General features: G+C 55.7%; 12 protein-coding genes, 2 long non-coding RNA genes and 1 pseudogene across 57 annotated transcripts; 8 read left to right on the top strand and 7 right to left on the bottom strand.

Moving 5' to 3' along the window:
- Positions 1–9,162: 9,162 nt before the first annotated feature.
- On the bottom strand, positions 9,163–37,986 carry PGPEP1 (pyroglutamyl-peptidase I). Of its 2 annotated transcripts, XM_086698577.1 has the most exons (5): positions 37,861–37,986; positions 35,825–35,877; positions 20,759–20,875; positions 17,547–17,779; positions 9,163–13,608 (listed from the first exon to the last, which is right to left on the bottom strand). In XM_086698577.1, the coding sequence occupies exons 1-5, from the start codon at positions 37,892–37,894 to the stop codon at positions 13,416–13,418; spliced, it is 630 nt and encodes a 209-aa protein (XP_086554703.1). In that variant the 5' UTR covers positions 37,895–37,986; the 3' UTR covers positions 9,163–13,415. The 2 variants fall into 2 exon arrangements, with proteins under 2 accessions (XP_086554703.1, XP_086554704.1); XM_086698578.1 differs by lacking the exons at positions 35,825–35,877; positions 37,861–37,986 and having other exon boundaries at positions 20,716–20,856.
- An 8,277-nt stretch (positions 37,987–46,263) lies between these two features.
- LSM4 (LSM4 homolog, U6 small nuclear RNA and mRNA degradation associated) lies at positions 46,264–61,727 on the top strand. Its single transcript, XM_086682596.1, is given in 7 exon segments — positions 46,264–46,287; positions 47,611–47,686; positions 47,689–47,786; positions 52,659–52,700; positions 55,927–56,025; positions 59,027–59,210; positions 61,032–61,727. Coding segments are annotated over 7 exon segments (615 nt in total). The 3' UTR covers positions 61,124–61,727.
- An 8,960-nt stretch (positions 61,728–70,687) lies between these two features.
- On the bottom strand, positions 70,688–77,933 carry LOC147583654 (uncharacterized). 4 transcript variants are annotated; one of them, XR_015248453.1, is made up of 3 exons: positions 74,407–75,912; positions 73,699–74,069; positions 70,688–73,573 (listed from the first exon to the last, which is right to left on the bottom strand). It is a non-coding gene; the product is annotated as an uncharacterized LOC147583654 (long non-coding RNA). The 4 variants fall into 4 exon arrangements; XR_015248452.1 differs by lacking the exon at positions 70,688–73,573 and adding an exon at positions 75,919–77,933 and having other exon boundaries at positions 73,604–74,069; positions 74,407–75,257; XR_015248454.1 differs by lacking the exon at positions 70,688–73,573 and having other exon boundaries at positions 73,604–73,982.
- Positions 77,934–78,365: 432 nt separating this feature from the next.
- JUND (JunD proto-oncogene, AP-1 transcription factor subunit) lies at positions 78,366–80,278 on the top strand. The gene has a single exon (XM_086698584.1). It carries the CDS (start codon positions 78,519–78,521, stop codon positions 79,560–79,562), a length of 1,044 nt encoding a protein of 347 aa, XP_086554710.1. The 5' UTR covers positions 78,366–78,518; the 3' UTR covers positions 79,563–80,278.
- A 1,853-nt stretch (positions 80,279–82,131) lies between these two features.
- On the top strand, positions 82,132–98,382 carry IQCN (IQ motif containing N). 4 transcript variants are annotated; one of them, XM_086698583.1, is made up of 4 exons: positions 82,134–84,072; positions 85,964–86,101; positions 87,361–90,867; positions 97,372–98,382. In XM_086698583.1, exons 2-4 carry the CDS (start codon positions 86,018–86,020, stop codon positions 98,296–98,298), a joined length of 4,518 nt encoding a protein of 1,505 aa, XP_086554709.1. In that variant the 5' UTR covers positions 82,134–84,072; positions 85,964–86,017; the 3' UTR covers positions 98,299–98,382. The 4 variants fall into 4 exon arrangements, with proteins under 4 accessions (XP_086554705.1, XP_086554706.1, XP_086554709.1 ...); XM_086698579.1 differs by having other exon boundaries at positions 82,132–84,072; positions 87,361–98,382; XM_086698580.1 differs by having other exon boundaries at positions 82,132–84,072; positions 85,969–86,101; positions 87,361–98,382.
- Positions 98,383–99,005: 623 nt separating this feature from the next.
- Positions 99,006–105,593, top strand: CIST1 (colon, intestine and stomach enriched 1). Its single transcript, XM_086698585.1, has 4 exons — positions 99,006–99,345; positions 102,831–103,127; positions 105,193–105,353; positions 105,451–105,593. Exons 1-3 carry the CDS (start codon positions 99,255–99,257, stop codon positions 105,330–105,332), a joined length of 528 nt encoding a protein of 175 aa, XP_086554711.1. The 5' UTR covers positions 99,006–99,254; the 3' UTR covers positions 105,333–105,353; positions 105,451–105,593.
- A 1,776-nt stretch (positions 105,594–107,369) lies between these two features.
- On the top strand, positions 107,370–132,966 carry PDE4C (phosphodiesterase 4C). Of its 4 annotated transcripts, XM_086698586.1 has the most exons (17): positions 107,370–107,462; positions 107,868–107,922; positions 112,710–112,915; positions 123,616–123,807; positions 124,691–124,727; positions 124,818–124,891; positions 125,158–125,210; positions 125,585–125,697; positions 125,778–125,871; positions 126,405–126,568; positions 126,768–126,866; positions 127,312–127,476; positions 127,563–127,662; positions 128,275–128,429; positions 129,930–130,052; positions 130,311–130,493; positions 131,057–132,966. In XM_086698586.1, the coding sequence occupies exons 2-17, from the start codon at positions 107,881–107,883 to the stop codon at positions 131,447–131,449; spliced, it is 2,193 nt and encodes a 730-aa protein (XP_086554712.1). In that variant the 5' UTR covers positions 107,370–107,462; positions 107,868–107,880; the 3' UTR covers positions 131,450–132,966. The 4 variants fall into 4 exon arrangements, with proteins under 4 accessions (XP_086554712.1, XP_086554716.1, XP_086554714.1 ...); XM_086698590.1 differs by lacking the exons at positions 107,370–107,462; positions 107,868–107,922; positions 112,710–112,915 and adding an exon at positions 115,306–115,565; XM_086698588.1 differs by lacking the exons at positions 107,370–107,462; positions 107,868–107,922; positions 112,710–112,915 and adding an exon at positions 120,360–120,561.
- LOC147583657 (uncharacterized) lies at positions 117,154–121,422 on the bottom strand. The gene is made up of 2 exons (XR_015248455.1): positions 121,314–121,422; positions 117,154–120,607 (listed from the first exon to the last, which is right to left on the bottom strand). It is a non-coding gene; the product is annotated as an uncharacterized LOC147583657 (long non-coding RNA).
- A 3,855-nt stretch (positions 132,967–136,821) lies between the features above and the next one.
- Positions 136,822–142,319, top strand: RAB3A (RAB3A, member RAS oncogene family). The gene is made up of 5 exons (XM_025916177.2): positions 136,822–136,996; positions 138,168–138,395; positions 139,778–139,896; positions 140,466–140,590; positions 141,462–142,319. The coding sequence occupies exons 2-5, from the start codon at positions 138,168–138,170 to the stop codon at positions 141,650–141,652; spliced, it is 663 nt and encodes a 220-aa protein (XP_025771962.1). The 5' UTR covers positions 136,822–136,996; the 3' UTR covers positions 141,653–142,319.
- Positions 142,320–142,370: 51 nt separating this feature from the next.
- Positions 142,371–145,125, bottom strand: MPV17L2 (MPV17 mitochondrial inner membrane protein like 2). 6 transcript variants are annotated; one of them, XM_086698595.1, is made up of 5 exons: positions 144,714–145,119; positions 143,886–144,056; positions 143,072–143,148; positions 142,852–142,979; positions 142,371–142,775 (listed from the first exon to the last, which is right to left on the bottom strand). In XM_086698595.1, the coding sequence occupies exons 1-5, from the start codon at positions 144,898–144,900 to the stop codon at positions 142,658–142,660; spliced, it is 681 nt and encodes a 226-aa protein (XP_086554721.1). In that variant the 5' UTR covers positions 144,901–145,119; the 3' UTR covers positions 142,371–142,657. The 6 variants fall into 6 exon arrangements, with proteins under 6 accessions (XP_086554721.1, XP_086554719.1, XP_086554718.1 ...); XM_086698593.1 differs by having other exon boundaries at positions 142,371–142,647; positions 142,851–142,979; positions 144,714–145,117; XM_086698592.1 differs by having other exon boundaries at positions 142,371–142,647; positions 142,763–142,979; positions 144,714–145,115.
- A 9,405-nt stretch (positions 145,126–154,530) lies between these two features.
- On the bottom strand, positions 154,531–157,968 carry IFI30 (IFI30 lysosomal thiol reductase). Its single transcript, XM_025916233.2, has 7 exons — positions 157,794–157,968; positions 156,610–156,792; positions 156,453–156,527; positions 156,112–156,204; positions 155,139–155,291; positions 154,901–154,954; positions 154,531–154,816 (listed from the first exon to the last, which is right to left on the bottom strand). Exons 1-7 carry the CDS (start codon positions 157,920–157,922, stop codon positions 154,754–154,756), a joined length of 750 nt encoding a protein of 249 aa, XP_025772018.1. The 5' UTR covers positions 157,923–157,968; the 3' UTR covers positions 154,531–154,753.
- Positions 157,969–160,544: 2,576 nt separating this feature from the next.
- On the bottom strand, positions 160,545–173,363 carry PIK3R2 (phosphoinositide-3-kinase regulatory subunit 2). Its single transcript, XM_086698626.1, has 16 exons — positions 173,212–173,363; positions 170,787–171,535; positions 167,916–168,008; positions 167,499–167,549; positions 167,282–167,413; positions 166,988–167,198; positions 166,411–166,496; positions 166,138–166,246; positions 165,951–166,049; positions 165,612–165,792; positions 165,402–165,527; positions 163,755–163,897; positions 163,345–163,521; positions 162,386–162,457; positions 162,042–162,212; positions 160,545–161,722 (listed from the first exon to the last, which is right to left on the bottom strand). The coding sequence occupies exons 2-16, from the start codon at positions 171,106–171,108 to the stop codon at positions 161,515–161,517; spliced, it is 2,181 nt and encodes a 726-aa protein (XP_086554752.1). The 5' UTR covers positions 171,109–171,535; positions 173,212–173,363; the 3' UTR covers positions 160,545–161,514.
- On the top strand, positions 172,016–173,395 carry LOC147583659 (uncharacterized; annotated as a pseudogene).
- Positions 173,396–174,401: 1,006 nt separating this feature from the next.
- Positions 174,402–211,701, bottom strand: MAST3 (microtubule associated serine/threonine kinase 3). Of its 28 annotated transcripts, none has more exons than XM_086698607.1 (29): positions 211,617–211,670; positions 205,723–205,754; positions 203,141–203,230; positions 195,547–195,635; positions 195,388–195,457; positions 195,189–195,209; positions 194,599–194,677; positions 193,992–194,152; positions 193,731–193,806; positions 193,222–193,431; positions 193,027–193,128; positions 192,604–192,736; positions 191,056–191,117; positions 190,570–190,655; positions 189,544–189,752; positions 188,725–188,863; positions 185,942–186,074; positions 185,540–185,705; positions 184,570–184,671; positions 183,815–183,937; positions 182,820–182,929; positions 181,357–181,493; positions 180,588–180,829; positions 179,651–179,857; positions 179,130–179,356; positions 178,551–178,673; positions 177,804–177,940; positions 177,518–177,699; positions 174,402–176,510 (listed from the first exon to the last, which is right to left on the bottom strand). In XM_086698607.1, exons 1-29 carry the CDS (start codon positions 211,653–211,655, stop codon positions 175,978–175,980), a joined length of 4,020 nt encoding a protein of 1,339 aa, XP_086554733.1. In that variant the 5' UTR covers positions 211,656–211,670; the 3' UTR covers positions 174,402–175,977. The 28 variants fall into 28 exon arrangements, 27 of the variants coding, with proteins under 27 accessions (XP_086554733.1, XP_086554730.1, XP_086554724.1 ...); XM_086698604.1 differs by having other exon boundaries at positions 180,588–180,832; XM_086698598.1 differs by having other exon boundaries at positions 180,588–180,832; positions 194,563–194,677.
- A 6,469-nt stretch (positions 211,702–218,170) lies between these two features.
- IL12RB1 (interleukin 12 receptor subunit beta 1) lies at positions 218,171–237,167 on the top strand. 2 transcript variants are annotated; one of them, XM_086698627.1, is made up of 16 exons: positions 218,172–218,359; positions 219,383–219,445; positions 220,306–220,420; positions 220,935–221,104; positions 222,521–222,663; positions 225,635–225,668; positions 226,594–226,719; positions 227,223–227,305; positions 228,284–228,527; positions 230,879–231,040; positions 231,741–231,878; positions 232,471–232,626; positions 234,171–234,305; positions 235,255–235,357; positions 235,649–235,730; positions 236,515–237,167. In XM_086698627.1, exons 1-16 carry the CDS (start codon positions 218,290–218,292, stop codon positions 236,866–236,868), a joined length of 2,178 nt encoding a protein of 725 aa, XP_086554753.1. In that variant the 5' UTR covers positions 218,172–218,289; the 3' UTR covers positions 236,869–237,167. The 2 variants fall into 2 exon arrangements, with proteins under 2 accessions (XP_086554754.1, XP_086554753.1); XM_086698628.1 differs by lacking the exon at positions 235,255–235,357 and having other exon boundaries at positions 218,171–218,359; positions 236,515–236,724.
- The last annotated feature ends 3,579 nt before the right edge of the window (positions 237,168–240,746 follow it).

Raw genomic sequence — 240,746 nt, forward strand, 5'->3', positions numbered from 1 at the left:
CAGTCCCACACTGTATTTATCAAAAAAAAAATCCATGTATACACCTGTGCAGTTCAAATCCATGTTGTTCAAGGTTCAACCATAACACCAATTCTTATCTAACTCTTCCAAAAAATGGAAGAGGAAGCAACACTTACAATGAAACCAGCATTACCCTGATAATAAAGACTGATAAATACGTTATAAGAAAAGAAAATTACAGACTGCGAGGGAATAGAAAAAATACGTATTGGTCTCTGCCCTGGTTCCTGGCATAGAGCCCCTGAAGTCTTTGTAATTTCCTAAGTGATAAAAACACAAGGAGCATCTTTTGTTATAATATTTGGTCTTTGACCCTAATTCCTGGCACAGGGCTCCTAAAACCCTCGGAATTTCCTGGGCGATAGGAGTGTCTTTTGTTGTAATGAGGCAACTCTGGGTGGGCTCTTGGATGGGGACTGGTCACCAGAAAGGCCAAGCCATGATTAGAAGTTTGGAATTTTCAGCCACACCCCCTATTCTTCAGAAAGGGGAGAGGGGCTGTAAATGGAGTTAATGATTTATCATGCCTACGTGATGAAGCCTCCATAAAAATCCCAAAAGTACGGGGTTCAGAGAGCTTCCGGGTTGGTGAACATGTGGAAATGCTGGGAAAGTGGTGTACCCAGAGAAGGCATGGAAACTCCTTGCCTCTTCCCACATACTTACCCTACAGATCTCGTCCATCTGAATGTTCACCTGTATCCTTATCATATCCTTTTATAATAAACAGGTAAACAGTAAGTAAACTGTTGTCCTGAGTTGTGTAGGTCATGGGAACCTCTGATTTGTAGCCCGTCTATGAACTTGGACTTGCTATGGGCATCTGAAGTATTGGGCAGTCTTATAGGGCCAAACCCTTAACCGGAAGGATCTGACACTATCTGCAGGTAGATAGTGTCAGAACTGAGTTAAACTGTCAGATACCCGGCTGAAAATTGCTTATTGTGGCGTTGCAGAAATTGTGTGAGTATGGTGGTAGTTGTGTGAGAGTGAAAGAGAAACAAAGAAGGAGGACTGAAGTATTTCCTTAAACACAGATCAATATCCCTTAAGAATATAGTTGTAAAATTCCTAAACCAAAAGCTAGCAAACTAAATCCAAAAGGATATTAAGGAATGCCTGGGTGGCTTAGTCGGTTAAGCATCTGCTTCTTGATTTCAGCTCTGGTCACGATTTCACGGTCATGAGATTGAGCCCTGCGTTGAGCTCCAGGCTGGGCACAGAGCCTCCTTGAGATTCTCTCCCTCTCCATCCGCTCTGCTCCTCCCCAACTTACATGTGGGTGCTCTCTCTCTCTTTCTCAAAAAACAACAACAACAACAACAAACAAACAAGCATATTAAAAGGATTACACACCATAACCAAGTAGGATTGATCTCAAGAATGCAAGGATGGTTCAACATAACAAAATCAATCAACATAATACATCATATTAATGGAACAACAGAAAAAATCACACAATCATCTTTTAAAAAAATTTTTAGTGTTTACTTTTGCTTTTTTTTAAGTATAATTTATTGTCAAATTGGCTCACATACAGTGTGTACAATGTGCTCTTGGTTTTGGGGGTAGATTCCCGTGGTTCATCGCTTACATATAACACCCAGTGCTCATCCCAACAAGTGCCCTCCTCAATGCTCATCACTCGTTTTACCCTCCCCCCACACCTCCCCCCATCTACCCTCAGTTTGTTCTCTGTATTTAAGAGTCTCTTATGGTTTGCCTCCTTCCCTCTTTGTTTGTAACTATTTTTCCCCATCCCCTTCCCCCATGGTCTTCTGTTAAGTTTCTCAAGTTCCACATATGAGTGAAAACATATGATCTCTATCTTTCTCTGACTGACTTATTTCACTTAGCGTAATACCTTCCAGTTCCATCCATGTTGCTGCAAAAGGAAAGATTTTATTCTTTCTCATTGCCAAGTAGTATTCCATTGTATATATAAACCACATCTTCTTTATCCATTCATCAGTTGGTGGACATAATGTTTGTTTATTTTTGAAGGAGAGAGACAGAGAGAGACAGAGATTGAGTGGCAGAGGGGCAGAGAGAGAGAGACAGGGAGACACAGAATCTGAAGCAGGTTCCAGGCTCTGAGCTGTCAGCACAGAGCCTGATGCGGGGCTTAGACTCACAATCTGTGAGATCATGACCTGAGCCAAAGTCAGATGCTTAAACGACAAAGCCACCCAGGCGCCCCCACACGATCATCTTAATTAATGCCAAAAGGCATTTGGCAAAATCTAGTACCTTTTTGTGATAAAAACTCTCAGAAAACTAGGGATAGAACTTCATGCACATCATAAAGGACATTTATGAAAAACCCATAGCTAACTTCCTTCTCAATGGTGAGAGGCGAAAACTTTCCCCCTAAGACAAGGAACAAGACAAGAAAGTCTATCTTCACCATTGCTACTCAATGTCATGCTGAAAGTTCTAACCAGAGCAATTAGACAAGAAAAATAAATAAAAGGCATCTAAATTTTAAAGGAAGAGATAAAACTACTTCTATTCACCAATGACGTGACCCTTATATATAGAAAATCCCAAGGAATCCATGAGAGAGGTAGAAAATTTTGCAAATTATATCTCATGAGGGTTTAATATCCAAAACATACCAAGAACTCCTACAACTCACTAACAAAAAGACAATCTAATTTAAAAGTGGGCAAAGGACATGAATAGATATTCCTCCAAGAAAGATATACAAATGGACAATAAATGCCTAAAAAGATGCTCAACATCAACGGTCATTAGGAAAATGCAAATGAAAACTACAGTGAGATACAATTTCCCACTCAGTAGCATGGCTAATATCAGAATAATGGGTGGGTGTGGAGAAGTTGGAACCCTCTTGTGCCACTGGTGGGAATGCGAAATGGTGCAACTTCTGTGGAAAACAATTTGGTGGTTCTTCGAAAAGCTAAACATAGGGGCACCTGGGTGGCTCAGTTGATTCAGTGTCTGACTCTTATTTTTTTTAATGTTATTTATTTTTTTTTTGAGAGGTGGGGGCGGGGGGCAGAGGGAGATAGACAATTCAAAATGGATTCCTCAGACAGCAGCGAGCCTGATGCAGGGCTCAAACTCACAAACTGTGAGATCATGACCTGAGCCAAAGTTGGCTGATCAACTGACTGAACCACCCAGGTGCCCCCAAGTGTCTGACTCTTGATCTCAGCTCAGGTCTTGAACTCAGGGTTGTGAGGTGCCCTCCATCTTGGGCATGGAGACTACTTAAACAATAAATAAATAAAAGGCTAAACAGAGAATTACCATATGATCCAGCAATTCCACTTCTGGGTGTAGATCCAAAAGAATTGAAAGCGGGGGGTGCACCTGGGTGGCTCAGTCCATTAAGCATCCGACTTTGGCTCAGGTCATAATCTCACGGTTCATGAGTTCGAGCCCCACACTGGGTGAGCTTGAGCCCTGCTCCGGGCTCTGCACTCTCCCTCTCTCCCTTTCTCTCTGCCCCTCGCTCACTCGTGCTCTCTCCATCTCTCAAAAATGAATTAATTTTTTAAGATGAATTGAAAGCAGGGATTGGAACCAATCCTACACACCGATTTTCACTGCAGCGCTATTCACAATAGCCAAAAGGTGGAAGCAACTCAAGCATCCTTCACTGGCTGAAAGGATCAATAAAATGTGGTATAGCTACTCAATGGAATATTACTCAGCCATAAAAAGGAATGAAGTTCTGATCCATGATACAACTTGGATGAACTTTGAAAACATGCTGAGTGAAATAAGTTAGACAGAGACAGACAAGCATTATATGATTACACGCACATGCACTATCTGTAATATGTGCGTTCGTAGAGACCGAAAGTAGATTAGAGGTTATTACCAGAGGCTAAAGGAAGAGGGACGGGCATGAGGAATTATTGTTACAGAGTTTTTGTCTGGGGCTGATGGAAAAGTTTTGGAATTAAGTAGAGGTCGTGTGTTGTGCGTATGCAACCTTGTAAATGGACCACTGACCGGTACACTTAGGAATGGTTAAAATAGCACATTTTACGCTCTCTATATTTGACCACAATACAAACATGCAAATAAAAAAAAAACCCTTTAGGGGCGCCTGGGTGGCGCAGTCGGTTAAGCGTCCGACTTCAGCCAGGTCACGATCTCGCGGTCCGTGAGTTCGAGCCCCGCATCGGGCTCTGGGCTGATGGCTCAGAGCCTGGAGCCTGTTTCACATTCTGTGTCTCCCTCTCTCTCTGCCCCTCCCCCGTTCATGCTCTGTCTCTCTCTGTCCCAAAAATAAAATAAACGTTGAAAAAAAAAAAAATTTAAAAAAAAAAAAAAAAAAAAAAAAAAACCTTTATTAACATTGGTGTCACACTGTTTATCCCCCTTTGCAACCTGCTCATCTTCACTCCGTGGTCAGGAGATTTGGAAGTCTGGCTCATCCTTTTTTGGTGCTTATAGTACTCCACGGTATTATGCCCGGTATTATGCCACGGTATTATGTTTTTCTGGGCTCCCACTCCTCGTTATGATAAGCCAGGCCGCTGGGAAGACATGCGCTTCAGGTTTTTCTGGGATGCACACCAGCAGCAAAATGGCCAGGTCGGAGGGTCCAGCCATCCCCAACTGCACTAGCCAAATTACTCTTTAACGTGGCCAGACGGATTCCCACGCCCATCACCAGTGCACTCCCAGCGACCTCTGCCCATTGTCTCTAGAGCCTGCCTGCGAGTCTCCCTAGGGGTGAGGAGAGGTCTCCAAGTGATTTTTGCTCCCAACTAAGGTTGGGCTTCTATCTTTGGTTGTCCTGGTTCACCTTCCCTGAACTGCCCGTTCATGTCTGTACTTCATTGAGTGTTGTGTCCCCAAATGCACATCCACCTGAACCTCAGATTGTGACTTTTAGGGTCTTTGCAGATGTAATTATTTACATTAAAATGAGGTCACGTTGGAGTAGGATGGTCCCTAAATCCAATGACTGATGGTCTTATAAGAAGGCCACATAAAGACAGAGGCAGAGATCCGAGTGATGTGGCCACCAGCCAAGGGCCATCAGGGAGTGCTGGAAGCTGGCAGAAGCCAGAAGAGGGGGTCTGGGACCAATTCTCCCTCACAGCCTCCTGCTGACATTTTGAGTTGGGTCTTCTGGCCTCCAGACAATAAAAGAATAAATTTCTGCTGCTTTAAACCACCCAATCGCTTCTCGGCCTTTTGGCTAAGATCAAGTGTAAACCACCCAGTTTGTGGTAACTCTTATGGCCGCCCCATGAAACAATGTCATCCGCCCATCTTAATATCTGGTGGTTTGGGGAGCACCTGGGTGGCTCAGTCGGTTAAGCATCTGACTCTTGGTTTTGGCTCGAGTCATGATCTCACAGTTTGTGAGTTCGAGCCCCACCTCAGGCTCTGTGCTGGAGCCCGCTTGGGATTCTCACTCCCTTTCTCTCTGCCCTTTCCCTGCTCGATCTCTCTCTCTCTCTCTTTCAAATTAAATAAACATTTAAAAAATATGTCTTTTTTTTTTCCCTTCCATCAGCGTGTCTTCATATGTTCTGGAAGGTATTCTTGGCCAGTGAAATGCATGGCAGGTATCTTCTCTCAGTCCCTGGCTTGTCTTTTCCATTTCTTTATGGATTTTTTTGATGTCCAAAAGCACGAAATTGTGATTGACTCTAATGTACCCAAAACCCTCCATTTATTCCTTTTTTTTTTTTCCCTTGTCAAGGTCAGGTTTTCATTTGTCAGGAAGTTGACTGGTGAATGATTCTCCTCTGTGATGCTTCCAGCCTGACCTCTCTTATTCTGGGTTTGGGCCTCTGCCAGCCCCTCCCCCTTGCCCCCCATTAACTCTCCCTCCGTGGGTTAGGAGTGGTGAGGACAGCTGAGCGTGAGTCAGCCCGGCCAAGCTGCCTGGGGCGGAAGTGGTTAGCTCAGCCCCTGGGACCGGCTGTGCGGGTTCCTGGCCGAGGGGGGGCTATGGACAGCCTGAGCTGGGCAGGAAGTGGGTCAGCTGAGGCAGCAGGCTTCGGGACCCCACGTGCTCACTGCCCGGAACGTTTGGCCCGGGGAACCCCGAGCCTGCCCTTCCTTCCCCGCGCTCCAGCGCCCAGGTTGGCACGTGCGCTGGCTCCTGTCATGGTTCTGGGAGCTACGATGGGCATTAATGGGGCACCCACTCGGTGCCAGGCCCTGGCTGAGCAGAGACACACAATCCTGCCACATGAAGGTGGGTGAATGTTAGCACGGGGGAAACCGAAGCCCAGAGCAGGGCACCCTGTGCCTGGCTGGGACACACAGCACCCAGCCAGGTCACCCAACACCTCAAATCCTTTTCCTTGGCTGGCTCGGGACCCCCTCTGCCCCTTGAGTGTCCTCACAGGAGTTTGGAAGAGAAAATGTCTAGGGACTTCCCGTATTTTCTCTGCCTGTTTCTGAATCTCTCCCTGGCTCTCTCTGCATTTCTGCTTTTCAGTCTCTCAGAGTCTCTGTCTATCTTGGCCTCCCCACCTTCCCCATCAGGACCACAGTGTGTGTGGGTGGGGGTGGGGGTGGGGGTGGTTGTGGTGGGGCAGCCTGAGCCTGCCCCTCCCCCTTTCCAGGGACCTGGACATGTCAGGGCAGGTCTGAGACACTCCTTGTAGAAACTGCTGAACGCGTGATGGCAAGCTGCCAGTGCAGAAAGGAAGGGGTAGGAAAGTTAAAGAGGGTGTGGGGGAAGGACTTTGGGATATCCGGCTCAGCACTTCACCCTCCCCCCTTACCCCTACCCAGGACTTTCACATACAACGTGTCCCAAGATGACCTTGGGTTTTGAGGGATGCATAGGAGTTCTCCAGGTATAAATGGGGGGCAGGAGGGCTTCCAGGCAGAGGGGATAGCTTGGGATTGGTAGTAACCAGAGAACAGAGGTTCAAATGCCCAGCAGAGGAGTCAGGCTTTCTCCTGGAAGCACAAGAGAGCCATGGAGGGCATGAGAGATGGGGAGGGGCCCCCAGCAGATCCCCAGAATCAGGTGGACGAGAAGGATGAGACTGGTGTCCAATGGTGAGGGAGCATAATGCAAGCCAAGGGCAAAGTACAGGCTAGCAACCCCCCTTGCTCTGGTGGGACATGTGTGATATTCCTTGGACACTCCCGGCTACCCAAGAACAAAGGAAAGGGGTTTATGTGCTTGCCGTGGTGATGTGGGAAACTAAGGCAAACTAAGGAAAAATGAAATTCCCTTACTGCCTACGGCCCATTGACGAGTCCTTGAAACAGGCAGAGCGACCTTCCTCTAGGAGCTCAGCTGCCTCGACGATGACACTTGGCTGGGGGCAAAAGACAATCTTGGCTTAACATTATCCTGACCCCCCAGGATCCTGTGAGTCTCCTTAAACACATAAAAATTCCTTTGGAGACTTCCTTTATCTCAACTCCCCCAAGATAGATGCTGGCCATCATACTCCAAGCATACGGCCCTCTGACATACATCTGAAGGGTCTCATGACTGAGGTTTTACTAATCGGTAACAAATGACGTTTTCCAAACAACACCGAGGCCCTCCAGGCCCTGGAAACCTTGCTTCCAAAATACCTTAGAGATTTGCTCTATCCCTAACCCCCTCCCAACCCGAAGGTCTATAATGAGTTACCCATCACGATCTCAGTACAGCTCTTTCTGCCCACGGGTCCTGTCCCCGTGGTTTAATAAAATCCCCTTTTTTGCACCAAAGATATCTTCAAGAATTCTTTCTTGGCTGTCAGCTCTGAACTCCCCGTCACCCCAAAACCCCATCGTCCAAGCCCCTGATCTCCAAGTAAGACTGAGAATGTCCAGGCGAGAGCTGACGGAAACTATTGAATGGGGCCAACAGAGACTTCTCCAAGCCTTACCCTCTAATGAGCCTCCCCTCATATGCCTTGACCGTTCAGCTCCCTGTATGTCCCCCATCACTGCCGGATCCCCCGCACCGTACTCCCAGCCTGGAAACTGCTGGATCCCTGGTGTGTCCCCAGCCCAGGCACCAATGCACAGTAGGCACTTCATAAGTGACCGATGTAGCCACAGGGAGACAGGGCTCCAGCGGTAAGGAGCAGGTGGTGTGAGGGCCTGGGCTAGAGAAGGAAGCTGGCCTTCCGGGGCTTGTCTTCCGCTCCCGGGAGACTCCGGCGCCTCCTTGCGCCCCCTGCTGGCCTCGAGATAGAACACTGAGCCCTCACCCCTTTCCCACCTCCCCCTGTAGTTTACTGCACATGTATTAAACGCCTGGAGCTGTGCTGGGTGCAGAGGACACTTCCTCTGAGGGTGCAAAGTCCTGTGTCCTCAGGGACTACAAGGAGGTGCCCCCTCCCCCGGGGCCAACATCCCCCAAGACATGTCCTTTTGGTTTCAAAAATCTATTCTTTGGGGGAGCCTGGGTGGCTCAGTTGGTCGGTTAAGCGTCCAACTTTGGCTCAGGTCATGATCTCACCATTTGTGAGTTCGAGCCCCGCGCGGGGCTCTGTGCTGACAGCTCAGAGCCTGGAGCCTGCCTCGGATTCCGTGTCTCCCTCGCTCTCTGCCCCTCCCCAGCTGGTGCTCTGTCTCTGTCTCTCAAAAATAAATAAAACACACATTAGGAAAAAAAATTTTTTAAATCTATTCTTTGAAAGCCCCTGACCCTGGAGTGGCTTCATTCCTTCCGAGGACAGACATAGGGGAATGACCAAGCCCTGTCTCTGGTTCAAACTACTCAGTGCCAGAGAAGCTGGCCTGGGTTCACTTTCCTGCATCTCCTCTCCCTGGCCATGACAAGCGGCTTCACCTGTCAGAGCCTCAGTTTCCCCATCTGTGAAAGGTCGTAATGGCACCCCACCACAGAGTTGTGAGTGGGAATATTGCACACGCCAGGAGTCTAAACGATCATGACTCAAACCCCAGCACCACCACACCCCCTTGCTGTGGGACAGTAGGCAAGTTACTTGATCTCTCTGTGCATCAGAACAGAGGCATTGGGTTGTGAGGAGGGAGACCATTCTGTACAGAAACCCCCTCATCATTATCCACTCAGCACACTCACAACAGCCGCCACAAAGTGGGCACCAAGGACAGAAATCCCAGTGAGTCAGAGCCCCCTGTGCCCACTGATACCCTCAGGCTGGGGATGACCCTGGTGGCTGCTAACGTCTCACAAAGACACACGAGAAATCACATATTTCAACTGTTTTATTTGCTTTCTGGGGTGTCAAGATTGGGGTGTCCCAGAGCCCAGCCCCCAGCAAAGTCCGACAGACCCCTCCCCAGCCAGGGGTCCCAGCCAGAAGGGTTTCGGACAAGGCACTCACAGGAACTCTGGGGGTCAGGGAGAAGCCACCCTGAGGGTGCAGGGGCCAGGCCCACCTTGGGGGACAGAAAATGCAGTTACCTTCGGTGGGAAAGGTTTTTCCTAAAGAGAGATACAGGATGAGATAGAAACCTGAGATGTTAACGGAGCCCCAGAAACATGCCAGGTACCCCTAGGGCAGGCAAAAGCCAAGTCTGCTTCCCAAGATCCCGATGTAGCTTCCTTGGCATCTGGGGATGCCACACGCCCGGGAAGCACAGAGCCCAATTCCAAACTGGCTTTCTCTGTGATTTCCTGGAGACAAAGTGTGTCAGTCACAAAAGTCACTCGCTCCAGACCCCACCTCTGCAAGTGGCTCCGGTGACCCTGGCCTGGGCCCTGGGGTCCAGAGCCTGGGGTTACTTCTCTCTTTCTCATCTCGTCCCCTTTCTCTGTGCCCCGTGTTTATTAGAGAGGCAGGCACTTCTGTGGGTCTCCAGGCAGCTGAAAGGAAGGCTTGGTGAGGAGAGAGAGGGGGAGAAATGGGTTTGGCAGGAGGAGCAGCTCAGGGCTGGAACAGGTCCCCCAGAGACCTGGGAGCCCGCGACACTCAGCTTGTGACAACTGCCCATGAACTGGAGGACAGAGTCTCTTAGCAGAAATGTTCAGCATCCACCCGAGATGTGGATGTCAGCAAATGGCCTCCCACCCCAAAGAGCCATGCTGCCATGGGTGTGAGGGGGTCCGCGGCCTTTAATGTGCTTCCTCACCACAAAAATAGAGATGTTCTCCCTCCCAGCCAGCAGGCCCAGGCCCTTTTGAGGCACTTGTGCCTGGGGAAGGGAAATGCACTCTGGGATATAAAAACAAAAGCCCTTTTCGGCTTCCCGGAGTCAATGGATATAGTGGGGGATTCGTGGCCACGAGGAGCCACCTGGCAACGCGGTGGCCTGCCTCCGCCTGTATGACCACCAACGTCCCCACACCCGCTGCAGGCTCACACGTGCGCTTTCGAGGGTCTCGGGGTGGAGGCTGGGGCCATGGAGAAGAATGGGGCTTTGTCCCACTCTCCCCAGAGGGGACTTTTGGGTTTAAACACTCCAAGGGGTGGAGAGGTCAAAGGTCAACAGTCTAGACAGTGGCAGCAGAACAGAGGCTGGTGGGGTGGGCGGATTTCCAGGAGCAGCTCCCCTCCCTGGCCCAGTCGCCCTCGGGGGACACAGGCATGCGGGTGCACACACACACACACACACACACACACACACACACCCCAGCGGGCCTGGCTTCCTGGCAGAAACTTCTAAGACAACAAAAAGGCATCCTGAATCTACTTTTCCTGCCATCCCCCTGAGCAGGCCCTTTCTGTTCCAGAAGTCACTGTGCCAGCAAAGAGCAAGGCAGCTGAAAACTCTTTGCCTTGCTGAAACTATTGCAATCTGACATTTCCCCCAAAGACCTGGCACCACCCGGGAAGCCATGACCTCCATCCCCCCCACCTGGCCCTGACCTCTGTCCCCCACCTGGCCCTGTCTCTCCCAGTGGCCAAGGGACCTTTGGCTGTTCCTTGACCAGACCAGGCGGGCCAGGTGGTACAAACCCAGGCCACCGACTCAAATTCCTGCTTCTTACCACCTTTCCTTCTCTCCAACCACGCCTTCTTGTTTCTTTTTCAAGCTACACCCTCAAGTACATACCACTGACCTTCTTTTTGGTGAGGAGGGGGGAGCCAAAGGGGCTGAGAGAAGAAGAAAGGTATGAGGTGCAGAGGCTCTGGCACCTTAAAGGACATGCCATCACCAGACACCCAGATGACTGTTGCTGTCCCCATCCCCCACCTCGGCACCCCGCCATGGGGGCCCAGGGAGAGGCGCCTCCCCACTGACCCTACAAGATTCCCCCAACAGCCTTCCCACCACATCCCTCTGCCCATCTTTCTGCCACTAACACCCGCTGCACCCACCTCTCAGCATCTCCCCTCCACATGCGGCTAAGCCACTTCACAGAGCCATCCCCCTGCCCCATTCTGCGTGCCCCCCTCCCCCTGAGACTCCGCAAATGATGAGGGAGGAAGAACGGGGCTTGGTCCTCCCTTCTCACACAAGGACATTTTAGTCCAAGGCCCGATAAATGCGGACAGACACGCCACGGAGGGAACAGGTGAGTCTGCCCCAAACTGGATGATCAAAGAGCTGGCAGGAAGTGGGTGAAATGTCCAATGGTTGTCTGATTAAATAAGAATGAGCGAAATGCTCTGCATCGTGGACAAGGAGAGGATTCCAGCTGGGCTGGATGAGAAAATCTAAAACCATTGCCAGAACACAAAAATGACATACGTACACTCAACAATGATCGGACAATAAGTTATACCTCTAACTTTCTGAATCACGCGGTGCTTCACACAGAGAGGCAAAATGAAGACAAAAGAAGGATGGAAATGCGGAGTTTGGGGATGGTGAGTCTGGGTTCCAGTGGGTATCCAGCTAAGCACAGACGTGGCTCATCTCCAGGAACGCCCCACCCCTTCCCTCCCCATCTTGCCTGGATTCGTTTCCTCCTCCGACACCTGCAGATCGGACCTTTGGGGAACCGAGCTAACCCATGAGCCTCGAGCTCCCCATATTCGGAAGAGCCGCAATTTCTGCTCACAGAATCCCACGCTGCAGATTTCTCGGGAGACTACAAACTCAGACTGGGGACGCGAAAGGGACATTTCTGGTAGAAGGCAGGCGGGCATGGAGAAAGAGTCCCAATCATTTCAACCTGCCAGCCATAGTCCACACCCATTGCCAAGTGCCGGCCCCAAGTCACCCACTTCTCTCCACTCCCCCATCCAGAGGAAACCCAGGACTCCGAACATGCATTTAACTCAGAAACCCATCAACCCGGTTTCCCAGCGACACAGCAGCTCAGCAGAGGCAGGACCTCCCCTGGCCATCGGAACAAGAGGGGAAGAAGGTGAAGGTTGAAGAAAACAAAACAACACAAAACAAAGCAAAACCCTCATCTGTTTTCAAAAGAACTGCATGCTGGGAAACACCGACACGCTCCAACACGGCATCAGATTCCAGCACACCTCACACTTAGGGCCATGATAAAACCACACAGTCCCCCAAAGTAGTAGATCCCTTCCCGAATGGGTGTTTTCCTCAGTTGGCTTCCTGACTGCTGTGGTCGTTCTCTCCCTCTGACCGGTAATCAAGGTCCAGCTGGGTGGCGTTACTCTCATCCCCGGCTGGCAAGTTCAAAGCTGCCAGGGAGTGAGATCAAAATTTACTCCTGAGTCCTGGGCGCGGCTCCAAAACCATCTACACAAAAGCCCCCTGGCTGCTTCGCCACCCTCGTGCTCAAACACGCCAGCACACAAGGATTTCGGCAAACTCCGGCCCCCAGGCCCCATTCTGCCCCCACCGCCACGAGGAGAGCAGTAAGCTGGTCCCCAGCACCAAGTCCGCAAAAATCCAGGCCAGGTGTGGGGTGGGTTTGCAGCTGCTATAAATTTTTACACATTAAAAAAAAAAAAAAAAAGTCATGTGCATGTCAAAATGACAAGGTCTGCTTTCCACCGGCAGCCCCGCTCCAGAGTAAGAGAGACAGAGAGAGAGAGAGAGAGAGAGAGAGAGAGAGAGGAGAAAGAAAAAAAAAAAAAAAGCCCCTGCCATATCCCAAGGCAGCCCTTTCCAGGGCTGTCCAGGCTGTTGGGACATGAATCAGGACAAAGACATTTCAAGGAGTTTTTAAGTTTGGGAAAAACCAGTCATGGACGGGGGGGGGGGGGGAACACACCGGAATCCCTTCACCGGAGACTTAGACAGGCAGGTGAACAGGGGGCCCCAGCTGCGGGATCAAAGAGCAGAGATCCACTCGGCCAGGATTCCCCGTGGAGATGGGGACCCACGGGCTTCCCGGCCACCGTGGCGGTGTCCCCTAAAGCAAAGGGCAATAGAGGAAAAATCCTCAGCCACCCCTTGCAAATCGACCAGCCCTTTTGCGGAGAAAAAGGAAGAGGTGTGTAAGTCGGAATATTGATCCAAATCAGATCCCCAGCTGTCAGGCGTATCCTCCTTGGCCAGGCCCCAGAAGGCAGCTGTCCCTCCCAGGGTCCCTAGTGGGACGAGGTCTTGGGAGGCCTAAGAGGCTCTCAGTGTTTGTGGCGACAGTTGATTTTGCCTTCTGACTGCTCCAGGACGTCCAGCATCTCCTCGATGATGGCCCGCAGCGCCCTGCCCAGCTGGTCTGCGTTGTACGGCTTGCCCAGCGGGGGCACGTGAACGAAGGCTGAGCGGCCATGACTCTGGTACAGAGAGGTGTAGTAGGTGAAATCGCAGAGGTACCTACGTTGCAGGGCATGGCGGTTGGGGGGGGGTGGCAGAAGGGAGACCAAAACAGGGTCAGAGAGTCAGTACACAGACTAACAGGACAGCCTCCATCCAGATCTACCGTAAGACCCCCAACCTCGCCAGAAAGCCACAGGATGGAACACCGACTGCTTCACCCTCCCCAGGCTGGCAAAAATGAAAAACCCCGATAACCTCGTGTGCTGGTGTGTATGTGAGGAAGGAGGCAGTATGAAATGCTACCAGTGGCGATGCAAATTGCCCCAGGGGGAAAATTGGGCAGGCTAGTATATCACAAATGCCCAGACTTCGTGACATATTATTTCTGGTTTTTGGAATCTATCTTCAGAAGCCATTGGCATGAGGGCACAGGAAAGACCAACAAGGCATTTGCTGCATTGTTAAGTAGAAAAGTCAAAAAATGGGAAGTAACCTGCCCCGGTCTGAATGTCCAGCCTCAAATTCACTATTGAAGCCCCTAACTCCCGATGTGATAGTCTTAAGAGGTGGGGCCTTTGGGACGTGAAAGCCCCTCGTGCATGGGGTTAGGGCCCTTATAAAAGAGACCCCAGAGAGCTATCTCCCTCCTCCTGCTGCAGCACTAAGGGGGCTGCAGCCCAGAGGGAGGTCTTCATTAGAACAGGACCGGACCGGTGCCTTGATCTTCAACTTCCCAGCCTCCAAAAGTGTAAGCAATTACTTTCTGTTGTTTATAAGCCGCCCAGTATGTGGTATTTGGTTGTAGCAGCCCAAACAAGCCAGGGCGCAATCTAAACGTCCGCTGACTGAAGAGTGGCTTAATAAATCGGCTCATCCACACAAAGGAATACTATGCAGCCATCTACAAGGTACATGGTGGATCCAGAGGGAAACGGAGAATCCACCAAGACCCGTGCTGCGTGCCCACGAGTGAAACCGACGAAGGGACATCTCAAGAACATACACATCACATAACCCCAGCCGCATAAAAGCAAAACAAAATAGGACAAAAGCCTAAACTGGAGGACCAAGTGTTCACGTACCCTCGATCCCTGAACAACATGGCTTTGAACTGCAAGGGTCCCCTTACACAAGGGTTTTTTTCCAGTAAGCCCAGTGCCGTAAATGCATTTTCTTTTCCTTATGGTTTTCTTTTGTGGTTGTTGTTTGTTTTCACTTTAATTCCGGTTAGTTAACATACAGTGTGATACTAGTTTTAGGTGTACGATATAGTGATTCAACAGTTGCAGACAACCCCTGGTGCTCGTCATGACAAGTGCCCTCACTGCTCCCCATCACCGACTTCACCCACCCCCACCCCTCCCCTCTGGGCACCACTGGGGTGTTCTCTGTAGTTAAGAGTCTGTTTCTCGGTTTGCCTCTCTCTCTCTCTCTCTTTTTTTCCCCTTTGCTCATTTGTTTCTTAAATTCCACATATGAGTGCAATCACATGGGATTTGTCTTTCTCTGACTGGTTTATCTTGCTGAGCATCATACTCTCTAGCTCCATCCGTGGAGTTGCAAAGGGCAACATTTCATTCTTTTTATGGCTGAATAATATCCCAGTGTGTGTGTGTGTGTGTGTGTGTGTGTGTGTGTGTGTGTGTGTATCTTCTTTCTCCACTCATCAATCAGTGGACACTTGGGCTAGCTCCCATTTCCTTATGATTTAAAAAAAAAAAAAATTTAACATTTACTTATTTTTGAGAGACAGAAAGAGGCATAACACGACCGGGGGAGGGGGAGAGAGAGAGAGATACAGAATCGGAAGCAGGCTCCAGGCTCTGAGCTGTTTGTTAGCACAGAGCCCGACGCGGGGCTCGAACTCACGAACTGCAAGAACGTGACCTGAGTTGAAGTTGGACGCTCAACCGACTGAGCCACCCAGGCGCCCCTGATTTTTTTTTTTTTTTTAATGTAAGCTCTATACCCAACGTGGGGGCCTAATCCCACTACCCCGAGATCAAGAGTCACACAGCCTACTGACTGAGCCAGCCTGGAGCCCCTCCTTATGAATTTCTTAATAACATTTTCTTTTCTCTAACTTACTTTATTGTAAGAATACAGCACACACACACACACACACACACACACACATAACATACAAAATGTGTGTTAATCAACTGTTTATGTTATCAGTAAGTATCAGTAAGGCTTCTGGTCAACAGTGGTCTAACAGTAGTAAAGTTTGGCAGGGGTGGGGGGAGTCAAATGTTATGCAAATTTTGTATGCAGGGGGGTGATCGGCAGCCCTACCCCCATGTCGTTCAAGGGTTACCCGTCTAACGGAAAGGTGTCGGTGCATAGGAAGTTTTACAATTTAAGTCTCAGCTTTAACAGAGGGATCGCTAGGGAGAAGGAAAGAGGGCAAGATAATTTTTCCCAGTGGGAACACATGAGAATATAGTCTGGAATTATCTGTGCCATTTGGAATTAGTTTTAAAAAACAGAGTGATGGGGGCGTCTGGGTGGCTCAGGCAGTTAAGCGTCTGACTCTTGGTTTTGGCTCGGATCGTGATCTCAAGCAAGGTTTGTGAGTTCGAGCCCCGCATCGTGCTCTGCGCTGACAGCGTGGAGCCTGCTCTGGATTCTCTGTGTCCCTCTCCTTCTGCCCCTCCCCCGCTCGCTCGCTATCTCTCTCTCAAAATAAATAAATCGATAAACATTAAAAAAAATAAAAACAGAACGATGGTGAATTCGGTTACTCCATTCAGTCTACTGAATCTGCCAGCCTTTGGGCTGGAGAAGTGTACAGAGTGTTGAGAAATGGAGACACCTGGTGCTGAGAGGGCATTGAACAGAGGGGACATAACTTGGTCCAGGAGATTGCAGAGCCCCCCCCCCCCCCCCCCCCGCCTCCAAGGAAGCAACGTGCTGGAGCTAAAACCTGAAAGACACCTTATCAGAGGGAGGTGAGATCTGCACATGAGGGCAGAGGCCATATCATGTGCAAAGGCCCTGAGGCTAGAGTGAGCGTGCTGTGTTTGAGGAACTGGAGGAGGCTGGCTTGTGTGGCTGGCATGTGCAGTGGTGGACAGAAGAGCGAAGGCAGATGAGAGTGGAGAGGTGGGCAGGGGCCAGACCACACAGAACCTATGGATGGTGGTGGAGACAGCTTGGATTTTATTCTAGGTGCCGTGAGAGCTGCAGGAGGGATTAAGCAAGGAAGGGGACACCATCAGACTTAAGTTTATAAAAGAGCTTGTAAGAGGCTGAAGAGTTTCTGCCTGGAACGTATGTTCACCCAGAACCTCATTTGGATATAGGGGTTTTGCAGATATAGTTAGCTAATATGAAATCATACTGGCCTCAGGTAGGTCCTATATCCCATGACTGATGTGCTCATGAAAAGGTCATGTAAATACACACACAGGGAAGAAGGCCGTGTGGAGACGGAGGCAAAGATCGGGGTGATGTGGCCACAAGCCAAGGAACCCCAAGGGTTACCTGCAGACCAAAAACCGGGAGAGAGGCAGGGAACAGATTCCCCTTCAGGGCCTCCAGAAGGAGCAAACGTTGCCAACACCTTGATTTTGGACTTCTAGCCTCCAGAACTGGGAGACAATACGTTTTTGTTGTCCTAAGCTACCAAGGTGATGGTTTTTGTTACAACAGCCAGAGAAAACACAAACAGAAACCAACCGCTTGGAGGAAGAGGACCCTCAGGGCCGGGGCAGAGGTGGAGGGAGGGACACCAGGGAGGCGGCCGGGGCAGCAGCGTCCAGGTGGCAGATGCTAACACCCAGAGCAGGGGAGAGGTGGGCAGATCCACACATAATGAGTCCCAGAAGCAGAATCCGTGGCACCTGTTACGTGCACGTACTTAGCTCCGAGCCTCGTGAACGGTGAGTGCTCAGCCCACAGAGGCCAAAGTCAACGCACTTGGCTTGTTCAACGCCAGCCTGGGCCGGTGGAGGAGGGAAACCACTGCTCGCAATCACCCCAAGGTGCCCTACCTGCCGGCATCTTGGGAGATGGTCACTGACACATCCAGGCCCAGCGTGGTGACCCTCTTACACACAGCATCCATGTCGATGATGGAGTCAATGCTTTCGGGCCCGTCCTCCACGCAGCACTGGGAGCCGGGGCAGAAGCGGCAGTTGTCCAGCCCCTTGTAGCCCTTGTTATGCCCGCACTTCTCCAGTGTGACCGCGGTCGCCATGCCCGACACCCCCACATGCACCACGAGCTGCAGACAGATGGGCAGGGCCATGAGACTGGGGGTCCCCCCCACCCCAGGTGCAGGAGAGGACAGCATCCTCTCGGGGCTCTGCCTGGAGTTACGTCCTTTCTGGCCTCTTGCTGCTGGAATAGACCACACAGTCGGCCCCACACAAAGGTATAGGCCGAGCGAAACACGCAAGGCTGTAAAACATGCAAGGGTGTTCATTGCAACTGTGTTAATACAATCAAATACCAGAAACAACCTCCTTAGCCGTTAGGAGGGGGTTGGCTGGATACGTTACGGAGTTAACATGCCAAGAGCAGTTCTATACAGGATGACCTTCAAGACATATTGCCAAATGCAAAAGACATGGTGTAACTTTCAGGGATCGAAGCGAAAGAGGTAATAACCTGTCAGTGATCATGTCAGGGTTTTGCATAAAAATGAGAAAAAGGTATCAAGGCACTAGAATAATAATAGGAGGGCAGTCATGTCAATTACTAAAATCTACCCAGCCGTTAACGTGATATAAGGGAGGATTTTTAATGACCTACCTAATAAAATGCTCACAACAAAATATTTATAACAAGCAGGACACCAGATTAAGTACAGTCGAATTTCAACTATTACTTATTATTTGTGTATATGCTTACACCCAGAGAGGGCACTGTAAGAAAATATATAAACATTTATTTATTTTTTTTATTTTTTAAACTTTTAAAATGTTTATTCCTGAAAGAGAGAGAGAAAGGGCATGAGCAGGGGAGGGGCAGAGAGAGAGGGAGACACAGAATCTGAAGCAGGCTCCAGGCTCTGAGCCGTCAGCACAGAGCCCGACGCGGGGCTCGAACTCATGGACCGTGAGATCACGACCTGAGCTGAAGTCGGACGCTCAACTGACTGAGCCACCCAGGCGCCCCTGTTCTTATATCTTTTAAGTGTGGCTAGTAGAAGATGTAAAGTGTCCAGCAGAAGGGAGTGATGATGTCTAATGGGCCATAATGCTGGAGAATCTAACTCTTTGGAGTCACAAGGTTAGTTGATTCACTACCGGACGCCCCACATCTGGCACTGTCCTATCTGGAGTTCCATAAATTGAATATTGGTGAATGGGAAAACAAAGCAGCAGCTGTTGTATAATGAGCTGCAAGGTGATACCCTCACATGTGAAAAAAAAAAAGAGCCCTGTCCTAATTGCCTGGAAATCGCGACTGTGACCTCATTTGGAAAAAGGGTCTTTATCGATGTGAGTAAAGGATCTCTTGACGAGATCTTCCTGGATTATCTGGGTGGGCCGCAAATCCAATGACAAATGTCCGTAAAAGAGACACGTGAAGAAAAGCCAGAGACAGAGAGGAGGAGAAGCCCACGTGACCACAGAGGGAGAAGCTGGAAGAGACCCCAAATGACCCTCCCCTGAGAGAGAGTATAGCTGCTGAGGCCTTGACTTTGGATTTCTGTGCCTCCAGAAACGTGAGACTACATTTCTGTGGTTCGAAGTTTACGGCCAGTTCTTATAGCAGCCGCAGGAGCCCAGTCCACGCAGGTTGTTGAAACAGCACATGCGTGTGCATACTAACATACATGCACACGCGTGTGTGCAGATACGTGTGTGAGTGATAAAATGGCAATAATCATGGTGCCACTTAACCAGGCAGGGGTGATTCTCTACGGTCGGAAAAATTTTTCAAAACATGTTCATGCTTTAGGGTATTTTTATTTGTTTAACTAGAAAAAGGCAGGACTGCACAGAAAAAGCAGAAGAGGGATGCCCGGGTGGCTCAGTCGGTTAAGCGTCCGACTTCGGCTCAGGTCACGATCTCGCAGTCCGTGAGTTCGAGCCCCGCGTCGGGCTCTGTGCTGACTGCTCAGAGCCTGGAGCTTGCTTCAGATTCTGTGTCTCCCTCTCTCTCTGCCCCTCCCCCCGCTCATGCTCTGTCTCTCACTCTCTCTCTCTCAGAAATAAATAAACATTTAAAAAAGTTTTTAAAGAAAAAGCAGAAGAAAATGTCCATTGACAGAACCTTTGGTCACGTCTCACTAAGCCTCCAGGTCCCCCTCTCACAAGGGACAAAGTCCACTTGAGACTCGACAGGAGGGCTCATTAGGAAGGAAGTTTCCACTGGACGGCCCTGGAAAATCTGCAAGGCAGGCTAGTGTGGGAAGCTGGGTGGGGCGCCCACGGGTGACCAGTTACCTCACTTATCAGAGACACCACCCAGGTAACTTCCCAGGCAGCTTCCACTCCTGACCCCTTGGAGTCACGTGTGTCTGTGGTGGGAGAGTGTGGCTCCTTCTTGTCTGGCCTCCATTACACCACATCACAGCTCCCTCCCGTATTCATTGTCCCCTCGTGGAACCCCCTTTCAAGAGGTTCGGAGAGAGGTGAGACCACCCACTAGCCACCAGAGGAGGCATGTGACCAGGCTTCACGAATCAGAGCATTCCTCCCTCCAACCCCCAGCCATAGTGATTGGCTCAGGGACTGGCAGGGGACCCCGGTGGCCAGTGAGAATCAGCCATGGACTCTGGGCAATTATCAAAAGGAAAGATGTTTTCTTTCCGCTGAGGGGCTGAGTCGGTAGGGTATCGGCCAGCAGCCACCTATCTTTGCCAGAGCAAAAGCGAGGCACAAAGCAAAGCCGAAGGGCCAAGAGGGATGGCTGATAACACTGGGCGAGTGCCTGGATCAAGCTATACCTGAAGCTTACAAGCGTTTGTGCTTAAGCTGAGTTAAGGTGTGCTTTGACTGTCACCTATAACTAAATGGGTCGTGAGTGACACAGAACTCCAGAGGGACGGAGCCAGGCTCTGTGGGGTCGCAGATGTTTGCACTCCTCCCTCGCATCCACGGGTAACCCGGGAAAGTGTGGCCCTTTGGGGGACAAGGCCATGGGCATCGGCCATGTGACTGAAGCAGGAACAAAGCCACACAAATCATCCACGTGCGGGGTGCCCACCTGCAGGTCCTGATGAGGAAGCACCTGCCTTCGCCCCACTCACCTGTGGGCTGTGCTTCTCCCACAGGGCAGGGATGAGCCTCTGGACCGTCTTGTACTCGACTGGAATCTCATACACATGTAGGTCCACGCTGTCGCCAAGCCCTAGCTTCTCCAGCTCCTGGAAGGGAGACGAGAGGGAGTGTTGTGGCATTGGGTGAGGGCTGCAGGGTTAATGCATTCCCAGGGGGTAAACTGACCCGTCCTCAGAAAGCAGGTGGGGCTCCAGACTCAGTGTGCAGAGTGGAAGGAAAGGTGCGCGCGCTGGCCCAGCCCCAAAGCTCCTCCCTCGCTCCCCTCCCCCCTCCCTCTTCTCAAACTCTCTCTGTATCTCCATGGGCAGCAGCATAACGCTGCGGCCTTTGAAGCTGGGCGCCCCGGTGTGAACCCTGTGTGATCTTGGGCAACTTACTTAACCTCTCTGAGCCTGTGTCCTCATCCATAAAATGGGGGTAAAAGAGTCGTTTTTTCACAAGGTAGCTGTAGGAATTAAACGAACGCATACACGCTAATAGTTCCAAGAAATGCTCGGCACATCGTATGTGCTCAGATAATGTCGGCTCCCATTACGACCATTGTCTTTGTTATTTGTTACTATACTTTCCCCTTCATTATACCTGATGAGAATTATTTATAGACTTGACGCATGCCACACATAGCAGGATCTCGGTTCACGTCCACAGGTGGACCCAACCCCTTAGGGACCCTCTAACAATCTTGAGCATGAGGTGGCTTAAAAACATCATGAGGGGCGCCCGGGGGGGGGGGGGGGGGGCCTAGTCGGTGAAGCGTCCAACTCTTGGTTTCGACTCAGGTCATGATCTCACGTTCGTGGGTTCGAGCCCCGCATCGGGCTCTGGGCTGACAGCGGCGAGCCTGGAGCCTGCTTCCGATTCTGTCTGCCCCTCTCCGCCCCTCCGCTGCTCGTGCTCTCTCTCTTTCTCTCTCAAAGAACAAAGAAACATTAAAAAAAAAATTTTTTTTTAACTGATACTCTGAATGATGAATAATGACCACTGCAGGATCGTTTCCTATCATTCTCAGATCGCGTGCAGTGGTTGGAAAGCGCTACCACTGGTGGATGTGGGGTCCCAGACAAAGCCTTTTTTGCATGCCCTTGGCTTCGCCGAATTCATTCATTGCGGGGCGAGTTCTTGCATCCCCTGACGTGGCTTCAGGGCTACTTTATCTGGTTGCCTTGACCTTGCTATCCACGCTCATTTGACAGCAGTTGCTGGAGAGCATCCAACACCTGGAAAGGCAGGTCCCTTGTCACCGACAGAGAATTCCCAACTGCCCCCCCCCCCAAGAGGGTGCGTCAAGGTCACCTGGAGACAAGACACCAAGGGGGTGGCGGGCATGGTGTACTTGTATGGGAAATCTCATTTAAGTTTATTTTATTCATTTTGAGAGACAGAGAGAGAGAGAGACAGAGAATCCAAAGCAGGCTCTGCACTAATAGCATGGAGCCCGACATGGGGCTCAAACTCACAAACCGTGAGATCACGACCTGAGCTGAAATCGAGTCGGACGCTTAACTGACTGAGCCACTTGGGTGCCCCAAATCATTGGGTCTTCTTTTTTTTATTTCTTTTTTTTTTTTTAAATTTTGAGAGAGAGAGCGAGATAGAGAGAGAGCGCATGCGCGCGTGCAAGTGGGGGAGGGGCAGAGAGGATCTGGGCAGCTGATCACTCACTGCCCAACGCGGGACTCAAACTCCCAAATGGTGAGATCATGACCTGAACCAAAGTTGGACACTCAACTGACTGAGCCACCCAGGCGTCCCCCCATGTGGGGGGAGTCTTAAACTCCAGCACAGGGGACTGAGACCCCATCCCTGTCACCAAGCCCAGTGATCAGAAAGAACCTCCCCACCCCCACCCCCGGAAGAAGTCCCAGGGCCAGACAGAGGGCAGATCTGCTCGCTCAACACTGGTGCACAGGTGGAGCGCAGGCCGCTGTTGGGGCAGGTGGTTGCGAGGTGAGGGGGTGACATTTTGGGTGAAATCCATTTCAAAACATTTCACATATCCTTAAGAGAAACTTGGCAGCATATTTCATTTCTCTTATTATAATTTTTTTCTCTCGGTCATTAGTATTTTTACTCTCACGTTCCCTTTTCATCTAAGCCTCAACTTCCGGGACTGTGAAATGGGATCAGGGAGACATTCTCTAAAGGGTGTGGGGATTTGGAGACGAAACAGGCATGGAGCTCACCAGCGAATTGTCACGCTGTCACCCCCCACCCCCCGCCCCCAGAAGGCTTTACGTCCTGAGCCCTGTTTCCATTCCCACAATTTCATAAACACTCACCCGCCTGCTACGTGCCACACACCCGGGGGGATTGTTTTGAATGGCCACACAAACACGGACAGACGATCCTTCGCTTGAGCATTTTTCATAGTAAAATGAACGCTCCCAACGATTACTATCGGTAGGGCTCTCTCATATTATTCCCAGATCTCACTCAGGGGTTGAAAAGGCTACCCCGGTGGATGTCAGAGAGTCCCATGGGTGGGATTTATGGGATACGCCAGGTTTTGTTTGGCAGTTTGGAGACTCAAACCCCATGGTCTCCCACCCTACGCCGCCCCAACGGCTTGCCTCCCAAGGCGGAATCTAAAATCACATCACACCCTTCCCCTGCTCACTCTGCTGTCTCCTGCCACACCCAGAATAAAAATCCTAACTCCCGCCATCATCCATGAGGCCCATAAGCCAGACGCTGCCAATTTCCTTGCCCTTCTCTCCCTTCTCCCTCCCAACCCTCCCCACCCCCCACCCACCACCCCCATTTGGCTAACTTCACTCCAGCCATGTGGCCTCCCACATACCAGACTCACTCCTGCCTCAGGGCCTTTGCACTGGCTGTTCTCACTACATGGAACATTCTTCCCCTTACTTTCCCGTCAGTCAACTCTCTCCTTAGCCTTCATGTCTCAGCCTCCTGACAAGCACTTGACACTTTTACAAGCACCCCTTTGCACACTCCCTCAGCCCCGCACAATGGTGTCCTTTCTATAGCACAGGGCACGCACAAGGTAGGTGCTTGCGAATACTGGCTGAGCAACTGAGCAGCTCAAGCATAGACGGAAATAAATATAGACCTAAGTGCCTCACTTTCCTCAACTACAAAATAGAGGTTTGGACTAGCTGCTAGCTGGGACCCTGTCTTTTCTTTCCATACTTTCCTACATTGAAAAGCAGCTCCTGGGGGGGCGCCTGGGGGGCTCAGTTGGTTAAGCATCCAACCCTCGATTTCGGCTCAGGTCATGACCTCACAGTTCGTGGGATCAGGCCCTGCGTCGGGCTCTGCGCTGACCATGCAGAGCCTGCTTGGGATTCTCTCTCCCTCTCTCTCTGCCCCTCCCCTGCTTGCGAGCTCTCTCTCTCAAAATAAATAAATAAATACACTTAAAAAAAAAAAAAAAAGTAGCTCCTGGGACACCTGACGGGCTCAGTTGGAAGAGCATGCAACCCTCGCTCTTGGGGTCATGAGTCCAAGTCCCATGTTGGGTGCAGAGATTACTTACATAAGTAAAACTTGGAAAATAAGTAACTAAAAGTACCTCCTCAACAGAAGAGGTAGAGACGGCCCGAGCATCCATCAGTGGATAAAAGGATGAAGAAACAAAATGTGGTCTAGCCACACAGTGGAATATTATTGAGCCACGAAAAGGAACAGAGCCCTGACCCGTGCTTCAGTGTGGATGACCATGAAAGCACAATGCGGACTGAAAGAAGCCAGACACAAAAGGTCACACGGCATATGATTTCTGTCTATGAAACGTCCAGAAGAGCCAAATCCACAGGCACAGAAAGTAAATTAGTGGTAGTCAGGGGCTGGAGAAGGGCGGATGGGGAGAGGCTGCTGATGGGGACAGGATTTCCTTTAGGGGGATGGGAATGTTCTGGAACCAGAGACAGGTGGGGGGTGTACAACATTGTGAACATAGTAAATGCCCCTCAACTGTTCATTTTAAAATGGTTAATTTTATGTTATGTAAGTTTCACCTACATAAACAAAAAGAGGAAAAAAGTGGCTCTTGAAGGCATGGATGCTGGAGGGTAGGGGTCAGGGGCACAGCCTCCAGAGCCGGAGGCTCTGGCCACGTTCGCTCCTTCTTCCTACCACTTACTGGCTGAGAGACCTTCGGTAAGTCATTCACCCTCTCTGTGCCTCAGTTTTCTCATCTGTAAATGGGATTAACAAGAGTACCCATGTCATAGGGAGGAAAAATACAACAACACACACATAAGGCAGAGTCTAAAAACTGCTCAAAAGATGTTAACTTAAATTGCATTTTAAAACATGTATGTGCTTCCTTTAAAAAAAAAAAAAAAAAAGGGGGGCGCCTGGGTGGCGCAGTCGGTTAAGCGTCCGACTTCAGCCAGGTCACGATCTCGCGGTCCAGGAGTTCGAGCCCCGTGTCAGGCTCTGGGCTGATGGCTCAGAGCCTGGAGCCTGTTTCCGATTCTGTGTCTCCCTCTCTCTCTGCCCCTCCCCTGTTCATGCTCTGTCTCTCTCTGTCCCAAAAATAAATAAATGTTGAAAAAAAAAATTAAAAAAAAAAAAAAAAAAAAGCGCCATTTCTTCCTGGCTAAAACGGAGCCTCCAGAATCAGATTCCCCGCCGCTCCCCCCAATCTGGAACAACTGGAAACAAATAGACAAAATGTGTAAAATAACACTTTTCAGACATTGAGGCATCAAAGCTGGGGTTCTAGAAAAGGTAAGAAGGCTACAGTTTGCAGAGCAGAGTCCTAGAAAGAAGATAGCTGGGGGGGGGGGGGGGGGGGGCAGGGGAAAGGGAGAGCCTGATCAATGCAGACATCTTTTGAGAGTTTGAGAACTTAATGGGCATATAGGTGTGCCAAGACCAGGGACTGAGCCTCGAAAGGAGCAGAGGGTGTGAATCAGCCAGAGTGGAAAAACTTCACAAGGAAGTAGAGAAAAATTAGCCCCAGCATAAAGACTATTCTGGTCCTGCCTAAAAAAAAAAAAAAAAAAAAAAAAAAAGGCAGTAAACTAGAACCCTTAATGAAGAGAAAAATCAATCAACAGAAACAGTCCAGGAACAACAGAGATAATAGAATTAATTAGTAGATAAGGCCATTAAAGAGCAGGGTTTTTTTAATTTTTTTTTAAGTTTTTTTTTTTTTTTTTATTGGGGCGCCTGGGTGGCTCAGTCGGTTAGGCGTCCGACTTCGGCTCAGGTCATGATCTCACGGTCTGTGAGTTCGAGCCCCGCGTTGGGCTCTGTGCTGACCGCTCAGAGCCTGGAGCCTGTTTCGGATTCTGGGTCTCCCTCTCTCTCTGCCCCTCCCCCTCTCAGGCTGTGTCTGTGCCTCAAAAATAAATAAACGTTAAAAAATAAAAATAAAAAATAAGGTTTTTTTTTAATTTATTTATTTTTGAGACACAGACAGAGCATGAGCAGGGAAGGGGCAGACACAGAATCCAAAGCGGACTCCAGGCTCCAAGCTGTCAGCACAGAGCCCGACGCGGGGCTCGAACTCACGGACCGAGAGATCATGACCTGAGCCGAAGTCGGAGGCTCAACCGGCTGAGCCACCCAGGCGCCCCTAAGAGCAATTTTTTAAAAATCCATACAGATCAAGTTTGAAGACCGAAATCAAAACCTGCTTTTCTGATCTCTGACCCAGCACATCCTAGAGGCAGGGGAAAAATTTGAGAATTTATAAATGAATCTTCCCCTAGTCCCTACGAAGAGACCCACTGAGCTCTTTTTTTCCTCTGAAAAACAAATTCAACAACACCAAAATCACAGACAATAAAACAAAAACAGAGAAATTCGAGTTGATAAAAATGGAAAACTTTTGTGCACCAAAGAACACAATCAACAGAGTGAAACGACAGCCCATGGAATGAGGGAAAACATTTGCAATCACGTATCTGACAAGGAATCAAAATCTTGAAGATATAAAGAATGCCTACAACTCAATAACAAGAACAACAAAATTAACAACCCAGTTTTAAAATAGGCAAAGGCCGGGGGCACCTGCCTCAGTCGGTTGAGCATCCAACTCTTGATTTGGGCTCAGGTCATATGATCCCAGGGGCATGGGCTCAAGCCCCATGTCGGGCTCTGCGCTGAGCGCGGAGACTGCTTAAGATTCTCTCTCTCCCTCTGCCCCTCTCCCCAGCTTGCGCACCCTCTCTAAAATGTTTTTTTTTTTTAATTTAAAATAGGCAAAGGATATGTATAGACATTTCTCCAAAGAAGCTATACGAATTGCCAATGAGTACATGAAAAGATGCGCAACATTATCAGTCGTCAGGGAAATGCAGATCAAAATCCCAACAAGGGATCCCCTCACACCTGTCAGAATGGCTAATATCAAAAAGACAAGAAATAACAAGGGTTGAGGAGGACGTGGAGAAGTTGGAGCCCTTGTGCACTGCCGGTAAGAATGTAAAATGGTGCAGGGTTGCCTGGCTGGCTCAGTCAGTGGAGCACGTGACTCTTGACCTCGAGGTTGTGAGTTCAAGCCCCACCTTGAGTGGAGAGATAACTTAAAAATAAAGTCTTTGAAAAAAAAACAACAAAAAACGAAAGTGAAATGGTGCAGCTGCTGTGGGAAACAGTGTGTGGTTCCTCAAAAAGTTAAACACAGAATTACCATAGGATCCGGCGACTCCTCTTCTAGGTCTCTATACAAAATATTGAAAGCGGGGTCCTGAATGCACATTTATACACCTATGTTCATAATAGCATTATACACCATAGCCAAAGGCGGAAATAACCGATATGTCCATCAACTAATGAATAGATTAACAAAATTTGGGCTAGCCATACAATATAAAATAATATTCAGCCTTAAAAAGGAAGGAGGGGTGCCTGGGTGGCTCAGTCGGTTAAGCATCTGCCTCTGTCTCAGGTCATGATCTCACAGTTCGGGAGTTCGTGCCCCGCATCGGGCTCTGTCTCTTCCTTTGATTTTCTCCCTTGATTTTCTCCTGGATTTCTTCCTTGATTTTCTCACCGTTTTAAAAGGACAAAGAAAGAGCAAGGCAGGAAGCCATGGTCTGTATTAACTGCCTTCCCTTTGGCTAGCTTCCCCCCCCCCCACCCCGCCCCCAGGGCGCAGGCACTAAAGGCATCTGCGATCACGTCCACATCAGGCTGGGGGGTGGGGGTGGGGGTGGCGCTGGTAACAGGAGGGAAGATAGCTGCTCTTCGGCTCCTGTCCCTGAGTCAGGAATCTGAGCACTCTGTTCCCCGTGCCCCGGACTCTCCCCCTTGGAGATTCAGCCTTTGGCTCCTTGCCAACCGTACTTCTTCACTTGTTGAAAGCTGGGAACTATCCCGATTCCAATTTTAAACCCTGCAGAACTTTCTGGAATTCCTCTCTCTGCCTTTTCTCCCCATCCCGATGGGGAATCTAAAATCTACAGGTGCCTGGGGCGCCTGGGTGGCTCAGTCGGTCGAGTGTCTGACCTCGGCTCAGGTCATGATCTCACCGCTCTGTGGGTTCGAGCCCCGCATTGGGCTCTGTGCTGACGGCTTGGAGCCTGCTTCAGATTCTGTGTCTCCCTCTCTCTCTGTCCGTAACCCACTTGCATTCTGTCTCTGTCTCTCTCAAAAATAAATAAACGTTAAAAAAAATTTTGTTTTGGGGCGCCTGGGTGGCGCAGTCGGTTAAGCGTCCGACTTCAGCCAGGTCACGATCTCGCGTTCTGTGAGTTCGAGCCCCGCGTCGGGCTCTGGGCTGATAGCTCAGAGCCTGGAGCCTGTTTCCGATTCTGTGTCTCCCTCTCTCTCTGCACCTCCCCCGTTCATGCTCTGTCTCTCTCTGTCCCAAAAATAAATAAACGTTGAAAAAAAAAAAAATTTAAAAAAAAAAAAATTTTGTTTTTAAATCTGCACGTGCCTGGGTGACTCGGTTGGTTAAGTGTCTGACTTCAGCTCAGCTCATGATCTCACGGTCCGTGAGTTTGAGCCCTGCCTCAGGCTCTGTGCTGACAGCTCAGAGCCTGGAGCCCGCTTCGGATTCTGGGTCTCCCTCTGTCTCTGCCCTTCCGCCACCCGTGCGTGCTCGCTCTCTTTCTCTCTCTTAAAAATATATAAACATTAAAAAAAAATTTTTTTTTAATAAAAAGAAATAGGTGCACGTAAGGGTGGGTGTGTGAGCCGATGCATTGTTGCTTCCACCCCTGCCCACTGACAGCTCACAAGTAACGACACCCCAGCAGTACTGAGCACACCCAGCCCCCAGCTCCTGGTTTTTAAATGTTATTATTGAGGACAGAAATGAAGGCTTTTTGTTGAACTTGCTGATTCCAAGGCCGGAGCAGGGAAAGTACATGGGCGAACCTGGAGTTCCCACATGACCCATCAGTCCCCCTCCTAGGTCTATGTATACCTAGGAGAAACGAAAACCTACGTCCTCACAAAAACTTGTATGTGAATGTCCATAGCAGCATGATTCACGACAACTAGAAGGTGGAAAAAACCCAAATAGCTATCAACGATTGAATGGCTAGTCAAACACAGTATGCCCACACAATGGAATATTATTCAGCCATAAAAAGGAACGAAGTGCAGACACACTACAATAGGGAAGGACTGTGAAGACGCGACACTGAGGGGCACCTGGGTGGCTCAGTCAGCTGGGCGTTTGGCTCTTGATTTCAGCTCAGGTCATGATCTCACGGTGTGTGGGTTCAAGCCCCGTGTCAGGCTCCTTGCTGACAGTGTGGAGCCTGCTTGGGATTCTCTCTCTCTCCCTCTCTCTCTGCTCCTCCCCCACTCTCTCTCTTTCAAAGTAAATAAATAAAAATTTTTAAAAATGCTTTAAAAAATACAAAATAAATTAAACGGGATGCTGAGTGAAAGAAGCCAGACATAAAAGGCCACATGATGTATGACTCCACATAAAATGTCCAGAACAGACACATCCATAGAGATGGAGAGTAAATTAGTAGTTATCAGGCACTAGGAAAAAGGAAGAATGGGAGAGTGACGGTTAATGGCATGGGGTTTCTTTCTGGGGTGATGAAAAAGTTCTGGAATTAGATGGTGGTGATGGTTGTACCAGGAGGAACTTTATGGCACGTGATTGTATTTCAGTAAGATTATATCTTGGTTTTTTTTATTATTTTTTAATTTTTTTTAAGTTTATTTATTTTTGACAGAGACAGAGTGTGAGCATGAGCTGGGGAGGTGCAGAGAGAGAGAGAGGGAGACACAGAATCTGAAGCAGGCTCCAAGCTGTCAGCACAGAGCCCGATGCGGGGCTCGAACTCACGAACCGTGAGATCATGACCTGGGCCGAAGTCAGACGCTTAACCGACTGAGCCACGCAGGCACCCAATCTTGATTTTTTTTTTTTTAAAAAAAGGACACGAAGCACTTGACATCCAACACTCAGGTAGAAATCAGAAAAGAAAATAGAGATGCCCAGTGAAATGCAATGAAGGATCCTGGATGGGATCCTGGTACAGAAAAGGACATGAGTGGGAAAACTCATGAAACCGGAATAAAGTCCAGAGTTTACTAATAGTGGTGGACCAGGGTTGGTTTCTTCATTTCGAGAAATGTAGTGGTCATTTAAGATGTTCACACTAGGGGAAATCAAGCGAGGCATGTGCAGGAACCCTTTGTATTATCTGTGCAATCTTTCTGAATTCGTAAGTTAGGTTCTAAAATTATTCTGAAATAACTCATTTGCAAAAATCGACTCTGGAACCAAAAAGCCAACCAAACAAACAAACAACAAAAAGCGACGTGCTCAGAGAATGATGGGGACACACAAAAAGGACACCGGAGCCAGCCTGAAGGGAATGCCACGAGCCAAATCTGAGACAATCTGAACACCAACAATTTGAACATCAAAATAAAGACTGAGAGTGAGCAATGGTCATGTCTTGAGGGCAGTAAGTCCACGTGGATACAAATAAACTCCTAAAAGCAGGAGGCCAAAAAAAGTGTCAAAGGAAGGGGCGCCTGGGTGGCTCAGTCAGTTAAGCGTCTGACTTCGGCTCAGGTCATGATCTCGTGGTCTGTGGGTTCGAGCCCCACGTCAGCTCGGAGCCTGGAGCCTGCTTCGGATTCTGTGTCTCCCTCTCTCTCCGCCCCTCCCCCCCCGCCTCTCTCTAAATAAATAAACATTAAAAAAAGTGTCAAAGGAAAGCTGGAACTAGAAAACTGCCATTTGGTAACCATCAACTAAAATAAAAAGTGATTCAGGCCACGCTCACCAGGGGATGCTAAAAGTAAGTCCAAACAAGTATTTATACACTACAAAGTATCTCACGACAGGGTACTTTTTAATGACAAAGGGCAAGACCATATCATAGGAGAGAAGTCCACCAGGTCTCATCTTTAGCAAACGATCAAGGTCAACAACACCAGTCACAAGACACTTCAAACTCTGGTGACTCCCAATACAATGCACCGAGAAGGACACAACATCGCTTCCGAGGACCTCCTGCCAGACAGAACCCGCAGCCTCCGTGTAATCAAGAGGAAATGTCAAACGAACCACACCGAAGGATGCTCTCCAAAGAACTGAGCAGTTCTCAGCAAGTGTCCTGACGTGAGACACAAAGAAAGACCGAGGAACCTTCCAGATTACAGGGGATTAAAGAGGTAGAACAACTGAACATGATGTGTGATGTGGAAGTTTCTTCTGCTGTGAAGGACATGAATGAGGAGGCTGGCAAACTGAATAAGGGCTGTAAGTTGTAGCATTGCATCTATGTTAAAGGAGTCTGACTTTAATCATTGTGCTGAGGTTGTGTTTTAGGAAATGCACGGTGAATTATTTAGGGGTCAAGGGGGTGTCATGTCTGCAATTGACCTCTAAATGACTCAGGGCAGGGGCGCGCCTGGGTGGCTCAATCCATTAAGCGTCCAACTTGGGCTCAGGTCGTGATCTCATGGTTTCTGAGTTCGAGCCCCATGTCGGGCTCTGCGCTGACGGTGTGAGTCTGTCTGTGATCCCCTCTCCCTCTCTCTGCCCCTCCCCTACTCATTCTCTCTCTCTCTCTCTCTCTCTCTCTCTCTCTGTCTGCCCCTCCTGGGATTCTCTCTCTGCCCTCGCTCACTTGCCCCCTCGCCCAAAAAAATCACCTTTACTTGTTTGGTTCCAGTTGGGGAGCTGTCCACAGGCCAGGGCACCCACAAGCCCAGACACGTGTACTTGGGGAAACCACCTCTGTGGGCAGGGGGACAAAGGATGCTAACCCTATTGGTGACCAACCCGAGAAACCTTCTCTGGGGCACCATAACCCTCCTGGTGGCCACCATGACATGTGATGACAGCAGGCCCTCCCTACGGATCCTCTCTGCCCGGCAGGACGGGCACTCTGTTCTGAGCAGCGTCACTTGCCTGGATCAACCCAAGGGCTGTCTCCACTGGGTGATGTTTCTTGAGCATTAGTGGGATGGCCACATGCCCACATCGGTTCTCGGTGTAGGAAATGAGTTGGCCTCACCAAGGAGCCGTGGAACGACTCACTGCCTTCTTTTTTCAACTTTTGCTTTTTTAAGGAGGCTCCATGCCCAACGTGGGGCTCGAACTCACAACCCTGAGATCAAGAGTCACATGCCCTACTGACCAAGCCAGCCAGGTGCCCTGGGAGTAGCCTTCTTGTCCTGATCTTTGCTCCTCCTGTGCTCTGGGTCATCACCTAGCCCCCGCCCCCTCATCTGGGGGGCAAAAAAAATCTAAACTAAGAAAGCTGCCACCGAAAATATACCACCACCTCCACCCACCCCTCCACAGTGCCCCTGCCGTTTCATTCTTTGGGAGCAAACCCTGAAGCCCCTCAATGCCAAGGTCAGTGGGAGGAGGGGGTGAGTCGGGAAAAGAGCCGGTCGCCCTCCTGCCACCAACTCAGGCTAAGCAAAAGCAGCCGGCCCGCGGGGGACACAGAGGCTGTGGCCGTCTTGTTCAGTCACAGTTTGAGGCTAGCCAAAAACTCATGCAAGGTGACTGAGGTCAGGACGGCAGCTGCCTCGGGGGCAGGGCGGAGGGTGCTGGGGAAGCGATGCGGGGCAGGAGGGAACATTCCAGGTTGCTGGAAATGGGTCGCTATGTGGACCGAAATACCCCTGACAAGGGGTATAAATACTCTTCACTGAAGTGTTAGGGGCGCTAAAGATCTGTAGTGTCGCTTTATGAAAGTTATTCCCCAATTTTAAACAAGGCAGTGGCGGGGGAAGGGGCGACTATGTAAGGCTCATCCGAAGTGATCAGAAGCGGGTGGCCTGTAATCTAGCTGAATTCTTTGCCTCGGGAGGCTTTCTGTCCCAGCAGGGCTGGACAGTCCTCCTGGGGGAGGAGGGGAGCGGCAAGCATACCCCAAGTCCCACGACACTGCGGTGAGCGTAGCTGCTGAGCACACACCCGTGAAAGGAACAGGGCTCCCGCGCCCCAGACGGCGCATTGTCTAGACCCCAGTCTACCTGACAAGACCCCGCCGCGAGGCCGCATCTGACCGATTCCCTTGACCCCACGACAAAGACCCCCTTTGTTCCCTGGTTAATATCCTTAGCAGGTCTGTCTAGACTCACTGTGGCAGTAATTGTCCTGTGATGTCACCAGGACCTGTGACCCAGCTCCTCCTCGTGGCGCTTGGGCAGGGAACACTCCAGACGGCCCCAAGCCAAGGGGGTCCCGGCCCTTGACACCCACCTGAGCCTCCTAGGAAGAGAGATCTGCAGCCAGTGTCCCACACCCGCCACCCTAGACCCAGGGGGAGACAGGACACTCCAAAGATTAAGCCCCTTCTGTGAGAGGTGCTGAGGGGCAGCGCCACCCTGGGGAAAGATGAAAAGAGGGTGCCCTCCGTCCCCAGCACTCCCACCTCCCCATTGTGGCTTGTGGGAAACAGTTCACTCTCCACTAGAGCACACGTTCACCCAAGGCATGAAGAAGGAAGGTCAGATGAGACAGACGGACAGAGGAGGTGGGGGGAACAGGGGCGAGAAGAGAGTGAAAGAGACAGAGACAGAGGTACAGAGAGACAGATGGAGCCATAAGGGGAAAGAGGGAGAGACCAGAGGGAGTCTGAGAGACATAGAGACAGATAAAGAGAAGGTGAGAGAGACAGAGAGAGAGAGAGAGAGAGACAAGAGAAGTTAGCTGGTCCCTGGGAGAGGAGGGGTTCTTTCTACAGATGACAGCTTGGGCTTCTGAAAAGTCAGTAGGGACCGGAAGTTAACTGCTGCTCAGCCCGGGGAACAAAATTCCCATCTTCAGCTTGAGGGGACTGACTCAGAACTCAGGTCTGGATCACGGCAAGAACATGCCGAGGCACATTTTCTTGAGGGATGGACTCCACCCACCCAACGGGACACCCTCTGCACGGGCAAATCCGTTTTACCCAGGTCAATTAAAACACACCAAGGGGAGCTCCCAGCCACCCCACAGAAGGAACCCGCAGACACTGTGCTGTGCAGAAGGTACCCGACCCGAGTGCAACTGCATTGGTGCCGAGTTCTAGAACAGGTGTCACCCACGGCGGCAGCGGGGGCGGGGGAGTTGGGGGGGGCGAGTCAGCAGCGAGGTTTACGCCCGGGGGGAAATAGCTAGGAAGGGGCACAAGGCTCTTCTGCGAAGAGAAGGGAGCTAGGAATGTTCTAGATCTTGATCCAGACGCGGGTGACGCGAAGGTGCACGTGCGGAAAATTTCGTGGAGCTACGCCGACGCGTTCACTCAAAGTATGTACGAGCAACTACAATTTTGTGTTTGTTTGGGTTTTGTTTTAAGGGAAACGCTCAGATCTGGGAAGGTTGGCATCTTTTTATCCAGGGAATGGTGGAGAAGCCTCTCTTCTTGTTTCCTAAGCTTGAGGAAGAAAACTCAAAGTCTTCCAGAGGCCAGGTCTGGCAAGTTGGACAACCAAAATATCAGGGGGTATTTCCCCTCGGGCAGCGGGATGAAAAGCGGCCGTCCCCCACCATCCACATCCCAAAGCCCGGAGGGATTTCCAAAGATTGTTTAATTGATTTTTCTCCTATTTAGATGCAGATCATAGTGTCTGGGGCCCAGGAATTCAGACACACGGCTTTGTGTCCACTCAGCCCCGTGAAGGCTCCTGTCTGAAACTCGCACAAAGCCAGACACACAACGTCCTCAGAAACACGCTGTTTCCTTTTTGTCTGGGGCTCCAGGGAGCGGGTGCAATGGACAGAGCCCCGGACACGCTTCCATCTGCAGGGTCCCGGGGACCCCGTCCCTCTGTCCCGCTCAGAAGGTGGGGTGCACATTTTTTTAAAAAGGAAAGTCGCCACGATTTTGAGGTCTATATGAGGGGTGGCATAAGAGGTGGGGAGCCCCCCAACTAGGGGTTGATGCGTTGAGGTTTTAACTTGGATTTTTCTCCAAAGTCAGGGCTCTGGAGTGAAAAGCAGGGGATGCTTTAAATCAAGCAGCTAATGGGCTAGGATTAACATGAGTTTGGCTCCGGTCTCTGCAGATCTGATTTATATAAGGAGAAAACGTTTCTCTCTTTCTCTCTCCCCATTGTTCCCGTCTGTCTCTCCAAATGCCCCATCTGACAAAGAAACTGGAAGGCTTGCAGGCTAACAACCTGTTCAGGATAGTGGGAAAGGCACCCCCCCCCCCAATATGCAGCCTTCTCCTCCCCCAGCTGCTGGGAGGCAACAGTGAAGGTCATTATATCCTCTCAACAAGGTTAATACATCCCCCCAACATCCCTGCCTGGTCACCCCCAAACCTGGTTGGGGCATGGGGCACCTTTGAGGCAATGCCATTCTAGTTTCCTCACTGTGTGACCTCAGATAACTCTCTCTGGGCCTCAGTTGCCTCATCAGTAAAGTGGGCACATGAATAAGTGCCCCCAACCGTGCAAGGGGTGGTGGGGGAAATTCAGAGGGCTCGGTGCAGAGCAAGCCGACAGGTGCAAGTGACAGTGGTTCCCATGTGGAAAGAAGAGTGTATCGGGAATAAATGTTTTGCAGGAAGCTTCAAGGGAGACGTTCTCTTCATAGATTCCTTCCCTTCTTTGGTGCCATATATCTCCAGGGGGACCCCAGCCCCAAGCCCGATTCCTACCCTCCGGATCTGAGTTACCTGGACTGCAATCCAGCTGGCATTCACAGTGTGTTCCCCAAAAGGGCCAAACCCTGCAAAAAACAAAACAAAAACAGGAAAGTCAGCGTATCACCACCCAGTGATCTTTCCTAGCCTGCCCAAGGTCAGGCTGCTGCCCCACCTGGGGGAACCGGGATCTTCGAGAGCACCTGCCACGTGGGACAATGTCAGGGGGCCTGGTCCTGTGTTCTTGGGTGCACCCAGGGGCCTTCGGAGCACCCCCTCCTTTCTCTGCTCTTAACCGCTTTTAACTGTCCTTTCTTGTCTTCACCGTCACCTGACTTTTGTGCCCAGCAAGGGGCCAGTGGCCTCCTTTTGCCCCAGAAAGGGCTGGCCTGTTCCCCTCGCGATTTCCTCCACTCTCCCCGACCCCCTTCTACAATTATTTTCTCGCCGTCTTTGTGCAGAGCCTCTGGGCTCCGTGAACCACCACAAAGTAAGGAACAGCCCTTAAGGGATGCATGTGGGTGTCTCCCAGGACAGGCTGACGGGACACCCCCCTGCCACCCTCCTGTCCACTTGCTCAAACTCCAGCCCCACTTACAAACCAAGAGAGTCCACCTGAGGATGTGCTAAGTGCTCTGCACGCACTGTGGCGCTCGGCCTCACCGCATCCCCCTTCCAGCCAAGGCTGCTTCCTGGGCCCCTTTTACAGGAGGGAGACTAAGGCACAGAGAGGTGAAAACAGCTGCCTAAGGTCGCACAGCCAGAAGGCAGAAGAGCTGGGATTTTAAACCAGATTCATGAGAGTCCACAGCTCTTCCACTCTGATCACCCTGTCACCCTGCCTAAAAATGAACACCCCCAAGAAGACTGAGGGTCCCAGGTGGTGTCAAGCCCCCCCCACCCCCGGAAGGGATGCTGTGTCCTGGAACAGCAGGCTCCCCGCCCCCCAGTGGGGGCAGGATTTCTCTACCCCCTCTCTCCTCCTCATAGACTAAGTATGAGTCTCAGCTCAGCCACCTACAAACAGGGTGACCTCTGTGAGCCTGTTTCCCCTTTGCCAAATGGAGATGGTGAACATATCGTGAACTCATGCAAGGAAAAAGTCCACTCCGGTGGCTCCCTGCATAGTGGACACTAGAGGAGCAAATAACCAGATACAGGAGGACTGCGCGGGTGGGGGGGGGGGGGCAGTGACCGTGGCCCCAATTACACACATCTGTTGAGTGAGTGCCTTCTTCTATCTTCCTGAGAATTCCAGGCCCAGCCTCACCCTCCCGGGTCCGCAAACCACTTGCGTGAACCTTAGCGGGATCTCCTAAGTCTGACCCCTCCAGACAGAGGGTCAAAATGACCCCCCAGCCAGAGGCCCGGCGGAAGTTGACGCCCACGTGGCCCTGAGGCGGAGTCTCCTCGAGGAGGAACAGTTAGTTTCAGGGAGTTGGTGACAGCGGGGAGGGACTCACCCATAAACAGCCCGGGGCGGAAAGATTTTTGACTGAGCCGGTCCTGGCGACGACAGGGAGAGCGGCTACCCGCTGGAGGTCCCCCGACCTCCACCTGCTCTTGCCTCAGGAGAGCAGCCCCCTCTTAGCGCAGGGCTGGGGGAGCACTGGCTGCCAGGAGGTTCATTTGTCACTGGGGCACTTCCTGCCCGCAAATTGGCCTTTGTCCCCTGGGGCCGTGGGTGGGGACAGGCCCGACCTCGGGAGGGGCAGGGATAAGTCCAGTCCTGCCCACCAGCCGGGCAGACAGAAGACAGGTGCCCAGAGAGCCACTGTCCTCACCTGGGGAAGGAAGGACGTCCGAGGGGCCTGCTCCGCGCTGGGCACTTGACCGGACCCCCACGCCCTTGCCTGCCCCGACCCCTGACAGTGGGAACACAGGGGCTCTCCTTCTTCACTTTCTACGTGTTGCGCGGACTGAGCTGGGCGATGACATCTTCCAAACCTAAGACGACTTCTAGCACCTGCCCCGCCCGGCCACCGCGCCCCTCCCGACCCCGCCGGCTCTGGAGCCGCCCGACCCGCCCCTGCCCGCGGCCGCTGTCACCGCGGCCGCCATCAGCGTACCCGTCACCACCACCGCCTTCCTGGGCTGCTCCATGACGGGCTCAGGCTGCGCCTCGGACCCGCTCCCGTCGGGACTGGCGAGTCCCGCAGCCGCCGCTGCCCCCGCGGCCCGGATCCCGCGCCGCCCCGCCCCCGGCCCCGCCCCCGGCCCCGGCCCCGCCCCCGGCCGGGCCGCTCGGCGTGCGCGCCCCCGGGTGCCAGACGCTGCGTGCGCGCCCAGAACCGAACACTCACCCCCCGAGCGCCCAACTCCCCGCCTTCCCCGGCCTCAGTGTCTCCACCTGAGTGATGGGGACAGTTCGTCCTGTGCGGCGTGGCCGCTTGAACTCACTGAGCGCCGCGGTCTGCTCACTGCTCTGAATTATCTGGCCCCCCTCCCCGCCACCTGCCCGTAAGGCTCCGTTAGTCGCTGCGTTTTACAGAGGAGGAAACTGAAGCATGGATCCTAAGGCCACTCGACTAGAGCCTCCTGGAGTCCCAGAAGCAGCCTGCGGGCCAGGAGGTTGAGGGGGGGGGACGAAATAAAGCGAAAGCCCAGCACCACAGTGCGGCGGCGCCCAGAGGTCCTCTGCAGGCTCCTATGTTGCAAAGAAAGAAGGTGATGTGGCTTCGCAGACCTAGGCTTCCCCTCTCTCCATCTCCCCAACACTTACCCCACTTCTAGCCCCAACAGCCCTCCAAGGGCCTAGCAGAGGCCCACCCCAGGGCCTTTGCACTTCCTGTTCCTGCTGCCTGGAACATGCCCTGCGGTATCTGCGAACCTAGTTGCTTCTCTTCCTTCAGGAGTCAGCTGCACCTCACCTCCTCCTGGGTGTTCTCTTTGCCCTCCCTGGCTGAGAATCCCCTACCCGGCCCCTCACCCTCTGTGAGTAGGTCCATCTCCTTTCCTTGCTTGCTCTTCGTCCACAGTCCATGATAGACTCTACTTTTCTGATTTATTTCCCATTTCTTCTGACACAGGGATTAGAACTTCCAGGTCAGGAGCTTGCCTCCATTACAGCCATGTCCCTGCACCCAGTATGTGCCTGGCATACTGTAGGTGGCCCACTAATGATCATCAGAGACCAGGATTTCTCCAAAAACTGCCAGAGAGAGAGAAAGCTGAGTTTCTGGCCCCATCATCAGAAAACAGGGCTAGACCTTGGACTCGGGTCGCTGACATCTCATTCCAAGCAGCCTTGGCACCGGATTAGCTTGGGTGCTGACTCAAAGGCCATCTGCCTCTGGCCCCAGCCTCAGAATACCCAGGGCAGAGCTCCTCGGACTGGCCTGGAGCCCTGATTTGCAAGCTCAGACCAGAGGTCACATACTCAGTGGCTATTTTGGTCTCTGGCAGCTTCAGGTAGAATTCAGAAAATCTGAGAGCCGGCTTGCACCAGCTGTGCGAACAAGAGCCAAGCCAAGTGGGAGAAGAGAACAGAACAAAAATCCCCCCACGATCACGTTTCATAACTCAAACATTGTCAGAAGTGTCTGCACATGTTGCTAGAAGCTAGGGTTGTGAAGGGAGGGAAGCCACATCACTTGCCCTCATCCCAATGTACAAAAGGAAGGACACCTGTATAACATCCAGAGTCAGCGCTGATGGGGAGAAACTGAGTCACACAGTACTGCTGAGAGCGAGTGGAAGAAAGGCCCAGCAACACCAGGGGATAGATGAAGAGGCAGGGAGAAATGGAGGGCTCCTTAAAAAAAAAAAAAAGCGGGCGGGGGGGCAAGATAATTACATTGGAAAGCCAAGCCCTAAAGCGCTGCTGTGGAAAAGCTTGGCAGTTCCTCAAAAAGTTAAGCCTAGTGATCATAGGACCAGCAATTCCACTCCTAGGTATAAACTCAAAATAATTGAAAATAGGTGTTCAAACAAATACTTGTGCGTGATTGTTCATGACAATGTTATTCAATTGCCCGAAGGTCTGTAGAAACAAATGTTCATCAATTCATCAATGGCTGAACAGGGAAACAAAATTGGCCCATCCATGCAATGGAATATTACTCAGCCATAAAAAAGGAATGAAGTTCTGATCCAGGCATGGATGAATCTTGAAAACATCATGCCTGGTGAAGGAAGCCAGTTACAAAAGGCCACGGAGGGTATGATTCCACTTATAAGGAATACCCAGAACAGCTCTGTGCTGATGGTGTGGAGCCTGCTGTCAGAATTCTCTCTCTCTCTCTCTCTCTCTCTCGCTCTCGCTCTCGCTCTCTGTCCCTCCCCTGCTCATGCTCTCTCTGAAAATAAGTGAAAACTTTAAAAGTAAATGAATGAGGGGCGCCTGGGTGGCTCAGTCAGTTAAGCGTCTGACTTCGGCTCAGGTCATGATCTTGCGGTTCGTGAGTTCGAGCCCCGTGTCGGGCTCTGTGCTGACAGCTCAGAGCCTGGAGCCTGTTTCAGATTCTGTGTCTCCCTCTCTCTCTCTGACCCTCCCCCGTTCATGCTCTGTCTCGCTCTGTCTCAAAAATAAATAAACGTTAAAAAAATTTTTTTAAATAAATAAAAATAAAAGTAAATGAATGAACGAATGTTCAAAAGTAAATGAACAAACGAACGAAGGAATGAATGAATGAATGAATGAATAAGAAATGTCCAGAACAGGCAAGTCCATAAACAACAGAAAGCAAATGAATGGTTGCCAGGGGCTGGGGGAGGGGGGAGAGGGAGTGATTGCTAACAGGGATGGTGTTTCATTTTGGGGTGATGAAATGTTCTGGAAGTAGATAGAGGTGTTGGTTGTACAACATGGTGAATGTATTTAGTGCCAATGAATTGTACACTTTAAAATGGTTTAAGGGGTTTTATGTTATGTGCATTTTATCACAAAGAGAAAGAAAAGATGAGGGGCACCTGGCTGGCTCAGTCAGTAAAGCATGAAACTCTTGATCTCTGGGTGGTAAGTTTGAGCCTCAAGTCCAGTGTAGCCTCTACTTTAAAAATAAACAGGGTCACCTGGGTGGCTCAGTCAGTTAGGCATCTGACTTTGGCTCAGATCATGATCTCTCGGTTCGTGAGTTCAAGCCCCGCATGGGGCTCTGTGCTGACAGCCCAGAGCCTGGAACCTGCTTCGGACTCTGTGTTTCCCTCTCCCTCTGCCCCTCCCCTGCTCTCACTCTGTCTCTCTCTCTCTCTCTCTCTCTCAAAAAAAAAAATAAAAAATAAAAATAAATAAATAAATAATAATAAGTAAACATTAAAGATTTTTGAAATAAAAACAAATTAATAAAATATTTAAAAAGAAGAGGGAAGAAATCCAGCGTAGAAGAATCTATGGAATAAAAAGCAAATGTTCAAGAAAGAAAGAGAAACACAAATGTGTTTGCAAATGCAGAAAATATCTCAGGAGGGAAAAACAAGAAATTGATGCGAGGGCCTCTTGGGGAGAGAACCGGGATGGGGGTGGTGTGTGAAAGTGGAGTAGAGGGGGAACATCGCCAACAGCTCTTGCACCCCCAACACACATCACCTACAGGTTTCTGCTGTTATCTGAAAGTAGAGTGTTTCTGTGAAACCTTTAGTGAGCAGAAATGGCAAAGAAGCATGTAAATTAATATGGAAAATTTTTTTAGCATTCCCAGACCCCCCCCAAATAACCTCTTAGGCTTTTCTGATACCTTAGGACACATCTTGTTTGTGTGTTTGTTTCAATGTGTATTTAAATTTTGAGAGAGAGAAATAGAGATCCTGTGCACAAGGAGGGGAGGGACACTGGAGAGAGAATCCCAAGCAGGCTCCACGCTGTCCACACGGAGCCCGACGCAGGGCTCGAACCCACAAACTGTGAGGTCATGACCTGAGCCGAAGTCGGAGGCTTAACTGTCTGAGCCTCACAGGTGCCCCAGGACGCATCTTGTTAAGGGAATGAATGACTCAGTCGATCGATCGGCCAACCAACCAATCAAAATAAGACACAGACGCTCACAGCCACAGGCGGGTGCTCTGGTGGCTTGACGTTGTGACGCTGAGTGTCGTTCTCGAAGAAGGAGCTTGGGGCTTCCACCGCTGCTGCCTGGGATGCACGCCGCCTCTACAAGGACTCGCTGCGGAACAGTCGCTAAACCTTCCCATTTCTTTCGGTTACGGCAAATGGGTACTAAGGAGTAGGTATTTCATAAAAGCAAGTGGCATAACGTGAACTTTTGAAAAGTTGGGGATACCTGTGCTCCAAAATAAATCCAACACGGACACTTTTCCTTTTAAAAAAAATGCCACTAGAGTTTTGGGGTTGTGTGTGTGTGTGTGTGTGTGTGTGTGTGTGTGTGTGTTTTAATTACACCTAACATAACTTTTACCATTTAAAAAAATTTTTAACATTTATTCACTTTTTGAGAGGCAGAGCGTGAGCAGGGGAGGGACAGAGAGAGAGGGAGACACAGAATCCCAGGAAGGTTCCAGGCCCTGAGCTGTTAGCACAGAGCCCGATGTGGGGCTCGAGCTCACGAACCGTGAGATCACGACCTGAGTTGAAGTTGGACGCTTAACCGACTGAGCCACCCTGGCGCCACTAAATGTTACCATTTTTTTTTTATTTTTTTTTTTTCAACGTTTATTTATTTTTGGGATAGAGAGAGACAGAGCATGAACGGGGGAGGGGCAGAGAGAGAGGGAGACACAGAATCGGAAACAGGCTCCAGGCTCTGAGCCATCAGCCCAGAGCCTGATGCGGGGCTCGAACTCACGGACCGCGAGATCGTGACCTGGCTGAAGTCGGACGCTTAACCGACTGCGCCACCCAGGCGCCCCTGTTACCATTTTTAAGCGTACAGTTCACTAGTGTTAAAAGTACGTTCAGGGGCGCCAGGGTGGCTCAGTCAGTTAAGCGTTTGACTCTTGAGTTCGGCTCAGGTCATGATCTCACGCGCAGTTTGTGGATTTGAGACCCTCCTTGGGCTCTGCGCTGACAGAGCAGAGCCTGCTTGGGATTCTCTCTCTCTCCCTCTCTCTCTGACTCTCCCCCCCCCCCAAAAAAAAATAAATAATCATTAAAAAAAATAAAAAATTAAAAAGTACATTCACACTTTCTTGCGAGTGGTCCTTAGAACACTTTTTATCTTGTAAAACTGAAATTCTGTCCCTATGAAACACTAACTCCCCATCCTCCTCCCCCAGCCCCTGGCGCTCACCATTCTACTTTCTGTCTCTATGAATATGACTGCTTTAGGGACCTCATATAAATACAATCATGCAGCCTTTGTCTTTTTGTGACTGGCTTATTTCAGTTAGCACAGTGTCCTCAAAGTTCCTCCGTGACCGTGGCGTGTGTCAGACTTCCTTCCTGTTTAAGGCTGATAATACCCCATTGTATGAATACGCCACATTGTTTCTCCATTCATCCCTCCGTGAACACTTGGGCTGCTCCCACCTTTTGGCCGTCACGAAGACAGCAGCTATGAACACGGGTATACACGTATCTCTTCGACAGGCTGCTTTCGAGTCTTTTGGTCACTCAGCTTCTATAACTTCTCTTTCTGAAGCAGCCGAAGGCTAATATAAAGTTGCAAAAACAGCATTTCCATGGACCCTTCACTCAGCTTGACCCAGTAAAATGGTCCATCTTACTAAACTATTGCCACACCAGAAATTGACATCGATACGATGTAATGGACTCGGTACCGCACCTAATTTCTCAGAGTTGTTGAAAAACCAACTTTCATCTGTAAAGAATTGTTTCCATGCATTAGTGTGGATGACAATGTGGTCACACAGAATAAGGGGGAATCCTTTTCTTTTTTTTTTTTTTTTTTTCCTTAATAGAACGGGATATGTGTCTTTCCTTGTTGTTCATGACCTGAGCAGTCTTAAGGAAGACTGGCCCGTGTCCTGTGGGGTACCCTCCATCTGGGTCTGTTTGATGTTCTTGTTGTGATTAGAACGGGGCTGTGGGTGTTTGGGGGAGACCGGAGAGGGGAGACGCCCCTTTCGTCTCATCGTAGCAGGGATCCCTAACATCCACACAATTTCTCATAGTGGTGTCATCTGGGTCTCCTGTGGCTGTCATAACAAATGACCACAAATTCGGTGGCTTAAAACAACGCAAATCCCTTCCCTCAAGGTTCAGGAGGCCAGAAGCACAAAATCAAGGCGTCCCTAGGGCCATCTTCCCTCTGGAGACTCTAAGGGAAGATCCTTCATTGGATCTTCCAGCTCCTGGGGATTCCTCGACTTATGGTTGCATCACCCCAAACTCTGCCTCTGTTTTCTCTGTGTCTCAAATCTCCCTCTGCCTTTCTCTTAGAAGGACATCAGTCATTGGGTGTTGGCTCCACCCTAAACCCCTGACAATCTCATCTCAATACCCTTAACTTGATTAAATGGGGGAAGCCTCTTTTTCCAAATAAGGTCACATTCCCAGGTTCTGGAGTCAGGACTTGGACGTGTCTTTAGGGGCCTGCCATTCACCCCACTGTGTGTGGCAACTGTCACATGTCTCCACCGTCAAGTCACTATTTTCCCCTTTCTCTGCTCTGTTCTTTGAAAGTGAGTCACGGAGCTCAGCCCACCCTTGGTGATGATGGTGAGGTTACATATAATTTTTAATGAATGGAAAATATTCCGTCTAGTGGGTGAACCGTAGTTTATGCAACCAGTCCACTGCTGTTAGACCTTGATGTTCTTTGTGTTATTTTACAATTGGCAACGTTGCTGCAAGGCCTTGGCATAGAGTGGTTCCCTTCCTTTGCAAGATCTCCTTGGTATAAAATTTCGGAAATGGCTTACTGAAGGACGCGACACGTCTGTGGATTTTGAGACCTAATTGGCCAACAATGCCAATGTTTTCCCCACTCGAAAGGAAATATATGTGTACAAGTTTCACCACCACTTTGACAGCATGGGGTCTTACAATTCTTCAGCCCCCCCCCCCCTTTTTTAGTGTAGGGTAGAGTGTTTTTGTTAATTTGACAAGTACCTTGACCTTTACTCTTTAGGTTTCTGCTGTCAGAAACACAACTTATATTTATTTTATTTTTATTTGCGGGGTGGGGTGCAGAGGGGGAGAGAGAGAGAGAGAGAGAGAGAGAGAGAGAGAGAGAGAGAGAGACGATCCCAAGCAGGCTCCACACTCAGCACAGAGCCCAACTTGGGGCTAGATCCCCACCCTGGGATCATGACCTGAGCTGAAATCAAGAGTCCACCACTCAACAAAGACACCCAGGCGCCCCCAGAAACACAATGTAAAGTAGACGGGAAAAAAAAAAATTGCATTATTGGTTCAAGGGATAAGGAAAGAGGAGGATTTATGAAGCATCAGGTACAGCTGGATCCAGGATTAAATACGGCCAAGATTCTGAAGTCGAGATGGGGAGGTCTGTACTTGACTCCCGCTCCAGTTCTGCCGGTTCAGAACCATCCCAGGGGTGCCTTCTGATTCGTTGAGCCTGGGTCACGTGTCCTTGATGAACAGCAGGGACTTGGCTGACAGCGGTAAACAGGGGCCTACAAGTCAGAGTTGAGAAGGCTTAAGTGGGCAAGCAAGCAATGACAATGTGACACAGACCAGGTAGTGATTCAGTGCCAGCTACTGAAGTTCAAAGTGTAAGAGAAGGGACGATTAGATTTGGGGGGCTATCACGGAAATGTTCGCAGAGCACCTATACATTAGTGTACCTTATGCCAACTGCAGGGGACCGAGTCCAAACTCCAAGAGAATTAAGCAATAAAGGACAACATTCTGGGCTCAGTGGAAAGTCACACTTCATGGCTTCAGGTACAGCTGGATCCAGGGGCTCACACCATGCCTCCTTCCCCACAGAGTAGCTCTTGTGGAGGTTGGATTCTCCATGCAGAGAAAGCATCGTCCAGAAAACCAATCCTAGTCTTAAACTGTGTCACTTTCAACAACCTCCATGGAGAGCTCTCTTGGCCAGCCTCAGCGTCCCTCCCACGGGAGATCCTAATGAACCTTGGCTGGTCACATGCTCCTCCTTTAACCAATCATGATGGGCCAGGGGGATGGAGCCTTCTATTCTGACTGGCCATCCCTATGTTAAAAGGGCCGACAGGGGCGCCTGGGTGGCGCAGTCGGTTAAGCGTCCGACTTCAGCCAGGTCACGATCTCGCAGTCCGTGAGTTTGAGCCCCGCATCAGGCTCTGGGCTGATGGCACAGAGCCTGGAGCCTGTTTCCGATTCTGTGTCTCCCTCTCTCTCTGCCCCTCCCCCGTTCATGCTCTGTCTCTCTCTGTCCCAAAAATAAATAAACGTTGGAAAAAAAAAAAAAAATTAAAAAAAAAAAAAAAAGGGCCGACAACAACTGCAGTGACTGCAGTCTGCCACACGGGGTCACCCAAGCAGAGTTTTCAAGGATGAACAGGCGTTTGCCAGTTGGGCCAAAGAAGAAGCTGCCAAGTACAGAAGTCGAGGAAAATCAGAAAGGAGTGGACCAGCCTGTGATTTTCTTCCTATTTCCACCACCATGCTGATGCCGAGACAGTTCATGGTACCGCAGTTTCTGTTGTTTACCTTAATCAGCCTTTTTAACATTGGCAAACAAGGCTTGGCTTGTCATTCTAATCCCTCTAACCCAGTGGCGTATCACTATTAGTCACCTACCAGTGTCCTGCACACAACCCAGACCCCACCAGCACCCAGGCCTAAGCCAATGCTAGATAAGGCTTGAGTATATACCCCAGCTGCTGCCCTGACCCTAGGTGGAATCACTATTAAGACACCAGCTTTTATGCTGTCTCCTTGAGGTCTCCAGCTGGACTGACCCCCAGTTGCTAGACTACTGCATTGACTACTCATTGGTGCCCCCTGCAAGGATCCTACCCTCCCTTTCTCAGCCTCCACCTCCAATAGGGGTTTCCTGGGGTCACCCTGTTGATAGGCTCTGTGCCCTGGAGTCTTCAAGGTTGGTTTCCCGGGGTGGAAGGACCCCAAGCTAAGGCTTGAAGGACAACTGTTGATTCAGCGCTCCCAGGTGCCTGGCACTTTATGTGGCTTCCATATTTTTTCAAGCCACACAGTAACCCTGGTTGGTAGAGAGGATTATTTCGGTTTTTAAGGAGGAGGGGAAAGGGAATAACATGCCTGACTCAGCTCATTTATAGCAGCGCTGGGCACCCAGATCTCCCTCCCTCACCAGGTCCTACAGAGGAGATTTTAGTGGGAGGTGGCTAGGCCTATGTGTTCCCATCTTTTTCTGCTCAGGTCTCTGAGGCCTGATGCAGGGGAATTTTTATTGAGAATGTGATCATCAAGGCCTCCCCAAGCAGGCTCCAGGAAATATAGGGCCTTCTTAGCTGGAAGAACTTGGCCCTGGTCTTGATAAGAAAGGCTCTCATGCCAATGCTGACACTCAGGACACCTGGAAAAGAGTAGTCACTGAAGGAAGGCACCTACTGCTCACTTAGAAGCTTGAAGGTCAAAGCAGAGGAAGGAACCCTTGATGGTCACCCAACTGAGGCTCAGAGAGGCACAGTCGGGATTCCAACCTACCAAAAGACGTGCCTGGGGCGAGGCTCAACTAAAATAACTAAAATCTGAAGTGTAGGAGCCCTAAGGGAGGCATTAGACACAACCCAATAACCACGAAGCCTCAATTTCTTCCTTTGCAAATTGTGGCAATATCCGGCTTTGCCCACAGCGCGGAGCCCAGGAGAGCAACGAGAGTTTCACCTGCGCATGCGCCTTTACCCACAAGGCCACTGGCGCTGGCGCGCGTGGCTCCGCCCCTTTTTCAGCACTCACGTCGACACTTTACGGCCCTTTCTCGTATTCCTCCAGCGAGAGCACAGCCAACCTTGTCCCTCTTGTCTAGCCGACCCCTCCCTACTCCACGTTGATTGGTTGCTCTTCCCTCGAGCCCCGCGCTGACTGGCTCACGTCGCTGCCACTTCATTTCAGCTTAGTGGCGCGCGGCAGGGCGGCTACCGGCAGGAGCGTGAGCGGCGGCGGCGGAAGTGGTCGGCTAGCCGGCTCCCCGCCGACACCATGGTGAGGGCTGCGCGGCTGCGAGGTCTCTCCGGGAGGCGGGGGACGCGGCCGCCGAGCGCCTTCGGGGCGGGCGCTGAGGCAGGGGCGACGCGGAGCTAGCGTGCAGCCAGGGCCTCGATTCTGCCCCCCGGCCGCAGACGAGGGCAGGGAGGTCTCCCAGGGCACCCAGCACGTCGCTCTCAGGGAATTTAGAATTGGACGAACGTGTACTCATAATACGTCTGCCTAGCTGCAGTCTTCCCACCTTGCAGATGGGGAAACCGAGGCCTGAGAGAGGGGACCCGGCAAAGGGTCCGGTGAACGCCTTAGAGTGAGTTCGGGCAGGGAGTGGCTCCAAGTGCATCCGACCTAATACAACTTCATATATTGGAAAGGTGGAGCGACAGGGGGCCGATCTGAGTTCTCAAATTAAGCCAGTTCTGAGACTTTCAAGACCTGCAAGGTTCTTAGAATGTTAGCACAAGTCTTCTGTGCCACTCGTTTTCAGGCTGAAAAAAACAGGCCCATAGAGGAGATTTGCCTTCTCCCTGGATCACGCAGGGTGTCGTTTCTGGAGAAAGGGCATTTTGAACCACGAGTGGAATCACTGCACCCTCCCAGTTCACTGAAGGAGAAACTGAGGCCCTGACCGGAAACCTCTCCAGAACCATGCTGCTCTCGCGTCTGGAAGTTCTGGACTTAGGCCAGAGAGTGCCTGTGCCTTCAGTGTATAGACAGGGAGGTGCGCCTGGCTGGCTCAGTTGGTAGAGCATGCGACTCTTGATACTGGGTGTGAGTTCAGGCCCCGCGTTGGGCGTAGAGCTTACTTTAAAAAAAAAAAAAAAAAAAATGTGTAGGGGTACTTGAGTGGCTCAGTCTGTTGAGCGTCCAACTTTTGATTTTGGCTCAGGTCATGACCCCAGGGTTATGGGATGGAGCCCCGTAGCTGAGGATGGAGCCTGCTTTGGATTCGCTCCCTCTGCCCCTCTTTTTGCGTGCTCTCTCTCTCCTTCTCAAAAAAATAAAAAATTAAAATGTGCGGACAGGGAAGCAGGACCACACAGAAATTAAGAGCCAGGCCTCCTAAGGAGAGTGCCTAGCCCATGAGCACCAGTCACCCTCAGGGTTAGGGAAGGCTTGCACTAAATACTGCTGGCTGTTACAGGAATTGAGAGAAGGGAGTGTGTTCCTCTCTGCCGGAGGGCAGAATTGACCTGAGGGCATGGGCGGAACCGGAAGTTTCCTTCCTCGTTAAGCTCCCTGGAGGCAGGATCTTTGACTTTTATCCCTGATAAGTTGTTGCCTGAGCCTAGAACAGTGCTTGTGGAAAGACTTATTTTTTCAGCCTGAAGAATGTTCACGAAGGGACAAGGCATGACACACTGCCAGTTCCCTGTGGTCATGGTGGGGCCGAAAGCAGGAGGTCTGGAGGGTGGATCCATGACAGCTTCCTGAATTGGGAGCCTCAGGAAGCTGTCAGGTCTAGCCTTAGATTGGTTTAGACCTGAGAACCAGACCCCAGACATTCTGAAAAAGCCTAGAAGAAGGGAGGCTCTTTTCTGAACTTTTGACTTTCCCAACTCCAGATGGCCTGGTCTCCCCCAATGGTGTCCTGCCCTGTGCCATCTCCCTGGTCACCTTCAAGAACTTCTTCCCCACCGAGTCTTTTAGGTTCTCAGGGATCTTCCCCTTCCTCTAGCCTCTGTCTCCGGCTCAGTTTAGGGATAAAGATCTGGAAGATGGCAAGATGTGGACACTGCTCCCGGCCATTGCAGCCTTGGGGGGACTGTTCCGATGCCACCCCTCCCCACCTGAGCCTCGCCTTTTCTTATCTGTGGGGTGGGGCAGTTATTCCACCCACACCGCTTGCCTCCCTGGATGATGTGTGCATTTTCTTGTGTATTTGTTCAGCAAATATTTACTGAGTCCCTCTCAAGTGCCTGGCTCCAAGCTCGGCACTGGACAAAGTCCACACCCTCTGAGTTTTCCAGTCTAGCCGGGGAGACATAATAAACAAGATAATTAGAGACTGGCTCTGTCCTATAATGGAAGCAGCAGTGGGTGGCCCAGGTGGAAATCTCAATCCCTAGACGAGGTTATTATGAGGGCTTGGCCAAGAGCCTTAAGAAGTGATATGGGAGCAGCTACCAGCCTGGGGAAGGACAGCTCAGGCAGAGGGAACCTGGGGAACAAAGGTCGTACAGCACAAATGGGTGTGGCTTGTGAGAAACCGAATGGTCCAGTTTGGCTGGAGCTGGCTTGGCCTTGTGACCTGCCTGGGGCCTGGATGTGCAGGGGAGTGTTGGGAGCAGGTTTTGGTGCCTTCTGTGTCTCAGACGCCTTCTCAGCTGCTTTGTGAATAGGGCACTGCCAATGACAGCCGAGGAAGCCGTGGCTTCTCCAGGGCTGTGGTGCCAGTGGCCGGGACAGGGGAAAGGCCAGCGCCGGCAGAGAAGCCTATGCCTGGGTGGCTCAGTTAAGTGTCAGGCTCTTGATTTCGGCTCAGGTCCTGATCTCACAGTTCCGGGAGTTCGAGCGCTGTGCTGATGGGGATTCTCTCTCCTTTCTGTCTGCCCCTCCCCCGCTCACGCTCTCCCTCCCACTCCCTCTCTCTCAAAAATAAATAAATAAACTTAAAAAAAAAAAAAAAGCGGGGCACCTGGGTGGCTCAGTCAGTTGAGGTCAGCTCAGGTCAGGATCTCACGGTTTCGTGAGTTCCAGCCCCACATCTGGCTCGCTGCTGTCAGCCTGTCAGTGCAGAGGCTGCTTCGGACCCTCTGTCCCCCTCTCTCTCACCCTCCCTGGCTTGTGCTTTCCCAAAAATAAAACAAATTAAAAAGAAGCTGCGTATGCCGTAGGAGGACCCCTGTGGGTCCCCTGCTGACGGACATCAGCTTGCTTTCATGGGCTTTACCAGGATCTTGCTGTGTGTCCCTGGAAGGTCCCTCCTGCTCTGGCCGCTGGTCCCTCATCTAGAGGGGCCTTGGCTGCACTTCTCTCTGCCTTTCAGTGCTGACGCCATCTTCTATGCCTTCCAGGGCCAGCCTGGCCCTGCCCCCTCAGGTAATCTGGGAGGAAGACCCGAGCGTGTCACCCTGGTCCACGTTCCCATTTTGGACACAAGATAACAGGCTTGCCCAGGAAAGCCTGGGGCTTCTCCACTGTAAAAGGCGACCGAGGCTCGCGGCCCCCACGTGGGAGTCGGAGCCTCCTGTTTTTCCATGGCTCTCTGCACCCGGGCACCATCGCACAGATGAGGGCACAGGAGCTGTATAGGTTGTCTCTTTGGGGCCCCAGCCTGCTTGCCCGCCCTCCTCTCAGCAGCCACCTCTTCTCCACGTGGCCCCTTCTTCTCTTGCCCTTCCAGGAAGCCAATACAGGAAGTGGGCTTGGGCCTGGCTTCCTGCCGGCGCTGGACCTCCTCTGGGCAGCCCTTCATAGAGAAGGTCTATGGGATGTGGGAATCCCCGCTCAAGTCTTTCCACTGGGGCCCGCCTGTGGGGGTTGAGGGCCATTTCTGGCCTCCGGTCGCCACCACCTGGAGAAGCAGCTGCCCTGCGTTGGGAGGGTGAGGGCAGGCTGAGACTCCCCTGCAGAGAGCTTCTGGGGGGCAGGGTGACTTCGGATTCCAAAACTGCCAGGGCAGGGTACAGTGAAGCTCCCATCCCCCGTGCTGAGGCAGTGTCTCATCCGTGGGACCCTCGGTCCGGAACCTTCATCTGGTCTTGCCAGCTGGCCTGTCATTGAATCCCGGACCCAAGCACTGCCACCCGAGGTCACCCTCCTGGAGACCAAGAGGCAGGCCCCTTAGTATGTGGGTCGTGATTTGTGCACCCAAAATGAGAAGAGCAGATTTTTTTTTTTTTAATATCTTGAAAACTTTGTGTGGGGGCGCCTGGGTGGCGCAGTCGGTTAAGCGTCCGACTTCAGTCAGGTCACGATCTTGCGGTCCGTGAGTTCGAGCCCTGCGTCAGGCTCTGAGCTGATGGCTCAGGGCCTGGAGCCTGTTTCCGATTCTGTGTCTCTCTCTCTCTCTCTGCCCCTCCCCCGTTCATGCTCTGTCTCTCTCCGTCCCAAATAAATGAATAAACGTTGAAAAAAAAAATTTAAAAAAAAAAAGAAAACTTTGTGTGGGTGATATTTCAAAGAGTGCATCTTTTATTTGCCGTCACTTGTAGTAATGACAGATTTTTTTCTGGAATGTTTCTTCCTCCTACCTGATGGAGTGCTCTCTGAAAACCTAGCTCAGACGTAGCCACCTTCAATCAAGGCTGCTTGGCTGCCCTTTGAGGTGTGCGCTCGGCATGAACTGCCTTCCAGCAAATGGGGTCAAGCCAGGCTCTATCTCTTACTAGCTCTATAGTGCCCAGCAAGGTCCTCAGTCTCTAAGCCTCAGTATCCCCATCTGTAGAGTGGGTGTGACAACAACCTCACTGAGGATGAAGTTGAAGGAGCTGCATTTATTCACATGGATGCATCTCAGAGACAGCAGTTGAGTAAAAAACGCAACCAGCGGTAGGACCTGTGTGCTGTGATGCTACTGATAAGCACGGAGGGCTGAGCCCTTTCCTGTCGAGGGTGTAAATATATGCAACATGAGTTGTAAAGAAATGCCCTTGGTCAGCCCCAAGACCAGGTGACTGCTGCCTCTGATCTTGGGCAGGAGGGAAGTGTTCGAGATTTTACCACACCAGGAGGCAGCGTGTGTCCTGGGGTTGGGCAGAGTTGGGAGCACGTGTCTTCTATCGGGGGGTGAGGGATGCATGCTCCCGCACCCCCAGCGCTGTGATGAGCTGGCAGATTTGTGGGACTGGAGTCCCAGCCGTGCCCAGAGGCCAGGGCTCCTTGGTGCTGATCAGACAGACAAGTCACGTGCCTTTGTTTGCCTTACAGCTTCCCTTGTCACTGCTGAAGACTGCTCAGAATCATCCCATGGTGAGTCCATGTGGGTCGGGGCAAGGAGTTTCAGTGGGGGCCAGCCTCAGAATGGGGGTGGGGATACTGGGCAAAGGGTGAGGCAGACCTGCCCTCCTAACCCTCTTCTGCCTGTGTCAGGACCTGGGTTAGTTCTGCTGCTTATAAAAGTAATACATGCTTATTAAAATGTCGAACACTGGGCCACTTGTGTGGCTCAGGCAGTTCAGCATCCGACTGTTGATTTCGACTCAGGTCATGATCTCACAGTTCATGGGATCGAGCCCTGTGTCGGGCTCTGTGCTGACGATGCAGAGCCTGCGTGGGATTCTCTCTCTCTCTTGCTCTCAAAGATAAATAAACGTTTAAAAACTTAGGGGGAAAAAATGTCAAACACCATGGGGCACCTGAGTGGTTCAGTGGGTTAAGTGTCCGACTCTTGATTTCAGCTCAAGTCACGATCTCAAGTTTTGTGGAATCAGGCCCCAGGTCAGGTTCTGCGCTGAGTACGGACCCTGCTTGGATTCTGTCCCTCTCCTTCTGCCCCTCTTCTGCCCCCTACACTTACACACACACATGCTCTCTCTCTCTCTCAAAATAAATAAACTTTTTTTAAAAATGTCAAACACTAGAGATACATAGAAACTAGAAGCTCCAGGGGCACCTGGGTAACTCAATCAGTTAAGCATTCGGCTTCAGCTCAGGTCATGATCTCATGGCCCTTGAGTTCGAGCCCACATTGGGCTCCATGCTGACAGCTCAGAGCCTGGAGCCTGCTTCAGATTCTTGTGTCTCTCTCTCTCTTTGCCCCTCCCCTGCTCATGCTCTGTCTCTCTCTCCTTCAAAACCAAGTGAACATTAAAAAAAACCTAGAAGCTTCTCTTCATTAACCTTCCCAGCAAATTAACTATATCTTTGATATATGCACATCTACACTTTTTTTTTTTTTAAGTAGACTCCTGGCCCAACTGGGGCTCAAACTCACAAACCCAAGGTCAAGAGTCACATGCTACACCTACTGAGCCAGCCAGGTGCCCTGCACATCCAGACTTTTAACATACGTGTATAAACATGAATGTACTTTTTAAAAATATACATGGGATCACATAACACGTGTTTTTTCCCTAAATGACTTTTGCCCATAATCATACAGTGTGTGATATACGTCAGTATATTCTGTTCTCTCTTTTTTACTGAAATATAATTCATAGACAGTTCAATCTTTTTTTTTTATGTTTATTTACTTTTGAGAGAGAGAGTGTGTATGTGCATGCACAAGCAAGCAAGGGTCAGAGAGAGGGAGACAGAAGATCCAAAACAGATTCTGCGCTGACAGCAGAGAGCCTGATGTGAGGCTGGAACCCATGAACTGTGAGATCATGACTCGAGCCGAAACCGGCAGCTTAACTGACTGAGCCACCCAGGCGCCCCTGAACCCTTTTTTTTTTTTTTGAAGTTTTTACTTAATTCATTTATTTATGCAATCTCTACACCCAACAAGGGGCTCAAACTCACAACCCCGAGATTAAGAGTCACATGCTCTTCTGACTGAGCCAGCCAGGCGCCCCTACCATTCAGCCTTTTAACACATACAACTCAGGGGTATTTAGTACATTCACAGTGTTATAAACAACCACCTCTGTGTAGTTTCAGAACAATTTCATCACCCCGGAAGGAAACCCCATCCCTGTTAACAGTGACTCCCCTTCCCCCAGCCCCTGGCAACCACTAACCTGCCTTCTGTCTCTATGGATCTGCCTCTTCTGGACGTTTCCTAGAAATGGGATCATACACTGTGTGGCCTTTTGTGTTTGTTTTCTTTTACTCTGCATGATATTTTTCGAGGTTCGTCCACATTTTAATGTGTATCAGGGCTTCGCTCCTTATGGCCATGTGATACTCCTTTGTGTGGACATACCACAGTTTGTTTATCCATTTGTCTGCTGATGATGGACATGTGGGTGGTTTCTATTTTTTGTCTTTTTGGGATTGTTTTGGCCGCAGTGACATTTGTACACTCGCTCTTGCGTGGATGTTTGTTTTTATTTCTCCTGGGCAGGTACCTGAGTTGATTCTTTTTTTTTTTTTTCCCCCGAGTTGATTCTTTTTTAAATGTCAGCATATTTTCAGAATGATGTGCTACTACTTGTGTTTTCCCAAAACACATTAAAATAGACGAGCAAGGGGGCGACCGGGTGGCTCAGTCAGTTAAGCGTCCTACTTCAGCTCAGGTTGTGATCTCACGGTTCGTGAGTTCGAGCCCCGAGTCAGCCCCTGTGCTGACAGCTCGGAGCCTGGAGCCTGCTTCGGATTCTGTGTCTTCCTCTCTCTCTCTCTCTCTGCCCCTCCCCTGCTCATGCTCTGTCTCTCTCTGTCTCTCAATAATAAATAAATGTTAAAAAAAATAATAAAAAAACACAAAATAAATAAAATTTTAAAAGAGAAGGCTATAAATAAATAAATAAATAAATAAATAAATAAATAAATAAAACAGACGAGTAAGTAAGCATTGGATGGAAAAAGACTTTCCAGACCCCCAAAGCTCACACATGTGCCATCAAAGAACACCTGCCCCTGGCACACCTGCCCGGACCAGCTGAGGTGTGCCTTCCCAGCTGTCATGAATCAGTGGCCACTGTTACCCAAACCTCGCTGGTTCCTTTAAAGAAAGATTTGTAGAGGATTTTTTGTGGGCTTGTTTGGTTTTTGTTTTCTGTTTTTTTGTTTGTTTGCTTTGCACAAAAAAAATTGGTTTCGGGGCACCTGGGTGGCTCAGCCGGTTAAGCGTCCGACTTCGGCCCAGGTCATGATCTCACGGTTCGCGGGTTCGAGCCCCGCATCGGGCTCTGTGCTGACGGCTCGGAGCCTGGAGCCTGCTTTGGATTCTGTGTCTCCCTCTCTCTCTCTCTGCACCTCCCCAGCTCATGCTTGCACTCTGTCTCTGTCAAAGATAAATAAACTTTAAAAAAAAATTTTTTTTGGTTTCATCATAGAAGTCTAAGATGCCCAGCAAAACATACAGAGTATGTAAAACATGTCGCCTGTAAGATGGGCCACTGAGACCGGGGGTCAGGGGGTGGGGATGTGTGTGTGTGGACCATGTTAGGCACCATGTGCTGTGGCTGCTGGGTCCCAAGAGGTGCTAGGATGTGTCAGAATGAGGCCCGGGCCATAGTCCCGTAGCTCTTAGAAGTAGGGCTGCGTTTCCCTTGGGGCCCATGGCTGACTTGGGGCCATTTCTTTTCAGCTGGTGGAGCTCAAAAATGGAGAGACATACAATGGGCACCTGGTGAGCTGTGATAACTGGATGAACATTAACCTTCGAGAGGTGATCTGCACATCTAGGGTGAGTGCCCTCGTGCCCTGAGTCTGCGCCCACTGCCTGGGGGCCTTCTGGCACAGCTGGTCAGGCAGGGCCAGGCTCTATAAGAACTGGGGCTTATAGAGCCTCGGCGCCCTCAGGGGAGTGAAGGCCCCTCCCTGCCCTTGTGGGACGACATCTGCCAGGTCATCCCGCCAGGGTAAGGCTATGGAAGAAGTCGGGCTTAGGCAGGGCGGGGCCCGAGTGACTGGTCCAGGTGTGGTGGGGGCAGATGTGCGGGCCTCCAACTCCACCTGGTGCCCCGGACTTTGCACCTATGGGGATGCTGCCCCATCCCCCCACCTCTGGTGCCCATCCTAAACAAGAAGGACTTAGGCCTAGGGGGCACTTCTGGTTACAGATCCCTAGTGTCCAGGTAGGGCGGTGGCCTCCAAGGCAAACCTGACCTTCCTTGTCAGCCTCTGCTGCCTTTGGTCCTGGTTGTGTATATCTCTCGCCAAGCAGGCCAGGGCGATGTGGCCATGGGATATCCAGGCCACCAGGGGGCGAGGGCAGCCCTGTGGCCCTGTGGACTAGGAAACTTGTTTACCTCCCAAGGCCTCAAACCAGGAAGTACAGGGCCAGGAGGACCCCTGGATGGGCCAGGACTGGAGGTCTAGGGTCACAGGCCTCCCCAGCCCTCAGGATGACCCACAGAGCAATGAGAATGATGATAGTGGTGAAGGCAGGGCTCTCTACTGCTAACCTGTGTTGGGGTTTGCCAGGGCTTTCCTTCTGCCTCGATTCCAGTCTCCATCCCCCTTTTGGCAACAGCCCCCTATGTTACAGGTGAGGAAGGTGCCGGGGGACCATCCAGAATGGGGCTGTCTTGAGCCCGTGGGCAGGTGCCCTGAGGCTTGCCATCCCAGAGTACAGCAGAGCACTAGGCAGCCCGTCTTGCCCCTGGGCCGTCCTCCTGGATGGTTCACACCCCAGCAGGCAGAGTGGCAAGTGTGACCGTCTCCCCTCACCGGTGTGGCTCTGTGCCCTGCTTCTTGTGATGGTACATTGTGGGAGGTGTCCCGCTAGGAACTTTCTCCGGGTTTCCATGCCGCTCTTCTGGCAGCAGGTGTCTGGGCAGTTCCAGTGTGGCTATAGCAGACGCTGTCACAGTGCATAGCCGAGCACGTGGCCAGTAGGTCTGTGTCCACGGCCGGGGCCTGGAAGCAACCGCCAGTTCTCAGGGCAAGGTCAGCCTTGACCTCCACCGCCAGCAGAGACTGGACCTGTGGGTCCTCCTGGGTCGTCCTCCCTTTGTATCTACTGGTTGGAAAGAGAGGCCGGTGTGAGGTTCAGCGTCCTTTGGGCTCTCCGGCATCCTCATCTGTAAACATGTGGTAGCAGCACCTCCCTTGGGCAGCAGGCAGCATGGGCAGGATACAGACACCCCAGGGGCCAAGAAAGCACTGGAAAGCTAAGGTTGCTTGGAGGGTGGTTTCAGCTCAGGCTGCTCAGCTCTTGCCAGGGAATGCAGAGTAAGCTCTGGTTCCTGCAGGGAGTGTGCTGGGCCCAGCCCGTCCTTGGCTAAGGGAAAGCTGAGCCCTGAGCAGCCAGTCCCAGCCCTGAGCTTCCATGGAATCATTCTGTTTCTGTCAGGCTGTACTTTGCATCCCTGCGGACTTGGCCCCTGGCCTACCTTTCCTGGGAGAGGAGTGCCCCGAGACCTCATGGGATTCCTGTGCGGGTTGGGGGCTTGTGCACACTCCTGGGAAGAGTTGGCCCCCAGACATTCCTTTTGGCCCTTAGTTTTCCATTTGTCATGTTGAGTACTTCCACTGGGCCAAACCGGCCTGACCCAGGCACTGCTGGGAAATGTTATGCATGAGGACTGGGGGTTTCAAGGAGGCTGGGAAGCAAGGCCTGTCGGGGGTCAGAGTTAGCCAGACATGGAAAAGTGGGAACAGCATTTGCAAAGTGCTAGAGGCAAGAAGCCCACTGTGTGTTCCAGAAGTTTCCATCTGGAAGGCACGTCATCGAGAGCTGAGAGAGGGCAGCCAGGGTGGGGCTAGATCTCAGGCCCTTGGGAGCCACACTGAGGAGTTTGGACCTTGTCCTTGGGCCAAGGGGGCCCTGATTGGGTTCTGAGAAGGGAAGTGTCTTGGTCTGATTTCTAGGGATGTGCAGGGAGGAGAGGGCTGCCAAGATTTCTGGCTCAGGGTACCAGGGGTGGGGCTGGAGAACTAATCTGAAGGAAGAGGCCCTGGGCTCCTGCCCAAGGGCAACAGGAGGGGGTGTGGAGCAAGGCCTTGTGCTGGTCACAGGGTACAGGGCGGGGGGGGGGGGGGGGGAGGGCAGGCAGTTGACATCCTAGGACCTGCAGCGTTGGCATTGCTCCGGAGTCTGTGACTTTGCAAGCCTCCTAATCTCTCCAGCCTTAATTAGCTCCTCTGAAAACTGGCATCATTGGTTGCCGCCTCTGGCCAGCCTTGCCACCCCCTCCCGCCCCCTTCACCGGTCACACAGAGTCTCTATCCCACTTACTTGTGTCCCACACCCAGCTCAGAGCCTGTCAGGAGACATGTGGATGAATGAATGAGTCAGGGCAGGAGGAGAGGGTTCCAGAAGGTGGGTTCTAGAAGGCTGGGGGCAGGAGAGTGGAGGGGCTGGGCCATGGCCAGGCCGTGGCAGTGCCTGGTACGTAGGGCCACAGCCTTCTCTGGGCTGTGGGCCGCAGGTAACAAACCCTGTCCCACACTGGAGGACAGGTCGAGAATGAGGAAGCTATCTCATGTGATCCCCTGACTCTTCCTGTATAAAGGGATACCAAGGGTCTGGAGAGATTCCACTGGAAGGCAGCTCCCCCACCCCCACGTCAAGTCCAGGACTGAGAACTACGCAGGGGTGATTGCAGGTGCAGGGAGGCTAGGACTGTGGCCCAGGTGGGAATGCGGACATGAGGGACAGATGTGCCCTGGCCATCTGTACCCCCTCTGCAGGGACTCCCCCCATGCTCCCCAGATCTGAGACTCCCCCTTCTCTCACACAGGATGGGGACAAGTTTTGGCGGATGCCCGAGTGCTACATCCGTGGCAGCACGATCAAGTACCTGCGCATACCTGATGAGATCATCGACATGGTCAAGGAGGAGGTGGTGGCCAAGGGCCGTGGCCGCGGTGGCCTGCAGCAGCAGAAGCAGCAGAAGGGTCGAGGCATGGGGGGTGCTGGGCGAGGTAGGCCTTTCTCTCCCCTTGTTCCCCCCGACCCCTCCAGCTGGCTAGGCCACGGGGTCTGCCCGGGCCTTGCCGCTGAAGGGTGGCTGCAGCAGCACGTGTCAGCCATCCCGTCCCAGTGTTGACATTCTTGGGTGGTGCCGTCACGGTGCCACAGGCCTGGCTCTGAGCCCCCTACGTAGAGCTGGGGGTCATGACTCACAGGGCTCTCCTGGTGCTGCTGTTTGCTGCCTGCCCCAGCCCCACAGGCCCAACCCAAGGAGCATCATGTAGTCCTGGTGGGTGGTGCTGACCCCCCTCCTCCCCGACCTGGGCCCTTCTGCCCGGCAGCAGTCCTCGGTGCTCCCTTAACGCTGGGTCCAGCTCAGCCGACTGATGCGGTGCCTGTGCTGACCTGGGACTTGAGGAGCCCTCGTCTGATGCCCACCTGCGGGTCCTGGCAGGTGCTCTGGGCATGGCGAGGCACCTCCCCAGCTTCAGGTTCCCCTCTGCAGAGAGTCTGGGGGCCCCTGCCTCACCAGGCTGCTGGTGAGAATCCCAGCTCAGGGCCTGGCGTGAGACCCTTCCCTGCTGTCTCTCCTTTATACAAGGAAAAGTTCATGCCTTTTTGATCGACTCCCCTCACCCTACCCCCAACCCCGGGATTATAAATCTGGCTTAAAATTCAATTTGTTGTGCAGTCAGCTGGGGCCTGAGCCCAGAGGCCATCTGCAGACCCCCCACCCCCCCACTCACTCCTCTTGTTGAAGGGCCCTGGCTTTGTCTCTTCCATCTGTAGGGGCCTTCTGTGTGCCAGGCCTAGGTCCCCCCACACACACCCCGGGGGCTCACAGGCAGGGCCAGGACGGACAGAGTCAGCCTGGAGCCTCGAGGTTCCCGTGATCATCAGGAGTGAGCCAGAGGGAGGAGGCGGAGAGGGCACTCCATATGGAGGGTTACCAAGGCCTGGGGGTGAACTGGGCCTTTTCCATACCTGGGGGCTGGCTCTTCGTGCTGGGGGCCACCACTGTTGAGTGAGCTGCCCAGGGGAGCAGAGACTGAGGGAGGAGTAATTCCTTGGGCCACTCTGAAGAGAGAGGCCATGGGACCCTCGGCGGCAGCTGGAAATCTCACGGTGTGTGACAGAGCTGGTCTTGCCCGTGAGAGGTGAGGAGAGGCAGCTTCTGCGGGCATTGGCATCAGTCCCTGTAGGGCCCGCTGCGGGTTTGTGGCGGAAGGGGGACTGTGGGCACCTTTCTGTGTCCCCATGCTGCCCTGGTCCTTCCGGGTCCTCCCTGGGTGGGGTTGTGTTCTATCCCTGACTGCTCAGCCTCCTACACAGCTCCTACCTCGGGCTCCACATAAAATGTCTTAGAAACACAGCCCCATCACTGGCCAGCGGGGGTTAGAGGGCAGAGAACTCCCTTATCCCCGCCCCCAGGCTGGACACACAGAATCTCCCAACGGTTTCTCTCCTGGGCCAGTGGGTGTGGGCGGTGCCGGGAAAGAGAAGCCTGGGTCCTCAGAGCTGGGGGCCTGTGCCCCTCCCCCTGGGCTGAGTGCTGTCCCTGTTCGGGCTCTCGCTCCCCTCCTCCTGGAAGCCATCTGGCTCTGTCCTTTTGATGACTCCCCCCTACCCTGGCCCCAGGCCCTCTCCCAGGAAGCCCGCCCCAAGCCCCCGTGTGACTGGGAGCTGACCTCTGTCCTCCCTGCCATCCCTCGTACCCCTGGGGAGCTGGTCTTGTCCCTTGTCAACACTGAGAACTTTCTGGAGCACCACCCCACATCTCAGCTGGACTTCCAGACCTGGGTCTGCTGCAGCCCCCTCCTCTGTTTTCACAGGTGTGTTTGGTGGCCGGGGCCGAGGTGGGATCCCAGGCACAGGCAGAGGTCAGCCGGAAAAGAAGCCGGGCAGACAGGCGGGCAAACAGTGAGCCGCCCCTCGTCCCCCCGAGACTGAGCTGCCCCTGAGCATCTCTTGCCGCTCCCTGACGCTGCGGTCCTGCTCTCCGATTCGGGAGTGTGTTCAGAGCAAAAAGAAGAGGCAGGTGTTGGGGAAGAGCCCCCGTCCCTCCCCGTCTGTCATTTTGTGATCCTTTTTACGTAAGTCCCCCCCCCCACCCCTTTATTTTTTAAAGCCAGCAGTTCTACAGTTGGATATGTTATTTGGTGTTTTTGGTTCTGTGATGCCGCAGCTGAGTCGATTCCTGGAAGATTCTGTGTCTAATATGTCTTTAAAGCCCTCGCTCTTGTTTTGAGGGCGGGCGCTTTCCAAACAGGCTTATTTTGCATTTTGAGTTGGATCCTCCTGTGGTGAACAGACCGGAGGTTTTTATTTTAAGCTGTTTGCACTGAGATTGACAGCCTTGGGAGTTTCCTGAAACACGGACCTCAGAACTGCCTTTTGAAAACAAATACGTAGGAACGTATGCCGCCACAGAAGCTGTTCCTGGGACGTTGCTGCGCCCTGCCCCTCTGCCTCCTCTCTCCCTGTTTGTGTTACAAAAATAAAAAACAAGTACAACTACCAACTGCAAATTCCTAATTCCTTTTGAGCCATCGGGCACATCTAGAGTGCGGTATCCTCAGGAAATCACAGCCCCACAAAAGAAGTTTCCTTTCGAGGGTTGCTGCCTGTCTCGCCAAGGGGAAGTATTTCAACAGGACACTGGTTCCGTGTCCCATGATGTCCTTTTAAGAAAGAGGTGGCTGTTGTCTGGGCGGTGGGAGTGGCCCTCCAGCACCAGGTCTGCCCGTCATCCCTCGGCCCCTTTGCAGAGAGAGGTGATGCGGGGAAGGGGGGGGAGGGAAGTCCCAGGGAGGAGCCAGCGTGATGCCCACGCAGCCCATCCTTGCCACCAGTGTCCTGCCCTCCGCCCCTGCTTTGTAAGCACCATTCACACCAAGTTCACCGAGAGAAGCTGTGACGAGCGGCTGCCTCCAGCAACGTGCGAGGAACCCTGTCATGAGGCTCTTATCTCCTCTCCCAAGTTGGGGCACAGACGTGATCTGCCTGGGATGTTGAGCCAGCACTTTTGTAAAATGCTTCTGTGCCATTGTCAGCGGACTGATTTTCCTTGTTGTTACAAGTGAGGGGAACCGCGGGACAGCCTGGTGCTGGGAGGCAAGACGGGGCACCAGCCGCTTCCCACCAGAGCGGGTTCTCATCGTCACGGTGTCGAGACCCGTTCTCAGGGGTGATCAGCATCCAAGGTGCTGCCTGAGACAGAACTCCACTGGTTGGAGCTGCCGAGGGCTAGCCAGGCAGTCTCGCAGGTAGCCACATCCGAGACTCCTCAGCCCCTCTCAAGATGTGCTCTTGCCCTGCCCCAGGCCACCACCGTTGCTTTTCCCTCGGGCGCCCCTCGTGGGACCTGCGGCAGCCCGAGTATGTGTCGAGTGTCAGAGCAGCACTCTGGCGCGGACGGGGGACAGGGCATGGAGGCAGAGTGGAACCCGGGGGCGCCTGGCAAAGCCCCAGGCCCAAAGAGATCACATCCCTCAGAGACGTGGGCTGCGGGCTGGGGGTGGGGGGTGGGGGCAGGAGCCAGAAGGACCGGTGGGAAGGGAGATGGCCGGGTTCTCAGCTCCCCTCCCCCATGGCCCCGGACTCACAGGCCCATAAAAGCCTGTGGGGCCCCGTCTGGAGAGGCTTTGATGAAAGCTGGGGTCAGGTGTCCAGCAAGGCTGCGAATGGGAAGCCCTTTGGAGTCCCCGCCCCTTCCTGCTTCTCGTAGTTTGGTTTTTCCTCCCCTAACCTAGCCCTGCCCCCGAGAACAACGAGAACGAGAACACGCCTTTCACAGTTCAGGGTCTTGGGCCCAGGCTCTCCCTCCCCCCCACCCCCACCACGGCTCTGCACTGGGGCTCAACGCCGGCACCGGCACCGGAGACAGCCTGCGTAATCGCGGCTTCCCGCGTGTGTCGCCAGACATGCCAGCCGGCCCTGACCTTTCCAGCCAGGCAGCCCGGGCTTGCAGCCCAGTCCCCTCCTCGCCCTCCCGTGACGTGAGCCGCCTCATCAGCCCAGTCCGCTTAGGTGCAGTGGGTTTCCGGAAGGTTCTGTCTTTTTGAGCTGGCTGTCGGGACGGCCCCGTTTTTCAAAGCTTCCCGGTTGGTTTCGAGAAACCAGCCTCGGCCCCCTCAACAAGAAGAGAAACCAAAAGAGCCCGTCTAGATCCTAAGCAGTGGGCCTCGATTTTTCCACCCCTCTGATGGTTGTCGGCTGGGACCTGAGCCCTCGTCAGCTGACCGGTGCGTGACTCGGGGCAAGTAGGACGCCTTCAACGTAGGTTGTTCCCGGTTCCCAAGAACCAAGGACCTCCTACCCCTGGCGTTTGCTCCAGTTCCCATCTGAGCGGAGGTGTGACTCAGCCTGGAGCCCAAGCCCTGCAGGGCCAGCCTTGACGGCCCTGGCCCCTGCTTGCCTGACTTGGGGCCAAGAGTCCATCTGGGGGACACGGATGCGGCCAGCAACCCGAAGCATCCGTCCCGCAAGGCGGCAGCGGGCGGGGGGAAGGGGGGGCATCTCTCTTGCTTCCTGCGCCACCCCTGTCTGCACACACACCGAATGCATCAGCGTGGAGAAAAAGAAAGCAAGAGTGGGAGAAAGGTGGTCAGGGCAGGCCAGAGGGTGACATTCAAGAAAAGGAGGAAGCCAAGGGAGCGAGCCATCGAGGGGAAGAGCATTTCAGACAAGGGGAAAGGCCTGTGCCAGTGCAAAGACCCTGCACAGAGTGGTGACAAGAACAAAGTGAGTGGGTAGGAAGTGGGGCAGGTGCAGGCCCTGAGCAAGATGGGAGGCACAGAGGGTTCTGGAACAGACTGAGACAAGAGTGGAAGCCAGGAGACTAGGAGGAGGTTGGTGCTGGGGGCTCGGCCCACAGTAGAGGTCACAGATGTGGAAAAAGAGGGGGCGGGGGGGGCGCCTGGGTGGCTCAGTCGGTTAAGTGTCCGACTTCAGCTCAGGTCATGATCTCGCGGTCCGTGAGTTCGAGCCCCGCGTCGGGCTCTGTGCTGACAGCTCAGAGCCTGGAGCCTGTTTTGGTCTGTGTCTCCCTCTCTCTCTGACCCTCCCCCGTTCATGCTCTGTGTCTCCCTGTCTCAAAAATAAATAAAATATTAAAAAAAAAAAAAAAAGAGGGGGCAGGCATGCCATGAGGGCCCAGGCAGAAGGGTTCGTCTTTCCTTAGGAACGCCAGGATGCTGGGATTGAAGATTTCCAGAGAGGAAGGGGTGGCCTCAGCGAGGGAGGCATGTTCAAATCCACTCCCGAAGGTCAAGAAGCCACTGTCCACGGGAAGAGAGGAGGGAACAGGTGGAGGGAACCGCAAGTGAAAAGCCCCCCAAGCTTATGTGGCTTGTCACGGCCGGGCAGAGATGAGGTCAGGAGTTATCAGACCCCGGGCGCCTGGGTGGCTCGGCTGGCTAAATGCCCAACTCTTGATTTCAGCTCAGGTCATGATGTCTCATGGTTTTTGAGTTCGAGCCCCTCGTCAGGCTCTGTGCTGACAGTGCAGAGCCTGCTTGGGATTCTCTGTCCCTCCCTACCTGCCCCCACCCCCACCCCCAGCGCATGTGCTTATGTGTGTGCTCTCTCTCTCTAAATTTTTTTTTTTTCAACGTTTATTTATTTTTGGGACAGAGAGAGACAGAGCATGAACAGGCGAGGGGCAGAAAGAGAGGGAGACACAGAATCGGAAACAGGCTCCAGGCTCTGAGCCATCAGCCCAGAGCCCGACGCGGGGCTCGAACTCCCGGACCGCGAGATCGTGACCTGGCTGAAGTCGGACGCTTAACCGACTGCGCCACCCAGGCGCCCCGTCTCTCTCTCTCTCTAAATAAAAAAATTTTTTTTTAAAAAGCATTAAAAAAAAAAAAAAAAAGGAGTCATCAGACCCAAGCCGTGATCCTAAAAACAATCCAGTGTGTGCCAGGTAGCTCCCACACTCAGGCACAGAGAGGGTGAGCCACCCGCCCCCAGGTCACACAGCTCCAGAGGCTCCTCCAAGCTCCTCCTTCTGTTGCCTCCTGGAACTTGGAGGATCCGTTTACCTTCTCCTAGTTTAGCTGTGTCAGGTATGGAATCAGGAGACAGGAGTCGTTTGGGGTGGGGGCGGGTGAGGTTGGCACCTGCTTTAAAACTTATTCCCCTGACTGTAGCCTCCACTGATGGACTGGGTTCGAGATACACCAAATGTTTGGCAAGGGTTACCCCACTGTGCCTCCACCTCCTTGCTGGTCACAGGGGATCACAGTGGCCTCTACCTCACAGGGGTTGTCGGGACGATTACAAGGGGAAGGAGGCTTGGTATACAGCAAGCGCTCCATACAGACTTGCATGCGGCTCAGAGGGGAGCTTCACTCTTCACCGATCACCTGTAGAGTGTCGGAAACTCCTCCTGGGACTCTCTCCGTCTCTATAAGCCTTGGGCTCAGTCCGAGCAGCTCACTGGGGGGACCCTGGCGATGGTGCCACATGCTTGGCTTGGCCAGGCCACCGTCCTCCTCGCCCCGGAGGCCAGCACTGATTGCCTGGCCCAGGCTGGTGAGTGGTCACCTGGAAGGCCCCCGGTCCTGCCCTAAGAGCCCCCTCCCAGTCTGGGTCCAGCCACCCAGCGGTGACTCACCCTCGTCCGTCCCGCCTCCACTGGAACCAGGCACCGAAATAGTCACCCTGCTCACCCTCGGGGAGTGGCCGTGGAAATATTTCAGGGCTGCATTCAGTGCCTAAAAATACTCAGTGCGTCCTCCTGCGTCTTCCCCTCCCTCATTCCCTTCTCTGTTCCTTTGAAAACCCTCCCTGTAGGCCCCCCCCCCACCCAGGGCCTGTCCCTCCACACTGTGCCCCTCTGGCATGTTGAGTATCCCTGGCAAGCAGGGCTCGGGGATGTCCCTAAATGCCCAAGTGCGTGTGGATGATGGTGAGGTGGCCTCCCTCCCTCCCTCCCACTCTCCCTGTCGCCATGGAGAGCCTCGACATGGTTTCCTCAGAAGCTTCTGGAAAGGCTGTCTTTTCCACAAACCCCAGAAGACTCAGTTCCTGGAGAGGGAGCCTGGGGGCACAGCAGTGCTGTCCAGGGAGATCTTCATTACTCAGCAACTTTCCTTAAAAATTCAAAAAATGGTTCTTGCTGTTTGTGTTCATGAGACAGCTGGAAACAGGAGAGGGCTCCCCAGCTGGATGGAATCCATTGCCTCTCCTGCCCACTTGCTGCGGGACCCCACTAGCTTGGAGGTCCTTCTCCCTCCCCCCCCCACCCCGGAGAGTGCAGACTGACCCTCCAAAGGCAGGGGAATGTCCTCAACATCATCCCTATCCACCACTCTGACCTTTCCAGTGATTGGAGGGGGGGGGGGGGAGGGGGCAGAGGGACGGCAAATGGTTAGACTGCAGCTCAGACCCCAGAGTCTGATCCAGCTCCTAGGTTCCCCGGAGCCTCCAGCTAGATGGAACAGCAGGTGTGAAGGCTCAAGGGCAAGTGCATGCTGGGCATCTTGAAGTTGCAGTAAGCTGATCATTATTAACTGAAGTACACACTTTATTCAGATTTCCTTAGTTATCGCCCAATGTTCTTTTAAAAATTATTACTGATGTAAGATTCACTCACACAAAATTAACCATTTTATTTTATATTGAATGCTTATTTGTTTTTGAGAGAGCGAGACAGAGACAGAGACCAAGCGGGGGAGGGGCAAAGAGAGGGAGACATGGAAACTGAACAAGGCTCCAGGCTCTGAGCTGTCAGCACAGAGCCCGACGCGGGGCTTGAATGCACGAACCGCGAGATCATGACCTGAGCCAAAGTCAGACGCTCAACCGACGGAGCCACCCAGGCACCCTGAAATTAACCATCTTAAAGTGGACGATTCGGGGCGCCTGGCTGGCTCAGTTGGAGGAGCACGCGACTCATGATCTCGGGGTTGTAAGTTCATGGCCCACATGAACTTCATGGCCCACACTGAGCGTAAAAATCCCTTAAAAATAAAAGTAAAGAAAAATAAAAAATAAAATAAAATAAAGCGAACGGTTCAGTGGCATTTAAAATGGTGTTGTGAAACCGTCACCTCTCTCCAGTTCCCGAACATTTTCATTACCCAGAAAAAGACACCCTGTCCGGTTACCAGTCACCTCCCACTCGCTCTCCCCTAGACCCTGAACAACCACTAATCTGCTGTCTGGGTCTATGGATTTGCCTGCTCTGGACATTTCATATAAATGAAATCATACAACAGGTGGCCTTTGTGTCTGACTTCTTTCACTGAGCACGACGTTTTCAAAGTTCATCCATGATGTAACTGTGTCAGGGCTTCATTCCTTTTTATGGCTGAGTCGTATTCCTTTGTATAGCCAGATCATATATTGTTTATCCTTCAGCAGCTCATGGACATTTGGACTATGTTTTAAAAAATTTTTAATGTTTATTTTTGAGAGAGAGAGAGAGACAGAGCGTGAGTGGGGGAGGGGCAGACAGAGAGGGAGACACAGAATCCGAAGCACGCTCCAGGCTCTGAGCTGTCAGCACAGAGCCCGATGCAGGGCTCGAACTCACGGAGTGTGAGATCATGACCTGAGCTGAAGTAGGGAACTTAACCAACTGAGCCACCCAGGGCGCCCCCCCCACCCCCCGCCGCCGCCCCGGACTATTTTTAAGGAAATGTTAGTTGAGCACTTACTCTGTGCCAGGCGCAGTTCTAAGGACTTAATTCCTACTCCCAACCCCCTCTATAAAGTCTTACTTGTGAACACCATTCCCATCTGTCCATTTCACAGCGGGCAAAATGAAGGCAGAGATAGGCAGACAGGACACCAAAGGAACCAGACTCTCTCTTAAGTCTTTATACTCTGGAGATGGGCGTAGAGACAGATAATAAGGAAGCCAAGAAATAAACAAGATAAATGCCAGGTAAAGACCTTAAGGGTTTTCCAGGCAGGGAGAAAAACATGTGCAAAGGCCCTGAGGTGGGAATAAGCTGGTGTGTTGGAGGAAAAACACAGAGGCTCATGTGGCTGGAGTGAATAAATGAGGGGAAGAGAGGAAAGGGGATACATGGTCTGGGGGTGGGGGCCTGGAGGCGGTGGGATTGGGGAAGGGTCTGGGCTGTACTCTGGGATGGGGAGATAGAGTCTGAAACAGATAGTGGTAGAGGAGACAGACTGGGAGCAGGAGGGAGAGAAGGGGCCTCAACTTCCCAAGGCCTTGGCCCAAGAAGCCACAGAGGCCTCATCATCGTCACCTGCATCGCCCCAGCCCAGATCCTTCTCTGATACCTTGAATGCTGGAGCAGAGGATGACTGCCCTGTGCTGAGAACAATGTGGGCGCATAGTAGGGGCTCCATAAATATTGGGTGGATGGGTAAATAGAGGGATGGACAGATGAGTGGGTGGGTGGGTGGATGGATGGATGGATGGCTGGATGGATGGATGGATGGACATATAAACAGATGGATGGGGAGATGAGTGTCTTGAAGGAGGAAGATGTGGTACCCAGGTTAGTGTGATAAAATAGCGTCTCCTACCTTCCAGCAGGTGATTGGGTAGGGGTGAGTGGAGAACTTCATCCAGCCATGCTGGGGTCTCACCCACCCTTCTTCAGCTTCAAAAGAGGTCCCCCAGAGTGGAGGCTGGAGGGTGGGGGTTGGGCAGGGCGCCATGAGCACAGGGGCGGGCTGGCGGGTACTAGATGCTGCTACCTGCCTCTGCCTCTGAGTCAGCGTCGCCATGGCAACGTGGGCCCTGCCGGATGCTCCTCCTGGCACATCCCCCATCACTGCAGCCACCGTCATGCCTCCTTGAAGGGGGCAGGCGCAGAGGGGGCAGCTATTTTCATGCAGGCTCAACGACCACACTGTTCACCTTCCCCTGTTTCCCTTAACCCAGTCTCCTGAGCCTCCTCCTTTCTTGCAGAGCTTGTAGCCAAAGGGTGAGAGGGCTGAGGGCGGTTGGAGAGCCAGCCCCAGCCGAGGAAGGGTCTCTTTGCTCTGCCTGGGAGGGGGCCAGGGAATGTCTCCTGAGGCGGGTACTGCAGGTGAAGGAACGTTATGGGCACGTGTTGGAAGGCTGGACCACAGGAGGGGCAGAGCTAGGTGGTAACAGGAAGACAAGCCAGAGCAGGGAGCCACAGAGGGTGAGAGGAGGCCAGGGTGGCACCTGCGGAGGACAGAAGACAGGTCCCTGTGGCTCTGGGCAGCGCCTATTCCCCCCGAGACTCCTCTGCATCCTCTGAAACATGGGCACTGGTGGGGAGACTGAGGCAGGGAGGGTTGTCACAGGCTCCCCCTGGGCTGGCAAAAACTCCAATGAACTGCTGGTGACCTGGGTGTCCCTGTGATCCTCCTACCCTGTCTCCCCTCTCCTCACCCTACTCTAGGCCTGCTTCTAGATTCTCCTCCAGCACATCATGCATTCCTACCTCAGGACCTTTGCCTGTGCTATTCCAGCTTTCAGGAGTCCGGCCTTCCCCGGTCCCCCCCTTCCCCTGTGCCCCTTTGGTCCACAGATGTCACTGATCCTCTGCACATCCCCCTGAGATCTCTTCATAGCTCCTGTCACTGCCTGACGTATTACCCATTTTTTCAGTTGCTCGCACCCCAAGAATGTTGGGCCCCTCTCAAATCTCTCGTTTACCCAGCTCCACAGTGGCAGTAGTCATCGTGCGGAGGGACAGGGGTCCCAGGCAGTGGAATGGCTGTGTCTGGGTCCTGTCTACCTGACCCAGAGCTCTAAGGACAGGGTGGGAACGTGAAGTGACCTACAGCTCCCTGGTCAGGGTTGACCCTCAGTTCAGGCAACAAGGCCCTGTCAGAGGTCAGCGAATAGTGGGCAAGCCAGCCCAGGGCCAGGAGCCAGTGAGGGCGGGGCTTGCCCTGTGGGCCTCCAGCTCCTGAGGTGGCCTAGGAGTCCCCTATCACCACACATACTGATGGTTCTCAGGGCCACTGCGTCCCCCCCAGTCCCAACCGTGCCAGCCTGGGATAGTTACTCTGTTTTCCTTGTAGCTATTTAGAGGGCCACCTTTCCTTCCTCACTAGTTAGTTCTAGTCCCCAGCCAAGGACGGAGAATCCCATAGAAAATACTTGAGTGTTTCTCTCTTCCTCTTCCTGCTGTCTCTAGCCTTCTCCAGCTGGTGTCTCTTCTTAACTCATTTGTCTCACTCTCTCTGGGTCTCTGGCTGTTTCTGTCTGGCTCCAACAGACTTTTCCTCCCTCCCTCCCGGCTCTCTCTCCTTCCATCTCCTTCTGCCTTTCTCCCCCTATCTCCCTTTTCTCTCGGCTATTTCTAGGCCCTGGCCCTCCTATCTGGAGGCCCTGATTAATAATCGGCTCTTGCCTAGAGCTTCGGGCCTGGCCCCTTAGCCTCGATTTACCCGTCCGTCAAATGGGCTTGTCCTGGGGCCTTAAGCCAGGAGCGGAGGGGGACTGAGCAGCGTTCCCGCTTCCCCTCCTCAGCTAAGGGAAGCCCTCCTGGGCCCGGCGGCGGGAAGGGGTTAACAGCGAGCCGCCCCCTCCCCCCAGTTCTGCATTTAATTAGCGGCCCGGCGGGGCTCGGAGCGGAGCGGGGCCTGTGGGGGGAGGGGAGGGAGATGGGAGGAGAGGGGAGAGGGTTAGAAACCGAGGGAGTGGGACGAGAGTGGGCGGAGGTGTAGAGGACAAAAGGGGGACCGGGAGCCAGCCGTGGATTCGAATTCGGCCTCGCTGGTGTCCCCCCACTTGTATCTCTCGCCTCTAGATTGTCTCCCCCGCCCTTCCCGAAGGCAGGAGCTGTGAGCCCGCGGTTAAATGTCAGCTTTCCTCCTTTGTCCGGTTGAGGAAACTGAGGCCCACGTGTCTGCGGTGACGCTTCATTGGGCGGTTTCGTAGGGACCTGTCTACCTGCCGGAAAGCAAACAACACACAAAACCCCAGTTCGTCGCCGCAGCCGAGTGGCCCTGGGGGCTGTCGCGGTGCGGGCCAGCGCGAGCGAACGACTGGGAGAGGGTGACGGTGTGGGACACAGGAAGGGCTGGGGCTGCGAGACGGGGCCCTGGAGCCCTGGGGCCCAGCTTCATTCTCAGCTAGGCCACGCGCCTCGCCGGGCCTCAGTTTCCCCCTCCGGTCCCCAACGTCGGGACAGCTGGAAGGCGAACCCTGCCTACCACCACACCCACGACTTCCAGCTCTGCGTGGGGCGCGGGCGCCGGGCCCGAGTCTACGCGGCTCCGCCTCGCCTTGACGTCGGCGCTGACGCCACCCGCCCCCCTCGCCCCTGGGTCCGGCCGCGGCGCGGGGTGAACTGTGCGGCGTCGGCTGGCCGCGCGGAGGCCCTCCAGATCCCTCCTCCACCCCCGCCAGAGGAGGAGGGGCCGGGCTGGGGGGACCGACGAGGGGCAGGTCCTGGGCAGGCCCAGCCGCCCGGCGAGGCGGGAGGTCCCCACCAGCCTCCAGGCCTTTGCGCCCTTCCCTCCGCCTGGAATGCGCCTCCCGCCCGGGTCCAAGTCCGTGTTTACGGCGACATCTCTCCCTCCGGCCCGGCCCTGACCCCTCCGGGCCTGGGAGTGTCCTTGTCCTGCTCGGTCTCCCCGGGCCTGGGGCGGGGCCTCTCACCCAGCAAGCCATTGTTCCAAGGTTGAGTTTCTTCCCCCCATTTTTCAGATGAGAACCATTCAAACCCAGAGAGCTCTGGTCACCCAGCGAGGGGCCGCCCCGCGCTGGCCGAGCCCCAGCTCTTGCGGCTCCCCGCCCCCACCCCTGTGGGCACCCCCCCCCCATCCATCCTCGCAGCGGGGGAGGGGACCCTGACCTGCAGTCCCCGCCCTGCCTCAGGGGAAGTGAGACTGGGGGGCCTTCCCCCGCACCCTCACCACTTCCTCCAGAGGAGAGGCGGTGGCGAAGGAAAGGGGGAGGCGGGCAGGCGAGGGAGTTTACGGTGGCGGCCTCAGGTTCCGATGGGGGGGGGGGGGTTGTGCCCCCCACCCTCGGGAGACGCAGGGCTGGCGTTTGTGTGTCTCGCGTGCCGGGGCGCCCCCCAATCCTGCTCCTTCCTTGGGGCCCCTGCCTAAGCGACTGAGACTGCCTGCTCCTCCCCACTCCGGCGGCCCCGCCCCCACCGCTTCCCCGCTCTCTCCCTTCGTCTGGCCTGGCCCCCATTCAATGTACTCCTCCGCTGGGGCCCAGCTCCTTTACTGCGCGACGCGACGATCAGGTGCCGGCCCTCTAGGCCCCGCAGGCTTGAGGTCCAGTTCCAGCTTTCGTCTGCCCCAGCCAGGCCCCCTGAGCTCCAGCCCCTCTGCCTGCAGCTCGCGGTGAACGAGGCCACCTGTATTCCAATCTGCCCTCCAACACGTGGAGCCATGGTTTGCTCCGAGCCTCAGTTTATCCATCTGAAAAATGTGGACAGGTGGCCCTCCTTGCAGTGCTGGTGGGAAGGTATCACGGAAAAACGTGGGGAGTGGGTATCCCATCTTGGCAGCATGGGTGCGTCCGGTCATTCGTTAATTCATTCATCCATTCATTACTTCACCAAACCATCCGTTACATCATCCACTCGCTCACTCATTTACTTATTCGCACTCATTCATTGATTCACACATTGCTTCCCTCCCCAGTCCTTGGGCAGCCTGGGAAGGGGCCCATAACTCAGCACAGAAGGACGTCAGGGGCCACAGGACTGTGGGTGGGGACAGCCCCAAAGTCTTTAGGCGGAAGCTTCCACTTAACTGAACCAACCTGAAGTCTCCCCAGAGAGGCCCCAGTGGGGTCCCACCCCCAAAGGGCTGCTACCTGCCATCACCTTCACTTGTACCTGGAAACGGGTCAGTAACTCACAGGCACTGGAAGGCTGCTGGTGGCTGCAGGCAGCCCCCACACGTAGTAGGTGCTCACTGCCAAGGCTTAGCACATCACTGCCTATCTACTGTGTGCTGGGCCCCTAGGGGACAAAACTACCCTTGTGGCCCCTCCTGTACTCTTCTTGGCTTGGCTTGGGGATTCTCTGCCTTTAGTGCTTTCTGGATATTTGGACATTCCCACTCTGGGCCTGGCCCAGAGTGTCCTTGAGGAGGGAATGCCTGGGTTTTGCTCTCATTTCATCGTTTTTCACTTTCCTTCTATTTATGGAAGAGAAACTGGTTTTCCATTCTTCGTGGTGACATGAAGTTTCCCTTTTGAAATATATTTACCCAAGTAAAAACAGAAAAAGGGGTCGACCTGAAGGAGAAAGAGTGACATCAGCCTAAAGCATACTTCTTCATTATGGTGGTTCTGTCCTGTCTTCTATTCGCGGATCAGCTTAGGAGGTGATGAGGGATGATGGAAAACCCTCCCCCAGCACACAGAGCCCGGACACACAGTAGGTGCTCAAGAGTGGGTGGCGGAAGGGGTGATTGAGGCTGATGGTGCTTGAGGCTGGCCAAAAGAAAAACCAAATCAAACAAATCAGCTTCTGAAGTTGCTTTAGTGAAGTCCGACTCACCACCCTCTGACCCCCAAACCTTCTGGTTTCTTAAAGTCTGCCTGTGAAAGGGCCTAACCTGGGCCTGGGTATACAGCAGAGTTCCCTGGATGAGCGCAGGAATCTGGTAGGGAAGGTGTTGTGAGGCGTGGTTCTCTCCTTGAGCCGGCGCCCTTCTGGGCTCACCCAGGACAATCAATGAACACTGGACTTAGACTGAGCCGCTCTTCCCGGCCTGCCTACGAGAGGCTGTCGACACTGCACCCTCGGTGGAGTCAACTGGGCCACGGGTCGTAAAGCAAGCTCTATCAGTCTGGTTCCACCAGTGCCGAAAAGGCGCTGAGGACGCGTCGGTTTCCTCGTCTGTAAAATGGTCTTGTGAGACTGGAGAGCGCCAGTGCCGGCCCAGAGGACAGGGTGTGGATCCCCTCCCTGCGGCTGGCCAAGCACCTGCACAGGACGGGGGAGGTGACTGTGGTTCCTGCCCCTGGCGAGGGCGGAAGCCAGGCTGGAAGGGAGGGGAGGGGCCGCCGCCTTGGCCGGTAACCTGATCCTCAGGAATGCGCCGGGGCCGACGCGCCCCCGGCCCAAGGCCGGCGCCCCTCCCCCGGCCCCCTAGCGGGGTCCCGTCACCCGGGGACTGCGATCGCAAGCCCCGCCCCCACCAGCCGGTGGGTCCTAAGTGTCGGAGGACGTTCCCCATAAACTCTACCCGGCCCCGCGGTGTCCCGAGCGCCGCGGGACATTCCCCGCGTACCTCCCCATGGAGAGGTCCCCTCCGCCTCACCCCTTTCTGCTTCCTGATTAACTCCTTCTTTCTCTTTCTTTGGGGCTTTCCGTTTCATCGAGTAGATTTTAGTTCTCTGGGTCTTCAAATAAAGACTAAACATTAAACCGAGTTGCAGGTCGCTTTAAACAAGAAGGGTAAACTCTTCGCTCTCGAGAAAGAGGCGCCAGAGCGGCAGAGATTAGAGCGTGGCTGGGAGAGGGGTGGGGGTTAGTTTCAGCTTCCGTTCCAAACGGGGATGGGTGGGTGGGGGTAGGGGTTGGGGATTCTTTCGACCGGGTGGGTCCCGCACCCTCCCTGGACGCTGATCTGGGAAGTGAGATAATGTCCTGAGACTCCTGGAGGGGCTGGGAGAGGAAGGGCGAAAATGCAGAATCCAGGCTGAGCCCTGTTACCGACTTCTCCCTCAATCCCACCTTCTACAGCCACTTCCACTACTCTTGGGACAAACACCACCGGGTTCTGTAGAAGTCCTGCACCCTTGCTTTCCTTCTCTCCCTCTGGCTTCCCCTGGCTCACCCAATCCAGCGCCACCTGCCTCTCTCCATCAATGTGGCCAGCTGGTTTCTGCCCCAGGGCGTTTGCTTTTGCTGTTCCCACAGTCTGGGATGTTGGGCCTTCAAATTAGCTCAAGATTTGCTCCAGCTTCTTCGTTCAGCATCACCTCCCAGGGTGCCCCTCCCAGATCACCCAACTCTAAAACATACCCCCGTCCATGGAGGGGGCACCCTTCGGCCTCCTTGAAGCCGCGTTTGCCAGGTTCCTCTTTCAGACCGGGTGCGGGGTGAGGGTGTTTGTGTCATTCGTGTGTGTCCCCATCACTTGGCTCACAGTAGGTGCTCAGTCAGTATCTGTCGAATGAATGAGAGAATAGGAGTTACCCCTAGTTCACTGCATACGGCTGGTTGATGGATTCAGGCCTCCTATTGAACTGCCTGATGAGGTGGGGATAGGATTGGTCCCAATGGAAGAGCAGTATTAGGGTGTCCCAGAGGGCTTTCTGGCTAGGAGAAAGGAGAGGGTAGGGAAAGGTGTTGGGTCAGAGGGAACAGCAGGTGCACAGCAGAGGAGACTGAAGGAGCCAGTTTTTCAACTCCTTGAAAAGTGGGGCTGGCAGAGTCTGCCCAGGGCAGCTCCCCATACTTAGAGGCCAAGACAGGTCCTGCCTACCCAGCTTACAGGACTCTCCCCTGCCCCATCTGGGGCAGACAGAGCCCAATACAGATGGTGGACGGGCTCAGCCAGACGGTGGGGGGGTGGGGGGTGGCTTAGGGGGACTCCTTGAGGGTGTGGATAGGGAAGACTTCTTGGAGGAGGAGACAGTGGGTTTTGAAGCAGGAGTAGCAATTTGCCTGTTGGATAGAAGGGCACTTCCGGCTGAAGGAGCTCCAGACCAAACAACCATACACAGCTAAGGCTAGCCTTATAATAATAACATAAAACAATTATAGAAAGCACTTATGAGCTCTATTCCTTTAAATCCAATAAAAAGCACAGTATTTTTTGAGGCACCTGGTTGGCTCAGTCAGTAGAGCATGTGGACTCTTGATCTCAGGGTCGTGAGTTCTAGCCCCATGAAGGGGGTAGAGTTTACTGAATGAAAACAAAAAAAAAAAAAAAAAGAAAGAAAGAGAAAAGAAACAAAAATCACCATACTCCACGAGGGAGGTGAGATTTTTCACTCCATTTTCATGAGGAGGAAACTGAGACTCAGAGAGGTGAATTGCCTTGGGTTCCCTGTGCCTCCATTTCCCAAGGCCTGTTTGCTGGTCAGTTTTTCAGCTCAGGTAGGTTCTGCCCATATTTCACCAGACCATTCACCCACTTATTAAGGTCAAGGCCCAAGGTCAGGGTGGAGGCTATCTAGGCCACCCACTCATGTCCTGCCTTGGAGAGAAGCATGGCCCCACATCCTCCAATCTAGCCCCATTGCACAGGCCCAGAGCAGGGTCCCAGGACAAGGCTAGCAACAGGCTGGGGACAGGATCCCCTCTCATCAAGGGTCCCTTTGCCCAGGCTGGGACCTGAGAGGACAGGTCTGGAGGGCACAGAGACCTACGTGCCTAGAAACACACAAATGGACACATATGTATACACAGGTATACATATATGTGTATACATACAGGCACACAGATCTACGTGCATGAACCCACACTGGCACATAGACACCTGCCCTTGTGTGTGAACACACCTGAGTACACTGACCCATACATGAACACAACACAGGCACAAACAGACATTTGTGTGGGTATAGACACACTCACACCCCTGGGCCACTGCCCACCAGGGCAGGCCTCCTGCTCCTGGTGACAGTTTCCTTCATGGCCTTCTTGCTCCAGAGCCCAATCAGGGGCAGGGCCAGATGAGGTAGGGAGGTAGGAGACGAGGGTTGGGGACTGGGAATGTTCATGCCCACAGGTGAGTCAGACAAACTGAAGCCAGAGACTGCCACAGCAACTAGGCCAGGCAGCATTCTCCTTCAACACTGAGCCAGGTGCTGTATTGGATGTTGGTGACCAACAGGTTCGGGATAGATAAAGGTCCTTGCCCTCCGGAAATTTATGGTCCATCCTGTCATTCTGAATGCTTCCAAGGATATAATGGAAACACAGTGAGTGGGAGTGGCCTCTCCGAGGACATTAGGATTTGCAGTGGGGAAGGGAGCACGGGCAAAGGGCATAGTACATGCAAAGGCCCTGAGGCAGCTACGAGCTGAGAGGCCAAGGCTCAGAGAAGGTGAAAGTGAAAGGTCAGAGGGAGTCGGAGGAAGAAGGGTCCTTGGAGCCTTCACAGTCTACCTGAGGGGTTGTGTGCAGGAGCTGTCAGCCAGACCTAGATGTCCCAACAATCCCTAGGGAGTGTTGGAGAGGTTGCCCTCTCCCCACACCCTCATATCCCATCCCCAGCCAGTCTTTTAGGAGGCCCGTTGAGCACTGACAATAACAAAATAACAATAAGCAGGTTAACAATGACCAGATGGGCTCCTGCCTTAACATTCCGGAAGGGAGAGCCGCTGAGGAAACGGGGCGAGGGGGGAGGGGCTATAGTCCATCACCCTCACCTCGGGACCCACAGCAGGCCCTGGCAGATGCAGGGTAAAATTGTAGGCGGCTGCCCAGGAGCAGGAGGCCCAGGAGGCCCGGGTTCTACCAGGTGAATAAGAGATCAGGCCTGGTCACAATTTAGTAAGCCCCAGTTTCTCAGTCTGTAAAGTCAGGAAGTTGGGACTCCGTACTTTTAGACTCCTCAGTGAAAAGTATCAAGATCAAAGAAGGCGCTTTCAGCAGCTTCCAACAGTTCTCCTCTCCCTTCCCTCGTCTTTCTGGGGCAAACACATCACTGGAGATTTGGGGTGGGGGTGAAACAGGCAGATCTGGCCAACACGCCCAGGAAGCCACCGGGTACAGCTCCCTAAGGCCTTCTGCCCCCAGCCCGTACAGAGCCAGAAGAGAGGAGCGGTAAGCAAGGCACTTGTAGGCGTAGTGGAGCGGAGGGCGCCAGGGAGTTATTTATCCATCCGGGCCCCATCCCCCTACCGGTCCCCGGAGGCCGGCACCGCCCCCGCTCCTGCCCCCGCCCCTCCCCCTCCCCCTCCCCGCCGGGGCCCCACGCGCGGATGCGGGGCGGGGCCTCGGGGCGGGCAGGCGGCTGGTGGCCGGGCTCATCACGCCACCCGGGACGTGCCTTGGCGGGAGGCAGCGCTGGGGGCATTGGTTGTACACTGCGCTCCCGGGGCGGGGTAACCGGGTCCGGGCTCGGGGTCCGCCCCCATGACGTCAACCCACAAGGCAGCGCGCTGTTGTGCGGTTTACCGCGCGTCACCGGGGCAACGGCAGCTAGGGGGGCGTCAATGACTTGGCCCCACCCCACCATGCAAATGAGCGACGTCACCCACGCCCAATGGCGAGCGGGGGCAGTGAGCTCATCGCGCTGGGCCGAGGCTATAAGAGGGCGCGCGAACTGCGCGGCGTAGGAGCCGCCGCCAGCGGAGGGCCGGGCGCAGCGGCCTCGGCCGGGGCGGGCGTAGGGCCGAGCGGACGGGGGGGCGCAGGCCCCCCGGGCGGCCGCGGCCACTCCCCCCCCCCGGGCCGGCGCGGCGGGGGAGGCGGAGGATGGAAACACCCTTCTACGGCGATGAGGCGCTGAGCGGCCTGGGCGGCGGCGTCAGTAGCAGTGGTGGCGGTGGTAGCTTCGCGTCCCCGGGTCGCCTGTTCCCCGGGGCGCCCCCGACGGCGGCGACTGGCAGCATGATGAAGAAAGACGCGCTGACGCTGAGCCTGAGCGAGCAGGTGGCGGCGGCGCTCAAGCCTGCCGCCGCGCCGCCCCCGGCCCCCCTGCGCACCGACGGCGCCCCAGGCGCGGCGCCCCCCGACGGCCTGCTTGCCTCGCCCGACCTGGGGCTGCTCAAGCTCGCCTCGCCGGAGCTCGAGCGCCTAATCATCCAGTCCAACGGGCTGGTCACCACCACACCGACGAGCACTCAGTTCCTCTACCCCAAGGTGGCGGCCAGCGAGGAGCAGGAGTTTGCTGAGGGCTTCGTCAAGGCCCTGGAGGACTTGCACAAGCAGAACCAGCTGGGCGCGGGCGCGGCCTCCGCTGCCGCGGCCGCGGGAGGACCCTCGGGCACGGCTGCGGGCGCCGCGCCTCCTGGCGAACTGGCCCCGGCGGCAGCCACGCCCGAGGCGCCCGTCTACGCGAACCTGAGCAGCTATGCGGGCGGCACCGGAGGTTCAGGGGGTGCTGCGACAGTCGCCTTCGCCGCCGAGCCTGTGCCCTTCCCTCCGCCGCCGCCCCCAGGCGCGCTGGGGCCGCCCCGCCTGACGGCGCTCAAGGATGAGCCGCAGACGGTGCCCGACGTGCCAAGCTTCGGCGAGAGCCCGCCGTTGTCGCCCATCGACATGGACACGCAGGAGCGCATTAAGGCGGAGCGCAAGCGGCTGCGCAACCGCATCGCTGCCTCTAAGTGCCGCAAGCGCAAGCTGGAGCGCATCTCGCGCCTCGAGGAGAAAGTCAAGACGCTCAAGAGCCAGAACACGGAGCTGGCGTCCACGGCGAGCCTGCTGCGCGAGCAGGTGGCGCAGCTCAAGCAGAAGGTCCTCAGCCACGTCAACAGCGGCTGCCAGCTGCTGCCCCAGCACCAGGTGTCCGCGTACTGAGCCCGCGCGCGGGGCGCATGCGCGGCCCCCCTCCCCGGGAGGCGGGCTTGCGTGGGGGGGGGGGGGCGTGGGCTCCCCGGACTCCGAGAGGGCGCGGCCCCGGGGACACCCCCCCACCCCGAGGGTGCCAGGATTCCGAGAGGGCGCGGTCCCCGAGGACCCCCCGAGGGTGCCCAGGACTCGGAGAGGGCGCCTCAGACTCGACAAGCTGGACCCCCTACTCCCGGGGGGCAAGCGCATGACCCCCCCCCCCCGCCCTCGCGCTGCCTCTGCTCCCCGAGCGCGGCCACCCAGTGTTGCACAAACCCGCGCGCCCCGGCCGCCCCGTTGTACACACCGCTGCCGAAGGGGGCTCCGAGGGGGCGCAGCCTCAAGCCCTGCCTTTCCTTTTACTTTTTTTTTTTTTTTTTTTTTTTTGCCTTTGGAAGAGAGAAGAACAGAGTGTTCGATTCTGCCCTATTTATGTTTCTACTCGGGAACAAACGTTGGTTGTGTGTGTGTGTTTTTTCTTGTGTTGGTTTTTTAAAGAAATGGGAAGAAGAAAAAAAAAAAACTCCCTTCCCTTTCCTCGCTCTTGCTCCCCCCCCTTCCGTCTTTCCGACACCCCTCCTCCCGCCCTTTTTGTTCTGTTGTTTTGTTTTGCTACGAGTCCACATTCCGGTTTGTAATCCTTGGTTCGCCCGGTTTTCTGTTTTCAGTAAAGTCTCGTTACGCCAGCTCGGCTCTCTGCCTCCTTCTTCCCCCGCCGGGGCCTGTCGGGCTGGGCTGGGCCTGGCCCGCACGCTCCCCTTCCCCCTCCTTGCCTCCTTCCCCTCCTCCCTCCGCCCCTACTTCGGAGGAGAGCCGGCGTCCGGGAGGGGCCTTGCACATCTGGCGCGCAGCGAGCGCCATCTAGGCGCGCCTAGGCTTGGGGCCGACTCATGTCCAGGTTAGGTGGGGGACACTGGGATCTCCAACAAGCTTTTGGAACTAATGGGCCCACGGTTGTCTCCTTGGGGGAAGAGACACCAAGATGGAAAGAGGACAGCCCAGTACCGGCAGGCAGGAAAAGGCAGAAACTTGGACCTCTGGGCCTCTGTTAACCGTGTCTGTAAAATGGGCAGAACAGTTGTAACATTGTCCCACAAAGTTGGAGGATGAACACTTTGTTCACAGAGTGGTGCTTGGCTACAGGTGGTGCTCAGTGTAACCTCATCGTTGTCCCGTGGATGGAGATGCTATCTCAGGACCAGAAGAAAAGTGGCCCAGGTGGGGTCTGACGGGCCGTCTGCCTCCAGGACTGGAGTTAGAGCTACATTCTGTGCCATCGTCCTTTAAGGGCATTGACTTGGAGTCAGGATTTTCCAAGTACTCCCTGAAGACCTCTCCCTTCCCAACATCCTACTCTCCCATTTTGAGGAAACTAATGTTAAGAGAGATTGAGTAACTTGAGGTTACACAGCCTGAAGTTTTCGGGAGACTGCAGGGACATGCGGACCTCACCTCCAGAGCCTTGACTGCCAGGCCGCCTTCTTCCCCCGCCTGCTCTGGCCCGTGCTGTTGTGTGGGCAAAAGACCCTGGGTTTGGGGCTTCTGCTTCACTTGGGGCCTGGAGGGACCTAGGCACAGGGCAAGTCAAGCTGGTGGTCGTGTGTTGAGCGCCAGCTGTATACCCAGCCCTGCTAAGGAAGGCAGATGAATTGTCCCTGGTTTATAAATGGGGAAACAGGTGCAAAGAAGGAACGGCACATGCCCACAGTCCCTCTGCCATTGAAAGGGTGGGACTCTTCCTTCTGATCACCCTGGCCGCCCACTTTTCAAGGCTTCGGGAGCTGCTTTGGGGGTTGGTTTTTAACCATGTGACCTCCTCTTGAGCACCACCTACCTTCAGGCAGACGTTTCAGGAGGGGGCCCGGGAGCGAGAAAGAGGCTGAAGCTGAGTTGGGGGTGTCTTGACACAGAGGGGGCCAAGAGCCATGTTTTAGGGGCAGAGCTTCACTCTTCAGGAGACGGAGCCCTCACTTGCCAATTTGCCACTGCGTGACCTCAACCAAGTCCTCTCCCCTTCTCCCCTCTACCTTCTGTGCTGTGAAATGGGTACGTTCATGCCCAGGTAACATCTCCCATATCGCTTTTGGGGAAGAATAATAATGATACTCAAGTGTTTCCTGTGCAGCCCCCAATCTACAGAGAAGGGGAGGCCCAGGAGGTTGGGAGATGTGCCCGACACCCTCCTGAACTGTTTTATTCCTAATCCTGACGTCAAATGTGTTGGGGGGTTTTCCCCACACCAACCAATTCGGTTTTCTAGACACCAGGTGCCCTGCAATTCGGTTCTGACATTACCTGGAGTTAGCACAGACTCCACAGGTGAAGGTCCTAGTCCCACAAGACCATCCCTGTTTAAGATGCCAGTTATGGGGCACCTGGGTGGGTTAGTCGCTCGGGCTCGGGTCTGGATCTCACGGTTTGTGGGTTCAAGCCCCGCATCGGGCTCTGTGCTGACAGCTCAGAGCCTGGAGCCTGCTTCGGATCCTGTGTCTCCCTCCCTCCTTGACCCTCCCCTGCTCATGCCCTGTCTCTCAAAAATGAATAAACATTAAAAAAAAAAAAAAAAAAGATGCCAGGTGCAAGCCCCAAGTTGTCACCTGGGACATCTGAGCAACCAGCTAGAAACCAAGGGTTTCCATGACCCCCACCCCAGTTTTTATAACTTGCCAGAACAGCTCAAAGAGCCTAGAAAAGTGCTTTATTTACTATTACTGGACTATTTTAAAGGATACAACTCGGGAAGAGCCAGGTGGAGATATATAAGGCAAGATACAAGGGGAAGGGGGGTGGAGTTTCCACGCCCTCTGTGTGTGCCGCCCTCCCGGTACCTCCGCGTGGTCACCAACTAAAAAGCTCTCTGAACCCCAGTGGTCTTTTTCCATAGGCATGATGGTTAGATCATTGACCTTTGATGATTAGTTCAATCTCCAGCCCCTCCTCCCTCCCAGGAGGTCTGGCAGGTGGGGCTGAAAGTTCCAACCCTCTAATGCCTTGGTCTTTCTGGGGACCAGCCCCCATCCTGAAGCTATCTGTTAGTCCCCAGCCATCACTCATCTTTTAGTTTACAAAAGACACTTATCACCCTCAGAGATTCCGAGAGTTTCAGAAGAGTGCCAGGGACCAGGGACGAAGGCCAAGTATATCTTACTGTATCCCACCCCTGCTAGATGGCAGAGCAGGGGCTAGAACCCTAGACTCTTGCCTGGCTCCCAGGAGCCTTGGGTCTAAGAGGAGGCCCTATGTTTTCACCAGCATGTGACATGGGGGCTTTGTTGAAAACCACAGATCTGACCCCATACTTGAAACCTTTCTGGAAAAAAAAAGTCCTTGAGTGCATCTGGCCCTGGAGAGGTCAGTGTCTCTCCAGGCAACCCCCCCCCCCACCCAAACTACTTCTTTCTTTTCTGGCCTCAGGGCCTTTGCACAGCTAGGAGCCTGATAACACTTCTTCCCTCAGCTACCCAGCTGGCCTTGGAAGCTGTTCCCCAGCAACCCCCAGGGAAGCGAGGCAGAGGCTGCTGGGCCAGGCTGTGTGGCTTTGGCAGGACCCTGCTGAGCCGAGGCCAAGGTGTGTGTCAGCCCCAGCCCCGGCCAGCAGTGTGATTCACACCGGGCATCAGCCCAGCCCCAGGAGGTGAATGGGGACGGTGGCCTCACTTTCCCCTTCAGGACTGTGGCTCAGAGTCAATACCTGGTTTTGCCAGGCCCGTATGGGGACCCCAAGGGACCTTGGGCCTAGCTTCACTCTAAGGAGCCCCTATCCTCAGAGCCAGACACAGACAATCCCTGGTCTTTTACAACAGCAGTGTCTTCTTTGCTCTGGACCCCTTATGGCTCCCCAGAACCTTCTTGATAAAACCCAAACTCCGTACTCCTCTCTGACTCCTCCCTATTCAGTTGTCCTCCACCTCCGGCCCTCTTCTCCCTCCACCACATCAGCCTCCATGTTCCCTAACCATGCCTAACTTCTTCCGCCTCAGGGCCTTTGCCCAAGCTGTGTTCTCCACCTGGGATGCCCTTCCCCCAGCTCTCCTGTGACTAACCCCTTCTCCTCTGGGACTCAGCCCATCCACCCCCTCTTTGATTCCTTCCTAGCAGTCTCACACCCCCAAGTTATTTGAGTTGTTTGTGTCCCCAGACCCAGATGAGGTCCCACTACAAACTTAGGTGCTCAACAAATGCCCAAGGTATGTGAGACTGAGTCTGCCTTGAGACACGTGTAGGGGAAGAATTCGGGCCCTCCTCTGTGCTCAGGGCCTTAATTTTCTGTTCAGGACAGGCAGGAAATATGTAGCAACCACCATAACCCTCAGCCCTGATCTAGGTACTGCCCCCACACTGGGTCTGCCTTCTAGAACCCCCTTTCCCCAGGAGGAGCTGGTGGGGATTGGCTGGAACTTGGCTGTGAGTCACAAAGCCATTGTGGCACCAGGGCCCCAAGGCTGGCCATTCGGGCCGGTCGGTTCAGCTTCAGGGGCAGGTGAGTGGGGCTGGTGGAGGGTTTGCGGGGGGGGGGGGGGTACACGGAGACTGGGCTGTTCTCCCCTGGCCTCCAGCATCCTCAGAGTCCCCTTGGACTCTCCAGGCCACTCCAAGAAGTGGGTCAGCTTTTCAGTCCCTCAGACCAGGGGCGCTCGGCGCCCCCAAAAACCTGATGGTGGATTTGTCTGCCTGGGGTCCCAGCCTGGAGAGCCTATCATGTTTCTTGGGAGGCCGGGAAAGTGGTATTAGCTTGCGTGACAGGGAAACTGAGGCTCAGAGGGGTTTACTCAAAATTTCCAAGCAATTGAAAGGGCTGACCCATATGGCTGATGAAACCCCAGACTCTGGGATAGGCCGTTTCAGATCCTGAAGCTGCTCTCTCCAAGTTCTGAAGCTTGGGCTGCATCCATCCGTCCATCCATCCATCCATGCATCTATCCATAAACATCTATTGAGCACCTATTGTATGTACTATTCTAGGCACTGGGGGTTCAACAGCAAAGAAAATAGGCAGACGTCCCTACCCATGGGCAGCTCATAGTTAATTGGCGGGGAGGCAAATCAGAAATAACAAAGAAATAAGAAATATGGTATATTGGCTTCTCCGGGCCTCAGGTTTCTCCTCTGTGAAATGGGGACAATGACTGTGCCCACCTCCAGGAGAACCAGCCTCGGGCCCATTTGCCGTTATGATTCAGTTCACACTGATGCTTGTCCTGAAATGGGCCCAGCCTGTCCTGGGGCTGGGGTGAACACCGGGCTGGGGCAGGACATTCAAGCCATTACATAGGTGACGCTACAACATTCATTGTGAAAGGAGGCAGCGCGTGGGTCTTTGAAAACAAATCTATTTCGATCATCTCTGTCTTAAGGTGTTTGGTCTATTATATCAATTACTGATATGGTTGAATTTAAGTCTTCTGTTAATGGGCATTTGGACGGTTTCTGGTTTGGGGTGAGTGTAATGAACACGTGGACCTCTTGAGTGTAAATGTCAGGGTGGAATTGATGAATCGCCTTCAAGATACCGACAGTTTCCCCAAGTGGTCATGCTGTGTCCATCTTTTAAATTTTAGCCCTTTTTTGTGGATCTGGACACCTTTCTGATGGCTGGATTGCATACTGCTGTATGAATGTTCTGAGTAAATTAAAACAATTTTTTTAATGTTTATTTTTGAGAGAAAGCGAGCGAGCAGGAGAGGGGCAGAGAGAGAGGGAGACACAGCATCCGAAGCGGGCTCCAGGCTCCGAGCTGTCAGCCCAGAGCCCGACACGGGGCCTGAACTAACAAACCGTGAGATCATGACCTGAGCTGAAGTCGGACGCTTAATCACCTGAGCCACCCAGGCCCCATTGTTCTGTGTAATTTAAGCCGCCTCCTGTTGATAAGCATTTGGGTGGTTTTCAGTTTTTACTCTTCTTCAACAATACAGTGATGAACATCCTTGAACATCCTTCTTTATGCACTTGTAACTGACCCCCTAGGAATCACCTTTTTGGCTATCTCTAACTGTTTTGCTTATATGTACAAAATAACATTAGGGGCTCCTGGGTGGCTCAGTCAGTTAAGTGTCCAACTCTTGATTTCAGCTCAGGTCACGATCTCACAGTCATTAGATTGAGCCCTGCGTCACTCTCTGTGCTGATAGCATGGAGCCTGCTTGGGATTCTCTCTGTCCCCCTCTGCCCCTCCCCTGCTCGCACGCACTCTTTCTCTCTCCGTCTCTCAAAATAAACAAACATTAAAAAACCCCGAATAACACTGGAATGAACTTCTCTGTACATTCATCTTTGTCGAATTAAAAGTCTTTGATTTTTGTTTTGAGATGCTAGGGTTTGGGGATTTTGTTTGTCTGCTTTTTAACATTTCTTCTCATGTTGGTCTTGAGGTCAGAGCCAGCCCAGGGCAGTGTTGCTGCACGTTGCATGAGATGAAGGGCTGAATGAAGGCTGCTTCCTCTTACAAGTTGGCTTCTGAGACTGCACCTTCTCCTCCTGCTCCTTCGCCAACTCTATGGCCCTTCAAGGTATGCAGATGGCTGGGAAAAGAAATCTGGCTGCTCCCACCAGATGGCAGGGATGTGGGGGGGCTTCTGCCAGACAAGTGTATTATTTTCCAGGTTATGCATCAGGGCTGCTTGGCAATATCCCAACTCCCTCTGAAACAAGGTACTTCTGAAAACCGCAGTCACCCCCTCGTCCTTCTACTCATCCTTCCATCTGTCGTTGATCTACCCATCATCTACGAGTCACCCACCATCTATTCTCTGATCCATCCAGCCATCGGTCTACCTCGTGTTCATTGATCTCTTCAATTCCTTCAGTTCTCTTCATTCATACGCCCATTTATCTACTCAGATTTCATCCATCCACTACTCATTCGTCTACCCATCCATCCATCCATCCATTTGTTTATCCATCCATCCATCCATCCATCCATTTGTTTATCCATCCATCCATCCATCCATCCATTTGTTTATCCATCCATCCATCCATCCATCCATCCATCCATCCATTTGTTTATCCATCCATCCATCCATCCATCCATCCGTTTGTTTATCCATCCATCCATCCATCCATCCATCCATCCATGTGTCCATTTCCTTATTTGTTGATCTGTTGATCAATTCATTCATCAATTTCATTTACCGATTTATTCTTCCACACAACCCTTTATCCATCTTTCCAACCCACTCACCATTCATTTATCCAGATTTATCCCTTCCGTATCTAGTCATTCGTCCACCTATCTGCCCAACTTCCAATCCACTCAACCACTCATTTATTAATGTAGCCACCCACCCAACACTCACCTGCTCGCAGCCTGAAACCAGGCCCCGTGACCGAGATGGGGACTCAGAAATGACTCAGACTTGGTTCTAGCCTTCTAGGAATTCATAGTAAATGGGGAGAGGCAAAAAATAACACACACACACACACACACACACACACCCCAGAAATTTTCCAAAATAGTGTGATCAGTGCTATATTCACACTATGTTCCAGATATAAAGGAAGTTCAAAAAGCAAGAAGGTGGTTGGACATTTAACCGAGCGGGTGCACTGTGCCAGCATTGAAGTGGCCACAGGATGATGAGGGAGACATAGGTACCAAAGGCCACCGCGGTAGGTGGCCAGGAGAAAGAGGGCTTGCAAAGGAGAGGAGGAAGATTGTGAGGTGCCAAGAACAGGAGGATGTAGGTCCTAGAGTGCTTGCTGCAGCAGGAGACCTCTTGCCTGCATGACCCCACTCCCTGACCACCTACCTCCTTGCCACCCTTCACAGGCAGAGCTGACCTGCTCAAGAAGAAAGACAATGCAGCAAGCAATGCAGCCCCAGTTATCACCCAATGGGCAGAGCTTGTACCAGCCCCAGTCCGACCCCAATCTCCAAGACAAAGCACGGACACTGCGTCCAAAACCTCAGCATGAGCCACTTGGTTCCAAGGAGAGCCTTCCGCAAGATCTGGACAAGGACAAGAAGGCAACTCGTCACGTCCCACGCCTCCGGGCTGTGGTTGAGAGCCAGGCTTTCAAGAACATCCTGGTAGATGAGATGGACATGATGCTGTCCCATGCAGCCACCCTCATCCAAGCCAACTGGAGAGGCTACCGGCTCCGGCAAAAGCTGATCTCCCAGATGACGGCAGCCAAGGCCATCCAGGAGGCCTGGCGACACTTCAACACCAGGCGTCTCCTCCGGTCTGGCAAGTCGGTGGAGAAAAAAGTGAGAGTGGAGGAGGGGGACATCCCTTACCACCCCCCCCAGCAGGTGCGGTTCCAGCATCCAGGAGAGAGCAAGTCCCCTCTGGCTCAGCCCATCATGGTGAGCAAAGAGACCCAGTTCCCTTCCTCTGACAGCCTGGCTGCCTGCACCCACCAGCTGGTCCTCCTGCAGACCCAGAGTACTCCACAGCCGGGCATACAGGTCCCTTGTACCATTGGAGGCCCCAACGTCACCTTCCTACCACACCAGACCGTTGCCATCAGGCTTCCATGTCCAGTGAGTCTAGATGCAAAGTGCTGCCCATGCCTGCTGACAAGAACCGTCAGAAATTCCTGCCTTGTCCATGTAGAAGGGGACACAGTGAAGACCAAGCAAGGAACTGCCAGAGCCAGCAACTCAGGAGCCTCCGGGCCACCACCACCTGTCAGGTCTGCCCCGGCAGTTCACCGATCACTCAAGACCCAGACCCAGGACCACATGGAAGCAGAGGTCTTCAAAGCCCCACCCCAGACAGGCCCAGCACCTGTGATAACCAAGACCCCGCCCCAGCCGTGTGTAGTGCCCACGGGAACAGTAGCCAAGGCCCCACCCCAGATGTACCCAGCGGCCCGGATGACCAAGACCCCAACCCCGATGTACCCAGCAGCCACGATGACCAGGACCCCACTCCAGTCTTGCCTGGCAGCCATGATGAACAAGACCCCACCCCAGCCATGCTCGACGCCCACGGCAACAATAACCAAGACCCCACCCCAGATGTACCAGGTAGGCCCGGTGGCCAAGGCCTCACCCCAGACATGCCCGGTGGCTGCAGTAGCTAAGACTTCACCCCAGACATCCCAGCCAGCCACAGTGACCAAGACCCCATTACAGTCTTGCTTGGCAGCCATGGTGAACAAGACCCCACCCCAGTCATCCCCAGCAGCCCCAGTATCCAAGACCCCAACCCAGATGCGAGCAACAGCCTCGATAACCAACCCTTCACCCCAGACACGACCAGCAGCCATGATGGCCAAGATCTCACCACAGATATGCCTGTTAGCCTCAATGATCAAGCCCCCAACCCAGACACGCCCTGTGGCCGCAATGACCAAGACTCCGCCCCAGACATGCCCAGTGCCGGCGATGGCCAAGACACCTCCCCAGAGCCGTCTGGCGGCCATGGTCACCAAAACCCCAGCCCAATTCCGCTCGGTGGCTGCCATCATCAGGACCCTGTGCCTGCCACCTCCAACAGCTGGAAATCTGAAGTCTTCACCTCCAGCAGCAGTGGCAGCCGGAGTTCCCAACACCTCATCCCACACGTATCTGAACGGACCAAAGGCCAAGGCTGTGGTGGATGCAAAGCAGACAACAGGGATGGTCAAGATCTCATCCCGCTCATCCTTAGCTGAGGGAAAGGTCAAATACTTTCCCCCACCACATCTGGGGGCTGGGACTCCCAAGGCTCCAGCCAGGCCTCCTTTAGAAGCTGAAAAAATCAAGACCTTCTCCCAGAAACAGGTGAAAACAGAAACAGTATCCAACACCAGTGTGGCCGTTGAAACGCCCAGGGCTTCACCATGGGCAAAAGTGACTGAGGACAGGAACAAGTCCTCATTACAGACACACCTGAGGACCGATGTCATGAAGGTTCAATCCCAGGTGTATGTGCCTGTAGAAACAGCTGTGGTCCTACCCCGGGGCGAGCCGGCCACATGTCCGGCCAAGGCCGCGGGAACATGTCTGGCCAAAGCTCTGCCCCAGGAACGGCTGGCCACGTGTTCAACCACAGCCTCGTCCCAGGGACAGCTGCTTGCTGAATTGACCGCAACTCTGCCCCAGGCACATCTGGGCACATGTCTGTCCAAGACCCTACCCCAGGCACATCCATCCACCAAGCTGACCAAGGCCCTGTCCCAGGGACATCCACCTGCTGAGCTGACCGCAGCTGAGGCTCAGTCACATCTGGGCCCATGTCCGTCCAAGGCCCTGTCCCAGGCACGTCCATCTGCCAAGCTGACCAAGACCCCATCCTTTGCACATCTGGGCACATGTCTGACCAAAGCACAGTCCCAGGCACATCTGGCCACAGGAGCAGTAAAGGTCCAATCTCAAGCACATCTGCCTACCGGGCTGACCAAGGTGCACTCCCAGGCCCAGCTGGTCACAGAAGCAGCCAAGTGCCTCTATGGAACCCACCAACCTGCTGAGCTCAGCAGCAAGACCCAGTCGCAGCCGCTCTTGGCTGGGTTCAGGGCCTCCTCCCAGCCTTGTCATCACGTCGGTGCCCTTGGCACTCTGCCCCGAGCCAAGCCAGAGGACAGACTGACCCAGATCCAGCCCCACAGCCATGCACAGGGCAAAGCCACCCAGGGCCCATGCCAGGGGTCCTCTGAGACCCAGAGCATGCTGATGCCCCTGTCGGCATCTGCCGGACACCCCACGTGCAACATTGAATCCTGGGGTGACAGTGGAGCCACCCGGGCCCAGCCGTCGATGGCCGGCCCAGCCACACCCTGCCAGGAAGAGCTGGCAGCCTCCCAGCTCGCCTCCCTGTGTGCCGAGCTGGCCGCCGAGCTGGGCTCCCAGGAGGACCTCCGTGCCCTGCTGGCGAAAGCCCTCTCCCAGGGGCAAGTGAGGGCAGCCCTGAACCAGGCCCTGACAAAGAAAGTCCTGGGTGCCACGATGACCAAGGCCCTGCCCCAGGGCATGCTGGGCACAGCGCTGATGAAAGTGCTGTCCTGGGGTGAGCTGGGCATTGCCTTGTCCCGCACCCTGACCCCCACCGAGCTCCGGGCAAAACTCGCTAAGGCCAAGCAGGGCAAACTGGCGGGCGTGCTCAGCAAGGCGCTGACGGAGGAGGAGTGGGCAGCCCTGAGCCAGGCCCTGTGTCAGGGGGAGCTAGGTGCGGTCCTGAGCCAGTCTTTGTCTCAGGCAGCCCTGAGGACCGGAGTCGTCCTTCCCAAGGCCACCTCGCAAACAGCAGGAAGCAGGATGACTGTGATGCCGACCCCAGTGGAGGTGGGGAGCCCATCAGCTGCGTGGGGGCCCACCCTAGGCCCCGTGAGACCACAGCCCAGCAAGGTCAGGGTTCCCCAGGATGGGGCCTGGGAGGGCTTCTTCACAGGCAGGCCTGCCGGGTTCTTAGCAGAGATGGGGGATGGGGCCATGCTCGGGGGGTCACCCTGCTCGTCGGTGGTCTTCATGGGTGCCTCCCTAACTAGTAGAGTGATCACCACTGTTCATCAATACCCCCTAATTGCTGCCCTGGACCCCACTCCATCACGGGAGATGGGGCCCAGCAGGGACTCCTCCTCAAACCTGTATCTGAATCCTGAGGTCAGTGAGGAAACTGTGTGCCTCCCCCCAGCGGCCGGTGAATTGGCATCGGATCTCAACCCCGTGGAGAGCGACACGGGCCCCGATTTGCCCAGGCCACCCCTCCTGCAGCTGCCCCCCAGTCTGTGGCAGCCGCTCATTGCCAACGGTGTGGGCCCAAGCACCAGCCAGCCGTCAGTGGCCGGTGGCACAGCCCAGAGCTCCCATAAGCCACATGTCAGCAGGGTGGCCCCACATCCGTGGGCCTCGTCGAGGGAGGGCAGGGTGGCCCCGGCTATGCCTCCCCGCACTGTGGGTGGCGGGAAGGCCTCCCACTCCCACCGGTGTGTCGCTGCCTATGGGGGATCCGTTTGTTGGTGTCGGCCCTCCGGGGTCAACAAGGTGCCCCCCGGCGTATACCGGTCATCAGCTACCAAAGTTCCACGACAGCCATCTGTGGTCCGTGAGGACGCCGTGCAGAAAACTCAGTCCTCAAATCACAAACGGGCCTCCCCGGACCCTAGGGAGAGAATCGGCAAGGCGACCTCAGGTCCACGGAGGGCTGCCGCTGTGAGCAAAGCACCCCTAGCCCAACCACAGACTCCCAAGGCCTGTGACATAAGCCTAGGTCTCTTGCCTGGCTCCGCGGCTCCCGGTCATCGCTGGGCACTCAAGACTCAGGTAGATCCCAGTGTGTTCCAAGCGTCCCCAGGCAGTAGGTTGGCACACCCCCTGCCCGGTACAGCCATCCCTCGGCAGGAGAGGAAGTGGACCAAGGGTACCATTTCCAATGGGCACTGCCCACGGGAGCAAGTGACTGGCCGTATACTCAATGAACTGGTGGCCAGTTTGCCACAGGGTCTGGACAATGACCTGTCCGGAAGCCTGTCCCCAGACTCCACAGACTGTGGCCCAAATGTGAGTAATTCCCAGAGCTCATTGCCCAGCTGTAGTTCACTCAGCCTTTCCACCATGTCTGTGACCAGTCTGACTGCTATCGACCTGGCGGAGGAGGAGTCCTTGGAGGCCAGCTTGGATAGGGACATCGGGGTAGATGCCCTCCTCTCTGGAGAGGCCGAGGGGGGCCCTCAGGGGCCTGGAGACAGGGAAGAAACTAGGGAGGTGAGCTGGCCACACACGACTCCAAACCTCCACCACCCTCCCTCTGCGAGTTCAGAGCCGATGCCCATTCTGCACCACAGCTCAGTGTCCGGTCATGTGACCTTGAGTGTCCACTGGGGCTCAGATGATCCGGATGAGAGGGATGTGTCTTCAGGCCAAAGCTCCATGGATCTGAAGAAGAGCTTGTCCCAGAAATCCTATAGAACAGGACTGATCAGAAGTGTGTCTTTGGGTAATGTGGCCCCTACCGTGTATCAGCAGCCCTCTGGGGCCAGTAGACTAACCTCAAGCCTCTCCCTGCCATCAGTAGCAGATAACATGGCTCCAAACCCGCAACAGCCATTTATAGTCAGTAGGGTCACCCCCAGCCTATCTGAATCGTCTATGACTACTAAGGTCACCCCCAGCCTAGCCCAGCCATCTGTGACAGGTGGGGTGGCCCCCAACATAGACCAGGCATCGGTGACCGGTAAGGTGGCCCCCAGCCTAGCCCAGCCATCTGGGACCAGTGGGGTGGCTCCCAATTTAGCCCAGGCGTCTGTGACCAGTAGCGTGGCCCCCAGCCTAGCTCAGCCGTCTGTGACCGGTGGGGTGGCCCCCAACTTAGCCCAGCCATCTATAACCGGTAGGGTGGCCCCCAGCCTAGCCCAGCCATCTATGACCGGTGGGGTGGCCCCCAGCCTAGCCCAGCCATCTATGACTGCTGGGGTGGCCCCCAGCCTAGCCCAGCCATCTGTGACTGGTGGGACAGCTCCCAACTTAGCCCAGGCATCTGTGACCGGTAACGTGGCCCCCAGCCTAGCCCAGCCATCTATTACTAGTGGGGTGGCCCTCAACCTAGCCCAACCATCTGTGACTGGTGCCGTGGCCCCCAAACTAGCCCAGCCATCTGTGACTGGTAGGGTGGCCCCCATACTAGCCCAGCTATCTGTGACTAGTGGGACAGTTCCCAACTTAGCCCAGGCATCAGTGATCAGTGTCGTGGCCCCCAGCCTGGCCCAGTCATCTGTGACTAGTGTGGTGGCCCCCAACCTAGCCTGGCCATCTTTGACTAGTGTGGTGGCCCCCAACCTAGCCCAGGCATCCATGACCGGTGGGGTGGCCCCCAGCCCAGCCCAGCCATCTGTGACCAGTGGGGTGGACCCCAACCTAGCCCGGCCATCTGTGACTAGTGTGGTGGCCCCCAGCCTAGCCCGGCCATCCGTGACTGGTGGGGTGGCCCCCAGCCTAGCCCAGCCACCTGTGACCAGTGGGGTGGCTCCCAATCTAGCCCAACCATCTGTGACTGGTGCCATGGCCCCCAACCTAGCCCAGCCATCTATGACTGGTAGGGTGGTGCCCAGAGTAGCCCAGCCATCTGTGACCAGTGGAGTGGCCCCAAATCTAGCCCAGGCATCAGTGATCAGTGGGGTGGCCGCCAGCCTAGCCAAGCCATCTGTGACCAGTGGGGTGTCCCCCAACCTAGCCCAGCCATCTATGATTAGTGCCATGGCCCCCAACCTAGCCTGGTCATCTGTGACTAGTATGGTGGCCCCCAACCTAGCCCAGGCATCTTTGACCAGTGGGGTGGCCCCCAGCCTAGCCCGGCCATCCATGACCAGTGGGGTGGCCCCCAGCCTAGCCCAGCCACCTGTGACCAGTGTGGTGACCTCCAGCCTAGCCCAGCCATCTGTGACTGGTAGGGTGGCCCCCAACCTAGCCCAGCCATCTATGACTAGTGTGATGGCCCCCAGCCTAGCCCAGCCACCTGTGACCAGTGTGGTGACCTCCAGCCTAGCCCAGCCATCTGTGACTGGTAGGGTGGCCCCCAACCTAGCCCAGCCATCTATGACTAGTGTGATGGCCCCCAGCCTAGCCCAGCCACCTGTGACCAGTGTGGTGACCTCCAGCCTAGCCCAGCCATCTGTGACTGGTAGGGTGGCCCCCAACCTAGCCCAGCCATCTATGACTAGTGTGATGGCCCCCAGCTTAACCCAGCCATCTGTGACCAGTGGAGTGGCCCCCAACCTAGCCCAGCCACCTGTGACCAGTGGGATGGCCCCCAACCTAATGCAGGCATCTGTGACCGGTAGAATGGCCCCCAGCCTAACACCGCTACCTATGACTGGTGGGGTGGCCCCCAGCCTAGCCCAGCCATCTGTGACCAGTGGGGTGGCCCCCAGCCTAGCCCAGGCACCTGTGGCCAGTAGGGAGCCCCTCAGCCGATTCCAACCATCTGTAATGAGTGGTACGAGCTGTGCAGTTGGTCAGTCAAGTCGGCCCCTTAAAGTGGGTTCAAATCTACCATCATCAAGGGTGAATGCCGTGGCCCCAAGTCGGCGTCATCCGTCGGTTGTGACTGAAGTCCCCCCGAGTGCATCATATCCATCTGGGACCAGCAGCATGGGTCAAGGTCTGAGCCAGCCATCTGTGACCCCTGGGGTGGGCCCATGTCAAGATCCTGTAATGGTTAGTGGGGTGGCCTCACACCCCCAGGCCCCTGAGTTCAGTGAGGTGTCCCGTGAATGTCATCAGCCGTTCAGTGTCAGGGGGAGGTGCCCAAGTAGGACTGCACATTCTGCTGTTGCTGTTTCAGCCCCAAACCTCTACCAGGTGCCTGTGGCTAGTGGAGAGGACTCTTGTCTAGACCAGGGAACCGGTATATCTCCGGGGGCTCTGTTCAGGGGCATGGCTACGAGCACGTCCCCAGGTGCCATGGCTGCCGGCATGTTCCCAAATATGTCTCGGGGGACCCTGGCTGCTGGTATGTTCCTAAGTGTGTGTCCGGGACCTGTGTGTCCAGGCATCGCAGGGAGTGTGTGCCAGAGAAGTGCGGTAACTGGTGTGGGCCCAGACCAGTTTCAGGTGGCCAGTGGGACGACCCCCACTGCATCCCCGGGCTCTGTGGCAGGTGTCCCTTTGGTTCGTGAACAAGCCTCAGAGGCGGGTCCTGGTTTCTCCCGGGCTTCAGTGCCCAACAGACGGGGTAGGAGTCCATTCAAGTTTTCCCAGGCCAGCGTGGCCCCCAATATGTCTCCAGTCAATGTCGATCTCCCAACACCTTTGAACCACCAGCATCCTTCTGTGTCCACAATTGTGGCACCAGGTTACCAACAAGCAAACGCTGTCAGCCAGGAGCCTGTGATGGGCACAGACAGTGGCCTGGTGCCAGGTTCTGTAGCCAATAGGATGGCCACAGCTATGGCCCCAGGTGCTGTGGCCAGTGGTGTGGCCCCCAGCCTTCCTCCTGGGTCTGTGATCAGAGGTGTGGGCCAAAGCCTGCCTCCAGGGCCCGTGATCAGTGACGTGCCTCCCCACCTTCCACCAGGTTATGTGGTCAGTGGTGTAGCTCAAACCCTTCCCCCAGGATCTGTGATCTATGGTATCAGCCATAGCCTTCCCCCAGGATCCGTGATCAGGGGCATGGGCCAGGGTCTTCCTCCAGATCCCATGGCCAGTGCTGTGGCCCAGAGCTTTCCTCTGGGTTCTGTGGCCAGTGGCATGACCAGGACCCTGTGTCCAGGTTCTGTGGCCCCCAGTCTGATTGCAGCGTCTGGGGCTGGTGGGATGAGGCAAAGCCTCCCTGTAAGATGCGCAGTTAGTTTCACTGCTCCGAGCCTTGTCCCAGGTTCAGTGGCGAGTGAGGTGGCCCCAAATGTCTCCCCTGAGTCTGTGGCCTCTATTATGGTTCCAGCATCTATGGCTGGGGGGCTGAATGGGGGCCTGGTTCTGGGGTCCAGGGCTAGCGCAGCTGGCCTGCCCCCCACAGTCGGAAATGTGGCCCAGAGCCTTCCCCAGGGGTCCATGCTGATCGGGATCACTCCCCGTCCTTACTACGGATCCCTGGCTGGGGAAGGGTCTATAGCCCCCTTCCAAGCATCCCGTGCCATTGGCCTGGCTCAACTTCATCCCCGGGCTGGGGAAGCTAGTGGCACAACCTGGAGGGTGCACCAAAGGCCCACGGTTCTACAAAGAGCCTCACAGTTGAGCCACGCTCCTGGGATGATGCCATTTGAGACCACAGATGACCAGGTCATGATGAAGCCAGAGGACCTGGAGAAGGCTCTGTCCCTGGCGTCCGAATCCAGTGGGGAGTCCATAGTCCTCGAGGAAACCCCGTGGATGCCCCATAGCCTCCCGTCAACTGACAGCAACCACAGCCTACGGTTCCTTCCCAACGGTCAAAAGCCATTGTTGGAGGAGGTGGTTCCCAGTGAAACCAAGTCGCTGACCAGTGGCATGGCCCCTGTCCCTCCCCAGGCCCTGAGTATTGCCAAGCACTGGAGGGCAGGTGGCGTCACTGCAGCTCTGCAGCAGGGGTCAGCAACCACTTGGGGGGCCCCCAATTCCCACTTTGTGACAACTAGTAGGGTCCCCAGTGTGCACATGGAGTCTGTCAGAGCTACCGGGGCCCCTTTGGCTCATCAATGGGAAACAGCGGCTCATGGGTCCCAGAGCCCCTCGGTGGCTCTCATTGTGCCTCAGAACCCCTTGGTGGATCACGTGCCCCAGAGCCACGCCCACGAGGCGGAGGCTTCTACCATAGTCGCAGGGTCACCCAAGCTGGCCCATGGCAGCACTATAACATTCAGTTTGCACCCAGGGTCGGTAGCTGGGATGGGGAGGACCCCCAGGACTTTCCAGAGGTCAGGGGCCGCCACGGTGGCCTCACATGTGCTGCTTTATCCGCCCAGGGTGAGTGGGGTGGCATCTGGTGGGTTCCAGACAGAAGCTGTCCCAAGAACACCCAAGAAGCCAGCGTCTGGGGATCTGGCTCAGACCAGCCACAAGTTTCTTGGCTCTAGAAAATCCTATAGGTCCATGCCTGGTAGTCTTGTGTCGGAAATGCTAGATGATAAGGTAGCCAGGATCGTGCCCTCACGTGACGTGCGAGAGCAGGCCCACAGGTCCTCACGGCAAAGTCCCGAACACCTCCCGGCTACGCCACCAGCCATAACACCAATCACGCGTACTGAGGCGACACACGACATGGGCATCCCTGGGCTGCACCCAGAGTTTTGGAGGGTGTCTCTGGGCTATGAGTCTTCACCTGGTGGTTCCCAGAGGCCCCTTTTAACCCAGGAGCCAACATGGGGGTCTCGGGATTTCCAGAGCGCTGTGGCTCCTACAGATAGTCCTAAGGCACTCCTGACTCCCGCTGTACTCCAGGGCCCCGCGGACGCCGTCAGAGCTGGTGGCCAAGCGCGGAACTCGGCCGTCCCCGGTGGAGCCGTCGGGCCCGTGGACGGCGCAGTGACCCCTGGTGGCCCGTGGGAGCCGGCCAGGGCTTCTGTGCCGGGGGACACTATGGGCAGAGAGGCAGCGGTGAATCCCAGGCAGCCGGGGAAGCTGATGGCATCGATGCAGGCCGTGGAGAAGATAATCATCCGCGCTGTGGTCGTTATCCAGGCGCGCACACGTGGCTACCTGGCACGCCGCGCCATCAAAGCGTGGCACCAGTGGGCCGTCATCATCCAGGCCGCCTGGCGTGGCTACCGTGTGCGGCGGGACCTGGCCCGGCTCTCCAGAGCTGCCACCGTCATCCAAGCCGTGTGGCGGGGCTTCTATATCCGCCGGGACCAAACCCTGCCAGCGTTGCTCCAGGGCGTGTGGGCCGAGATGGGCGGCAGGACCGGGTGGACCTCTGACCACCGCTGCTTCCAATCCTGCCAGCCGCACGTCTGCCCCCTCTGCCAGTCCCTGAGTCCCGGGGCGGGGAGCCCGCCCAGTGTGGTGATGCTCGTGGGTTCCAGCCCCCGCACGTGCCACATGTGTGGCCACACCCTGCCTACTCGGGTGGTGCATGGCATGGGCCGGGGCGCCAGAGTCCAGGCAGGCGTCCCATGGGGCTCTGGCACCCAGACAACCCCCGGGAGCCCCCGGCAGTCCCGTCGCCAGAATGAGGCAGCCGCGACCATCCAGTCGGCGTGGAGGGGCTTCAGCGCACGCCGCCAGCTGAGGCAGAAGCAGGTGGCAGCCAAGACGCTTCAAGCCACCTGGCGCGGCCATCACACTCGGGCCACCCTCACCACGGATGCGCTCTTGGGACCAGCAGCATGGGACAATCCGCAGTATATGCAGTGGCCGGGTGTCTAGGACATTGGCTGACTGGTGGGGGGACACCAGGAGAGGGGCAATGTGGCTCTTAGGGTCTAGTGAATAAAGCCCTCCACAGCCTGAGTCTTGGTCCACCTGTGCTCGTGGGGTGTCTTGGGTGTGGTTGGGGGTGTGGGAGGGAATTGAGAGGCTCTGGAACATCTTGGATGGGAGGGGCCCCAAAGCTTCCAACCGTGCAGTCGGCACCTGGGTTCTGCAGCCGGGAGAGGGACCCTCAATCTTTTCTAGAGGTCAGGGCCGACAGGGTGGCCTCACATACGTCACCGTGTCTATCCGTGGCTAATGGAGGGGAGTCCAGTCAGTTCCAGATGGAAGCGGTCCCCAGCACATTCCAGAAGCCAGTGTCCGGGGACCTGGTCCAGAATGGCCACCATGAGTTCCCTGACCCTAGAAAATCCTACGGGCATATGCATGGGTGCCCCCTTCAGGAAATGCTAGGAGTTTCCAGCCACTTCCCGATTGGGGAAGTGTAGCCTGCCTTTCTCTCTCACCCCCAGTCTTGGTGAGAGAGCGAGCCAGACAGACCCAACCAGCCTGTTGGGGCAGGAACCGGGCAGAGAGAGAGAGAGTGAGGGGGCTGCCCCAGAGGGGGGCGGCCTGGACAGAGGAGGGGCGGGGCGGGGACAGCATGGATTTAGGGCAGCTACGGAGGGGGCCACAGAGTTGAGGGGATAGGGAGAGTTGGACGGCTTCAGGGTCATGGTCCAGGTGGGGTTTGTAGGAGAGGCGGGGGGGGGGGGGGTCCAGGTGGAGAGGGTGGCAGGAATGGCACCCCCGGGGAACAGTAGCGGGCCCCCAGAGGCCCTGTGTCCTGAGGCCCCACCTCTGCCCCACCTGTGCCCAGCCCCACGCGCTGCAGGCAGGGGGCGCGTGCGCGTGCGCGTGCGCGTGCCACACACCTGTGCCGAGCCGCCTTTCGCCCTCCCTGCCCTGGAATGGCGGGCTCCCAGCTGCCCTGGCCACTTCTGCCGCTGTCTCTGGTGCTGCTGCTGGGGAATCCCTCCCTTGCCCCTGTCGCCTCTAGAGGTAAGAACAGGTGACAAGGAGGTCTGGCTTTCGGGAAGCTGGAGGGGGGGGCATATGGCTCAGCAACACACTTGGCTTCTGAATCCCTCCTTCAGGCCCCCCCCACCCCCAGCCTTCCCCCAACACGTGAAGGGCCGCTCCTCTCAGAAGCAAAGTGGGGCGCTGCCACTCTGCTGCTGATCTGAACCAGCAAGAGGCTGGTGGGGGCCTCCATACCCAGTTTGAGGTTCTGTTTCAAACCTCAGTTTCTTGTAGCCCCCAAGGGGAGAGGAGTGAGGGCCCCAGGGCCATAGTGGGGGGCACATAAGGGCTCACTTCCTGGTCACTAAGCATTGATGGCTCCCAGGAGAGGTTCTGGGCGCCTGACTTGATTTCCTTCTGCCGCCCTGTAAGACGGTCCCCGGGCTGCAGAAGAGTTGAACCCGCAGCCTTCCCCCCCAGCCCTCCTTGTCCCACCGAGTCATGGCTCTCTCTGACCCATGCCCCGGCCTCAGCCCTAGAACGTCAAGAACGGAGGCCACCACGCCCGGGATTCCCACTGCGGGCAAGGGCTTCACTCCAAAGGCACCACATGTATCCCCCCTGCAGAGCTCAGGAAACTGAGGCAGGCTCAGGCGAGGCGAGTCTCCCAGCTGTGCCAGGCCCAGAGTAGAACCAGATGCCTTGGCTCTTGCCAGCCTCCTGGTCTAGGGCACTCCGGGCAAAGCAAACTCCCGGCACAGTGCCTGGATCCAATTTCACTTCACCTTCTGGTCAGCTCTCCGGCAGCTCAGGAGCACCTGTCTACTCTGTCCCCGGCACTCAGCAGAGCTTGTGTGGTCCTCCACCTCCTCTTTCAAGCACTGGCTTTCCTCGGTTGACTTTAAAACGTTCAGCTCCCTTGGGGCGCCTGGGTGGCTTAGTCAGTTAAGGGTCCGACTCTTGAAGGGGTCATGAGTTCAAGCCCCTCTCTTCCCCCCGCGCCCCCACCCCTTGGGCTCTTTGCTGCATGTGAAGCCTACTTAAAAAAAAAAAAAAAAAGGGGCGCCTGGGTGGCGCAGTCGGTTAAGCGTCCGACTTCAGCCAGGTCACGATCTCGCGGTCCGTGAGTTCGAGCCCCGCGTCAGGCTCTGGGCTGATGGCTCGGAGCCTGGAGCCTGTTTCCGATTCTGTGTCTCCCTCTCTCTCTGACCCTCCCCCGTTCATGCTCTGTCTCTCTCTGTCCCAAAAATAAATAAAAACGTTGAAGAGTGGGCCTCATGGGTTCCATCAACCTTTAAAAAAAAAAAAAAAAAAAAAAGTTCAGCTCCCCAGAGTTCTGGCTTGGCTTGGGGTCCACTGTGGCCCTGAGTCATCTTCATTTCAGCAGAAATGCCTCAAAAATGATGATAGGAAGCAGTTTGGGGAGGCTGGCCTCTTCATCCTTGGTCCTTGGGCCAGGTTCCCAACCATTCTGAGCCTTAGTCCCCCATCTGTAAAATGGGAATGAAGTCAGGCCAGTGCACCATGCCTCTGCTAGACTTCTCTGGCATCCCACAGAGCCTGGGAGCCTGGACAGAGAATTAGGGGTCTGTGTGTAGACCCAGCCCCCTCCTGGCGCCGCCTGAGGTTATTTTTGCTGCCGGAGGTGAGGTGAGGGAGGAAGCACAAAGATTCCCCCCCGGGGCAGAGTAGGTAGGGTGGGGCAAGGAGCCGTTGACAAACGAGCTCACAAGCAGCTAAGGTGCCTAGCAGCCTGGAACTAGGAAGTCCTTGTGGGACGTGGCCCACAAAATATTCCCCCACCCTCATTCTAGCTCCTGGGCTCAGTGCCTGGGATGGGGTAGGAGCCAGGGAGTGGCTGGAACAGAGCAGGGTAATTTCCAGAGCCCCAAACCACGGATTGTTCCCAGAGCCAGAGACCTCAGAACCAACCTCTCATTTAAGACTCTGAGTTTAGCCTTGGGGACCTCCCAGGTACCTGATGAAGAAGATTAAGGCTGATCCTCCCCGGGGGGCTTGGAGGTGGATCTGTGCACCTGACCACCCACTATGTGCCAAACCTGTGTGAGCGCTCAGAGGCTCGACTTACACTTTACAGAGGAAGAAACTGAGTCCCAGAAGGTTTAGAAGGGTTCCCCAGGGTCGCCTGGCTGGCTCAGTTGGTGGAGCATGAGACTCCTGGTCTCAGGGTGGTGATTTCAAGCCCCACATTGAGGATAGACTTAAAGAAAGAAAAAGAGGACTAAGAAAGAAAGAAAGAAGAAAGGAAGAAAGAAAGAAAAGAAAGAAGGAAAAAGAAAGAGAGAAAGAAAGAAAGAAAAGAAAGAGAAAGAAAAGGAAGGAAGGAAAGAAAGGAAGGAAGAAAGAAAAGAAAGAAAGAAAGAAAGAAAGAAAGAAAGAAAGAAAGAAAGAAGAAAGAAAGAAAAGGAAGGAGGTAAGGAAAAAAGAAAGAGAAGGGAAAGAAGGAAGAAAGAAAGAAGGAAAGAGAAAGAAAAGAAAGAAAAAGAAGGAAAAGGAAGGAAGGAAAGAAAGGAAGAAAGAAAAGAAAGAAAAGAAAGGAAGAAAAGGAAAGAGGGAAGAAAGAAAGAGAAAAGAAAGGAAGGAAGAAAGAAGAAAGAAAGGAAAGGAAGGAGGGAAAGAAAGAAAAGAAGAGAAAAGAAAAAAAAGAGAGTTCCCCAGCTGGCTGGGTTGCAGCCATTCCCTATGTACCGAGGGCCTTTAGAGCCCCGAAGCAAGAGTGGGGGCGGGGCGGGCCCCACCCGGGCTGTAACTTTGGCTGTAGTAGAACTTCAGACAAGGGCGCCTCCCGCTTCCCACGGAGCACTCACGTGGTTCGCCAAGTCCTCCAGGTCTCCCGAGAGGCAGGTGTTTACCATCTGGGATAACGGGGAGACCTCCGGAGAGGGGCTGGGGCTGAGGCCACACCCCCTTGTCCCTAACCATCCCCTCTCTGCCCCCTCAGTGAGTTTTCCTTCCAGTGTTATTTTTTTTCCGTGCTCTTGGCGAGCAGGACGGAGAACCGAGCTTCCCAGCTACGGCTCCTCGAGCTCAGTGGAAACCACCGGCCGCTACTATCCACAGCAGCACCTCGAGTGTAGAGGCAGACTTGTTAAAAGGCAAAATTCGGCAGGAATAAATCCGAAGACCTAAACGCTTTATTAATGATTCGTGAATTGGGCAGCGTCCCATCTTAGCAGATAGAAAGGAGCTCCGGGGAGCTGTACAAAATGGAAGGCTTTTATAGGCAGAAGGGGGGGGCGGGGGGGGGGGGAGAGAAAGGCAGTTCCCAGCAAAGAGTGGATCGTTTCAGGCAAGTTTACCTTCCTTTGCGAGAAAGCAGAGGAGGGGCATCTAGGAGGCAGATTATCTCACAAGTGCTGACCAGCTAATTCCAGATTGACAGGGTAAAGGTCCCACTCCTGGGCGGGGCGGAAACTGCGATTAGATTAGGTATTAAGTCTTGGTTTGTTGATATGGAGTTTAGCACAAGTGACTCCATTTTGGGCGTGTTTCTCTTTTTACAGACTCCAACGTCCAGGTCCGCATCCCTACTTCAAAGCCCGACTCCTCAAATTCAGGGGCAACCCCCACCAGCTCCACAAATCTAGGGTTGGAGCCCATCTCCTTCCCACAACCAGAAACGGCCACCCACCCCAGTTCTGGCTCCCCGGGTTCAGAGCTTACCCCTACCTCCCACTCGAGCCCCCCAAGCTCCCCCACCTTGACCTTGCATTGGAGCTCCACTTCTCCCAGCTCAAGACCAGAGCCCTCTTCCATGCCCTCAGCCAGCACTGACGGGACCTCTGTGTCCTCTGGCTCCGGTGAGTACTGGAGGTTTGGGGGTTGGGGAAATGGTTGGGGGTAGCAGGCTGCAGTTCTGGGATTAGCCACCAGGGAGAGACATAGACCTGAGAATGTGTGAAGAAGGGCTTCTCCGCACTCTACCGGGTATCACCTAAAGCCGCTCGGACCTTCTTTCTTCTATGCACATTTATTAAGCACCTAGTGTGTATCAGGTCCTGTGAGACACAGCTTTGTTGGGAGACAGGTTATAAGTAAATTATTGATTTGTTTATAAAAGAACAAGATAAGCACGATAAGGGGTCAGAATGTGAATACAAGTGTATTGAAATTTGTTTTAAACTTTTAACTGTTAAGTAATCTCTACCCCCAGTGTGGGGCTCAAACTCACGACCCGGAGATCAAGAGTCCCGTACTAGGGTTGACGTTTTTAGTTTTTAAAAATGTATTTATTTTGAGAAAGAGAGGAGGAGCAGGGAGAGGGGCAGAGAGAGAGGGAGAGAGAGAGAATCCTAGCAGGCTCTGTGCTGTCAGCCCAGAGCCCGATGTGGGGCTTGAACTCACAAACCATGAGATCAAGAGTCAGATGCTTAACCGACTGAGCCATCCAGGGACCCCTAGGATTGATTTAAAAAAAAAAAAATTTTTTTCTTTTTTGACATTTATTTCTTTTTGAGAGACAGAGTGTGAGGCGGGGGAGGGGCAGAGAGAAAGAGAGAGAGAGGGAGACACAGAATCCAAAGCAGGCTCCAGGCTCCGAGCTGTCAGCACAGAGCCCGACGTGGGGCTTGAACTCATGACCTGTGAGATTATCACCTGAGCGGAAGTCGGACGCTCAACCGACTGAGCCACCCAGGCGCCCCTAGGATTGAAATTTTTAAAGAACAGTTAGCAAATGTCTCAGTTTAAAGGAGGTGAAGGAGGCAGTCACACAGGTATCTAGCTGGAGAGCTGCCCGGGTAGCTGGCACAGCCCATGCAAAGGTCCTGAGGTAGGACTGTGCCTGGCGCATCTGAGGGCCAGTGACAGGGTTGGGACGGACCGAGTGAGTGGGGTGGATGAGTGGGGATACTGGTGGCAGTAGGGAGGGTAGGGTAGTTGCAGAGCATGGCCAGACAGGGCCCTGGGGGTTCAGTAGAAGCCAAGCATTTCTAGGGGGTCTAGAAAAAAAAAACCCTGTCATTCAGAACAGTGTGTTATCTCAAATGTCCAAAGAACAGCGTGACACAAAGTGTAATGACCTGCCTGAAGTCCTAGGATGGAAACCAGCCTCACAAAGGCTCAAATTTTGCAGGCATCCTCAGAACGTCGCTGCATTTGGGAACAGAATCCTAGATTTGCTTTCTCTCACTTGGCAAGAACCCCTGAGAGTCCCCAACGAGGGCAGCAAAAACCACAGAGCACTGAATGAGTTCCTTATAGACAAATGATTTTCAAAAGGGAAAGGAGAAAATCGTCTTTAAAAAAAAAAGTTACAGGGGCGCCTGCGTGGCTCAGTTGGTTGAGCGTCCAACTTCCGCTCAGGTCACGATCTCATGGTTTGGGAGTTCAAGCCCCGCGTCGGGCTCTGTGCTGACAGTTCAGAGCCCGCGGCCTGTTTCCGATTCTGTGTCTCCCTCTTTCTCTGCCCCTCCCCTGCTCACGCTCTGTCTCTCTCTCTTAAAAATAAACGAGCATTAAAAACATTTTTAAAAAAAACTATATTAAAAAAAAAAAGTTACAGCAGCAGGGTGCCTGGGTGGCTCAGTCGGTTGAGCGTCCGACTCTTGATGTGTGCTCCGGTCATGGGTCTCTCAGTTTGAGAGTTCAAGCCCCGAGTCGGGCTCTGAGCTGACAGTGCAGAGCCTGCTTGGGGTTCTCTTTCTCTCTCTCTCTCTCTGTCTCTCTCTCTCTCTGCCCCTCCCACACGCGCTCTCTCTCTCTCTCTCTCTCTCAAAATAAATAAATAAACTTAAGAGAAATTCGCAGCAGCAACAGGAGAGGGAAGTGAGCACGGCTTCCTGGAAGGGATGTAGAAACACCCGGTGGGTGTTTCAGCCTTGGGAGGGGTGGGGTCCAGGGCTGACTCAGGCCTCCTCCCCTCAGCTCCAGGGGACACTGGGGCCCCCGAGTTGCACAGGAACCCAGGCGTGGTGGTGGCTGTGTGTCTGCTGGTGTCCGTCTTGCTCATCGGGTCTGTGCTAATGGCTGTGAGGCGTGGCCACCGTGGTGTGTCTGAGTTCTAGAAGCTGGATGAGATGTCCACGGTGAGGTGGGGGCTGGGCAGGAGGGATTGCCCTCCCAAGTCCCTGCTGCAGACCCTGCTCGTGCCTGAACGTTCTCTCGTGTGTGTTCCTCCCCCAGGAGACAGCGAGCCAAAGGTCCTCCTTTGCCCATCACCCACCAGAGTGATCTCCGTGGGGCCAAGGGAGAAGGGGGCTTGGATGGGGTAGAGCACCTGCGGAGGGGCTAGGCTTGCCAGAATAAAGCCTTTGTGTTCCTCTGTGGCCTCCCGGGTCATGGACTGCTGTGACAAACGCTTCTGAGTGTCTACTATGTGCTGGGGTCATAGTGGGGACCATTTCTCCACCCTCGTGGGGCCCACAGTCTCAAATATGGGGACAGACAATAGCCAGGGAATCAAATGACATCACTTCAGGTGGCGAAGAGGGTCACGGAGTCACAGACTGGGGTTGTGGCCGAATCACAAGGGCCCTTGTGTCCAGGTTTCCTGAGAGGGCGGTGAGGGGTGGTGGGAAGGAGCCACCCTGGAGAAAGCTGGGAGGGGATCCCAGGAAACAGGCACAGCAAATGCAAATGTCCTGCGGTAGGAAGAACTCGCGACGTTTGGGAAACAACACGGAAGTAAGTGAAGTCGGAGTAGGATAAGGGAGACGTGCGTGGGGGGCCGCGCTGGCTGTGCGAAGGAGTGTGTGTCTTAGAATGGAAAGATTTTACCAGCTCAGACCAGCTTTACATCACGGGGGAGTTTCCAGCCAGGAAGTTCCAGAATCTAGTAGGTCCTGCTTCCAGTCTTGAGGTGGACAAAGCAGCAGGGGGAGAAGGCTCTCCAGGAGGCAGGCACGGCCTGGGCAAAGGCTTGGGGGCAGGAAGGCACCAGAAGCACGCAGAGAACATGGAGGCACAATGGCTCCCCCACCTCGGCCCTGCTTCCTGAGCCTGGGCCCCACGCTCTCCTCCCATTGTGCAGGAGGGAAACCGGTCCAGGGAGCGGCAGGCCTGGGGCTGGGACCTTTGGTGGGTCAGTGGGTTCTTCCTGCTTCCACCGACCCCATCCCCGGGACCATCCGGACTTCTCTAGCCAGAGTGGGCTATGGAGGCTCCAGGCTATGCCTTGGCCAGGACTCCGGCCTGGAGCTGCCCCCTCAAGGCTCGGTTTACCCTTCTGTGAAATGGGTGGTGACAGAGGTGGGAGGTCAAGGTCACACAGCACGGGGGGGGGGGGTGGGGTGGGGGTGGGTGAAGCCTGCCCCGGGGACAGGGTCATGCTCTAATGATTTTTGGGGGCAGAGGGACGGCAGGGCCTCCCCGGCAGGCGGCTGTTCTGGTGACACATTAACCTGCAGTAGCTGGAGAGGTGACAGCACCGCACAAACCCCTTTCCTCTGGCCACAGCCCCTCCCACCCAACCCCGGGGTGGGGGGGGGTGCTGGTTCCACTGAAGCTCCAGTCCCCGCTGTTTGTGAAGAGGGCATTGACCAGAGAGGGTCATCGATCTGCCTAGAGTGGCACAGCGTGGCGACCAGCTTTCCTGGAGCCTCCAGGGACCCCCCAGAGGGTCACCCCCAAACTCCTGAGGCCACACCTCATGGGCTATGCTGTGCAACATGTGTCCCAGACCCTGAGCGGGTAAAATCTTTCCATTCTTACTCAAATCTGCACCTCTCTCTGTCTCTCCTCTCTGTCTCTTCCTATCTGTCTCTTTTTGTCTCTGTGTGTCTCTCCCTTTCTTTCTCTCTTTCTCTTTCTTTGGCTTTTCATGTTTCCATCTCTCTGTCCCTCTTACAAACACAGGAACAATTAAACCTAACACCCCACCCTCCCTGAGCCTACCTCCCCCTTCACACACACATACACTTGGTCACACTCCATGTTGGGAACAACCCCACGCTCTCCCCCGTCACTCTGCCTGCCACCCCCTGGCTCTGTCCTCAGGGTGGTATATGGGTGTGTCCTGTCTGAGCCTGGCACTCAGACAGTTAAGGGGTTCCGCCGGGATGGGGGGGGACCCTGAGCCGCCCACTTGGGCAGGTCCAGTCCTCCCTTCCTCCGCTCCCGGGGAGGTCACGGGACTCAGGCAGGACTCAGCGGTGGCAGTGAGTGCCAGGCCTGCCCGGGGCCTAGCAGGGCCTTGTGTGAGTTTGGGGAGTTCTCAGCCAGTGGACTTGGGTCCCTGAATCCATCAGAGCTGGGCTGGGAGCTGAATGGTCCCCCATGGGGCCCGGGGCCAGGGGACTTCTTCCCGAAGGTCCTTATGCTCCAAGGCTGCTGACCCTGGCACGGAGGGAGCAGGAGGCTTGGGGAGTGTGCGTAGGCATCGGGGCCTGCTGTCCCTGGATAGGGGCCCCCGCAGAGTTCTGGGGGGGGGGTGTCCCACACTGGTGCCTGTGGTGTGGCCCGGGCTACCTTGATTGAGTGTCTGCGGGCTCTGAGAGAGGATACAGGGTGTGGGATGAGCCCCGTGTCTGGGGGGAGTCTCACAGGGGTACGGCTGGGCTCTCAGGGCCTCAGGGATCTCACATCTGTCTCCCCGGGCTCAGAGATGCCTGCAGGATGAGGCGCAGCGGGACAGCACTGTCCTTCCTGCTCAGTGAGGTGAGTGGGGGCTGGGGGCCGGGGGGCGGGCTGTCCAGGCCGTCGGGGAGGGGGTCACAGTATGTCCCCTACTGGAAACACCCAGAGTTGCCTGGGGGCCCACTGACAGATAGGGAAACCGAGGCCCAGAGAGGTCACTAGGAGTCTGGGATGCAATCCAGGTGTCCAGCCCAGGGCCACAGCCAGTGCCTTTAGGAGCAGGAGACCAGTAGAGGAGGCGGGAGCAGCAGGGAGCCTTGGGGTCTGGATGCGAGGTTGTTTTTTTTTTTTTTTTTTAATTTTTTTTTTCAACTTTTTAAATTTATTTTTGGGACAGAGAGAGACAGAGCATGAACGGGGGAGGGGCAGAGAGAGAGGGAGACACAGAATCGGTAACAGGCTCCAGGCTCCGAGCCATCAGCCCAGAGCCTGACGTGGGGCTCGAACTCAGGGACCGCGAGATCGTGACCTGGCTGAAGTCGGACGCTTAACCGACTGTGCCACCCAGGCGCCCCTGGATGCGAGGTTTTGACTGCCCAAGGAAAGGAGGCCTGGGTGCCCTCAGTCCAGGGAGGGTAGGAGGTCACACCTTAGGGACGGGGCCAACGACCTCATTCTGGGAAACTGAGGTAGTACGCAGAGAACCCAGCACGGGCTGACTTTGAATCCCAGGCTGATCACCAAGGCCTGAGTGACTGATAAACTGGAACTCTGTTTGCTTATATTAAAAAAAAGGGCGGGGGCTAAAATTGTGTGGTTTGAGAGAGGTCCCCTGTGGTTTGAGCTGGTCCCCTGCAGCAGGCAAGGTCCCGCATGCCTTAACTCATTTATCCACAGCCCAGCTGTCTATGCAAGGAGAATAAGGATGAGGGTAGTCCCAGTTTGCAGATGAGGAAACTGAGGCACAGAGAGGCTATCCCTCCCTCAAAATGAGTGGCCAACTGAGATTTGAACCTGGGCCTTCGGGACCCTTGTCTGCACCCTGAACCCTACTGCTGAGCCCCCCAATGTTTCTACCACCCAAGATCCTCCCGTTCCTCCTTTTTTTTTTTTTTAATGTTTTTATTTATTTTTGAGACAGAGAGAGACAGAGAATGAGCAGGGGAGGGGCAGAGAGAGAGGGAGACACAGAATCTGAAGCAGGCTCCAGGCTCTGAGCTGTCAGCGCAGGACTGTGAGATCATGACCTGAGCTGAAGTCGGACGCTTAACCAACTGAGCCACACGGACACCCCCTCCCGTTCCTCCTTTTTAACGTGGTGTGTGGGAAGGCCCTGGTCAGGCCCCAGCGAGCCCTGGCAGGCAGCTCCTTCTCTGAGCCACACCTTCTTCCTCTGTGCAGAGGGGACCCCCCCTCCCGTGTTCCCCCAAAGCACACAATTTACAGCATCAGTCATTCTACCTGCACATGGAACATCTACTATGCTTTGGGCCCAGCTTTGGGCATGGGGGACGTGGAGGCTCACAGGCTGGGGAGTTGGATGTCCAACTAACAAAAAGAATAGGATTTGGGGATGGGTCAGTGGGAATGACACTGCAGGCTGGGCAGGAAGGGCATCTCCCAGGAGGTGACATTTAAGTTGAATAAATGAAAACAAGTAGCCAGCCTTGAGGGAGAGCTGGGGGAAGGGCGTTCCCTGCAGAGGGCAGAGCACGTGTAAAGGTCCTGAGGCAGGTTTAGGTGGGGTTGGGGCCAGCTGAGCTACGGGGAGATGGAGGAAGGTGAGAGGCAGCTGTGGGTAGGGCCTGGGGCAGGTGGGGTCCCAGGGGCTTCTGAGAATTTGTTCTGGGGGTGCTGGGAACCACGGGACAGTAGGGAGCAGGCGAGAGACAGATTTAGGGTTTGTCTTAGAGGCAGGACTCGGGGCTTGCAGCCAGGGCTGGCTCATATCGAGATCTTGAGCACAGGCAAGAAAGACAGCTTCTCGGCCTCCCTCCAAGCCCTTCCCCCTCCTCCCCCGAGGCTTTCTGTCCCCTTGCCAGCCTCTCAACAGGGAAAGCAATTAGTCTGGAGTGGCAGTTTGATTCATGCTGCGGGCTGAGAGGCCAGGAGGACCGTCCCCTCTCCAGCCTACAGCTCTGAGAGTGCCCCACTCTTGCCCCAGCCCTGGTCCAGACGGCGGAAGGTCAACCACTCCCCACAGGGCCTGTCTTTCCTGTTTTACCCTAAAACCAGCCTGGCCCCCCACAAGCCCAGACCCAAACATCCAGCCGCCTCCACTGGCTTCCCCTGGGAGGGTCACATGATATTTAAACCAAGCCCTAATTATCAGACTCCCCACCCCACCCCCACCCCCGCCAATCTTCCCCATCCAGGTGGCCCCACCCACCCAGGTAACTATGTGGCTATTAGTTATCCGGTAAAGGACTGGTCACCCATCGTAATCATGACGTGCCCTTGAATCCCCTTGAACATCCATGGCCATGGCCCATCCCTCAGCCTCCAAAACATATCCCAAATCCACCCGTGGGCCCCACCATGATCCTGACCTACCGAGATGCTGCCCCAGCCTTTACCCTGCCCCCGACCGTCCCTTTGCCGTGAGATCAACACAGGAGGCTTCTTAAAATGATAAAGCAACTCACATCCCTCAGAAGTTCTCAGTCCACTCCCATAATCAACTCCCAACTCCTCATCCCACCCCCGAGCCTCTGTATCAACTCCCCCCACGCATCTCCCACACTCCACTCCAGCCCCTCTGCTGTTCCTCAAACCCGCCAGCTCAGTCGTACCTCAAGGGGCTTTGCACATGCTGTTCCCTGTGCCTGGTATGCTTTTGCTCTAGCTTTCTCCTGGATAGCTCTCTTTCAGATCTCAGTTCAAAGTTGCCTCTTCAGAGAGGCCCCTAACTACGCCTGAGCAACGTTATCCGTCCCCCTCACCCCATCACTCTCCAGGCTATGACACAGTTTCATTTTCTTTCCAGCACAATGGGAACTTTTCTTTCTTTTTTTTTTTTTTTTTTTTGGAATGAATAAATGAGTATGAATGTGGGCAGGTGGTTTCTCCATCTGGAACTGAGCTTCCCCAAGAAGAAAACGGGCAGGTGACGTCCCAGTGGGCTTCCTGTTCTGGGAGGGGCCCAATGCGTCCACACACCCCACCCTCTGCTTTCCCTGCACATCCTCCCGGCTACCACAAAACCTCCCAGGGGAGGCCTAGTGCTGAACACTGAGATTTCTACATTAGAATTCAGGTGCTCCTGGGAGAGGGTTATGCTCATATGGGGTTGGAAGTGAGGGGACCGGTTAAGTATCCTGGGTCCTAGAAGGATCAGATCTGTGCAAAGAGCTTAGTGAGGCTGCGGGGGGGGGGGGGGGGGGGGAGCTGAGCAGCCCCTGGCTCTGTGACTCTCAGCCAGTCATTTCCTCTTCCTCCGTGAAGAAATGCCCTGCAGAAACATGGCTTATAGAGGCGCAACTGATGTGTGTTCCTCATACCTTCTTTCCTGCTTCCCCTTGCCCTAGCTCTGGCCCTGATGTGCCATATTGTCTTGGACCTGGATTTTCCTATGTGCATGTCTGATTGTCGAGATAGACCAATTGGTGAGGCTTAGTGGCAGAGCAGGAGAAGGCTGGGCTGCCCCTCTGAGCTCCACCTCTCCCACATCCCATTTACTCCTTTGATCCCCCAGTGCGTGAGTGCGTGCGCGCGCGCGCGCGCACACACACACACACACACACACACACCCTCAAGGCTGTGAATTCCAAGACCTGGAGTCAGCACCACTGACAGGTCTCAGACTGTGACTGGAACGTGTGGGCCTGTCCTTTTATTATCAACACAGCCAAATGATTGGTATCACTTTCATCCCATTTCACAGATGGGAACACTGAGGCATGCTTTCCCCTACACCACGTGGCATGGGGTGAAGCCAGTTCTGTTGGGCTGGAAGGCTCACCCTTGCTGATTCATCAGTTCGTTCTGATTCTGTTTGATTTTCAAATGTCTCAAGTGTTTCCTCAGGACATGCTTGCCAACACCCTCTCGTCTAATTTCCCCTGTTCAGTTCTTCCTTCAGGAAATGAGGCACCACAGCTCCAAATTCAGGATTTATTTGCCAACAGCAAACGTGGGCATTTTCTTCACCTCTGAGCCTCAGTTTCCTTGTTTGTAAAATGAGGATGATGGGGAGGGGGTGCCTGGCTGGCACATGCGATCAGCATGCGATCTCGATCTCGGGGTTGTGAATTTGGGTCTAGAGACCCACATTGGGTCTAGAGATTATTTTAAAAAATAAAATCTCTAAAAAATTTTTTTCAAATAAAATGAGGGTAATGGTCTATAAACCAGCCCTGTTGTGCCCTTGTGAACTAACCCGTGAGGGATCCTTAGAACAGCACCTACGTGCAGTGAGTGTGCAAGAAAGGTTAGCTATTGGCATTGTTGTTGTTATTCACTTGTCCATGTGCGGCATGTTTTATTTTTATGTTTTAATAAAAAATATAATATGATAGAAAATCACTAGAGTATTCTTATATTAAATAGCAGTATATATTATAGAATGTTATCAATAATAAATATACTATGTACTAACTGATTAATAAATAAATATTGCTGCAACGCCCGCTGCGGGCCAGGGCCACTCATATTCTGCGGGTCTGAGATCCACACGCCCATTTCATGGATGAGGAAACTGAGACTCAGAGATGTAAATTCACTCAGGGAGAAAGTAGGACTGAGATACAGCTCTCTGGTCTAGTCCAGGAATCTGGGTGAGGGCATCTCAGACTCTCCTCACGGTCCCCTGGGCCCCGGAGAGGCACCTTGCCTGGGAACTTGCTGACGTCTCACCACTGTCTCCCCAGCGGGTCCGAGAGTCGGTGGATTCTGGCTTGGCTCCCATAAGCCCGCTTGGCAGTGGTCTCGTCCGGAGACGATTCTCAGGGACCCCATTGCTGCCGCCGCTGTCAAGCCGCCTTGGAACCCCTGGAGAGGGTGAGCCCAGTGCCCGTGTGGTGTTCACCATCGAGGCTCGAGGAACAGAGCAAAGCCACAGTCCAGGCCCCAGCAGGTGAGGAGGCAGATGGGGATGAAGGGGGCCAGTCTCAGGAGAGACAGAATGCCTCGTCTAGCTGAACCTTTCTCTAACCTGTTCAGAAAACATTTGTCAAGTACCTACTATGTGTCAGGCCCTGTATCGGTAACACAGCCACGGGCAAACAGGGGCTCACAGGCTGCTGATGGAGAGAGACTCATACCAGTTGGAGAGATCAGAGCGCTATGGGAGTCCAGAGGAGGTTTCTGACCCTGCACTGGGGGGTACGGGGTGAGGAAAGGACCACTTGGAAGAAGTGGCATCTGAGTTTAGCATGAAGGATTCAGCGAAGTCAGCCACAGAAGGGCAGGGAAGCATACGCCAGCTAGAAGGAACAGAATGTGCAAAGCACATCTCAAGAAGACCAGGTGTGCGCAGAGCTGAACACAGATCAGTGTAATTGGAGGGTGGGAGGGGAGCCTGCGGCTGTTGGCAGGGGCTGGGCCACATAAGACCTCATGGTGTGCAACGGGGAGCCATGGGTGGGTTTTCAAGTGAGTGAGTTGATCAGATTGGCACTTAAAAAATTGTGACTACTGAGTAGAATTGTCAAGGGCAGAGGTAGAAGCAGCAAGAGCCCAGCGAAGAGGCCTGGGCAGTTCTGGGCAGGAGATGGTGGTACGTGGACCAAGGTGGAGCCATGGGCTGGAGAGAAGTAGGCAGATACAGAAGTTATTTACGAGGTAGACAAACCAGGCATTGGTGGACACCAGCAGGAGTAAAAGAGTAGGGGGACGGACTGGTGTGGACAGCTCCCAGTCTTTGACCCTTCGCAGGTGACATCCCTTTTCACCCTCCCAACAATGCCAGGATGTAGGACACGAACATTATCCCCACTTTCCAGAATAGAAAACAGGCCGGGGGCGGGGGGTGGAGTGACAGCCAGCCAGTGGGAGAATCCATGTTCCCTGCCAATGGACCAAGTTATCTCCTACTATCAGCTCTAGAGGGCAGGGGGCTGAGAGGAAGGGCAATGACTGAGCCATGAAAGTAAAGTACATAGAAGAGTTGTTTGTGCTGAACCCAGTCTGTTTGGCTCTCGGGCCCAAACGTTTCCCATTTCTCCAACCTGGGGACACAACTAGGGTAGAGGGTGGTCTCCATGAGAAATATCCTTGAAATGGCCTTCTGAGATCATGGCTCTTCCTGCCCCCAAATCTACTGCACCGAGTGGCCCCAAATGCATCCCTGCCCCAGCCCAGAGACTGCACCCACCAGCCCGGCCCTGCTCTTGTCCCTGTCTACTTCTGTTAACCATAATAGAAAATGTTCTCACCCTCCCTCTGCCACTTACCAGGAAATTACTCCTGGGATTAGGATGTCTGGTGGGTAGGGCCTTGAGTTTCTAGAACTGGGGAAGGGAGGGGCAGGCCTGGGATTTGAGGGCAGGAATCATGGCTGTGAGGTGGGGCCCAAGGCATAGTGGGACGAATGAGATCCCACCATTTCCGCCGAGGGTCTAGGCGTTGGTGTGGCTATAAAAGCGTGCCCCTCTCTACCCACCTCCGCTGTTGTCAGCCCCGACTAGACGCAGTTTCTGTGTGCCCACCCCAGGGATGGGAGGGCCCTGTTACAGCCCTCCCCATTTCTCTGCCCTTCCCGGATCCCTGCCCTGTGTGAGTAGGGGCTTCAGGGCTCCCAGGAGACCCCATCTAGGACTGAACTGCTAATCCTACCTTCCTGAGCTTGACAGAGAAACACCATCTGTGCCTACTTCTGAAGACCAGAGCCCTTGACTCTGCTTCCAGACTCCTCCTTGCTACAGTCATTGGGGAGGGTTGAGGACCCGCCGCTGCTCAGCTCTCAGCACCTCCTGGGCGGACGACGCCCTGGTGTGGAGGTGTTCCTGAACCCCTGTCTCTGCGCTTTCCTGCAGCTAGCTCCTCGCATCTCATCCACCCGGAGTCCCCGAATCTACCTTCCCTTTCAGCACCAGGAGAAGGGACAGGGCCTTAGCGCTGGGGATCTCCAGAGCCCCTGTCTCCCAGCTCTCCATTCGGCAGCAACAGGGAGGACAATCTCTGTCTTCACTCCAAGCTCATGTCTTGACCCTTTTTCACTCGGCACTAGAGGGGAGGACAGCAAACCATTTTCTGCTCTCGGGGTATCCCCAGCCCCTGTTTCCAACCCCCACCCCCAAGTTCTTCTTTCCGTGCTGTCCTTCAGCACCATCTGGGCAAGGACAGCTCCTTGGTGTCAGCCCCACCTTGAGTCCCTGTTTCTACCTTCTCCCGCCTCAGCACCTCCGGCGCGGACAGCTGCTCGCTGTCGCCTCCACCCCCGGTCCTGGCCCGACCCGGGCGGGCGCAGATACTCCTCGTTCTCGGGGCTCCCGTGCCCTGCTCTCTCTGCTCCCTGCTCTCCCTGCCTCCTTCTTCTGGCGCATGGAGACCCCAGGGGTCCAAGAAGGGGAGGAGGCATCCAGCGAGCTGAGTCGCGTTCGCAGCCGCCAAGGCATAGCCAGACCCCCGAAGCACTTGTGGCGTCAGCCCCGGCGCCCCATCCGCATCCAGCAGCGCTTCTACTCGGACCCGGACAAGTCCGCGGGCCGCAGTGAGCGGGACCGGAGCCCGCGGCCCGGGCTCGAGAAGTCGCTGCGCTCCTGGCCCACCTCCTTCTACAGGCGGTAGGTGGGCGGGGGCAGGGCACTCCCAAGGCGTGGGGGAGGGGCGCGCGGGGCCTGGCGGGAGTGGGGGAGGGTCCTTGCTTCTCCAGGGGCGGGGGTCTCTGCTGCTTGGCTTGAGGCCGGTTCTTTAGAGGAAAAAGCTGCTCTTTATGTGGGTTGGATCTGGAGGGTTTGCTTATGGGTTTATGACTGGTTGCGTTAAGGTGCAGTTGTATCTGAGTGTGTGTCTGAGTCTGAGCAGTTGCACCCGTGTGTACTCCGACCTGTTGTGCGTGTCCAGAGCCAGCTGTGTCTGTGGCTGACCGGATGCGTTTGGGTGTGCGTACATCGCTGCGTACGTGCCTATGTGTTTCCCCTTGTGGTGCCCATGGGTGTGTGACTGAGGGTGATCTCACTCTGACCCAGCTGGGTGTCCGAGGGTCCTCCAGATCTTGGAATGTCCTGGGACGTTTGTGGGGTTGGTGGTCACCGTGAGTATCTGAGGGCACCTTGGGGAGTGTGTATGAGAGGACCAGGGCTATCCACAGCGCTGGGGAAAGGAGCTTCTCTATGGTCTGTCTGGCCACCCCTCTCCACCCTGCCCCCTGTGACCTGGGGAGGAGAAGAGCCTCTTGGGGAGACTGAACACAGCATGCTTTTTCCACATCAAAAGGGATGGGGTGGAGATGGGGGGGGCGGTGGTAAAGAGGGAGGGCTGCTGCTCCTTTTTCATATAAACCAAGGGGGGTGGCAGGCAGGGGAATAAGACAGACAGAAAACAAACACAGAGAGGTAAAGCAGGGGCCTTAGAGGGACCAGAGATGGGAGTCTCAGGGCTAGAAGTCTGAGGAGGTGGAGGGTTGAGAGGCAGGATCTAGAAACCCCAGGCCTTCCTTGAATGGGAGGGGGAGCCACCTGACTCTAGGCCAGATCTAGAGTCCTGGGTTTGAGGCCAGGCAGGGTGACGTCAGATGAGTTGCTTTCCTCTCTGGATCTTGATTTTCATTTTTCCCACTTTGGCCCATGGACCTCCTGGGGCCACTAACTTCTTACTTGGCCGACAAGCCTGGACTAACACTCCCAGCCTGGTCCTCTAGCAGCCCTGGGAGACATCTGGGGCAGATGGGCCCCATGGCCCAGAGGATTTGGAGCTGTTCCCAGGTGACCCAGCAGGCCCCATGCCCCCACCAGCCCCCGCCCCCCCATCCCTCAGCTCCTCCTGTCCCCACTCCCAGTGACTCATGATTTTCCATCTTCAAGAAAGAACAAACAGACGGGTTTGGGCCCATCTAGGGGGAGACTCCAAGTGGCTCCGGAAGGCAGGGGACTGTGTTCCCGTGAGTGTGTGTGCATGTGCACGTGCATATATATGCCGGTGTGGGGGGGAGGGTCTCAGCCCTCAGGGAAGCTGGGTTCAAGGCTAACCTGCTGTGTGGTCCTGAAAAAGTGGCAGGGCTTCTTTGAACAACAGTGTTGACAGTGAGATGCAAACACGAATCTGTACTTTCTACATTTTGTCTTGAACTTTCTGTGTGGGAGCCTCGTCCCCAGCTCTGGCTGTCCTCCCCACTGCCCCAGGCAGATCATGTGGTCTGGGAGGGTGCTAGCATCTGGTTCAGCAAGCGTTTATTAAGCACCTACTATGTGCCAGGCGCCAGTACTATGTACTGGAGACTCAGCCGTGGGTAAACAGGTGCTGACAGGCTGATGGTGGAGATACTCACACCAGGGGGAAATAGCACAGAGTGACCTGTGTTGCCATGGGGAGAGGTCAGGGTGCCAGGGGAGCTCAGAGGAGGCTTCTGATCCAGCACGGGGCAGGCAGGGGGTGAGAAAAGATGGTTTGGAACAGGTGGCATCTAAGCTTAAACTGAAGGATGAAGAGAATTTAGCCAGCGAGAATGAAGGGAAGGATATGCCAAGCAGAATGAATAGAATGTGCCGAGCCTCAGAGTCAAAGAGGACCAGAACAGCTCTGTGAAGAGCTGAACACAGATCACTGTGGCCGGAGGGTGGGAGGGGAGCCTCTCTTATTCATTTACATACTGAGTGCCACACACCGAGGGCACACTGTGAGCAAAGGCATGTCCTTCCTGCCTTTGAGGGTCTAGTGGGCGAGGCAGATCCAGATCAAATAATCATGGCAGGAAATGTGAAACTGTACCTATGAGAGAAGGACGCTCAGAGAATATTTGCCCATCTAGTTAGGGAGGGCTTCCTGGAGGGGGTCGTGCTCCAGTTATGACCTGAAACACGAACAGTCAGCCGGAGAAAAGCATTTGGGCACAGGCATGGGGTGGGAATGAACCTGGTTGGTTCAAGGAAAAGTAAGGAGGGGGGAAGAGGCTGGAGCAGAGGGAGCCAAGAGGAAGGAGGGGGGTGAGGGAGGCTCAGACCTCAAAAGGTTCAGACCATACAAGGTATTCAGAGGGGTGGGGGTTGAGACAGAAGGGCAACGGGGAGCCATGGAGAGGGTCTGGAGCAGAGGAGGGTGAGATCTGCCCCATGTGAGCATCTATAACTGGACTCAGCCCCCACCCTCCTCCCTTTGTCTAGACTCTCCGTGGGGACTTTGGCAAGTCATGGCTCCTCTCCAGACCTCAGTTTACTTGTCTGTAAAATGGGCACAACAGCACCCATCTCACTGGGGCCACCTGGTGGCAGAGGAAAAAAGTGTCTGCCCAGGGAAGGAATGCTCAAAGGGGGGGTGGAGGGTGGGGGGTGGATTCCAGTGATACGTTAAGGGCACTAGAGTGCTGGGCACTTCCTCAGGTCATGCAGCACACAGGGACAAAGTCAAGGTGGGAGTCCTCACGTCCACCTCTCCTTCAGCCTCAGCTCTTTACCCGGCTGGGTTCGGGGCCTCCCGCAGTCAAGCCGGCCAGGCTTCAGTTTCTCCATCCAAAAAGCTATTAATAGAGCATTACTGTTAAAACTGTTAATAAAATATTTAAAGTTGAATCTATTAATGTTTCAAACCATTAAACTGTTAAAACTTCTGATCAAACATGAATGTCAGAGTAGCCTCTGGGACTCCAGAGGGGCTGGAGCCAGTTAAGCATTAAGTGGGAGAGGGCACAAGCTAGGGAGCCCTCCTGCCTCGGCTTGAATGACCCTGGCCCTACCACTCCCCCAGACAAGTGAACACCGCCTCTCTGTGCCTCGATTTCCCCATCGGCAAAATGAGCACGATAGTCCCCACTTTGTAGAGTTTGCTCTGAAAATCAAATGACTTTTACATGCACAGCCCTTGGCTCAGCTCCAGGCTAGTAGGAAGCAGTTTGTGTCGATGCGTTTCGTCTTAGCTCTCCATTTCATGTCTGTGACTTCTGGGGAGGGACCGAGTCTCCCCGTGCCTCAGTTTCTCCTTGGGGACACCAGGCAATTCCAAGCCCCTCCCACGGGGCCCGAGGTGATATCAAGGCTCCCCTGACCCTGTCCCCAGTGCCTCCACCAGGCTGATCCTGGCGGCCTCTATCCCCTGGGGACCGGCTATAATTAGGTCCAGCCACAGTAGCTACAGATGGTATTTTTGTCGTTGGGACAGCAAGTCTGGTTCCCACCAGGTGTCCGGTTGCAGGGCCATGGGAGCAGGAGGGGGTTCCCAGCCAGGTCCTTGAGACTCTCTGCACTCCTGAGCCCCAGCGGGACCCTACTTCTCTGAGCCTCCGTTTTCTCACCTGCACAATGGGGACAACACGATGGTTGGGAGTCAGGAGAGAGTCAGAGTTCTCCTGCCTGTAGCACCTCAGGTGTCCCCGCTGAAGCTCTAATCACCCCCATTGTATCTCACATTCCCCTAGGAGTGCCAGAAACGGGGGTGCTGTTTGTCTAAGGACCCCAAAACTCATGAAGTCCCCCGGGGCAAAGCCCAGGCGGGGGAGGGGGTGTCATCCCACAGCAGGGACACAGATGCCTTTAGAGCTGCCTCTGCCTAAAACATGGGCATTCGAGGTCCTGCCTCCGAGTGTGATACCCTGAGACTTGGTTTCCTTTCCTATGGAATGGGGCAGGGCCATCCCAATGCCAGCATTCAGAGGATAGAGCACCTGCTACAGACCCCTGGAAACCCCCAGACACACACCTCCCTTTCCAGGCCCCCTGGGGTCCCTCCTGGGGCAGAGGAAAGGCAGTTGATGCTTCACAGACGGAAGACCTGGCGAGAGTGGAGTGCGGATGTTTGTCTAGTAGGAACAGCAAAAGAGAGGAAAGGATCCAGAGACGGGGCCTGGGGAATGTCAGAGTGGGTGGGGGTCATGCGGGGCCTAGTGGAGGGGGACTCAGAGAGGGGGAGCTGGGTTTGAACCCCGCTGCCCTGCAGCAAAGCCTTGTGCCTGTTACTACCTCCCTCCAAGCCTCAGTTTCTCCACCTGGCAAAGGGTTAAGGGTCTGTGGTTTCTGGGCAGCGCCGAGTGGCTCCAGGCCTCATTGTCTCCATATGGGAAATGGGCAGAGGGGCACTGGAAGCCCTGTGTGAGACGCGGGCAGCCCCTCGGTAAACTCCGTGCCTCTGTGACCCTCTCACAAAGGGGGACGCTTCCCTTACTGACTTCCGCATTTCACTCTTTTCAGCCAAGTTATCAACCCCAGAAGCTGCTCTAGTTAGGGACATTTAGGCAGAGAGAAGTGGCGTAAGATCCGGGTTCTGGGACCCACGGGACCACCCCCAAAGGGAGGGAGCAGAGAGTCGCGTCCAGCTCAGTGCCTCAGTTTCCCCCATTGGTCCCGGTGGGGGCATCAAGGAGAGGTCCCGCGGCGAGGCGGGGCCAAGTGCGCCCTCTGCCCCCTCCCCGCCGGGCCCCGCCCCCGCGGCTGTCCAGAAAAGGTCCCGCGCAGCCCGCGCTGGGTGCAGCCTCCATGCGGTCTTGGCGATGCAGGGACCCCCCGCGCCCGCCCCGGCCCCCGGGCCCGGCTCTCCCCGGGGCTCCCCTCGCGGCTCCCCCGGGCTCTTCCGGAAGCTCCTGGTGAACCAGAGTATCCGCCTGCAGCGGCGCTTCACTGTGGCCCATCCGCTGTGGTGAGGCGAGAAGGAGGGCCTGGCGGGGGTCGCCAGAACCGCCAGGCTGGAGGTGGGAAGGGCAGAGTCAGGGACAGCTGGAGCCGGGTGGGGAATCCGGGTAGGGATGCTCTGCCCCTCCCTCTCTTTCTCGGGATCTCTCTCCCTCTGCCCGCTCTCGGTCTCTCGTACTTGGAGACTCTTTCTCCATTTCTGTCTCCCTCCACCCGCTGCCTGTCCACATGCCCTGGGGACCAGCGTCTGTCCCTTTCCAGATGTGCAGCCCCGAGCCGGACGGGCTGAGGCTCACGTCTCCTCCTGACCCTCGTCGGCCGGGGCAGGCGGGCTGAACGCCCTGGCGGGGAGGGGAGGAGGAAATGACTCCTCCCCTTGGTCTCGCTCCCCAGTCGGGTCCCGGAGCCAGCGACCAGATGGCCCCCGGGGAGGGCGGGGGCTGGCTCACACCGAGCCTTCGGTGTCTACAGATGAAGACCCGATTTGACGGGGCCTTCGAAACAGGGCGTTCGCAGCGTAAGCGGGCGAGTTGTGTGTCCCACGGTGAAAGCGGACCTGCCCTCGCAGAGCATTGGCTCCGCGCAGCCCCACACGCGTCCTACAAAGACCCGACCCACTGCTCCGGGTTCGAACCCCGACCCCTTCAGGAAGCTGTGACCTCGTGGGGCTCGGGGGCGAGGCTGGGGCGGGAGGTGGGGCTTGTGGGCGCGGACCGCGTTTGGCGCCTTGCGCTGGATTCGTGCCGCGTTAGTACTCACTTGATAATTTGGCACCTGGCGGCTCAGGGACTGGAGGTCCCTTCACCAAGGTCACACGGCCAGCGACAGCTGGCAGGGTGGAGGGAGTCGTGACCGTGGTCCTTGATGGCTCCATTTCAGCCCCGGAGGGGTTGGAGGGGTGTCCCAGATCCCGGAGAGCGTCCCCAGGGCACCAGACGCCCGCGAAGAGGGGTCCCTGCGGAGGGAGAGAGGTCCTCCCGGGAGAGAGCTCAAAGGCGTTGAGGGAGAGCCACCAGTCCCAGAAGGTGAGACTAGAGGAGGGTGGGTTCCTCCGAGGCCCTCTTGCCTCAGTTTACCTAAGACGCGCGATTCTCATAGTCCAGGCGACCTCGCTCCGCGCCGCCCGCGTCATGGAATCACGGTCTGACCCCGCCGCTCCGGGCTAAGTTTAGAGCAGAAAGAAAAACAGCTTTTCTCGCGGCGCGAAAATCCCGGCCCAGCCCTTAACCCTCTGCACCTATTACTTGGATGCGAATCCAGCACCCTGTTGCCTCTCCTGGCCTCAGTTGCCCTCTTGATCCATTGATTTGCTCTTCCAGAACATTTGAGGAGAGGCAAGGAAGGGGTAGAGGTGCACCACCCCCAGGACTCCCCCCTCCGAGGGCAGGACTCCCCCCTCCGAGGGCCGCTAGCCCTCCAGAGTGTTTCGCTGCCCGCCACCAAGCCCCGGCCTGGGCAGGGTAGGGTTAAGAAGCCCCGCCCCTAAGGGTGACGTCACGAAGCGGGAGCTCGGAGGTCCCAGCAGCCTGGGGATTCTCAGGGAGGCGGCGAACTCGAAAAGGCCGAGAGCTGCCGACATAGCCGAATATGCCCGAATTCACCCGAGTGAGGCCGGACGAAGCCGAATACGCCCGACTCGGGTCGAGGGCCACCCGGACTTGCTCGGAAACCTAGCGCTGCCGGATTTAGGCGAGCATGACCGAATGTAGCCGAACCTTCCCGAGCGCGGTCGGACGTATCCGAATCTTACCGAATTCACCCGACCGAACCTATCTGGACCAGGCCCAAACCTGTGTGATAAGACCTAACTCAGGTCAAACCTGGCTGTACTTGACCGACTCAGACCGAATCCGGCCGAACTGGACAGAATCCTGTCGAATCCCCCACCCCCACCACGGTCTGAGCCGAATCCCCTGCTCAGAATCTTCAGGCCGGTGCTGATCCTGGCCGGTGGTCTGGGATGGGGTCCCTTCGCAGGGGACGAAGCGGACACCGGCCCTTAGCCAGGTGCCCCATGTTTGGGGCGGTCTCCGGTGTCTTCCTGTCTTCGCTTCTCCTGCCTACCCGCTTCTCAAAAGCCCATGACCCACACACAGATGGCCCCGACTCTCCCTGGTTGCTAACTGCTCACTGTCCTAACTCCTCTCCCACACTTCTGTTTCCCCGGGGCCCCTCCCACTTTTTCTCTTATCTCTAATCCCAAGGGGTAGGGGTGTAGATTCCCCTTACCCAGTCAGAGTGTGGCATGATGGAGACACAAGGGCTGACAGCTGGGAGGGGGTATTGGGGATTATCCGAAACAAGGGGCACCCGAGGGAGGGACGTTGGTGCTCCGGGCAGAGGGCACAGCCTGTGCAAAGGCCTGGAGGTGGAAAAGAACAGGCAGAGCGTTTGGACCTAAAACGAAGCAGGCGAGTGGGGAAACTGAGGACAAGGCCAAGTGAGCTGGGGGCGTGGTCGTGGAGATCGGGGCCGGGCCATAAGGAATGGGCTGGGGCCTGGGAGCTGGGGGTGGGGACAGGTGATGGGAGCATCTCCTAAGCTGGCTGGGGGAGCCTTGGAGCGTGTCAGATCTAGGCAGGACCCTGGTCTCCAGAAGGGAAAACCCAGGAAGTCATTTCCAGTCCCCGTGAACTTACCATGGGACCTCGACCTTAATTTACACAGTTGCCCCTCGTCGGGTCCTCTGTTGTAACTCCCTAAAAGCCTCCTCGGGGAAGGAGATACCACGCCCACGTTAGAGGCCAAGTGGCTGATGTCCAGAGAAAGGCTGAAACCTACCCATGGTCACACAGTCACTTGGGGACAGATCCGAAACCCATGTCCCAGAGTCCAGGTTGCTCCCAGTGGGAAAGGCTCCGGAGTACAGATGTGGAGACAGAGGAATGAGAGGCACGCGGTCCCTGAGTAGGGGTGTGCCTGTGGGGAGGTAGACAAGCCGGAGGCTATTCTGCCCAACCCACCGAGGCCCCCCAGGGAGGATGTGACAGCGGGTGTGGGCCACAGCCGGGCCTCCACATGCCAGGACCCTCGGCACTGACCATGCCTAATCTGCCTTCAGCTTTGATCTGGAAAATGGACTGTCATGCGGGAGAAGCACCCTGGACCCTCAGGCCGGGCCTGGCCTTGGCCGGGTCATCCAGGCGCCTGCTCAGCACGGCCAGAGGCGAGAGTCCTTCCTGTACCGCTCCGACAGCGACTACGACCTCTCACCCAAGGCCATGTCTCGGAACTCCTCTGTGGCTAGTGATCTGTGAGTCCAAGACTGATGGGATGACACCTCCTTGTTCGTCCCTCCTTCCTTAATGTCTCCATTCAGCAAACCTCCTTCGAGTGGTCACTTGAGCTGGGCTTTGAAGTTTAAGCAGGTGTTTTCCAGACAGCTCCCTTATTCAGTCGAGCATGCTGAGAATGATACCCAGTAAGTCTCTGTGCTTGACTTTAGCCTGGAGTTCGGTGGCGATCCGGGGATGTTCAATGACAGCAACCGAACAAACACCTTGATTTGAGCTTCGTGGTAGCCACAATGAAAAGAAAAACACGGTGTATGGAAACCAATTTGACAATAAATTTCATATATTGAAAAAACATTTTTTTTAAAAATAAAATTAAAAAAAAGAAAAAAGAAAAACACGGTAATTTCCGCCTTGACTCTCTTAAGACCTCTGCTGCCCATGGTTCACTAGTTGTGAGATGGGGCTTGGTCAGAGGAACTCTGGTGGCTTTCAGACTAGTCAGGTGAGGGGAGCATAGGGACCAAAGGTGGAGTCATGTGGGGAGGTCACACTCAGTAGAGGGCATAGTCTGGGTAAAAGCTGGAAGAAGGCGGTGGGTGTGGGGGGCCCGGGTGGCTCAGTCGGTTAAGCATCGGGACTTCAGCACAGGTCATGATTTCCCAGCGGTGAGTTCAGACCCCACATCAGGCTCGCTGTCAGCGCAGGGCCTGCTTTGGATCCTCTGTCTCCCTCTCTCTCTCTCTCTACCCCTCCAATGTTCGCTCTCTCTCTCTCCAAAATAAATAAACATTAAAATATATATATATATACATATATATGTATAAAAAGCTGGAAGATGGGAACCAGCGTGAGGGCTTCTCTTGGCCGCCCTTCCTGATGCCCCGTCTCCCCCCCCCGCAGACACGGAGAAGACATGATCGTGACGCCTTTTGCCCAGGTGGGTGCCCACCATTTGCCCCTCCTCCCCTGGGCCAAGCGGGGAGAACCGACCCCCGCTTTCCAGCGCTGATCGCGCCCCTTCCGACAGGTCCTAGCAAGTCTGAGAACGGTTCGGAGCAACGTCGCAGCCCTAGCCCACCTGCAAGGCCGCGGGGCAGCCACGTACGCAGAGGGCGGGGCGGAGGCGGGGTCAAGCCGAGAAAGAGACGGGGCCAACTCGGGCAGGCATCGGGGCGGGGCCTGCGGGAGGGAAGGGCAGGAGGGGGCGGGACGAGGCCTAGAGGGGCGGGGCCTGAAGACAGGTGGGCAAAGCTGTGGTGGGGCCTGACCCGAAATAAGGTGGCCCGCGACCTGAGGGACGGGGCGAGGCGGGGCAAGGGGTGGGTGGGGGCGGGGCCCACGAGTGAGGGAGGCCATCTGTACCGCAGGCAGGCATCGGTCGAAAACCCCCTATTTGGCAGTCAGCCCCCTCCACTTACAGGTAATGTGCCTGCCCCTTCCCCTTCCTCCCGCAGCTGGACGGCTGTGAACTTCCTCTCCATGGCGACCTACTCAGCCCATGAGTCCTTAGGGACTTGCTAATTGTAATCTCCAGAACACCTTTGGGGGTGGGGTCTGCCATACCCATATTACAGATGGGGAGGCTGAGGCCCAGGGAGGGGCAGAGACCTGCCCATCCGTGGTCACACAGCTACTTGGGGACATGTCTACCACTCAGATCCTGAGGTCCTGAGTGGCCTTATTGGGAAGGGCTCTGGGGTCCAGATGCAAGAGAAGGTGGCATGAGGGATGCGGGGTCCCCAAGGCGGGGAGGGGGGAGGGTGAGGCAGGCCTCCTGACCAGCTCGGCCCCCAGAGGACACTGGGCAGAAGCTGGCTCTGGAGACACTGGACGAGCTGGACTGGTGTCTGGATCAGCTGGAGACACTGCAGACGCGGCACTCAGTGGGGGAGATGGCCTCCAACAAGGTGAGGAGGGCCAGATAGCCCAGATCGTTTGCCTCTGGCCACGGTGCCCCCATCATCACTGTCCTCACCTTCCCCTGCAGTTCAAGCGGATGCTGAACCGGGAATTAACTCACCTGTCTGAAACCAGCCGCTCTGGGAACCAGGTGTCCGAGTACATCTCCCGAACCTTCCTGGGTGAGCTGTGGTGGGTCACTGCTTGAGCAACACAATAGAGGTAGGAAGAACCAAGAAAAAGAAAAGACTTCTCTTACAGGCCTCCTGGGGAGACAGAGCTGGACATGGGCACTTCCAACCCCATGGGTCAGAGCTGTTCCAGAGAGAGGAACAGAAGGAACTGTTAGGTGGAGGGGCATATTAAAGCTAGGGTTTTGAAGCACGAGTAGAAGTTTTCCAAGGGAGACAGGGAGTGAACGAGACAGCTGGGTCTCCACCTTGGGAGATGGAAAGCACATTTGGCTTTTTGGGGGAAAATGCTGAGCCCTGGTTGCCGACGGGCACTATCAAACAGAAGAGGTCACTGAGATCAGCCATGAACGGAGAAGGGGAGCTACGGGCCCGATAGGGACTTTACTCCAAGCTCACTTTGATCCAGATGAAAAAGAAATAGGTTGATCCTGAGGTTTGGCAAGGTCCATGACCTGAGGCGAGGCAGGATGACCCCAGCAGGTGAATCAGTTTCCCTGAGCCCCGGCCTGCTCCATCTACAGACCAGCAGACTGAGATGGAGTTGCCCAGGGTGACCCCCACGGAGACCCCAAGGCCCATGTCCCAGATCAGCAGCCTGCGTGGGCTCCCCCACAGTGCCGGCCTCTCTGCAGCCACCATCCCACGCTTTGGGGTCCAGACTGACCAGGAGGGGCAGCTGGCCAAGGTGGGTCCCCAACTGGAATACTGAGACTTGCCGTTGAGTCCTGGCTCTGTGTGGATGCCCTACCTTGGGCCTCAGTTTGCCTACCTGTAGATTGGGCAGGTCGGGCTCAGCATAGGACCTGAGGCCCGGTGGGGGATGTCAAGGGTCCAGAGTCGGAGCAAGCTGGGCTGGAGTTAAGCTTCAGTTCTTCGCATTTTAGGAACTGGAAGATACCAACAAATGGGGGCTCGACGTGTTCAAGGTGGCAGAGCTAAGTGGGAACCGGCCCCTTACAACCATCATGTTCAACATCTTTCAGGTACCTCCCCGCCCTTGGCTTCCAACGCTACTGGGGCTTCTTTCCTTCACATCTTCCTACCCCAAGGCCTCGGGGGACACTCATTCTTCAAGTCCTCCCTGATCCCCCTGAATGGCATAATGCGAGCTGCGTATTGAAGGACGAATAGGAGTTCACTAGGTGGAAACATGCATTGGCAACAAGCCTCCGCCCGGAGCCTGGCCCTGAAGAGACTCAGGGTTGGAGGGAAGGACTGGACGAAGAGAGCCCCAGGCTTGTGAGGTCAGGGATAGACCAGAGGGGCAGGACAGAGACCAAGGGAGTTCGGAGGGAGAGCAGGGAGGGCGTCCTGGAAGAGGGGGCACTTGAGGGACGGATAGGAGCTCAGAAGGAGAGAAGGCATAGGAACGGTGTATGCTGCTGCCCCAGAGGCCAAGGCCTTGACTGGAGGCCTGTGATGGACCAGGAACGAGACCTGCTCAAGACATTTCAGATCCCAGCAGACACACTCGCCACCTACCTTCTGACGTTGGAGAGTCACTACCATGCCGATGTGGCCTACCACAACAGCCTACACGCCGCCGACGTGGCTCAGTCCACGCACGTGCTGCTGGCCACACCTGCCCTTGAGGTACTACCCTAAGTGTAGAGGCAGCCAGGGTGGGTGCAGGGTGCAGGGAGCCCACCCCCTACTTCTCACGCCTCCTGCCTGCCCAGGCCGTTTTCACAGACCTGGAAGTCCTGGCTGCTATCTTCGCAAGCGCCATCCACGACGTGGACCACCCTGGGGTCTCCAACCAGTTTCTCGTTAACACCAGTGAGTCGGGGGTGGGGCCCCACCTGTCAATCACCTGGCCCCAGACCCACCCATTCCCGCTCTGAGCCTAATTTCCCCGTTTGTGAAACGGCTGGGACAGTCCTTCCCTTTGGTGCTCAGAGCAGTTCCAGGTACGCAGTAGGTGCTCAATACGTGAGACAATAACAAACGTGGCAGAGCTGATCCGGGGCCACAAAGGTTTGAAAGTTCAGGGTCCTTTGAGATGTCGGAAAAACTCAGATAATTACTGGGTGCCTCTTGTATACATCCTTGGAGAGCCTGGGATGAGAGTGGAGCCTTCTTACTCAACCAGCCCAGAGTCCAGTAAGACGGTGACTCAGTTGTTCATTCAACTGGCACTCAGTGCGCACTGCCTCCTGCCACACCGACGCCTCAAGGGGTCCCCGGTCTCGAGGAGGGAGATCTGAACACCGATGTCCCCGGACCTGCAGTCAGGGCAGGGCTAGGGGGAAAGACAGAATTCTAGAAGGCTTCGCGGAACGGAGGGCATCAGAGTTGGGGCCTTCGTGCGCGAGTAGGAGTTTGCCTACCAACTCCTTTGGGTGGAGGTGGTGGGTGGACAGGTCTTGAGGCTCTCCGCCTCCCCCACAGACTCAGAGCTTGCGCTCATGTACAACGATGCCTCCGTGCTGGAGAACCACCACCTGGCCGTGGGCTTCAAGCTGCTGCAGGCAGAGAACTGTGACATCTTCCAGAATCTCAGTGCCAAGCAGCGGCTGAGTCTGCGCAGGATGGTCATCGACATGGTGAGGACACGGCTGTGAACGGGATGGGGGTGATCTTGGCCTGGCTGGGGGTTCGGTTGGACCTGGACATGTCTCCGCTCTGAACCTGAGCTTCCTCCTCTGTAAAATGGGGCAGCGACCATCCAAGCCCTGGGTGAGGGTCACCAGACCCCTGGTTGGGGGAATGAAATCCTGGCAGAGTTTCATAAACTGAGTTTCTGGGGTTCCAGGTGCAACTTTGTGCTGAGCCATAAGTCTGTCCATTTGGTATTTTTCAGATCAAAAGACAGCAGTAGGCTTTGGGGTCTTGTGTCTCATTCGTTAATTATTTTACTTATTATTATTATTTTAATTAAGTAGGCTCCACGCCCAACATGGGGTTTGAACTCACGATCCTGGGATCAAGAGTCGCATGCTCTGCAGACTGAACCAGCCAAGCGCCCCTCTTTCATTAATTTAACAAGCGTTTATTGGACACCTCTTGTGTGCTTGCCCTGTGCCAATGACCAGTAGGAGACTCAATGGCCTGTGGAGGAGACTTTAGGAGACTCAATGGCCTGTGAGGGAGAGGGACCCACAGGCAGAGCCACGATGAGAGAACCCAGAGATGGAGCCGTGATGGGGGGAGGCAGGGGAGTACTCAAGGTTGGGGAGGGCTTCCCCAGGAGGGAACACTGAAATTGGCAGGACTCGCAGGGTGTGGCGGCCATGAGGTAGGGAGGAGTGTTTCTAGCAGAGGGAACAGCTCAGAGGAAACCAAGAATTAAAAGTTTGGTGAGGTGGTCTTGACTTGGGGCCTTGGGCAATAGGTACCCCTGGTAGGAACATAATTTCGGGCAGGTGGGAGGTTTGGGGAGAACTTTTGAGATTTTTCTTTGATTCTCAGAGGAGCCCACGCACTGCGTGTGGATCACTCCTGGGCTGGCTGTGCTTGGGTCCAGTGAAACTGATTATTACTATTTTTTTCAGTTAAGTTGAAACAGCTGTGCTCAGAGCTGAACTTCCCTCCAAAAGTCTGAAAACAGCCCTTCTGGCCGCACGGTGGCCACAGGGGGGTTGGGGGGCACCAAAGGCAGGTCCTTGCTGGTTTCAGATCCACCTGTGGCTCCCGTGGCCCTCTGAATAAATCCCCCACTCCTCCCTGAGACTCATTGCTCCCCTCAGCTGCCATCGCAACTGCCTCCTCTGTGTTCCTCAGCTCACCCAGCACCAGGGCCTTTGCACAGGCTATGCCCTCTGCTGGGCTTCACCACTGCCCTCGGGCACCCCAGCCCCCAGTTTAATTTCTCTCCCTGTGCCCTGTCCCATGGGTGGGACGTACCCTCACGAACCCAGCAACCTTGGAGAAGGGACCGTTGACTCAGCTCCTCTGGTGAACTGAGTTTGCAGTGAATCTTGTGACATCCCCCCATTTCACAGATGAGGGTCCTGAGGCTCAGAGGGCTAAGGAGCGGAGTGGGCGTGGGGTCTGGAAGGTGGGGCGGGCGCAGTCCTCATCCTCGTCATCTTGTCTGCTCCCAGGTGCTGGCCACGGACATGTCCAAACACATGAACCTCCTGGCCGACCTCAAGACCATGGTGGAGACCAAGAAGGTGACAAGCCTTGGAGTCCTGCTGTTGGACAACTATTCTGACCGCATCCAGGTGTGTGTCCAGATGGGCCCTGGAGCCTCGGTTTCCACGGCTCTCACCTAGCTTTGCTTACGAAGCACCGGCTGTGCAGCCAGCTTGAAGAAACAGAGGCACCCAGAGCCACACGCCGATGCCTTGGCCATTCTTTCCCACCCGGGCCTCAGTTTCCCCACCCGTAAGATGGGGGTGTTCGTGGCGCCAGCCTCTTGCGGAGGCTACCAGGCCTGAGAGTGGCCCGGCCCGAGCCCTCCCGAGCCTTGGTCTCCCCAGGTCTTGCAGAATCTGGTACACTGTGCCGACCTCAGCAACCCCACCAAGCCGCTGGAGCTGTACCGCCGGTGGACCGACCGCATCATGGCCGAGTTCTTCCAGCAGGGCGACCGGGAGCGTGAATCAGGCCTGGATATCAGCCCCATGTGTGACAAGCACACCGCCTCGGTGGAGAAGTCCCAGGTGTGAGGGCCCCTGGGCTGAGCCACCAGCAGGCACCGGGGATAGGGGAGGGAAACGCTGGGTGAGCCGACCCCGGGAGTCCTGGCTTGACCACAGCTGGCCAGTGAGGGGAAGTGGCCTAAGGGTGAGGTCTGCCCTGGGCTGTGTGGAGTCAGTCCCGGGAGGCATTCCCTCTGGACTGCGGGGAGAGAGATCCGTTGCAGGGGGGGAGGGATCCGTGCGGGAGGAGTTTGGAAGTACCTGTTTGGGTGCCGTGGAGGCGGGGGGAACCTGGAGGGGCTCCCAGTCTGGGGGCCACATACATCCGGCCCTGAGGGGAGGTGACAGGGATGAGGTAGGGAGAAAGACTTAGGGGTTGAGGGAGACCAGAAGGGGCAGGAGCGGTTTCCCAGAGGAGGGGCTGTTTGAAGAGGGTTTTGAAGGATGCGTAGGAGTTGGGAGCTGGCATTCCAGACAGAGGGAACAAGCAGGGCAGAGGCCTGGAGGCCGGACCAGGTCTAGGTTCCACGGTGACTCACGCCACAGCTACCTTCCCCACCTCCCTGCCCTGTATCAACCCACAGGTGGGTTTCATTGATTACATTGCACACCCACTGTGGGAGACGTGGGCTGATCTCGTGCACCCAGACGCACAGGACCTGTTGGATACACTGGAGGACAACCGTGAGTGGTACCAGAGCAAGATCCCCCGCAGTCCTGTGGATCTCACCCGCCCCGAGCAGGGTGGCCCCGACAGGTTCCAGTTTGAGCTGACTCTGGAGGAGGCAGAAGAAGAGGAGGAGGAGGAGGAGGGACCAACATTGGACACGGAGGTCTCGGAGTCACCTGACACTGAGCTGCTGGTCCCTGAGGCCAGCCCAGACCCTGGGGCCCTACCCCTGGACAACCAGAGGCCTGTGGGCAAGCCCTGCGTGGACCATGAGGCCAGTGTGATGGCTGAGCCCTTCGGGACCTAATGGCTCCTGATTGGGTGGGTGGGCCTTCCAGGAAGAGGTCCGAGGTGGCCCCTGCCTTGCCTCTGTCCCCCGTCCCCACCACCCCTACCACTGAGGGAGAAAACCAAGCTTTTAGTTCTAGGCAGGCCTCACGGTCAAAGCGAAGGCAGCTGGCTGGGGGCCAGTCTGAACCTGGATTTGCTGAGAGAGCTCTCCAAGGGGCTGGGCTGGAGGCAGCCTCTCCCAGCACCCTTGGGATCTCTCCCTCCTGGGCTTCCACCCCCGGTGTGGAAAGAGGGTGTCTTGCCAGGCCCCTTGTCCACCTTCTCCAGCGGCCACTCTTGAGGGACATCCATCACTTGGTTCGTTCACCCTTTATCACACGTTTATTGGGCACCTGCTGTGTGCCGGGCCCGGGCCCGCTGCGTGCTTCTAGGGTAGCCGTGCACGAGGGGGTGGGGAGGCAGCCCCCAGGCGATGCACCCCCACCTCAGGCGCCTCGCCTTCATCTGCCAGGCAGCTCCACGCAAGAGATTGGAAACTCGAACGGGAGAATTTTCAGCACGAAAGCTTTGTCCCAGACCCGATTCTGGCTCAGGAGCTCCGGTCGGGACCAATACGGAGCAGGAAAGAGGGCTCTGTGCCGGGAAGTGTCTCTGAAGACTGACTTAGCTTATGACCGCCTGTGCACTCACTGGTTGTTGCTTTAAGTGGCTGTAGTTTCTGTCCTCGGGTCTGTGGGTTCTGTTCTCCCTAGCCCCAGGACCCCTGCCGCCGGCCTTTTCTCCCTCTTACAGAACAGCAACAAAGCACAGAATCCGCCCCCTCCCCCAACGGCAAATCTCTACACCTCCTGTTTCTGAGGATCCCCCAGACTCCCTGTAGGGGGAAGGGGGCCTCTGACGCTTTCTTTCCAGGCACAGCCCCTTCTGGGCCTCAGTTTCCCCTCCATGGCCTCATCCTAGTACTTGGGTAAACTTTGGTTGGAGGGTGGTGTCCGTGACCTCTCCGAAATATCTTAGAAACGTGGGGCACTGAACGTGTCTCTGGGGTTAAATAAACCTATCACCCACAATTAATGCCGCGCCCATCTCAGGGATGGGGAACCGGGGTTGCAAAGAGGGCCGTTTGGCCTGCTGGGCCGCGCAGTTGGGCGCTGGACAGTAGCCAGCGGCGCCCCCTGGTGGACGGAGGCACAGAAGGGAGGCGGGGCGAATTCGGGCATTCTCCTCGCCTTACCCGCCGGTTCTCGGCTCCCCGCGACGTCGAGCTCATGCTGAAGGGGCCTGCTCTGTGCTCCAGGATCGGGTTCGATTCCCGCCTCCAGAAGCCTCAGTATCTCCCCGCCCCGCCCCTCGTCGCCTGCCTGAAGAATCATACATGACACAAGTCATCAAGCAGCCCCTGGCTTCAAGGACAGCTGGCTTCATTCCTAAATAATTCCCTTGATGATTCCATCCCACTGATATGATTCATCCTCATCACAAGTAATGATCAAATTCCACAGAGGGAGAATTAAAATTCATCTGGGTCACGAACTTGGTGCGTTTCCTTCCAGACTTTTGAAAGGCAGAGATTTAGGGGCGCCTGGGTGGCTCAGTGGGTTAAGTGTCCAACTTAGGCTCAGGTCATGATCTCACGGTTGGTGAGTTCGAGCCCCGCATCGGGCTCTGTGCTGACAGCTCGCAGCCTGGAGCCTTCTTCGGATTCTGTGTCTCCCCCTCTCTCTCTCTCTCTCTCTGCCCCTCTCCTGCTCGTTCTCTGTCTTTCAAAAATGAATACACATTAGAAAAAATTAAAAAAATAAATAAAAGGCAGAGATTTAGGGGATTTGTATTTATAATTATTTCTCCCTCCCCCCCTTTACTTACAAGTAATATGTGTTTACTGTAGAGAATTTGGAAATAATGGAAACATAAAAAAAGAGAATAAAATTCTGCTATAACCTTCCTGTAGATCATCTGCCTTCAGCCTCTCAACCTTATTTCCCCATTTTTATTTTTACTTTGTTTTTTTTCTCTCCACCTATTTATAAGAACATATGTTCCCCTTCAATTTGGGTCACAGGCATCTCTCTCCCTCCTACTGACCGCACTCCACCCATGCTGGCTTTCCATACCCCAAGTTATGGCCCCACCTCAGGGCCTTTGCACATACCGTGCCAAACCACCTGGATTGCTTCACCCCCACCCTCATTCTCACTGGTTGGGTCTCAGCTCAGCGTCTCCTCCCCTGCACGGTCCTTCCTGGCCCTCCATCCCAGGCTGGCACTCGTGGAAGTTCTCGAGGATTCTTAGATTCATGTCCACCATCGTCTCCACACCCTGATCCCCCTAGGCCTGGGCCAGGCCCACCACACCATCCTCAGTATCCCCTGGAGATGAATATTGACAACTTCGAGTCTCTTAACCTCTCTGAGCTTGAGAAGAGTGTGTCCTGAGCCACGCACCGAGCTACCTGCTTGAGGTGCACATTAACTCTGTCTCTTCCTTCTCCCATTTCTCAGATGTAGAAACTGAGGCCTGCAGAGGGGTGAGCGAAGTTGCTCACATGTTCAAGGTCCCCCACTTTCTCCCGCTTAGGGTCCTTACCAAGGGACACAGTTTTTGCCTCTGTGGCCTACTCTGTACCTGAAGAGGAAGGTTGGAGAAGGGCTTCAGGGCTCCTTGGAACTTCTGGCCCTTGTGGACCTCCTAGGGTGACTCTCAGGGCCTCAGTTTGCCCTTTCTCTTAAGGAGACGTTGCCTGGGCCTCTCCTTGGAAAGGAGAGTTGGAAAGAGGCTGTCCCTTGAGCTTGTTTAGTGAACATTTGCTGTTCCCTCTTTCTGGAGGGAACAGCTTGTTCTTCACGTTCCTGCTCAAATGGCACTTCTTCAGAGAGGTTCCCTAGCCTCCGTGGCCAAAGGCAGCCTCTCTCCAATCATTCATTCATACATGTCCTACCATCACAGGGCACTTACTGTGTCCACAGGTCTAGGTGCCGGGGACACCAATCCCTGTCTCTCAGAACTCTCAGATGGCTGATGGATAAACAAGTCAAATAATTATTTCTGATGGGGATGTGTCAGGAGAAGGAGAAATATGGCAACGTGATAGGAAGGTGACCCGAAATGGGAGGTGGGTGTCCATCCGAGATCTGAAGGGGGTGAGGGAGCCAGGCTTGGAAGGAGGTGGGGGAAGTGTGCTCCAGGCAGCGGGAACAGCAGCTGCAAAGGCCCTGAGGTAGGGTTGCACCTGGAACGAGAGGGAATATCTGACTGGAGGAGAAAGATGAGACGGGAAGGTAGCTGGCGAGAGTCAGCTGGCTGGAGGGCCTGGGCTGTCGGGTGGAGTCTAGAGTTTACTCCGAGTAGGGTGGGACTTGGGAGGATTTAAGGCCTCTGTGTCACCAGGTCTGGTCTCCCCTGCTGTCCAGCATTTCCCCCATTCAACCATCCCTAATTCTGGAGTGGAATGCTCTTCGTCAACAATAAATGCCTTGCATTATTTTTACTTTAAAATACAAATTCCCAGGGCGCCTGGGTGGCTCAGTCGGTTAAGCATCCGACTTCGGCTCACGTCAGGATTTGGTGGTTCATGGTTTCCAGCCCCACCTGCGGCTCTGCACCGACAGCTCAGAGCCTGCTTCGGATTCTGTGTCTCCCTCTCTCTGTCCCTCCCCTGCTCACGCTCTGTCCCTTCCTCTCTCAAAAAGAAATAAACATGAAAAAATAAAAATAAATACAAATAAAATAAAAGAAAAGAAAACACAATTCTGTGCAGACGCTGGTACACAGTGTTGTGGGCTATTTCTGAGCGCCACCCACGTACAAAGCCCAGAGCAAGCGTTTGGGAGGTCAGGGAGCCAAGAAGCCTCACGCGCCCTTACCTCCGCCGGGGGTGTGGGCCGGTTCCTGTCCCAGCGCGCTTGGGGCCCCACTGACTGCCGGTCTGGGGGTGGGGGAGATTGGGGGTAAATTTATTTTTGTTTATTTTTTTTATGCTTTTCTGAATTTCCCAACTCTCCGCAGTAGGTTCGTAATACTTTTACAGTGCGATTGGAGGAGAGGGACAAAAATGTTACCCTTAATAAAAATAAATGCCAGCGGAACGCGAGGGACGCCCCGAACTTCCAGGGGGCGGGGGAGGGGGGGGCGGCTCTAGGCGCTAAGTTATTCTGGTCTTTAGGCGCCTCCGCAGCTGGCAAGCTTTTTATAAACAGGACGAAACCCACCCCCTGCCATCCCCTCCATCAGCGCCCGGGGAGGAATCAAAGAATCAGGATTCTCTTGGGGCCACGCTCCTCCTGCTGGGTCTGGGGACCGGAGTTGAGGGGCAGGGATCCAAAACGGGGGAAAGGGTCTTGTTCTCTTGCCCCCCCCTCCAATTCTGACATTTCCCCCTCAAGATTTGGGAGGATAAGTGAGCAGCTCAGCCCCCAAAGTCTCCAATCTCTTGAGTCTTCTTTCCCCAGATGGAGGGAGTGGGTCCCCTGTCTAAGTCAGTGACCAGGCACGGGTAAAGCATCTTCCAGCCCCATCTTTATGGCTGGGTATTTGAACCTCGCTCAGACCCTCCCTGTTTCCTGGTTTCTTTTTTTTTTTTTTTTTTTTTTTTAATGCAGGCTTTGGGCATTTAGGAGGTAGGCCGTTTCTCTGCCCCACTTCAGCACCGTCTTCGAATTTTTCTCCGGAAAGTGGGGCGCAGGGAGAGGAGGGGTTCCTGTAGTGTCAGCCCCTTCCTTCTTTTCTAGGAAGTGGTTCTCTTGATCCCTATTTCTTCTTTCTTCTTTTTCATCTCAGAAACGGGATCGGGCATCTACCAGCCCGGTCCTCTTTGGGGATCTTACACCTCGGAAATTGGTCTCTCTTGACCCCTATCTCCGCTTTTTCTTCATTTGTACTTATTTTGAACCCCATAAATAGGGGACATGGAACATCTCTCGGATGTCTGCTCCTCTTTTCTGAAATTGGGAATAGAGTGTTTTTAACAAGAGGTCGCGGTCCGCTGAAGTCTCAGGCCAAAGGCGGGTGGGGGCGGGGGCGGGGAACGGGAACGCCCCCTGAAGACCCAGGCTTAGCAAAGGAAGGCCTCAACCTCTCATCCCTGCAACCATATGGGAACCATTATTGGACAAGAGCAGAAAGGTGATTATCTCTGATCGGCTATTCAGTCCGTCGCTCCGGAGCTTGAGCCAGTGACAGGACGCCACTCGCCCCCGCCTCCATGACGCAAAGAGGGGGCGGGGCAGGTAGGCACCGCCCCCGCGCACTATTGGCTGAGCACACTGGTCCCCGCCCCGTTCGTGGGTTAATCTGCGTGGGAGCCCCGCCCCCTGGCTCTGTGTGCGTCAGTGGGCTACTTCTCCAAGCGCGGCTCCGCCCCAGGATGGCGTCACGGCTACATCTGCATATGAGGCCCCGCCTCACTCTTTGCAGGACGTCACCGCGGACTGCAGGGGCCTGAGCCGCTGCTGCCGCCGCCGCTGCCCCTGTCGCGCAGCCCCATATCAACTCACGGGGGCCCTGTCACCACAGCTGCCGAAAAGTCGCCACCGCTAGGGTCACCACCGCATCGGTGCAGGGCACGGTGAGTTCCCGGGCGGCCTGGTTCGCCGCCTCAGCGAACACCTACATAACCTTCATTTGACTGATGGGCTTGCAGGGTAGGGGACGAGGTTGGCTAGGGTCAAATGGGAAGAAGGGTGCGGCGATCACAGCCCTTGTAAGGGTAGGGCCCTGGTTCCCCCTACCTGCCGGAATCTCACCCCCACCCCCCACCCTCGGGCTCTGCGGCGGAGGGGGAGGGGAGGCGAGTGCCTTGCGGGAAGCTTTGCGCGCGGGAGGTTCTGTGCGTGCGCGTGCGCGTGGTGTGAACACACGTGTGCGCGCCCGCCTGTGCCGGCGGGTTTGTGTGCATACCCTTTTGCTTATGTACCAGGGTATGCTCGTGTGACCCTGTGGGTGTCCCGACTCCCGTGAGTGCGTGCTGCACGCGTGTGGAAGGAGACGCATGGACTGTGATGTACGTGCACGCCGTGTCCATACGTGCACTGGAATGCGTGCCCGCGTGGGTGACGTGTACACGCCTGCATGGGTGGAGGGCGTCCTGCTTACGGGTGGGCTTGTCACATTTGTATATGCGTGTTGGTGTGCAGACAAGTGTCTGCGTCTCTTTCCTGTGCGTCGAGTGTATTCGACTCTCATGTGCACACGCGTGTACGGCTGTGTTCCCTGCTGCGTGCACGTGAACGTGTGCACGCCCCGTGCCTGTCACATGACCAGCTGCTTTAGCCCGATCTCTCCTATCTTGGGAGTCTATGGGAAGGGGGTGCTGCGACTCGCATCCCCGCGGGATCGTACACGCGTGTGCACGTGCGCCCGAGCAGCTCCGTTCTGAGGAACATGAATGATTGATGGGGGGCGGGGCCGGCTGCAGTCACCCCTACCCGCCTAGCCTTAGGGTTTAGGATTACAGTCGGACCTGGGACCTGGGCCGAGGGCGTGCTGGAGGGGCTTGCTGGGGTGTCCCTACCCCCACCTCTCTGAGCTCCTCCTCTGACACTTCCGGCCTTTCAAGGTCACCGCCGTCCTTTGCCACGGCCCCACCATTAGCACTGGGGCTTCTAATGAGATAAGGGTAATCTCAAAACACTAGTCCCCCTCAAGAGCTCTGGAGTTCTCTGCACCCTGTGCCTGGGGCTTAGGCAGTTGGTGGTGGAAGGGGACTCCTCAACCTCACCTACACCCCACACACCCAGATGGCGTCCGCCACAGACTCACGCTATGGGCAGAAGGAGTCCTCGGACCAGAACTTCGACTACATGTTCAAGATCCTCATCATTGGCAACAGCAGCGTGGGCAAGACGTCTTTCCTATTCCGCTATGCAGACGATTCCTTCACGCCTGCTTTTGTCAGCACTGTGGGCATAGACTTCAAGGTCAAGACCATCTACCGCAACGACAAGAGGATCAAGCTGCAGATCTGGGTGGGTCCAGCTGGGGAGCTCCTGTCTCTCGCTTTCCCTTCCCAGAAAAGCAGCCCCAGCTTTGTCTGTTCCCTGTCTGGATTCATTCGTTCACACACTGGGCATTTATCAGGTGCCTCCTGTGTATCCGGGAGCCAGAGGCCCAGAATAGAGTGCTGTTGTTCTCCCATGGGTGCCTAATCACTGCTCTCTGGGTGTGGGGAAGGAGCAAATGCTGGGTCCTTTCCTGTGCCTTGCTATTGTCAAGAGCATCACTTGGCTTGGTGCCTCAGTTTCCCCATCTTTAAGCTCTTTCATATGAGTCTGTATTCGGTTTCAGCTGGATCTTGGCCCCCCAACCTCGTTCCCTGGGACAGGAGCAGGCACTTTCCCCCGGGGTCTACTGGTCACCTCCCTTAACCCCACAGAGGCCTGAGGGAACCTGTTAAATCCCAAGTCAGAGCCTTCCCTTCTCTGCTTCTTGCTCTCCCATGGCCCCTACCTCACTCAGGGTAAAACCCATACCTGTCCCCTGGCTTAGGAGTAACCCCCCTCCCCCGGTCTGGGAGCCCCTGCCTGGTCAGTCTCCTTCCACCTCCGCCTCCTTACTGTTCCTCAGATGTTCCAGGCACAGACCCACTTCGGGGCCATTGCCTGGGCTGTGCCTTTTGCCTGGATTGTCTCTCCCTTAATCCCCACATGGGTCCCTCCTCCTTTCCTTCAGCTTTTATTTTTATTTATTTTTTTTTTTAATTTTTTTTCAACGTTTTTATTTATTTATGGGACAGACAGAGACAGAGCACGAACGGGGGAGGGGCAGAGAGAGAGGGAGACACAGAATCGGAAACAGGCTCCAGGCTCCGAGCCATCAGCCCAGAGCCCGACGCGGGGCTCGAACTCACGGACCGTGAGATCGTGACCTGGCTGAAGTCGGATGCTTAACCGACTGCGCCACCCAGGCGCCCCTCCTTCAGCTTTTAAAACCATACCCTCGCCTGCACTGCCTGTCCTTCCTTATCCAACTTTCTCTTTCTCCTCGGTCTTTATCACCCTCCAACATAGGATACGTTTTCTTCTTTTTTATGTGTTTATCGTCTGTTTCCTATCCCGGGTTGTCAGTTTCACAAGGCAGTGATTTTTGTCCATTTTGTTAACGGCTGTGCCCCCAGTGCCCCGCACAGGGTGTGGCACAGGTCACTGCCCAGGTATGTTGAAGGAGTGATGGAATGATTCTGTAGGTGCCTGCTTCTGGAGGATGATGGAGCACGATGTACGTGGCCAGTCTGCTTTCCCTGAGCCACCTCTGGTCCCCAGGGGGGCTGGGCTGGACAACCTCAGGGCTTATTTCCATTCTGAGGAGCTTATGTGTGGGTCCTCTCTGACCCCTGTCTTTTCTTCCCCAGGACACAGCAGGGCAAGAGCGATACCGGACCATCACCACGGCCTACTACCGGGGTGCCATGGGCTTTATCCTCATGTATGACATTACCAACGAGGAGTCCTTCAACGCCGTGCAGGACTGGTGAGCACACCCCATCCCCTCGTAGACTGTCTTCAGAACTGGGTTTGATGCGAAGCCCCAGCTGCCCTGGCAGAAATGTGAATACTAGATTCTCAGACCTGCCATCAGTCTGTAATCATTAAAGCTTGGTAGCATTGGCTCGAACTAAGGGGAAAAAAAAGGGTTTCATTTCAGATGGAAGAATGAAATATGAAACATGTAGAGAAAAAGTCAGGGCGGGGGCAGAGAATAGGACAGTTCTCATAGGTGAAAGGATATAAACGTTTACATTCCTGCCCAAAGTAATGCTAAGTTTTAAGGAAATTTCTGAGTTTGCAGAGAAGGGAGAAATTCTCTCTGGGGGACAGGGATCTGGGAAGGAGGGCTGCTTGAAAGGGGTTTCGAAGGTCTGGGAGCCTCAGAAGCGTGTTCCTGGCAGGACACAGGCTGGAAGGAGGGACCAAGTCTGCCAAGTTCAAGGAATAATCAGGAGGTGGGGGACTAGAGTGGGGTGAGGGAGGGAGGAGACAAAAGGACGCTGGAGGCAGGATCCTCCCAGCCCTGACCCCACCTGTCACCGCCTCCTCCAGGTCGACCCAGATCAAGACCTACTCATGGGACAATGCCCAGGTGCTGCTGGTGGGGAACAAGTGTGACATGGAAGATGAACGGGTGGTGTCGTCGGAACGTGGCCGGCAGTTGGCTGACCACCTTGGTGAGTGCCTCGTGGGGCCGCACACCTCCAGGCTAGGAAAGCGACAGCGAGGCCCTGAAAGGGAGGGGACGCGTCCAAGATCTCACGGCAGAGCCAGGACAGGGCCTGGATTTGAATGCAGACAATTCACGCTTTCTGCAAATGGCCCTGATCCAGGAGCCGTGAGATGGACCTTGATGGATGCATAGGAGTTCACCAGGCAGGGAGTTACTGATTCATTCGGATCCCCTCGCTGCCCGGCCTCCTGTCGGGTTGCTGGGCCTGAAGGACCTCATTTTACGGGGGGCTGGGCTGGGGGAGTGCCTGGGGAGGGGGGCAAGCTCTGCCTGGAGTAGGGAAGACCTGGGGGAAGGCACTGGATCTGGTGCTTGAGCAGAGGGTGCTCTCTCGGGCAGAGGGAACAACTTAGGCAAAGGCCACAGGTGGGGGAGATCGGGGGTGTTTTGGCGAGTCATTTCACACGGCGGGGCCACGGGGGCCACTTGGAGGAAACGTGGCCGATCGTGCAGGGTCCGAACCACACGGATCCTCCGGAGAGGCCGCAGGGAGCCAGAGGGTACATAAGCGGGGGAGGGCACGGGCGGATGGGAATGTCAGATGCTGCCAGGGTCAGTGCACAGGCTGGGTCGGCTGGCGGGAGCAAGGAAGTAGGTCTTGCCAGGGGCCTGGAGACCAGAAGGGACCGTCTGAGGGTGCGGGAAGGAATACAAGCAACAGGGCCCACCCGGCCTAGTGTTGCTTCCCTAGAGGGCTTGTTGGTGCCTTTGACAGGTGGTCGGCACTGGGGATCTCCAGATGTTCCCTGCCCTCAGAGAAGGGGCTCTGGGAGGCAGAAGACCAGGGTCCTCACCCCTCCCTTCCCAAACCACAGGCTTTGAGTTCTTTGAGGCAAGCGCCAAGGACAACATTAATGTCAAGCAGACCTTTGAGCGCCTGGTGGACGTCATCTGTGAGAAGATGTCCGAGTCATTGGACACGGCCGACCCTGCAGTCACGGGTGCCAAGCAGGGCCCACAGCTCACGGACCAGCAGGCGCCTCCGCACCAGGACTGCGCCTGCTGAGAGCTGCCCTGCCCCCACCCTCGCCCTCCCCCCCCCCCCCCGGGCCTGATCCAGCCCCCACTGGCCGAGGGCGCGAGACCTCTGCCCCCACTTGGCCCCTCACCCTTATTTATTATTGTAGTTATTTATTTATTTATTGGAGATGTCCCCCAGGGGCACGGGCTCCCTGCCCATCCCACGTCCCACCCTGTACATACAGCCCTGTCCCCACTCTGCCGTGGCGTGTCGTGGCCCTGTGAACTCACCGCTTCCCCTCCTCTCAAGACCCCACCTTTTTTAAAATTCACCCCCCATCGAGAGTTACTGGTTTTGAAGAGGGGGCCCGATGACACCCCAGGGCAGGCTCATTGGGTGATGGGAGGTAGTCTGGTTGGCCAGCCTCTTGGCTGTGACTCGCTGGGCCAAGGCCACTCTGGGGGGGGGGGGTCTCAGCATGGACCACGGGGTGGATCAGAGCCAGGCAGTGACCCACCTGGCTCCTCACCCCCAAAGTTTTACCCTTTTTTAGAGGTGAGGGCTGCTGTGGGTACTCGCCACCCTGGGACCCCCCCCCCCCCCAAAACACCAGACCTGCTCGGACGTCATGAGTGTCAAACGTGCCCCTCGGATCCCCAGGAGATGTCATGACCACACTACACACACCCAATAAAGTGAATGGATGACGCCATGTCCCTATGAGTGCCGGCCTGCCAACGGTGGCCTTGGTCATCCACAGCAATTTCAATGACAAGATAATTTAATAGAATTTCCACAGCCCGTGACCCGAGCAGGATACTGGAGGCCACTCAGCCCCGCCTAAGGCCCCAGATTCTGGAGGTCAACTCCAGGCTCGGCCCTGCTCTAAGGGCATGGGCTGTGTCCCCACCTTGGGCCCAGGGTCCGTCCGTGCAAGAAGGTCTGGTCACACACCCCTCTGGACTCCTCGTCGCCAAGTGAGCCCTCATCCTCCAGTCTTGTGGCTGTGCTCAATCTTGCGGGAAACACTCAGCAGGGACCTGGCCAAGGTCACATCAAACAGCAGAGAGGGGCTCGGTCTTTACCCTGCTGGTGATCAGCTCCCCACCCACCTACTGTGGTTTGTGGACTGTCACAGGCACAGGAGGACCTCACCGTGGAGAGCAGATGCATTGCCATTGGGGGTTCACACGTGTGGCCCCTGAGGAGTCCCCTGGGTGCCTGGTGCACCCACCGTGCTCACCCGGTACTTCAGGTAGGAGAGGTACGTGTCCCAGCCCAGCGTCAGGCCATTGATGTAGGTGACTCGGAACTGGCTGGGCACGAAGAGAAAGTTCACCAGCTGCGCGGCTGGCCAAACGCACCAGTCGGCCTAAGGGGAGGGAGGGAGTGTGGTCAGGGGCAGGGCCTTGAGGGCGTGGCCGCGAGGGAAGGGCGGGGCCCGAGGGGGTGGGCGTTGCCCACCTTGTAGAATTCCCAGAACTTGTCCCGCAGCTCCTGGCAGCTCTCGTCCAGGGTTTGGCCCTCCAGGCAGCCAAGGCCTGGGAAGGAAACCAAAAAATGGGAGTGTCAGAGGCTGGGGAGTACCGGTGATAGAGTAGATGGGGCAGGAGCCCTGAAGGCCAGTGTCCCCGGCAGACAGACCATGTTTTAAAAGCCTTGTGGTGGGAAGGGCCACACACAGCAGAGTGACTGGGGCGGAGAACGAGTCGGTTCCAGTGAGGGAGAGGTTATAAATAAACACGCACCCCAAAGGATGAAAATGCACCCTTCCTGAGGCTGTTTTATTTCCTGCCTTCCACAGAGGAAACAGCCTGGGGGGAAGGGGTGGGGAGGATGGGGGAAACTCATCCTAGAGTCAAGGGCTGGATGACTGCACCCCATCAACATCAACCCCCTGCACCCCATCAACATCAACCCCAGCCCCAGCAACTCTTCCTTCAGCCCCAGGGCCTTTGCACGGGCAGTTCTTCATGCCTGCTGGCTCCTTCAGGTCTCAGCTGAGTGTCCTCTCCTTTGGGCAGCCCTCCCAACCATTGCCTTGGGCCCACCTGATCCTGTCCTCATCCCTCCTACACTAAGGATCATTGTCTGATTCTGCCGTTCATACCTGCCCCCGACGGGTCTGTCCTGTTACCACTGGGACACAGCACCCAGGCCCGAGCCACTCACAGAAGAGCACGTCAGAAAGGCACCTCAGCATTCTTCTTAACACAAAGCTGGCTATGCCCCTCCTGACGTATGGAGGGGCAAAGCCCAAGCTCACAAGGCTCCTTACCTAAGAAGTACCAGACGCCTAGCATGGGAGAGGCCACCAGCTGGTCGATGAGGACCTTCCTGAGGACGTTTGGGAGGCCACGGAGGCCGGATGCTGGGAGCAGGTGGTCCAGCCAGAGGTACCAGTAGTGCAGGAAGGGGCCCATACTGCAGCCCACTGCAAACATGCTAGCTGAGAGCAGTCCAAGAGTCGGGGGGGGGGGGGGGGAGGGCACGTCAGGCAAGCAAATCCCCCCATCCATTCCCTCCCTGGTTAACCTCCCTCCCTGATTAACCCGAAGTTCTCCCTGAGCCCAGCCGTACGATCTTCCATTACAAGCCCCACTGCCAGGCACCGTCCCAGTGGCTCCTCTCCCGTTTTCTCTCATCCCCTTCACCACCCTCTGAGCAGGTTCTACCGCTGCCCTGCTCTCCGGACGAGGAAACAGGCACAGCGGGTTGGGAAGCGTGGGGCCGGGGCACAATCCCAGGCTGACTGGGTCCGGAGGCTGAGATCTCGACTACCCCGGGTGCGGTTTGGTCTCTGTGCAGAAGGGAGGGAAGCTGACAAGGGGATGAGTGGGGACGAGGCCTGGCGGGTGGAAGCGGACAGAAACTGGATATGGGAGGAGGCAGGGACCAGGAAGTAGGAGGAGATGGGAGACCTGGAGTGGGGACGGGACAGAGACCCCGAGGTGGAGACCCGAGGGTGGGTTTTGAGGGTCTCGGGTGCACGCCAAGGTCAAGGGTCCTGCCGGGAATTAGGGCCACGGGTCGGGGATCTCCAAATCTGAGGTTGGGGCCAAAGATCCTAGGGGGCCAGGGGCCAGTATAGCGCCGGCCTCCTCACCTGAGCGCCGCGGGTCGAATTTCTGGCCAGGCCGGGCGCGGACCTCCCAGGATTGGCGCACGCCGTCCCCGGCCGCCATGAGAGCACCGCAGCCCAGCGTGTTGGTGACGAGCAGCGCACGACCTTGGAACAGGGGCTGCCCCACGGCCCACAGACCGCGCAGCCAGTGCCTGCCGCCGGAAGCCATAGCCCGCCGCTACTCTGGAACCCGCGCCGGGATCGCCGCCCTCCCGGTGCTGGCCAATCGCACTCTGTCTTCGCTTTCTGCACGCCCGCCCCAGTCCTCGCCAGTCAATCACTGACCGCAGGTCGCTCGATTTTGCGGGCCTCGAGAGGTATTAGCCAATAAAAGACCGGCATCCCATCCCCGGGCCGATCGCTGAATGAAGCCAGTCGTTGCCTTCCGCACCCAACGGACCAATCGCAAATAGGCGTCTCACTGCAACACGCATATCAAAGGCTGACTGTCCCTCGTTTCCCCGCCCCTTTCTGCGCCGGCCAATGGACAGCCGTCGCCACACTCTTACCGACCAACCCACTACTGCACTGACCAATCACAGACAAGCGTTATACCGGCGAATCACTGCCGGTTGTCCAGCCTCCTGTGTTGAGATGGTCAATTTTGTTCTCCTTTTTAGTTGCCCTCCAGGTTCTCAGATTCTCCCGGAATTCCTGAAAAGGAATGCGACCCGTGACCACGACCGCTCCCGCGGCAGAAGTCTAATCCCGCAGAGACTCACGGAACTGGGGGAGAGATACAGTTCTGATACGCGCGCGGCCCAGTTGGAGGCTGATCCGGACATTGACCTTGGTCCTGACTTTAGCTGGGTATCTGACCTCAGTTCCATAATAATAACAATTAAAACGTTAGGCACCGTTCTGGGCACATTACATGCATTAATTTATTTCCCAGCAGTTATACAAACAATTATATCCCTATTTTATCTCCCGTGTTCCTGTAGGGGAAAATAGGAGTTTCAGTGGAAAGCTGTGGCTTAGAAGGAGCCAGGGTGTCGCAAACTGTGGCCTGTGGGCCAAATCCTATTGCTGTTTTTAAGTGTGTGAAATAGTTGAAATAAAATTTCTGGACCCGAGAGAATCCGTTTTGAAGCTCCATTTTACTTTGCAACTAATGAACTCTTGAGCTGGGCTGGACAGCAATCGTTTTACAAGCAGTTGCTCATAAAATTTTTAAGTTTGCTTCCCCACATGAGAGGGACACTTTTCTGGTTACTCAGGAATCTGTGCTTCCTGAAGTGTGATTCTGGGACCCCGGATTAAAGCCTTTGTTCCTTTTCAGTTCCTTTTCACCTCCTTTTCTCAGTTTACAAATGGTTGGGGAAACAAATCAAAATAAGATTCCGTAGCATGAAAATTACACGAAAATCAAATTTCTGGATCCGTAAATAAAATTCTATTGGAACAGAGACATGCTCATTCTGTTTCTGTATTGTCTACCCTCACTACAATGAGGAGTCGCAACAAAGACTGTGGTCTGCAACAACTAAACTATTTTGCTATATGCCCCTATACAATAAAAAAATTATTGGGGCGCTGGCTGGCTCAGTTGGTGGAGCGTATGGCTCTCGAACTTCGGGTTGTGAGTTGGAGCCCCACTTTGTGGAGATTACTTAAAAATAAAATCTAAATTTAAAAAATGTTTTTTAAACCCTTCAGGGGTTTCTGATTTTGATTTCTATGGAAGATTTTTTATAAACTCTGTAGTTACATGATTACAGGGAAAAATAATTTTTGCTTCGAGACATGCAAATAAATTCAGCCAGGTGGAGAGACACTTCCCCTAATCTTTGTTCCATTAATTTGCACATTTATTTTACTATTCCTAATTTGCTTCTTGTTTGGATCCCCTCTGAAATGGTTTTAACATCTGATCGGTTCTCCTCATTAATAATGAGTTAAGATGGGGCGCCTGGGTGGCTCAGTCGGTTGAGTGTCTGACTTCAGCTCAGGTCATGATCGCACGGTCTGTGAGTTCCCGCCCAGAGTCAGGCCCAAGTCAGGCTCTGTGCCGGCAGCTCAGCTCAGAGCCTGGAGCCTGCTTCAGGTTCTGTGTCTTCCTCTCTCTCTCTCTGCCCCTTCCCCACTTGCACTCTGTCTCTCTCTCTCAAAAATAAGATAAAATAAAAACATTAAAAAATGTACAATTTCCCGTGCTTAAAAAAATAATGAGTTAATAATTTTTAACATGTGCTCAATTTTTTTTAATCTGTAGGAGAGTTGTGATTTTACCTTTTCTTTTCTTTTTTTTTTTTGGAAAATTGTCCTTTGGCACTCCCTATTGCTGTCAAGTGCCACAGCCTGGTATTCCAGGCACTAGATTTTACTGCATCTTGGTGGAAAAACCTCCAAAATGGCCCAAAGGTGGGGAAAACATCACACTGTTCACAGGACAGAGTCAGGTAGGCTTTGTCAATAGGCAAGTACATTTCATGGTGGCTACAGTTGTGATGATTCCCAAGGGGTAAGATAATTTCACTGTTTATTGTTCTCGCCTTTGTTCTCCTCTCTATAGATGTGTGCTTTGCCTTTGATGCCTTTATGATGGATATTGTCACCTGCATTGGGGGTGTGAGAGTCTGGGAATCTGGCTTTATGGTCTGACCATTTGATCATTTCTATCGGAAGATTCCTAGTTGCTGGCTGAGAGACAATGGGAGATCAATGAATAATTTCATAGAAAAGGGCGTCTGAGCGGCTCATCCCTATATACTTTAGTTGCTTTTCCATCATTGCCTCCCTGTGTTCAACCTAGTAAAGAAGCACTTGGGCCTAATTATTTCTCGAGTCTTCCTTTTTCTCATAAGGGCTCCCACGTGTGTGTAAATAAAATCCACGTGCTTTTAATCTGCTTGGTGTTAGTCTCAGCCGGAGGCTGTCCTGCTTGGTAACCAGGATGGTGTAACATTGGCTGGGACTCCGTTGGCTCTGGGTCTGCAGTTGGGAGGTCCCGGGGCCCGATGAAGCCAGCAGTAGGTAAGATTTCTTACCTCATTTGCCTTCTGGATCTCTGTGCCTGGTGGGGAGAGGATGCTAAAAATTTCTCTTTGTTCCCTTCTGGGTTCCGATTGGCGAGAGGAAAGCATTCGGAAGGACTAGCTCTTTGGATTCTGCGTGACTCTTGTAAATTTGGTTTTGAAGGGCGCCTGGCAGGGCCTCAGTCGGTTAAGTATCTCAGTTTTGGCTCTGGTCATGATCTCCCGGTTCGGGCCCCACGTTCAGTTCAGCTCTGCTCCGATTGCCTGGAGCCCTCTTGCGATCCTCTGTCTCCCTCTCTCTGTCTCTCCTCCGCTTGCTCTGTATCTGTCTGTTTCAAAAAAATAAATAATAAAAATAAACTTCAAAAATTTTCTGGTTTTGGGTACCCGCTTGTTAATCCCTCCCTCCCAGCTGTTGTTTTCCTGTTTGTCCCCTTTTGTGGGCTGAAAGCTTGGCTTGGCTTTCTGCCTGCCTGTTGTCAGGTCTGGGTGCTGCAGGGGACCAACCATCAGGTTAGGAGCCCTCAGAACATGTCAAGGGCCAGCCAGAAATGTGGGTCACACCTCATTTGTGGTTAGGGTCGTTGCCAGCTCTCTGGAGAATGTCTGTCCTGTTGGCTGTCTTTGAGAGTGGCTCTGGATCTTGGGAAGAATGAACTTCTGTGCCCTCCTTGGGGACACCTCTTATGTCCCTGGTTAGGTCATAAAAGGCTTTGGTTTGGGTTTTCTTTTCTTTTCTTTTTTTTTTTTTTTTTTTTTTTTTTGACGTTTATTCATTTATTTTTATTTTTTTTTTAATTTTTTTTAACGTTTATTTATTTTTGAGACAGAGAGAGACAGAGCATGAACGGGGGAGGGTCAGAGAGAGAGGGAGACACAGAATCTGAAACAGGCTCCAGGTTCTGAGCCGTCAGCACAGAGCCCGACGCGGGGCTTGAACTCACTGACCGCGAGATCATGACCTGAGCCGAAGTCGGCCGCTTAACCGACTGAGCCACCCAGGTGCCCCTACGTTTATTCATTTTTTGAGAGACAGCGAACGGAGGAGGGGCAGAGAGAGAGACATACACACACAGAATACGAGGCAGGCTCCAGGCTCTGAGCTGTCAGCACAGAGCCCGACACAGGGCTCGAACCCACGAGCTGAGAGATCATGATCTGAGCTGAAGTCGGACACTTAACCGACTGAACCACCCAGGCGCCTCCGGGTTTGGGTTTTGAATCACTTGGAACAGGTATGCTTCTGTTTAAAAAAATAATAATAAGGGGCGCCTGGGTGGCGCAGTCGGTTGAGCGTCCGACTTCAGCCAGGTCACGATCTCGCGGTCCGTGAGTTCGAGCCCCGCGTCGGGCTCTGGGCTGATGGCTCAGAGCCTGGAGCCTGTTTCCGATTCTGTGTCTCCCTCTCTCTCTGCCCCTCCCCCGTTCATGCTCTGTCTCTCTCTGTCCCAAAAATAAACGTTGAAAAAAAAAATAATAATAATAAGATTTCAATAGCGCCAGAAAAATTTACTGTTTGTCTGAGCTGAAGCCTGATAAGATATTTAAAAGGACTTTTTTTTTTTCATTATTATTATTCTTAAAGGAACTCAATGGACAGAAATTGGCCTAAGGAGGCTGATATTCTGAGGCTGTTAGGAACTATTTTCAAAGCCTTCTCTCCTAAGCTAAAATGGGAATATATACTCAGAGGGCCACTTGGGAACAAACCGGCATGTGAAATCTCTTAAAAATCTTCTTTGCAAATATTAGTAACTCGTTCCATCTGCCAGAAACATAGTTTGGAGTCAACTATTAAAATAATTTTATTTTTAAATCTATTTTTTAATTTAACTTTTTTTTTTTTTTTAAAGTAAGCTCGATGCCTGTGTGGGGTCTGAACTCATAGCCCCAAGATCAAGAGTCACATGCTCCACTGACTCAGCCAGCTGGGCATCCCCTGAACTATTTTTTTTTCAAACACGTGAGTTTTGTTATTCCTGTACCTGTGTCATGGCTAAAATTTAAAAATAGGAGCTATAAGATCTCTGATTGTATCTGTCTCTATGTTTATGTGGCATTTTTCAACGTTTATTTATTTTTGGGACAGAGAGAGACAGAGCATGAACGGGGGAGGGGCAGAGAGAGAGGAAGACACAGAATCCGAAACAGGCTCCAGGCTCTGAGCCATCAGCCCAGAGCCCGACACGGGGCTCGAACTCACGGACCGCGAGATCGTGACCTGGCTGAAGTCGGACGCTTAACCGACTGCGCCACCCAGGCGCCCCTTTATTTATCTTATTTATTTTAGAGAGAGAACGTGAGTGAGTGAGGGGCAGAGAGAGAGAGGGAGAGTGAGTGAGGAGTCTGGAGCGGGTCTCGAACTCACGAACCGTGAAATCACGACCTGAGCAGAAGTAGGATGCTTCACCAACTGAGCCACCCAGATGCCCTTTAACTGACCTTTTAAAAAAATGCTTACATAAGTTAAGATTAGTCAAACGAGGTCGTTATCTCTGCGTTTAAGATTATAAAATGATAAATTCAACCCTAAGAACAAAACATATGATAAAAGTGAATGGTTTGCTTATATCAAGCATGATACTAAATAAAAAAGGAAGAGAGTCAGATGTTTAACTTTGTAGGTTCTTTGAGTCTGTGATTTTTTTTTTTTCAGAGAGTACAAGTGGGGAGGGGTGGGGATGGGAGAGAGAGAGGGGGAGAGGGAGAGAGAATTTTAAGCAGGCTCCATGCTCATAGTGGATCAGAGTTGCACGCTCCATGGACTGAGCTACCCAGGTGTCCTGTGTCTGTGATTAAAAAAAAATTTTTTTTAACATTTATTTATTTTTGAGAGAGAGAGAGAGACAGAGCATGAGCAGGGGAGGGGCAGAGAGAAAGAGGGAGACACAGAATCAGAAGCAGGCTCCAGGCTCTGAGCTGTCAGCACAGAGCCCGATGCGCGGCTCGAACTCACAGACCGCGAGATCATGACCTGAGACGAAGTCGGTCGCTCAACTGACTGAGCCACCCAGGCACCCCTGTGACTTTTGATACTTACCTGATTTGTCAACAAGAAAGATAACTTAGGATGCTGGCTAGATGTTTCATGACTCATATGTTCACAAGTGATCTAAGCATAATTTTTAAAAACGAGTAACTTAAAAACATGTAAGTGGATAAAAGTTTATGAGTGAGCGTTTTGGACATAATTAAGTCTTATGAAAAGTTTGCTCAAAAATAGTTTGCCAAATCTTTTGGGAAACTTGGAACCTTGAAGTTTTGCTAAGTTGGATGGTGGATGTTCATTGAATATCTAGATCCTTTCCAGATAAGATAAAATACTGAAACGTTACTTACTAAACTTATTGAAGATAGTCCCCTTTGGCTCCTGAATTTCTACAGAGGGTCTAAAGATATTTGGGCTAGTTTGTGAACATGACTTTTGTCCCATTGAAATATTGTACTGTAAGAAAGCATACACCTCTAGAAATTATGAAATGGCGGATTTACAGATTTGCTGATTTAGGGCAGAATGTTGGCCTGTTCTACAGTTTACAATTGTATACAGTTCTACAGTTTACTAATTGTATACAATTAGTGGTATATTATAATTGGTATAAGAAAACAAAACTATTATTAATCAGAGTATAGAAAAAAAAACCTATATAAAGAATACAAGGAAAATAGGATGTGTTTTGGTAGGAAATGTATGAGGTGTGAAGGATAAAGGAGAGTAATTTTGTCCTAGCTTAAAGGTATTTAAAGATTGTTTCGGGGCGCCTGGGTGGCTCAGTCGGTTAAGCCTCTGACTTTGGCTCAGGTCACAATCTCACAGTTCGTGGGTTCCAGCCCCGCATCGGGCTCTGTGCTGACAGCTCAGAGCCTGGATCCTGCTTCGGATTCTGTGTCTCCCTCTCTCTCTGTGCCACACCCCCCGCCCCCATGCTCTGTCTCTCTCTGTCTCTCAAAAAATGAATAACTGTTAAAAAAAAAAAATTAAAAAAAGATTGTTTTAAAATAAGAAAGAGGGGGGCTCCTTGCTGGATCAGTTGGTAGAGCATGGGACTCTTGATCTCAGGGTTGTGAGTTCGAGCCCCACATTGGGTGTAGAGATTACTGAAAAATAAAATCTTTACAAAAAAAATATGAACGAGGAAAACAAAGAACGAAAACCTAAGTAGATATAGAAAGTTGGAGAGGGAGAAAGAGAGGGAGAGAATTTTATCTTGTGCAGTCAAGTTGTCAAAAATCAAATGGATTTATTAGAAGGGTTTTAACAATGAGCTTCAATATCAATAGTGTACCTATGCAAACTGGAATTTTTTTTGCTTTCTCTGTTAGTTTTTTTTTTAATTTTTTTTTTAATGTTTATTTATTTTTGAGACAGAGAGAGACAGAGCATGAAAGGGGGAGGGTCAGAGAGAGGGAGACACAGAATCCGAAGCAGGCTCCAGGCTCTGAGCCATCAGCACAGAGCCTGACGCGGGGCTCGAACTCACGGACCGCGAGATCATGACCTGAGCCGAAGCCGGCCGCTTAACCGACTGAGCCACCCAGGCGCCCCCCTTTTTTTTTTTTTTAAATGTGTATTTATTTTTGAAGGAGAGAGCGACAGATCCCTGCTTGGGATTCTCTCTCTCCCCCTCTCTCTGTCCCTTCCCTACTCTCTCACACACTCTCTCTCTCAAAATACATAAAAACTGGGGTGGCTGGGTGACTCAGTCAGTTAAGTGCCCGACTTTGGCTCAGGTCACCATCTCACAGTTGGTGAATTCCAGCCCCTGATGGGGTTTGCTGCTGTCAGCACAGAGCCTGCTTCGGATCTTCTGTCCCCCTCTCTCTCTGCCCCTCCCCTGCTCATGCACCCCTCTCTAAAAACTAAATAAACATTTATTTTCATTTTTTATTTAAAAAACTAAAAAAAATTTTTTTTTTAACGTTTATTTATTTTTGAGGCCGAGACAGAGCTTGAGCGAGGGAGGGGCAGAGAGAGAGGGAGACACAGAATCTGAAGCGGGCTCCAGGCTCTGAGCTGTCAGCACAGAGCCCCACGAGGGGCTCAAACCCACAAACCAGGAGATCGTGACCTGAGCGGAGGTCAGACGCTTAACCGAGCCACCCAGGCGCCCCACTAAATAAACATTTAAAAACAAAAGAAAATAAATAAACTTAAACAAAAAAAGGACTTAGTATGAAAAAAAAAAAAAAGAACAAAGAAGGTCTCATTAAGATTGCTCATATCCCTTACACGTTGAAATGATAATGTATCAGATCCATATCAGGTTAAACAAAACCTCAGGTTAAATAAAATCTATTATTAAAATTAAAAAAAAAAAAAAAAAACTTGGGGCGCCTGGGTGGCGCAGTCGGTTAAGTGTCCGACTTCAGCCAGGTCACGATCTCGCGGTCCCTGAGTTCGAGCCCCGCGTCAGGCTCTGGGCTGATGGCTCAGAGCCTGGAGCCTGTTTCCGATTCTGTGTCTCCCTCTGTCTCTGACCCTCCCCTGTTCATGCTCTGTCTCTCTCTGTCCCAAAAATAAATAAACATTGGAAAAAAAAAATTAAAAAAAAAACAACAAAAAAAAAACTTAAGTGATGAATTACTAGGTTTTACTCCTGAAACGAATACTACACTGTATGTTAATTAAATTGATTTTAAATAAATAATAAAGTAAAACAAACAAAAAAAAAAACCTGGGAGTAAAAAAAACGTGTTACCCCCCCCACCACTTTATGAGAAAGTGAAAGTCATTTTTACTTCTATTTGCACAATCATTTCAAGATTTCTCATTTATAAACCTCCCTGTTTTTTGAATGCTTCTTTGAACATCTAACCAGGTTTCTTCATTAATCATGAATGAAATAAAATTTTTAACATGTAATCATTTTATATCAGTCTAAGAATCCTTTTTTTTTTTTTTTTTTTTGAAAAGTATCTTGGGGCTCCTGGGTGGCTCAGTTGGTTAAGCATCCAGCTCTTGGTTTGGGCTCAGGTCATGATCTCACGGTTGTGAGATCGAGCCCTGCATCGGGCTCCACACTGAGTGGGGAGTCTGCTTAAGGTTCTCTCTCCCTCTTCTTCTGCTCCTCTCCACCCGGGTCTCTCTCTCTCTCAAAAACAAAAACATTTTTTTTTTTAAGGTATCCTATAATATGTCCTGGTGTTCTCAGCCTGGCCTCAACTTGGCATTATAGCTCCAGATTTTCTTTTTTTCTTTTTTTGAGAGAGGGCGCAAGTGAGCAAGGGACAGAGAGGGGCAGAGAGAGAGGGAGACAGAGAGAGGCGGGACTCATCCGAAGTGAGGCTCAAGCTAACCTGATGTGGGACTCGAACTCACCCACCGTGAGATCATGACCTGAGCCAAAGTCAGATGCTTAACCGACTGAGCCACCCAGACGCCCACAGCTCCAGGTTTTGCTGCTGGCGTGGTCTTTGCACTCTGTTCCTCTTGCCTGGAATGCGGGGATCCACCCCCCTGCCACTAGTGAACGCATTTTTTGAAACTCCCTAGACAAGATCCCTTCTCCACCTTCTGGCTCAACTCCTATTAGTGCGGGGTCAGCAAAAGGGAACAGTTAGTGTTGTGGGTTGAATTAATGAATACCTCCTCTGCCCAATGAACTCTTACCCTTCAGAACCCGAGCCCCACTGCCCCTATTCCTACGCAGAGCCTTCACTCTCTCTCTGGGGTCCTCCTGCCCTGGTGCCTCCCTCTGGCCCATCTATGCTCCCTGTGGGACCAGGAACGTCTGTCCGGCTCTGCATTCCCTAGAAAGGAGACTTCTCAGGGGTCTCGGCATGGTGTTGGCCGGAAGAGAGAGATTTGCGAACTTATCAAATGAATCACAACATCCAGAAGTGTTTATTAAACTAGTTTCAAGGTAGCACCGTCACCAGTGGGGCAAGAGTCTTGATGTCGGGGCAGGATTCTGAGTCTGGGCTTCGTGGGATGTGTAGAAATTATCCGGATGGTGAGTAGCAGCCGCTGAGAGTCAGGGATCGGAAAAAACGGGGCAGTGCTCTGGCTCTTCCTCCATCAGCTCCCTTCGAGGGCGCCAGCGGTCACTTGAAGCAGAGTTCCCTGTGGGAGCTGGCCACGGGTTGGCAGACATCTGGCTTCTCACCCTGGAGGGTACAGCCGTGAGCTGACGGTCCCGGAACGAGTCCCTACCCGCCCCCAGCGGCCCCTCTGTCCCCCTTCCAGCTTACTTGGTACAGGTGGCAGACGAGGCTTAGGAGCTGACTCAGATCTTTCAAGGGTTTCTGCACAAAACACGACAGGAAGTCGTACAGTCTCCCCGGCTCCACTTGCCCCAACTAACCTGAGTCTGGCCCGGAAAGGGCTGCAAATGGCTCCGAGTCTGGCCCCTGCCTCCCAGACCAGTGGGCACATCCATCATCCTGGTCCCTGCCCCGGGGCCACACGCAGGGTTCCGAGAGCTCTTACCCCATTGACGACGACCCAGGGCACATACTCGTGGCGCGGCTGCAGGGCATCTGTAAGCTGGGCGTTAATGTGCAAGAGTTGCATGCCGCGGTCCCCCATTGCACACTCCATGATGGTGTCCGGGGACACCTCCGGAGCATAGATCTGCAGGCACTGAGGGTGAAGAAGCGTTGCTGGTGAGCTGGAGCATTGCCTCAGCTTCCTCTGTGTTATCTCCCCAACGGTGCCTCCTCCAGTCCCCCCGAGCCAAGCTTCTGTTTCCTCACTGGCAACAGGAGACGTTTGGGTCCACAGCAGTGCAATAAGACCCATAAACAGCAGGTGCTTAATATTTGCCTGAGGGGAGGCCCCCAAGGTGGGAGTCCGACTGCTCCTGACTCTCATGAGACCAGACTTGCAGCCCCTAGACTGGCCTCTCTAGCGTCTCATTTTCCTCGGAGCTTTCCTATGTGCTGTTCCCTCCACCAGGAACACCCCTCCACTTCCTTCTCCAGAATCTTCTGAGTGCTCCCTCCTCCTCACTCTTCTGGCCCCGCTATGACTCTGCAGGGCTGCGGGGCATCCCGGGGTGAGGCCTCTTAGGCGGTCCAGATGTTTGATGAGTGAATAAACGATGGGCATTCATGAGTTACTCCGTTGGGAATTGTTTTTTCGTAACCCTCCCGAGAAGTAGGCGGGCCTGTCCTGTCATCCTCATACCCCAGATGAGGATCATCATCCATATGCCTGTATGTTTCTGTTCATCCAAGCCCAGTTCAGAGGCAGCTCCTCCAGGAAGCCCTCCTTGATCTACCCCTGCCTCCAAAAGATCTTTGTTCCCTTGATTCAGAGATGTGAGGCTTCCCGAGGGAAGGTCACTTTCCTGGGGCTACAGAGAGAGTGGTGGTCGGGCCAAGACTTGAGCCTGGGTCCGTCTGGGTACAGGGAAGCCCAGGGCCTCCCAACCCGGGCCAAGGGGAGGGGTGTGGCTCACCGGCTTCAGGTTTTTCTCCATGTCATCCATTTCCTCCAAGCAGACAATGGTCAGGAAGGCCATATTCCTCTCTAGCTGGTCCCACAGGCAGGCCTGTGGGATAGGGAGGAGACAAGCAAGGGCATGAAGTGGGCCCAGGGCACCCCTACCCACACCACTCTGGGAGTAATCGCGGGTGTTCACTAATAAAGGGGTGAACGAGGATATGACTCAGTGGAGGCACGCAGGCAGAGGATGGGGCCGGTTCCAGTCCCTTCTGAGCCTTGCTTCGGCCTTCCCGACAACGGGCAACGTCCCCAGCCTCTTGCCCCCACCGCTCGGGAATTCTGGGAGCTGCTCACCTCCACCTTGTTAAGCTTGCATTCCTGCTCACCGTGCTGGCACGTGAACTCCCACCTGCCGCTGACATTTTGCTCCTGCAAGGCAGCTAGGTGAGTGCTGGCTGGCCCGCCGGCTGCCCCCTCCCCTGGCGCCTCAGTTTCCCCAGTGCCAACGTACCTGGGCATTTCCATAGGGCACCAGCGTGACGTTGAGGATCTCCAGGACCATCAGCCAGGTCGGGAAGAGTTCTCGGATCAGGAAGGACCGACAGCCGGGGCACAGTGCCTCGTAGTAGAGGCTCACGTTGACAGGCGGGTATTGTGACTTCCCGAGGGGCCCCTGTGGGCACAGGTCCCCAGCCTGTGTGGGAGGAAGGGGTGTGAAGGGAGTACAGCCCCGCTTGGTTCTCTTGCAGAAAGGTAGCTGCAAACAGTAGGTGCTCCATTTTGCCCTGCTTTCAGACGTTGCCAGGTGGAATCCTGACCCTAGGCTTTATTGCATCCCTAAGTCTTCCTAGTTTTTCTGCAAAACAAAGACTTGCAAACAGTAGGCACTTAATTTATGCACAGCTCTTGCTTTCCTTCAGTTGAGGTGAAACCCCTGGCCCAGGGGAACTGTATGCAGTAAGGACCCGAGGCATGCGCATTTCTGGTCACTGCCCTCAATCCTGCCTTCTCAGAGGTGCATACCACAGGAGACTAATTCATGCTCATTTGTTGCCACCTCATCCCCCAGAGCCTTGGCCCCCCCGAGCTGAGCAGGGCCCTACCCTTGCGCTGACTCCTTATTTATTCTTCCTCTTAAGGGGCCCAGGTGAACCCCTCCCAAACCCCACTGCAGAGGCGGCGCCTAATATGTGCTGATTTCCGGTTTCGGCTGACGGATGGCAGCAGCCAGTGTCTGTGCAGCAGTGAGCAAGTCGCTCAGCCTCCGGCACAACTGTTTGCTCGGCCCCAGAAGCACGCGAGCTCTTTCTTCCCTGGCCGGAATGCACCCAGTAAGCAGCACCTGCAGGGTCGGTGCCACGGGCAGACTTATCTGGGCTTCCCCTGGCATACAGAAGGAGACTCCTTTCCCGCCCCAGACGTACACAGTAGGTGCTCAATGCACCCCCGGGCTGGGCGGGCGGGGGGTGGGTGAAGGACTGCCGGAGAGTCTCGGACGCGAGATGGGAAAGTGAAACGAATCCGAACGCGGCCACGGTGCCCGCGGGTGGGGTTCGGTACCCGCCGGAACAGCGTCCCCGGGACCCTAGGCTTTCCCGGCAAAGTCCGGGGAGAGGGGAGGAGCCGCCTGTCCCGCGTCGCCCCCTGCCTGGGCGTCGGTCCCCGCCGGCCCACCCGCCGCGTCGCCATCCCTACCCGGCAGGCGGCCGCCCCCTCGGGGAGTCTGTCCAGCGAGGACGCCCGCGCCACCGCGGGGACCCCCAGCAGCAACAGCAGCAGCAGCGGCGGCGGCGGCAGGAACGGCAGGGGTGGCGACGAGGCCATCACAGCCGGGCCAACGTGCGGAGGCGGGAGCAGCGGCCCGGGGAAGGAGCAGCCTTTAACCCCGCGGTGGCCCAGCCCCCAGCCGGACCCGCCTCCCGATGCCCACGCCCCTGGGGGCTGGGGCTGGCGTCTCTAGGTACCTATTGACCTCTCTGGGTCCCTGTCCAGCCTGTCCCCCACCCTCACTCCCGCCAGGTGCTGGGCCCGCCATCCCGAGGCCGTGGGGCCGCCTTTCCATCTCTCTCGACCCCTCCCAGCCCCCAGGGTCGCCCAGTCACGTGAGGCTGGGGCAAGAACTCGGGGGAGCAGAGATTAGGTGGAGGCTTCAGAGATAGACACAGAGAGAGGGAGAGAGAGAGAGAGAGAAAGAAGGGTCTCCATGGGCCCACAGACAGCTCTGGGGTTGGCCAGGGTGACCCAGGCCCCCGTTCCTAGCCTGGGAGCCCCCTCTCCCTACCCTGCTCTTATGGGGGAGCAGGGAGGGGCTGCACAGCCCGTCCCCGCACCCCAGACTTGCGCGGGGAGCCCCTCACTCTCGACCATGGGACCTGCCCCTCGCCCCCCCCCCCCTCCTCTCAGGCTCCCCAGCCCCGACGCCTCAGTGCCACCAAGCGTGGTCCCGCGGCGCTGACTCAGGCTTGGCCACAGCTGGGCCAGAAAGCAGAAGCCGGTGGGGGGAAGGCCCCTCACTTCTCTGGGTCCTCCCAGCCCTGGCTGGGGTGGGGGTGGCGGGCAAGAGGAAAGCTGGAGTTCCTTCTCTCCTCCATCCAAAGCTTGGGGGTGGGGGGGGGAGCATCCAGGCCCGCAGGGAGCTCCCATGGGAGGGAGGGGGGTTGACCGTGGGGGACCCCAAACCGGGTTTGTCTCCAGACTCCACTGGACACCTCAAGCGATGGACCCTCAGCTTCCCCTTCTGTAACATGGGGAGAAGAGTGAAGTCTGGGGAAGAAAGCCACGTGGCGGGCTCAGAGGCAGAGGGAGGGTTGCCCCAGGCTAGGGGTGGGGTGGCCCAGCTGGAAAGGTCTTGGGGGATGCAGGCAGAGACTAGCCTGAGGTGGAGGCTGGGGGTGATGAGGGAATAACCCAGACGTTCAGGCCTCGCAGGGCCTTAAATACCAGGCATGACACAGGACCTGATCCCACGGGAGGAAATGCCCAAACCTGGCCCAGATCACAGCCAAGTCCCCAGCTCCCCAGCTCTGCCTCCTTCCGGTCTGGGAGAAGCCCCAGCCTCCCAGCCTGGTGTCCATGGCAGCAGCTTTGGGCGGGGGCGAGGGGGTTCCCTAAAGTCCCCACGCTGGATGGTCCTGCCAGTTCTCTTTGAACGCTTTGCAAAACCCATTTTTGTGAGGTCTCTGGAAGAGGAAGCCCTACAACTTTGTAGAGTTTGTGTGCACTTGCTCCATGCAGGGCAGGGCAGAAGAAATAATCCTAAATTGCTACAAGTTTTCCAGTGGTTACTAGGCCCCAGCCCGATTGGATGAATTCCCAGAGGTAACCTCATTCCTTTGCTTATCCAAGCCTTAAGAGACTTGCTCTTGGGGGTGGAAGTAGCAACTATTGATCCTACTTGGTGAGAGGAATCTGACGGTCAGATCCTCTGGGGAGAGGATCAGAAAGGTGGGGGGGGGGGGACTGTCCCAAGGAGACAGCAGGCGGCTGAGTGCAGGCAACTGCTGGAGGCCATGTGGGGTGTTACCGCTTGTCTCCAGGCTCAGCCTGCTGGTGTCATGGGACCTAGAAGGTGACCTTTATCCTGTGTTCTCCCACGCAGTGGGTGAAGACCACAGGGGAGACAGCGTCTGGGCTGGAATCACTCACGGGGCACAGCAGGGACAGCCCTGGGGAGAGCCTGGGCGCTCAGGCCAAGGGAGGCAGGTCCTGCCCCTTGGAGCCCAGTGAGAAACAGCTCAGAGGGCAGCTTTGTTCATTTATCCTGGGCTGCTGCAGGCATGCTGGGCCCTGACAGGTGCCAGCCCCGAGGGGAGAGGGCAGAAAGCTTACTCTCTGTAGGGGGAGGGGGGAGGAGAGGGGAGGGCTGAGAGACCGGGACCTTGGGGAGGGGAGGATGGCGAATGGTCAAGGTCAAAGACACCATGAGGCCCCAGGTCAGTGTCCTCTGGGACCTGGAGGCCTGAAAGTCGGGTGGGTGTGGAGGGGGTCACAGGAGGGTCAGCAGGGAGGGGCTGGCACTGAGGGCATTAAGGACATGGGGGGGGACTTCTGTGTGTGATGAGAGGGTTGTGCTATCCACCCCACCTGGCAATGACGAAGCTGCCCATCAGAGGGGAGGCGGCTTTCCTGAGGGCCTGGCTGGTGGCCGTGGGCTGGGACTCAAACCTGGGGGACAGCCTGGATGCTGGTGAGAAGCCAGGCTGGAGTCTGGGGTGCCTTGAGGAGGCCGTGGCGCAGGGCAGAGCTCAGGGTTTGAGCCTCTCTGCCCTGTGACCTTGGGCAGGTCTCTCAACTTCTCTGGTCACAAGCAGCTAAACCGGGTGGCGGGGAGGGAGGGAGGACTGTCAGCCTTCACTGGCTGCCGGGTCTGTGTGACCCTGTGAATGCCAGGGTCCCCAGCACACGGGAGCCATAGAGAAGTCCCGTCACCAACAACAGAAGCATCCACACGTTCGATGTTTTATATCCGTATCAGTATCAACGTACTTTACAAAACCTGCCTGCCAGCCTAGCTGGGCAGGCAGGAGGTGGGTGGGGGGGGGGTCCGCGGGTAGTGTAGAAAACCAGGGCTCTCATCCCAAAAGAGGAGAGAAAAAGGGACTTTACAGTCAAGAGAAAATCAAATCAGAACCCAACATGATCGAGGAGAAGCCTTGAACCTACACTGAGTAGAGGTGCCGTGGGCAGTGATGCGTCTCAGCCGCCCAAGCGGTGCCGGGGGCCTCTATTTCTGGGAGGCCTGGTGCCGGGTGGGGCCGGCTTGTGAGTTTATTTTTAACTCTTTTCATTTTGGGGCGTTGCTTCTTGGCCGGTGGCCCCTATGGGGGGGATAACCAAGTGGTGGTTTCACTTCAGGGTTTGGAGGGGAAGTTGGGTCTGGGGGCGGGTCCCGCCCGGCCCAGAATGTCCCAGCCGAAGTTCTTGGAAGTGGCCAAGTAAAGTTCCTTCCTGCCGTGACCCCAGGTCTATGGCTTAAAAATCGGGGCACCCAGGCTGGGGCCGCACAGCCCAGGGGCCTCTGTAAACATGGCAGGTGCAGCCAGGTGGGGCTTCGGGGACCCCAGGGGTGGGGGGGCTCTGGTGGGCAGGGCGCACAGGATTAGGGGTGGCCAGAGCCGTGGGGAGGGCAGTGCCCATGGAGGAGGGGGGGTATGGGGTTGGGGAGGTAGGACCCCCAACCCGGAGACACAGAGGGACAGAGAGAAGGACCGACAGGTGGGGAGGGAAAGAGACAGGGTGACAGGGAGAGACGGAGGGAGGCTCAGAAAGAGAGATGGAAAGAGAGACAGGAAGAGGCTCCTAAAGGAGACAGACAGACAAGACAGAAAACCCGGAAGAAGGGACAGAGGCAGAAGGATGGGACTGCCCCCCCGGCCTCCGGGCCCGGGGGTGACCTCTCCGGGCCGGTGCTCGGTGGTCAGCGGGTGGCCGGCGGGGGCCCGGGCCCGGGGGCCCGCACGGGGTGGGCGAGTGTGACGGTGAGCGCGTCGTTGTGCTGCACCAGCGAGGCGTGCTGGTAATGCAGCACCAGCTCCTTCAGCGACCCGTACAGGTTGTAGGGCTCCGCGAAGCCGAAGCCGGTGGCCGTGCGGTAGATGACACAGTGCTTGGTGTCGCCGTCCACCCTGCAGGCGCAGGCGAAGGGGGCGCTCAGGTGGGCTCCCCCCGGGCTCTCCCCGTTCCCGCTACTCCCACCAGGTGACCTCGGCGCTGGACGCGCATTTCCCCACCCTGGTCCGGATGCCACCGCCTCCTGCCTTAGCTTCCTCCCTTTGCCCGTGGCAGCCATTGGGGGGGGGGGGGGGCGGGGCGGCGGGCTTCTTCCTGGCCGTCTTCCCAAGGTCTAGCACACAGTAGGTGCTCAGCGAGAGCTCTCAGGAGGAACGCGCACATCCCCCACCCCTGCGCTCACTCCCGGCTCCCCCCCCCCCACCAGGCACTCACACCACAGAGCAGGCATAGCAGCCCCGCTGGCTGCTCTCACGGATGAGGAAGGTGCCATCTCGCTTGCCACTCAGCATCTCCTCAGCTTGCGTGCGGTTGATCTTGCCCACGTACCACGTGCGTTCCTCGTGGTGGGGGAGGTCATCCTCGTCTTCCATCAGCGCATACTGGCTGCGGGGGAAGCAGGGAGGGACCCTGGTCACTCACCCACAAGCCTCTGAGGCTCTCCTGCCGCCTGGACGACTCACCTGCCCTGGTGAACTCCTACTCGTCCTGCAAAACCCACCGAAAACGGCCCCCTCCTCCGGGAAGCCTTCCCGGGCCCCCATCGGGTGTCCACTTACTCCTCAGTCTCATTTTTGATCCCCAACCACTCGTTGATTTTCTTCTGCCGGGCACCTTTCTGGGTAAGCCACCTGGAGGAAGAGGAAAGGTAGGCTCATTCCACCCTGCCGGGAGGGGAACAGAGCAGCACAGGCAGGCTAGCCCACAGTGGGTCAGGGCAGCCGGGCCGGAGGCAAGGACCGGCCTACAGGAGTGCAGGTTCTGGGTGCAATACCGCCGGCTGCCACAAGGGGTCAGCCTTGGCTTGGTCAAGGAAAGCTTGGCCCCGGGGGACCTTCCAGGGACGCCCCCCCCCCCCCCCCACTTACTATGTTTCCTTTAACACTTATCGGACCCCTAGAATGGGCCACCCCAGCAAGGTCTTATCGCTACCAGAAATTTAGGCCTGAGGGCTGCACGGCAGTGTGCCTTCACATGGGGGGGGGGGGGGTTCTGTTCCGTACCTCAGTTTCCCTCAGCTGTTAAGGGCCAACTTTACGAAGAACTTTGACAGAATAGAATGAGCTAACGCACACTCGGTACTCAGCACAGTGCCTGGCACACGGCAGGTACACGTACGCATCTCAGGCAGAGGTGGGGGAGAGAAGCCCTTGAGGAAGCCCTCGGCGGCTCGGGGAGGCAGGGGCACGATTTCAGCTCGGCCTGGGGCTGCTGCGACCCTCCCGTGCGCTAGGCCGCGCGGTTAGCATCCACAGACTGGCTTCTGCTGGAGGCTCCCAGTGACCAAGTGCCGTGGGAACAGCGTTCCCATTTTGCAGACCACTGTGAGGCTGAGGCCGACCCGTACCTAGGTAGCCCTTCCCGGGGGGGGGGGCTTGTGGACAGACGAGGGGTCTCAGGGGCAAGGGGGGGCCGCTTGGTGGAGGCAACGAGAGTGAGGCCCCAGCAGAGATCACCGCGCCAGATGTGCCTAAACTCACGAGGGACTCTGCATCTGAGGACAGAGCCAGGCACTCACACGAGGTACTGGTCTCGGATCTTGCGGAGCTGCATGAGGTCTGGCTTGAGGCTGTTCATGCGCTTGTCGATCTCCCGGTTGTCGGAGGCCTGTGCCCGCAGCTCCTGCTCCAGCTTCGTGCGGCTCTCGTGGATCTCGGCGATGCGAGACTTGAGCCGCTCTGAGTTCAGCAGGATCCTGTGGGAGGGGCGGCTCTGGGGCCTCAGACGGCGCCCCAGCCTCTACGCCTTTGCACTGCTGCGTCCCTGATGTCTTTCCCGCGAACTCCTATTCATCCTTCAGAACCCATTTCAAACGACCCTCCCTCCCCCTGGAACTCGGGGTGTCCCCTCTGGTTCCTTTCTTTCCCCAAGTGCACTGTGCCAGATCAGGGTAAGGTGGGGTAGGGCCGGGCAGAGGCGCCGACTCACCTCTGCATCTCTTTCTCGTTGCCCTCACGCCGGAATCGCTCCAGATACTCCCTGCTACACTTCTCTTGTGTCTGGCCCTGCTCTTCAAAGATCTTGATGGTCTCGTTGAAGGCCTCGATTGCTGTGCGCTTCATCTGCAGTTCCTGAAATGGCGGGCGGGGGGGGGGGGGGGACTCTTAGCACCTGCTGGGATTCCTTTCAAGTCCCTCATGAGGGGTGAAGGCAGATCCCCACTCTGATATGGAGACTTTGCTCACGCTGTTCCCTCCATCAGGTGCGTCATTCCTCTAGCTCCTCCTGTACTGAACGGACGCCTATTCAGCCTTCAGAACCCCACTCCCCAAACCCACTCTTCCTTTAGATCCTCTTTTGGGTACCCTACAAACACCTGGATCTGTTAGCACTGCTGAGAATTAAAGACAAACCTGGGGGCATCTGGGTGGCTCAGTTGGTTAGGCGTCCAACTCTGGGTACTGGCTCGGGTCATGATCTCACGCCCAAGCTGCCGGAAGCTTAGGTCTGAGGAGCTGCATGATAGTGTGCCTTCAGCGTGCCAGGCTGACAGCACAGAGCCTGCTTGGGATTCTCTCTCTGTCCCTCCCCTGCTCACGTGCACTCTCTCTCTCTCTCAAAATAAAAAAAAAATTAGAAAAAATGACAAATCTAGTTGCTACGTACAGGGCATGGGGCTCCCTCTCAGGACACCTGCTGCATGGAGTACTTTCAATATATCATCTTGTAGAACCTGCCGAGAGCTTCCTACAAAGCGAGAGCTATTAATGGGGAAACTGAGACTCAGGGGCCCTAAGTCACTCCCAAGATCACGATGTTCATCACCCATCAGGCAGGCGTCTTGTCTGCTCAGAGCTTCAGACGACCCATCAGTAAAAAGGGGACAAGGAAGAAATTCCTCGGGGATGGCAGGGAGAACCCAGATATTCTCTGCCTGAAATGGGATGTCCAGTCTGAATTAGCTGCGTCTCAACTTACAGAAGTAGATTATTAACAGTCTTTGAGTGATAAAACCTCCCTCCCCCTTCCCCGTTTAAAAAAAAAACTTAATGTTTATTTTTGAGAGCGACACAGACAGAGCACGAGCGGGGGAGGAGCAGAGAGAGAGGGAGACACAGACTCCAAAGCAGGCTCCAGGCTCCGAGCTGTCGGCACAGGGCCCGACGCGGGGCTCGAACTCACAGAAGATCCTGACCTGAGCCGCAGTCAGATGCTTAACCAACCGAGCCACCCAGGCGCCCCATCCCCCTTCCCTGTTTTAAAAGATGTTGCGCTTTCCCGTGATCGCCTGACCCTTTGTCTCCATCAACTCTTTGTCAGGTTATCATCACTCGGAATAACATCCAGGTTGAGGGGTTACGGAGAAATAAGGAAGACCCGCGGTTCCAGATGGGGAAAGTGAGGCCCCGAGAAACGCAGAGGCTCCACCAAGGCATTTTCTAGGTCCTGACTCAGCTGCTCCCGGGAGGCTGGCTGGTGCCTTCCTTTTTTGAAAACACATGCATTGATTTCTGCCTTTAGGGCAGTTCCGGGTGCTGATGACTGCTCTGTGACCTGGAAGCAGACGGCTGTCCCTATGGCCTCGCCGCCGCCCCTCCACGCCTGGGTCTCCCCACGTGTGCAGGCCTGTGGTACCTGGGAGGTGCGTGTGTACTCCTCGTAGAGCTGGTCGTACTCGCGGCTCTTGTCCTGGTACTGCTGGTGATAGACTTTGAGCTGGGCGCCCACCGCCTCCACGCTGTCCTCCTTGACGATCTGGTCCTAGGGACACCGGGGGTGATCAGAGAAGCGGCCTGGGACACTTGTGCCGGAGGCTGGCACTGTCCTCCCACCCTGGCCGCAGACCTGCTGGTACTTGGACACCGGGTAGAGGAGCCGTGTGTCCAGTTTGGCATTGTACTGGGCCAGCGACTCGTGACGGTAGTGGGTGATGAGGTCCACAACGGAGCAGAAGGTGAGCGGCTCTGAGAAGCCATAGTGCCCGTCACGATGGAAGACCTTAATCAGCTTGTTGTTCCCGCCTTTCCTAGGGGCGGGCGAGAGGGGTGTCAGGAGCCCGTGCGATCCCCAGCCGTCTGGACACCGCACGTGCCCCACTCTCCAGGCAACCCCCTGTCCTTCTGCCCTGGGTGTCCTCCCTCCCACCTCTCACACCCAGTCACCCCGGAAGGGGCAGGCCCCCACCTGAGGGTCAGTGTGTATTCCCCCTGGATCTTGCTGGATGCATCTCGGACCAGAAAGGTGCCGTCGGGTGTGTCCCGGAGTTTCTCATTCACTTCCTCCCTGCGGGGAGACCCAGGATTGGGGCGCCCACCGGGAGACCCTGCCCTTCGGGCTCTGCCCGCCACGTGGCCCCGTCCCACGGCCCTACCTGGAGATGTCACCCCAGTACCACTCGGCATCCTGCAGGGAGGGCGGGCTCCCCCCATTGGCTAGGCCTGCGGGTGCTGGCTTGGCCTTGGGGGGTTTGGGCGGCAGCGCTGGGGGACAGGAAAAGAAATGTACACTGAGCACCAACTGTATACCGTGGCTGGCTCCTGTTGCAACAGAGCTTGCTGATGCGGGCAGGACTCCAGGTCGGTATTCGTGATTCCCAACGGTAAGAGCTAATATGGGGGGGGGGGGGGGGGGAGGGGAGAGTCACCTGGGGGTGCGACCTCCTGCTCTTCCAGATGTTCCTGAAGCAACTTCTCCACCAGCAACGCCGGGAAGTCAGGGCTGGGCTCAGTCCTAGGGGGAAGGGGAGCGCAGGGGGTAGGTAGGGTCTGAGGTGCACAGGGTCCCGCATCGTGCGGCAGACGTACGTGAAATCACGTGTAGGGAAGAAGACGGGCAGGTGTGGGGGCCCCCCGCCTGTTTACATGTATGCAGTAAGCACTCGATAAATGTTCACACACCAAACACACGGGAGTCTAGCACCTAGGGTGGGAGGGGGAGCGGAAGCGAAGGTGCACAGCTCCACCCACGAGCCTCTTCTGCGGTCTAGGCCCCATCGCTTCAAGTCTCAAGGCTGCTGGGGTCTTCCTGGAACCACAGATCCCACCCGGGTTATCCTAACTAGTCCCGGTGTCACAACACCTCTGGCCTCTTAACCCAGGGGCCCCGTTCACACTCCTTTATCACGGCCTAGACCCCACCCTGGGCGGAGGCTCCCCGCCCCTCCTCCCTGAAAGCCCGCCCCTTTTAGCTCCGGCTCAGCCCCGCCCCCTCTGGCACCTCACCCGTCCGGCGCGCCCCCTGGCGGCGGCGAGGGGGGCGGCGCGCGCAGCAGCAGCGGCCCGAAGGTGGCGCCCAGGGCTCGCACGGCGGGGCCCGGAGCCGGGGCACGTCGGGCCACCCGGCCCAGGTGCTGGAGCAGGAAGCGCAGCGTGAGCGCGCGGTGCAGTGGCAGCGTCGGGGGCTCCAGCGCCGGCCCCACGGGCCCCGTGGCCTCTGCGGACACACGGCCGGGGCAGGGTGAGCCGGCGCCGGCCCGCCCCGGCCCCCTTCCCACCCGGGCTTCCCGCCAGGCTCACCCCGCAGGGCCCGGCGCGCTTCGGCCGCAGCCTCGGGCGTCACGAGGGGGGCGGGCAGCGCCAGCAGGAAGCCCTTGACGCCATCTGCCAGGGCTGTGGCGTCCCACTGCTCCACGTCGCTCAGGGACCAGTCTGCGGGGGCAGGGGGGGCAGGGTTGGCCAAGGAGGCCCAGGGCCAGCGCTCCCCCAACCCCTCCCCGTCCAAGCTTCCCCTCACCTGTGCGCGGGGCGGGCAGCTCAGGCCTGTAGAGGGATTCGCTGTCTAGCCCTGGAGGGGTAGGGGAAGGGGTGGGTCAGCTCCACCCCAGATGGCAAGACCAGCTCTCACATGCATCCCCGTACCCCTTGTACGGGCCTGGGATGGCTACTCAACCTCCCAGAGATCAGAAGAGCAGGGGGAGGGGAGACAGGTGGTGCCAGAGGGCACAGCACACACAACGGCAGGTCCGGTGACCACATTCCCATCCAACCCGGTAGGAGTCACTACTGCCCCACCTCCACGCGGAGGCCCAGAGCATCCAAGCTCAGCTTCTTTCCATGCAGAGTGGGTCTGGCGGCCCCGTGAGAGGATGAGTGGCCCGTCACCAGAGATAAGCAAGCAGCATACATGGGTTGCAGCCGGGCGGAGGCTCACCTGTCCGCTCAATGGCCTCCACGAGCTTCACCAGGAGCGGGGGAGCCACATCAGGTGGGGAGAACTGCTCTGGCAGGTCAGGGAGCGTGAGGCCTGGCAGAAGGGGACAGCGTGTTGGTGGGGTCCCTGGAAGGACTCCAGCCCTTCTTTGCCTGAACCTCCGCTTGGGCGGCTCCCGGTAGGGTCGGGTCTAGGCAGGCGCCTGGCATCTGAACCGCCATCGTTTGGAAGCCAAAAGGCCTGGCTGAAGTGGCTGGGAGGGTTGAGTTGGTGGCAAACGATTTTCTGGGTTAAAGTACCAGTTTACACACTTTCAGAGACCAGGTAGAAATCCTGACACCTGTGACTACGACCTTATTACGCGGATACAATTAAGGTAAGAATTTTGAGACGAGATGTTAGATTTGGGGCTCTCAATCCAATGACTGGTGTCTTTGTAAGAAGAGAAGGCCAGGTGAAGACAAAGGCAGAGATTGGGGTGATGTGCCCACAAGCCAAGGAACACCTGGAGGTCCTGGAGGCTGGAAAAAACAAAGAACCACCCGTTCCTAGACATTCCAGAGGGTGCACGGCCCTGCCGACACCTTGATTTTGGACTTGTGGCCTCCGGAACAGTGAGAAAATACACTGTTGCTTGAGGCCACCGAGTCCGTGGGAATTCACTACGGCGGTGCTGCCGTCGCTCACTGTGCGACCTTGGGTACAGAACCCGCCCTCTCTGAGCCTCAGTTCCCTCGAGTAAGAAACCGGTTCATGGTGTCATTTCTCCCTTAGTGGGAACAACAAAGCGGTTGAAGACAATAAAAGGACAGTCTCCCCTATCCGGGTCAGAACACCTCACTTCAAGGACCTTTCTCCATTCTCTAAGTCATCATACTTTAAAAAAAAAAAAAAAAGTATTTCTCCCGGTTTTAAAAATGCTGAACCCCTTCCCAGCGGGTGTCAGAGGCCTTCCTGGGCCCGCGTTTCTCGCTCCACCGGGCCCTTTGTGTTCAGGCGTGCTCTGCCTGCACGGCCATCATTTGATGCGGCTCCGGCCCTCGGCAGGGACGCCCTGGCATCCAGCAAGGGCAAGCCCAGGCCTGCGGGGCCTCCCTGAGTGATGGGCCAGGTGGTGCCTCAAGCTGGAGAAAGGCCCAGCTACGTCAAAAACACTAAAGAGGAAAAAAAAAGAGAGAGAACAAGGGGAGAGGAGGTGGGTGATGGTGGCAGGGTGGGGGCACAGGTTTGAAAGTTGCCCGTGGCTCCTCTGCAAAGCGGGGGAGGGAAGTCTCGTGAGAACAGGTGTCACCCCCATTTTATTGATGGGGGAACTGAGGCTGAGGGAGGGAGCAACCACCCTCTGGGGGCGCAGGTGCGACACTGAAGTTTCGCACTAGCTCCCTGTGTGGGATGGAACGGAGGGGACACAGGCAGCCACAGCACGTTGCTGGGTGGTCCTAGGGCCCTGGAGAGGCAGGGCCTGCACGTGCAAAGGACCCGTTCTTCCTGCTGCCAGATGAGGAAACTGAGGCCTGGAGAGGGCTGGCCCCAGCCGCTGTCACCTAGTCCTGGAAGACTTGGAGGGCGGGGCTGGGCAGCCACTCGGAGTGGGCATGTGTGTGGTGGCTGGACCGAGGCCAGGCAGAGGAGGGAGGCGGCTGTTACCAGGGGGAGAGGCAGATTTTGGCTGGGAGCCCGGATGGGGCCGCCTCCTGCTCCTCCAGGCTGAGGCGGGACGTAGGCCCCGGCCCTGGAGGCGCCAGATGCTGCAAACCCCTAGCAGCACCACACCACAGCCTCTGTTTCCCGCCCCCCCCCCCCAACTCGGCCCCATGCTGTGGGGTTCTGCTGTGACCCTCTTGGGGCATCAATGTCCCTCTGGCACAAAACCGGGCAGGCCAAAGGTTGGGGCCATGGCGCCTCCCAGGGCCTTGGTCTTCCCTGGGGGATGTGCCCACGATGAGTGGTTTGACTCCTTTGCACCTGGGTCTCCCCATCTGTAGGCGGGGCCTCCCTGGGTTGCTGTGGCGGGGGGTGGGGGAGCAGACTACCAGGCACTCAGCACTTACCAGCCTCCTCCCCACAACCTGAGCCTTGGTTTCCCTGGCTGGAACCCATGTGCCCTGCCCAGCAGACAGCGATTTCAGCCTACCCCCAGTGCCCTCATTCTGCACTCCTACCACGTGCCTCGGAAGTGTAGATGGCCAAGGGTCTTTGGGGGAGGCATGTGGGGTCCTCATACCCCAGTGTGCTACATGGCCTGGAATGATCATCCCATCCTCTTTATTTAGGCTCTGTGGCTCCCTCCGTTTTGGAATCCAGGTAAACTTGGGGCAACAGAGAGGAGGTTTCTCAAGGGACCCTATCGGTAAACCGAGGGACGAGGCTAAAGTGAACCTCTGAATCCTGCCGAACGCTCCCCGCTGTGCTCAGAGTCAATCCCACAAAGTCCCTGAGGCACAGCCCCTGTCGCGTGGCCCTTCCCTTCCCACTCGGCTCCACGGGCTGTTCCCCGAATCCGCCGCTCCATCCCTACCTCTCAGCCTCTGCCTTTGCTGTGCTTGCCGCCCGGAGCCCTTCGCCCCCAGCTCTCCCCTCGTGAGGCTCCTTCCTCACAGCCCTTTTCGTTACCTAATCACTTCTCGTCACTTGTCACTTCTTGCACCAGGAGCCCCACAAGGGCGGGGCCGGGCCCGTGTCCACCGCTGTGTCCCCGGCGCCATGAACCGTGCCCAGCCCTCGACAGCAGTGCAGTCAACACTTGCTGACCAACCACATGTCCTTATTCCTCCTCCCCTGGAAGGGGTGCCATTGTTTCACTAGAAAGAAGAGGAAGCTGAGGGTCTGAGGGAACCCCCGCCCCGGCCGGGGCCCCTGCCTGCTGCTCACCTGGCTCAGGGGGCCCGTCCCGGGGCCTGGCGGGCAGTGGGCGGGGGCCACGCGGACGAGGGCCGGGCCGGGCCAGGGCTACAGGACCCAGGAACTCGACGTAGGTGCCGGGGAAGTCACCTCGCTGCCGCGTGCGCTCATTGAGGCCCGGCATCCAGCCCACGCTCTGTGGGCAGCGTTCGTTGCCCTCGGCCACGCCCAGCACCTGCAGGGCTGCTCGGCTCACCACCAGCACGTCCCCGGGCAGCAGCTCCAGGTCCTCCGGCCGCTCCCGGCGGAACGGGTACAGCGCGCGGTACTGGAAGCCCTCGGCGCCGGCCATGGCTGGGCAGGGTGGGGTCTGGACGGTCAAGCTGCGGCTCGGGGCCCCGGTGGCCCCATCGGCTGGGGCGACGGCTGGGGAGGGTCCGCTGAGTCGGCCTGGGGCACCGAGACCACTATTTCTACCAAGAAGTTAGTTACAGGTGACCACGGGGGTCACTCATGCCTTGCCTCCCACCATCACTCCACGACCCTGACGTGGGTCGCTCATGGCTCGCTCCACCATCCGTCAACTGGTGGGAGGGGGTCGGCAGCGTGGTCTCAGGTCACTCGGCCGCTGCGTCCCCCCTCGATCCGTAGGGCAGGGCCAGGCTGCTCACTCCCTCACACGGGGGGCCATCGGCGCCCGAGGCTGGCGGCTCTTCCGGCTGCGCCAGACGAGGGGGCCGAGGGCACAGGCTGTCACCATGCTTGGCCAGGACGCCGACCTAGGGGGAGATGGGCAGGGCAGCGTCAGCCGGGTCGGGCTCCTGCCACCCCCACCCCAGAGATGGGCCCAAATCTGAGCTTGGAATCCCCTCGCTGGGTAACCTTGGGCCAGTCCCAGCCCCTCTCTAGTCTTGTTTCCCCAGCTGTGAAATGGGCGTAACAGCAGCCCTTGGGGTTCTGGCGAGCTCTGCCCCAGGCATATCGCACGCTCTTCATCGCCCCTGTTAGAGATGGAGAAACTGAGGCTCAGCGCAGGGAGGTCTTTGTTGGACCAGTGGGCCACGAAGCCAGTTAGACCCCCCAGTGGGCAGAGCGTGATGGGGAATGCTTAGGGTACTATGGGAGTCCCGAGGAGGGGCCGGGCCAGCTGAACACAGGAGGCAGCAAGGAAGCAAAGAGGTAGGCAAGCAGGTCCAGCTGGAGGCCCCAGCGCGGGCAAAGGACTAACAAGTGAGTCCAAGGTCTCTGCGTGGGGAGAAATGAAGGTGCGCGTGTGCGTGCGTGCGTGTTCCGGCTTGGCTCAATGAGGGGCCTAGAGTACGATCTCAAAACGTGAGGGGGGGTGATGGGCGGACAAGGGGACCTCCATGCTGCCAGGAGAGAGTTCATGGCAGGAGGGCATCACAGCTGCCAAGGGGGAGGCTGCTGGATGCATGGCGATCGGTGATCACGCCCCGGGAGCGCCCAGCCTCGGGGAAACGGCCCGCCACGGACAGCATTCCCAGTCTCAGCCCCACAGGTTCGGTCTTCCTGAGACTGGGGAGTGGGGGAGGGCGTGCTTTTCTAGAGGGCGGGTCTTCAGAAAGGACAGGAGAGAGTACTGGCTAGAGGGAATAGGACGTGCAAAGGCTTGACAGTGGGAAGTTGCTTGCCAAGAGTTCAGGGTGGCCCGATGAAAGCCACCCGCCGTCGACCGCGCTGGTCCTCGAGTGCCAGACAGAGGGCTCGGGGCTTTGTGCCCCGACCACGAGAGCCCCAGAAAGGACTCTCTGCAGGGAGGAGAAGCTCCCCGTTCCGGGGTGCCCAAACGTACCCGCTTCCTGGACCCGGTACCACCATTCTACAGGTGGGGAAACTGAGGCCCAGCGAGGGGACGTCCAGGAAACCGCCTGGATCTGCTCGCCTGCCGGCCCCCGCGCCCCAACGTGCACACGTTTGCACACGCCCCGGTGTGTGCGCCCGGGGAATCCAAGAGGCCGGGTGGAGGGGCCAGGCCTGGCCAGGGGCTCGGCGGCTGGACGCAGGGCCCGCGCGCTCACGCGTATTCAGAGGCGTGCCCGGGCCTGCGTGGACCCGGCAGCCCCCAGGGGAACGGAAGCGGAGACGACCCCCGACCCTCCTGCATCTCACCATGTCCCACACAAAGCCTGGGTGCCCCTTATTACTGCTCGACGCCCCACTCCAGGCAGGGCCTCCTTCCATCGGGGGCCGCAGTCCCAGCGCCTTATCTCTGCCTGGGGGCACCGCGTTCCTCTCCCCACCGTCCGGGGCAGCCTGCGCCGCTGCCAGGTCGAACCCGAGGCCTCCTGCTCCCGGAGGCCCCCGGTTCCCGCGGGGCGCGATGCGGCTAGGCGCTCGCGTTCCGACTTCCACCTCGGCCCCGCGCTCTGCTTAGGCGCCCCGCATTGGCGCGCACGCCCAGCCTAGCCTGCCACGCCAGCCGGCCTGGACTTACCTGGTCGCGGCCGCCACCGCCGCCGCGGCCGCCGTCACACGGAGCGGAGCCCGACCCGTGGCTCCGCCGCGGCCGCAGTCGCCGCAGCCGCGGGATCCCCGCCTCCGCCACAGCCGCCGCGGTTCCGAACAGCCGGGCCCACCCCCGGCGGAAATGGCCGAGCGCGTTCGGGCCAGGCGCGTGAAGCGAGGCGGGGGCGGAGCCTCGGGATGGCCGAGCATTTCCGGAAAGAGCCGAACATCCTCCCGCGGGACTGGCGGGCAGAGGGTGCCACGAGATAGCCGAGCATTTCCGGACACAGCCGAGCGCAATCGCGTCAGCTAAGCGTTTCCCTAAGCTCGGCGGGGCCCGGCTGGGCTTCGAGATGACCGAGTGATTCCGGAAATCGCCGAGCGTCTCCCCCCAGCGGGACTGATGGAACCGAGGCTGAGCCCCGAGACTGCAGTTTCTGCAAAGAACCGCGTGTGCTCGGACCCAGAGGGAGGCCCTGTGAGTCGAGAGCCAGGGATGGACCACCAGTTTCCGGAACTGATGGATGGGTCCTAAGGGCGCGAGGCGGCCCCGAGCTCGGGGAGCAGGAGGCGGTGGGATGGGAAGGGAGCTCGCCACAGAAATCTGAGCTTTTCAGGAAAGAGCCAAATAAGCTGGGATTGAAAGCGTTTCCATGGCAGCCCAGAGCGTCCGGAAACAGCTGAACTATTTGCAGCGCAGCGAGCGCGGGAACACGCCCAACGAGGACCCAGAGACGGACGATTGTTTCCGGAATAGCCGAAGACACTCGGAAGCGTGGCCCGGGGCTTCTGGTAGTACTGCCCAGAAGTAACCCAAAAACACGGAGTTGGGGTGGGTTCGCGTGCGGCGTGGGGGACTGTGGGGGGACAGGGCACAGTTCCAGCGAAGACTTGTATAGAAAGGACACAGAGATGTTTTTTATTTGTTTTATTAACACAGCTCGGGGCCCCAGATCGGTGTCCGGATGAAGCTTTTAAGAGCAGAGCCTATGATGGGTACTCGGGGAGAGGGCAGGAGGAGGCCAGGGACCCGAGAAGACATCAGGGAGAATCTCATTGGCGAACCCCTGTGCCACCTTCAAAACCCCTTCAAAGGAAGTCCGTTTTCACCCCGTCCCCACCACACTCTCTCCCCTTACCCCTTTCTTTGCCCCTCACAAATCCAGACGTTGGGCCTCCTCTTTGTAAACGTGGGCTTTTATTCACGGTCAGCTCCAGGATGGAAGGGGGGTGGGGGGCACAAGTCATGCACAGCCTTGGTCTAGCTCCAGCACCAGCCAGTGCTGGGCGAGGGTCTCTGGGAGGGATGCAGAGTGGGCTACCGTGCCTGGAAAGTGCCCTCATCAGGTGGGGCGCAGGGATCTGGCGGGCCACCTCCACAGAGGAAGTGGCGGTTCTGAGACACCCAGTGTGTGTCACACAGCAGCCCGGGAAGAGAGCTGGAGGTGGATCTGCTGTATCCGACACCAGACTCTCCGTTCAAGCTCCCTTGTCGACAGTGCCCACGACGGGGCCTGGCTGCGTGATTTTTTTTACCAGGTGATCGTGCGACACGTCTCCACCCCTCGCCAGGCCTCGGTTACGTGTCCGTAAAAAGGGGAGGACACCGCCACCTGCAGCCTCCGCAAGGCTGGCCGGGGGAGAAGCCACGAGTAAAAGCGTCTGGCATGGGGCGGATGCTTAATAAATAGTCATTGGGATTAGTTTTGTAAACACGAGGAAACTGAGGCACAGAGTGGGAAAGCCATCTTCCCAGAGCCACACGAGGAAGCCAAGATTCAAACTTGGGCCCCACTGCCCCCCAGCTGGGTTTCTCACTCGAATTTCATTCTAGGAAGGCTGCGATACGTTGCAGGAACCCTCGTAGGGTGTTTCAGACACATCATGGTCAAGGGCTCACCCTGGTGGGCACTGAGCACGTGAAATCTTGTCCAGGGTGGACGTTCTTCCCCTGCCCTGGCAGTAGTACCCTTCGAGGCCTGCGCCTCCCTCCCCACCCCAGGGCATCAGTGTCCCCCTGTGGAGTGGGTGACCTCTCTGCTCCTCCATCAAGGTCCCAGGTCCCACACCCCCTCCCCCGGGCTGAAGCCTTCAGGACTAGAAACGAACTCTAGCGAGACTGGCCTACGGATCGAGGCTATGACCGTGAGACGTAGCTTTCAGCGTCCAGTCCCTCATCGGGATTGCTTTGTTTTGTGGTGGAGGGGAATCGTTTACAGACTCTCCAAGTCCTATCCGCATTGGGCCCGGACAGGTAAGCTTGCCTGTATCCCCTCAGGTCAGTGGGTCCTGGGCCAGGATGGGATCAAGGAACACACACACAAAACTAAAACATACAGAAAACCTAGAAAACACAAACATACGTAACTTGTCCAAAGTGCTTCCTTCTCAGCCCAGGGGGCAGCGTCTGCAAATGGGGTCCCAGGTGCAAGGGGCAGGACCCGGGCAGCCACCTTCACAGTGGTGGCTCAGTCTACCTATCGCTTATAAAAAGTAATAAATTAGTCGCAGGGATTTGCTGCTATTTACAATGCCACCCTTGTCCCCCATTCCTGCCCCCACGTACGGCCCCTGATCTGCACCGGAACACGAAGGAGGTGCTGTCTCTACTTTCCGGTAAGGACTGAGATGGCTTCTCGCCTTCCAGGTGTCACAGTCTGGTGGCTCAGTCTCCATCCAAGAGTCGCTTGACGGAAAAAACATTGCACACGAAAAAGCCCAACTTCTAGGCCAGGGGGAGGCCGGGTGGGAGGGATCAGTCCTTCCCGGCAGGACCAAGGGCTCCTGGCACAGCCTCGGCGCCCTCCACGGCAATCTGCGGCACAGAGGTGAGCGGCCCGGCGGCCTCCTCGGGTGGCTCATCGAAGCTCACCTCCTGCACGGCCTCCTGCTTCTTGAAGGAGTCACGGCGCTCGGACAGGTGTAGCCGCCGCATGACTACCAGCTCCGAGTCTGGCCCGCGGCCGCGGCGCCCCAGCTCCCCATCCAGCCGTTCACCCGAACCCAGCTTATCAGCCGACTGGCCCCGGCGCAACCGTGGAGACCGGGCGGGTGCAGGTGGGTGCCCGGGGAGGGGCGAGGGTGAGCGGGGTGGGGGCACGGGCACCGGGGGGCAGGCCAGTGGGGAGGGCGGGATGCTGCTGGTGGACTTGCGGCGGCCGGCCTTGGGGCGGGGTGGCCCGAGCTTGGCGGCCAGGCCATGCAGGGAGCTAGGGCGGGCGTGGCCAGCGGCGGCAGGAGAGGCAGGGCTGCTGGAGCTCGGGGATGCACTGGGAGGGGATGCGGTGTCTGTGGGTGATAGATGAGGGTCAGGGCCACCGGCCTGCATGTCCCCAGCCCTGTCGTGTGGGGCCCTGGGCCTGAGAGCGCCTGCCAAAGCCCACGTCTCTGCCTACGGCCACCCAGTATGCCTGCCTTTCTCGCCTCCTGTGATGTGTGCAAGGTGTTCCCTTGGCTTAGATCTGGTGAACTCCTACTCATCCATCAGAGCCCTAGTTCCTATCCACCCACTTCTCATCTAATGACCTACCCCTCAATGGGCCAAAGGTACGCATCCGCCATCTGCCCCGTGACCGCCCCTCCACCCCAAGCCTCAGCTGCAGAGGATACCTGGTCTGAGGAAAGGGAAGGTGGCACAGGTACCCTCAGCCCCTCGAAGTCAGGGTAGAGAGGGGGCAGAGAGGGCTTCTTGGAGCAGGGGCCTCCTCCAGGAGGCCTTCCCTGCTTCCCCTCAGGGGTGCCCCAGCCTGGTCCTCCCATCACTGGATGCTGACCCAGTGAGCCTAGGGGTGTCTGCACCTGGCTGTCTCTCACAGACATTGGGCCCCATCCTTTCCTGCCCCGGAATGATCTTTCTAAAACGCAGACCCTTCTAAAACATGCCCTCTCTAGCTCACACACCCTCCATAGCTCCCAGCTGCCCACCAGTTTAAGCCCAGCTCCTTGGCCTGACCCATCTCCCAACTTCCTCCCTCCCAGCTCCTTGGCCTGACCCATCTCCCAACTTCCTCCCTCCCAGCCTTCTCCCTGCTTTCACAACCCTGCAGCCTAGCCCCCTTGGTCCACGATGCTCCCTCTGCCGGGTACTCTCTTCTCTGCTCTCCCACCTCTCTCCTCCCACTTCCAGGCTGCCCCTCAGACCCCAAGCGACTGGAAAGGCCCTTCTGGTCTCCTCACTTCCTATGTCATGTCATTCCCTCCTGTAAACCCCGCCAGCGTCCCCACCGGGGTCAGGCCCCACAGACCTGAGCAGCCCCAGGGTGGCCCCGGGGCGGGGCGGGGGGGGGCACACCTACCTGCGGGGGCCTCGGGAGCTGGGCTGCAGCAAGGCGTAGTGGGGCTGGGGGAGAGGCTGTGAGTGGGCGAACCCGGGAGGCTCTCGCTGGACGACAGGGAGTGGTGGAGGCCGGAGGAGAAGCTCCGGCTGGTGTGCAGCACAGAGGACTGTTTTGAGATCTTCTTGAAGAGCGACTTCCGCCTGAGGGGGACAGACCCGATGCGTCAGAACCCCTGTCCCCAGCAGTCTAGGGAGCCTGCTCCCGGTCCTCTGCAGCACTCCGCGCAGGCCCACCCGTCGCTCACCGGTCCTGGGTCTCCCGCCGGCGGCTACGCTTGCTCCTGCGAGCCATGCGGCCCTTGGCCACGTTCTTCCGGGCGGGGCCCACCTTGATGGAGGTGTTCTCCAGGGCTGTTGTCCGCAGGGCGATCTTGTTGCCGCTCTGCAGGAGGGATGGCGAGGGGGTCACCTGTGTGTCTCCCACCTAGCAAGCCCCCCACGCACTTCTTCATCCGTCAGAGCCCCAGATCCTATCTACCCACTTCTCGCCTACTGACCTGCCACTCACTGGGCCAAAGATGCATGTCCGTCATCTGCCCATCCATGCAATGAGCTGCCCACCTGTCCACCCACCGGTCCTAGGAGCTCTCCAAACAAGGCCCTGCCTCCTGGCCTGGGCCCACCTCCCCACCCCCAGGCCTCAGCCCCCCTGAGGAAGATAAAGATAATACGGACACCCCCAGCCTCATAAGGCCAGGGTGAGCCAGAAGGAGGGCCAAACGTAGGGGCACCCAGGGGGCAAAGGAGGATGTACGTCCTGGGCAGAGGGGAGGGGACATGCAAGGCCTGGAGGTGGGACCAGGTGTGGAAAGGTGTGGTTCCAGAGGGGAGAACCTCAGGATCAAAAGCTGAGGGGTCACAGGAGCAAAGCAGTGGGGGCAGACCTGGGCCCCTGAGGATGGACGGGACGTGGGGATTCTGGGAGCCCCAAGGGTAGGCAGAGTGGGGTGGGGGTCTGGAAGTCCCAAGGGTGGGAAGATGGGGGGCTGAACCTTCAGCAGCAGCTCAACGACGTCCATGTGCACCAGACCCAGGACTGACTCCCCGTTGATGTGGGTGATGAGGTCCCCAGCTCGCAGGCCCGCCTCCTGGGCAGGGCTGCCTTCCTCCACGCTCTGGGGGTGGATGGTAGGGTCAGGGGGCTTGGGACCCACAGCTGGAGACCCCGGCCCAGCTGGGTCAGCTGTGGGACCCCAGCAAGCTGCTGCCACTCACGTGGTTTCCTTGACCTTGGGTGCTGGCAGGGAGGGAACGGGCCCTGGGCTGGGGGGAGGCAGGACATCACACCCAGGGTGCATCTGCGGGTGTGGGGCGGGAGCTTCGTGCCCAACTGAGGTCTCTACCCCTCTGTCCATCCCTGTCCGTCTTGCCCAACCCCCTCCCCCTAAGTAAGAGGGGCTGCAAAGACCCAGGTGGCACCAGCTCCCTGCCCTGGGCTCCAAAACCTTTCAGCCAATGAGCTTGCTTTCCCAAGACTAGAAAACGCGGCTCCCAAAGTGAAGTGCCTTGCCAGGGTGAAGCTAGACTCAAACCAAGTCCCGCTGTTCCTGCCCACCCCGAGGCCAGCTCACCCAGACAACGTGGTGCACGGTATAGACATCGCTGTCGCCCATGTAGACGCGGATGGCCCGCAGGCTGAAGCCGTACTTCTTGCCCGAGCTGTGGATGACAATGGGGGGCCGCAGGCTGCCGCACACGGGGGACGGGTCTCGGCTTGGAGAGGAGTCTCGGGACGACGGGTTCGAGGACAGTGAGCGTGGGGACAGAGGGCTCATGAGGGGGCCGCCGCTGCCATCATCTGCAAGGACACGGGTTGGGGGGGGGGGTCACTCCCTCGCAGGGACGAGGGTGGGGAGGGCACCTCCCCTTCCCACCAAGCTGACCATTCTGGCTGCTTTGCTGCTGCTCCAGTGTCCCAGGCACGGTCCCCCAATCAGGCCTTTGCACATGCAGTGCCCTCCGCCAGGAATGCCGGCCCCCCAGCTCTCCCCGTGTCTCGCTCCTTCCCCCTTCCTGTGGCACAGCCCGAGCCCCGCGGTTACAACAGACGTGGACGGACAAAGCAAAGACGAGGCTGGGCCACGTGCGTTACCGGCCGTGATGATGAGCGACAGGGCGGACACTGAGGCGGACTTGGGCACACGGCCCCCGCTGGGGGAGGCCCGAGACTTCTCGGGAGCTGGGTCTCTTTGGCCCCCAAGGCGGCGGCCTCGGCCAGCATCCAAGGCCCGTGGTGTCGAGTGCCGTGTACCGATGCTGTTGCTCCGTAGGCGTGCGTGGCTGAGGGCGGCTGGGTCAGCTAGGGGTCAGCAGGGTTGGGGGTCAGCCCGGCCAGTCTCACCACTCAGTCCTTCTGCCCTCGGCAGGCAGAGCCCCTTCCTCCCCGGTCAGCGTGGACCCTAGTTTGGCTACCTGGCCTTTCTTTTTTTTTAATTTTAATTTTTTAACGTTTTATTTATTTTTGAGACAGGGAGAGACAGAGCATGAACGGGGGAGGGTCAGAGAGAGGGCAACACAGAATGTGAAACAGGCTCCAGGCTCCGAGCTGTCAGCACAGAGCCCGACGCGGGGCTCGAACTCAGGGACCGTGAGATCATGACCTGAGCCGAAGTCGGCCGCTCAACCGACTGAGCCACCCAGGGGCCCCTACCTGGCCTTTCTTTAGAGGGTTCTCTCTTTCCATACTTCCTTTCTGCACTGCTCTCCCTGGAAAGCTCCACCCTGCAAGTCCCTTCCTCTAAGCAGCCTTCTCCCACCCGTCAGACCCCCAGCACCCCTCAGAGCTCTGCGGTCTCACCCCCCTCTCCAGTCCCATCCTGACCCAGTGAAGCTGGGGGTATCACCCCTAGACTGGGAGACAAGCTGAGGCTCGAGGATTCTCTGGGAGCCCTGGCCTCTCCTATCTTAAAGCCTTTGTTAGGCGAATGGTCTCTCTGGGGAGCTCCTACTTATCCTTCAAAACCCATCTCAAATAGTCCCTCTGGGAAACTTTCTACAACACTATCCCGCCCACCCTGGACCTCACCTACCAGAAAGGCTTGAGGGCTTGGGCATCACTGGGGTGGCTGCTGGGGGTGGATCGGGCTCCCCCAGAATGAAGATGGGCCTCTTGGGGCCCGCAGAGGCTGGGCTGGCTCCCTCATCCTCTGACGAGAAGGCAAACTTGGGCATCGTGTCCAGGCTAATAGTACTCAAGAGAGACGGGCTGGGGCCCCGCTCGGGCTGGGAAGACGACGGACAGGAAGTACCAGAGGATGTCCAGGACCTCAGGCTGCTGCAGGGAAGGGCCAAAGTCACACTTGCCAGGCGCCGTCGCCCCGGGACACCCAGTTACCCCTGGCAGCCAGATTTGAACACTCAGCCCAGAACCAGAGGGAATTCGTAAATACAGGGTGAGTTCCCTCTGCTTGCCCCGTCCTCTGCCCAGAGAATTGGCGTTTTTTAAAACCCAGCTTCCGATGCTCATCCTCTAGTAGGCATTGATTATCTCTGTTGAGTCTGGTCTTTGAGGAACGGACAGGAGTTTGTTAGCGAAGGGTATGCTGGCAGAGGGAACGGAGCAAGCAGAAGCCTGGCAGTAGGACAGTGCACGGCTGCTTTATGCCTGCTGTGGTAAGGGACGCAAAGCCAGAGGCAGCAGTGATAGGGGCCACGCTGGCAGGGGTCTGACAGGCTAGCCAGTGTGTCTGACCCTTTTCTCCTGGGCCACCGGGAAGCTCCTTGCAGTGTTAGATTTTGTGGTTCCACCTCCCGGCAGGCTCGGAAGCTGGATCTGCTCATACTCTCCAGCCCACCTACCGAATATCCATGCTCAGGCGGCGGCCATACTCGCCCTCGCTGCTGCGCTCCCACCCTTCCTCCCGGTCCTCGCTGAAGCTCCGTTCGGCGAAGGTTGGCGTGGGCTGGGCGGCCAGGAACTCGGAGCTGCTGTAGACCTGGAAGAAACAGAAAACAGTAGTAACAGTTGGTGTTACTAATCACGAGTGCGACTCACGATCCCAGGGTTGTGGGATCGAGCCCGGCATCGGGTTCCACGCTGGGTGTGGAGACTGCTTGGAATTCTCTCTCCCTCTGCCCCTCTCCCCAACTCACACACACACACGCGCTCTCTCTCTGTCTCTCTCTCTCAAAAAAAAAAAAAAAAAAAAGGAAAAAGAGTGAGCTTAGTTGAGTGCTTCCTATATGCCCCGTGCTTCCCTGTGAGTCACTTCCTTAAACCCAGACTCACCACATCCCTAAAAACAGCAGAGTAAAGACGCCCACTGTACAGACGGAAAAACTAAGGTTCGAAGGGGCCCGGCTACCAAGGGGGCTGCAGCCAGGGTTTCTGCTCCTGATCAGGACGCTCTGCCTGGGGCCCAGGCCCACAAGCAGCAGGGAAGGTTTTCTTCATCAAATTAGAAACAAAGGAAGGAAACTTAAGCTTGTGAGGCTATAAAATGCGGCACCCAGCACAGCAGCACTGGTCACAGTCGCCCAAAAGTGGAAACGACCCAAGTGTCCACCAACGGATGGGTACACAAAACGTGGTCCGTCCACACAGTGGAACACTACTCAGCCACAAAAAGGAACGAAGCCCTGCACACACGATACCGTGGGTAAACTCTGAAAACATCCAACTGAGTGAAAGACACCAGACACAGAAGGCAGACTGCGGGTGGCCCGGGGCTGGGGGAGAGGGGAAGGAGAGTGACTGCCCACGGGATCGGGGGTTCCCTTTGGGATGATGGGAACGTTCTGGAACCAGAGGTGATGGGTGTCCCGACCTTATGAATGCGCGGAATGCCACCGAATTGTAGTTTAAAATGGCTACGATGGGGCGCCACCCCTTTGACCTCTGCCGCTGCAGCTGCCCCTGCCGCCACCTCCCGGGAAGAGGGGGAGGCAGGAGAGGAGCCCACGTTTGTCCGGTGGCTGCTTTCTTGACTGTGTTCGCCACGTAACTGAAGTCACTGCTTGAAGTGTTGGCATTCACGTTAATTATGGATGCAATTCTGCGTATCTTACCGTGACTCCGAAAACCGTAGCGTTGGCGTCACGGAAAGGTACGTCATTTCCAAGGTCATTTCGTTAAAGGGAAAAACTCTACCCCGCCCCCCCCCAATCGATCAATCAATCAATCAATCAATCAAACGGCTCTGATGGTATATTTCATACGTATTTCAACCACCATCACGACAGAAAGCAGCAGAACCCCGCCCCCAACCTCGAACCAACATTTTGCAACATCCCCAGTGCCGTAGCTAGGTCCCCGGGCCCACCTTGCTGAACCGGTGGGAACATGATGAGAACTGGGGGATCTCCGTGGATGACTCCTCGTCGTTGGTCTCCTCGTCCTCGGAGCCCAGGTGGCGGTAGCGTTCCGAGCGCGCTGCAGGACGGAAAGGCACGTACAGCCCACCCGATGCCCCGAGGCGGCCGTGAGGGCTGTGGGGTGATCTGGGGAGGGCGTCCCGGGGTGGGGAGACACGGTCAGGGCAAAGGCACTGAGGTGGGGCTGTGTCTGGTGTATTTAGGGGCCACGGGAGGCTTGAGTTGGCAGAGTGAGGACCTGGCCGAAAAACTCCAGCTGGGTCCCTAAAAACCGTGGGACTGTGGGTGGGGATTCTTGTGTCTGACCCTCGGGAGCCTCGCCCTTGAGATGGGTCACCCAGAATTAGGTGATCGTGTGCATCTTAAACATAAAGGATGCTCCCCACTTTACAGAACAGGAAACAGCTGCTCAGAGAGGACCTCTGACACGCCCAAGATCACACAGCAAGTTCTAGAGGAGGTGCTGGAAGCCTAGAGCATTTAACCTGTGTGGCTGGAGCCCCAAGTAGGCAGAGGAAGACTTGTCTGAGCCCACCCACAATGTCGGAGGGGCTCCCTCCACAAGGCAAAGCGAAGCGCCCCTCCCTCCCGTGTGACAGATGAGGCACCGTCCTTGGTCAGGGCTGGACGCTCAGGAGGCTGAACCTGCTAGGGACGCCAGGCAAGGGTCTGCCACACTCAGTGCCTTGGTTTCCCCTCCCACAACCCAAGAGGATGCCGTGGCCTCCGGACCCCAGAGGCACAGGAAATCCCAGCCAGGGAGGGGGCAGCTGCCGGCAGACATGCTCTGATTACTCAGAAACCTCCGGAAGTCAGAAGCTCCAGGTCCAGGGCGAGGTGCTTGGGTGGAGACCCTGGCAGACATCCCCTCCCCGCCTCAGGGGCTTGTGGGATAGCAGAGCCCACCCCCTTGACACCCCCCTCCCCCCCCCCCCCCACTTACTGTCAAAGTAGCTGGTGTCATCCTCAGCTTCGAGCTGTGGCACGAACTCAGCTTTGTGTCGCAGAAGCCCTGCCCAGTCCAGTGTTCGGAAGAAGGGGTGCTGTTTTACCTCGTGGGTGCCACCTGCCAACACATGCCTGGCTCAGCCCTGTGTGTCCCTGTCCCCCACTGCCCCCTGGGCCAAATTTGAGCCCCATCCTGGCCAACACAGAGCCATAAAGATGGCGAGGGGAACAGCCGCTGTTTAAGAGCCTGAAGACAGACAGAATTGGGGCTAGCCCCCAGGCCCTGCTCTTTCCTCTGCTGGATTCTGAGATCCCAAAGCCCTAGGAGGGCTTTCTTTCCAGCCTTTTCTATGCATTTCTACTCCACGGAGCAGAGAGCTGACTGCGTGAAGGCATCCCGTTCCCCAACCTCAGCCCCTGTGGTCCTCTCCAGTGGCTAAGCTTCCTCACGGACATAACCTGTAGTGGCTGCGTGAGTCTCGAGTAGTCCTTTAACCGTTAATTAGGTGGCTGGGGAATCTGAACAGTGGGATCCACTGGGCTGGGCCTTTGAGGACCTTAGGACATACCCCACGGTGACCTTGTAGGCTCTCACTCAGCCTCAGTGCCCCTTGTCTGCATCCGACCCAGATACCCGCTATTCCTTCAAGGTCTTACGCTAGTTCCCAGTGAACTCCTGTGCGTCCTTCAAAACCCCAGCCCCAAGTCCCCCTTCTCTATGCAGCCTCTCCCCATCCCACGTCCACATACCAGTGCCCAGACGGTCCAGTGGGCTCTGTCGGAGCAGCCTGGTGATGAGGTCCTGGGCATCTGCTGGAAGGGCCTCATCCCCTTCGGGCCACATGATTTCATCTAAAATGAGGAGAGGGATGGGGCGCCTGGGTGGCTCAGTCGGTTAAGTGGCCGACTTTGGCTCAGGTCATGATCTCGCGGTCTGTGAGTTCAAGCCCCGCGTCGGGCTCTGTGCTGACAGCTCGGGGCCTGGAGCCTGTTTCAGATTCTGTGTCTCCCTCTCTCTGACCCTCCCCCGTTCATGCTCTGTCTCTCTGTCTCAAAAATAAATAAATGTTAAAAAAAAAATTTAAAAAAAATAAAAATAAAAAAAAAAATAAAATGAGGAGAGGGAAAAATAAATCAAGTCAAATTAAAAAAATAATAATAAACGTAAAATAAAAGAGAGTGAGAGGGTGAGGACAGCCCTTCATAGCACCTCCAACCACCTCCCCTCACTCACTGTACTCTAAGCCATCAGCCTCTTCTATTCCATCAACACACCAGGCTCGGTCCCACCTCATACACAGCCTTTGCTGTGGTTGCACCCTCTGCCCAGAACACCTTCCCCTCTTCTACTTCTGGGACTCCCTGCTGCTCCTTCAGGTCTTTACTCACACCGTCACCTTGGCGAGGCCTCCATGACCCTCTATTTAATGCAGCCCCCCCCCCCAAGCCCCCGCCCCCACCACCTCTGGTACACCCCATTCCCCTCCCCTCTTCCTGCTTCTTTTCCTGGGCACTTTTTTTTGTATCTGATGTTCCCTAACTTGCGTATTCCTCTCCCTTGCTGTCTCGCCCTTGGCCATGTCCCCAGTGTCCAGCTGGGGCCAGGCGCACCACACGTGCCCAATCCACACACATAGCTGCTCCCTTCGGTAGGGAAACTGCTGCCCAGAGCCCCAGGGCGGCCAAGACTCGAACCGGGGCCACGGTGGGGGAAACGCACCACTGACCACCTGGCCGAAGAGTTCCTCGGGGGTGTCTCCGAAGAAGGGCACACAGCCCACCAGGAATTCATAGAGGACGACACCCATGGCCCACCAGTCCACCGGCTTCCCGTAGCCCTGGCGGAAGATCACCTCGGGCGCGATGTACTCAGGGGTCCCGCACACCTGGGTCAGGCAGAATGGGGAACAGGAGGATGGCCTCCAACTCCAGAGAGACCACGAGGGGGACGGAGAGGCCAAGGCCAGGCTGGGAACGGGGGGTGGAGAGAATTACGGGGCGGGGGGCGGGGGGTGCGGTTTATTTTCTCCTTCATGCTGCAAAGTCTCCCCGCGTCCTGAGGGTCAGGATCCAGATAGAGGGGGGCGGCCCCGCACCCAGGGCCACCTGCCCACCCGCACACCTGCTTGTCCACGAACTCCCGGGTGTCCTTCTCGATGTGGCCCTCATAGAGGTTGGTGGCCATGCTCATGAGCCCAATCTTGGACAGGCCGAAGTCGGTCAGCTTGATGTGGCCAAGTGAGGTGATGAGCAGGCTGTGGGTGGGCGGGTGGTGCACTCAGGGCTGGGGGGCCCGAGGTGCCTGGCTTCTCATGCCGCCCCGGAACCTGGTGCCACCCCAGGTGGGCTGAGGTCCAGCCAGGGCGGCTTAACTCCCCCAAGGGGGTCGGAAAGCACTTCCCGAGCGTGGGCACATCATCACGAGGACCGACAGGTCTTGGGCAATACTGCCAATCTGGCAAACGTCTCGGTGCACCCACCGGATGCATCTGGTGTCGCTACTGAGCACCTACTGTATACTCCGCTGTTGGAATTTACATCTCCCGAGAATCATACCATCTCCCCGCTGTGCATGAAAACGTCTGAAACCCACAGTATATTTTTGCACACGTGGCCATTTTTTGTTTTCACTAAATGCTTTCTTTGCAAGCCTTCGTTATTTACCTTTCCTGTCGAAAAACGAACATACCTCGAGCAGCTGCTGTATACAGAAATATTTCTGTGCACCTCCTGAGGGCACCCGTTTTTAAAACCCTGTACACCTCCCATGCACCCTGCTGTTCTAGTTTTCCCGTCGGCTCAAGGATATAAACGTCTTGCCAGATGACAGAACCATACGCACCACCTTTAGAAAGTCGCGGTTTCGCGCACCTCCTGGTACCTCGGCTGCTTAATTTCTGGAGAGCTGCGTATAGCCAAGTTGTTTGATAAACCGTTTACTTGGCACAGAACTGCATCCACGGACTCTCTAAAGGAACGATTCTGTGCACCCGCTGTCTTTAAAAAGTTCTGGGGGTGCCGTGGTGGCTCAGTGGGTTAAGTGTCCAAGTTCGGCTCAGGTCATGATCTCACGGTTTGTGGGTTCGAGCCCCGCGTCGGGCTCTGTGCTGACCGCTTGGAGCCTGGAGCCTGCTTTGGATTCTGTTTCCTCTCTCTCTGCCCCTCCCCTGCTCGCGCACTCTCTCTCTCTCTAAAAAATAGGTAAACTTTAAAAAAAAAAAAAACAAAAAAACCCTTTCCTTCTTACAAATGAAATGATAATGAAATGATCCGATGCCTGGGATATGCTTCAAATTGCCCGGCATGGGGGGTGGGGGGACCCAGGGATGGGGAGGAAGCAGGATTGGCCAAGCGTTGGAAGCTGTGGAAACGGGTTGAACGTGGGGAGTGGACGGGGGGGCACTGGACCCTTCCTTCTGTTCTGGGCTGAGTTATGTACCTCCAAAGTCACATGTTGACGTCCGGACCTCTAGTGACTACGAACGTGACCTTATTTGGAGATGGGATTGTTGTGTGATTAGTTAAGAGGAGGACGTCCCTGAGTACAGTGACCCCTCATCCAGTATGACTGGTGTCCTTACAGGAACGGAATTTGGACCCAGACATGCAGAGGGAGGACGCCATGTGAAGAGCGGGGCAATGTCGCCACAAGCCAAGAAATCACCAGAAGCTGGGGGAGGGTCCTGGAAGAGATCCTTCCCTGGGGACTTCAGAGGGAGCCCTGATGCTACCTCGATCTTGGACTTCTGGCCTCCAGAACTGTGAGAATAAACTTCTATTGTTTAAGCCGCCCAGTTCTGTGCTACTTTGCTCTGACAGCCCCAGTGAATGAATGCGCCTTCTCTTGACTTTGGGATGTACTTGGAATTTTCCAAAGTGAAAGGCGAAAATATCTCTCTCGCGTGTCTATCGTGTGCGCCTGTCTCCCTGAACCCTCTGGGGCTGGGCACCGGCCTGTGCCACTTTGCAGATGGGGGTCCCAAGCCTGGGAGGGGCAGGTGCTGCCTTGGGGTCACTCAGGGACCCCACCCCACTCTAGGATGATCCACAGACCTGACGGCACAGAGCATATTGACAAGTGTTGCGCACAGAGGCCCAGGTACATGGCAGGTGCCAAATACACACTTTATTTTCTAAGCCGCTGGCAAACTACAAGACGCCTGAAAACGTGCAGCCTCTTAATGCTGATGTTCACACCCCCATGCAGCAAGAACCTAAGAAACTCAAGCTCCTTGCCTGGTATCCAGACGGCACTTGATATCAAGAGTAGCCCCTTGCTCTATAAACAGCAGGTGCTCAGTTAATGCAGGGGAGAGTGCCTTGCAAATTATGTAGGGGTTATAAAGCACGATGGATTATTCACACACATGTCTCACGGTCGCCCACAGAGGACCTGGCATGCAGTAGGTGCTTATTAGGTGCCAGAGCAAAATAAACTTCCCAAGGCTCTCAATGAACATCTCTTCCTGTCTTCCCTGCACAAACACACAACAGGTGCTCAAGACATGCACAGTCCTTTTCTTCACACAGAAGGTCTTGCAAAGGGCATGTCCCTGTTCCCTGTATACAGCCGGTGCCTCCTAAGTGCACGTTCTCTCCTCTTGTGCCGCGGTAACTCTGTGAGTGCACAGTCCCTTCCCCTGTGCGTTGTGTGCACCCTAAAGTGCACATTCTCTCTTTGCCTGACCGCATCTCCATAAACACAACTCTCCTCCCCTCGCATACAGCAGGTGCCTCTTAAGGACCTGTCCTCCTCTGTATACACCAGGTGCCCAAAGTTGCCACTGCTCCCTGTCTTCCTGCTGCCAGGGGCCCATGGGCCAGCAGGACCTGGATAGGCGGGGAGCTCTGAGCAGCCCCAGACCCCAATCAGAGGCCCTGCTCCCAAAGCCCCAGGCTGCTCACTTGTCAGGCTTGAGGTCCCGGTGCACTATGCCGTAGTTGTGCAAGTACTCCAGTGCCAGGACTGTCTCGGCGAAGTACATGCGGGCCATGTCCACGGGCAGTGGGCCCATGTTCTTCAGAAGTGTGGCACAATCACCACCTGTTGGGGGACAGATGCGTTCAGAGGCCCTGGGCTCTACAGCCTTGCTCCAGGCTTATGAGACCCCCCCCCCACCCTCCTGCAAAGCATCCCTGGTCTATACCAAACCAAGGCAGGGAACCAAGAAGGGCAGGAGGGAGGGCAGATCCAGATTCCTGATTCTCCCTTGGCAGGGCAGCAGCCCTGCGAGGACACGGTTCCTTACCCTGTACACAGCCGGTGCCTCCTAAGTGCTCGTTCCCCCTCCTTGCCTAGAAGGACCTTGAACAGTGCACACCCCTGCACCACCTGAAGGCCCTGCTCATTCTTTAACTGCAAACCTGATCCAACAACTCTTCTCCCTGGCCCCCAATCATCCTGGCCCTTCCGACCCACACCTCCCGCCCTCCCTCCATCCTTGCTCTTACTTCTGGCCCTCAGGCCTCTGCTCACTGGTACCCCCCCCCCCCCCCCCCCCGCCTAGGATGTCTGGGTCCCACCCTCACACACCTCTTTGGACTCCCTCAGCCCCAACTGCCCAGGTTGGACCCCCCCACCGCAGACTGAGGAGCTCCCAAGGCAGGCAGGCTGGGACCCCAGGGAGGCCGGAGCAGACCCTAGCTTGGTCAAAGGAGGGACTTTCTTCTGGGTAGGTGGTGAGCTCCCCGTCACTGGAGGCATGCAAGCCCTAGTGACCGCACCTTCCACATACTCCATGACCATACACAAGTGGCGACGGGTCTCGAAGGAGCAGAACATGCTGACCACAAACGGGTTCTCGGCAAAGGTGAGGATGTCACGCTCCACAAAGACCTGCTGGATCTGGTTGCGCAGAATCAGGTTCTGCTTGTTGATCTTCTTGATGGCAAAGCGCTGCCGTGTGTCTCGGTGCCGCACCAGGTAGACAGCCCTGGGGGAGCCGGGTTCGCCGAGGCCTGAGACCGAGGCCCGGGCAGGCAACGGGCCCCGACCTGGGCCCAGAACCCAACCTGCCAGGCCTCTGCCCGCGCTGCGCCCTACAGCCGGGACACCCTTTCTCCTTACCTGGCCCCTCTCCAAAAGCAGCCACCCTACGGGTTTAAGCTGCCTTTCTTGGTGTCACATCGATATGACAGAGATGGCCCTTGGCTTATGTCTTCACAGCAGACTGAGACCCCTGCAGTCAAAAGCCCCCTGGCACCAAACTCAAAGTGCTTTAAATAGGGCCCAAATAAGCAGATTTTTAACCGTTGAGAGCTTGCCAGCTTTGCATCCGTAGTGAAACGATACCAAATTTACTAGCCATCCGTAAGGTGAACCCTGGGGCTAAAAAGACCCCAAGCCACTGCTCTCTCTTGGAGCTCCCTGACCCAGACTCCTGGCAGTGCTGCTGAGCCACATCACCTAGACGCAGAAGCCCCTTCTGGATAGTCTTATCCTGTGAAGGACTCCCCCTCCCACCCCAGCCCCATGCGGACCTGTCAAAGTGGCACCAAAATAACGCTCACTGCTCACTACCGCCACCACGGGGCCATCTTTATCCTTGTATACCTAGAACTCCCTACACCTGGGGCAGGTAATGGCCTAGACCTTGGCGGAGCCTGTCTGAGACCCTGGCCTGGCTGTACTGTGTCTCTACTGCCCTCTTCAGGCCTCAGCTTCCCGGACTGCACATTCAGGGGCCGCTGGACTTCAGGCATCCCCGTGGGCGGCTGAGAAATCAGTCCATGGGGGACCCGAGGACTTACCCATAGGCCCCGTTGCTAATGAGTTTGATGGTCTCGAAGTCATTCTCACACGGCTTCCTCCGCGATGGGCCGACCAGGGCACGGCTCTAGGGGGCAAAGAAGGGTCAGGGTCCTGCCCCACCTCAGAGCAGGCCGGGCTCTTCCTGCCTTCAAGTCCCAGCCACTGGTCCCGACATCTGATGCTACTTTCTCCTTCTAGACTTCTCAAACTCAGCTTCTGAGTTTCTGAGCTTTGGCTGGAGCCACGTCCTCCTTCCAGAAAACTCCTAGACATCTTCCAAAACGCCCCTTTCCAGTATCCCCTCCAGCCTTGCCCTGTCCAATCGCCAGGGCAGGGCACTCGCCTCTACCTTCTCCCTCAAGTCACAGGCATTTACTAAGCAGCTACTACATGCAACACATCCGCACACCCAGCCCCTCCCACGGCTGCCTGATCTACCTTGAAAAGAACCCGACAGGTGGGGGCGTCAAAGCTCTGTGACTTACCTCCGGGGACTCAGGTGCTGGAGGCTGTCCTCCCTCTTCAAGGTGACTCAGAGGCACCATTTCTGTGAGACAAGGGAGGAGCCTCAAATGATGCCTCCGTGCCTGTGCCTCGATCGCCCAGAGATTTCCCAAGGCCTCCAGGGCTCATCCTGGGGACGCAGTGCCTCCCTGACCGGCTCCCAAGATACCATCATTGCATCATCGAGCCCCTACTACGTCCAGACCTTGGCCAAACCCAGGCCAGAGTAAGCAACGACTGAGGAAGCCCAGCCTCTGAATGGCACAGCCATCATCCTGGCTCCGAGCCTTGGGCCTGTTAACGCAGGCCGTGACATGGGCCCTCTGGGTCTTGGCTCCTAACATCCTCCTCAGCTGAGGGTGTGGCCCAGAGGGAGCCCCCCACCCACGCCGTTTTCTGGCCCTAGGGCTTTGGCAGAGGGGCGGCCCCGAGTGAGCGGCTGGTGCACATGAGCCGTGATGATGGCACTGAACCATGACAGTGTCTCACGGTCACAGAGCAAGGCTGGGATGGGACAATGGGGTCTCACGGGTGAGGGAGGTCTGGGTTTGAATACAGCCTCTTTTACTCAGTAGGTTCCCCGCCGGGGACACTGGATAGATGACCTGCCCCACAGTCTCAGCTGCCAACTGCCCGGCCACTTTCTGCTTCCTCTGACCCCGGGGCCACCCACGGCATCACCTGCCTTCATTGGACAGCCAGGCACAGCCGGGGCCACACAGCCAGTCGACAAGCGGTCTGGCCTGGGGCCCGCCGAGGTCTGAATCCCTGCTCGACCTCATCTGCCTGGAGCCTCAGCCTTAAACGGGGACAATGGCAGCCCAGTCCCAGGGTTAACAGAGCAGTGATGCTGGGCAGACGCCAGCCACTGTGGCAAAGCCCTGCTGACCCCACCACCCTCTCCCAGCTTTGCTTCTTCCTCAGCTCCAGTCGCTTCCCCCCTCACTGTTCTTCCCGCACACCTCAGGGCCTTTGCTTTCACCCTCCCCCGCCGCCCGGTTCACCCCCTCTCTTCCCCAGATCTGTACCTGGTCACCTCTCCATCCGCCAGGACTCGCTTACACATCAACCTTTCCCCAGAGCCTCCCATGGCCGCACCTGGACCAGGTCAGGTCCAAGTTCGACGCTCCCCGGGTCCCACGTCTCAGTTCTCCTGACTCTGCTGTCTGGGGGGGAGTTCTTGACCAGCTTGGTCAAGCCCACGGGTTGGTTGTCCTGTCCGACTCTAAGTCCGTCTCCTGGGCCACGGTCAGATGATGAAATCAGGAAAGTACTTTGGGGACTCGTGGGAAGAGTGGTGGCTCCTCTTGGAGCCACCCCTTGGCAGGTCAGAGGTCCCACTTACAGCTGGCTGACCCAGGAACCCCAGGCACTTTCCCACAGTGGGCCCCACAGGTGGCTGAGGGCAGAGCCACAGAGAGACGAAGGACATCATGGCAGCTGCGGAGTTGACGGCTCTGGGTTCGAATCACAGCTCTGCCCCGGCCTCTCCTTGGTTTTCTCTTTCCACCCTACTCCCGTCAGCTTACCCTCGAGGGGGTCCTTAGCCAGGCCCAGCTGCCCAATGATGTACTGAGGCAGGTCCGTCTTGATGCCCTGGCCCTCTCGGGCCTGGCCCTCGGCAGCCTCCAGCAGGTGGTAAAACTCCTCAGGGTCAAACTCCTGGGGGTGGCAGAGGGGCTGGTAAGGCGGGGCTTGTGCCCACCTCCAGGCCTTGGCCCGTGCCGTGCCCTCCGTCTGAAGCAGCTTCACTATCGGTGGCTCCAACTCTCCCCTCCAGATCTCAGCTCCTGACACTTCCCTGGGGAAAAGAGCCCAGCCCAGCCGGGAGGCACCCCGTGCTCCTCTCCAAACTCCACCCGATGGGCATGTCTCTTGTATCTCAGCAGGACGGTTCTAGCGGCCTAGTCTCAACCGCTGGGCCCCACACCTGGCTGGGTGCAGAGACTCACCAGGCACTCGAGGAGCCTCGCCGGCCTCGAGATGATGATGAGCAGCTTCCGGACAAGCTGGACAATGAAGCCGACCTCCTCACTGTCCGAGCGCTCGTGGGCCTAGGGAGAGGCGGGTGATGGCGTCGCCTGCAGGCCCTTGGCCCTGCCCTCCCCAGGGACCCCTACACCCACCACCCCCCCCCCCCAACGCACATCTTGTAGCAGCCTCTCCAGCTTCTCCTGCATCTCCATGAAGTAGCGGGAGGTGACGAGGGCCTCTCCAGACTTGGCCAGGCAGTCGCGGGCCAGCTCAATGATCTGGTGGTGGATGAAGCCCAGGACGCCATCGGCCAGGGCCAGCCGGGCGCCGGGTGCAAAAGCAGCAAGGAATTCTTCCAGGCGGCCTTCCATCTGTGCCGTGGCCTGGGCAGGGCGGATGGGACAACCTGGTCACTGGACGGGGCTGGGGGGGGCAATACATACAGGTGGGGGCAAGACAGGCAGTTGTGGGGGAGAATGTGATGATGGGGACGACGGGGCCAGAGAACTGGGGGGGGAAGAAGCAATATGCCTGGGTTGGAGGGGGGCGCTTTGAGACAGAGAGATAGGGACAGACAGAAATGGAGAGATGGGGGGGGATACAGCCAAGAAGACAGGGTGCCAAGGAGGGACAACAACATGGAGGGGAGTTAGGGCCGGTGCAGCCACCGGGCGCTGCCCACCTTGGGGAACCTCTCCCGGTACACATGATTCATCATGACGATTTCATTGTCGAAGTTCCCTGTTGTGCGTCCCGGGCTGAAGGGGAAGGGGCAGGCGGGGGACAGTCAGCTTGTGACGTGGGACCAGAAATCCAGTCCAGGGGAGGGTCGAGGATCAGAGGCCAGGCTCGGACAGGGTCAGGGCCAGAGGTGGAGGAGGGGCCACAATGTGGGCCCCAAAGGCAGCCCGGGGAGGGGCTGAGGTTAGAGGTCGAGGCCCACCTGAGGCTGCGGGAACGGGGACGAAGGTGGGGTGAGCGGTGGCCGCCCTCCTCGTCAGCCACGCTCTCTGAGCTGCGGAAATGCTTGGACAGGAAGCATAGTTCATCCGGTGTCGGCTGGAAAGGAAGCTGGTGGAGGCGCTCCCGGGAGGATGAGCTCGACTGGCAGGAGGGGGTATCAGGGCCACGAGTTCACAGTCAGCGCCAAAGCCAGAACCCCAGCATTACCCCTCAAGGCCTAGGCTGCCTGCTGGTCATTAGATGTTAACACTCTCCTGCCTGACTTCTACGCATCCTTCAAAACCCCAGCTCTGATGCCCCCTTCTCCAGCAAGCCTCGCCGCCTGCTCCTTAAGCAACCCTAAGACTCCCTCTGGCCAGGCCCTAACCCCACAGGATGGGGATGTCTGTGTCCTCCAGAACGGGGACTCCTTGGGACCGAGGCTGGGTCCTTTCAGGGACCCATACGTTGCCCGGAATGGGGCACAGAGGGGGCAGCCAGGATGTTTGTTGACTGGACAACTATCCAACACCTTGATAAAAACCAAAGACGTGTCCCGCCCCACCTCGCACCCGCCTGTCTGCTGGCCAAGGTGGGACTGTGGGTACCGAGACGGTGGAGCTGGGTGTGTTGGTTCCATAGCCAGAAGATGGGAGAGATGCAAGGGACCATCTTCTGCCGTCAGCCCTAGAGGGGAGAACCAGAAGAGTTGGAAAGAAGGCATGGCCCCTGTGGTTTGTGGGGACTAAGGACGGAGACCGTGGCTGGCAGGTGCTGGCCCTGTTGGAGGAAGGATCTTCTGAAAAGGCGGAGAACAGAGGTTCAAGGTGAACGAATCCACTGTGTGTTTTCTCCTTGTCCTTCTGACACCTCCTCCAGGAAGCCCTCCCTGACCCAGCTGCCAGCGCCTCCCACATCGAAGCTCTGACCTCTGTGAGTTGCAGTTGCTGGGATACATGCCAGTCACCCCCTTGAGACTGAGGACTCCCCGAGGGTCGAAGTCCAGCCTCCCCCTTCCTCGGCCCCCGGCACAGGGTACGGCATGTAACGGGTGCTTGATAAATGTTAATGAGTGAATGAGTAACGTTTAAATGCTTGCTCCAACGTCAACTCTAAGTAAATTAATGATTTTTAGTGAATTAGTGATTTTAGCCTGGATGGTGTGCCCTCCTCCTCCCCAAGGGCTCCCTGAAATTACCTGTCCGTGCGCGGGACGTGGCTGCAGAAGGCCGCGCGTTTGCCGGGGGCAGAAGCCAGGGGGAGAGACCGTCACAGGGCAGGGGACAGGGGAGGGGAAAGAGCGAATGAAGAGGCAGGGCCAACCACCAAGAGCATGCTGCTGCCCGTCCCCTCACCAGTTGTGCTGAGGTCATCCCTCAAAGCCAGTGACGACTCACCTTCGGGCAAAGGGGAAGTTCACGGCCGACGCAGCGGAGAAGTTCCGAGGGCTATCCAGGGGGCTGTTGCCTGCTGAGGAAGAAGCAGGCAGGGGAAACTGAGGCGGGGGGGGGGGCAGAGACGGGACACCGCCCCTGCAGGCTTGCTCCCACACTCACCTGTTGGAACTGAGAGCGGAGACAGGGGCCGGGAGAGGGTTGGGGAGGGCGTTCCCACCACCAGGCTTTTGCGGTTCCCACTGCGGCAGCTGTCAGGGAGGTGGGGACAAGGTCAGGCGCTGGCCCGGGCCTCAGGGCTCAGAGGACCACGTGCCCAAGCCAGAGCGCACATGTGGCCAGCTTTGGGGCAGGACGGGAAGCTAGGTGTGACCACTGCCACTCTGCCCCCAGTTGGACTCCTGCATGGCCCTTAGCTCGGCCTTTGAGGTCTGGGGTAGTCATTTTTGACAAATGTTACCTACTGTTAAAACTCTTATTATTACCAGTGGTGGCATGAAACACTTCCAGACTCCTGGGGGACACTGCACATGGCCAGGAGCCCCCCCGTGAGCCTTCTCACGCTTCTGTGTTCACCACCCCACCCCCACTCCTTCGCTGACGCCATGCCCCGGCCGGGAGCACTGGCAAATAAGGCAGAGAGTGGAGAGGACCCCGGAGCTCACTGGTGAACTGAGGCAGGTTCCCATTCCATTCCACGCACCCCTTCTCAGGCTCACTGCCCCAATCTCTTGGCGACCTTCCTCCCCACAATCCCCCCAAAATGCCAACCTGATCCTTAAAAAACCCCGAAAATCAGCATCTCGCACATTAGGTCCTGTCCTTCCTGTTCTACCCAACTTTTGCCCACACGTTCCCCTCCCTCCATCCCCGTTGTCTTCTGGCTTCCAGACCCCCTGGCCCAGGCCACTCCCACGCTTGCCCAGCCTCTCCCACCTTCCCCGGTGCAGTCGCCCAGCAACGGCTCTGCTAGCTCGACAAGTGCAGCAGCCCACATACTCTGAGCCGCCAACGCAGCTCAGTGGCGCAGGGAGGGAGAGAGAAACCTCAGGGCCTTACAGGGCCAGGAATGGTGTCCCAGGCAGAAGGCACAGAGCAGGCTAAGACATGGGAGAGCAGGGTCAGCCGCCGACCCAGGCATCAAGACAGGCAGGGAGGAGGGTCCAGCCTGTCCACGACACTACGTGCACCTGCCCTTCTGAGCTTGTTTCCCCATCTGTACACCCTGCAAGGTGCTGGGAAGATCTGATGCACTATGTACACAGTGTTCAGCTCTGGGCCCAGCACTGGGTCGATGGCCGTGGGCACGTATATTGTCATCTTTCTCCCCACAACTCCTGCAGGGTCTAGTGCACGCAGTGGGAGGGCAGGCAATGCCTCCCCGGTGAATTAAGTCACCCTTTGCCAATCCCAACAAACCCGGAGGTGAGAGACACCAGTTGCACCCACTTCCCAGCCTAGGAAACTGAGGCCACGGATGTCAACAGCCGCAAGGAACTGTCCTGTAGTCTGATGTACAGAAGCAAAAGTGAAACCCACAGGTTCCTGCAAGACTTCCTGCCAACAACCCCCCCCACACACACACACCCATACCCCCGCCAGTCCCACATCCTCTCCCAGCCCTCATCTGGGTCCTCAGCTCCATGCTGCACCCCAATGCATCATTTATCACTAACAGCTGCCTTTGGGAAAAACACTTGGCCACCTCCCTCTCGCTCTCAGGCGGGGCCTTCTTGAAAAGAAAACACAGCCATATTTGAGGTCTCAAAGGGGAACCGGGCATCATTTGTGCACTTCCTGAGCAACTGTCTAGTGTCGACTATTTGCTCAGCCCTCTCTAGAGAAGGCCCAGGACGCTGAGAAGCTCTGCCTAGCCATTCAATAAACACCCAAGTGGGACAACACAGAGTGAGAATACGACAGAAAACGCTGGCCTGAGGCCAGTTTCCTGTACCCGATCCCTAAGGTGCCCATAAGCCCTCTGTAGCTCCACAGGATCTGGGAGAAGCGTCTAAGCCCTGAACCTAGCATTCCAGGTCCTTCAGCAGCTGGTCTCGGTGCCTAGCCCTCTAGGAACGCCCCAACCCAGCACCAGTGAAACATCTAAGAACAGAGAGGTTAAGGAACTGCCTAAGGTCACACAGCCAGGCAGTGGCTGGGCAGGAATTTGAACCCAAGTCCTGTAAAGTCCACAGCCCTTACCTGGCCTTTTCTTTTCAGAAGAGGAAACAGACTCCAAGAGAAGCCAGGCTTCGCTGGAGGCTAAACCCAGTATTTTACCCCCGTGACCCGGCTCCTGACACACCACCTGCATGCCAGCCTCGTGCGGTAAATATCTGCTTCTGAAACAATATTTCCGCTAACTGAGCCCCAGGGACAGACTAGCCTCAGTTTTTCCAAGAAGCTCCTCCCCAGGTCTCCCAGGCCTAGAGACCCGGGTTCGAATCCTGACTCGGTCCCAAGTCCCTTCTGCCTGTGTTACCCCCTTAACTAAGACCCCGGCGGGCAGACACCCCACTCCGGGGTAACGACGGGCGAAACGAGGGTATCTGGGGTCCTAGAGGATACCTCGATCCCAAAGCGTCCCCCCCTGCCCCCTACCGCCGCACACAGTGGCCCATGCCGCGCCGCCGGGATATACTTCTGGCAACTCGTGTTTGCTTGGCCGGCCGCCGCGCCTTTGCCCGCACGGTGCCCCCTACCTCTTGGAGCGCTGCAGCAGCGCGCCCTTGGCAAGGCGGCTCCGGTGGCCTGGCGCAGCCACCGCCGTCCAGTAGCTGGGGTCGGACATGCTGCTTCTCTTTGTGCCGCCGCCGCCGCCCGAGACCCGGGAGGCGCGGGGGCGCAGCGGCGGCGGCGGCGGGGCACGAACCTCCGCGGCGGGATTGGCCCCAGGAGCCCCGCGGAGCTGGGTAGGGGGTGCGCGCCGCGGGGCTGGGGTTAGGGGGCGAGGAGGAAGCGCGCGCCCCGGAACGCGGCCGGGAACCCGCCCAGGCGAGCGCGGGGGCGGGGCCTCGCGGGGGCGGGGCCTCGCGGGGGCGGGGCCTCGCGGGGCGGAGCGAGCGACGCGGAAGCGAGGCTGGCGGACCCGCGTGCGGGCTTAGTGGGCTGGGCGTTGCCAGGGCCGCGGGCGGAGGGGCGGGGCGTTGCCAGGGCTGCGGGAGGCGGGGGCGGGGCGTTGGCGCCTGTTAGGTGAGGCGGTGGAACGTAGCCCCCTTCCCTCAAAACGTCAATCTGTTCACGTCTCCTTTTCCCTCTCTCCCCCCCGCGCAAACCCCTTCTGAGTGTGGCACTTGAGACCTATCCCAGGGCCTGGCCTGACTCATGCCACCGTGCCCCACGGTGGCTCCACTTCTTGGAATGTCCTTCCTGCCTGGCAAAATCCAGCGTCCCCTCTTCCAGGAAACCTTTTCTCGTCTGTCTGGCTCTGTCTTCTCGGGCTTGGGCTCCCTGAGGCCCCGGCATCTCTCAGCACTGGACTGGCAGAAAGGACGTGTTGAGCAAACGGAAATCAGGGCATCGGACATGCTTTGCCTGTCTATGGTGACGGAAAGGCCATCAACTTGGCTACCCGACTCAGGGGATACCTGATTTAACTTCTGAGGCCTGTCTTCTCAAGTGTAAAATGGGAGGGAAATTGGGCTGATAGGATGATTACATGAATTAGACGTAAGGTGGCACCCACAACAGTGCCTGATACATGTGTGACAAATGTTATTAGCATCAGGCTAACTTCCAGGCCTCTGTTTCTCCCTCTACAGATGTCCCCTCAGGAAAATGGAATGGAATCGGAGGCACAGAAAGGGCTGGGAATGCAGTACCTGTTCACCATAGAAATAGGAACGTCTGACACAGGAGGTAGTGAATTAATGCTTCTTCCTCTCATGACCGTCCCAGAAGTCAGGGACAGTGTCACCCTGAGGGTGGCCTCTTCACAGATCACATGATGCTTTGGGAACCAACCCAGACGCTGAAGCCCAGACCCCATATCTGAGAAGTCACGGATAGGGGCCCCCGCCTGGTGTGTAACCCTAACTCCCCCCAACCTTCTTGCCACGAATTTTGCTTCTCAGGTTTCTCAAGAGACTCCCCATCCTGCCTTGGCCATGGCCACAGTCACCCTCAGGAAGCTACTGGGTTTGTCCTCCTGATGCTCTCCAGGTCCCCTGGGCCTGGGTCTCAAACACCCCTCGCTGGTCATTCACTCACACAACATTGATTGAGTAACTACTGTGTTCCTGACCCTGTGCTAAACCCTGAGTACCCTGCCCTCAGAGGCCCCAAGTCTGGTGGGGGAAGCAGACAGTAAACAGCCAACGACTCAATGATCGAGATAATTTCAAACACCATAGTCAAGGAAGGAAAAGAACAGAGGTAACAAATGGCAAAGGGCGACTTTAGCCAGGAGACCTCTCTGAGGAGGTGACACATTGAGAAGGAAGAGGGGCCAGCCATGGGAAGTGTTCCCAACAGAGGGCGCAACTTGTGCAAAAGCCCTGAGACCAGACTGAGGGGAAGAGGCCAGCAGGACTTAACGCTGCAGGAAGAGTGCAGTTGTAACGGGAGAAGCAATGGGGAGCCATGGAGGACGTGTGAGCAGGGAAGGGGCATGGTCTGAATTGTTTGTCAATCCTGCCCCCCTCCCCCGTCTTCCATGGGGAACAGGAGCTGTCAGGGGCAGGAATGCAGGTGGCAGGAGGCTAGTGAGAGGCTGCAACAGGGTCTGGGAGGACGACACTGGGGCCCGGACCAGGGTGAGGCTGTGGGGAAAAGTGGGTAGATTCCAGACCTGGTTTGAGGCCCAAGTAGAGATGGAATCATGGTCTGGCGTCACCATACGCTGACATACCGTGCCCACAAACCCTCCCCACCATGTGTGCCAGGGATGCTTCTGCGCAGTTCGTAGAGGAATTACCCGTCAATCCCAGCTGTGGTGGCACCCTATAGTGCCTCCGTGCCCCCCATTACTCCCACTGTGCTGGCATCCCCGGCACAGCCACTTCTCCCACGCCCATCTGGCCTCAGTTTCCTCCTCTGCAGAACAATGCTGCAGCTGACAATCCAGAACGCCCGTGGCCGTGGCAAAGGCCTCCCGTGAAAGGCTGACTAAGCCACCGATGTCTGGCGTCAGCCCCCTGCCCACCAGATCACGTCCCTCCCCAACTCACCCGCCCTCCGTGGCTCCTCGGTGCTTTTACAGCAAAACCACACTTCTGGGTGAATCCCTCTCCTAGGTCTCAGATCCTAACCCTGTCTGTAACTCAGGACCTGCCTCCCTCTGCTTGTATTAAGTGACTATGTAAATGGCAAAGCCCCAGTGAGCATACAGAACCCTACCCTCAACCCCTCCGTGGTCTGACCATCCCAAGCCCTTCCCACCTGCCCATGCACTGTCCACACCCCTCCCAGCTCTATATGCTGTGTGGTTCTTAGTTCCCTGGATAGAAAAATACAAATTCTTCCTGTCCCTGACATTCAAGGCCCCAGAGGGAACACTCTTCTGACGGTGCTTTTTATTGCCCCCTTGTCCATGAGGGCCGAATTCACGACCTTGAGTTCACGACCTTCTTCGATTACCTCCTGCTCACCACCACAGGCAGAGCCCTCCCACCTCCTTCCCATTTGTCCATGCCATAAGCATTAACTGAGCACCTGCTGTATACCAGGCCCCGCCCTAGAATGGAGAGGACAGATCCAGCTCTGGCCCTCAAGGGGCTCCCAAACCTCTGGGTGAGAAAAATAACCTAAGAATCACACAAGAAAACGTGGAAATCACACCCATAATGCAGTCTCAATGAGGGAAATGGACAGGCATAATGGATGTATCTGGGGCTTGGGAGGCCTTGAATGGGGGCTGTGTTCAGAAAAAGCTTCCTATCTGAGGGCTTGATAGAGACGTGGCAAACAAAGAAAGGAGGAAATAGAGCTCTGGGCAGAGGAGTAGCAAATGCAAAGGCCCTGAGGCTGGACCAGCTTATACTCTGGCAGCCCAGGAAGCCTCATGGCTAGAGTATGGTGAGCGAGATGGGGAGATAGGTGACAGGGAGATAAGAGGTGGCAAGGGCCAGACTCATGGGGACTTGGAGGCCGAGGGAACAAACGTGGGCTTATTCCTAGGGTACTTGGAGCAGGGGAGGCAGGGACCCATTTCCTTGCGTGGCCCAAGGTGATGGGGCTCTGCTGCCCTCTGGTGGCGGGTGAGGAGGCTTTTCTGCTCAGAGCCCCAAACTCTCTGCCTCCATTTGCTCCTGGTAAACTGGCTCAGCTGTTGTTCACTTGGTGGTTGAGGCCAAGCAGTCGGTGTGAGATTTGGCCCGACACTCTTTCCCAGGGTACCTCTGCACAACATACTGTGATGTCCTGGGTTTCCTCCTCCCCTAAATGGGGGGTACAGCAGTCCCCACTGGATACCCCGACCTGGTCTAGGCCCCACCATTTTCTACCCAGATGTTATCCTGGCCACCTCCCTTCCTATCACTTGTCCTCGGCAGACCTTTCTTCCCCCAAGGCAGCCACAGAAGCTTTTCACTTCTTGGTCCTGCCTCAGGACCTTTGCACGTACAGTTCCCATTGCCTGGTACCTCTCTTCCCCTAGCTCTGCCTCGACCTTGGCTAAAACACCACCTCCCCCAAGGGGTCACCGTCTGAATGGCTCTTGTTTGTCTCCTCACTTGTTCACTGCCCACCTCCAGAGATCTGACTGAGAGGCCCGTGAGGGAAGGATTACGTTAATCTTGTTCACAGCTATGCCCTTAGCATCTGGCTCACAGTAGGTACCTACTTAATGAAGGGAACTGTCTGTTGCCCAGCACCCAGTGAGGGCTCCAAATTGTTCTCTCTTCTCCCCACGAAAGGTCTATTGGAAAGAATCTAATCAGTTCGTTCATACTGAGGTATAAATGATTGATGGGCCATTGAATTCTAGACATGACTGACTCACACATCTGTCACCTCCCTGAACTTTTCCCAAGCCATGCGAAGAGCCCACGACAACCCTGATCTTCCCTCCCATAGAGGGGGCAAGACCCTGAGATGCGCCAGTCACAGAGGCTGCCTCAAACCCTCAACAGACTCTGGTAGCCAAGCTGGCCCTGATGCTCGGTCCTCAGACGTACTGAACCAGGAGAAGTGGCGTCTCCTCTCAGCCTCAGTTTCCTCAGCTGAGAAATGGGGACAGGAAGGGCGCCTCCCTCTCGGCTTGTGCAGGAAACAGAAGGTATTTGGTACAGGGCTGGCACTCAGTCAAGCTGGTTCTTTCCTCCTGACACCGCTTTGCCTGGTACAGTGCGTGGGGCTCTAACGGTGAACTCTCAGCTGTGTGTGTGTGTGTGTGTGTGTGTGTGTGTGTGTGTCTACATTCAGAGGGAGGAGCTTTCTGGCCAGCTGAGCTGGGTGTGGGGAGGGTCCTGGAGGTCACAGGCTGGAAGGCAAGGCTGATTCAGCAGGGAGGGCCCAGAGCAGGCTGGGAACCCAGCATCTGTCCCAGGGATGTCCTTGGGCCACAGATCAAGTTCTAGCCTCACCTTGGCCACCTGTCAGATGGAGGACCTGTTGGCTATGGTTGAAAATGGAATTTCCCCCATCAAGGCCCTAATGTGGATAGTAGTTTCATTTTATGGAGGGGTAAACTGAGGCCCAGAGAGGTGATGTCACCAGCCCACAGTACCTTGGTGAGGAAGCTGGGTCTGGGAGGCTTCCAAGGTTCTGGGGTGTCAGGGCAATGTCTGAGCCCCGCCCCCCAAGTGCTGTCACTTACCTCCAGGGATGCAGGCCCAGTGAGGGGCTGCAAGGGCTGCAGGGGCTGCTGGGGCTCAGCAAAGATGGGCTCTGGCTGCTCGGAGACAGACTGTAAAGAAAGAGGCCGGGGACGGTGAACCTGGTGGTGGCCCCTGCGTGTGGCCGAATCCGAATTCGGACCAGGACTTAGGTTCCCTTAGGGAGAAGGAGCCCCCAAGGCCCGGGATTCTGGGTCTCGCCAAGGCCGCGGGGGTGGGGCCTGACCGATGACCGATGACCCGGGAGGGCTCCCCGGAGGCGGCGGTCTGACTCTGGGCGACTTAAAAAGAGACGCGGGGGGGGGGGGGGGGGGGGGGGAAGGGCGGTTGTCTGTCTGCCTCTCTTCCTCCCTCCCCATTTCCCCCCTTCTTCGCCAAGCACTCACTCGAGGGTCAGCGCCGGGATGTGAAGCTTGTCCCTGCGAGACTTCATGCTGAGGCCGGGGTTGCGTCTACGCGGCTGGGTGCCAAAGCCCTCTTTGTGGCCCCCCAACCCCTGCTGGTGGCGCGATCGGACAGACCCACAGAGGCGGACGTGGGGACAGCACGCCTGGCGGGCGCGACGGACGCGGCGGCGCGGAGGCCGGGCCGCCGGGGGCGCGGGGGGGCGGGCTCTCTCCGCCTCGGGGCGGGGCTCGGGCCCCGCACCTGCGCGCAGGCCCAGCCCAGCAGGAAAAGTCGGGCTGCGGGAGGCTGGAGTGGCAGGTGCCACCCCCTCCCGGAGAGAGGGGCGCCGAGGCTGCCGGGTCTCGAGCCCCAGGGCTGCGCGGCCGAAAAGGAAGGGCGGTCACTGCCTCCTCGATTGGCATTATTGCTCCATCGCCTGGCCCCACCCCTTCCCGGCCGGGTCTCTGCCCTCGCCCCACCCCTCCCCGGGAGGTGCGGGGGTGGGGGGGTGTTGTCTTTCGGACCCCGGATCTGAGCGCGTCCCGCCCCTATTCCCCCACCGCCTGCCGCTCAGCACAGGCCCTCGCGGCGGGTCTCAGCATCCCCTCGCACATCCGAGGCCGGTCCACGCCTCCAGGCCTTTGCTTCGCTGGGGTCCCTGTCTGGAGCGTCGTCCCCCTCACCCACATCCCAGTTCGGTCCCATGGGCCCCTCTTCGGCGGAGCCGTCCCTACACAACAACCCATGGCGCCCCGAGTCCCACCCTCCCTTTTGCCCAGCCCAGTTCCCAAGACTCCGGGGTTGTGTCTGGCTATGGCCCCCCCTCGACACCCCACTTAGACCCGGTCAAGAACGCGGTAGGTAGCAGAAAGTAGACAGCTCTCAGGGAGTCTTTGTCCTCGTTCTGCCCCGTGGCCCAGGACTTTGTCCTCCGTGGTTCTGACTGATTCCGGTCCACCACCCCGCCCCGAGCCTGGGCAAAGGCCAGGGACAGTGCCCGCCTTCCGGTCAATGCCGGAGCCCCGCCCCTACGGGCCCCTCAGGCTCCTCCCCACCAGCTGCACATCCCCAGTCCATCAAGAACATATGGTCAGGCCTTGGGGGCCAGTCTGACCCCATCCCCACCATCAGATTTCAAACTCTCATCCAAACCCCAGGACCTCCCTCCTCTCTCCCTTCACCTCCCCTGTGCTCTCTTCATTCCAGCTACTGCCGTCTCCATGATGTTCTTTCAACGCCAAGCTGGTTTGCACCCCAGGACCTTTGCCCATGCTGTTCCCTCTGACTGGAACGCTCTTCCCCTCAGACTTTCCCTCTTGCCTCTTCTTCCTCTTCTAGATCTAGGCTCAAATGTTACCTTCTCCAACAGGGCTAAAGCCCCCCCCCCCCCCAGCTCCTCTGTTTAATTTCTCCCCTGCAGTACATCTCTTCACCATAACTCTCCCCAAGAGAGTGTGAGCTCCATGGGCAGGGTCCAGCATCGATTTGTCTCTGTGTCCCCCCCATGCCTGGAACAGGACCTGATACACAGTAGGCACCCCAAAAAAGTTTGTTAAGTGGGTAATTTCACTGCCGGGCAAGAGAATTCCCATCCCTCAGGCAAACACAGCCCCCAAAGAGCGGGTGTTCTACACTCACACACCTCCGGACCACTAGCACAAGGCAAAACCCTCCCTGTCCTGGGCTGTGCTTTCCCGTCTGTAAACCAGCAAAGACACGACACACAACGGTCTGTGAGCTCTGGGATCCGAAAATGCCAGCCTACAGAAAAATGCTAATGTGACCCTGAAGGATACAATTTTCTACCTGTGTTTCCTGACAGTGAGCTCCCCGTCATGGGAGACATGCAAGCTGGCTCCAGGACACTTGGCTGGAATCCTCTCATTTGGACTCTAGATGCTAGACAAGGGTTCCTTTTCCAGTCTGGATGCCCTTGTGCCAGCTGTGCAACCCTACAGCGCTTCAATCTCCACATTTGCAAACTGGCGTGGGCCCCCAGCTTGTGCGGGCCAAATGAAGCACTTCCAAAGCACTTTGCAAACACCGGGGGAGAGGATCAAGGTGAGCAGCTTTGTTGTAATTATCACATAAATTCACAGTCTGGAGGCTGCCGCTGAAATATCTGTGCCCAGGACCGTTGGGTCCAGCCCAGCCCACTGGCCTTAGGTGAACTCACCCACGTCCCCGGCGTGGCAGGCTCAGCTCCTTCTGAAATGAGAGGAAACAGGGGTCATTCCCAAGGAGACAGGCCCTTCACATCCCCGGCCCTCCACCCACATCACCCTGAAGGTGGCCCCTCGCTCACCCAGCTCCAGCCAATGCCTCCTTTCTGCTGCCCCATATTCTGGGTTCCGCCCTGCCTCAGAGCCTTTGCACCGGCTGTGTCTTCTGCCAAGACTGCCTTCCCTCCCCTCTGGTGCTAGTCAATTGCACATCATCCCTCAGCTCAGGCTGACTCCCAATCACCTCCCTGCCTAGCTCAAACCCTCCTTGTACTAAAAATAACTTCATTATTTTATTTGATTTTAAAGTTTATTTATTTATTTTGAGAGAGAGAGAGAGGGAGCCAGAGTGGGGGAGGGGCAGAGAGACAGAGAGAGAGAGGAGACAGAGAGAGAGGAGAGAGAGAGAATCCCACGCAGGCTCAGCACTGTCAGCGCAGAACCCGATGCGGGGCTCGAACTCACGAGAACATCGAGATCATGACCTGAGCTGAAATCAAGAGTCGAACGCTTAACCGACTGAGCCACCCAGGCGCCCCATAACTTCATTATTTTAAATAACAAATTAGTTATATTTGTAAAGAAGTATGTCAATAGTGGCTAAATAGTAACAATTGTTCGAGGAAAGGGAGATTCTTGACTCGTCCTCACTCTGCCCCCTCCCAGATCTGAAAGTCACTTCTGCAAAGCTTCTGTGGATTTGTGTCTTGGGAACCGATGGGGGGTGGGGGCACTCATCAGTTCCTCCCTTTTGAAGACCCTTTTAGAGCTCAGCAAGCTGACTGCACCAACCCTGGGTGCCCTCGCCATATGCAGGGCAAAAAGCCGTGCACTTGGGGTTCATGGTGACCCCGGAGTCCATCCTCAAATGTAGCTCACCCAAGAAGGTTTCTAAATTCTCAAAAGGCCATGTCACGCAAGTTTAGAATCTAGGGATACTCAGACCTGGGTCCAGATCTATTTATTATCTGTTCTTGCCTGGCTGTGGGACCTTGAGCAAGTAACTTGCGCAATTCGTGCTTTGATTTTCCCACCTATAAGGTGGAGGGTAACATCGGGAGGGTCCCAGGGTAGTGATGATCAGCCATTATTATCGTGGCTGTTGTGCGTTGTGTTACTGTTGAGCTCAGCAAGGGCCTAGGTGGACTATTGTAATACCTGATAAATTTTACTGAGCCACCTAATACATACAGACCAGGAGCAAGGGCCGTTTTTCAGGCTGGGAAACCGAGGCGCAGAGGGAAGCCAGCTGCCCATGTCTCTTGGCAAGGAGAAGGAAGGGAATCCAGGTCTCTGGACACCCCCACCCCCCCTGCTCCCCCCCCCCCCAAACACACACGCCAGGGCAGTCCTGTGGAGGACAGACACATGACTATTTTTACCTAGGTGGGCTCTCCGGACTGCCCACATCCAGAGCGGGGCGTTCACCATGGCAACCACTGACGTCATCAGCCCCCACAGCCAATTCAAGGGGGGCTGGAAGCTGCCGCCCGGTGCAGGACGGGGCTGGGAGAGGTTGGCTGGGTCCCCCAGCAGGGGAACAGGAGGGTCCAAGAGGAGGGGTGTCACCCCGAGGCCTGACCCCAGCTACCCTGAGCCCACAAAACCGGGCGGTTCAAGGTGGGAAGAGGCTGACTTGCCATCCCGTGGTGTTTCTGTCTGCCTGAATACCTCTGGGAATGGAGAGCTCACTATAGTTCAGGGCAATTGATCACAGTCATAGGAACCACCACCATCATTAAGGCCTCCTGCTGCCCCCTCCAATTGTTATGGGGTCTTATGCCAGCTTACCCCTCTCCTCTAACCCATGAAACAGCGAGGAGCTGGCATCTGAACCCAGGACTTCCTTGCTCCGCCACCCCCTCCCCCATCCCAACCATTTCCTTCCAAAGCCCTGGCCGTTCTGGGTTCCCAGTCTGGCTCCCCATCATCTGAGCTGTGTGACCCCCGCCAAACAATTTCACATCAGTTTCTTCGTTTGGAAAGCCTCCCGGTTCCATAGGGTCCTGGGAGGAATCGAGAAACAAGCTAAGAGCCCGGCACTGGGGAGGCTTCGATAAATCCGTGCCAAGACAATGATTTTGTGGGGTTAATAATAACCACCAATTTCACCACAAATTTTAATTTGCTTCCAAAATACAAAAAGATGTAAAGTGGCAGAGAGAAGCGAGGGAAGGTCGGCAGCCCCCTGCAAAGGCTCTGTGGAAAGCTGGGACCACATGGAATTCTCCCAGCACCGCCCCCGGACCCTCTGCTCCCAGAGCCATCTGCTTCCGCCTTCAGCCCCCTCTTCGCCGGCTGTTCTCAAGAGTGACTCCCGCATAGACCAGAGTAGGCGGGGGCCCGATCCCTTGGAACTGCCCTTTAAAGATAATATTTACGGCAACCTCTTCGGTTCTTGGCTGGGCTGGGCAATGCTGCCTCCCAGCAGAAGCCTCAGCTCCATCCTGAGGAACCCCCCCCGGGGCATGGACACCCCCACAACTGGAGGCACTGGGGAGACCCAGGGGGAGAGAAGGGGCTGGAGGTGGGGGGAGCCAAGAGGCTTCCTGGGTGGGGGGTGGTCAGGCTGGTGGGAATCTGTGCAGTGGGGGTAGGACCCAGGCTGGCTGGCACCAAGCCCCACGGGAAGTTGGCAACTGCAGTGAAGGGAGAGAGAACTCAGCAGGGACCACAGAGCACCAGCCTGAGGGCTTTTTGGAGGAGAAGAGTAAGTTGAACTGGGCCACGAGGTTGCAGGATGGACCTTCCAGGGAATGCCTCCAGCAGCAGCAGAGACAAAGTTCAGATAGATACAAGCTCTGGCCACCTTCACTGCCCCTGGATTTGGAGATCTGGTGTTTTAAAAGTCTGTGGTTCGGGGCGCCTGGGTGGCTCAGTCGGTTAAGCATCCGACTTCAGCTCAGGTCATGATCTCGCGGTCCGTGAGTTCGAGCCCCGCATCGGGCTCTGTGCTGACAGCTCAGAGCCTGGAGCCTGTTTCAGATTCTGTCTCCCTCTCTCTCTGACCCTCCCCCGTTCATGCTCTGTCTCTCCCTGTCTCAAAAATAAATAAACATTAAAAAAAAAAAATTAAAAAAAAAAAAAGTCTGTGGTTCGTGGGGCGCCTGGGTGGTTCAGTCGGTTAAGCATCCGGCTCTCGATTTCTGCTCAGGTCATGATCTCACGGTTCATGAGTTCGAGCCCCGAGTCGGGCTCTGTTGCTGACAGTGTGGAACCTGCTTGGGATTCTCTCTCTCTCTACTCTTTGACCTTTGGAAGGGTCAGCCTCCAGAGTAGCTGACTGGCTCTGACCAGGAGGCTGCTACCTGCTTGGCTGGGGGTGCTCCTGGGCCCATTAACAAAGCTCCAAGTTAAGGTACCGGATAGCTTATGCCCCAAACCCAGGCCCTCCACGTTTTTGCATCCTCAGAAGCCAGACTGGTTAGCATTCCAAATCTCTTAATTTCCCTCTCTGATCCTCAGTCTCCCTCTCTGAAAAAATGAGGCTAATAATAGCACTGACCTCTTGTGCTGTTAGGAGAATTAAATGCACACACGGTGCTTCGCATTTGTGGGTGCCCGTTACTGTGAGACATTATTTATATTTCTACTATTATTATTTTTTTAAAGTTTTTCAAAATGTTTACTTATTTATCTTCAGGGTGGGGGGAGAGGGGGAGAGAGAGAGGGAGAGAGAGAATCCCAAGCAGGCTCCACACTCCATGCAGAGCCCAACACTGGGCTCAACCTCATGATTGTGAGTGAGATCATGACCTGAGCCAAAGTCGAGAGTCAGATGCTGAACTGACTGAGCCACCCAGGCAGCTCTATACATCTACTATGACTAATTTTTTTATTATTTTCACGGTCTCCTATTTGGTTATTTACTCCAGGTAACTTCCTGGCCTCTGGCCCCCTCTGTGGCCCCCACCTGCTCCAGAGGAGTCTTTCAAAGCCTTCAGGTCTGATAGTGTTCCTCCCTTGCACCAGCACTTTCCATAGCTCCCAATCACCTTAGGGAGAAAATCTAACCTCTTCAAAATCGGCACTGGAACGCCCTGAAGCAGAGGGTCCACTCTCACAGTCCTGGCCCTAGCCCGGCTTCTAGTTTCCCCATGCAACATATATAGTTACATGCTTCTGGGCCTTTGCACGTGCTGTGCCCTCCACCCAGAATTCCCTCACTCATCTGGGCAATCTCTACTTGTCCCTCTACCTCCACAGAGCAAGAGGGCGAGCCAGACCTGCCTGGGTTCGAATCCTGACTCTGTCACCTACGTGCTGTGACACCTGGGCAGGGGCTAGGCTTCTCTGAGCCTCAGTTTCCCCTTTTGTAGCATGGGACTCGTCATCAGGGAGCGGGTGCCTCTTCCCCGTGCAACAGGCCCCCACTTCTTGACGTCAGCAGCGCCCCCATTCGCCTACCCGAAGGCAGTTTCTCTATTTTAAGAGGCCGCGGGCGGGGCTCGCGTCTAACTGGGGCTCGGGGCGGGGCCTGTCCCCCCACAACACCCCTCCGCTCACCGCCCCCTCCCCTACGCCCAGGCCCCTCGCTCTTGTCTCTGGCCTCGGACTTTCCCCTTGAGGCCCCCGCCCCCGCCACGCCTGGGGGTGGGGGTGCTTCTGCCTTTCATCTCTGCCCCTGCCCTCCCGGACCCCACCCCCACCCCGTCCTTCCAAGGTTCTAGCTTCCCTCAGACTCTCTTATTTCCCCATGCACCAACCCCCCCCCCCCCCCCCCCCGCCCCTGCCCTGCCACCCGCGCTGCTTCCTCTGCTCCAAGACCACCCAGCAACGCTTGGGTCAGGCGCCTTCTCCAAGAGTGCCTGAGCGTCCCACATTGCAGCTGACAACTCCCTGGGGTCACTGCTGCTCAGGCGTCCATACCCCCCAACAGGCTAGGAGACCCAGGAGAGCGGTTTCAGAGGGTGAACACCCCGCCGCCTCTCCAGCAGGCACTCAAGAAATGTTTGTTGGGTAAATGAGGAATCCCAGGTTCCCGACAGGCAACCTGGTGGCTTCTTAAGGGTGTGGTCTACGCCTCGGCTAGATCATGTTAATTCCCTTTGCACAGAGATAAGGGAAACTGAGGGCCAGAAAAGTCAAAGGAGTCGCCCATCGGGGTCCCATGGCCCCTGCGTGGGTTCGAACCCTCTCACGCACAAACTCGGGGCCAGAGGTCAGAAGAGGAGGGCCCTTACAGCCAATGGGGAAACTGAGATCCGGATAAGCAAAAGTGTCTCCTGCCCTCGACACCCCTCCCCCCCGCCCGCCCGGCCCCCCGCAAGCCAGTTTGCGGTGCTTTCTGCAACAGAGAGCCAGTTAAGGCTGCGGGATTGAACCTCTGTCGGGCGACCTCGAGTTTGTGACTTTTCCAGACTCGAGCCTCAGTTTCCCTGTCTGACAAATGGGCGCCCGGACAGCCCCAACCCCCTTGGCTCACCTTAGGGGTGAGCCGAGGCTGGGGCGCGGTGGCGCAGCGAAGGCACGAGGCAGGTAATGATCCACATTAATTAATAAGAAGATATCACTAGTAAAAAGATTAACACGACGAGGACCATATGGTGAGCGCTCAAAGGCTGCTGTTGCTCATATTATTAGAGCAGCTGGTGGCAAGGGGCCCAACCCTCAGCCCCCGTCTCCCACGCTAGCGCTTGGAGCCTCAGTTTCTCCATCTGTCAAACCAAACGGAGTCTATGTCCCCTTCCCATCAGGCGAAAAGCACTTTGAAAAGCGGGCAGAAGGAGCGATCGGAGCGCGCGCCCCGCTCTCCGCCTCAGTTTCTCCGGACGCCGAAACCTCGCCCCTGGCACCCAAGCCAGGTGCACTCGGCCGCGCCCTCCGCCCGCCCACGCAGGGGCCTCACCTGGAGCCCTCGGCGCCGCAGGAGGCTCGGCTCGTCCATGGCCCGCTAGTCCGCGCCGCCTGGCCCGCCCCCGGCCCCGCCCCAGCCTGCCAAGCCCCGCCACCCCGCGCCATTGGTCAAGCCGGTCAGCTGACGTGTCCTGGCCCCGCCCCTCCCTGGGAGCCCTCCTGGAAGGGCCCCGCCTCCATTGGATGGGCCAGACCCGCCCTTCCAGGCCCCACCCTTACCCCCCAGCCAAGGTGAAACCATTTTTCAATGAATCCTCCTGGGAATAAGGGAACGTTAGCATCCCCATTTTGCAGAGAAGGAAACTGAGGCTCAGAGAAGTTAACTGATGTGCCCAGGGCGCACAACAAGACCAGTTCTAGGGTGAGGTGAACGAGACCCTCAGTTCTGTTCAAAATTTGAAAAGGGCCACAAATACCAGTGATTAAGGTACACAAGATTCGAATACAATAGTGTAAACAATCTAAACTACTGCGAAAAGCGCAGGATGAACGAAACACCAAAAATGCAGGCTCTGCCTCTGCCTTTACATCACGCTGCCTTACTGGTTTCACCTTAATTCTGGCCCTAGCCCCAATAAAACTTTATTTACAAGAATAGGCAGCCACTGTTGCCGGTTTCTGTTTTGAGGAGGACTCCCTTTGCCGAGTCAGCTGGGCACCTGACTAAGCGCCTAATGAGGACCACCTTCCACAGGTATCTGGTGATAATTGATCAGCCCCCCTTTGCAGAAGGGAAACTGAGGCAGGGAGAAGCCCAAGTGCCAAGATGGGACCCATATTCTCTCTTCCACTGGGACTGTCACTGTCTCTGCACCTGCAGGTTTCCTTGGCTATCCGTTGGACTTAGACATTACAGGATCTTCTCAGGCTGGAGGAGAGACCCCAGGGACGGCCCGATTGCCTTTGGGTCTGGATAGGCTCCTACCAAATTACAGTGGCCAGATTGAGCACATAAAAATACAGGGCTTCCTGAAATTTTGTTTTTGTCATACACACTTTAAAACTGAAATATTGGGGTGCCTGGGTGGCTCAGTCGGCTGAGCGTCAAACTTCAGCTCAGATCATGATCTCACGGTTTTGGGAGTTTGAGCCCCGCGTTGGGCTAAGCTGCTGTGAGCCCAGAACCCACTTCTGATCCTCTGTCCCCCTCTCTCTCCACTCTTCACCTGCTGGTTCTCTCTTTCTCTCAAAAATAAACATTAAATAAAAAAAAAAAAAAAAGGAGGGGCGCCTGGGTGTCTCAGTCGGGTAAGCTCCGACTTCGGCTCAGGTCATGATCTCGCAGTTCATGGGTTCGAGCCCCGCGTCGGGCTCTGTGCTGACCGCTCGGAGCCTGGAGCCTGCTTCGGATTCTGTGTCTCCCTCTCTCTTTGCCCCTCTCCTGCTCACGCTCTGTCTCTCTCTGTCTCAAAAATAAGTAAACATTAAAAAAGTAAAAAGGTACAGGTACTCCCCTCACAAATTTATGAAAGATAAATAAAAATAAATAAATAAAATTGACATATAATTCACCCACCATAAAATACACCTTTTAATTTATTTTTATTTTTTAAGTTTATTTATTTTGAGAGAGACAGAGAAAGCGCAAGGGGGGGAGGGGCAGAGAGAGAGAGAGGAGAGGGCGAATCCCAGGCAGTCTCCACGCCATCATTGCACAGAGCCCAACTCGGGGCTGAAACCCACAAAACCGTGAGATCATGACCTGAGCCGAAATCAAGAGTCCGACGCTTAACAGACCGAGCCACCCCGGGGCCCCTAAAATATCTCTTTTTAAAGAGTACCATTCCGTGGTTCTCAGCATATTCTCAGAATTGTGTAATCGTCACCACTATCTAATCGCAGAACATTTTACCAACCCTAGAAGAAAACCTTTACCCGAGAGCACTCACCATCCTCCCTCCAGCAGCCGCCAATCTGCTTTCTGTCTTCGTGGCTTTGCCTGTTCTAGACATTTCACATAAATGGAATCCTACAACGTGTGGCCTTTTTTGTGTCCGGCTTCTGTCGCTCCACACGATGTTTTCAAGTTGCACCCACGCTGTAGCTTGAATCGGGGCTTCCTTCCTTTTTATGGCTGAATAATATTCCATCGTGTGGATGGACCCCATTTTGTTTATCCGTTCACCTGTCGATGGACATTTGAGTTTTTCCACTGTTGGGCTCTTGTGAGTTGCGCTGCTGTGAACATTCATGCGCAAGTTATTGTGTGGCCATATGCTTTCAATTCTCTTGGGTCTACATCGAGGCGTGAAATTCCTGGGTCATATGGTAACTCTGTATTTCTGCTTTTTCAAAAACGGCCAGACTGTTCTGTGCAGTCAAAAGCAGCCACTGCTGTAAGCTGAGCCATGTTTTTCCAAAATCCAGACGTTGAAATCCTCACCGTAGGTCCTTCAGAATGTGACTGTGTCCGGAGAGAGGGACTTTAAAGGGACAATTAAAGTAAAATGAGGTTACCTGGGTGGATCCTAATCCAACATGATTGCTGTCTTTATAAGAAGAGATTAGGGGGGCGCCTGGGTGGCTCGGTCGGTTAAGCGTCCGACTTCGGCCCAGGTCATGATCTCGTGGTTGGTGAGTTCAAGCCCCGCGTCGGGCTCTGTGCTGACAGCTCAGAGCCTGGAGCCTGTTTCAGATTCTGTGTCTCCCTCTCTCTCTGCCCCTCCCCCATTCATGCTCTGTCTCTCTCTGTCTCAAAAATAAATAAACGTTAAAAAAAATTAAAAAAAAAAGAAGAGATTAGGGCACAGGCACGCACAGAAGGAAAGCCACGTGAACACGCAGGAAAACCCCATCTGCAAGCCGGGGAGAAAGACCCCAGAAGAAGCCAAACCTGCCAACATCTTGATCTTGGACTTGTAGCCTTCAGAACTGTAAGGAAAGAAATCCCTGTTATTGAAGGCACTCCGTCTCAGCCACCCAGTTAAATGTAATTTCAGACAAACAATGAATAATTGTTCATAATGTTCCACGCAATCCTTGGTAAGTAGATATGCTAAAAACTTAGGGGGCGTTTAACCTGAAATTCTCATTTATTTTATTTTATTTTTTAATTTTTTTTCTCAACGTTTATTTATTTTTGGGACAGAGAGAGACACAGCATGAATGGGGGAGGGGCAGAGAGAGAGGGAGACACAGATACGGAAACAGGCTCCAGGCTCTGAGCCATCAGCCCAGAGCCCGACGCGGGGCTTGAACTCACAGACCACGAGATCGCCACCTGGCCGAAGTCGGACGCTTAACCGACTGCGCCACCCAGGCGCCCCCTGAAATTCTCATTTAATAGGGCACGTTTTATCTGGCAACCCTATGCTAAAAGGACCTCAGGCTATAGCTTGTCTACCCTGGGTAATGGGGAGCTCACACCTTACAGTGACCGACGACAGCCCTGTCTCTGGTCTGTTCTGCCTACAAGTTCTCCTAGGGTCCAAGTTGGGGTGGACATGTGACCTACAGACTTTTCATTCACTTCAGCCAGGGTGACAGGCTCACGGTGGACATGAAACCCAAACTCAGCCAATCAGTCTTCCCTGGGACTTTGGCTGCAATCTTGGGGAAAGAGAGGTTCCCTGTACCAGAGGTGGTTGGACCAGGCAAATGGGGGAGCTGCTGGAGGGGGAGCCACCAGAGAGGTTTCAAATGCCCTTGCTCCACCTGGAGAACTTCTCCACAGGACTTCCAAAATTACACCTTCCGTGGGTGCTAGGGGACATTTATTGACTGACTCGCTGAATCAATCGAACAATGAGTGCAATTTTTCCCTGGTGAACGCCTATGCATCTTTCAAAACCCGCTTCAAATTTAAGAAGCATCAAAGAACATTTTTACCGAATGAATAAGTGATTTGTTTTCCTGCGAACTTCTATACATCCATCAAAACCCTTCTCAGGTATCTCTGAGGGGCATCAGGGAGTGTGATTGTTGAACGAATAAGTGATGCCTAGAAATGTGTTTGATTAAAAAAAACGAACAGATTTTCTCCTTGCAAAATCCTATTCATCCTTCAACATTCTCAGATGCCCTCCAGGGGCGTCAGGGTCTTGTGGCCACGAGAAGGGAAAAGCTCAACCCTCGGCTGACTGAAGGTCACTCTACCCAGGAAGGAGGCGGAAGCTGAGGGGGTGGGGAAATTCTGTGGTTCCTCCTGTCACGATTTCCATTTCCGGCGGCCCCTTTTAACCCAATCCTTCCTGCCTCCCCCTCCCAGCAGTTCGTGAGGCGGCTGAAAGTGGGGCAGCCCTAGGGGCATACCCCAGCTGTGTTTCTAGGGCAGCTGGGAGGGGCCACCAAGGGCACCCCAGGGCTTCCTGGAGTAGGGGCGGGCAGGCCAAGGGAGGTGGGTGTGCAGATCGGGCATGGGGGAAGGTGAAGTGCAGATCCTGACTTTGATAAGGATAGAAACACCACTTCACCTGTGACTGGCGTCCTGCTCACACACCTGCTATGGCTCCCCAGTGCCCTTGGGAAAAAAGCCCAGCCCTTCAGCCTGACGCTCGAGGTCCCTGTCCGACTTACCACCTTCATCTCTCCTGTGGAGTCCGAGACTTCCTTGCTCATCTTGATGTTCCCCCAAAGCATGTCCCCTGAGCTTTGGTCTCTGCTGTGCCCCTCTGCGGGGAGTGCTGTTGCATTCTATAAACCCCAGTTCAAGATCCCCCTTCTCTGGGCATCCCTCCCTACTCTCCCTTGGAACACCCCCAGCCCCTCCCTGCACCCAGCCCTGGCATCAAGGAGCCGGGGGGGGGGGGGCATCTGTGTCCAGCTCTGACCCCTCCTCCACTCTTCTCTCCCTCCTTCGATGTCTTTCCAGTGGCTGCTCTGACTTTGGGGAGATGGGAAGGAGCTGTGACAAGAGCAGAGGCCACTGGAGGCCCCCCAAACAATGATTAATTACGCTGGCTGTCTGGTGGGCACGATCTGCTGGGAGCCCAGCCTATTTTGCAGATGGGGTAGCTGAGGCCTGGAAGGGCCGACCTCGGTGATGGGGCAGCCCTGGGGCATGAGGCTCACTCCCCACTCACCGCTCAGCCCCACTGGGCAGTGGGGAGGGGAGGGGACTCTCTCTGAATCCATCTGTTCACAGGCAGCTGAGGCCTCTGGGCTCAGTGTCTCCATCTGTGAAATGGGGCCCATGATGGTGTCTCCTCGGGTGGGGTCTCAGGCTCCTCGAGGGGAGGTCGTTTCCTTATGTTTCTCTCAATCTGTCTCTGTCTCTCTCTGTCTCTGCCCCTCCCCCAGGCCTCACACATCAGTCCTGCAGCCCACTCCACCCCCTGGCCTGGCCTGGCCCTATTGCCAGTGAAGGCTGCTCTGTGCGGGGTCACGGGGTCCCCGTCCCCACTGTGCCAGGCCTGGGACACTGTTTCTTTGTTCCCATGGCTCTGACCTCATGGCCTCCCGGGCGCCTGACCCTGACCGGCCCAGCTGCCCCCCCACCCCCAACCGGGGACAGGGCTTCTCCGAGAATGGGCCTCCTCCTGGCCCACCTGGGCCTCAGTTTCCCCAGATGCTCTTCCAAGACAGACCCTCACCATATGCTCCTCCGTCTCCCACGGTTCCGTGAACATTTTTTTTTTTTTTTTTTGTAGGTGAAAAATCACATGACATAAAAGTAACCAGTTTAAAATACACAGTTCAGTGGCATTTAGAGCATTCACTGCGTTTTGCAACCGTCACCTCTGTCTAGTTCCAGAACGTTCTCCCCACCCCAAGGGGAAGCTCGTCCCCATTAGCAGTCACTCCCCAGCCCCCCCCCCCCAGCCGCTGGCAACCACTAATCTTTCTGTCTCTTCGAATCTGCCTGCTCTGGACATTTTATTTTTTATTTTTTAATTTTTAATTTTTAATTTTTTTTTTTTTTTGCTCTGGACATTTTATATACATGGAATCATACAACACGTGGGCTGCTGCGTCTGGCTGTTTTCACTCAGCACGATGTGTTTGAGATTCACCCGCTTTGTAGCATGAATCAGTGCTTCTCCATGGACATCCTGGGCCTCTTTTGACAGTGGGGAGAAAGACTCAGAAAATGAGACCCCCAGATGCCAAAGAAACAGACACGGAGAAGAGAAAACGCTTCGTCTGAAGGAAGCAAAGGGGCTCTTTAGGAGCCGGGACCCAGGGTGCCCTGAGACCAGAGTCTGAGAAACGGGGAGGTGGGCATTTACTGCGGCGGGGGAGGGGAGGGTGCGGGGGGGGGGGGAGGGGTAAGGTACAGCAAACACTTCAGAATGACTTGTTGGGAGAGTGAACTCAGACATCCAAGAACCCTGGGCTCCCATTTGGCACCCGAGTCTCAGAAGTTGGCTAGAGAGGGCCAGAGACCAGGGCAAGGGCCCAGAGCTGCCCCCTCATGAGGCTGGCACCCGGTGTCCTGCTTGGGTCTTTCTCGGGTCGGAAGAGACCCTGAGATCTAAGGCCCTGGGTCAGACTGGCCCCACGGGTGGCTCTGTGGCTGGGATGAGGCCACCATCACCGAGCTGACTTCCTGGGTTTCTCTTTCAGTTTGACTTATGCCAGGAGGGGCCATGACACCTAACTTTTTTTTTTTTTTTTAATCTTTTTAGCATTCTTTCTTGCTCAGCTTCAATGTGTTCCAGGGCGAGGACAGGGTGGCTGGGCCTCGCCAGCAACACAGAAGCTCATCTGGGGCTGCAGGCCTCTGCATGGACTTCATGGGGCAGTTGTTGACCAGGCTGGTCCCCCTCCTTCTGCTCCTGCTTCCAGGGCAGGGCGGTGAGTGCTCCACCCTGACAAGGTGGCTCTTTGCTGGGAGACGTGTGTGTGAAAGGCCGTGGATCTGGGTTTCTGGGGTGGGTTCTGCGTCTCTGGGCCTCAGTCTTTCCCTCTCTCAAATGGGAGATCGCTGATCATACCTTCCGGGGTCCAACTTGGGCATCCTCCCTCCGGTCTTGATGTTGTCTTCTGTGGAATGGGCCGAACCCCTGAATCTTTCCCACTTCCCAGAGTTCTGTGAGAAATGCTAAGAAAAGGATGGGGCGCCTGGGTGGCTCAGGCGGTTAAGCGCCTGACTTTGGCTCATGTCATGGTCTCACGGTTCGTGGGTTCGAGCCCCGTGTGGGCGTCTCGGCTGTCATCCAGAGCCTGCTTTGGATCCTCTGTCCCCCTCTCTCTCTGCCCTTCCCCCGCTCACGCCTCTGTCTCAAAAATAAATAAAACCTTTTAAATAAGTAAATAAATAAAAAGAAATGCTAAGAAAAGGGTAAAGAACAAATATGTATATAAGTGATATACAGGGTAACTGATTATGTTTGTAGTATATGGTATATTCCTACCTTATATATACTCATAGACTCTCTCCGTCTTGGGGAATCAGATGGGAAGGAGCCCAGACCCCTGCAGATGGCTGGGTTTGACCTCTAATTCCGGTTCAGCTGTTGCTGCTGTGTGACCTCAGGCCACCCCTTTGCCTCTCTGTGCCTCAGTTTCCCTCTCTGGAAACAGCAGCGGCAGGGTTTCAGGGCCTTCAGGGGTCAGGCAGGGCTGGAGATCAGAGACGGGGAGGGGTCCAGGGGACCCTGGGAAAAGCAGCCTGAGAGGTTGACGCGTGGATGAACCAGCGGGTGGATGGATGGGCAGAGGATTGGACGTGTGGAGGGACGGCAGGGCGGGTGGGCGGATCCGTTTATGGGAACGTGGAGAGGTGGGTGGATGGTGACTTGGCGAGCCCCCGGCCTGAGCCCCTCTCCCATGCAGTTGAACTCTGGGAATGTCATGATCTCTTTGTTGCCTTTGCAGCCGAAGCCTGCAGCACGAGCGGGTGCTGTTTTCAGGACCCACCGTATCCGGATACAGACTCAGGTCTGGAACAGTTCTGCGCTGTGGGGAGAGGGCATGCGGGGCTCTGACTGGCCCATCCCTGGGGGCCGGTCCCTCAGCTCTCTCCTGCCCAGCCAAAGTTTGAGGCCGGCCTGAGGTCTTGGGAGTGACCAGAAGGCCTACTGTCCTATCCTCACCAAGCTCGGGCGTCCTGGATCAGTCGCTTGCCTCTCTGAGCCTCGTCTCCTCCCTCGCAGGGTCGCAGACTTGGTTTCTGTGTCTGTTCAGCGTGGGGGGGCTAAGCAGCCGTGAGACATTTTGGGGCTCCCCGGAGGCAGGCATTGCTGAACATGTGTGCTTGCGATGCACCCCAATAAGGGCCTGCCATTGAACAGGCTCTTCATCCGCTCTTTTGTGCGAGAAATAGTCACTGAGCACCCACTGTGTGCGGACACAGTTCTAGGCATGAAAGAATCGGCCGTGACCCCAACTGCCAAACACGTACATGGACGGCATCCTAGGATGTGCTATGAGAAACCAGAGGAGGTGGGGGATGAAGGAAGGGGCTGTTTCAGGTTGCCTGGTGGTCAAGGAGGTGACCCTGAAGGAGAAACTGGAATGTCAAGATCTGGGGGGAAAGCATTCTAGGCAGCTGGCCCCGCGTGTGCAAAGGCCCTGTGGTGGGAGTAAGCTTGGTGTGTTTGAGGGCTGGTGAGGAGTCCACTGGTGTGGCCGGAGGGGGGTGAGCACAGGAGACGGCAGGAGACAGGAGAAAAGGGCACAGGGAGGGGGCTGGGAGCGGGTTCCTTAAATGTCACAAAGATTTACCCTGAGGGTGCGTCAGCAAGGAGGGGCCCCTCCCGATTCTTGGTCCATTCCCAAACCTCTGGTATCTCCTCTAGGCTCGGCTTCAGGCCCCAAGGACCTGACCTGCTACCGGATATTCAGCGCCGGTTATGAATGCTCCTGGCGGTACGAGGGCCCCTCGGCTGGGGTCAGCCACTTCCTGAGGTGCTGGTGAGGACCCTGCCCCAGTTCCCAGACCCTCATTCATCACCCCACCCTGGCTCCCGCTCTCAGATGTGTGACCTTGTCAGGCTCCTTTCGGGAGGCTCAGTTTCTCATGTGAGAAGAGAGGGCTGGGACTCTCTATGTTGTGGCGGGTGGGGGGTGGGGTGGGGGGCGTCAGCGTGGGTGGGCGTCCCTCTAGCCCCTCGTCCCCACCCTCTCACTCACTCGTCCACCCTCCCATTCATTCATTCCCATCTTCCTTCCTCCTGTGGCAGCCCATCTCGCGAGATTCCGGGACACAAACACACACACACACACACACACACACACACACACACACACACACACACACACCCACCCAACCCCTCGGTTCCAGGCTGATCCCCACGGAGTCCCCAGGCCGCGGAGGGGGAGCAAAGGGGGCAGAAGAAGATGCTGGGATGCGACTCACACCTTCTGCCGAGGCACCCTGGGGGTCCCGAGGACCCCCAGACTGAGCACCAGCACTCTCCCTCCCCAGCCTCAGGTCCGGGCGCTGTTGCTACTTTGCCGCGGGCTCGGCCACCAAGGTGCAGTTCTCCGACCAGGACGGCATATCTGTGCTGCAGGCCGTCACCCTCTGGGTCGAATCTCGAGCCGGGAACCGGACAGAGAAGTCACCCAAGGTCACCCTGATGCTTCATAGCTCAGGTCAGTACCCTGTTCTCCTCCTCCTCCTCCTCCCCGCGGCCCTTTCGTCACCCAGAGAAGCCTCCGGTCCCTGAGCCTGGACCTGGGGGGGATTCCGGCCAGCGGCTCAATAACGCCAGCTGTTTTCACATCACACGCTATCGTGAGACATGGCAGTTTTTTATGGTCCCCTCGCCAATCCCCACCTGCCGGGCACTTAGGTGGCTTCTGGGTGAAGGCTGCTGGGACCCCGTTGGGTCCTCTATGTCTGTTTTCACGACTCAACCACATACACTTTGACGTATCGTTGCTGAGTTCCCACCGTGTGCTACCGCTGAGTCACAGGGACACGAGCGAGGCCACCAAAGTCTGCAGCTCGGAGCTGGGACTAGGGTGAGGTGAGAAGGGAACCCGCCTGGGGCACAACATTTCCAAGGGGTGCCCCAAACCTCGCTAGTCGATATAAATGCTACGGTAATGCAATATTTTTAAAAATCAAAATTCATGGGAAGAAAAAATCCACGGTGAACAAAATACCGCGTTTTAAAATATGGGGTCGGTTTTAAAATAATCGCGTTTTAAAATATGCTCAGTCGGTTAAGCGTCCGACTCTTGATTTTGGCTCAGGTCATGATCTCACAGTCCTGAGATGGAGTCCTACGTCAGGCTGCCTAAGCGCTGGGCTGCCTAAGATTCTCTCTGTCCCTCTCTCTGCCCCTCCCCTGCTCATACTCTCTCTCTCAAAAACAAACAAACAAACAAAACCCCTCTAAACTCATAAATTAATTAGTTAATTAAAGACAGGATCCGACCGTGTCTTTGTACACCCTTGCCTTTCTTGCTTCACTGTACTCGTGGCCCTGCCTCTCTCTGCCTTCGTGGAGCCCAGAATCAAGTGGGGTTGATGAACAAGGCATGATTATGACATACGAGGAGATACCGCTGGGAGGCCAAGGAGGCTTCCGGCTCAAGCTGAGCCCGGAAGGATTAAAAAAAAAAAAAAAAAGATCCAACAGGAATAAAGCGTAGAAAAGTGTGTTCCAGGTGGAGGACATGAGAGCGACGGCAAGTGCAAAGGCCCTGAGGTAGAATCAGGCATGGTGTGACCAAGATGCAGAAAGAACGATAGACGTCTCTCTTTGGGTCAGGGTCTAAAAAATTAGTAAGATTTCCCTAATCGTCCTCTAGAAAAATAGATTGCCAACGACCCTCCCCGTCAGCAGCTTACAAAAGCGCCTGTCTCACTATAGCGTTGCTCTAAGGGGTATTGATATTTCCCTCCCAGGCTTAGACGGAGCATGTAAGGGTTTCCCCGATTCACATACTGGGGGCTTAGTCAGTTACCCTGGGCTGGGTGGGACGGATGTTCTGAAATTTTCAGGACCAGTAACTCACGCATATGCTGGCCCCCTCCCCAAACCCCATCTCTGCTTCCAGTTAAATACGACCCACCGCTGCTGGGAGACATCAAGGTGTCTGGCTCCGCGGGGCGGCTGCTCATGAAGTGGGAGACCCCAGCCCGCCAGGATGGCGCCGAGGTCCAGTTCCGGCACCGGACAGCCGGCAGCCTTTGGAAGCTGGTGAGTTTATTCTCCGGGCGGGGGGAGAACACAGGCCTCTCCCCGGGGCAGCTCCATCCCCCAAATCAGTTTCACCGTCTCTACACCCTTCCCCCCTCCTACCTGGCCTCCACTCTTGCCTTGTTTCTAGCCTCTGGAGTCTCCTTGACACTCAGCTCTCGTCGTGACCTCCCTCGCTCGCACACCTTCCATGGCTCCCTATTACCCTCAGGAGGGCATCCTTTCCTCGGCTGGCCCTAGGTACCCTCACCTGCCTCGTGCTTCCTCTGGTCCCCTCCTGAATGGCTGTTAGTCTCTGCTCATGCCCGGCATTTCCAGACTCTGCCTTTACCCACGCAGTCTTCTCCATCTGTATGCTTTCCTTTCTATCTGAGCACATGAGAATCCAGCCCACCTTCAGGGTCCAGCTCCAGGGCCGCCTCTCCAGGAAGCTGCCCTTCCGCTTCCACTCCTCCCTTCCCTCCTCCTCCTCCTCCTCCTCCTCCTCTTCCTCCTTTTCTTCTTCTTCTTCTTCTTCTTCTTCTTCTTCTTCTTCTTCTTCTTCTTCGATATAATTGACATATAACATTATATAGGTTTCAGGTGTTCAACATACTTATTTGATATTTATATACATATTGTGAGATGATCACACGAAGTTATAAACCTTTTTTCTTGTCCTAAGACCTTTGGAAGATCTACTCTCCCAGGAACTTTCAAATACACCACACCGTGTTATTATTGTTATTATTTTTTAAATGTTTACTTATTTTTGAGACAGAGAGTGCCAGCGGGGAGGGGCAGAGGGAGAGGGAGCCACAGATGCCCAAGCAGACTCCAGGTTCTGAGCTGGCAGCCCAGAGCCTGACACGGGGCTCGAACTCACGAACTCGGAGATCATGCCTTGAGCCGACGACGGCGGACGGGTCACCGACTGAGCCACCCAGGCGCCCCCATCAGGCAGTATGATTAGCTACAGTCACCGAGCTGGACATGACATCCCCAGGACTGACTGCTTTTACAAATGAAGTTTGTCCCTTTTGACCACCTTCACCCATGTCACGCACCGCCCACCCCTGCCTCTGGCAACCACCAATCAGTTCTCTGTATCCACACGTTTCCGGGTGGTTTTGCTCTAGATTCCACGTGGGTGAGAGATGCTTTTACACTTAGCATAATACACTCCCCCATTCATGTCGTCACAGACGGCAAGATTTCCTTCTTGTACGGCTGAGTGATAGTCCATTGTATATATACCACCTGATTTTGGTTTTGTTTTTGGTTTTTTTTCATTCATCCATCGTCGGACCCTTAGGTTGTTTCTCTGTATGACTTTTTTGGACCTTCATTCATTTTCTTTGGCTACCCTCTGCCGCCCCTGCTGTTTCCCCCCATCCCGGGGCAGAGCCAGCTGGGCCTGCCAGAAATCTCAGCCCTTGCTTAGCGCCCAGGAAGTCTCTAGTCTGGGGGGCACCTGGGTGGCTCCGTCGGTTAAGCGTCCCAACACTTTGATCTCAGCTCAGGTCACGATCTCACGGTTTGTGGGATCTCCGCTGACAGCATGGAGGCTGTTGGGGATTTTCTCTCTCCCTCTCTCTCTCTGTCCCTGCCCTGTTCGTGCTTTCTCCATCTCTCTCTCTCTTTCTCTCAAAATAAATAAACTTAAAAAAAAAAAAAAGAAGAAGAAGAAGCCCCTAGTTTGGGAGAGACAGAGACCTCCAGCCTCTGAATTATGGCGTCTCCTCCTCCCTCAGACTGGGAGCATCTTGAGGTCAGGGAGCCACCTCAGCGTCAGCCCCGCCATCCCTCCCAATGTTGGGCCCCTCTGAGTCTCTGTTATGCCATCAGGTCAACGGGATCAGTCAGAGGCAGTGGTATGGGGCCTCTGATGGCGAAAGGCGTGTCTCTCTGTTTTATTTCCAGCCCCCTGAGCACCTTAGCAGAGGAGGGAACTGAAGCTTGGGATGTTGGGGGACTCTCAGCATCACACCGGGAAGTGTGGGCCAGGCTGTGTCCTAAATCTGGCTTTCCTGACCCCCAACACCATAGACATACAGGTTTTGCCACCTAAAGTAATTTTTGTTAAGATTTTTTCTTTTTTTCTTTTTTCCTTTTCTTTCTTTTTTTTTTTTTTTTTGAGAGAGAGAGAGAGAGAGAGAGCGAGCGCAAGCAGGGGAGGGGCAGAGAGAGAGAGCAAGACACAGAGTCTGAAGGCAGGCTCTAAGCTCTGAGCTGTCAGCAGAGATCCCGATGCGGGGCTCGAACCTACGAACCGCGAGATCGTGAACTGAGCCGAAATTAAGAGTTGGACGCTTAACCAACTGAGCCACCCTGGCGCCCCTGCCTCCTGAAATCTTTTCAGTAAACTTTTGATTTTAGAAGAATCTTAGATTCTCCGTAAAGTTTCCAGGAAGCCAACAACTCCCACAGAAACTCCACCCAGCTTCCCTACATGTTAATATCTCACATTCTTTTTTTTTTTTAATTTTTTTTTTCAACATTTTTTATTTATTTTGGGGACAGAGAGAGACAGAGCATGAACGGGGGAGGGGCAGAGAGAGAGGGAGACACAGAATCGGAAACAGGCTCCAGGCTCCGAGCCATCAGCCCAGAGCCTGACGCGGGGCTCGAACTCACGGACCGTGAGATCATGACCTGAGCCGAAGTCGGACGCTTAACCGACTGAGCCACTCAGGTGCCCCTAAAATAATTGTTTACAAGGAAAAGAGCTAATATTTCTCAACACCGAAATGGCCACAGGTTCATTCATATGTGTGTGTGTGTGTGTATGTGTGTGTATATATATATATGTATATATGTGTATATATGTGTGTATATATGTATATATTATATATATGTGTATATGTGTATATGTATATATACGTATATATACATATATATGTGTATATGTATATATACGTATATATACATATATATGTGTATATGTATATATGTGTATATATATATGTATATATATATGATCTTGTCCTAGGGCCACTGTGGACGTCAGGATGATGCTGGCTTCGGTGAGAATAATATAACAACAGCTGCAGCAAGCTAGCGTTAATTGAGCACCCACTGGGTGCCAGGCCCAGTGCTAAATTCTCTGTGTGCTTCCTGGCCCACCCTGTAGTTCAGTATTGGATTATTCCCAGTTCACAGGTGAGGAAACAGCCTGAGGGGCGAGAAGCCATTGATCAGGGGCACATCCCCATGGGTGGCCTTGCCAGGACTCTGACCTAGGGCAGGGGCAGAATGGGTGATCTTTTTTTTTAAATTTTTTATTTATTTTATTTTATTTTATTTTATTTTATTTTATTTTATTTTATTTTATTTTATTTTATTTAACGTTTATTTATTTTTGAGACAGAGAGAGACAAAGCATGAACGGGGGAGGGTCAGAGAGAGGGAGACACAGAATCGGAAACAGGCTCCAGGCTCTGAGCTGTCAGCACAGAGTCAGACGTGGAGCTCGACCGCGAGATCATGACCTGAGCCCAAGTCGGCCACTTAACCGACTGAGCCACCCACGCGCCCCAGAAGAATGGGTGATCTTGAAGCCCCAAGGGGACAGGCCCTGGCCTATTCCCACAGTGTCCCTAGGGCCCAGCACACAGCTGGCACTCAATAAATGTATGACGACTGGGGCGCCCGGGTGGCTTAGTCGGTCAAGCATCTGACTCCAGCTCAGGTCATGATCTCGCGGTTTGTGGGTTCGAGCCCCGCGTCGGGCTCTGTGCTGACAGCTCAGAGCCTGGAGCCTGCTTCCGATTCTGTGTCTCCCTCTCTCTCTGCCCCTCCCCCCACACTTGTGCTCTGTCTCTCTGTCTTAAAAAACAAACGTTAAAATATTAAAAAAAAAAAAGTGTATGACGGCTAAGTGTCAAGCCCCGGGGCACCCCCAGGTGTGGGACAGCCCTTCAGCTTGATGTCTGACCTGTTTCTTGCCAGAGTCATGCCTCTGCCCCCTGCAGATGGACGCAGCCCAGGAATTCCAGCTGCGGAGGCGGAGGCTCAGGCCGGGAGCCCCAGGAGATCCCTGGAGCAGTTGGAGCAGCCCCGTGTGTGTCCCGCCTGGTGAGAGCACCTAGAGTCACAGGAACCAGGGCAGGCAGTAGAAATGCGGCAGTGGAGGGGCGCCTGGGTGGCGCAGTCGGTTAAGCTTCCGACTTCAGCCAGGTCACGATCTCGCGGTCCGTGAGTTCGAGCCCCGCGTCGGGCTCTGGGCTGACGGCTCAGAGCCTGGAGCCTGTTTCAGATTCTGTGTCTCCCTCTCTCTGCCCCTCCCCCGTTCATGCTCTGTCTCTCTCTGTCCCAAAAATAAATAAACGTTAAAAAAAAAATGTGTGGTAAAAAGCACATCATTTTAGCCATTTCAAAGTGTAGTTTTCTAGCGTTAAGTATAGTCACGTTGTTGGAGACTAGATCTCCATGTTTTCAGATTTTGCAAACTAACATCCCATGGGAATCCTGTGTTTCAAGGCGGGGCGGGGGGGGGGGTCCCCATCGGGGGTCTGTGGGTGGCGGCCGGCAAGGGAACGCCCCCAGCGTCACTGTCTTGCCCATCCCATTCATTGCAGAACGTCTCCCACAGCCCAGCTGGAGGTTCTCGGTGGGGGCACTCCGCCCAGACGGGAAGAGGCAGGTGACTCTGGATGGGCAGGTAATGGGCCGGCACAGGGCTGTAGGGTGGCCTGGGATGGGCAGAAGGAGACAAGAAAGAGGCTGGAGTCGGGTCACGAGTAGGACATGGGGAAGAGCCATGGAGGTGGCAAGGACCGTGGGTTTAACTCTGCAGGGTAATTGGGAGCAATGGAGGGTATGTGAGCAGAGGAGGGATATGGCGGGGTTCAGGTGTTCGTAGACTTCCCCTGGCTGCCAGGTGGGGGCCAGATTGTGAGGGGCTGGGGTGCAAGCCGGCAGGCCAGGGGTCGGCCATGTCAGTCTAGATGGGAGATAATAAACAACCCGTTAAAAGCAGTCTAATTAACCCCCAGTCTAGATGGGAGATAATAAACAACCCGTTAAGAGCACTCTAATTAACCCCCAGTCTAGATGGGAGATAATAAACAACCCGTTAAGAGCACTCTAATTAACCCCCATTTTACAGGGAAGGAAACTGAGGCACAGAGGGAAACTCTCCTGGCCAAGTCAGGGTGCAAAACCACCAAATGTTGCGCCGCCTGGCTTCACCATAATTAACGCGGCCAGCTCCCTAACGGACTGGGCTGTCGCGGTAAAGGCTGCAGTAAAGCTCTTTCACTTCCTGGCTTTCCTCTCATTCGAATTCCTTTTCTTAGGAAAAATTTCCAGGCTTTTCCAAAGATGGAAAAAAAAAAAAAAACCCACCAAAAAAACCCCAGAAAACGAAAACATTTTTTTCCCTGGCTCTCTGTGAGTTTCGCCAAATTATTTCCCCCTCAGACCAACATGCACTGGACATGAATGGCTATCTTCCAACCGCCCTGGCAGCACGGAGGGTTTCTTTTTGGGGGACAGGGGGCGGGGGCTGGTTGTGTTGTTTTGTTTTAATTTTTGGCACAGGCCCTGGCCCATGGATGAGTCTGCCCGGGGCCGCACCCTGGGGATGATGACCGGGGTCAGGCCTCCGCAAGCAAGCCGTCTCTCACACTCCCCACAGCTGCCCCAGCTTGAGCTTCCAGAAGGCTGCCTCAGGTCCAAGTCTGGCGGGGAGGTGACCTACCGTGTCCACCTGCACATGCTGTCCTGCCCGTGTAAGCCCAAGGCCACAAAGACCTTGCAGCTGAGAAGGTTCATCAATATCTCCGGCGCCGCCTATGACCTGGCTGTCGTCTCCCAGAATCGCTTCGGCCCCGGCCCCAACCAGACGTGGCACATTCCTGCCCATGCCCACACCCACCCAGGTGTCTCCTCTGGCCGGGGAGGGCTGCGGGAGGGCCTCTGGGATCTGAGAACCTACTCTGAGCCTCCGCCAGGCAGGGGGGCCGGGGGGGGGGGGGGGGGAGCGGGGAGGCAGGTGAGGCACAAAGTGAAGGGGGTGTCGAATTTAGGAACGTGTCAAAATCAACTAGGGCATGTCATGTTACAACGCAGTATTTAAAGCAAACGAGCAAACAACAAAACTCTAGCTGGCAAAGTACAGCCCAGACCAACCACCTGTTTTTGTAAATAAAGTTGTACCGGGACCAGGGTGAGATCAGGGTGTGGTGGGCGAGGCGGGCACAGGATTGATCCTATCTTCACTTAAAATCTTGATATCTGGGGCGCCTGGGTGGCTTAGTCATGAAGCATCTGACTTCGGCTCAGGTCATGATCTCGCAGGTTCGTGAGTTCGAGTTCCGCAGCAGGGGAGCTCCAGCCCCGCTTCGGGGGAGCCCCGCTTCTCCCTCTGTCTTCCTGTCTCTCCCTCTCTCTCGCTTGCGCCCCCCCTCTCTCTCAGCATAAAATAAAAATCTTGATGTTTGTTCATTATGTATACATATACATAATTAAATATGTACATGTATTTATGCATATGATGAAACAAATCAAGATTTATATTTATGTATACGGGCACGTATGCGCACACACATATTTTATTGAGGTGAAATTCGCGTAGCAACACCAGCCACTTTAACAGGTGCGATTCAGTGGCATTTAGGACATTCACAGTGATGTGCAACCGTCACCTCTGTCCGGTTCCAGAACATTTCTATCACCCTCAAAGGCAGACCCCGTGCCCATCAGTCGTCACTCCCCATCCCCCTTCTCCCCAGCCCTTGGCAACCACTAACCCGCTTTCTGTCTCTATAGATTTCACGGAAACGGGGTCACACACCACGTGGCCTCTTGTATCTGGCTTCTTTCACCAGCATAACGTTTTCCAAGTTCATCCACGTTTCCTTTTTATGACCGAGGAATATTCTATCGCGTGGCCGGGACCCCGGCGCATTGACCTGTTCATCCGCGGATGAACACTTGGGCTGTTTCCACCTTTTGGCGATTGTAAATTGTGCCCATCACATACTTTTCCGTTCATGTTTTGACTTCTTTAGCTTTATTTATATTTTATTTTATTTTTAATGTTTTATTGACTTATTTTTAAGAGAGAGAGAGAGAGAGAGAGAGAGAGAGAGAGAGCACGAGTGGGGGAGGGGCAGAGAGAGAGGGAGACACAGAATCTGAAGCAGGTTCCAGGCTCTGAGCTGACAGCACAGAGCCTGATCCGGGGCTCGAAGCCACGAACCGTGAGAGCATGACCCCAGCTGGACGCTTAAACGACTGAGCCACCCAGGTGCCCTTGATTTTTTTTTTTTTTAAATATCGCATTTAAAACAACATTTACCTTGACGACTGAGTTCTTCAGTGCCTCACATTTTGTGCCCGATCGTTGCCTCACTCACACCCCGGTCCCGGCCCCACCGAGCCACCCGGCAACCCTGTGAGCACAGGGCTGTTACGATGATGCCCATTTCAGAGATGACACGACTGAGGCTCAGATGGGTGAAGCCACTCGCACAGCAGCGAGCCGGTCAGCTCCCGGCCTGGTTTGGGTCATGGCCCCGCTGTGTGACCTTGGGCCAGTGGCTCTCCCTCCCTGAGCCTCCGAGTCTGTGTTAGTGGGGTGATCACGGTCCCCCTTGGTAGCGAAGGGTATAGCAAAGCCCTCACACGGGCCCAGCGCATATAGTCGGCGCTCAATACGTGCTAGTTGTGGACCCCGGAATTAGAAGTCGTGCCCACCTCCCCAAGGTTGTTGCAGACGCCCTTGCGGTAGGGAGTGGGAGAGATGAGCCGGGAGCTGAGTGGATGTGTCCTTGTGCCCAGGCCAGGAGGCCCATCCGGCACCACACCCACCCGTCACTGGGTGAGGCAGGAGGTGGGTGGCCAGACATCTGCTGGAACAAGAGATGCTCCCCGGGCTGGCGGGGCGGGAAGGGGAGGGGTGCGCATGCGTGTGTGTGTGTGTGTGTGTGTGTGTGTGTGTGCGCGCGCGCGCGCGCAGGAAATCAGTACAGGCGTTGCAGACGGTGGGCGTCTTGGCAGGGAACTCATGGTCAGACCTGGAAATGACCGAACTTATGCAAACAGCCCCTGGGCCCGGCTCCCAGCCCGGTGGCCCCCAGTGTGAGGAGACAGAGCCAGGCGCAGATACCCGCGGCCCCGAGGGGTTAGGGTTTGGCCAGAGGATGGCACCGGGCTACGGGAGCCTCGGACTGGTGAGAGAAGGGGGCACCTGTTCTCACGTGGCTCTCTCCGCTCCTTCCAAAACCAGGGGTTCTGAATATCAGCGCCGGCGCCAACGGGACCATCATGCGTTGGCCAGCCTGGGCCCCGGACATGACCTACTGCATCGAGTGGCAGCCCCGGGGCCAGGACAGGAGCCTGACCACCTGCACCCTGACTCCACCCCAGGATCGGGACCCTACTGGAATGGGTACCGTAATGCCCCGCCTCCGCCTCTGCCTTAGAGCTCCTGGTCGGGTCAGACCTCTATGGGCCGTGCGTGTGCGTTGTGTGAGGCCGAGAGAGGCCTGGCTGCTTACCCGACGTCCCCCAGAGGTGGGAGCCAGGCTGAGACTTGGACCCTCCCCCCCATGCTGGTCGGGAGCTCCCTGCCAGGCTCCTGGGGCATCAGGGCTTACTTAGCCCTGGGCAGATCGCGCCCCAGTAGGTAATGAGTCTCACATCCCAGGGTGCCTGTTAAACATTCACCCGTGCCAGAGAAGGTGCAGCTAGCAAGATACTGGTGGCAAATTTAATGAGGCCTCCGGAGGAAAACGGGGAGGGCTCATGGCCCCGGCAACCTCGCGTCCTCCCTCCCACTTCCTACCCTGGGCCTGGCCTCCGCCAGGAACCTCAGCCTCAGACTGGCCCGTGAGGAGTCCGCAGACTGGGGAGACAGAGCTGGGGACAGGCACACCAGGCCCTGTAGAGGAAGGGCTGGGCTGGAGGGGGGCGGGGACGGGCTGTGGGGGGATAAGGAAGGGATCCTGGAAGAGGGGACATTGGTGCGAGGGTTTTGAAGCATGAGCAGGAGCGCTCTCTGGGAGTTCCCGGCACGAGGCACAGCCAGCGCCGAGATGTGGAGGGAAATACAACCTGTTTACTGGCCTGGCCCGGGCCAATCCTTCCAGCAACCTACAGCTGGAGCAGGGCATCCGGGGCGCTGGAGCAGAAGATGTGTTACCGCATCACGATCTTCGCGTCCGCACACCCACAGAAGCCCACCTCGTGGTCCACGGTCTTGTCCACCTACCACTTCGGGGGCCACGGTGAGTAGCCCAGACCTACGGGGTGGTCCCTCCGGAGGGCTGGGCAGCGGCCTTGGGCGTGAGGAGGACGGAAAGAACATTCAGGGGCACTTACTCCGGGCCAGGCCTTGGCCAGAAGCCAGACACGCAGAAGGGGGTTCCTGTAGACGCCCCGAGCGGCCTCGCCCCATTTTTTTTTTTTTTAACGTTTTATTTTTATTTTTGGGACAGAGAGAGACAGAGCATGAACGGGGCAGGGGCAGAGAGAGAGGGAGACACAGAATCGGAAACAGGCTCCAGGCTCTGAGCCATCAGCCCAGAGCCTGACGCGGGGCTCGAACTCACGGACCGCGAGATCGTGACCTGGCTGAAGTCGGACGCTTAACCGACTGCGCCACCCAGGCGCCCCTCGCCCCATTTTATAGATTCAATAAAGTGAGGCGCAGAGAAGAGAAATGATGGCGCCTGGTCGGGGAGCCAGGACTCGAACCCAGGCCCGGTCAACTCTGCCGCCAAGGTCACCCGCGTGGGTCTCTGCGCGGGGCCAGGCTGGGCACGCGGGAGGGAAGGGTTCAGCCGGTACTCCTGGAACTGACCATGGCCACGGTTGCAGCCCCGGGGGCCGGAAGCCCACAACACGTGCTGGTGAAAAGGCTCAGCCAGGACTCCGTGACTGTGGAGTGGGCACCCTCCGTGCTGAGCGCTTGCCCTGGCGTCCTGAAGGAGTACGTCGTGCTCTGCCAGGAGAAGGATGGAGGCCAGATGTCCAGTACGTGAGGCAGCGCGGGTCTGGCTGCGGGGAGAAGGGGTCTGGGATTGAGGTCTGCCTGGCTGCGGGACCCCGAGCACCTCCCTGCCCCTCTCTGGGCCTTGGTTTTCCCACCCACAACCCAGGAGATGGGCTCCGAGTCTCGACGGCCCTTTCCAGGCCCCCAGGGGGCAGCAGCCGTGTGCCCACAACATACCCCGTGTGTGAGTGGCAGCCCCTCCTGTGAATCAGCAGCTGTCCCCATTTCACAGATGGGAACACTGAGGCCTGCAGCGGGATTCCCGCCCAAGGGTTAAGGAAGCCTGGACTTGGGCTCAGTCAGGTGCCCCTTCTCGCCCCTTAGGAGGGGAAGAAGTGAGAACACGCCAGGCAAGTCTCACTAGGGCCGGAGGTTCCTATCGTTTCCACACCCCGGGGGCCCCCTCTTCCACGCGGGGAACACGGCCTTTCCGATACGGCCTCACACCCCCCACCTCCTGCAGCAACAGGCCGGGCCAGCGAGACCTGCCTCTTCGTGTCTTGCCTTCCCACCAAGCACCTAGCACTCACCGGTCAAGGCAGAGATGTCCCGGGGGCAGGGGGGACACCCAGGTATCAAAGACACCTGCCATCAGCCTGGCCACCCATTGCTTAGAGGGGGTAAATGAGGCCGAGTGGGGTTCGGTGGCTTATTCGGGGCGGCGTAGCTGGCAGCGGCCATTACCGAAAACCCATCTGCCAAAAGTCAGGTTGCTGAAGATTAGCGCACGAACCACCCGTTGGCCACATTTACCCGTTCCCCCCAAATTCCGTTTGAAGAATATTCTATCTTGAATATACACAAAGAATATCGACTGAGGCTTCTAGGATTTTTTTTCTTCTTGGTAACGGCCGGCAGCGGTATTCTCATCGTGAGGATTTTTATCGAGGGCTTTATTTTATTTTTTTTAAGATTTTTATTTATTTTGAGAGAGAGAGAGAGAGAGAGAGAGCACAAGCTGGGGAGGGGCAGAGAGAGAGAGAGACAGAATCCGAAGCAGGCTCCAGGCTCTGAGCTGTCAGCACAGAGTCTGACGTGGGGCTCGGACTCACAGACCGCGAGATCATGACCTGAGCCGAAGTCGGACGCTTAACCGACTGAGCCCCCGGGGCGTCCCGAAAAAGTGTTTTTAAGGAGGAGAGGGAGGAAACCACGCGGATATCCGGGGAAAGGGTGAACAAAGTAGAGGAGGGGGGGACTGTCCGTGCAAAGGCCCTGAGGTGTAACAGAACCTGGCGTCTCTAAGGAGCTTGGAGGAAAAGGCAGGTGGGTCTGGGCAGGGGACGGAGCAAGGAGCCTGCAGAGGTCCGGATTTGAGAAAAATAGCACCATTCGCTAAATATTTTGGTGACGAAGATTCCTCCAAATAAGCTGAGGTGCGTGGGTGCATTAAGAGTTTTCAGCAAAACGCCTTGAGTCCCCATTGCCACTCCTAGGGTGTCGCTGCCCAGCCAGGCCCCTGGCATCCCATCGCCCGATGGGAGTAAAGGCAGTCTAGGAACCCACGCCTGCCTCCCTCCCACAGAGCTGTCTGTGAAGCCCACGGAGACCGAGGTCACCCTTGGTGGCCTTCGGGCTGGCACAGCCTATACCGTGCAGGTTCGAGCAGACACAGTGACGCTGCAGGGCGCCTGGAGCCAACCCCAGCCATTCAGCTTTGGTGAGTAGGAGGGCAGGGCCTGGGTATTTACCCAGCATGCACTGCCCCGGCCCAAGCCTCCCCCAGCCGCCCCGCCCTGGCCCTGCCCCTGCCCCCAGTGCATCACCCTCAGGAGGAAGTCCCACCTCACTCTCTTCCCACCTCTTCTTGCGTTTTTTCCCTTCCGGAACCTTCTCTCACACTCCTGTTGCCTTGCCAGTGCAGGCGCCTCTGCCCGGAATGTCTGTGCTTCCCGCTAACTCCTTTCCATCCTCCAAAACTCAGCTCATAAGCTTCCTCCTCCAGGAAGCCTTCCACGCTTTCCTCTGGGTGCCCACCCCGCCCCCTGCCCCCCTAGCTGTTACTGCCCTTCCTTCCTGGCCTGACATCTTGGGAGTGGGTGAGGGAGGGTGTCTGTGTCCCAGGCTCTGTCCCACCACCCCCCCCCCCTCCAGCCTGGGGGCTCCAGGGGAGGTAGAGGGGGCAGGGGGCTATTTATTGAGTGAGTGAATGTGAATGAATGAGTGTCTCTCTTATCGCAAAGATAAGGAGGCGGGCTCTGTTGTCCTGGGGTGTGTGGCTGGAAGAAATTTGGAAATCAAATGATCCCTGTTCCTGCCATAGTCGCTGCCTGTTGTCCTTACGGTGAAATCTGGTCCCAAGAGAACCAGGCAGTCAGTCCTTGCGTGGGGTGGCAGGTCTGGGTCCAGGGGAGCAACCACATGGGCACAACCTGCGGGCACTTGGAGCCACGGTGTCCTGGGCGCGGCGGGCCAGGCCTTTGTCCCGCAGACACAGGGCAAGTGGGTTCCCCGGTCTCCGGCTTCACGTATGAGGAAACTGAGGCACAGAGGGACCCATGGCATGCCATGGTCAGCAGCGAGTTGATGGAGGGTCCAGCTCTCCCACCTCCCTTCCCAGTAAGAGGCAGGAGGTGTCCCTCCCCCAACCCAACCTCTCCCACTCCCAGAAGTCCAGGTTTCCCACTTCGATTTGTCCGTACTCCTCGCGTCTCTGGGGAGCTTCCTGAGCATCCTTCTCCTGGGCGTCCTTGGGTACCTCGGCCTGAACAGGTAACTTACACCATCTCCCCCAAGATGGTCCATAATGGCAATAGTAGGTATTGGTGCCCAGTTTACAGATGAGGAAACTGAGGCTCAGAGAGTCAGGTCCAAAGTATCCAGCGGTGGGGGCTGAGCTGGGATTTGAAACAAAGTCTGTCAGATGCCCGCCTCCCCCCCCCCCCAATCCACATCAGTTCTCCCTTTATAACCTAGTGGAGATGAACAAAATAAGACAGAACAATGAAAAAGTAAGAACGGATAGAAACACTGCTCCTCCGACCAGCTCCCTTCCCTCCCCAGGGCTGCGCGGTATCTGTGCCCGCCTCTGCCCACACCCTGTGCCAGCACTGTGGTCGAGTTCCATAGCAGCCAGGGGAAGCAGGTAAGGGCACTCCTTTTCTGATTTAAGGTCTTATTTATTGGGTCTATACTCTGGGCTGGCGTTCTACAGAGTAATGGCCATGCCTTCACTCATTTTATCCTCCCCTAACCACTGACACAGGGATTCCAAAAACCCGTCCTATTTCACACTGACAAGCAGAGGCCCAGAGAGGAACCTCCTGTGGGTCGTTTCCTAGCAGCAGAAACAACAGAAGAACCCAGTGTGGGTGGAGGTGGGGGGGGGGGGTAAGGGGAGGATTCCTTGGATGGTGGTCTTCAGGCATGGCTAGATCTAGGAATCCCGACACTGAACATCCATTTGTCTGGGCTGCTGTTCTGCCCGCAGTCTTCCCTCCCAGCCAGGCGCAGTCTTTCCCCAGTGGAAGCAGGTGCTGTTTTCCCCATTCACTTCAGCAAAAGTCTCAGGGCTATCACTGATTGGCCCAGCTTGGGCCACATGCTCATGGAGTCAGGGGCTAGAGTGCTCTGATTGGCTGGGCCAGGTCACATGTCCATCACTCAAATTGGGGTGGGGACACTGCCCTGCCTGCCCAATCACATCAACAGTGAGAAGAGGAACAATTTCCCAAAGAGAAATGGGGGGCCGGGGAAGACTTCCCAAGGGGATGCCGAATGCGGGGGGGGGGGGGGTCACTGATTTAGAGCTGATCCTCGAATTGGTCTCAGGATTTTAGAGAATTAAGCCAGCAGGAGCACGATCCACTCCCCGTGTGGATAGGAAATAGGGCGCTGCCCACAGCCTCAGGCCCACCCTTCCTATCTAGGCTTGGCAGTGGACAAGCCCGGCAGACTTCCCAGAGGAGGTGTACCAAAAAGAGGCCCTGGTGGTGAACGTGTCCTGGGAAAAAGGTGAGGGAACGGACCTGGACACGCCCGGGCATCTCAAGGAGAAGACACGGCTGCTTCAGGGCACTCCTGAGCTGGCCTTGGACACGGAGCTGCCCTCGGAGGACAGGAGACAGGTGCGAGGACACCCTGAGGCTCAGACTCCGGAGCCGGGAAGGCAGGATGGTCTGGAGGGCAGCCCTGCCCAGGCGGCTGGACTCTCACTGCTCTTGGGAGACCTAATACAGACTCCCGTATTCAGTGGCCCTTCGCACACCGGCCTGGAGGCCTGAGGACAGAGGGGAAAGTCGTCCTTCAGGCAGGAAGCCTGAAGACAGCCGGTTATTAAGCAAACATTGCATACCCAGCTTATTCTGTCTAGACACTCCCGCGATGTCCTGAACCCCCACAACCACCTTGAGAGCTACATGGCTGTTCTATCTTACAGACACGGCCACTGAGGCTCAGAGAGGGCAAGTGGCTAGGCTGAAGCTACACAGCACTGGTGGGAGTCAAACCTGGGCCAGGTGACCCAGACCCCATTTCCACCCTCAAGGCTCTGATGCCACCACCCTCCCCGCCCCCCCCCCCCCCCCCCACTGACTCTGTCTAGCAAGTCTTGCAACATGTCCTCTGGTGGGAACTCTAGAAAGCGCCAGAAAATGGAAGCTGCTACCCCCCAAGACATCCATGGGGGAAGGGACAGAACTTTTCGGTGTTAAATAGGCTGGGGGGGGGGGGGGGGGCTCATGCTGATCCTAGGACCCGAGGCTGGACGTCTTGTCCCAGGAGCACTTGATGGGTAGTCTGGGCACAGAGTTCCTGCGGCGCTGCCGGGTGTCCAGGCTCTGAGGATCTAGTGGTGGGGAAAACAAGGGGGGGGGGGGGCTCTAATCATTCTGAAGGAAGTGATGGCCCCTCCTCAGCCTCAGTCTCCTCCCCTGTAGAATGGGGGTGAGGATAATACTGAACTCACAGAGCTGTGGGGTGGGGAAGGGGGCTTATGGCTGAATAAATGAGCCTTCCGTTTTCATAAATGAGACACAACTGGATGATCACTCCGAACTCTACCAGATCAGGACTGGGCAAGGGGAGGGACAGCCCGAGGGGGAGCGGGTCCCCTGAAATCAGGAGCCATGGTTCCTTCCCCCAGCTCCACCCCTCTTAGGGGTCGATTCGCCCTCCGCCCAGGGTCAGCGCTTGGGGTTCCTCCTTTCTCTTCGCCCTCAACCCTCCGCAGGCCCCCCCCCCCCCCCACCGCCCCATTCGGACCCTGAATCTGCCCTCTTTCCGTCCCTCCCCACCCGAGCTCCTCCCGTCGTCTCGGATTCCCCCGTGGCCACCAGGTGGCAACACCAGCCCGTGTCTCTCGGCCCTCGCGGGCCTCCCCTGCCCCCTCCCCGCCCCCTCCCCTGCCACGGAGTTTGCAAAACAGACTTTAACGGTTTTAAGGGAGGGCGGGGAGGGGGAAGGGGAGGAGATTAGAACCCAGAACCCCTGGATTTTGTGGCAAAAGGACAGGAAGCTTCTGGGGCAGAAAGGTCTGGCTCCGTAACGCCCCAGGGAGGGGAGAGGCTCAGGCCCCGCCCCCTGGGGGGCGCCCCAGTTTTCCATCTATGCATCTAGACGGGAGAACAGAAGCCTTGCCCCCACCCCCACCCCCACCCCGTACTCCTGCTGCGAGAGACGGTTCACCGTTGTACGCATGCTCCCTCCCGTGGATGTGCCACCTCCCATCCAGGCATGCCTTCCTTTATGAATCAGTGCTCCTCCTTCCTTGGTGGCAAGACCAGGTGGGCAGACAGCAAGGGATGCCGGGTCAGCGGCCTCATAAAAAAGACCAGAGGGACCTGGGCCGCAGCTCAAAGCTACCTTCTCAAGTCCAGAACCCGATACCCACCCCTACCCCTCACAGTGAAGCCTCCAGGTAACTAAACGCCCCCATAGGGGCTGCCCCAGTCCTGGACCCACCCTGTTTGGTGGCCCCAGGAGTTAACAAACCCATACCGAGGCACAGCCTCCCTGGGTCCAAGGAGTAGGAGTTGGACATTTATTGAGCACCATCTGGAATTTTCTTGCTGTAGAATGGGGAGAGTGGACACCCTGCTTCCACAGGGTGGGGGGGGGGGGGATGGGGAAGGCTGAAACTGCCTTGGGAGAGAAGCTTTCAGGGAGGACAGCAGCCCAGTGAGATGGCTCCCTTGTCTCTGGATCCAGCCGTGCCTGAAGCCCACCAGCTTGGGATTTTTTTTTTTTTTCCCCCTCCATCAGGTTCCCTTTTTGTTGACAGTACTTTGAGTTGTTTCTGCTGCTAGGAAATGACCTATAGGAGGTGCCTCTCTGGGTTCCTGTTTGCCTGTGTGCATAATAGGAAAGGGTTCAGAGCACTGGTTTGGGGTCCCTACCTCACTGGGTTGGACCACCCTGCTTAGCAGAGCCCCAGCCCGGTGTTTATTGAGTGCCCACTGTGTACCCGTTATTCTGGGGTCCTCTGAATGCCCAGCCCTCAGCTCCTCCCAGCAGCTCTGGCAGTCAGGACTGTAGCAGACCCCGTTTCACATCTGTATTCATCCGTTGATTTGCGAAGTCCGCGTTGAGCACCTACTGTGTGCCAAGCCCTATCCTGCGCAGGTCAGAATTGGTTCTGTCACGAGGGGCTTCTGGCGCGGTGGGGAAGGCAGATGGTCACGTGATCGTCACGCAGGCACTTATAATAAACCCGACACAGTGACGGCGACTAGTGAAAGTGCGAACAGTGGGTAAGGGAGGGCTTCCTGGAAGCAGTGATACCAGGGTCAAGTGGTGAAGAGAGGCCAGCACAAGGGAGAGAGCAAAGGCCCTGAGGCAGGCGTGGTTGATGGGGGAGTGAGGGCGTGGGGGGGGGGGGGGGGGATAGAGGTTACTGCCTCCTGGGGCCTATGGGTTTTACTCTCAGGCTGGGGGATGGTGTCCTGGAGCAGGATGGTTGAGACCTGATGCACGAGTCCTGCTACTGTTCAGAGGAGCAGACAACTCAGCCTTGCTAGCCTCAGCGTCCTGGTCTGGAAAATGGATAAGGCGGCCTCTCCAGAGCCCTTGGCCCCCTCTCGCTCCCTCTCCGCTGTCTCTGTCTCTCTTGATCTGACTCCCTTTCATCATGGCTTCCGCCTCGAGTCAGGAAGCATGTCTCCATTAGGGAGATAGGCTGCCTCAGTTTACCTCCCCAGATCCCTCCCTCCTCCGTTTCTCCAGGGGCCTCTGCACTTGGTCAGGAAGAGATGTTGTCTCTCTGTCTCCTCCCTTGAGCCAGGATAGGGCTGAGGTTATCAGTGGCCCCCGAGGACCCTGGGCCGTAGGGATGACGCAGGACAGCCGTGGCCAGGCCGCTCGCGCTTAACCGCCCTCACCCTGCAGACGCCAGGCCCTTGGCCCTTCCCCCAGCTGTGTGCCTTTGTTCCTTCCTCCTTTTTCTGTTTGTCAGTGTTTTTTTTTTAAGAGATGTCCACACACCATACAGATCACCCTTGTAAAACGAACAATTAATTCCGTGGTGCTTGGTGCCTTCGCAATACTGCGCGATCGTCACCTTTGTCTAATTCCAGAACATTTCCATCACCTCCAAAGGAAACCTTGTGCCCGTGAGCGGTCACTCCCCCTCCCCTCCCCCGCCCTCCCCCAGCCCCCCGGCTCTCTGTCTTCCCGCCAATCTGCTCTCTGTCTCTCTATGGATCTGTCTCTTTGGACATTTCATATAAACGGGATCATACGACACGTGGCCTCCCGTGTGTGTTCTTCAGCGAAAGAAACTCAGCATAAATGTCTCAGAGCTTCATCCGTGTTGTAGCGTGTGTCCGAACTCCATTCCTTTACGATGGCTGAGTAATATTCCATCGCATGGACGTTATCCCCGTGTATTTATTCACTCACCTTCCTTCCTTCCTTCCTTCCTTCCTTCCTTCCTTCCTTCCTTCCTTCCTCCCTTTCATTCCTCTCTCCCTCCCTCCTTTCTTTCTTTCATTTGTTCTTTCTTTCTTTCTTTCTTTCTTTCTGAGCTTTTTCATGTGCTTATTGGCCATTTATAGACCTTCCTCGGAGAAACATCTATTTGAATGCTTTCCATATTTTTTTTCATAATTGAGTTTTCATTGGTTGTTCTGAGGGTCAGTACAGACAATTCAGTTTGTACACAATT

The sequence above is a fragment of the Puma concolor genome, chromosome A2 (assembly GCF_028749965.1).
Source record: "Puma concolor isolate L17-30 chromosome A2, mPumCon1.1.hap2, whole genome shotgun sequence".
NCBI classification, from domain to species: Eukaryota; Metazoa; Chordata; class Mammalia; order Carnivora; family Felidae; genus Puma; species Puma concolor.

What these genes read in the sequence shown, in the direction of transcription:
- PGPEP1 (XM_086698577.1), bottom strand. Translation starts at nt 37,894, where the DNA reads ATGGAGCAGCCCAGGAAGGCGGTGGTGGTGACGG. An exon ending in CCAGCTGGATTGCAGTCCAG is followed by an intron (nt 20,876 to 35,824) that starts GTAACTCAGATC and finishes TCTCCCTTCCAG; the next exon opens with GAGCTGGAGAAGCTAGGGCT. An exon ending in ATCTCCCAAGATGCCGGCAG is followed by an intron (nt 13,609 to 17,546) that starts GTAGGGCACCTT and finishes CCTGCAACGTAG; the next exon opens with GTACCTCTGCGATTTCACCT.
- JUND (XM_086698584.1), top strand. Translation starts at nt 78,519, where the DNA reads ATGGAAACACCCTTCTACGGCGATGAGGCGCTGAGCGGCCTGGGCGGC.
- IQCN (XM_086698579.1), top strand. Translation starts at nt 86,018, where the DNA reads ATGAAGGCTGCTTCCTCTTACAAGTTGGCTTCTGAGACTGCACCTTCT. An exon ending in CAACTCTATGGCCCTTCAAG is followed by an intron (nt 86,102 to 87,360) that starts GTATGCAGATGG and finishes CACCCTTCACAG; the next exon opens with GCAGAGCTGACCTGCTCAAG.
- CIST1 (XM_086698585.1), top strand. Translation starts at nt 99,255, where the DNA reads ATGGCGGGCTCCCAGCTGCCCTGGCCACTTCTGCCGCTGTCTCTGGTG. An exon ending in TGCCCCTGTCGCCTCTAGAG is followed by an intron (nt 99,346 to 102,830) that starts GTAAGAACAGGT and finishes CTCTTTTTACAG; the next exon opens with ACTCCAACGTCCAGGTCCGC. An exon ending in CTCTGTGTCCTCTGGCTCCG is followed by an intron (nt 103,128 to 105,192) that starts GTGAGTACTGGA and finishes TCCTCCCCTCAG; the next exon opens with CTCCAGGGGACACTGGGGCC.
- PDE4C (XM_086698586.1), top strand. Translation starts at nt 107,881, where the DNA reads ATGAGGCGCAGCGGGACAGCACTGTCCTTCCTGCTCAGTGAG. An exon ending in CATCTCCCGAACCTTCCTGG is followed by an intron (nt 125,872 to 126,404) that starts GTGAGCTGTGGT and finishes CTCCATCTACAG; the next exon opens with ACCAGCAGACTGAGATGGAG. An exon ending in CCAGTTTCTCGTTAACACCA is followed by an intron (nt 127,663 to 128,274) that starts GTGAGTCGGGGG and finishes CCTCCCCCACAG; the next exon opens with ACTCAGAGCTTGCGCTCATG.
- RAB3A (XM_025916177.2), top strand. Translation starts at nt 138,168, where the DNA reads ATGGCGTCCGCCACAGACTCACGCTATGGGCAGAAGGAGTCCTCGGAC. An exon ending in GGATCAAGCTGCAGATCTGG is followed by an intron (nt 138,396 to 139,777) that starts GTGGGTCCAGCT and finishes TTTCTTCCCCAG; the next exon opens with GACACAGCAGGGCAAGAGCG. An exon ending in TTCAACGCCGTGCAGGACTG is followed by an intron (nt 139,897 to 140,465) that starts GTGAGCACACCC and finishes CGCCTCCTCCAG; the next exon opens with GTCGACCCAGATCAAGACCT.
- MPV17L2 (XM_086698595.1), bottom strand. Translation starts at nt 144,900, where the DNA reads ATGGCTTCCGGCGGCAGGCACTGGCTGCGCGGTCTGTGGGCCGTGGGG. An exon ending in ATTCGACCCGCGGCGCTCAG is followed by an intron (nt 144,057 to 144,713) that starts GTGAGGAGGCCG and finishes GACTGCTCTCAG; the next exon opens with CTAGCATGTTTGCAGTGGGC. An exon ending in CTCTCCTACCTGAAGTACCG is followed by an intron (nt 142,776 to 142,851) that starts GGTGAGCACGGT and finishes AATGGCAATGCA; the next exon opens with TCTGCTCTCCACGGTGAGGT.
- IFI30 (XM_025916233.2), bottom strand. Translation starts at nt 157,922, where the DNA reads ATGGCCTCGTCGCCACCCCTGCCGTTCCTGCCGCCGCCGCCGCTGCTG. An exon ending in GCAAGCTTAACAAGGTGGAG is followed by an intron (nt 156,205 to 156,452) that starts GTGAGCAGCTCC and finishes CCTATCCCACAG; the next exon opens with GCCTGCCTGTGGGACCAGCT. An exon ending in TGGAGAAAAACCTGAAGCCG is followed by an intron (nt 155,292 to 156,111) that starts GTGAGCCACACC and finishes CTTCACCCTCAG; the next exon opens with TGCCTGCAGATCTATGCTCC.
- PIK3R2 (XM_086698626.1), bottom strand. Translation starts at nt 171,108, where the DNA reads ATGGCCGGCGCCGAGGGCTTCCAGTACCGCGCGCTGTACCCGTTCCGC. An exon ending in GAATACACACTGACCCTCAG is followed by an intron (nt 165,793 to 165,950) that starts GTGGGGGCCTGC and finishes GCCCGCCCCTAG; the next exon opens with GAAAGGCGGGAACAACAAGC. An exon ending in TGCTATGCCTGCTCTGTGGT is followed by an intron (nt 161,723 to 162,041) that starts GTGAGTGCCTGG and finishes CTGCGCCTGCAG; the next exon opens with GGTGGACGGCGACACCAAGC.
- MAST3 (XM_086698597.1), bottom strand. Translation starts at nt 211,655, where the DNA reads ATGGACGAGCCGAGCCTCCTGCGGCGCCGAGGGCTCCAG. An exon ending in CACGTCCCGCGCACGGACAG is followed by an intron (nt 194,678 to 195,188) that starts GTAATTTCAGGG and finishes TCTCCCCTCTAG; the next exon opens with GGCTGACGGCAGAAGATGGT. An exon ending in TCGTTGAGCTGCTGCTGAAG is followed by an intron (nt 177,941 to 178,550) that starts GTTCAGCCCCCC and finishes TCCCTCCTGCAG; the next exon opens with AGCGGCAACAAGATCGCCCT.
- IL12RB1 (XM_086698627.1), top strand. Translation starts at nt 218,290, where the DNA reads ATGGACTTCATGGGGCAGTTGTTGACCAGGCTGGTCCCCCTCCTTCTG. An exon ending in CCGGCAGCCTTTGGAAGCTG is followed by an intron (nt 222,664 to 225,634) that starts GTGAGTTTATTC and finishes ATCTTGTCCTAG; the next exon opens with GGCCACTGTGGACGTCAGGA. An exon ending in TCGGGACCCTACTGGAATGG is followed by an intron (nt 231,041 to 231,740) that starts GTACCGTAATGC and finishes CAATCCTTCCAG; the next exon opens with CAACCTACAGCTGGAGCAGG.